The sequence below is a fragment of the Liolophura sinensis genome, chromosome 8 (assembly GCF_032854445.1).
Source record: "Liolophura sinensis isolate JHLJ2023 chromosome 8, CUHK_Ljap_v2, whole genome shotgun sequence".
NCBI classification, from domain to species: Eukaryota; Metazoa; Mollusca; class Polyplacophora; order Chitonida; family Chitonidae; genus Liolophura; species Liolophura sinensis.
In genome coordinates, this window is record NC_088302.1 from 7,648,544 (window position 1) to 7,936,901 (window position 288,358).

The following is a 288,358-nucleotide window of genomic DNA, read 5'->3' on the forward strand; positions in this document are numbered from 1 at the left end:
CACATAGCATGATTTCTTTTGTCTCAGCTTCTTGCGATCAGTCTGAAAATTTTCATTGTAAAGTGATGGTGTATACAGCTTTACAAACAACAACAACGTGCGCGTGCACAAATCGGGAAAACATTTCTGTAAAGGGAGAATGTTACGAAGAACATTGGCGTCATTTGTCTTACCGTCAGAATGAATTGAGCTTTCTGTGAGAGGACAAATACCAAAGCGTCACGTAGCTTAGGTTAATGTGCTCTCCACGGAACTGTACTCCATACAATAATAAATATATCCGGGTTTAATGGAAAGCCTGCCGTGCTAACATCCGCACAATAGGTGACACTGGTCAAATATAGCTAATGTCATTCACGCTTCAAAATAGTCCTTGTCTTACTTTAAATATACATAATGTACAGCTGATATATCAGCTCTATTAAGGTCTGTCAGCAGCCTGTGGATGGTCTTAGGGTTTCCTGCGGGTTTCGTCCCTTTTTCTCTCACGTATAAATGACATATTCTCGAGTACGGCGTAAAACACCAATGAAATAAATTAATAAATAAATAAATCAGCTCCACTAAACCCGGACTAGGTTGCATAGCCAGTTATGGTCAATATTGGTTGTTAGCCGGATAACCACGATAAGTGACTGTAACAAGTATAAACAGACTGGTTGGTACATTCAGCTGTACTACTGCTTCAATCCGCACAAACACATCTGTCATGTGTGACGATATCAGGACTGGAGCAAAGGGCAAGTGGTTGGGAAAGTCGGATAAAGCCGGATCTTCAGTAAGAATCGTCACGTGTCATTTAAAACCACTGATATTGTCACGTACACGCTTTGAAATAGCGTTCACACAATCTTGTCGTGTCGTCTTGGTCCCTGTCTAAACAATAGCGTTATAATCTGCTGGGAAAGTACAGAGTGATAAGAAACGTAAAATCACTGGACGTTCAATCCTTTGCGATACACACCTTTGAACCTGGAAACATCGAAAAACTTGGATTCCTTTAGCAATAATCTGACAAATAAGTACTCACTTAGTTTTATCAGTTTATATAGTCAGGGAATAATTTTCAGCATCCTATGAATATACCTGTATTTAAACACTTGTGTCTGTATGAAAACAACTAGAACTGCCTGCAGTTTTACAAATTCCAAGCAGTCTTCGCGAACGGTTTTCAGCTTTTGGCTCAGTATGGAGAAGTTTGGTTGGCAAATGGCAAAATTATATTACGAAACAAAGCCCGCAGTGCGAAATCATGTGGATAGTTAACAAGGCGGTTAAAAAACATATAACCGCCCAGTTACACCCAATATGACTACATTAAACGAATGGGCTTAAATTTCTATTTCTGGTGTTTAAAGCCGTATACCGAGGAAACTATTAATCGTCGCTAAAATATGTCCATAACTTTGGCTACACTTTGATGCAAGTTTCTAACTCGCATATTTCCCGATTTACAGGCCACTCAAAAGGCTGTCTCAATAACATACAGGGGCCCTCCATGGCCGAGGTGGTTAGCGTGTCAGGGTGCCAAAATGACCCAGGAGCCTCTCACCAACGCGGATGCTGTGATTTCAAGTACAACTCATGCTGACTTCCCCTCCGGCTTTCCGTGGGAAGGTATGGCACAACCTGCGGATGGTCGTGAGTTTCCTCCGGACTCTGCCCGGTTTCCTCCCATCATAATGCTGGCCGCCGTCGTATAAGTGAATAAGTGTATTCTTGAGTGCGGCGTAAAAAATCGACCGAATAAATAAATAATTACCACTAAACAAAAAGTTACAAAGGAAAAAAATTATGGCAGGGAATACTTGAATACAAACAAGTCGATTCATCAAAATGATTCATATGCCCGGCCAATGTCGAGTTTCTAAAGATTTCAAAAGATTTGAATGACTTTTTCAAATTTTATGTAACTAGTTTTATCCTACATGAATATTAAATTTTAGTTCATTGGTTCTTGAAAAGATGACGTTTAAAGATTTTGCATCAAATTCAATATAGCCGCCAAATGAATTGCCATAGAAAAGCTAATTTCAAAACTCTAAAACATAATGTCGCAGAGAAATTGCTGCCACAGGACCTGATACGGTAAGCCGGAGAATCGACCTCAAAGACGTACGATAATAAATTGCAAAGGACGTGGTACGGTAAGGAACGGAATCGGTCAAAGACAGGAACGATAATAAATACTTGGAGCGCCCATAAAAGTTAAACCACCATTGAAGGGACGGTTGCTTAGTAATAACACACCAAAAATGTACTTCGATCAAAAACACCATTTTATGGTTGAGTTCAGGCAATGTATTTACAATTTACTGTAATTTTGGTTAACGTTTTTTTTTTCATATGTGAAACATATACATTATAATACGATTTTGTCGTTCTATGGCAAGTTTAAATCCGTATTCCTGCCGATGTCGGTCAGGCATGCTTCGTAGTACAGTGAATTATAAATATCACTGTAGAGAACAGGTAAATTTTGAGAAATAGTTCGAATCCTAGCACTTTTTATTGCTTTGGAATCATTCTTTTGTGTGAGTACATATACAGGCCAAATTGTATTAAATAAGTAAATTGTTTTAAATAAGACTGGAAGTTATGTTTGTTGTGTATTTATTTATCTGACAGGTGTTTAACACCTTGCTCAAGAATGTTTGATGAAATTACATTTGTGGTACAGTGACTTTCCCCACTCGACAGTGTCTAATACAGACAAAATATTTCCGTGTGATTGGTCAGAAATAGGATCCTCTTTTTCGATTTTAAGACCTATACATCACTAACACTCGATTCAGTGCCTATTTTGAGCTATGCCATACTTGTCAGGTGTAACAGGTTCAGAGGAGTAAAACATAATTGAAAATAAAGTGACCTAACGAAGGTGTCAGCAGCTGTCAATCTCATTTACAGTCTCTTTGCTCTGGGGCCAATTTCCCGCCATACCATACCAGATCCTTTTTGCAATTTTCTAGAAAATACAAAAAAGCACAGGCCAAACAAAAAAATTTATTCGTTCCAAACAAAACAATAGGCTTCCAGCGTTAAAAGCCTATAAAGTGAGTGAGTGAGTACTTGGAGTTTAACGTCGTACTTAACAATTTGACTTAACAATTTTCTCGTCATATGACGAGAAAAGAATTCTTAGAGTGCATGTAATGTGCCTCCTTGTTGCAGAACGGATTCCCCCCGTTCTTTTATCTAGTGCTACTTCGCTGAGACGCCTTACCGAAGGCAAATATGCAGCCCCCCCTGAGCCATTACACTGATACGGGTCAACCAGTCGTTGCACTATCCCCTTCATGCTGAACGCCAAGCGATGGAGTTACAACTTCCTCTTTTAAAGTCTTAGGTGTGACTCGATTCAGGTGTGTTTGAAGGAGCTTCAACCGAATTAGTGGGAATCAGTGACGGATACATCGTTTAGACCTTTGATGTGAATCCGTGTGATGTGTGTGGGAAGTACGTGCAGCCGAATTGTGTGAATCGGAGCACGCACGTCATGTGGACCTGTGATGTGAATGTATGTGAAATGGGGTATATCAAGAAACGGCAGCCGAATTGTGTGAAACTGATTTGAATCCGTTCAAGGTGCTTCATGTGGACTCATGTGAGTATGTTAATGTATTTGGTGCACCACGTGGACTTGTGACGTATATCCGCGTCATGCCTGTAATAGATACGCCATGTGGACTCAAGATGTGAGTCTGTAACAGGTACACCATGTGGACTCAAGATGTGAGTCTGTAAAAGGTACACCATGTGGACTCAGGATGTGAGTCTTTGATAGGTACACCATGTGGACTCAGGATGTGGGCCTTTAACAGGTACAGCATGTGGACTCAAGATGTGAGTCTGTAACAGGTACATAATGTGGACTCAGGATGTGAGTCTGTAACAAGTACACCATGTGGACTCAGGATGTGAGTCTGTAACAGGTACACCATGTGGACTCAAGATGTGGACCTTTAACAGGTACACCACGTGGGCTCAGGATGTGAGTCTGTAACAGGTACAGCATGTGGACTCATGATGTGAGTCTGTAACAGGTACAGCATGTGGACTCAGGATGTGGGCCTTTAACAGGTACAGCATGTGGACTCAAGATGTGAGTCTGTAACAGGTACATAATGTGGACTCATGATGTGAGTCTGTAACAAGTACACCATGTGGACTCAGGATGCGAGTCTGTAGCAGGTACACCATGTGGACTCAGGATGTGGACCTTTAACAGGTACACCACGTGGGCTCAGGATGTGAGTCTGTAACAGGTACACAATGTGGACTCAGGATGTGAGTCTGTAAAAGGTACACAATGTGGACTCAGGATGTGAGTCTGTAACAGGTACACCATGTGGACTCAGGATGTTAGTCTGTAACAGGTACACCACGTGGGCTCAGGATGTGAGTCTGTAACAGGTACAGCATGTGGACTCATGATGTGAGTCTGTAACAGGTACAGCATGTGGACTCAGGATGTGGGCCTTTAACAGGTACACCATGTGGACCCAGGAATATGAATCTGTATCAGGTATACCACGAGGGCTGGACCTAGGATGTTCAATGATACAACATACATGTAGGCCTACACCACAAGGAATGTAGGCTTTATCAGGGGGAAATGGGTTCAAAACGTGTATGTAAACATTTAATTAAAAAAATAAACTCATAAGATTGGATAGGCAGACAGTTGAACGACTTTACTGAATAACGTGAATATGGTTATCATATAGAGTGACATTACTGATGAGCAGCCAGGCATGTATCATTAATTACGTTGTACTGTTCATAACGCGTCCATGTTAACCGACCGATGAACCACTGCGATAACATCGAACTCACTTTATATAAAGAAAAACAACTTTGAGCAGTTGCGTCACGGTTCCTGTGTATTTATAACATATAATTGTTTCATGTTTGAACGACAGATTTTATTTATTTATTTGTTTGATTCGTGTTTTACGCTGTACTCAAGAATATTTCACTTAATTACATTATATGGTTAACATGTCTATCTTTAATCGCTGCACCCTGCCCGTTTTCCTCCCACCATAGTGCTGACCGCCGTCATAGAAGTGAAATATTCTAAAGTACATGCGTAAAACACCAATCAAATAAATAAATAAATAAATAAATAAATTTAATCGCTTCAAGACACAGGCGGTACGTGTCCAGTCAAATGATTCGATTCGTGATTTCCCAAATTCTGTGGCCGCCACTTCTCAAGGTTTTTAAAGTAAAAGAAAGCTTAAATATGAAGTAAATTTCCTCATACACATAACTGAAACATAGCGTAAAAATACTTGTAATTATTTTTTCAGATTTGTTTTGAAAAGCTTTCAAATAGTTGAATCCTATGGTGGGATTTATGAGCCATATTGAAGGTATTTAGAAACTCTGACGTCACATCACCTTTTTCCTGATGTTCAACAGAAGAGACGAATTCTTGGGAACATTATTTCAGTAATCTTTCACCCATGGGTAAAAAGAATTATTCCAACATTCAGTGTCGTGATCGGAGTTGGAAAAACTTCCCGTGACATCTGAGTTCCTAAACTCTGATAGTATGATCCACAAAACCCGCCATAGAATTCATATGATTGGACGCCTTTAACTCTTTTCACAAAACCCTAAAAAATAAATAAATGACAGTATATCCATGCATCGTTTTAAGTGGTCTATTTGGTGATGCCTACTTCGCCTTTCAGATACATTTGCCTTTAAGGACGGTAAGTGCGGTCGTCAGTGCCCCTAGATGCTCTTTCATTGAGCTGGTTGGAGATCGTTTTATCTTCGAATATTAACAGAGCCTTCCGACAGACAAGCCGGCAGAACGAAAATATCTGTAAAAACTTACGTGTCATGAGCAAAAGTAGCCTAAGCTCATATTTTTAGATGATGTCCATTTCACAACATGATTGACATACCAAGTGGTCAACCATTTAGACATTGCGTCAGCTAAAAACAGAGTATATTTTTGAGTTTCGTCGACATTTTCTGGGGAATTATCGATGTATGCTCCGAAACAGATATTCGTATATCATACAAAGGTCTGGAACGTCCATTCCGGTTTGCGAGTGATATACGAATGTTTGTTTCGACACATAGATTCAATGGTTGCAAAGCGTGCGGAACTGATTATACCTACAGAATGATCATGTGTTAACTGGATTTAAGTATTATGTATCGCATGTAGGCAGCGAACTTTGTTGATTCGTTGATTTAAACCCTGATGGCATGTGATAATCCGGCGCACAAGTCGTCCGAGCTAAGAATGGCTGCGGTCTCCGCGTAAATATAAGCATCCGTAAGCAGGGGTTTTGGGCTGGATTCCTTCGTTATAGTGAAAGACAGCACCTGACTAATGTTTATTTCCACTGAAAGACTACCATTCAAAGTATCTTAAACCGGCATTAAATATGTTTTTAGATTTTTTTTCAATCCACTTAAAGTCTAGTGAAACTTTGTCTTGGCGAAGCTTCAGCACGTCTTCATTATCGAGAGAAAAGTGACGTCACATTCACTCTATAATAGTCTAAGCAGTAGCCCATGGCCGACAATTTGTCATGGACTTCGACGATGAAGTCCCAAGTAATAAATACAGTTTTCTCGGAAACTGGACATACTGGAAGAATATTTCTTCCATTGCTTGAACTGTTGATACAGTAGGCCTACTATATCATATACAACGAACTTCAGTGACCCTGTTTAAAAATCATAGCCTCAGATGGGGCATTCCTAGTTCAGGTCGTAACCTCCGGAGGGGTTGTGCTGGTGATTTTTACCCCTCGTAAATGTTTACAAAATTACAATAGGATTGTTGTACAACTAGGTTCATGCTCAGTTTTGAAACAAAGCAAATAAATCAAAGCACCACTGAGGCTGATCTAGGTATTCGATTGTCGCTGGATTTTATGCTTCAGTTTTGTAGCAGCGGCTTCTAAGATGAGAGCAGTGCTGATCTAGTTTTCGCGGACGTCAGAGAAAGCAATTCACGTTGAACACGGTGTTTCAATTATTTTACTGTATTTTATAAAAGAAAACAGAAAAAAAACATACTTGTATGCAAGAAAGACGAAGGAGCAAAAATGAAATTCTTAATTTGTAATAAATTCAGAGAAAAAGACTTGTATCAAAAGATTTAATTAATTTTAAAGCGTTGTCCGGTGAGACGCCTTCTTCTCATTCCATTAAACCTTAGTTTAATCCAGTGAATTTTGCACTGACTCTAATATTTGTTGTTTAGAAACTGCTGATACGACAAAAAATGTGTTGGGAGAGAGGGATGCCTTTTGGGCCGAGACGGTATACTGCTGCCTGACATAATTTGTGATACCGTCAATATTACATGCCTTGTAAATCAACCGAATTTACGTCTGTGGTGGCCCGTAAATGATAGACCTGCTTCACAACACTTTGTGAAATGGCCCTTCGGCTTCAGGTAACTGAATCAGTTTAAACGGTCTCAAAATATATAGGCCTATTTTTGGAATTTTACTTCTGGTAATATAATTTCAAAAGGTCATGTTTTGCTTGACTCTTGATTGCGTGTTACATTTGTATACAAGAAAAATGTAACTTTAATGTGTAGCATACTTTTAGACGAGAAAAACGTCGAAATCAGTTGCAGGAATTAAACAGGCGCCTGAAGTACATTCATTTATTTGTTTGTTATGTATTGCCATACTCAGTGATTGATTATTCACTTATACGATGGCAGTCACCTTAGGCATATGAAAGGAGGAAAGGAACTACTACCTTTAAACATATATTTAAATCATCATGTCTCTACACAAGGTAAGTAATATATAACATCAATATAATTATCAAATTATCGAAATGGAAAAACATGGAAGCTGCATACAGTATTTACCAAAAGGTACGCGGACATATGCTCAGGAAATGTTCCGGTTGTAATCAATTACTAGGTTACTTAAGTGATATTTTATAAAGCATAATATAACCAATGCCCCACTCACGTAAATGAGCACTAATTTCCTTTGTAGTACTCGACCAGACAGAACAGTATAAGAAAATTCAGCTCAGCTGGGTGGAATGAGTGTGTGGCGGTGGTGAGGTGGGGGGTTGGGACGGAGGGGGGCGGTGGGTTGGGGGGGGGGGAGGCATTATGGCGCCAAGTTTTACAGCCAAAGCTTTAAATTTTGCTTAAATTTTAAATTTGCTTGGCAAATTAAACACGCTTTTTAAATGCTGGGAATGTTCACAGCTGTGTATACGAGAATGGATTTCACTATAACTAGCGCCTGGCGGATAAGAACACAGTGAAGAATCCACCATAACTATTGATGTATCCCACTATATCTGAATTCTGTTATGCTAAATCAAGTGATAAGTGTGTAAATACATTTAAATTGCATGGTTCAGCTGGAGCACGGGCGGAGATGGTAATAATACCCACGAACACCTGTAAATAGCGCACAATTCAACGGTTCGGACCTTCACCATCACGTGCATTTTCTTTACATAAGACCAGGTGACGTAATGCAAGAGCCTCGCTTTAGACGTCGCTGTTGTAACAAGCATGGTGCCCATGTCTATATTATTAGAGATGTAATCTCATCTGAGGAGGTAGGTATATTACTTTTTTAGAATGGAGTTATATTACCCGATTTTGCCTATTACAAAAATTTGCCAGTGCGGTGGCACAGACACACCACCCCACCATCCGTTTCCTGCGGCACTGTACCAGTCAGTGTACGCGAACTATATATTTTTTTATTTTCTTATTTGTCGTGTAACACCAAACTCAAGAGCTTTTCGCGGTAAGTTCTAAGAGTGTCCAGGGTGAACCAAAGACCTTTGGAAAATTACTGACAAGCCTTTCGCCATGATGTGTACCGCTTTCTCTGGTTTCCACGTCTAACCTACCGCCTGCATGAACTCTTCACGGCTCAGCACCTGTGTTAGCAGCCGTAAACAGACAACACGTAATGATGCTCCTGTTGCATTGTGTAGTCCGATCCAGCTCCAGGTGATCATGGTAAAAAGGAGGTTGTCTAACAAGAACACCTGACCGACCTTCATAATTACAGTCATCAAACATCGACCAAGAAATAGGTCACACGTTTTTATTTTTGTTCGTCTCAAGCGAAGTGGAAATGGGTCAGACTGCATACATATCTAGTTCGTACTTGGCCTGGGCTGCGCTACAGCCTTACGGGTACGGATTAGACATACAGGCTTGCAGCTGTGGAAGTAGATTCGAGCTTGAAGGTAAAATATGTTGACACAAGTATACAGGTGTCAGTACTTTGAGTTCCAAATTATTGACAGAAAAACTGCTTCTGAGAAGCTGGGAAGGATTTTAGTTGTTTTATTCTCCACATTCCTAACGTGAATCATTACGTATATTTATAGAAAAAGTTGCGCAGGGATATAGCATATGTATGTACACTTGTAAGGCTACACATTGATTGAAGGCGTGTAAGTAGTCTGTGGGCAGCATTAATGTTTAGTGATGAGCAGCTGTGTGTTGGGAGATTTGCTGCGATGTGAAGTTACGTGTATACTGTGCGTGACTAAGAACCACCTCATTCTGCTCTTGTTCTCTCAAGCTTGTATGCGGAGTCAGAATCTAGGTCATATCAGAATCTCATAACATACAGTGTAAATAGAGGATTCAGTCCCCTTAAAGAGTAGACCTACATTAAGAGATTAACGCCGTAGTCAAGAATATTTCACTTACACGACGGCGGCCAGCATTATTACCGGGCAGAACCTGTGGGAAACCCACGACCATCCGCAGGTTGCTGAAAGACCTTCTCACGTACGGCCGGAGAGGAAGTCAGCTGGACTCAAGCTGCAAGGGTGCTGGACTTGAACTCAAAGCGACCTCATTGGTGAGAGGCTCCTGGGTCATTAAGCTATGCTAGAGCGTTAACCAACTGAACCACGGAGGCCCCAAAATGGCATTGAAAGTTAACTACATGAATACTCGGATTTTGTATCTATAGCTACAGACGGTAATGATGTGATTTTCATCATCATTCTATAAGCAGACGAGGCTATTTTCCTTACTGACTCTATATGCGTCACCAGCCAACCTGATCTCCGTAATGCTTCAGACACATGCTCTAATCATTGTATACGTTCAAAATTGTAATATTTATGTTGTAGCACCAAGGCTTAAGCAGAATTGGGTAAAAAATTAGGTAATGCAGTGAAGTTAACTCCTATGCCTCACAGCACAGTGGTCTAGAATTACTCAAAATGAAAGTACGGAGCATGCGCTTGATTTCCATTTTCACCAGGGCAATGTCGACGTACCAGAAAGCAGTGATTGGCGCCCTCGGGGCGGTGGGCACTTCATACGCCGCCTATAAGCTGATGTTCCCGTGGCTAGCTCTAGATTCCAAGGACATTGCCATAAAGGAAAAGTTAATGGAACTTTTCACCAAAGGCGTGGAAAACAAGTTGTTCATCATAGAGAGGTTTGAGCGTCATGTTGCTGAGAACCCAGACAAGTACTTCGTTATTTTCGAAGACAGATTATACACATATCAGCAGGTGGATGAAGAGGCCAATAAAATGGCACGAGTTGTAAAGACGTGGAATCTTCAGAAAGGAGACGTTGTGGCCTTGTATATGAGAAATGAGCCAGCATTTCTGTGGACATTTCTGGGTGAGTACGTCACGGACAAAAAGGATACCTCTGGACACCTCTGGGTGAGTTTGTGACGGACAAGTATATGTCTGGACACATGGGTGAGTACATCACGGACAAGTATATGTCTGGACATATGGGTGAGTACATCACGGACAAGTATATGTCTGGACACATGGGTGAGTACATCACGGACAAGTATATGTCTGGACACTTCTGGGTGAGTTTATGACGGACAAGTATATGTCTGGACACATGGGTAAGCACTTCACGGATAAGTATATATTTGGACATCTGGGTGAGTACATCATGGACAAGTATATGTCTGGACACATAGGTGAGTACGTCACGGACAAGTATATGTCTGGACACTTTTGGATGAGCACATCACGGTCAAGTATACGTCTGAACACTTCTGGAAGAGAACGTCAAGGACAAAAAGAATATGTCTGGACACATAGGTGAGTACATCACGGGCAAGTATATGACTGCACACTTCTGGGTGGGTATGTCGCGGACAAAACGTATACCTCTGGACACACAGGTGAGTACACCACGGACAAGTATATGTCTGGACACGTCTGGGTGAATACGTCACGGACAAAAAGTATATGTCTGGACACCTGAGTGAGTACATCACGGACAAGTATCCGTCCAGACACATATGTGAGTACATCACGGACAAAGATATGAGTGGACACTTTTGGGTTACACGTCATGGACAAAAAGTATATGTCTAGACACATGGGTGAGTACATCACGGACAAGTATATATTTGCACACTTCTAGATGAGTACATGACAGAGTATATCAGATATATGTCTAGACACCTCTGTGAGTATACAGACGTGTACCTATATTGGCACACTTCTGTGTGCGTATATATCTGTACAGATAAGTATACATCTATAAAGGCATAGACATAGGTGTACATATTTTGAGTTGTGCGCAGTACAAAATGGAATAAAATATCTAAAATCCTACAGATTTTCTGTGCTGGTCACATGCTCGAATCTAGCTCCCGCTTGATCTCCTTCGGCCTTTAGGGACGGATAATCTCAAGTTTTGTACGTGCATAAATCTGACCTCAGTCTGTTGTGTACAGGTGAAGTTTTCATGCGCAACGCACCAATGAGAACACCACCAACCAGATTTTCCCGATTTGATCTATTTCGGTGATTGGAGTGCATCAGGATTTGGGTCAGGGTTAAGCTGGGTCATTTCTGAACTAGAACACAATAAGAAGACATAAACTGAACTGTCAGTTGATCAGTATTTTACAGAACTAGCTATGCAAAGATGACCATTGCTTTTTTGTGTACTTTGTATCAAAAGTTTCCAAACAATGTGTCTGTAGGACTGTTATAAGAAGCGGTAATCTTCTGGTTTTACCTTATTCGCACATAATTTTGTTTGAGCGGTACAGCTAACATTAATTTATTTGTTACACTTGCAGTTTATCGATTAAAATTAAACTTTGCGTAAGAAGGTCTGCCAACAGCTTGTGGACGGTCGTTTTCCCCCGGGCTACTCTCAGTTTCCTCCCACCATGATGCTCGCCTCCATCATGTAAATGAAATATTCTTGAGCACGGCGTAAAACACTAATCAAATAAATAAATACATGAACAACCATATGTACATAATAAGTATACATTTAACGCAGACGAAATTTTCGGTATTCAATGTAATACGAGGGATCAGATCGAAATCAATTGGTTATGTTGTCTTCCTTTCAGTAGCTATAACGCACGAGGTGCGAGTTCGAACCCAGCCTTGGAGGGTATATTTGCTGATACTTCCTCTCTCACCATTCCTGGTAACAATATGCGTTCCGCGACACAAGTGAGACTGTTTGCGCAGTTTAAAGTTTTATGACGTTCTCTTGTCTTCCACAAATATGGTGCACAGAGATGTATCTGTACGAGACATGTTTTTTTTTTTGGATTTATTTGATTGATGCTTTACTCAACGGTATTTCTTTTATGCGACAGCGGCCAATATTAAGGTTGGAGCAATCCGTACAGAGTCTAGGGGAAACCCACGAGGTTGCACACTTTCCTATGCACGTACGACCGGATAAAAATGTAAAATGTCGCCATTAACTTGCTTAATGTAGTTTAGTGCTGTCACTCTGGTTTCCTCACACCGTAAAACTAACCACCATTGTATCAATGAAACATTATTATTTCTACATCACCGTCTTCTCTTCATTTCAGGTTTTCAGAAGTTGGGTATTCCTGTCAGTCTTCTCAATTGCAACTTGACGCATACGCCCTTGGCTCACAGTATAAATGTGTGCGACGCTAAAGCTATTGTCTGTAGTGGAGGTATGTGGTGTGATATCAAGGACAGAATGGTATGAGGAACAATTCTTGAAATTTCGTTTACAATTTTGATGTGATTTCTTCGGAAATCATTTTGATCATAGTGGGTTATTATGCACGCATTTTTAATACTTTGGCGACAGTTTAAATAGACGTAGAACGTTTTTAGGCCTACTGTATCAACAGTTCAAGCAGTAGAAGAAATATTCTTCCAGATTTATCACTTCAGACTTCATCGCCGAAGTCCACGACTTTTATTGGCCATAGGCTACTGCTTACAATATGCTGGAATAAACGTGACTTAACTTTTTTTCTCGATAATGCAAAAGTGCTGAAGCTGCGTAAAGACGAAGTTTCACTAAACTTTACTGGGTTGAAAAAAATTTTAAAATATATTTAATGTCGATTTCAGATACTTTGAATGGTAGTCTTCAAGTGGACATGAACACTAGTCAGGTTGTTGTTTTTTACTTTAAAGGAACTTCTACCTTCAGTATGGGTTAATACTGCCCCCTCCGACTCTGTCAAACTCTGTGTCGACCATAGAAATAAACCTTACCTGTACATGTACGCCATTGTTCCCATTTTCAGACCCAGACTTGATAAACGCCTTAGGAGAGATCCGGTCGTCTATATCTGGGATTCCAGTTTACGTTCACGGGACAGACAGCAGTTCTCTCCCCTCGTCCTTCACCTCGCTGTCGGAACTTGTGGCCACAGTGCCTGGAGACCAAACACCCAAGGAATGGCGGACACAAATTCAAAACTACGATCCTCTTGCTTACATCTACACATCAGGGACTACAGGTATATGTATATATACGATGTTTATTTCTTTGCTTGCTTGGAATTTAACAGCTGGGTTATTACCTGAATACAGTACCAACATATTAATGTTAAAAACGGTATCTCAGATTAGCGATTTCTTTTTTAATAATAATGACTCCAGCGGAGGCCATCATGTTTTGGCCTCCAAGACAAGTTTGTATGGTGTTGAATATTATGAAACTTTATAACTTTTGCGGTAATGTGGATGTCTGACATATCGATGTGTAGAGCCTGCACTGTTTATACGTTTCACTAACAAAAAACAAATTTAGGTATTGTGTTTGAGAGATTGTACAGATAGCTGAATTGGGCCTCAGGTGGAAAGAAAAACACTACAGGTTTCACAATCCACCCATCGAACCATATAGGATTCACCACCTGGGCCTTTACCAACCCAACCAGCTAGGTTTCACAACCACAACCTGGGTCTTTATCAACCCAACCAGCTAGGTTTCACAACCTTGGCATGTACCAAGCCAAACAGCTAGGTTTCACAGCTTCAGCCTTTTACCTGCTAAACAGGCAAGGTTACACAACCTCGGACTTTACCCTGCTAACCAGCATTTCATGACATTCATCCAACTAACCAGTTACGTTTTATGGCCTTTACTTATCCAAGCAACTAGATTCCATGGCCTTTACCCACGCAACCAGTTAGGTTTCATCACAACGGTGTACACAACAAACCAGCTAGGTTTTACAACCTCAGCCTTTACCCTGCCAACTAGCTTGGTTTCACAACCTCTGCCCTTTCCCTGCTAACCAGCTAAGTTTCATGGCATCCATCTAACTAACCAGCTACGTTTTATGGCCTTTACCCACCCAACTCGTTAGGTTTCACCACAACGGTCTACGCGGCTAGCCAGCTAGGTTTCAAAACTCTGATCTTTACCTGTCTCACTAGCCACATGTAGGCATCACCAGCCCGGTCTACGCACCTAACCAGCCAGGTTTCACAACCTCGGCCTTTACCCATCGAACGAGCTAGGTTTCACAGCCATGATCTTAACCCTGTCAACTGGCAAGGTTTCATGATATTTTCCAGCTGCGTTTTATGCCCTTTACCCGCCTAACCAGCCAGGTTTCCTAGCCTTTACCACCTAACTAGCTATATTTCACAACCTAGACCATTACTTACCCAACTAGCTAGGTTTCACAAACTTGGCCTTCCCCACTCAACCAGTTATAGGTTTCACAATCTCGGCTTGTATCCATCCAAGCTGCCAGGTCTCCTTTCGGTCTTTACTCAACCACCCAGGTAGGTTACACAAACTTGGTCGTTACACACCCAACCAGCTAGGTTTCCTTGGCTCTGTCTTCACCCAACCAACCGGCTGAAATTCCTCAAGCTGTCGCAAATTGAGCGTATTGGGCCATAAAAGTATGCTTCATATCGAATGGTTACATTTACTCTTCGTTCAGAATGCTTTTTGGAATGCTTTTTACCTCGCATGTACAAAGCACACGGGTAGTTTATGTCATAACTCCGAAATCGGCGTCGGCCTCCGAAAAGCAGTGTTAAGGTAAATGGGGTAGGGTTGTATCTTTAAGTGCTGCATGTATTGATCTCAGGTTTTGCATACATGGAGAGGATAATAACACGAAGAGGGTGTTCCATTGTTGATTCGTTTTGTATATATTAATTACCGTAAATTACAAAATTCACGACTTCGTGTGTTATGTATTAGAATCAATGGTATGGTGAGTAATGCCTGGTATCTGAAGAAGTGCTGCATATATTGACCTGAAGTTTTACATGTACACAAATCACAATGGTATGGGTGGGATATTCTGTCGTCAATACGCTTTGGGTATATTATTTGCCGTAGATTACCAAATTCACGATTTCAATCATTTACATATTAAATGCGTACAATTCATAACCATCACCTGTCTGTTTTTGCTTTAGAATCCAGGTTACGGTGAATGTTCCAGTACTTATGTATGAAGATGAAGAATTGTATTCATGTGCCTCCCACACTGAGACGGGCTCTTTGGTAGTCTTGCCACGAAATCGAAATTTCTCTAAACCATCATTCTGTAATCATTTTCTCTGTTATCTCATTCAATGGCAGGTCTGCCGAAACCTGTTCTGCTGACTCAACTGAAGGGTATCGGCGTGGGCGAAGTTCTGAGGGCACAGGCAAACCTTTCGGATAAAGACATCATGTATACCTGTCTGCCCCTCTACCACTCCTCAGGATTCTTTCTGGGGATATTGAACGTGATTACTACAGGTGAGCTATCAAGGCGCTAATTCAACTGATATGATTATTTATTTGTGAAAACGAACGATCATATCGCTTGACGATCAGTACAAGGCGAGAGGTTTGTCTCCAGTGTCAGTATAATGTGACTGATTGGGGTGTCATATTTGGTATCACTATAATGTGACTCGGTGGCATGTCATGTCTGGTGTTCGTATAATGTGACTCGATGGCAAGTCTGATGTCAGTATAATGTGACTGGGTGGGGTGTCATGTCTGATTTCAGTATACTGTGACTGGGTGGCATGTCATGTCTGATGTCAGTATAGTGTGACTGGGTGGGGTGTCATGTCTGGCGTTAATATAATGTGCCTGGTTGGGGTGTCATGTCTGATGTCAGTATAGTGTGACTGGGTGGGGTGTCATGTCTGGCGTTAATATAATGTGCCTGGTTGGGGTGTCATGTCTGATTTCAGTATACCGTGACTGGGTGGGGTGTCATGTCTGATTTCAGTATACCGTGACCTGGTGGCATGTCATGTCTGATGTCAGTATAATGTGACTGGGTGGCATGTCATGTCTGATGTCAGTATAATGTGACTGGGTGGCATGTCATTTCTAATGTCAGTATAATGTGACTGGGTGGGGCGTCGTGTCTGATGTCAGTATAATGTGACTGGGTGGAATGTCATGTCTGGTGTTAGTATAATGTGACTGGGTGGAGCGTCCTTTCTGATGTGAGTATAATGTAACTGGGTGGGGTGTTATGCCTGGTGTCAGTAGAATGTGACTGATGGGGTGTCATGCCTGGTGTCATTTTATTGTGACTCAGACAGGGTGGAATGTCATATCTGGTATCAGTGTAATGTGACTGGATGGGGTGTCAGAGCTGAGGCCAGTGTAACGTTACTGAGGTGGGTGTCGTATGATGTTTCATTATCATATGACTGGATGGCGTGTCATATCCAGTGCCAGTATAATGACTGGGTGGAATGTCATATGTGGTATCAGTGTAATGTGACTGGATGGGGTGTCAGAGCTGAGGCCAGTGTAACGTTACTGAGGTGGGTGTCTTATGATGTTTCAGAATAATATGACTGGATGGCGTGTCATATCCAGTGCCAGTGTAATGGCTTGGTGTGTCATATCTGGAGTCAGTGTAATGTGATTGGTTCTGGGTGTCTTATATGGTGTCATTATAAAGTGACTTGATGGGTTGTCATTTGTCACGGTAGTGTTGAGTTTGGTGTCGATGTAATGTAACTGGATTGAGTGTGGAGTGTCATGCCTTTGTTAACGGAACAGATATGTAAATATGGGGGCCTTGAGGCCAGCTTGCTGGGAGGAGACATCGTCGGGATAAGAACAAAATAATGTAGAAAAGGCCTTAAACTGCAAACAAACAAAATAACCAGAGAATAATTTAGCGTCGGTAAATCGGTGGAATGTTGACGGTTTACGCTTGTTAGAGTTACCGTGGATAGAACTGTCTGGCTGCTGTTTAACTATTTATTTATTTGATTGGTGTTTTACGCCGTATTCAAGAATATTTCACTTATTCGACGGCGGCCAGCATTGTGGTGGGAAGAACCACACCCGGCCGAAACCAACGACCATCCGCAGACTTCTGTTTTACCAGTGCTGGATGTGTTTTAGCTGCAGGTGGGAATGTAAGATAAAATATATTGTTCTCGCAGGATTCCACATAATTTGAAATCTCAGCAGGATGCTAACATTTACCGAGTTTCACAGATTGGTGGTATTTAGGCCTATGCACCTTCAAATCCCCTAAATATGTTTTGAGTTCAGCTCCTATTTTTAACCGTCAGAGCACGTATTAATTTTATCTCAGTCAGTTAACGTTCTTCCTGTATAATAGAGTGAAATATGCACATACATAAATGATAATCCCAGTTAGCTTTGTCATACAATGGGGAGTTTCTGACTATTCTAGCACTCTCAAGATTTCTTTTCATTGCCAGGGGGGACTTGCGTTCTCAGACGGACCTTCTCCGCGTCTCACTTCTGGGAGGATTGTCGTAAACATAAAGTCACCGGTTTCCAGTACATTGGGGAGTTGTGTCGGTTTCTACTTCTCAGACCGCCAGTGAGTATATCCTTGTTCGAAGCATAGGAGCTAGAACTTATAAAACATTTTTTCTTTGAGCAAATGTAAATTTTCTACATTTCCTTTCCTTGTTCTAAAGCATATGTCATTGTTCATTGAAATAAAAAAGGTGGTTGGACAGATACCTGGCGATGGTCGGTGGTTTACTATGAGTACTCCGAAAAAAATCTCGAGCACTGCCTTAAATACCAAGTTATAAATCAGTCGGCCAAAGAACTAATTTCTTTTTGTCAGTTTGCAGGAGGTATTCATGATTTTCGAGATTCAAGCGTAGAGATAGTGCTCGTTGGTCGAAAGCACTTTGTTTAAGTGAGGTTCTCGCCTAAATCATTGTTCTCGCCTAAATCATTGTTCTCGCTTAGAACATTCCTCTTATCTAAAGCATTTCTGTTGTCTTATTTCTGTTGAAATATAGAATCGGAAAAAGGGTCGAATTGTTTGTCGCTAACAATAAGGGTCATTGTTCTAAACAAGACAGATGTTTAGGGTTGAAACAGGACACTGGCCCGAAACATTTGGGATAAGTGACCCTAATATTTGGAGTTGGTGATGTCTATACCCTGAATATCAGGGTCACAGGGACCCTAGTTTTTCTGGTAGTTTTGACCTTTTCTCTTAACAGGGTGAGCCTCCTTCATTCATAAACCAGTCAACTGTCGCAAAAATTCTTACGTTTTAAACATCAATCAGTTAAATAAATTACCTTTTTTACCGTGGTTTAAGTTGTTCACAAGTATTAATTTTTCTTCAGCATCCGAAAGACGGTGAGCACTGTATCCGATTTGCCTACGGGAACGGCCTTCGAAAAGATATATGGGAAGAATTCCAGACCAGATTTAAAATTCCACATATTTTTGAATTTTTTGGTGCAACAGAAGGTCCGCTTGGTTTCGTTAATCTTCACAACAAGAAAGGTGCCGTAGGGCGGTTATCTCCATATATGGTAAATACTCAGTTTGTAGTCCTCCATCTTACGGCTTCATGCGTCATAAACGCTAATGAAATCAAGTGAAAACATAGTTTAATTTGTGACACAGTCAGAAATGTCGAGATAAGCCTTCCACTCCCAACCCCTACCCCCACTCCCAACCCACCGGCTGCATGGTATTCGAACCATCGCCTTGGTTGGTCAGGTGTATTATGGTGGGAATCAGCAATAGCATCCAGATATTCGCACTTTTGCTCGCGCCAACATAACTGACTAGCCCCGAACACGGAAGCGAAAACATTATTTAAATAGCATGGGAGTTAATATAAAACTCTGCTTCACGGCCTCATAAATCCAAAACTAGCTTTTGTTTACGTTAGCAAATTGCGTAAGGCGAGTAGACAGTTCTGTTATATGTATATAGACTCAGCTTCTTCGTTCACTTCATAACACCAACATGTGAAACACTGACAAATTATCGGTCGACCGATTCAGCCCGTCATTTTCAGTTTCGTTTTCAACTCTTGCTGTTATTACCCTGTTTCTTCTAAAATTTGGGACACCTGGCCTGCTCATTTAAGCCAGTATATATGTAATTCTCGCAGGAATGTTGATTTTTTTCTCACATAGTTAAACCATCTAATGAACAACACATTCATGACTTTTCCAAAGGGCTGGTAAAGACAAGTAATATTCTACTTTCAACACTACTAATATCTGTCCCAAATTTTAGAAGAATTAGGGTATTCCGTTATTTCTAGCGGTATTCAAAGTACCGCGTCCCAAATGACGGGTCAACGGGTTGTAATTGAAGACTAAGGCGGCAATTTCAAATTTTATGGCGTTTACAAAATAACAAGTGATGATTTTTACAAGCTGTAAATAAAAACAAATGTGGGACTTACACCGTCTATACAAACGATGGTAACAGAACAGGGTTTAGAACAAGATTTCTTCTCTTTGTCCAACAGGCCTGGCGGGATAACTTCTCACAGATCCTAGTGAAGTTTGATCTGGCCACGGCGGAACCAATGAGGGACAAAAACGGCAGATGCATCCGAGTAAAGACGGGTGAGTCTAACATAGATAGTTTATAGTGGAACCTTGATTAGTGTAAATCCGAAACACGAAGTTTCGTGTAGGCCTATACTTGACATTTATAGAAACATTTGCATGTGCTGCACCACCAACAACGTTCAGCTCCAACTGTTAGCAACACGAGCACAAATTCCTTCCACAAATTAATTAATGGATTAAACCACGTGTCATTAGTAATGAATGCTGCATTCAACCATATTACTGTATAGTCCAGTCGTGATTCCATGATATAAAAACGACGGCTCGACTAGCTTCGATCCCAGTAAGCATTCGATCATATTACTGTATAGTCCAGTCGTGATTCCATGATATAAAAACCACGGGCTCGCTATAGCTTCGATCCCAGTAAGCATTCGATCATATTACTGTATAGTCCAGTCGTGATTCCATGATATAAAAACGACGGCTCGGCTCTAGCCTCGATCCCAGTAAGCATTCGATCATATTACTGTATAATCCAGTCCGTGATTCCCATGATATAAAAACGACGGCTTGGCTATAGCTTCGATCCCAGTAAGCATTCGATCATATTACTGTATAATCCAGTCGTGATTCCATGATATAAAAACGACAGCTCGGCTCTAGCCTCGATCCCCAGTAAGCATTCGATCATATTACTGTATAGTCCAGTCGTGATTCCATGATATAAAAACCCACGGCTCGGCTCTAGCCTCGATCCCAGTAAGCATTCAACCATATTATTGTATAATCCAGTCGTGGTTCCATGATATAAAAACGACGGCTCGGCTATAGCTTCGATCCCAGCATCAAACAAAAGCTGTCTACTTCAAGCTCGACTTGAAACAATGTACTTTCTCGGGATTGTGGGATTGTGATTATTCTTGTGAGCTAGCGATTTTGAACTTGTAGGCTTGTTATGGTGAGCCTATGCTTGTTAGCTTATGGTTACGAGCTCGTGATTGTGAGCTTACGCTTGTGAGCTTATGATTTGGCGCTTAAAATTGTGAGGTTATGGTTATGAGCTATTATCGTAATCTTGGCTTGGTCTGTCATGCACTATATATACACTATATATCGAGAATTTTTTCTCTTCTCCAAATGTACTCCATGCGTGTTTTATAGCTAAGGATGTGAGATTACCTAGCACATATTGAAATAATCACCTTTCCTTGTTCACCGGGACAATTAACCCTTAACCAATATAGTCCCGTGTTCGAATCCAGCTCTCCTCTGTTTCAACTGCGTCAGGAGGTTCTCAAGGTATCTGGCGAAGGTCGGTTACTTAGCCTATCCTGAGAACTCCCGGTTTTCTTCACCCAAAAGCGTTTACCAGAGATTAGGGGCGTCTATCTTAATCCCACTTTAAATAGCAATCAGGTTAATAAAATAAATACCTACTGTACTATTCTCATCTCTAGTGACCATTACCTACTGATACTAGGAGAGCGGGTGGCATGTAGGCAAGCAGGCTTCTGAATGGGTTTGTGGGTACTGACACCTGATGTTAAGTTAAAGTTAACTGATGGTGGTCTTCAGTGCACGCTTGAAATGTTCTCATCGAAGGTAGCATGAGAGCATCAGGCAGCCAGTAGTGTTGCATAGATTTAGAATTATTGATAATTGTATGCATTTAAACGACTATTCAAAAACAAGGATGAAATAAATGCCGTAGATTTGGCTTGTGGTTATAGCCTTACATGACATTCTTGTATATGGTAAGCGCTTATATTGAATTATGAATGTTTCGCTTTGTCTAATTGTATTTTATGTAATTTGTGCAATGAGATGCATCCTTCATGTCTTTTATGACACTATCTATATGTACACATCTTTTGGTCAGCTTTACAACTTGAAGCATTTAACTGTGCTTGATGTTCAGTATAAGATCGGACATTGCTCGGTGGTCGTATACTGTGATTATGGTGCCATGTTCTTGTTTAGTGAGGCAGCACCTTTAAGTTCAGCACACAACTGGTGTGATAGAATCAGTATAAAGTTGAAAGCAGTGGTAACCACAAGCAACCAGGAGCCTCCATCAATGCGGTCATTGTGAGTTCAAATCCAACTCATGCTTGCTTCCTCTCCGGCCGTACATGGGAAGGTCCGCGAGCAATCTGCTGACGGTTGTGGTTTTTCCCCTGGCTCTTCCCCATTTGCGACGGCCGGTCGTTGTCGTATAAGCAAAATATTCTTGAGTACGGCCTAAAACACCTATCAAATAAATGAATAAATAAGCCACATGCAAGGCACCACCAAACAAACCAAATCTCTCCACATCTTTTCTCTTGGCTTTTCGCTGAAGGTGAACCAGGCCTGCTGCTTACGGCCTTCCCGCCCTTCGCCCTTCATTAAGCCGGATGATATTTACCTGGGAGATAAGAAGAATGTGGAAAAGAAGCTGGTCCGTGACGTCATGGTTAAGGGAGACATTTACTTTAACTATGGGGACATTCTCTACCAGGATAAAGATTACTTCGTCTACTTCACTGACCGGATAGGGGACACGTTCAGGTCAGTCAGGCATGTCAGAGTGGGTCTGAGCCGTGAATGTCCATGGCTTTTCTTAGCTGTTACTGGGCAAAAATATACCTGATAAAGGTCACCCAGGTACATCTTCACTACTAAAGACATGTTCCTCATCATACCTTAAAACTAGTTTCCAGACGGTCTATTCCTTTTACCTCACATCCTTTACAGAAGACCTATTCCTCTTTTTTAATATACATATACAGTTTCCAGAAGACATATTCTCTTATATCGTCGGTGATTTCTACAAGACATATTACCGTTACTCTATACCGTTTACAGAATAACTAATTTCTTACGCCATATAACGTTTCCGGAATACTTTTTCGTTTTACTAAAGGAAGTGTGCAAGTGTGTCGCCTTAAACCCCTCCTCAAGCGAGTTCTCAGTGTCTAATTCATGATTTGTCAAAATGCGTTCCCCTGCAACTACAAACACATTAATGACTGTGATCATATTTGAATACTGTAAATTGTTATGTCTGAATTCACTGAAACGGTATTTTCGTTTACATTTTAACAGATGGAAGGGTGAGAATGTGTCCACATTAGAAGTCGCTAATGTTTTGTCCACGCTGGATTTTGTACTGGATGCCAATGTATACGGCGTGACGGTGCAGGTGTGAAAAAACTCGTTAAATTTATTCAATTTATTACACATTATTTTCTGAGCAAAAATGATGAGTACCAATTTTGAATATTTTGCATTTCATACGATGAGGGATAATACGACGTAAGGAAGATGTTTTACGTTAGTATATGCCTCGTGTACATTTAACCTCACATTCGGATGCGTCTCAACTCTGCGTCAACGACAAAACTGCCACAGCGGAAAGAATAATTCAAAACTAAATCACGAAGCACATCTGTTTATTTTTATATTACACACTACATCTATTCATTTTTATATTACAAACTACATCTATTTATTTTTGTATTACAAACTACATTTTTTGTGATTATATTTCAAACTACATCTGTTTCATCTTCTTATTTATTTCCAGTTTTTCTCCACACTTCTTTTGAGGTTCACAGTGTTATGTGTCCTGTTGAACATAAACGAGCTGCCACAACATTATTTTTATTTATAATGTTTTTGTAGGACGAATCCGTTTAACTACGTTTAGCCCAGTAAAGATAAAATAGAAAAATGAGTAAACGTACCAGTCCTGTCAGGTCAAGTTTGTTGTATCTATACAGGGAATTTTGTTCATCCTTTTTGTTTCCTTTGCTTTAAACCATATAGCCAATGCCGAGCTTGTCTTGCAGCTACATACAGACAGATACATTGCAATGTACGCTTTTTGAATACAGGCAAATGCTAGCAGTGGTAAATTTATTTTATTTAATTCATTTTAACGCCATTTTAAAATTTTTTTCAATAATACACGTAAGATGGTGACCGGTTATAAGGGTAGGAAACGGAGGTGCACTACCTAAACCACCGACCTTTGAATAGGTACTAACGAACTTTGCCAGGTGTGATATAAAAACAATATTAGTGCAAGGCAAGTGGTTTTCATCGCACGTAAGGTTGAGCAAAGTGTCACACGAGCGCCTCTGGCCCTTTATTGTCCTCAGAGCCCCATTAACAATGAGATCGGACAATCTGGAAATTCCTTGTACCTATACAGTGATGAAAGGTAAAACTACATGCCGACTGATTGTATTTCTATCATTTCTCCAATAGGTCATGACGGTAGGGCTGGTATGGCCTGTGTTGTGCTGAAAGACAGAAGTGGCGAATTGAAAGATGACTTACGCAAAGCTGTCTACCGACATTGTCTTGTCAACTTACCGAAATATGCCAGGCCCCTTTTCCTGAGAATACAAACGGATATGCTGTTGACTTCAACGCACAAACAGAAGAAAGTCGAGCTTGTAAAGGAAGGATTTGACATACACAAGATTCCACACAGTTTGTATGTCATAGACAAACACTGCCCAGACGTATGTTCCACTAACCGAACCATTGTTTCGCAGACTGATGGCGGGAAATTCGAAACTGTAAGCTTTTTATTTTATTAAAGGTATATCCGACAGTCTTGCTCATCTATCAAACAGAACCCTAGGCAAGATTTTAAGATTTTTGCCCTGGGCTTGTAAATTTGAAATTACCCAGAATCATCAAGAGTATGACTTGCATTATGCATCACACCTTGCACCTGTTTCACAAAGCGATTTCGGGTTCAAGTCTGACAAGTTTATACAAATTTAACTCTTAAATATGTGTATCAAGTTTATAAAATTTTGAGTGATTCAAACTCAACATTACATTTCCAACAAACTTTCAGCATCCGTGATGAAATATTTTGCTTTGTAAAAAAGATTAATGTTTATGAGATTACCCTTAAATGTCTTCATCAAAGAGACTTCTTGATGCACAGCTAGTGTTCTACAAATCTTCTCAATTTGTTTTTATTGAGAGTATGACCGTGTTTCAAAATCACTCAATATAGTTGGGATGTGTAAAGCGTTAAAACACATATCTATAACAAAGCAACAGTTCCCCATAGACAACCAAGTACAACAAGATAGTTTGTGATGCGTGGCTTCTGCAGAGTCTATATTTCAGAGAAATGTTATGTAATGAGTGGACTACAAAAATGAACAAATCATGCCTAGTCAGTTCTCTCACGCCAAGCCCTTTAGTGGGGTTTATATTTTTGGTATGTATGTGTATTAATAACCAAGGAAAATATGATGAAGATCTATGTGATTTGTGTAACCTGTAACATGGAATCATATTTGTATTTCTCGGCTTTTGGGGCCTCCGTGGCTCAGTCGGTTAAAGCGCTAGTGCAGCGTAATGACCCAGGAGTCTCTCACCAATGCGGTCGCTGTGAGTTCAAGTACAGCTCATGCTGGCTTCCTCTCCGACCGTATGTGGGAAGGTCTGCCAGCAACCTGCGGATGGTCGTGGATTTCCCCCGGGCTGTGCCCGGTTTCAACCCACCATAATGCTGGCCGCCGTCGTATAAGTGAAATATTCTTGAGTACGGCGTAAAACACCAATCAAATAAATAAATAAATCGGCTTTCAGTGGCGGTCAGTCCGCTAAAGGTTCTATGATGTAGATTCATACGGAGACGTTGAGTAGAGAGGAAAGTTTCCCGACCTAGTGGTCGTTGCCCAAGACCAGAGCCCTGTTTCACAAAGATGCCGTACATGTACGATAATCGCGCATATAGGACAATAGTACGGTAATAGAAACATACAAAATATTGTGCGACAAATGTACAGCAAAAAAATATGGTACGCCGCTTTATGAAACCGTGCCCTGAAGTGTTAAACGCAGGGTCACTTATGAAATGTTTAACTAGTTACTCACATTTGCTGTGTGACATTGTGTTTTATTCGCGTGTGTAGAAGTGGCAGGAATGAAGGGCAGGCCGTTTTAATCCTCTCAAACTACCTTATGCATGTCCCTTGTTGTCTTGAAGATACAGTAATCAAGTAAGACATTAAATATATATATATGTGTATATATGTACATGTTTTCATGCACGGCAGCTGATAAACGTAAAGATATTATGAACATTTTAGCATACGTCGGAGAATCTATTTTAAATGGTTTACCAACCTGTGTTTTTGATATCCTGGTGTTGCTACTCGAGAATAAAGCATTTCACAACAAGTAAAATACTGTATGTGAAGTTATTTTGTGTATACATCCATTACATGAATACTTGTGTGTTTGTCTGTTGTCTTGAAAAATATCAACACAAATGTGCCATCGAAAAACAGTATACTTCGTCTGTATTCGAACTTGATAGCACTGGGTTGTTTACCTGTCTACACCTGTTTCTGTGGTAAAACGATAAGTAATAAGCTGTGGTATATATAAATGCTTGGACATTTTAATCTGCAGAGCTTTGGAGGCATTATACTACTGTCTCCACTAACAAAATGTGGCTATACTGTTCAGCTGCACAAGTTTATTTACAAAATATACCACGGCAAGAAGACGCATTATATATGTGTTCACTGTCCTTTATACAGGTCACCGTTATACAGTAGATTTTGTCGCTAACGAAATATATAATTGCATTATAATGTCAATAGTATAAGGAAATCTAACGTCAACAATAGCAACATACTAGCTAGGTCTAAGTGACTCGGAATCAATGGTATTATAGGTGTTTTTACAAATCACTTGAAATATTATTTTCGGAAGTGTAATATATGAAAAAATATATCGGTCAGAATATGGGTTATATATTACTTAACTTAAAATAATTTCCAACACGGAAACGTTAAGTTTACTATTATGTATTGACATGGAATGTACTTTTCCCAGAATTTTACAAGCATATACAGCTAGTACTGAAGCTTTTTCATTTGGTGCACAGAGACTGTACTTTACGCTCCGTTTAGGGTAAATCCGGTTTCAGTTGGTTACCTGTTTTTCGACTGCATAGTATTGCCAAATCTGATGAATCTAACTTTGTAAGAAAAAAATCGATAATTTTTCGATATATTACATGTTTTAAACAGACATTTATCTTTTACCTATTTGCCTTTAGATGATGTAGATGAAATTTTATGCCTTCTCTGAAGGTACAATGTACTTATCAGGCTGCAGATGCTATATATATCTGGAGTACATGTATCCTTGCTGACTTCCACAACCTGCGGATGTGCTTGAGTACGGCGTAAAACACCGTTCAAACAAATAAATAAATACATGTATGACCAACGACTGTTACCGCTGCTCTGTAACAACCATGTATGAGATAAACCAAATGTATCAAATGTATATTTTACAAAATGTATCTATTCACTACGAAAGTACCGTATCTGTTGTCATATTCGACAATAATACAAATTCAGGTATGAACAAGGTACGATAATTTAGAAGCTTCGTCGTTAAAAAATCGTGATTTCCAGCTTGGAGATGTTGTGTTCGCATAATGCATGGGTGCGAGAGAGACTGTCTTAATTGGCATATCAACCAAAGTTTGCTCTGTAAATCTGACGAAATATGACAGTGCAGTTGGACACTTTATCTGTCAACAAATATCTGTTAGAAAAGCAGTCAAGTGTAAACAATAGTTTCTAGATAGCCATGTCCTTAGAGTCCACATAGGTGTGGTTTGGTAGTTAAAAGAAATTGCTGATTATTATACTGTTCTAGTGGAATGACCGCTCTGCTCATCCACTAAGCATTTTTTTCTAATTTCAGTCATACATTGTATGGCATTTTTTCCTATCTGATGTACAACAGATCACAGTTATCTTTAAGTATTATCAGTATTGTTATATTTATATAGTATAAATGCACGACCTAGCTGTGCCTTGGCCAGTCGTAGTCCTACTTGACACTAACTTCGCACCGATATTTTGATGTCACTACAGTGGAGTCCTATATCCTTACATTTAGCCTACTTTTCTTGTAGTTTTCTTAACGAGTTCTGTCGCCTTGCACCTCAGGTACTTATCGTGTGTCCCCTGTGAAAGTACAAACCTACACGATATGTGCACTACAATGTCGGCGGCCTTACCTTCAGTCCTTAGCAGCTTGTCAGTTTTTTTCAGTCTGGAAACTGCTAACATAACTACTAGTATATGAGCAAGTATGAATGTCCTTTCCGTTGGGCCTTGCGAATACAAAATTTATTTGAACAAAGTGAGCCTCAGTGTTGTCAACAAAACTTTCACATGAAAATTTTAAATGACGTTCGCCATCATCGTATAAGTGCAAAAATCTTAGGTTTGTCTTACAACGAGCTCGAATTACTGCTGAAAATCGGTGTGTCATACTGATATATGTCAATCATCTAAAGTTCAATGATTTACTTCTGGTACATCGTTTGCATACGATGTGTTTGTGAGTGAGTGAGTGAGTGAGTGAGTGAGTGAGTGTGTGTGAGTGAGTGAGTATGTATGTATGTACACTTGGGGTTTACAATTTCGCAGTCATATGACCACGAGGAGTTATAAGGTGTGTGTGCATATACTGTGTCTTCTTGTGACAGGAGTCCATGTCTCCAAAGTGCTGCCGCCACTGAAGTATAATGCCGAAGACACCAGACATGACACCCCTTCCAGTCACATAATGCTGACACCCGGCCAACCTATCATGTTTCCTGGCTCTAGTCTGTCGTCAAGCGAAGAAGTAGCAAGTATACCATTTCTAAAGCTCTTGTATCATATACAGCCGTACATCCTCAAGCTTGTGATTAGGTAAACTGCAAATTTTGCACATTTTGGCAAAATTTAATTATTAGCTTACTTGCAAGGTATCTAGATCCGTAGCCAGTGAGACGGAGAAGTGAGGCGTATAAAAACAAGCGGCACGACAAAACAACAAATGTAGGCGAGGCTTCAGGGGCTACCCAGACGCCAGAAGCTCTTTTCGACTAATTAAAGTAAATACAAACAGATATACGGAACCTTTGACTTTAAATATATTGGAAATTTGTGAGCTAAAACCGACTGAGCCCACCTAAGGGTGGAGCTAGAGGCATCCAGAAAATGGCATAAATGATTTCCCATCCAGCAATATGGTAAAAATCTAGGTAAACTCGATATTCTAACGTTCTTTTCGACAGACAACATGCAATTAGGGCTTCGTAAAACATTAGCTCAGTAAATATTATCGCCTTGCTGAATATGACAGTAGCTACCGCATCGGTGTGCGACGAATGCTGCTGTGAGTTCCCAATGAGGAAATGACAAGGTCAGTCCATGAGTTGATTACTGCTGCTTTATTAGAACTGTTATTCGTTGTGTAGGTACACCGTTTGAGCAAATTTGCACGCTCCGCAAAACTATACATCAATCCAGTTCAAAAAGCTCCTTACACTTGAAACACCATGGATCCTCAAAACGTGAAACACCATGGATCCTCAACACCTCGCAACAACACAAGTTCTGAGCTGCCGTGACAACCGAAAGACACTCGATGTCTTTTTCATGGCACCTACGCCACACAACGAGGAAGTCGCAAAGGGCTACAACTCCCTATCTGTATTGACTACAGTAACACCGAAAAATATGCCATAAAAACAGGGCTAATACCGCACTGAGTTTTGCTAGGGCCTGGCGGGTAAGAGGCGAGTAGACATATACGTGCAGATGGTCGTGGGTTTCCCCCGGCTCTGCCCGGTTTCCACCCACCATAATGCTGGCCGCCGTCGTATAAGTGAAATATTCTTCAGTACGGTGTAAAACACCAATCAAATAAATAAATAAATAAATCAAATTTGGGCATAATTGTTGATAGAGAAATATCAGATATTTGATAAGTTTTTTCCCTTGAGTGTAAATCTGTACCAATGGTATAAATATCAAGCATATACCTGTATCTGAATTAATCAAAAACATCCAAAATAAAAATGAACAATTTACTTACGTATTAACTAATGAATATTAAGTTATTCAACAACCTTTCTGTAAAGTTAAAGACATAGCAGGTCACCGATCTTCGCGCGGCATATGAGAAAAAAGATGTCATTGCAGTCTATTTGACTGGGAATGGTAAAAGTCTTGTATATCAGCTTATGCCTTGGGTCAACCCAGCGCCGAGAACACAGTGAGGAACCCAGGATAACTATTGTTATATCCCCTCTGAATGCTGTTATGCAAAATCAAGTGATAACTGTGTAAATATATCTAAATTGCTATGGTTCAGCTTGAGCACGAACGGAGATGGTAATATTACCCACGAACGCCTGTAAATAGCGCACTGTTCAACAGTCCTGTACGTTCGCCATCGCGTGCAGCTGTTCAGTAATCCTCTCGGATCAGGTGACGTAATGCACGAGCAGGTCTTTCGACATCGCGGTTGTAACAAGCATGTCGCCCAAGTCTGTTAGAGATGTAATCTCATCGGCGGCAGTAGGTACATTTCTATTTTAGAATGGAGTTACATTACCCGATTTTGCTAATAACAAAGTTTGCCAGAACATATGTTGACCCTAAGGTTATGATAGTGCGGGGGCATTGACACACCACCCCTCCCCCCCCCCACTCCCCCGCCACCACAACCACCACCCGTTTCCTAAGGCACTGTGCTAGTCAGTGTAGGCGAACTATAGATTGTTTTATTTTCTTATTTGTCGTGTAACACCAAACACCAAGAGCTTTTCGCGGTCAGTTCTGAGAGTGTCTAGGGTGAACCAAAGACCTTTGGCAAATTACTGACAAACCTTTTACCATGATGTGTACCGGTTTCTCTGGTTTCCACGTCTAACCTACCGCCTGCATGAACTCTTCAGCAGTTAGTTGTCAGTAAATGTTTTAGCAGCCGTAAACAGATGATACGTAATAATGTTCCTGTTGCATTGTGTAGTCTGATCCAGCTCCAGGTGATCATGGTAATAAGGAGGTTGTCTAACAAAAACACCTGACCGACCTTCATAGTTACAGTCATCAAGTATCGACCAAGAAATAGGTCATACGTTTTATTTCTGTTCGTCTCAAGCGAGGTGAAAATGGGTCAGACTGCATACATATCTAGCTCATACTTGGCCTGGGCTGCGCTACAGCCTTACGGGTACGGATTAGACATACAGGCTTGTAGCTGTGCAAGTAGATTCGAGCTTGAAGGTAAAGTATGTTGATACAAGTATGCAGGTGTCAGTACTTTGAGTTCCAAATTATTGATAGAAAAACTGCTTCTGAGAAGCTGGGAAGAGTTGTGGAATATTCGTCTGTTTTATTCTCCACATTCCTAACGTGTATCATTACGTTAGGGAAAACGCATTAGGGATATAGCATATGTGTGTACACATTGATCGATTGAAGGCGTGTGAGTAGTCTGTGGGCAGCATTAATGTTTAGTGATGAGCAGCTGTGTGTTGGGAGGTTTGCTGCGATGTGAAGTTACGTGTATACTGTGCGTGACTAAGAATTAGGTCATCCTGCTCTGTTTTGTAGAGTCAGTATGCGGAGTCAGAATCTAGGTCCTATTTCATAATATATAACGTAAATGGAGTCCCCATAAAGTGCAGACCTACATTAAGAGTATAAACACCTTGTCAAGATGGGAAAGCACCTTAGATACCTTATTTCTTACCCAAAATCTTACTGACCGAATAGCCGGAAATGATTCCGCGAAGCAATCCATTGCCATTAACCAATAAGGTCACGTGTTGGAATCCAACTCTCGTTAAATCGTCAGGGGTCTAACGTCATAAGGTTTTGCTATTAATTATCTATAAGCGAGATTTTCCCTTGACTATTGTCCGGTTTCCTCTGCCTACCAACCCGAAATTAATTAATTAATTTAATAAGTATACCATATATTCAGAGTTGTTATCATGTATAGCTTGATGACAAAAAAAACAGCGAAATGGCTGAGATATTGTCAGTGTGGCGTTAAGCCATAATCATTTACTCAAGCTCATAAAGGTTATATTCATTTACTGCTCCGTTTTGCCGCTAAAAGTGCAAACTGACCTTATAAATCGAGAGAGGCGGTTTGCACGCCTGCGGAGCGTGATGACCCAGGAACCTCCCACCAATGCAGTTGTTGTGAGTTCAAGCCCAGCTCATGCTGGCTTCCCCTCCGGCCATCATATTCTTGAGTACCTAGTAAAACACCAATCAAAACAATTAATGGATATAAATAAATTATAAATGGAGAGAAATTGATGTACGTGAGTCATTCTTGCTGGGCTTGAACTCACAACGACCGCATTGGTGGGAGGCTCCTGGGTCATTGCGCCTTGTTGGCGTGCTAACCCCTCGGAGACCCCGCATAAAGAGTAAAACCAGAGCAGCGAATTCAGTGTGATAATTGACAAATGGTCACAGGTAACCAGTGAAATACGGCCTCTTTTCAGTTTATCTCAGTTAGTGTTTTTTTCTGACTATGTATGTAAATGCTTAAATAATGGCAAATTATACGTACCATGGCTTGAGCAGAATTAGGTAAAAATCAGGTAATGCATTGAAGTTAACTGCTATGCATTAACTCCATTAGAAATCAGCGGTCTACAATCTCTCAAAATGAAAGCACTGAACACACATGCGCTTGATTTCCATTTCACCAGGGTAATGTCGATGTACCAGAAAGCAGCGATTGGCGCCCTCGGGGCGGTGGGTACTTCATACGCAGCCTACAAGCTGATGTTTCCGTGGCTAGCTCTAGACTCCAAAGACATTGCCATGAGGGAAAAGTTTATGGAGTTTGTCACAAAAAGCGTGGAAAACAAGTTGTTCATCATTGAGAGGTTTGAGCGTCATGTTACAGAGAACCCAGACAAGTACTTCGTTATTTTCGAAGACAGATTATACACATATCAACAGGTGGACGAGGAGGCCAATAAGATCGCACGAGTTGTAAAGACGTGGAATCTTCAGAAAGGAGACTTGGTGGCCTTGTATATGAGCAATGAGCCAGCATTTGTATGGACATTTCTGGGTGAGTTAATCACGGATAAGTACCTACTTATCAGGACATTTCTGGGTGAATACATCACGGGCAAGTATATGACTGGACACTCCTGGGTGAGTACGTCAAAGACAAAAAGTATATGTCTGGACACATGGGTGAGTACATCACGCACAAGTATGTCAGGACACTTCTTGATGAGTATCTCACGGACAAGTATAGGTCTGGACACCTCTGGATGAGTACGTCACGGACAAAAAGTACATGTCTGGACACATAGGTGAGTACATCACGGACAAGTATATGTTTGGACACTTCTGGATGAGTACGTTACGCACAATTATATGTCTGGACACCTGGGTAAGCACTTCACGGACAAGTATATGTCTGGACACATCTGGGTGTGTACACTGACATGTACCTATGTCGAGACACTTCTGAGTGAGTATATATCTGTATAGACAAGTACATATCTGTTTCGAACAGACATAGGTGTACATATTTTGTTGTGTGCAGTACGAAAGGGAATAAAATATCTAAAATCCTACAGATTTTCTGTGCTGGTCGCATGCTCGAATCTAGCTCCCGCTTGATCTCCTTCGGCCTTTAGGGACGGATAATCTCAAGTTTTGTACGTGCATAAATCTGACCTTAGTCTGTTATGTACAGGTGAAGAGTTCTTGTGCAGCGCACCACTGAGACCACCACCAATCAGATTTTCCCGATTTAATCTTTTTCGGTGATTGCAGTGCGTCGAGATTTGGGTCAGGGTTAAGCTGAGTCATTTCTGAACTAGAACACAATAAGAAGACATAAATTGAACTGTCAGTTGACCAGTATTTTACAGAACTAGATATACGAAGATGGCCATTGCTTTTTTGTCCACTTTGTAACACAAAATTCCAAACATTGTGTCTGTAGGACTGTTATAAGAAGCGGTAATATTCTGTTTTATCTCATTCGCCAATAATTTTGTCTGAGCAACACAGGTAACATTACTTTGTTACACATGCAGTTTATTTATTAAATTTTGCGTGGGAAGTCCTGGCAGCAGCTTGCGGGTGGTCGTGAGTTCCCCCGGGCCGTTCTCAGTTTCCTCCCACCATGATGCTGACCGCCATAATATAAGTCAAATATTCTTGAGCACGGCGTAAAACACTAATCAAACAAATAAATACATGAACAACCATATGTACGTAATAAGTATACATTTAACGCAGACGAAATTTTCGGTATTCAATGTAATAAGAGGGATCAGATCGAAATCAGTTAGTCATATTGGCTTCCTTTCAGTCGGTATAACTAACGAGGTGCGAGTTAGAACCCAGCCTTGGAGGGGATATTTGCTGATTCTTCCTCTCTCACCATTCGTGGTAACAATATGCGTTCCGCGACGCAAGTGAGATTGTTTGCGCAGTTTAAAGTTTTATGATGTTCTCTTGTCTTCCATAAATATGGTGCACAGAGATGTATCTGTACGATACATGTTTTTTTTTTTGGATTTATTTGATTGATGATTTACTCAACAGTATTTGTTTTATGCGGCAACGGCCAATATTAGGGTTGGAGCAATCCGGACAGAGTCTAGGCGAAAGCCACGATGTTGCAGACATTCCTATGCACGTACGATCGGATAAAAATGCCACCAGTAACTTGCTTAACGTCGTTGGTATAGTGCTGTCACTCTGGTTTCCTCACACCGTAAAACTAACCACCACCGTATGAGTGAAACATTATTATTTCTACATGACCCTGTCTTTTCTTCATTTTAGGTTTTCAGAAGTTGGGTATTCCTGTCAGTCTTCTCAATTGCAACTTGACGCACGCGCCCTTGGCTCACTGTATAAATGTGTGCGATGCTAAGGCTGTTGTGTGTAGTGGAGGTATGTCGTGTGGTATCACGGATAAATTCTTGAAAGTTATTTTACAATTTTGATTCCTTTTGATTGATTTGTTCTGAAACCAATTCGTTCGTAGTGGGTTATTATGCACACATTATTAGCTCTTTGGTGACAGTTTTAAAAATGGAGAACGTTTTTCGTCATGTTCTTCTCACTGTACAACAGTTACTCAAGGAGAGTTAAGTATGACATGATTATCATAAAAATGTGTTGTTAACTTAAGGTTACCCTTTGTTTGAGAAAGCTCAGTCAGGTTGCAGTCTGATATGTACATGTCCTATAATAATTCTGTATCAGTGATGACTATACATTTCAATTAACATCACTTCATTTTTTACCTAATGGTGTGTAATTCATGGTGCCAGGGGGTGGGTAATTTGCTACTGCTCAAGCATTTAAACGAGAGGTTAGAATAAAACCGTATGTGAGGTAAATTGATAATAAGCTGTTTTTCACCAGTCGTGTGTGACCATTTACCAAGTATCACACTTTCGTGGATGCTCTGGTTTTACTATCTATGTTGTAGTCTTTTTATATTTACTTAAATGTAATGCAAAGTTTTTCATCTATACATCCTATTTCACTGAATACCGGTAGCTTTTCGAACAATTTGAAATAGCATTTTATCACGTTATCCGTGATAACTCAGACTTCAAACAGCGGATGGAATATACCGAAATCCTTCTACAATATGGTAATATAACATCTGGACCCAGTACCGTGTGCAATTTTCTTATCTGAATTTATTATATAACGGGACATCCTGTCAACACATTCTGCCCTACGATTGGTTGAATTTAGTCCGTCTGTAGGCAGTGGTTGCCACCCTTTGGATCTGTCACACCAAAGACTTCTTCGGCGGCACTTTGGGGGCGTGGACTCGCCCTGTCACAAGTACGCACGGTATATTTACACACATCTGATGACTCCTCGTCGCCATACTAGTGTATGTAAAATGTTTAAGTACAAGATAAAACCTAAGCATACATATGTATCTTTGCATTTGATGAAATACTCTCCTCCACATGAATTTTCACCAATCGGTATTAGACTCTCGCTTTGCCAATAAAGTGGCTGTGTCGTTTACATGTGACAGGCCGAATAGAACGTTACACAGTTTAACGTCAAAAATAATATATCCATTTCCTTAATAATAATATATGTCTAACTGATACGTTAATTCATCTTGATTGTGCCGATGCAGAATTTTGCGGCACCGTCTTAAGGGACAAGACATGACCTGGTTGAAACATATTGCAGTCGAAAGTAGGATACTCAAGCTTTCTAAAAAGTATCATACTGTATTATTTTGATGAGATTTCACAGAATAACATGTGAAACAAAACGACAATTCTGCAAAATGGCTGGTGTTAATCTAGGCAGCTATCTTGAGAATTTTATCCCATCAAAGATCCCATCAGTTGCGCGGCCCAATCTGTGACGTAGCCTTTACCCATTCACGCCATAAAGTGACATATTATAACACAGGACTACTGCATTTTGAGATCTTTTACAACGATTTAGTTACGTGTAGTCAAAGGGCTATTTCACAAAGTGTTGTGAAGCAGGTCTGTATCATTTAAGGACCACCACAGTCGTGGAATCAGTTGATTTATAAGCCGTGTAATATTCAACGACGGTATCACAAATTATGTCAAACAGTAGCGTACCGCCTCGGCCGAAAAGGCATTCATCTTCCCAAGCACATTTTTGTCGTTCATTTTAGCGTTCAATCAGCAGTTTCTAAATAAAAAATATCAGAGTGAGTGCAAATTCATTAGGGATGTGGAACTAAAGTTCATGGGAATGAGAAGATCTCATCCCACCAGACAACGCTTAAAATTAATGACATTTTTTGATACAATTTTTTTTCTCTTAATTCATTACAAATGAAGAATTTAAATTTTGCTCTCTCGTCTTTTTCTCATACTAGGGGTTTTTTTTCTGTTTTCTTTTATAATATACAGTAAATAATTGAAAACGCCGTGCTCAAGCTGAGTTCTTTCTCTGACAGCCGCGATAACAAGGTCAGCAAAATTTGGTCTTAGAAGCCACCGATACAAAACTGAAGCACAAACTCCAGCGACAGTCGAATGCCTAGATTAGCGTCTGTGGTGCTTAGATTTATTTCCATTTGTTTCAGAATTGAGCATGTATCTAATTGTATAACAATCCGATTGTCATTTTTTTAAACGTTTAATAGGGGTCAAAATCACGAGCACAATCCCTCCAGAGGCTACAACCTGAACCAGGAATACTCCGGCCGTGCATCTGTAGCTAAGCTATATAGTACTGTATCAACAGTTCAAGCAGTGGAAGAAATGTTTCTCCAGTATGTCCAATTTCCGAGAAAACTAAAATTATTACTTAGGACTTGATCGCCGAAGTCTACGACTTTTATCGGCCATAGCCTACTGCTTTACGAAAACACCTTCGAGGTTAGAGAGGTAGAGTAACCGTGACGTCACTTTTCTCGTGATAATAGAAAAAAAATCTAAAAAAAAAATATTTAATGCAGGTTTAAGATACTCTGAATGGTAGTCTTTCAGTGGACATGAACATTAGTCAGGTGTTGTTTTTACTTTGAAGGAACCTCTACCTTCAGTATGCGTTAATACTGCTCCTCCAACTCAAACTCTGTGTCGACCATAGAAATAGCCATACCTGTACATGTATGCCATTGTTCTCATTTTCAGACCCAGACTTGGTAAACGCCTTAGGAGAGATCCGGTCGTCTATATCCGGGATTCCAGTTTACGTTCACGGGACAGACAGCAGTTCTCTCCCCTCGTCCTTCACCTCGCTGCCGGAACTTGTGGCCACAGTGCCTGGAGACCAAACACCCAAGGAATGGCGGACACAAATTCAAAACTACGATCCTCTTGCTTACATCTACACATCAGGGACTACAGGTATATGTATATATACGATGTTTATTTCTTTGCTTGCTTGGAATTTAACAGCTGGGTTATTACCTGAATACAGTACCAACATATTAATGTTAAAAACGGTATCCCAAATTAGCGATTTCTTTTTTAATAATAATGACTCCAGCGGAGGCCATCATGTCTTGGCCTCCAAGACAAATTTGTATGGTGTTGAATATTATGAAACTGTATGACTTTTGCGGTAATGTGGATGTCTGACATATCGATGTGTAAAGCCTGCACTGTTTATACATTTCATTAATCAAAGACAGTTTAGGTATTGGGTGTGAGAGTACAGATAGCTGAATGTAGGCCTCAAGCGGAAAGGAAAACACAACAGGTTTCACAATCCACCCACTGAACAGTATATGATTCACAACCTGGTCCTTTACCAACCCTGTCCGCATCCAGGAACATGTGCAAGCAGCTGGACTTGGGCTGGATACTATCACCCCCATACGCATCCAGGAAGATCCACCGTGGTTTTGTCCTGAGCCTCAGGTTGATACCTCGCTCTCCTCCCTGAAGAAATCTTCCACCAACCCTTTAGTATACCATCAGGAGTTTAGTAATATGTGTTCAAAGTATCCATTTTATCACCGCATATTCACTGACGGTTCCAAGAATGATGATGGCGTGGCTTCTGCCGCTGTCCTTGGACCCAGAACCGTTTCAACTCGGTTTCCAAATTCCTGTTCTGTATTTACTGCGGAAGCCAAGGCAATTTTGTGCGCACTTCGGTCCATTCCAGAGCTAGGAGGTAGCAGATTTCTCATCTGCTCTGACTCCCTTTCCTGCCTCCAGGCAATTCGGGCTAGTTCGCCTGTACATCCAGACATTCTGTCTATCAGGGAGATGTTTAAACGACTTAATGAAGATTTTATCATTGTCTTTTGTTGGGTGCCCGGGCATATGGGTATCCCTGGGAATACTGCTGCAGATGAAGCCGCGAAGGCGGCTTTGCATTCCGTTACTACCCAAACTGACGTTCCATATTCGGACTTGCGTTCACTTATTTGCTCCTATATCAAGCGCTTGTTTCAGGCTCAATGGGATGGCCAGACAACCAACAAACTGCATGATATTCGTCAGTTTGTTGGTCCAGCGCCTTCCCTTTCACGGCATCGTCTCCGCTCTTGCATTTTGAGGAGGTGTCGTATCGGTCACACACGTGCTACGCATGGGTATTTGTTAAAAAGAGAAGATGCTCCTCATTGCTTTGCTTGTGATCAACGGTTCACAGTCAATCACATATTGCTTGACTGTGGCGACTTTGCTCCTGTACGAGATTCCTTTTATCACGTGAGCTCTCTTTCAGAACTTTTCAATTCTGTAGAAAGTGATACTATTTTTGACTTTCTCTCTGCCATTGGTATGGCAGGAAAGCTGTAATTTTAAACTACCGTCTGTGTTTGTTATGTGACTTCTGGTGTCCTTTTTGACTGAATAGTAAATGAATTATCCGTAGTAGATCGACTACTTGACGTTTTATTGTCGCGATAAAACTGAAATATTGTTGAAAGCGACGTTAAAACTTTCACTCACTCACTCACTCCTTTGCCAACCCAACCAACTAGGTTTTGCAACCTAGACATTTACCTAGCCAACCAGCTAGGTTTCACAACTTCAGCCTTTCGCCTGCCAGACCAGCTAGGTTTCACAACTTCAGCCTTTAACCTGCCAAACCATCTAGGTTTCACAAGCTGGTCATGTACCCACCCAACTAGCTAGGTTTTACAAGCACAACCTGGGCTTTTAACAACTAGCAAGCTAGGTTTCACAACCTGGACATGTACCTACCCAACTATATTGGTTACACAACCACAATCTGGACCTTTAACAACCCAACCAGCTAGATTTCATAACCTGGCCATGTACCTACCCAAGCAACAAGGTTTCACAAACCTGGGCCTTTGCCCACCCAACCAGTTAGATTTCACCAAAACGGTCTACGCAGTTAACCAGCTAGGTTTTATAACCCTGATCTTTACCTGTCTCACTAGCTACATGTACGCGTCACCACCCCGGTCTACGCACATAACCAGCTAGGTTTCACAACCTCGGTCTTTACCCACTCAAGCGGCTAGGTTTTACAACCTCGGTCTTTACCCACTCAAGCGGCTAGGTTTCCCAACCTTGGCCTTTACCCTGTCAACTGGCTAGGTTTCATGGTATTTACCTAGTCAACAAGCTACGTTTTATAGCCTCTACCTGGACCACCAGCTAGGTTTCCTAGCCTTTACCGCCTAACTAGCTATATTTTACAACCTCGACCCTTACCTGCCCAACTAGCTAGGTTTCACAAACTTGACCTTCATCCACTCAACCAGCTAAGGGTTTCACAACTTCGGCTTGTATCCACTCAACCAGCTAGGTCTCACCTAGGCCTTTACCCACCCAACCAGCTTAGTTACATAAACTTGGTCGTTACCCGCCTTACTAGCCAGGTTTCCTGGCCTTTACCAACCTATCCAGCTAGGTATCTCAACCTCTGTCCTTACCCAACCAACCGGCTGGAATTCAGCAAGCAAACTGAGCGTATTAGGCCATAAAAGTATGCTGCATATCGAAGTGTTACATTTACTCTTCAGTCAGAACTGCTTTTCGGAATGCCTTTCACCTCGCATTTTACTAAGTACACGGGTTGTTTATGTCATCCCTCCGGCATCGGCTTCAGCTTCCAATAACAGGGTTAGAGGTGGTATCATTAAGTGCTGCATGTATTGATCTTAGGTTTTGCATACATGTAGAGTATAATAACACGAAGAGGGCGTTCCATTGTTGATTCGTTTTGTGTATATTAATTACCGTAAATTACGGTAAATTCACGACTTAGTGTGTTGTGTATTAGAAGCAATGTTAAACAATATGTTAGGCTAGGCTGGTATCTGAAGAAGTGCTGCATGTACTGACCTGAAGTTTTACATGTATACAAATCACAGTGACATGAGTGGGATGTTCTGTCGTACGAAGGAGCTGTTCCATCGTTGATGCCCTGTTAACATATTAAATGCGGTAAATTATAAATTCAGTACCTTCACGTTTCTGTTTTTGCTTTAGAATCCACATAAGGGTTAATGTTCGAGTGAATGTATAAAGCTGGAGTATTGTATTCATGTGTCTCCTACACTAAGACGAGCTCTTTGGTAGTCTTGCCATGAAATCGAAGTTTCTCCAAATCATCTTTTTGTCATCGTTTTCGCTGTTATCTCATCCAATGGCAGGCCTGCCGAAACCTGCTCTGCTAACTCAACTGAAGGGTATCGTCATGGGCGAACTTCTGAGGGCGCAGGTGAACCTGTCGGATGAAGACATCATGTATACCTGTCTGCCCCTCTACCACTCCACAGGATTCTACGTGGGTTTATTTAACGTTATAGCTAGAGGTGAGCTATCAAGTAGAGTTTGTGAAAAGAACGATCATATCGCTTGACGATCAATATATGGTGAGATTTTTCTCTCCAGTGTCAGTGTAATGTGACTGGATGGAGTATCATTCTCGGTGTCAGGGTAATGTGACGGTGGTGTCATACGCGGTGTCAGTACAGTGTGACGGGGTAGGTGTGATACCCAATGTCTGTACAATGGACCAGGTGAGATAACAATCTGGTGTTATAATGTGCCTGGGTGGGGTGTCATAATTTGTGTTAATACTGTGTGACTGGGTGAAATGTCATATCAGGTGTTAGTATAACGTCACCAGATGGGATGTTATATTTGGTATCAGTATAACGTGACTGAGTGGCATATCCTGTTTAGTGTTAGTATAATGTGAATATTGCTGGATGTCATGTCTGGTGTCAGTAGAATGTGACTGATGTGGTGTCTTAGCAGGTGTCAGTAGAATGTGACTGATGGGGTGTCTTAGCAGTGTCAGTAGAATGTGACTGATGGGATGTCTTAGCAGGTGTCAGTAGAATGTGACTGATGGGGTGCCTTAGCAGGTGTCAGTAGAATGTGACTGATGGGGTGTCTTAGCAGGTGTCAGTAGAGTGTGACTGATGGGGTGTCATAGCACAATGCTGGGAAGAATCACACCCGGGCGAAAACACCCAGGCGAAATGCTGGTGTATTTTAGCTGTAGGTGAGGATGTAAAGAGAATCCAAGGTAAAATATATTGTTCTCGGAGGATTCCACATAATTTGAAATCTCAGAAGGATGCTAACATTTACCGAGTTTCGCAGATTGGTGGTATTTAGGCCTATGCACCTTAGGATCCCCTAAATATGTTTTGAGTTTAGCCCTTATTTTTAAGTCAGAGAACCTATTAATTTTATCTCAGTCAGTTAACGCTCTTCCTGTATAATAGTGTAAAATATGCACATAAATAAATGATAATCCCAGACAGGTATGTCATACAGTTGGGAGTTTCTGACAGTTCTAGCACTCTCAAGATTTTCTTACGTTTCCAGGGGCGACCGTCGTTCTCAGTCGGAAGTTTTCCTCGTCTCACTTCTGGGAGGATTGTCGTAAACATAAAGTCACCGGTTTCCAGTACATTGGGGAGTTGTGTCGGTTTCTACTTCTCAGACCGCCAGTGAGTATATCCTTGTTCGAAACATAGGAGCTAGAACTTATAAAACATTTTTTTTCTTTGAGCTAATGTAAATTTTTCTACATCTCATTTCCTTGTTCTAAGCAAATGTCATTGTTCATTCAAATAAAAAAGGTGGTTTGACAGATACCTGGCGATGGTCAGTGGTTTACTGTGAGCACTCCGGAAAAAATTCTCGAGCACTGCCTTATGAATTAGTCATTCAGAGAACAATTTTTTCCACAGTTTGTAGGAGGCCTTCGTGTTTTTCGACATTCAAGAATATAGGTAGTACAGACTGATCAAAAGCGGTTTGTTTAAGTGAGGCTCTCGCCATTGTTCTCATCTAAAACATTGCACCCATCTAAATCATTTTTATCCTCTAGAACAGTTCTCTCATCGAAATGATTTTATCTTCTAAAGCATTCTTCTCGTCTAAATGATTGTTCTCGTCTAAAGCATTGTTTTCATCTAAAGCGTTGTTCTCGTCTAAATCATTCTTCTCGCCAAGAATATGTTTCCTTAAGATCGATCCAAGATCCGTAAGATGACGGGCTCGAATTCAACTGTCGAAGCTTAGACTGCAGTTTGTTTGTATGGTGCATGTACCTAACGAAGGATTGGGTTTCCTTCATTTATGAATTCGCCAATTGTCGCAACAACTCATACGCTTCAAACACCACTGAGATAAATAAATTACCTTTTTCGCCGTGGTTTAGGTTATCCATAAATATTAATTTTTTCAGCATCCGAAAGACGGTGAGCACTGTATCCGATTTGCCTACGGGAACGGCCTTCGAGAGGATATATGGGAAGAATTCCAGACCAGATTTAAAATTCCACATATTTTTGAATTTTTTGCTGCGACAGATGGTCCGAGCGGTTTCGTTAATCTTCACAACAAAAAAGGAGCTATAGGACGATTATCTCCATATGTGGTAAATACTGTATTGGTGTTCCTCCTCCTGACGGCTTCATGCGTCATAAACGCTAATCAAATCAAATGAATGCATACTTTCATTTGTGACACAGTCATAAATATCGAAATAACCCCCCCCCCCCCCCCCCCCCCCCACCTGCTGCACGATATTCGAGCCATCGCCTTGTCAGAGGTTGGTCAGGTGTCTTATGGTGGGAATCAGCAATAGCCTTCAGATTCGCACTTTTGCTCGCGCCAACATACCTGACTAGCACGGCAGCGAAAACATTATCTAAATAGCAAATACAAAACTCTGCTTCACGGACTCATAAATCCAAAACCAGCTTTTGTTTACGTTAGCAAATTATGTACCTGTAAGGCGAGTAGACAGTTCTGTTACATGTATATATACACGCAGCTTCTTCCTTTACTTTATAGCACCAACATGTGAAACCTTGACAAATTATCGGTCGGCCGATTCAGCCCGTCATTTTCAGTTTCGTTTTCAAATCGTTCCTTGCTGTTTTTACCCTATTTCTTCTAAAATTTGGGACACTGGTCTGAGTTTCTTTTTACTCACATGGTTAGACCATCTAATGAACAACATACTCATATTACTTTTCCAAAAGGCTGGTAAAGAAATGCAATATTCTGCTTTCAACACTACTAATATCTGTCCCAAATTTTAGAAGAATTAGGGTAGTCCGTTTTTTCTAACGGTAATTCAAAGTACACTGTCCTAAATGACGGGTCATCGGGTTGTTATTGAAGACTAAGGCGGGAATTTAAAATTTTATGGCCTTTATCACATGACAAGTGAGAAAATAAAAAAGTTCCGGGACTTTCCTCCAGCTTCTTTGCAAACCATGATAACAGAACAGCGTATAGTACATGGTTTCTTTTTTTGTCCATCAGGCCTGGCGGGATAACTTCTCGCGGATCCTGGTTAAGTTTGATCTGGCCACGGCGGAACCAATCAGGGACAAAAACGGCAGATGCATCCGAGTAAAGACGGGTGAGTCTAACATAGATAGTTTATAGTGGAACCCTGATTAGTGTAAATCCGAAACACAGAAGTTTCGTGTAGGCCTATACTTGACATTTATAGAAACATTTGCATGTGCAGTACCAAAAACAATCTTCAACTACAACTGTGGCGACGCAAGGGCAAATTCCTTCCACAAATTATTTAATGAATTAAACCACGTGTCATTAATAATAATCCAGTCGTGATTCCATGATATAAAAACGACGGCTCGACTCTAGTTTCGATCCCAGTAAGCATTCGATCATATTACTGTATAATCCAGTCGTGATTCCATGGAATAAAAACGACGGCTCGACTCTAGTTTCGATCCCAGTTAGCATTCGATCATATTACTGTATAATCCAGTCGTGATTCCGTGATATAAAAACGACAGCTCGGCTCTAGCTTCGATCCCAGTAAGCATTCGATCATATTACTGTATAATCCAGTCGTGATTCCATGATATAAAAACGACGGCTCGGCTCTAGCCTCGATCCCAATAAAAATTCGATCATATTACTGTATAATCCAGTCGTGATTCCATGATATAAAAACGACGGTTCGGCTCTAGTCTCGATCCCAGTAAGCATTCGATCATATTACTGTATAATCCAGTCGTGATTCCATGATATAAAAACGACGGTTCGGCTCTAGTCTCGATCCCAGTAAGCATTCGATCATATTACTGTATAATCCAGTCGTTTATTCCATGGTATAAAAACGACGGCTCGGCTCTAGTCTCGATCCCAGTAAGCATTTGATCATATTACTGTATAATCCAGTCGTGATCCCATGACATAAAAACGACGACTCGGCTCTAGCCTCGATCCCAGTAAGCATTCGATCATATTACTGTATAATCCAGTCGTGATTCCATGATATAAAAACGACGGCTCGGCTCTAGCTTCGATCCCAGTAAGCAGAAAAGCTTTCTACTTCCAGCTCGACTCGAAACAATGTACTTTCTCGGGATTGTCTGATTGTCATTATAAGCTTGTGGTTGTAAATGTGTATGCTTGTGAGCTTATGGCTACGAGCTGGTGATTGTGAGCTTATACTTGTGAGCTTGCTATTTTGAGGGAAAACCTGTGGGATTGTTATGGTGGACCTATGCTTGTGAGCTTACGGTTACAAGCTCGTGATTGTGAACCTATGCTTTTGAGCTTATGGTTACGAGCTGGTGATTGTAAGCTTATGCTTGTGATCGCGTGATTTTGCACTTAAAATTGTGAGCTTATGGTTGTGAGTTTATGGTTACGAGCTGGTATCCAGCTCTCTCTGTTTCAACTGCGTCAGGAGGTTCTCCAGGTACCTGGCGAAGATCGGTTCCTTAGCCTACCCTGGGAACTCCAGTTTTCTTCAACCATAGACCCTATACCTAGCCGCCGTCATACAGATGACAAAAGCGTTAAACCAGGGATTGAGACGTCTATCTTAATCCCACTTTAAATAGCAGTCATGTAAATAAAATAAATACATACTGTACTATTCTCATCTCTAGTGACCATTAACCTACTTATACTTAGGAGAGCGGGTGGCATCAAGGCAAACAGGCTACTGAATGGGGTTATGGCACGTGGCTACTAACATCTGTAAACCTTTATATATCTGATGTATACCTAAGGTGTTGTTAGATGCCTTCGGCTTCCATATAACTAGGCGTTAAGCCATAATCATTCATTCATTCCATATAACTATACATGTATCTCCAAAACTACTCAGCCAAACTATATGAAGCTTTCTAAGTTAACTAATGGTGGCCTTCAGTGCGCGCTTGAAATGTTCTCATCGACGGTTAGCATGAGAGCATCAGGCGGCCAGTAGTGTTGCAGAGTTATTTATTTGATGATTGTATGCATTTAAACGACTAAAAACAAGGATGAAATAAATGCCGTAGATATGGCTTGTGGCTATAGCCTTACATGACATTCTTGTATATGTTAAGCGCTTGTATTGAAATATGAATATTGTCGCTTTATCTAATTGTGTTTTATGTAATTTGTGCAGTGAGATGCCCCTTCATGTCTCTTTTATGACACTATCTATATGTACACATCTGGGGTAAGCTTTACGACTTGGAAGCATTTAACTGTGCTTGATGTTCAGTATAAGGTCGACAAAGCTCGGTGGTCGTATACTGTGATTATGGTGTCATGTTCTTTCTTAGTGAGGCAGCACCTTTAAGTTCAGTACACAACGGGTGTGATAGTTTCAATGTGAAGTTGAAAACAATGATAAACCACAAGCAACCCAGGAGCCTCCCACCAATGCCGTCGTTGTGAGTTCAAATCCAGCTCATGCTTGCTTCCTCTCCGGTAGTGATGGTTGTGGGTTTTTTTCGTGGCTGTTCCCGGCCGTATAAGTGAAGTACAGGGGAAGTGAAATATTCTTGAGTATGACCTAAAACCCCAATCAAAGAAATAAATAAAAATAAACCTTAAGCAAGGCAACCACCAAACAAACCAAATCTCTCCACATCTTTTCTCTTGGCTTTTCACTGAAGGTGAACCAGGCCTGCTGCTTACGGCCTTCCCGCCCTACATTAAGCCGGATGATATTTACCTGGGAGACAAGAAGCAGGTGGAGAAGAAGCTGGTCCGTGACGTCATGGTTAAGGGAGACATTTACTTTAACTATGGTGACATTCTCTACCAGGATAAAGATTACTTCGTCTACTTCACTGACCGGATAGGGGACACGTTCAGGTCAGTCAGGCATGTCAGAGTGGGTCTGAGCCGTGAATGTCCATGGCTTTTCTTAGCGGTTACTGGGCAAAAATATACCTGATAAAGGTCACCTAGGTACATCTTCACTACTAAAGACATGTTCCTCATACCTCAAAACTAGTTTCCAGAAGGTCTATTCTATTTACCTCACATCCTTTACAGAAGACCTGTTGCCCTTTCCATACTTTAAGACCTATTCCTCTTACATAATATACATATACGGTTTCCAGAAGACATATTCTCTTATATCGTCGGTGATTTCTACAAGACATATTACCTTACTCTATACCGTTTACAGAATAACTAATTTCTTACGCCATATAACGTTTCCGGAATACTTTTTCGTTTTACTAAAGGAAGTGTGCAAGTGTGTCGCCTTAAACCCCTCCTCAAGCGAGTTCTCAGTGTCTAATTCATGATTTGTCAAAATGCGTTCCCCTGCATCTACAAACACATTAATGACTGTGATCATATTTGAATACTGTAAGTTGTTATGTCTGAATGCACTGAAACGGTATTTTCGTTTACATTTTAACAGATGGAAGGGTGAGAATGTGTCCACATTAGAAGTCGCTAATGTTTTGTCCACGCTGGATTTTGTACTGGATGCCAATGTATACGGCGTGACGGTGCCAGGTATGGAAAAACAAAACTCATTAAATTTATGCAATTTATTACACATTATCTTGTCAGCACAAACGATGAGTACCAATTTTGAATATTTTGCCTTTCAAACGACAAAGGATAATACGACGTAAGGAAGATGTTTTACGTTAGTATATGCCTTGTGTGCATTTAACCCCACAAACTCCCTCAATGGAGTGAGTGCGAGTGAGTGCTTGGGGTTTAACGTCGTACTCAACAATTTTTCAGTCATATGACGATAAAGGAATCCTTAGGGTGCATGTACGTGTAATGTGCCTCCTTGTAGCAGGACGGATTTCCACCGCTCTTTTATCTAGTGCTGCTTCACTGAGACGACTTACCGAAGGCAAGTAAGCCGCCCCGCCCGAGCCATTATACTGATACGGGTCAACCAGTCGTTGCACTATCCCCTTCATGCTGAACGCCAAGCGAGGAAGTGACAACTTCCTTTTTTAAAGTCTTAGCTGTGACTCGATCAAGGATTGATCCTGGATCTACCGGTCCCGAAGCGGACCACTCAATGGAAAGAATAATTCAAAACTATATCACGAAGTACATCTGTTTATTTTTATGTAACAAACTACATTTCTTTATGTTTATATTTCAAACTACATCTGTTTTATTTTTATATTAAAACTACATCTGCTTATTTTTTTCCAATTTTCCCCACACTTCTTGTTAGTTCACAGTGTTATGTGTACTGTTGAACATGAACGAGGTATCACAACATTATTTTATTGATCATGATTTCTGACACAATATAGATTGTCCATAATGTCTGCCGTAGAACGAATCCGTTTAACTAGAGGTACGTTTAACTCATTAAAGGTAAAATAGAAAAGTAAATAAAGGCCAGAGTCCTGTCAGATCAAGTTTGTTGTTATCTTTACAGTGAATTTTGTTGTTTTTTTTTTTTTTTTTTTTTGTTTTTTGTTGTTGTTTCCTTTCCCTTAAACCATATGAGCAATGTCCGGCTTGTCTTGGCGCTACATACAGACAGATACATTGCAATGTACGCTTTCTGAATACAGGCAAATGCTAGCAGTGGTAAATTTATTTTTTTATTTCATTTTTAACGCCATTTTAAGGACTCTTTTAATCATACACGTAAGATGGTGATCAGTTATAAGGGTAGGAAACGGAAGTGCACTACCTAAACCACCGACCTTTAAAAAGTTACTAACGGACTTTTCCAGGTGTGATATAAAAACAATATTAGTGGAATACAGGTGTTTTTCATCGCACGTAAGGTTGATCAAAGTGTCACGCGAGCGCCGCTGACCCTTTATTGTCCTCAGAGCCCCATTAACAATGAGATCGGACAATCTGGAAATTCGTTGTACCTATATAGTGATGAAATGTAAAGCTACAGGCCGACTGTTATTGTATTTCTATCATTTCTCCAATAGGTCATGATGGTAGGGCTGGTATGGCCTGTGTTGTGCTGAAAGACAGAAGTGCCGAATTGAAAGATGACTTACGCAAAGCTATTTACCGCCATTGTGTAGACAACTTACCGAAATATGCCAGGCCCCTTTTCCTGAGAATACAAACGGATATGCTGTTGACTTCAACGCACAAACAGAAGAAAGTAGAGCTTGTAAAGGAAGGATTTGACATAAACAAGATTCCACACAGTTTGTATGTCATAGACAACACTGCCCAGACGTACGTTCCACTAACCGAACCATTGTTTCTCAGACTGATGGCGGGAAATTCGAAACTGTAATCTTTCTATGCCATTATAGGTATATCCGACAGTCTTGCTCATCTATCAAACAGAACCCTAGACAAGATTTTAAGACTTTTGCCCTGGGCTTGTAAATTTGAAATTACCCAGAATCATCAAGAGTATGACTTACATTATGCATCGCACCTTGCACCTGTTTCACACAGCGATTTCAGGCTAAAGTCTGAAATGTCTTCATTAGACAGACCCCTTGATGCAAAGTGGACATCAAAAATGAACAAATCATACCTGATCAGTTCTCCCACGCCAAGCCCTTTAGTGGGGTTTATATTTTTGGTATGTATGTGTATTAATAACCAAGGAAAATATGATGAAGGTCTATGTGATTTGTGTAACCCTGTAACATGGAATCATATTTGTATTTCTTAGGTGATATCCTTCCTTTAGAATATGTGTGAGATTACCTATTAAATGAAATATTTATTTTCTATTTTCTCGTTTGGTGTCTCGTTTTCCTTTAGTCTCTCCGATCAAACATAACTAGGTCTCCCGGACCACACATAACTAGGTTTTTCCAACCACATCTAACCAGGTTTCCCCGACCACACATAACTAGCTCTCTCCGACCACACACAACTAGATCTCTCTCCAACAACACAAAACTAGGTCTCCCCGACCACACATAACTAGGTCTCCCCGACCACTCGAAAGTAGGTCTCTCCGACCGGTCGCAGTGAGTAGATCTCTCCGATCACCAGTTAGTAGGTCTCTCCGACCACAATGCACTCTTCACCATCTACTTGACCTCTGCCGATAATCCCACAGTTCTTAATACGGTGAAATAGTATAACCTGGACTAACCAATGGAGACAATCTAAATGTTCGTCGTATCGAATTGAGACTGGAGTGTTCATTGGTGAACGCTAGCCTTTCTACAAAATTAGAAACGTTAGGGTCTGAAAATTTGAATGTTGTAAAGACGGTAGACACAGCGAAAGTGGAGAGCAAACGTTTATGGATTATTCTGACAACATCAAATCGGCTTTTCAATGGCGGTCAGTCCGCTAAACGTTCTATGATGTAGATTCATACGGAGACACTGAGTAGAGAGGAAAGTTTCCCGACTTAGTGGTGGTTGCCCAAGACCAGCGCCCCGTTTCACAAAGATATCGTACATGTACGATAATCGCACATGCAGGACAACAGTACCGTAATATAGACATACAAAATATCGTACGACAAATGTACGGCAAAAAATGTCGTACGCCACTTTGTGAAACTGTGCTCTGAGTCACTTATGAATTGTATAACTTGTTACTCACATTTTCTGTGTGACATTGTGTTTTATTCGCGTGTGTAGGAATGTGGCAGGAATGAAGGGCAGGCCGGTTTAATCCTCTCAAACTACCTTGTGCATGTCTCTTGTTGTCTTGAAGATACAGTAATCAAGTAAGACATTAAATATATATATATGTATATATGTACATGGTTTCATGCTCGGCAGCTGATAAATTTAAAGACATTGTGAATGTTTTAGCATACGTTATAGAATCTATTTTAAATGGTTTACCCAAAACGTGTTTTTGATATTCAGCTGTTGCTAAATCGAGAATAAAGCATTTCACAACAAGTAAAATACTGTATGTGAAGTTATTTTGTGTATGCATCCATCAAATGAATACCTGTGTGTTTGTCTGTTGTCTTGAAGAATATCAGCACAAATGTACCGTCGAAAAACAGTATACTTCGTCTGTATTCGAACTTAGCACTGGGTTGTTTACCTGTCTACACCTGTTTCTGTGGTAAAACGATAAGTAATAAGCTGTGGTATATATACATGCTTGGACATTGTGATCTGCACAGGCATTATGATACTGTCTCCACTACTAAAATATCGCTATATTGTTCAGCTGTACGAGTTTATTTACAAAATATTCTACGGCAAGAAGACGCAGTATATATGTGCACACTGAATGACTTCTCGTCGTCCCTTAACGAAAAAAATACGACGTAAGACACCATGCATGAACAACAATACAACAACAAACAGTGCCAAAAGAATAGGCACTGTTCGCTGGTAAACAGTTTGACATACATTTTTTTATACGTAACGAGGCCACGTTAGTGTCTTCCATTTGGTGTAAATAATTAGAAGTCCATTGGGCAAGAATTTTTAGATAATACGGACAGTTTTGTGTATCGATAGTTCAGAAAAGAATTAATAAGTATTGGTTGTTTTATATAGTCTATGAGATGTTCATTTTAGTACAGGAAAAGTGAAAGTGTAGCAGAGTTCAGATAATAACAATCCCTAATTTTATTCACTGCAAAAAATAATATTGTTCCTATGACATAATACTGGGTCATAATCAATATATATCCTGCTAGTCTAATGCAATCTTTGCATAGAATAAATAAAATAGGTGTCCTATATATATATAATAGAATAATCTGCAGCAATAACAGACAACACTCTGGCATCACTACGACAAGAATCTTTCTATTCAATTTAAAAGGTGGCTTTTTTGAGTGTACTTTGAACTGTTACATAATTATTTACATAATACAGACAGCCTACTTTCCCTCTGCAGCTACAGAAGCTCAAAGCTGTCATTTAGGTGCCTCAGTTATGCGGCTCGCCTAAGTAAACTTAGTATCTACACTGAGCAATGATATATCCAGGAAGGCTTGGAGGAGGTGAGTGATGTAGTACCTAGCTATTATACCTTTTTGTACCACATCCGTCTCTTAGATAGTGAGTTAATATATTTAAGTGGTTGGTCACAACAGTAAATCTGGGTCACCAAAATTACCTTTATCTCTGCGACAAAGTCCAGTCGCTTAAAGATTACAGCGAGCATGTTAACGACAAGCCGACTGAATCCCGAAGCATATGTACCTCCGTCTTGACACTCGTAACTCTCCCTAGGCAAGCCTTGGGGGTGTGAATTTTTACCTTACTTTGGTATGTTTAGCTCATTCGTCGGGGATTTTCTGCCGTAGCATTGTTTCAGCATTTGTTCGTCTTCAAACAAGAAGTCTGTTCGACTTGAACAAGATGTTAGAATTAAGGATACATGAACAAAAACGTTAGTATGACATACAAGTGAAACCAGATCGCTTCTAGGTTATATCGCCAATGTAGGTCGATGTGACCTGTTTAAAAGCACGCTCATCCTGTAGTAGCCTAGCTGCGTTACTTGACCTGCTAACGAGAACCGACCTTTGGTACGCTTATGCTCCGGACACTGACAGGTGAGCTATGTAGACACAGAGTTTAACCAAACGCGAAAGTGTGGACTAAATGAGTTCGAAATTTGATATGAATGTTGATTTTATGATCAGTGGTTCTTCATATCTTGTGCACATGAATGACTGAGTCAGTTTTAGGGCTGGAATTGGGGTAAGACCTATCAACTATACCTGTTAACTATAGTGTAATGCATCGAAAAGTCTCTTTGAAGTACGTGGTCATTACTGTTGCGTAAGGTCTTTCCCCCTAGTTAGAGAATTATAGTTTTTTAGCCAAAAGTGTATAAAAAATACAATGAATTATTTCTCTTCCTCCCGGAACATTAACTTTCTGAATTGGATGAATTTTGTTGTCTAAAAGGCATTTTCGTCTTGGCCCATGTTAACCTCAGGTTCACAAGAACATTACAAATTTCCGATTGCTCTTTTCCCGCCAGCCAGCCTTACATTTAGACTCATTATTGCTCATTTATTACGATTAAACGCAGTGAACTTTTTTTTTTATATTTTACTGAAACCATTTATTAACCATGTTAACAAATGTGTAACAAACATGGTAAAGAATGTTTAATAACCTTGTTAACAAATGTTTAACCCCAACAATGACAGTGTGCATCCTACTACTCAAACCATTCAAATTATGTTGTAATCTAATGAAAGGCTTCCGACTACTTTTGAGGGAACAAAATTCTTGAAAGCAAACAAACAAGCTTAAGAATTTTAATCAACAACATTAACTAATGAAGAATTTAGTTCGAACGGTGCCCTTTCCATCAACAAATGTCGTGATAAAAGATGTTAATGTTGCAATAGCTGAGTTCAAATTTTAGTTTTACAATGTCTTAAAACCCTTTTGCGTAAAAGCGTCTATAATTACTAACTCCAGAAAAAATTAATTTTTGTCCTAGGTCATGATCGATGTGGGGAATACCATACAGAAGAAACCGGAGATCCTCTATGAAACGGATTCAGGGTTCAGTGGCAGCTATTCGACACTGATTCTTTACAACAGTTTAAAGTGAGTAAGTACATATATGTTCCAAAAATATTGCGGTTGAATTTTCTGTATTACCCTCTTCATAAATCATTTTTCGAGGATAATACAACATGTGTTTTAGGCCACCATGGAATGGTGATTAGCGTGCTTGAGTAGCCCAACTCAGAATGTCCAGTGCAATCGCTGTGAGTTCACGTCCTGTTCATGCTGGCTTCCTTTCTGGCTGCACGTAGAGAGGTCAGTCAGCAACCTGTGTAGAGAGGTCAGTCAGCAACCTGCAACCCGGGCTCCGTCAAGTTTCTTCCCATTATTATGCTGGCCCTCATCGTATAAGTGAAATATACTTAAGTGTGGTGTAAAACACCAATAAAATAAATAATTACACAGTTTAGCGTTGCTTAACTAAATAAATCGTCTTTACGACTATTAATTGTGCCTTTATGATAAGTCTCAACAATGAGGAAACGCGTTCTTGGTTTGAACACAGGTGCTATGTTGCATTACTTGCGGTCACCCGAGTTTTCATTCAGCGAGGCCTTCATTATTTTTTCCGGTTTTGTCAGTAACTTGCCACATGGTTTAATCCGGGCTCTCTGCATGGTTTCTTTCATCCAAAACTGACCACCATCGTACAAGCCAAAAATTCAGTACCGCGTTAAGCAATGATCAAATAAATAAATATTGGTCTACAGTACAACTAACTTGTATTCGAAAATAAACAGTAAATGTTTTCTTTTTCCGCTTGTTTTGTTTTTCAGGTGCAATGGCGAACAAAGTTATTTATGGAGCCATGGGGGCTTTGGGTACTTCGTATGCTGCTTACAAAGCTCTCTGCCCTTGGCTTGCTCTCGACGTCATGGACTTGGCTTTAAGGGACAATGTCACTCGGCTATTTCAGGAAGCCGTCGCTTCCAAAACATATCTGATTGACGCCTTTGAACAGAGTGTGAAGAATACTCCGGACAAGTATTTCCTCATTTACAACGACATGATTTTCACTTATCAAGACGTTGATCGAAAAGCGAACAAAATGGCACGAGTAATTAGAACATGGGGACTTAACAAAGATGATGTCATCGCTATGTTTATGCATAACGAGCCAGAATTTGTGTGGACTTTTATAGGTAAGGTCATCAGTTTATTTGAAGTCTACGTTTTTCACCGACACCTCGTTGGTATGTGTCAAACTAAAACCTCATTCTCATAACTGTATATAATCAAGTTAAGATTAGCTAGTTATGAAATACAAATGATCACGTCATCTAAGGTTTAATCATACGACCCAAAGGCAAGCCTTTAAATGACGTCTCAAAATTTGCATGTCAGAATTCGCCGTGTTGAAAGCTAATTAACCGGACAGCCACTTCATGAGTGAACACACCATGTGCTGAAGAATAATTTATTTTGTTTACCGGGAGTATTTTATTGGTGTTTAACGCTGTATTCAGGGATATCTCTTTTGTATGACGGCTGTTGGGGTTGAGGCCACTGAATGACTGTGTACCGCCCAATCGTGCCATGTAACACTGATTCACGCTGTTAACACCCGAATAACGTTAACGACTTGACTTGTTTTCCTCTTATCCACCTACTTCTTAAGCCCTTTACTCTTAGGGAATTCATATAGTTTTATGTACCAGAAGGAAGCAAATCTGTGATAAGTGCTGTCTGTACATCATCAATGTTCGCATGAATTTACGAAAAAATATGTATAGTATTTCCCTATTTTAATGATTATAAATTCTTAAGTGCACTGAGGGATTCGTATTCCCACGTGAATGCGACATGATGCGGATGCAGTATGAGCTTCAGATTCCGTCGCCATAAAACTGACCGCCGTCACGTGAATCACCCGTGAATAAGTCAGATATAGTGTTTCTTTCGCCTTTATACAATTAGTTATATAAGTAGTCATGCTCGTTACCAAAATTGTATGTTGTCAGTGACACTAAACACTACCATGTGTACACATAGATATGCTGAAAATCCATATTATTGCAAATAGAAAAAGTATTCTAACTGCATTTTACCGACTATGAATACAGATATGGACGTCCAACGTATCAACTTTTAGAGCTTGTGGTGCCAACTATTTTACAGATAGCTGAACATCTTATGCTAGCAACAACAAACAGACCATAATATGCAAATGACCTGTGGTTTATTTCCATGCAGGAATTCTCAAACTGGGTATTCCTGTGTGTATGGTCAACTACAACCTTCGACATCAATCTTTGGTTCATAGCTTGAGAACGTGTGAAGCTAAAGCCGTCATCTGCAGCTCAGGTCAGTTATTTTAACTCTGTCATTAAACAATCATTTCCAGTTTGGAGCTGTTCTCATTATAATTTAAAAGTACATACGCACCAAAACAAATATTTGTATTCCAGCCGTCAACCAAAGTGGAGGTTCCGGTCAGTAACCGCAAGGTCAATTCACAGTTGACTGCTTTTCTTTGCATAATTCCACCCTCTATTCATACTTTATATGATTTCTTAGCTCTTTGGTAGTTTGTGTTAAACGTCGTTTTGAGAATTGGCCATGCAATTATTGACCTGGAATGTCCATCTTGGTTGACGGCCGGTATGAGAATGTCTGTTTCAGTGCAAAGATACATCGATGCATTTAATGAAAAGTTCAAGCAACTCGATGACCATCGACACATCCCATGAATTGTAAGCATTCTAACTAAAGAAAGCTCTGTTACCTTTGACGTTAACGTAGCAGTGGCCAGTTTTATAAAACACTGAAACTATTAGAGATGACATGCTGTCAGTTAAGTCTTTGTGAAAGGTAGTTGTCTTTGACTACAAAGAAACATAATTCTGATACATCGCATTTTTCATCTGCTAAAACATTGCCTTTTTGTTTATATTGAGATACTGCCCAGCTGTCAAGAATGATGTAGTCACTGGGAGTGCTCATTTATAGGTCATCTGGTCACGAGAAAGTGGGCAGTGTGAGGTCAGCCAGAAGGACAGAAGTTGTAAATCTGGATTTGTTCGCATAGAGTATGATGGCGTAATGGTGCGAGAGAAGCTTTCTTAATTAGCATATCAACCAAAGTGGGTGCTGCAAATCTGACAAAATGTGACAGTCTAGTTGAATACTTTATCTGTAAACAAGTATCTGTTACAAAAGCAGTCAAGTGTGAACAATAGTTTCTAGATAGCAATGTTCTGTGATCAAAAAGCTATCTTCAGGTTCGCATAAAGTTAGTACTAATAAAGGAACTTTAAAACAAAGATTATGTTTCTATGCCAAATGAGGAAAATTATGCCCCGGAATTTTGTTTTAAAAAATTCGGTGTACTTTTATAGCTGTTAATTACCCGTCTATATTATGCATATTTTCCGTCAACTGTGAGTTTTTTCGGAAATTACGTCGTCGCTGATCTTGCTCGGAACTCAGTGAACACACCCGAAGTGCCACGAGCCCGGTGAACTGTGTCTCTATACAGTGTTGACAAGGGGACATGCATACAGATATTACATGGCTTCTTCGGGCCAGCTTAGCGCCCCCTGCATGCCGGCCCCCATTAGGTCTGTTCCCCACAACCCCGCCTCCATTCGTCCAGACCCATTCGGCCTGTCCCCCTACAGAGTTCTATTTAAACAGGGATCATCACTGACGTCACCGCTGCAAGCTAATTAATTTCCAGACTGAGTGCTGGAGGCTTAAGACAGTTGTACTTTGAAGCCATTTTAACCCCCCAATTTGAAAGTTGCAAAATTTTGTGTGTACTCTTACATGTTATTACACATCATAATATGCACATTAGGAAATAAAACCAAAGCGTTTCATGTATCCTTTAAAAGTCTTGTCACTGGTTGACCATGCGTGTTCAATCCAGCTTTCGGGCAAAGATTTGTCATGTTCTGCTCTTCTTTCGTTTTTGGAAGCCTTGATGGCAGTAAGTGATGGACGGTCGTGTTATCGTCCACAGTAACAATTTTGTTTCTCCTCGCCTAAGTTACATCATCCAATAGTTTCCTCCTGCTGCTTATACCGTTATAGCTAAAGTTTTATCATTACTTATCATTACTTAGTTCAACTGAACAGTATCCCATTTTTTTATGGAAAAATAGCATCAACACCTACTAACTTTCTTGAAACGGAGAACGTGATATTTAACAAGGCCACCTTGTTTATCCATATAGGGAATTACAGTACAGGAAGACGCTAGAAGTTTTTTTCTCTTCAACTTTGAATTACACGACCTCGAATTTGACTGGTCGTTTCAAACATAAATATTCAAGGTATCTTTTTGGTACTTTCATCGTAGATTTTTCCCATTCATTTTTGTTTTAATTTCTGGCCTGTAGATCATCCTTTGATCGAAAGTTTCTACCACTAAAATCGTGCGAAAAACCTGACCAAATTGGCCGCCATAATGACATATACATGTATGACGATGTGTTCCGCATGAAGTCTATGTGCTGTCTGTTTTCAGAAGGACAATCACTATTCTTCTCTCGGTTTCTCGTGCTTACGACATGATGTAAAAAAAAAAGCCTATTTTCTTTCACAGATGGAGAGACAATGAGGGCAGTCTCAGAGTTGGGGCCTGAGCTGGACGGGTTGGCAGTATATGTACATGATCTGCCAGGGAGCGAAGTTACACCACCCTGCCGGCCCCTGTCCGGCATGCTAGCCCGAGTCTCCGGGGACAAGGTGGAGAAGGCGTGGCGGGAGCCAGTGGAGCCTCTCGATCCAATGTGCTATGTTTTCACGTCCGGTACCACGGGTAAGACTTTTTTTATAGTTTAATATCTATGTAGTACTTGTATATGTATTTATAACCATGTGACTTCACATTCAAGAACAATTTGTATGATCTAACCCAGGCCAGATGTTCTGCCATACCCTAACTCCAGTTTGACTTCCAAAGAAAATCATGTCGTTAGCAGAACTATCTATCGCCGGCGTCAGACCGGTAATCATTGATCTCAGTGTTACGTCAAAATTCTCGTCACAATGCTTAGTTTTTGATACCGGTACTGGAAGTAGAAATTAGGGCACTTTTGTCTCAAGATGAGGCGGTCAATTTCTAATTTAATTTCTAAGATACATATATAAGCTCTAAAATTGTATTTAAAATTTTAACTAAAGTCATAACCTTATAGTCATGGCTTTGTGTAATCAACCCAAGTAATCATGACGAGTTAGGTTAAGCGTTCGAATCCAGCTCGAGTGGGTTTGGATGCATCTTTATGTCAGGTTTGCCAATTCTCCACAGGTTTCCGGGTTTCCATAAATCATACCGCGGTCATAAACCTCTCTGAACTCACCCAAATCGAAATATGCGAACGTTTATCTGATCATTTTAATCGAAAGGTGCAAAGCGTATGAAACAGATTTTGTTCTATTTCCATTCCACCAGTCGTGTTCGACGAGTCGATACTACATTTCGCGCAATGTGAACGCGACTGTAGAAAGTTAAATATTCTAAAGTATACGGCTCAATCCACCAATCAGGTAAATGTATAAATAAAGCCAGTTTAAAATAACCCCCTGTGTCGAGACTTAAGGACAAATTGTGGAAAAAGTTTCACATTCCTCTCGTCGAGTTCCCATGTGTAACTAAGAGTTTTTAACGGGCCAAGCTCTTAACGTCAGCTGTGTAGATATTCCCATCTGTAAATCATAACCACAGAAGATCGTCTACATATGTGACCGCCCTGTAAGACAAATCTGAAGTATAAGCACCATTCACAAGATGAATGATGTTTGTTCTGTATACATTTTATCGTTGTTTATACCATATACTTAGGAATTATTCACTCATACGATGGAGGCAAATTTTCTAGGAGGAGGAAACCGGATTAGGCTTACATGGAGTAAACCACTCTATCATCTTGTTTTGTTTTTGTGTTGTTTTTTTTGTTGTTGTTGTTTTCTGTTTTGTTTTGTTTTTGTTTTTTTGTTGTTGTTTTTTTTTTGTTTGTTTTATTTTTTCTTTTGTTTTTTTGTGATATAAATCGTATTGGTAGAACGCAAGCAGTCTCCCACGAACTTCATGTAAGATCACACCATCTATCACGTAGGTAAGGATCCAGCACATCCAAAGTACCACCACTCCTTCCCGTGACAACGTCACTTTTCATTCCATTCCCGGTGAAAGCAATTGTTATGCGATGACCTCACAAATAGACGGAACATTTTCAACGAATGTGTGGGTCATCCGGTTGACCTATTTGCAACAACACTGCTTATGACTGGTCATTTGCGTGTTTTTGGTTGACGGTTGGTAGAAGTCTGTTGTCACCAAGGCCTCGGGGAACCGGCAATTCCCCATCCAAAAATGGCATTGAATTCACATTTCGTTTGACATAGTAATTAAAAGGCAAGCCACTTAACCACTCAACATACAACCTAATCCCAAGAGTATAACTGTAAACAAAACAAAGTTGTCTTCGGATTCACACATTGGAGGATTGCCAACGGCGTACATCGGCTGTATTAAACCATTTCTTATTTGGACTACTTTCAAATATGTTTTCTTGGACATAGACACTTTTTTTCGATCAGATGTTCTGAAAGCTGCCAGAGTGTAAAGTAACAGTGAACGAAGATACTTAATCGCGACATGGAATATATCAGCATCGTGAACATATATTTAACAAGTATTCTCAATTTTGCGTTGAATACAATAGACACCCGTGCCATATATATCCTTAAAGCGATTTGAAACTTAGTATAACTACAACTTCTTGGTATATATTTTAGGTACAACTTTTAGGTATATATTTAAAATACAAATTTTGCACATCATGCACATATATAGACATAAAATTCAAGCAACAAAGTCGAGTTCTATGTTACTTTAAGTAAAACAAAAACGTTAGACTGAAAAAAAATATCACTAAAATAAAAATCAGGACATTTTTGCAAATTGATAATGCACCATTGTAGTGCTGCCTATACCTATATGTACAAGTGAACATCATTTTCCGTTAAGGGAATCCTAAACCAGCTTTACTGACCCAAATTCGAGGACAATCTTTGATGCAAGTGCTCCAATCGAATGCAGGCATGACCGAGGAAGACATTCTGTACACTTGCTTACCCATGTATCACTCCGCTGCACTCTTCCTTGGGTTGATGGGAGTCATGAACACAGGTATGCTTGAAGTGTAATTATTGTGCGTTTGTGGTGAGGTACCTCAGCCTGTATTGAGAGTGATCCATAAAGCCCCCTGCAAATTGCCGAGATACATCTAGCGAGTTGTCTATTTAACCACTAATTTTAGACAGAATTTATGCCAGTAATATTTCTTTCTCATCACTAAATTTCTTCGAGACACAGTGGAATCTAAAATTGTCCTGTCTGCTGTTAAGAAAGAATACTAGTAGTTCATTCCATTGCCTGTTTCTTCTTCTTCTTTTTTTTTTTTTTTTTGTTTGTTTGTTTGTTTGATTTTTTTTTGTTTGCCACGGCAACTGCTGCAGGTTCCACAATGGTGTTAAGCCGCAAGTTTTCTGCCACTCGCTTTTGGGAAGACTGCCGTAAGCACAAGGTCACAGGCATCCAGTATATCGGTGAACTCTGTCGATATCTACTGACAAAAGCGATGGTAGGTAAGGAAAACCCATTCAGGAACTCGTAACGTTTTATAAGCGTATTACCATATGCTTACCCCCTGTAAAACAAGACTCTTTAAACGTAACTGTTACATTCAGCACTGTAAAGAGGAGGAGAGACTGCGCTTTTAGGAGTTCCATGTATCTAACCAATTTTATTAACAGTTGATATTTCAACATTCTTCAAAACTGTTCACATTCCAACTCCATTAAAAGTGTTAAATTTTTTAAAACTCTGTTTCAAGTGTTGGTTTAAGATGTTGATTAAATCAGCTTTTAATGGAGATGAAATGTGAGCACTTTCACGAGTGTTAAAACAAAAATATCCACTCATATATTGTGCAGTCAATCCTAGTAATCGTTACAATGTTCCATGTAACACTTTAGTTTTAAAAGTGCATGTATTTCCGGTGCGAGAGTAGCAATGAACTGTTTGTCAGAGTACTTTCTCAAATCGGGTGAATATCCTAAGCATATTAATCTTGCATTTTTGAGTTCCCGAGCAGACCTTTGCCGCAAACGTTACTCGAGGACTTCCGGCTTGTTCCCGTATCCTTCATACCTGCTGCTGGTAACGCGAACTCTTTTACAGTCTTCCATAGTCCACTTTTATTCCACTGCTGTTTCAGCCTACTTCACCGACCTGCTGTGCTTACCAGGCTGTCATTCTGTTTGCAGAGATGTTCTAAGAACACAGCACATATGTATATTACCTCTGCGCACCGGTTGTTTGATTTATGTTTTGACCTCAGATTTTTATCTTATTAAAAGGGCTAAGACATAAAACACCAATGAAATAAATAAATAAAGGCAAAATGAGGAATAGGCTTACAACATAACTCCCCGACAAACTACTCCCTTGTGTTTTATAACCTTTAACAATACTTAACCGCTTTTCCACTGAGTATAATAAGTTTTTTTCGAGCTGGCCTTACACAAAAATGTTGAGCATAATTCTAACAATGGCTTCTGTGGTTAAGACAGTGATCAGTGAGCAACACAAGGTTTAGTTATAATTTTATCTCGTTTACAGCATCCAAGAGATGGCCAGCACTGCATCCGATTTGCGTATGGTAATGGTCTACGGGCTGACATATGGGAAGAATTTCAGCGCAGATTTAAAATTCCAAAGATAGTCGAATTTTTCGGCGCAACAGAATCCTCTGGCAGCTTAGTGAATATTCACAATAAGCCAGGAGCCGTGGGAAGGTATTCCCCGTACATGGTAAGACATATGATATATGTGGTAAGATAAGGAAGATTAGCAGCTGTGGGAAGGTATTCCCCGTACATGGTAAGACATATGATATATGTGGTAAGATAAGGAAGATCAGGAGCCGTGGGAAGGTATTCCCCGTACATACTAAGACGTATGATATATGTGGTAAGATAAGCAAGATTAGCAGCTGTGGGAAGGTATTCCCCGTACATGGTAAGACATATGATATATGTGGTAAGGAAGATTAGCAGCAGTGGGAAGGTATTCCCGGTACATGGTAAGACGTATGATATATGTGGTAAGGAAGATTAGCAGCAGTGGGAAGGTATTCCCGGTACATGGTAAGACGTATGATATATGTGGTAAGGAAGATTAGCAGCAGTGGGAAGGTATTCCCGGTACATGGTAAGACATATGATATATGTGGTAAGGAAGATTAGCAGCAGTGGGAAGGTATTCCCGGTACATGGTAAGACGTATGATATATGTGGTAAGGAAGATTAGCAGCAGTGGGAAGGTATTCCCGGTACATGGTAAGACGTATGATATATGTGGTAAGATAAGCAAGATTAGCATCTGTGGGAAGGTATTCCTGGTACATGGTAAGACGTATGATATATGTGGTAAGATAAGCAAGATTAGCAGCAGTGGGAAGGTATTCCCGGTACATGGTAAGACGTATGATATATGTGGTAAGGAAGATCAGCAGGTGTGGGAAGGTATTCCCGGTACATGGTAAGACATATGATATATATGGTAAGATAAGGCAGATCGGGAGCTGTGGGAAGACATTCGTTTTACATGGTAAGATATAATATACAGTGCAACAAAAGTAAGTTCCCCCCAAAACGTTTCTTGATATCTCCCGTTTTATGAACCAGATCGCAATGATATTTTGCACACACCAACCCAGTAATCGGGTGGACGTGGTATATCAAGGATTAAGGTGCAGGTGCAGTTGTACTCTAATGGGCATGCGCAGACTGAAAATCCGTCTATTTTGAATATTTCACAAAAGGAATATGTGTATATATATATATATATATATATATATATATATATATATATATATATATATATATATATATATATATATAAACCAAGAGCCGTGAGAAGGTATGAAGGTATACCCCGTACATAGGATATATATAGGATATATATGGTAGGGAAGATCAGCAGCTGTTGGGAGGTATTCTACGTACTCGGCAAGAGATAGGATATATGGTAAGACAAGCAAAATCAGGGGCTGTACACATAGGATATATACGGTATTGTAGGAAGGTATAGGCCTACAAGATGGGGTATCAGCATATAGCATGAGGTAAAGACCTACAGGAGGCATAATTCATGCAAGCTTACGCCTATAGAGGTATAGACCTGCACATGTATAACCCTACAAGATGGGGTATTAGCATGCAGCATGAGCAAAAGACCTACAGGAGCCATAGGCCATACAAGCATAGGCCTATAGAGGTACAGGCTTGCACATATATAAGCCTACCAGATGGAGTATCAGCGTACGGCATGAGGTAAAGACCGACAGGAGCCATAGGCCATACAAGCATAGGCCTATAGAGGTACAGACATGCACATGTATAAGCCTACAAAATGGGGTATCAGCATACAGCATAAGGTAAAGACCTACAGGAGGAATAAGCCATGCGAGCTTAGGCCTATAGAGGTATAGACCTGCACATGTATAAGCCTGCAAAATGGGGTATCAGCGTACAGCATAAGGTAAAGACCTACAGGAGGAATAAGCCATGCGAGCTTAGGCCTATAGAGGTATAGACCTGAACATGTATAAGCCTACAAAATGGGGTATCAGCATACAGCATAAGGTACAGGAGGAATAAGCCATACCAGCTTAGGCCTATAGAGGTATAGACCTCCACACGTATAACCCTACAAGATGGGGTATTAGCATACAGCATGAGGGAAAGACCTACAGGAGCCATAGGCCATACAAGCATAGGCCTATAGAGGTTTAGACCTGCACATGTACAAGCCTGCAAGATGTGTATTCCTGTGGGAAGGTTTTGCCCGTACATGGTACATATAGGAACGACAAGATATATATATGATAGCATAATAAGATATTCCTGTTCATTTCTCTGTAAAGTGTTAGCAAATGACAGCTTAGTAAGAGTAAACATCAATCCTTTCCGTAGGGATAAACCCCACTCTGTGATTAGCATTGTGCCTTCGCTCAGGCTTCACGAGCTTTGCTTTCTTCGCGTGACTTCCTGTTCCCAAACTGTAATCTGTTCTTCGTTCCCTTTCAGGCTTGGCGAGACAACAATTCCAAAGTTCTCGTCAAGTACGACATTTCTACCGCCCAGCCTATCCGAGATGAGCGGGGACTATGTATTCAAGTTAAATTAGGTTGTTGTGATATTCTTCCGTTTTCTTTTAAACTGGAACCGATTATGTGTCTTTTTTTCCAAAAATAAAAAGAGACTAGAGAAACTAAAGCAGCTAACTCGAAGCAAATTAATTTCCCCCGCGTTAGCAGAACAATTTTTTATTGTCTTTTTATTTCGATGGCCAGAAAAGATAAAAATTTTAGCAAATTTTGCAAATGCAAAGAAAACAAGATCGTACAAATCATATATTTATATAGTTACGACGGATTTTAGTATAAGCCTACATATATTCATTCTTTTTACTAACGCCATAATAAAGATTTCTTCATATATACAATAACGGTCAGTTTTATGAGAGATGCGCAGTGGTCGTTTATCCGTCATAACATTGCTAGACTATAGATATTCATAAAACGAAAGCAGCACACCTTTTTTCCAACCTAGCAGTTATACTGCATGATCATATGATCATATATCAAGTTATGATATATTAAATTAATTCTGGATTTCATCATTTTAAAGTGAACATAAGCGATACGACGAAGTCAATGTAGTTCAAAGCGCAGTGAAAACTGTCACCAAATCGTTTAGAACTTTTGCTGCGCCATAAAAAGCATTTGAAGTGCCGGTAGGATAAAATTCGGTGTCCTTTTGGGATCGCACAAAGATTTTCACCCTTTTGTTGACGGATCATTTTGAGAGTGATAAGTTTCATTCTTCCGAGTATCAATATATTTTAGGCACTTCAAATAATGTGAAAATCCTGTGGGAAATATGATCAAAATACCCATCTTCGAAAGTAATTGCTTATATGGGACTTTTCAGTTCTATGAAAGTGAACAAAAATTATTTTGAATTATTCCTGGATACAGTTCTACGTTCCTTTTCATTTAAAGCACATGTTATTTTCTTACGCATAAAGAACAAACTAAAGTTAGCCATATTTCTTCATGCAGCCTCTCTATATAATCAGCCCGATGTCGAGACCAAATCTTTGAAGACAAAAAACCATTAAGATACAAAAATATTATGCCCTTTACCTCTTATGGCCTCTCGGCAAGTGTTGTCTTCCAGCAACCTGCGGATGGTCGTGAGTTTTCCCCCGGGCTCTGTCCGGTTTCATTCCACCATAATGCTGGCCGCCGTCGTATAAGTGAAATATTCTTGAGTACAGCCTAAACATAACTCAAATAAATAAATAAGTACATCCTATGGCCAAAAAGAGTAGAGTTGACGCATTTGAATTGCTTTGCGATCAATCAAATAAAAAAATACATTAGCATGACCTCTCACCTTTCGAGTTCCTAACTGCAGTTTTAGCTGTTGTTTCAACTAACCAATAACATGATATGCAATAAGCTTCAATGATAATCAGGTAAACAAGATGTAGATGTGCCGTGTATATATTTATGTCTTATTTGTTAACAGGGGAGCCAGGTTTGCTCTTGATCCGTTTTCCGCCTCACATACAACCTGACAAAATCTACCTGAAGAGTGAAGAGAAAGTTAAGGAGAAGATAGCCAGGAACGTTCTTCAGAAAGGTGACGTCTTCTTCAACTTCGGTGATTTGTTGTACATGGATAAGAACTACTTCCTGTACTTTGTTGACAGAATCGGTGATACGTTCAGGTAAAATAACAATTCTGCCCTTGCCCTGTATGTTCAGTAGTTGCAATCAGTTAGAAGGAAATATTGTTGGGTAGAGGTTCGGGTAGCGCAGCACAATGGCTGAGTCGCTGTGAATTCAAATCTAGCTCATGCTGACTTCCTCTGCAGTTGAAATATGGGAAGAAGGTCTACCAACAACCTGCGGATAGCCGCAGAAGGATTACCACAGTCCATTAAGTACACAATAAAGAAAATCGTGTGATTCATGGCCTGTTCAGTTTCTACCTACAGCGTATATGCCATACCCTTTACATTGCATGTGCCGCTCTATACACTCGCTCTACATCACTGCCACCACTAGACAAACTGCACCTTTGGAGCCTATGCAACGCACATGGGCTCGTTTAGGCTTAGCCTCACCACGGGCGTCCGTATGCGGACCTATAATCAGCATTTATCAATAAAACTGTGTCAGGTGATCGATCGTTAGAATGCATGTGCATGAAGTTTTAACAGAAAAAAAGTTGAGACAGATTTTGTATTTCCTGACACCATTCCTTGCCTCATCACCGTGACCACAGTGTCTTCGGCGTTGTTCAAGATTTCTGTACAAACTTTGGTGGTGGTGGTGGCAGTGATGTGGATAGAACGCAGGAAGCGACGCATGCGCTGAAAGGAGCATGCGTACATTCACGCATCCCCCCGAAAAGTCGACCGATAATTTTACCCAATCGAAGCTTCACTGTTTCGCCTACTTCATTCCATAAACTCGAATTTTAAGAAATTTCAGTGTAACGCGACAAGAAACTAATTAAGTTAGAATACAAAACACGATGAGATAAACTGACTAATTACTTAAGCACTGACACATGTTTAACAACAATTACAGGTAGATTCCACGATTTTGCGAGCACAGATAATCTGTGGTGCGCATACACAATATTCTAAGTGGTCTCAGCGCTGTGCCCTTTATAGACTGCTTCATCACATGTACTGCCATCGGTTATTGATTGTGGTCTATTTCTTTTAGAGAATGGCCTATTTTCAGCTGACTGTAAAATCAGTCATACTCGCTACCAAAATTCCCTTTAGCAAATGTCACGTAACAGCCCGAGCTCTACACATTGATATGTTGGACGTTCATGTTATTACAAAGAAATTGCAATTAGAATACTTTTTGTAATTCATAATGTTAAACCCCATAAGCTTAGTTTCGACACCAAGAACCCATTGCCTCAAGTGACGCCATAATTGTTCAAAACAAGTTGCATGTTGGACAGTGGTCGTGGAGAGTACTTTGGCTTACAATACCTGCACCAACAAGCGCTTAGCACAAACTCAATGCAGTAATACAGCCTACGCTACTGTCTCTAAATATAACTAGATCGCAGTAATTTCCTTCTATGCATCTCTAAAACTATACTACCGTGAGATCATACACTACAAGAGATAAAGTAAAGTTCAGTTATAAAGGGTATATTGTATTACAATGTGGGAGCGATTTCAAATATGGCAATGTCAGAAACCAGGTTTACCGTGAAGTCCACATCAGTTCAGGTAACTGGTGTCACCCTCCTTCAGAACATGTTGAACTCCGCCCACTACCCAAAACGCCACTTGTATTTGAATAATTATGACGCCGCCTGAGGCTTTTGGTTGTTGCCGTCGAAAACGATCTCATGTATTTTAACATTAGAAATTAGAAAAAAGTGTTTCACAAAAGCGAAAAACTTCATTTTCCTAGCAAGAATGTGAACTTCAAACATATCCATGTGTAGAGCTTGTTTTGTTACGTGTTTAAAAAGTACAGGATCTATGCTTCTGTATATAAATGATGTCATATGATCATGAATGTTGAGTTATCCCTGTTAGCTCTTTGATGTGCCTGCCTTGTGTATATAAGCCGGAAATTTCACTACCCAACGATTTCTGGGAGTTGATGTTCTTCAGCTGCTAAGCGGGCTTTCTTTGGATTAATCAGTGACACGAAAAAAGGGCATAGGGTGTCTTGGATTATAGCCGAATTACTATTACCCGATCATTTCTAGGGGTGACCATTCACATAAGGGAAGTACACAGACTGTCTGACGTGCACGGGGACCCATTTATTTCTCGGGGTGACCCCATGAATTAATGGACTAGTGTAAGATAACGGCAGTATTAATAAATTCCCTGTGCCATTGAACAGTTTAGACTTCGGGACTGAGGTATAACTCCATAAATGCCTTTGAAGTTGTCACAAGAGAAAACTCCTTTTAGAAATCTGCATGTTCTGGGAGTAACCCCATGATTTCATAGGTGGACCGGGGACCCATCTTTACAAAGGGTAAAAACTGACATGTAGATAATGTAGGACGTTTAACCTGATAATCCCAACAATAGTCGGTAAATGGCAATGGCTTTCCCATACCTCACGTGATGATGTGTCCAAATTATAGCCAGTTCAAAGCAGTGTGGATATTAATTTTTTGGACCAAGTCCTTGGGTTACTTGAATTTCCCGCCGTTAGATATTCTTTAACAAATTGCTATTATAATGTGAAAAGACTGCAGCTCTTATTCATCTGTGTATGCACATATCAGTCATACTAATAATAATACTAACAGTTTTGTTACTCACACATTTGTGGCTTAAAACATTACAGATTTTAGAGTACAAACAAAACTATTTATTTAGAGAGTTTAACAGGAAACAAAGATGGCCTTCCAATGTTGGGTGGGCTTATAACATGGCACGTACTACACACTTAAAGATCGGAAATACACAGATATCGGGTCCGAAAACAAGCTAACATCGCAGGTAGCAATTTGTCCTAACCTGGTAATTAACATTTAGCCGTATAATCAAAGCCATAAACTGTTAGTTTATCTGCATAGTAATCAATCTATTACAACAACTACAACAACATGTTTACAGTTTCATGTGTCCGATATTTAACACATGTCGTTTATCAAAAAGATCTATGAACAGAACCAAGTGCTGTTAACTCATGCCTTTATCAACCTGCTTACTACTAAGCATTTCATCAAAAAGACAAACCTTTAAACAAAGGGTAAATAAATTTGTCTCACTACCGTGTCATAAAAAGTTTATGTCAGTAGAATAAATGTTACCCACTATCATCTGTAGCAATGTCTGTAAAACTTGTCTATATCTTGTTGTCAGTGAACCTTAGATATAGTGAATTTTACTTAAATTTATTTATATATTTGATTGATGTTTAACGCCGTACACAAGAATATTTCACTTGTACGACGGCGGCCTGCACTTTGGCGGAAGGAAACCAGGCAGAGCCCGGGGGAAACCCACGGCCTTCTGCATTTTCCTGAAGACCTTCTCACGCACGGTCGAAGAGGAAGCCAGCATGAGATGGAGATGAACTCGCGGCGACCGCATTGGTGAGTGGCATCTGGGTCATTGGGCCGCGGAAGCGTGCGAACCACCGCGGCCAAGGAGGCCTCCGATTTACTCTTACCCCTAGCTCCTTGAAAGTGCATCTGATACAGCTACATTGACCCCTCAACCTGTCACACGTATTCCTTCCCCAACTAACACTTCTGTTATGCACATATATACGTTCCTGCAACTTGCATTTACCATTTCCAAAATTCACATTTGTAGATGGAAAGGTGAAAATGTCTCCACTCTAGAGGTTGCCAACACTCTGACGCGGCTGGACTTTATCCTGGATGCCAATGTGTATGGGGTTAAAGTCCCAGGTATGCAATTTTATGATAACTAAGCATTTACACAGGTTACTCCTAAATGCATGCCCAGACCCATGTACTTAAACAGCAGCTTGCTAAAAACTCTCTTCTTTTCTTGAAGTTTTTAATCTCGTGTATTCCGAGAATCCATAATTATGGCTGTAGATAGGAATTTAAAATTTTAGAATATGTTAGGTAGTTAAACGGTATACCAGGAGACAAAAAAGAGCAATATAGTTCACGTGGTTTGTCGCCATATTGAGTTATTAAATCACATAAGAAATTACGGAAATATAAAATACACATCGCATAGGTCTATTGGTAATGTTCTTTCAGAGTATTAATATCAGATTGATTTAAAGGCGAATGGGCTCAAAAAACTTTATTTGGGTCACATGGCCCGTGGACCATATTGGATTATGCCATACAACTGAAAACGTCTTCTTCTCAAGAATCACTTACCAGAATCTGTTGAAATTTAAGATATAAGTTCAAAACAAGGTGCAGTAGGTAAGCTGAAAATGAATTTCATCAATTAGGCAAATTACAAGCCAGTGAAAAAAAACAAAACAAAAAGATGTTGCTTAACGTTTTGTGATGACGTCTTCGGGATGCTGAAACCACTTAATGCCTTAACCAAATCAGGTGTTTGTGTTTTGTATTAGGAAACGACGGCAGAGCTGGTATGGCCTGTTTGCTTTTAGAGGGCAGTAGAAGAGAACTTACCGAAAGCATGTGCATGGCTATTTACCAGCTGTGCGAAGAAGACCTCCCGCGATATGCCAGGCCACTGTTCCTGAGAGTTCAAGGCGAAATGAAACTGACGGTGACTTGGAAACAACAGAAGGTTCAGCTTATCGAGCAAGGTTTTGACTTAACACAAACTCAAGACGCCATGTACCATCTGGACGATGTCAGTAAATCTTACTCCCGCTTAACTGACGAATCATATCTTAAGTATGTATCAGGAAAGTCCAAATTGTAAATAAGTGTGGAAATGTAGCCGTTCACATTATCTCACTTATACTGACATTCCGGTTCTGTAAGTTACCCTATACCTCTGACATAGTGTTGCTTGGATGGAATCATTTCGGGTATCAAGTAAAACAAATTTTAGATGACATCGAATGACGATATACTTGTATCTGTTATTGTCCAAATTGGATGCCAATGTCTGGATAACCCTTTGATATTCCTCACTTGGCTTAACTATAGATACTAATCTGTAGATACAATATTCATGCTCGTCACGTGTAGGCCTTGTGTGTAAATTACATTCCTGTGTCTATATATATAGTATCAATACAATTTGATAGCGATATCAGGGACTATGGTATTAAGAGTATGATTCTCGTCAATTCCTTGGAGGATATTAACAAATGTTACTTTTTGCTCAATGTGTTACAAGATATAAATATTCATTAAATAATGTCTTAAATTCATAGATGCTTGATGTCATTTGTAAGATGACGATCTATTCTAGATTTATTTACCGCCGTTGTTTAAGTGAAATATTCTTGAGTGCGGCATAAAACACCAATCAAATAAATCGAGATTTATTGCATACATACAGTATAAAAATAATGGTGTACGAAACTACGGTTGATAGAATACTGGCCGTGGTCGTATAAGTAAAATATTGTTGAGTACGGTGTAAAACAACAACTAAATAAATAAATAAATGAAACCATGTACATGCTGGCCTACATGTAGTTAGAAAAGGTCATAGTACATGTGAACCTAATTAACTTCACCGATAAGTTTATTATTGGAAAGCCATATAATATAATGAGTTTTTTCTCACAGCCCACGATACTGACGACAAACCAACGGAAATGTTATAATAACGTTACAGTTGCCGAGCGGTTAGCGTGCTGTCACAGAAGAATGCCTCGCACCAATGCAATCGCTATGAGTTAAAACCGAGCTCATGCTGGCTTGAAACGGCATTTCACCTATACGACGGCGGCCAGCATTATGGTGGGAGAGAAACCGGGCAGAGCCCGCGGGAAACTCAAGATCATCCGCAGGTTACTGACAGAAGAGTGAGTGAGTGATTGGGGTTTAACGTCGAGCTCAACAAGTTCATATGACGACGAAGGAATCCTTAGGGTGTGTGTAATGTACCTCCTTGTTGCAGGACGGATTTCCACCACTCCTTTATCTAGTGCTGCTTCACTGAGACGACTTACCGAAGGCAAGTAAGTGGCCCCGCCCGAGCCATTATACTGATACGGGTCAACCAGTCGTTGCACTATCCCCTCCATGCTGAACGCCAAGCGAGGAAGCCACAACTTCCTCTTTTAAAGTCTTAGGTGTGACTCGCAGGATCGAACTGAGAGAAGGGGAAGCCAGCATTAGGTTGACTTCAGCTCACAGCGACCACATATTTGGGGTCATTGCAAGAAGGCCCTCAAAAAAGTTGTATTCGTTAATGGCAATGTTTTCCTATTCTTTAATAACTTTCCTCCCTTATGTCAATAAGGGGCTGGTTACATGATGTAAAATTAAAAATGTATGAAGCTTGATCTATATCTCGTCAACACAATACCACTTGAAATACAATGATGCCATCAACTATACATTTTGCCTCCACTATTTGCACGTTATTTTCCGTACAAATGATACCATACCATTATTTTTAACCATCTTAAAACTGATGATTCACTTTCTCATCGTACTGCTTACATACATACCAAAGAGTTTTACTTTTTCAGCGGCGGTCATGCTTTCACTGATAGAAAGGAATTTAAAACGCCTATCGTCAGGATCAAGTGGAACGAACTACACACGAACAGCACTTTATAGCATGGAACATAATGAAATAAATGGTTTAAACACCAACGAGAATAACTGTACTCAGAGTGTAAACTCCATAAGTAACCTATACCGTTTTTTATGGTATTGCATCGGTACAATTGGCACATAATTGAGCGATTATTCATGTGAAGTGATGCGTTTTTTCCACATCCGATATCTTTATTAAACATCTCGAAGTACAACTATTATTACAAATATATTGAAATGCAAATAAAACTTAACACAAACGTTAATTTTAAATTCATAATTTTTCTAATGACAAAATGAGTTCACCGGGTAGAACAATAATGATACATTTATCTACACCCGAACTGATAAATTCGATTGTCACTCTGTACCGCCAAGAACAACACAGTTTAAGGACTAACTGCATGCGGATTCATACACCGCGCCGCTTTAGACAACACAGTATGTGTGAAACCTCCAGCTTAACGAAGTAAATGATTTAAATATTAATGACAAACAAATTCTCTCACAGTGTCAAATAATTAACTTATACTGCAGCTCTCGTGGTATTGCAGCCACACAAGTACAAGAATTTTCATGCGAAGTACTGTGTCTTTTTCTCACATTCCTTATTTTAATTAAACATCTCAGAGTAACTATTATCACCAACACATTTAACTGCTAAAAAAACGGGAGAAAAAAATTAATAGTTTGAACAGTTACCACAAACTTCAATTTCAAATTTTATTCTCACCTGATGGTAAAATGACAAAGTAAAACGAGTAAAGCAATATGAGCATATGTAGAATTTCTCCATACTAGAACTGAGGCAGACTCTTGCCTCTCCGTACTTCCAAGGAGCACACAAACTCCAGGAATTACAGGAGTTATATTTACAGCGGGAAGTGTGACTGAACTTAAGTACCCCTTCTCCCCAATACGGCATTTGAGAACGAAGAAATTTGGATCTGGATTTGAAAAATCTATCATATTCAGACTCATTCGACCACGGTTTGATACGGTTATGTGCAGAGACTGAGAGGCGCCTGTTGACATCGATTCAACCCACGAAAAGCGAGAACTGTGTTGGGCTACTTCCTCAACAGTGTTCATTGTTACCTCCCCTTCCGTCGTGTTCACGTCTTCGGACACACGCCATCGGTAAAGGTTATCTCTGCCAAGGCCACCAAAATATAAATTCTTTGTGGCGTAAAACATACCAGCAGAATTTGCCGGTTTACTGCCCACCAATCTAATGTGGTTGCCTATATTGGTGTTCGGGTCATTTAATGCACTGGCAGGTACTTGATACAACTTCACTCCAGACAGTGAAGAGAAATAGACGTATTTGAAATCAGAAGAAATAGCCAAAGAGTTCAGGTTCACGGTAGAATTCAACAAAATGCCATCGACAGGAATGGAGACACCTTCGTTAGTTTGCATTGACGCGCTATCTTCATGTCGATGACTTGTGTTTGCGATGATGTTGTACACTACAATTCCTTTGCTAATGTCCACTATGTATACGTGGGTCAAGTTCTGACCTTGTTCATACCCCAATACCATTCTGCCCAGCAGACTGCTGTTACTGTCTACCACATTGGTGGGGAAAACGTATCGAGCATGTTCTCTTAGATTTTTCATATCAAAGACCACTATCTTTGCTGGACATCGTATTTGATCGGCGGAAGGCAAACTTGACAGAGCTCGCCCAGCGTCAATAGCCCACATCATACCAGTGTTGTGGTCGATTTCCATTCCATGTACACTCTGCAACGCATTGCAGTCACCTGTGAAAGAGAAAATCGAGATCTTATTTATTTCTGTATTTATTCATTTATTTTTTTATTTATTTGTTGTTTATACTATATATTTACTCATACTCAATATTTTTTTTAATTCTACAATGGCGGTCAGTTTCATGGGTGGAGGAAACCGGGCCGCCCGACATTTATTTATTTATTTGTTTCATTGTATACTCCTTATGACTTAGTTGTACGAGTGTTCAGTAGTAATAATAATGAAGTCGAGGCATCACCACATAAATGTAAAAGGTGTCACAAGCGTTCGATCCACATCACAATGATCCCCGATCAGTGGTGATGCGTCGGCTTCAATATTTTTACTATTTCAATGCTGCTTAACGTCATAATAAATGACTTTTAAATTACACGTAGGTAGAAGAAACCGGAGCGCCACCAACTCTGGGTAAGTTACAGACGAACTTTTCCACATTTGGCGTGCATGTGTACAGATATATGCACACCACATTCACAAAAAACATTTGGTGTTTGCATTGTTTTACTTATTGTATGTTAAATGTGATGACAACACAACACTTTCGGCTTAAGCCATGGTGCTAGATATAAAATGCACTTAACTGAGGGTTATATAACACTGAATGCGCTTCTTGAAACTGGCCCCACTCAGAATAAAAACCTGACTGAGATAAATTGATATGAGGACGTACTTCGTCGAGTTTGAACCCTCAACTAGTGAGTTTTATTGATTGAAAGACAAGCGTGAGCTAGGGAAAAATGGTCACTTCAGACATTTACAGGGTATTTATGGTACTAGTATATGACAACACTATTTCACGCTAATTAACGCATGACTTTTTCTTGCTGTTTAATCCTAATTTTCACTTTGGGATCACTGCGATAGCCATTGCCGAGGTATATGGTATACATTACTGTCAACAAAAGGAGTACACGCATGCAAAGCCAAAGTATAAGTCATCTTGGGATTAAGATCTTAAGGTTACATGGAGCTATTATTTATTCGTTTCCCTGGTCACAACGAAGTGTGCAACATTTCACTTACAGAAAGACAGTCAAGCATAAAGTGCATGGAAAGAAAAAGCTGCATCACATCACATGTAATGTATGTGCGTTTTTGAAACTTTATATTCATAGATTCAAATTTTCTGTTTTTCATCTGAAAAATTCCTTAGCGTCTTCACCTTGCGTTTAAGTGTAAGAAATCAGACCTCGCTTGGCATTCCAGCTTGACTCAGCAGAGAAACCACAGTTCCGTGACATATCTTGAAAAGGGGCCATGTAAACAAAATCTTCGTTTAATGGGCATATATAATTTGCTTTCAGTCTTTCATATTGTTTACATGTGCGATTGGCGAGTGAAGGTCACATGTGCATTGTGGGAATCTCTCTGTTGTTCTGATTTCATCTTTTCTCGACAATTAAACCAATGACAAGTTTCTTCTTGTCTTAACCGACATTTTTCGAAATATGTAGGCCTAGGGCATTTAGTTAGGACTCATATTTTGCAATTAGCTGAACCAGCTTCAAAATTCTGAATTTCTCTGGGAATATGTCCGTTTAAATGAAACTCGTTCGAGACGAGGTGAAAGTTTTCTACATGTTTCTCATGTGAGAATGTATATAATATATATGAGAGTGTGTGAGAAGAATACAGAGACCTTTTCCACGTAATAAAGAGCCCCCTGGGGGAAACAGACTAACTCTCATATGTGAAAAATCTCATGTGTGAACAAAGGTAGTATTTCAAGAAAACATCTGTGAGACATATTCTAAGCCAATCACAACACAGTTTGATAACCACTCTAACCAACCTCATGTAAGGCTTAACCTTTACATTTTGGAAGGAAACACTTATTAGTGGAGCACGTATATTCACTGAGGACTGTACTTACGGGTGAATCAAACTGTAATATCAAATGAGTAATTTGTTCTGAGGGGAAGAAGGTTAGCTGGCATGTCCGCCTGGGTATTGGGAAATTTGAATGTTGAGACCAGTGCCCATGAAACCCTGTTATATGCCCCCATCACATTCTGTCGTTGTATCATACAAGAAGATGTCACTGCGTGTAAAATATTTCAGTTAACTCCACATTATTTTCCTGTTATCTGAAATGGCAAACCACTTACATGTATGTCTGAAAATCGGAGAACAAAATGTAAGGCCCCTTAATTGTCCTGTAAACAGAATGTTGGGTGGGAAAAAATGTTCATGGCCCACCACCCTGCCCGAAGTTGAAATCGGTGGATAGGAAAAAGGGAATCAATGGATAGCAAAAATAAGGTATGGTTCGAGCCAGGTCTTTTTCCAGTGAAATTGTCCGCGTGGAAGTCCATATGAGCAAAGCTGGGCGTTATGGTAGGAACGTCCAGTTTAGCTTTGAGCTAGTGCATTGTTAAATCACGTGTCAGCTTCTCCCGTGGAGCTAACATTAGGTACTGATTTTGTAAGAATGTGATCCATTTCGCAGGCATGCGTGACTTTACTCAAAATAGCTTTAAATGAATTTTTCTCATGATAATATTTGTGTAACTATGCAGTTTTAAGACGTTTGACCCACGGGGGAGGTAACACACGTCCACTTGATGTAGAGTTTTGGATTCACCCATATGTCCACAGACCCCATTAATTTTCCATAAGCGACACTGTTAACGTTTAGCGCTCTAGCTCAGTCCAAAACACTCTGTGCCCAATAAGCTTTGGTGCATACCTGGCCCAGCCTGTGAGAAGAAAGACATAAAAATTTTGACATAGGTTGATTGTCAAAATCTGGCCCTTTCTATGCCGACAGCTGGGAGGGGTGCCTACCAACGCCAAAGGGGCGTCACTTGCAGCCTCCAAACCACCTGTCTCCTTGTGTCCCCTCGCCCAGAATTTCAGACTTTCATCATTAAAACTTATACCTTCCCAAAGCGTAGACAATTTCCATCATTTTGATACCCAGCATGCACCTGTACACCAAAAATAGCAGGCTGGCAGCGAAAAAAACTTTACACCCCAAAATACACAGAATTACATTCGTCCCCAAAACTGAAGATGTAATGGGATACTGTATCCGTACAGAAACATTCAGAAATATCCTTTGGTACGAGGGGAGATAATTCTTGAGAAAGGTGTAATAGCAGATTGAGTAACTTCCCCTTATCATGTCTGTTATACTCAATGAAGCCACATTTAGAGAGAATTATTACATTCCTAGAAAAACAAAAATGTCCCTCGTCTCCTTTTTCAGAATTACAAAAAGTTACAACAATGTTCGTGTTTAGGGATTTTGAGATACACGAAGACACTGGCTTATGTGTTTTACTTTACTTGTATCTGCATACTGCAAATTCAGGATGTAAAGAAATAAATTTCATATCTTAGTCCTTTTTAATTAGCCTGTAATTGGACAGCAGCACAATCTCAAGTAACGTGCAATATCACTACAAATTCACTGTATATGACACCTGCTAAATACAGGATGAAATCTAAACTAACACAATTCTCAAATGTTACAACACCCTTTTGGAACATGTAAACTTGATTTAGCTCCTGTAGCTATGGTGTGATGATAAATTATATTTATGTATGTGTGCCGGTTAAAAAAAATGAAAAACATGTTAATGATGTGAATTGAAAACGTGTTTTGGTCATGAATTACAAGCATATATGGACAGATAGGCGCAGGTAAATAACTGAAAATCATTGGGTATCGATGGTGCTAAACCAAGCTCAAAGCACCTCTTGGTTTTAATCTTTATTAACTATTTTCAACTTTTCAACGACTAAAGCACTCTTAATCTGTGGAATTTCTGCTTACAATTATAAAAATGAAGCTGAAACGATTCATTTGTGTCACTAAAGATGCAAGATTCATGAAACTGTGCAAATTAGTTCTCACTTAGTATCACTTATTGGGGCTCCAAGATAAGACTATGTAAGGACAAGTTTGAGAAATGTAGAATTAAAGTTGAAGTAGTCCATCTAGATGGACGTGCTATTTTAAAATATGACATTCATCGTAACACTGAGTCCATCCTCGCCTCTAAAACATCATGGCGCGGATTTCCAAACTTCAACTCAATCAAGTCAGCGCTGACGGCACCCAAACTTACTGCACTAAAAACACAATTCTTTTTTATGCCTATCTATGTTGAATTAAGAATATTGAAGTTGTGCTTACAGACAGCAATGGAAATATAATGGTTTCAGAAGGATTTAAATGCCAAAACTCAGTCACATATGTCACGTGACACTTCAAAATGACTGTCGACGAAATATCAATGTGACCACAAGGCAGAAAGTTAATTAGTTTCATCGGTGAGGGTAGTAAATGAACAGAAATGAACAGAGCAGGTGAGTTAGGTTGCCATGAGTGGAAAGGAGATGAGAATTATTGGTTTGAAATCCTGGTTATGTTATTTGAGACTGGGAGGAGAGGATGGGCTTAGTGTTATGATAAATGTTAGAATTTTGAAATCCATCTCAATGTTGAAGACGAGATTTTCGCATTTTGCAACTGCTGCAGTGGAAATGAACACAATAATTTTGCATTTGTTTACATTTTATTTTATAAAAGATTGGTAGATACTAAGGCCATTAAGCTCATTTGAAGGCTTGATTCTAATGTAGATGAAAGAATCAAATCATCTGCAAAAATAAAATAGTATTTTTCTATAAAGTAACACAAAACTTCCTTGATACTATAGCTGCATTTGTATGACGAGCTTTATATGATTTCGCCAAGACTTGTTCAAGCAGTGAAAATGAATACTGAAACCTGTAAATAAACCCCAAATTTACATGATCAGCATTGTGCGCGAAAAACCATCTTGGCATCACTTGAATATGACTCTGGCATAATCTGGAGTGTTACCCAAATTATGCGCAAAAATGCGTAGTTTGCTATTCAAAGTTTCGAAGTGTAGAACTGATGGACATAACTGGTTGCTATACGATAGGTTTTTTTTTTTTTTTAATGAGTTTTCATGGTTTACATCAAGAAATTATGAAACTATGGCGGAAATATTGTAATTTGTACCTACCTAGAGTATTATATTCCAAGCTTGGAATTGGCTTTAAAACAGGAGAAACGCCATCAATGCGCGAAGTAAGTACAATATTCAGGGTTGAAGGAACACCTCGTTCCAACCGAGGGACTGTAATGAAAACTTCATCGTTGTAAAAAGATATCTCCTGTAACATGCATTTGGTTTCGTCGTAGGTCCGTTGTCTATAGCTTGTTGTCTCTCCTGGACATTTGCCCAGTCGAAGTCGAGCGCCCTCCAAGCATATTCGACCCAACACATTTCTGAGATGGTCTCAGACAAAAACATGCCAACCAAAACCAGTGTGAGAAGGTTGGACATCTCTGGTATATCGGTGAAATAACTTGGAGACGTTTTACCTTCAAAGTTCAGTTTGTGCTGTTGCTGTTGCAACCAGGCAGACGAGTTCAAAAGATGCGTGACGTGACATACATGTGCGCGCGCGATGACGTCATCATAGACGTGTGCGATGTTGTTTTTTTCCTGCGCCTCAGCCTTTAAAGGGGATAGTTCAAAGCTCAAACCTAAAGTTTGTAATTTTCTTCGGCCATGATTTGCATCGTTTATCAATGACAAACTTTCAGAAAGGAACATATAAGTGTCATAAATTAATTAACTCATTATGATAGGAGGAAACCCGGCAGAGACAGGGAACCCACTGCAATGGTAAAGTAAGCTTTTAAAACCGCTGATTGTTCCCGTGTCTCGTGTTATGCGACTTCCACATGTAGCCTATCTGTCGGAGAGACAAATTGTCCCATTAAATTTCACCAAAAATCGAGGAATAAGGTTGAGCTTTTGTATCCCATACTCTTAAGTGCATTGTATGCTACTGTTCATAATACTGATATAATTCATTTCTTATGTAATACATGTTTACATCATATCACAACTAAACAGAATAATTATGCCAGTCTGCACTGTTTATGAGGTAAGAACTGTAGCAAAGCTAAATGTTTAGTGATCATTGGCGACACTCGCTCATTACAGCAAGAACAGCTGCATTCGCGTGGCGTCATTGTTTGCCTCAAGGCTATATCTATGCCATGGGCCCTACTCATCGCTTGAACCCCTCTCCTTAACATATACCATGTATGAATTATCATTTAAAGGTTTTGGAGGTTATTACAAGTGGTGACGTATTGTGATCTATTGCAAGATAACACTGGTCAATTCAGCTTTAACCCAGGTCCCATTGCTCAGGGAAAATTAGCTTCTTTAAAATTTCAAAATGTAAATATAGATAACCTTTAAAAAGGATTATATGACAATAATAATAAGTGAGAAGATTTTGAAGTTAACTGAATAATATAAAGGTCTGTAAAATTGATCATGTAACAAAACGTACATGTATACATTCTAGATCTGAACCCTTATCGTTATAGGTTATAGTTGACCAGGATTAGGTAGCTGACATAGGCCAGACTAAGTCTTAACTTGTGATGTTTTCTCTGAACTTAAAGGGCTTTACAGAAAAGATTATAGCGAGCTGCATGGCAATGGCAAAACCGACTGTGTACAGCGTCATTGCCTGAGGATAGAAGATTTCATTGCATGTTTTTGACATAAGATAAGCCAGATTTATAAAGGAAAAATCTTCCCAACATCATCAATGAAGATGTCCCAAATGAGAAGGTTGAGATGGTATTGAAGAACTCCTTTCATTATATGACGTCACGCTCTATTTAGCTAACATGGCAAAATGGCGTTGCCAAATGAGTGGCTAGTTACTGACAATGAATAGCCATATAATCAGTTATAGAATTTTTTAAACATTTTTAGAGCACCTCTGGAAATCTTCTTTGGCTATGAATTCACAAGTAGTAACTGACTTTACAGGCCCCTTTATTCACTTCAATTAACATCAAAAGCAACAATGTTTCCTTTAGTTCTACTATCAGCAAAGCTTACCAAGGTAATAGGCCTAACAGTTCATAATCATATATGTATTCCCATTTAACACATCTTTTGGCAGACCTATACCTGTTTTCACATGAACACATCTGTATGCATAAATTACTAAACAGTAATAAGCGCTCTGTTGATGATCAACCTTTTAACCATAAACAATTTTCATAAATATTACTGAGATGGAAAAGAATTTTGTCCATCAATGGATTAGCAGGCGACAACAAACTACCGGTACTGAGTGCATCTTATTTGGACCTACGTATACGATGACCAAGGTCTCTTCTTGTGACGTCTTATGACAAAACGGATAGGCCTACGTTTTAATTTTAAATTTGTAAGTTATCCGTATTTGGATAGTAATAAACGTTCTTGCGTGTAGAGAATAGGTCTATATGTTCTACATGTATCTCACTTTTAGTACGTGTAGGTCCGATTTCACAAAGCCACTTCTTACGTAAGTCAAAATTTGAAACATCTTCAAAATGCTTTGTGTTTGGTACAGGGAGCGCATAGTCGGGAAGACTATAAGCCACACAAACTCCTCACATCACATGCGCCGGCAACTAAACAGTAAGGAGTTCAAGGCAGAATTGATGTGTGTTGTTCGACGGCGGAAATGTGTAAATATGTATGTAAGCGTGTAGAGATTGGGTACAGCGAAGTGTAACCCTGACATAATCCCAGAAAATGGTGAAAAACATATGTAGTTATGCAAGTCAGTATAGGACTGTAAATTGAAATAGCAAGTTCGGAGAAATAGTTATGTCACGAAAACTGGACACTGCATAGTGAACTAAGGCGTCAAATATTTTCAAATTTATGTACGACTTTATCATCGAGGATACTAAACATAGCGCAATGGTCCAAGGTTAAAAACAAAAAAAATTTTTACCAAACACCGAATATACACATTTGTGAATGACAAGTAATTAGGATAGATCTAATTTAAATTAATTCAGCAACGTTAAAAGTACGTACTACCTCCATATTTATGACATTTATACGGTCGGTAGACATGGTAATGTCAGAATGTCAAATAAGGAGGGAATTCAGTTAGCTGGCTGAATTAAATCTAATTAAAAGTAAGATAAGACATAGACTAAAAGCACATACAGATCACTTTCATTTTCTCATGAAAATGTATAAATTATTGTGTACAATAATCTACAAGTGTCCATCTAAGGAACTCCACTAAATGGCTAAAGACATGAAATTAATATGAACAATAAACTGAATGATTGATATTACACTGCACATGTATAACTGAATCAGCATTTTAGGCACATTAGGAGTCTCACAATTTGAGTGGACAGACTATGTAAGATGTATATTTAGCCTGCCAACTACCATAAAATCACACTTTTCAGATTAGTTTTCGGGAGCTACTTGTCTTGTCTAAGCCTCTGTTAACTTATGAGACGTCTGAAATACTGATTTAGCTTATGGTGAGAAATCCCCAAAAGCTGAATATGGCTAGTGCCTAAAAGGATAAAATAGGCTTGTTTCCCGACAAACTCCAGGTTGTTGTTCAAGTCTATGCTATTGTCTAGTAGGACAGAATTAGGAAAGGATTGAATTAATGTACATATTTGACATGTTCTGTGATTCTGAGAGTTGGTTATTCTGCTGTGTGTAATAGGGACAAAGACAGTCAGGTAAAGATCTACGAATTTTCTTACAAATGCCGCACAAGCACACTCGCAAACATAGCTAAATCTGAGCAGAAATGTTTAAATGGAATAATACTATCTTAGAGACAACCTGAATATCCTATAACATCAGATAATAAAGATGTCACTCGAAACAAAAACCTAAATGCTTGTAAAGTTTGATTGTTGCAATATGTAATATTAATTGCAAACAACATCTTGGCATCTGAATTACAAATTAATACAAGTGCCTTTTAATGATCACATTGTGTAGAGGATGCTGGATGTAGAAACTAATCCTTTCCTACCTTCTCTCTGTCTCAAATGCATTGTGTGGCAATTTATGGTCATTTCGATTGTAAGAACAAATTGCAGCTAGCACATTTTTATATTTATCTAATCTAAATGGAGTAAATTTGTGCATGTGTCATTTTTATGCCCTTTGCATCAATATAAATTTACAAAGGTCAACTGGTGTGATTTGATCCACACATTTTCTTCAAGCATGCTGTTGAAAAATACTATTGAAATTTTTGTATACATCTTTCATCTGCACCTAAACTTGTGTTGATTGTTTTTTAAGTTTCATGACAGACTTATACAGCAGGCCCTAAGTACAAAGTTACCATCTTCTGGTACAAGCTTGGGTTGGGAGGCGGGGAATATTTAGAACAACCCTAGTTATTTATAGTTTGATCACTTCCATAGCCTTCTTATTTTAATATTTACAGTGGCTATATTTTTTATCCCTCTTATTCACAGCAAAAAGGCCACCCCATCATATAAACTTTATTCGTAAACATAAGATTTCAATATTCATGTGGCAGTGTGCACTGTTTGTGTTGTCAGAGCCATTGAGGATAAGGATGTCTGTGAATTACGCGGCGGGCCTATCCCCCTATGAACACAAGGGGGTGGTGGGACAGCCAGAAAACTTCGACCAGGATGACGTGGTGGAGGAAAAAGTGAAACAGCTGGCAGAGTGGGTGAGAACAAGCAAACACCTGGTGGTACATACTGGGGCAGGTATCAGTACATCTGCAGGCATCCCTGATTTCAGAGGACCCAAAGGTGAGATATTTATTCATCTTCCTAATCACTGGAGTGTGACTGGTTTGGACTTTACTGATTGGTTTTGATTCATACTGATTGGTTTTGGCTCATACTGGAGAGTGATTGGTTTGGACTTGTACTGATTGGTTCTGGCTTGCTCTGATTGGTTTTAACTCTTGATTGAGAATGATCGCCTGATCGGTTTGGGTTTGTACTGAATGGTTTTGGTTCATACTGGCATGTGATTGGTTTGGGCTTGTACTGAATGGTTTTGGTTCATACTGGCATGTGATTGGTTTGGGTTTGTACTGAATGGTTTTGGTTCATACTGGCATGTGATTGGTTTGGGTTTGTACTGAATGGTTTTGGTTCATACTGGCATGTGATTGGTTTGGGCTTGTACTGAATGGTTTTGGTTCATACTGGCATGTGATTGGTTTGGGTTTGTACTGAATGGTTTTGGTTCATACTGGCATGTGATTGGTTTTGGTTTGTACTGAATGGTTTTAGTTCATACTGGCATGTGATTGGTTTGGGTTTGTACTGAATGGTTTTGTCTCATATTGGCATGTGATTTGTTTGGGTTTGTACTGAATGGTTTTGGTTCATACTGGCATGTGATTGGTTTGGGTTTGTACTGAATGGTTTTGGTTCATACTGGCATGTGATTGGTTTGGGTTTGTGCTGAATGGTTTTGGTTCATACTGGCATGTGATTGGTTTGGGTTTGTACTGAATGGTTTTGTCTCATACTGGGATGTGATTGGTTTGGGTTTGTACTGAATGGTTTTGGTTCATACTGGCATGTGATTGGTTTGGGTTTGTACTGAATGGTTTTGGTTCATACTGGAATGTGATTGGTTTTGGCTTGTACTGAATGGTTTTGTCTCATACTGGAATGTGATTGGTTTGGGTTTGTACTGAATGGTTTTGGTTCATACTGGCATGTGATTGGTTTGGGTTTGTACTGAATGGTTTTGTCTCATACTGGAATGTGATTAGTCTGGATTTGTGCTATTTGGTTCATTCTGGAATGTGATAAGTTTTGGGCTTGTACTGAACGGTACTGGTTCATACGGGAATGTGATTGACTTGGGTTTGTATTGATTGGTTCATACTGGAATGTGATTGGTTTTGGCTTGTACTGAATGGTTCTGGTTCATACTGAAATGTGATAGGTTTTGGGCTTGCACTGAATAGTTTTGGTTTATACTGGAATGTGATAGGTTTTGGGCTTACACTGAATGGTGCTGGTTCATACTAGAATGTGATTGGTTTTGGCTTGTACTGAATGGTTTTGGTTCGTACTGGAATGTGATTGGTTTGGGCTTACACTGAATAGTTTTGTTTCATACCGGAATGTGATAGGTTATGGACTTGTACTGAATGGTTTTGGTTCATACTGGAATGTGATTGGTTTGGGCTTGTACTGAATGGTTTTGGTTTATACTGGAATGTGATAGGTTTTGGGCTCACACTGAATGGTTTTGGTTCATACAGGAATGTGATTGGTTTGGGCTTACATTGAATAGTTTTGGGTTATACTGGAATGTGATAGGTTTTGGCTTGTACTGAATGGTTTTGGTTCATGCTGAAATGTGATAGGTTTTGGGCTTGCACTGAATAGTTTTGGTTTATTCTGGAATGTGATAGGTTTTGGGCTCACACTGAATGGTGCTGGTTCATACGGGAATGTGATTGGTTTGGGCTTACATTGAATATTTTTGGGTTATACTGGAATGTGATAAGTTTTGGGCTTGTACTGAACGGTGCTGGTTCATACTAGAATGTAATTGACTTGGGTTTGTATTGATTGGTTCATACTGGAATGTGATTGGTTTTGGCTTGTACTGAATGGTTTTGGTTCATGCTGAAATGTGATAGGTTTTGGGCTTGCACTGAATAGTTTTGGTTTATACTGGAATATGATAGGTTTTGGGCTCACACTGAATGGTGCTGGTTCATACGGGAATGTGATTGGTTTGGGCTTACATTGAATATTTTTGGGTTATACTGGAATGTGATAAGTTTTGGGCTTGTACTGAACAGTGATGGTTCATACTAGAATGTGATTGACTTGGGTTTGTATTGATTGGTTCATACGGGAATGTGATTGGTTTGGGCTTACATTGAATATTTTTGGGTTATACTGGAATGTGATAGGTTTTGGGCTTGTACTGAATGGTTCTGGTTCATACTGAAATGTGATAGGTTTTGGGCTTGCACTGAATAGTTTTGGTTTATACTAGAATGTGATAGGTTTTGGGCTTACACTGAATGGTGCTGGTTCATACTAGAATGTGATTGGTTTTGGCTTGTACTGAATGGTGCTGGTTCATACGGGAATGTGATTGGTTTTGGCTTGTACTGAATAGTGCTGGTTCATACTGAAATGTGATAGGTTTTGGGCTTGCATTGGATAGTTTTGGTTTATACTGGAATGCGATAGGTTTTGGGCTCACACTGAATGGTGCTGGTTCATACGGGAATGTGATTGGTTTGGGCTTGTACTGAATGGTGCAGGTTCATACTGGAATGCGATTGGTTTGGGCTTACACTGAATAGTTTTGGTTCATACAGGAATGTGATAGGTTTTGAAATTGTACTGAATGGTTTTGGTTCATACTGGAATGTGATTGGTTTGGGCTTGTACTGAATGGTTTTAGTTCCTGCCAGAATGTGATAGGTTTTGGGCTGGTGCTGAATGGTTTTGGTTCATACTGGAATGTGATAGGTTTGGGCTTGTACTGAATGGTTTTGGTTTGTAATGATTGGATTTGTCTCACACTGGAGTATGATGGATTAGGGCTTATACCGAATGTTTCTGGATCGGAATAATTACTCTAAATCTACAAGAGTGCTCTTTGTTCTCTTCTTAGGTTAAGAATAGATACATATATGTATTGCTGAGTTGGTACAGCCCTTTTTTCATACTGAACTAGTTGAATGACTTTTTATAACAATACTTTAACCAGTCAGTTCAAATCAGGTTCTGACTGGTTTGATCTCTACTTAAAATTACAAGGTTTTTTGAGGTACCTTGTGGAGGCTATGGTCATGTTTTTCTTTTTTTGTCCAGTTTTCTATACTAGAAAACCTCTTCAGTGTGCAATTTTTAGTACAGTGTAAACACGAATAAAATGTGTAACTCTTCAACCTTTTTGCATGTTTGCTAGGTGTTTATTTCAAGCATTCTCTGAGGGCATTATTTTCTATAGACTTATAACGATATACTTTTGGAATAGCCCTTAGTTTGCCAACCTAACCAGTGCAGTATTGTTTCCAATGAAACTTTTAAAAATTCAGTACCAATGCAAAAGAGGAATAAATTGGTCTGAAAGTTGTTCCAGTTTGACATCCGTTGTATCTGTGTACCTGTAGGTGTTTGGACACTAGAGAAAAGAGGGGAAGCTCCTAAGATCAGTGTGACATTTGATGAAGCTGTACCAACTCTGACCCACAGAGCTTTAATTGCATTGGAAAGAGCAGGTAATTGTGCTTGGAGTCAAACATGTAATAAACCAATTTATTTTTTTTTCGTATTATAGCTCATCATAAAATGCCATGATATGTGATTGTTTTTTACACGTGACTTGGCAGCAGAAATACTGGCTTCCTGAGTAAACAGATCACAGAGTAGAGTAAGATGGTTTGATGTAGTATTACTGTACTGACAATAATCTTTATGATTCTTTTCAGGTTACGTAAAGTATGTCATCAGTCAGAATATAGATGGCCTTCATCTACGCTCTGGCTTCCCTCGTAACAAACTGTCAGAGCTTCATGGGAACATGTTTGTAGAGGAGTGCGACAAGTGTCACACACAGGTAATGTACACATAAATCAGGACAAGTGTCACACACAGGTAATATACACATAAATCAGGACAAGTGTCACACACAGGTAATGTACACATAATTCAGGACAAGCGTGACACTGGTAATATACACATAAATCAGGACAAGTGTCACACACAGGTAATATACACATAAATCAGGACAAGTGTCACACACAGGTAATGTACACATAATTCAGGACAAGCGTGACACTGATAATATACACATAAATCAGGACAAGTGTCACACACAGGTAATGTACACATAAATCAGGACAAGTGTAACACACAGGTAATGTACACATAAATCAGGACAAGTGTAACACACAGGTAATGTACACATAAATCAGGACAAGTGTCACACACAGGTAATATACACATAAATCAGGACAAGTGTCACACACAGGTAATGTACACATAGATCAGGACAAGTGTCACACACAGGTAATATACACATAAATCAGGACAAGTGTCACACACAGGTAATGTACACATAAATCAGGACAAGTGTGACAGGTAATATACACATAAATCAGGACAAGTGTCGCACAGGTAATGTACACATAAATCAGGACAAGTGTAACACACAGGTAATGTACACATAAATCAGGACAAGTGTCACACGCAGGTAATATACACATAAATCAGGACAAGTGTCACACACAGGTAATGTACACATAAATCAGGACAAGTGTAACACACAGGTAATATATGCATAAATCAGGACAAGTGTCACACACAGGTAATTTACTCATAAATCAGGACAAGTGTCACAAACAGGTAATGTACACACAGATCAAGACAAGTGTCACACACAGGTAAAATACCCATAAATGAGGACAAATGTCACACACAGGTAATGTACACATAAATCATGACATGTCACACAGGTAATGCACACATAACACAGGACAAATGTCACACATAAGTAATGTACACATAAATCATGACATGTCACACACAGGTAATGCACACATAACACAGGACAAATGTCACACATAGGTAATATACACATAATCAGGACAAATGTCACGCACAGGTAATATACACATAATCAGGACAAGTGTCACACACAGGTAATATACACATAAAACAGGACGTGTTTTCAATTTGTTTATACACCCAATATATCACAAATAACTGATAAAATGTAAAGTGTATCAGACAAGTACAGATCTTCCTGCAAATTATTTCCCTAGACTCCCTAGTTCTCTCAGATTGTTTGAAAATATTGGTTGCTGTGGCAGTTCAATACCTAATTCTTCAGACAGGTACAAATCTTACTGATCACTTAATCATTGCTTTCTTTTTTGTTTTGTTTTTTTTTACTGTTTCTTGATGGGACTCCAGATAGATTTCCATAACTTTGATTCAAAAGAATATTGTAGGAATTGGATTCCATGATTTCTGTAGAAAGATGAGCAGTGTAAGGTGATTGTCTGATTCCAAGGTCTTTTGGCAAAGTAATGGAGAAATTGTATATCAAATAAACATACATGCGTTGTAAATGTCATTCTTTGTAAATGTCAACCTTTGTACATGTTATTCTTTGTAAATGTCATTCTTTGTAAATGTCATCCTTTGTAAATATCATCCTTTGTACATGTTATTCTTTGTAAATGTCATCCTTTGTAAATGTCATCCTTTGTACATGTCATTCTTTGTAAATGTCATTCTTTGTAAATGTCAACCTTTGTACATGTCATTCTTTGTAAATGTCATCCTTTGTACATGTTATTCTTTGTAAATGTCATTCTTTGTAAATGTCATCCTTTGTACATGTCATTCTTGCACAACAAGGCTAGGCCAGTGATACATGTCGAAATATGGTAACCATCCTGAATCAGTATTTGGATATAGCAGCTGTCATGTGGGCAATCTGTCATTTGTGGGAAGATTGTCAAAATATTGGGAATCTTGCTTAATGAATTACATTTAATACTTAATGTAAATCTTTTTTTTCTTACAGTTCGTTAGCAAGAAATGTTCACCTACAATTGGACTGAAGTATACTGGAAGCCCTTGTCAGAAGGCAAATTCCAAGGGAATCATGTGCAGGTATTGCTATAAACTCTAAACAATAACACATCATATTTATGATGCCAGTGAGGTATTAATCTATGAAGCATTAGCTCTTAGTTAAGTGAAATTAATCAAAAATACCTTGAATCGGCCGGAGATGTTTGATTTTAACAGCACTGGAGTGTTCAGGTGCATAGCAGACGCTCTAACCCCTGGTTGACCACTGGTTGACCACTGGTTGTGTTTTGTGTTTATAGAGGACGACTAAAGGACACTGTCCTGGACTGGGAAGATAACCTACCAGACTGGGATCTCACTTCAGCAGAGAACAGTGTCAGGTCAGCAAAAACAAACATGTACTCCTCATTTTATGTGAGGAATGCATGTCTTCTACAGCAATACAGGAGACATTTCCCCACCTTAAAGAGCCCAGAGTTTTGTGGCCAGAAATTCATATTGATTAATCAATCAAATTTTCTTTGTTTATCAAAAATAGCTCAAATTATTGCCTTTCATTAAAAAGCACACTCGTGCCTTTACTATTTATAGTGTTAACATAATTCCAAAGTTTGAAAAAGTTATAATGCAACCCACTTTATAAATTTTAGAAACTTTATGACTGATTTTAAATGGTAACACAAACACAGATGGGGCTGGTATTTTGTGAAAGACAATTATTTTGGCTATTCAAAAGTATGGGCAAACTTTGATTGGATTTGCTTTGATAGATTTTTGTCAAAATCTCCGGAATAGCCTCTTTAGATTAATCTGTTCTTTTCCAAGCCATTTCACTTTCGCAGTTTGCTTAAGGCCCTTGTTGGCTTCACCAGTGCATCTTTGTGGATAATTAGACCTTGACCAGCCAAGTCACATTGAGGTCACAGCGAGGTCAAAGTCGTTTGACTGTAGCCTAAAGTCATTAGATTTGTTAAACTGGATATGGTGGTTTCCTTTGGTCAGTTCAGATTTTTATCACCCATAAACCTGACTGGTGCCCTAAAAATGAAATGCCAGTATTTTTGTGTATGGTGTAAAACACTATTCTATAATATATTGATAAATATATTGAATTACTATTATGTACAAAATTTATTGTTTACTTTAAAATACATTGTATGTGTTTCCCAAACAGGCAATCAGATCTGAGCCTCTGCCTGGGAACTTCGCTGCAGATTGTACCCAGTGGTAACCTCCCTTTGGTAACCATCAAAAATAAAGGAAAGCTTGTGATTGTGAACCTACAGGCCACAAAACATGACAAACGCTGCCAGCTGAAGATCAACTCCTATGTGGATACAGTGATGAGCCAGCTGTGTAAACTGTTAGGTGTAACAATACCAAATTATGATGGACCTCACTACGTGCTTAAATCAGAGCACCCAGTAAAACCAATCAAGGGTGTGAAGTTTGATGTGAGACTTAAACAAGACGATGTCAAAACAAGTGATGATGGACAGTGTGAAATAACTGTAAAGAATGAGCAGGAAAAAAAATCCTCGCCTGAGTCACCATACACAAATAGCTCAGTCAAATCAGAAGATTTTTCACATGGTTGTTGTGAACTTAAGCATGATGCACAGGCTTCCTGCCTATATGTACAAAGTCAGCATTTACTTGAACCATCTCATGCACCCAATGGCACCTCATTACAGTCATCTCATGCACCAAATGACACCCCATTACAGTCATCTTATGTATCCGTTGGCACCTCATTACAGTCATCTCATGCACCAAGTGACACCTCATTGCAGTCATCTCATGCACCAAGTGACACCTCATTACAGTCATCTCATGCACCAAGTGACACCTCATTACACTCATCGCATGCACCCAGTAACAACTCTATACCGTCATCTAATGCGCCCACTGTCACCTCATTACAGTTATCTCATGCACTTAGTGGCACCTCATTTCAGTTGTTAGATACACCCAGTAACAACTCTTCACAGTCCTCCCATGCACCCAGTGTCACCCCATCAGACAGTCACAGTTCACACCTTTCTACTTCATCAAGCTTACATTCAGAGCCCGAGTCTTTTCAGAATGTACATGGTCTCTCCCAACAATCTAGTCAGCCAAGTCACAATAATACAATGATTAACCCAGATGAGAATAACTCTGGCTGTGATCAGATTAATGAACCAGCCTGTAAACTACGAAAAACATAGTTAGGGGCCAGGTATAATTGTTTTATTTTCCTAGATATTTCTGTATTTGTAGTACGTACTGTATGTATATAATGATAGATATGGTGACTGAATGTATGCCATGTGTCAGTCTTTGTTATATACTGTGTTATTCAAACCTGTTTCTGCAGCTCACTGGCCGGGTATTTAACTACATACCCAGGTGAAGAATTCTGACCTCTATATATCAGAGTTTTCTATAAATATATGTCATCCAGAAATACAATTTTTATGTAATTCTGAAAACATATTTTAAACAATAACTTTATATTTTGATTTCAGCAGTGGAAACTATAAATTTTTTGATGAAATCATCAAAGTCTTGATGAGAGGTACTCTATATAGCAATAGGTTTTTCTGTGGATCCATGGCCCAGGATTGCTTATATTTGGAAAACTAATTAGAGGTGAATCATGAAACTCATAGTTTACAGCAAAGACCTTTTTTGTGAGACCTCTGGTCAGGTTTTGATACCAGGCCGATCTCTGCATATGTGTTCCTTATTGAATTAATTCTATGATTCTGATTGGTAGTTGGTCTTTTGTACTATAGCCGCTGTAAATACTGTATGATTTTCATACTGTGCTGGTTCATTCTATATAACTCCAGATCTATGTAGAAAACGTTTTAAAAGAGTTCCTGGATTCTGATTGGCATGTGGATCAGGTCTTTTGTAATTGGCTCACATATGTTAAAAACTACTAAGAGAAGAATCATGAAGCCCACAGGAAACATTGTGAATATGTGAACTCTTGAGTTTGAATACCAGCCTGATGCATGCAGACAACATCTGATGTCAGAATTACGATTTTCAGATCCCAGTGCCAAATATCACATGGCTGCAGTAACATGCACTCTGGCAACATTTGTTTTCTACAAACAATCAGCGTGGAAGAAAAAATTGTGCCACATTGAATGTGGCTGTTATTTTGTCCATACTCACATGACATTTCCATCAGTGTTGATTTGTTTATGTAAACCACCACAATCTCACAAGATCCAGATGACCTGTTGGCGTCACGAGGAAAATCTGTGCCTGGCGTAATTGTTTTTGGATTTTTTGTTGCCGAAAATTAAACGGGCCGAATTTTTGATCCAGTTTTCCAGAGTCCGAATTGCTTGTTGTGGTGACCCGCACCCGAGTAAATTTTGAGGTTTTTTGGTTGCCAAGATCAAGAAATTCTGTTTTAAATGACGAGTGTTGTCTGCAAGCACTGGGTTTGAGTTGGTTATGACTGAATCATTACAGCATTTTGCTTGTCATATAGTAATATTACAAATGGTTTGAGTTGTTGATGTTCCATAAACTACATGTTTGTACAGTAACTAAACATAGGTCTAATAAATGGTTGCTTCTACACCATGTAACCCAGACCACATGGGTATTGTAAGGGTCATGTAAAATTGTGGCCAAGAGGAAAATAAATGCTCAGTGGTAAATCCAGGGCTAACTGAAAAAAGAAAATGAAAATCTCATTTTTCTTCCCATCTAATAGGCCTTGTTTCGGTCTTTTTTTCTTGGCGAAAATCAAATACAGGTTCTGCATTCAGTTAGTTCGGGTCGAGGAAGAAGATTCCACTTCCGCGTGGTCCTGAACACGACTACCATGTTTATTAAAGGTTTTATGCACCTGTTGTATAATCGAGGTTTGGTGACTTCTACATAAAATCGCTACTAACCGTCAGGGAGGTTCAGATTGGATCAAAACTGGGCCGGCTTCAAAACTGGTAGTGGACCGGATTCATTGTTTTAGGTATAATATTCTAGCGAAACTGTCAATGTTCGGAGTCATAATCCAATACTTGAAAAAATGTTAATCGTAAAGCTGGAAAGAGCATTGCGTCCAAAACTGTTGGCAGGTTTTTGTGGGTGGCAGATAGGTAAGGGGGCGTAGAGAGTACGCGCTATTCTATAAGGTTACCTCCCTTGATCCGTTAGGCAGCTCCCAGCAGACAAAAACTGTTCCCACTTCGAAACATCAAAACAGTAGACGTATCCAATTAATGAAAATGGATCTGCAGAATTCCGGTGCCTCTGCCCCATCAACTCCTTCTTCTCAAATCCCGGCCTATGTCCTGGATGATCTGTGCAGGTAAAAATCCACGCGAGTCAGTGATAGACCTAGATGAGGTCAAGTCGTAGTTAAAATACAACAACAACATCTGACATTAGCTATAATGATAATCTTGCGACTAACGTTTAGAAAACTTTCGAAAACTTTTCGAGTCCCAAACCATGGATCACCAATGGCTCATTCCAGTTCAGTGACTTTGATATTGATATTTTGACCTTCAACTGTGGTACCATGGATGTCTTGTTATAACTCTGAGATCGAGTGACCATTAACTGAAATAGGAACCAGGCTAATGGCTGAATGAAAAACCCAGATGGGTAGAAAACTCGATTAGGAGGGTACCAATGCAGCAGTAAATGCCAGTTGCATGGAAAATGTCCGTAAATCGAGCCAAACAATGGATTGGTAAAGAAGAAATGCTTAACTGTCTGTAGGCCTACCTGCTACATTTGTGTTATGAAGCCGTTGATTTTAATACTTTTATCTGGACCATACAGTTGTTGATCAAAGGCAACTCGAAGCCAAGATTGCCGTAACATAAACGCGAAGGTTATGAAAGTACCCTTAGATAGAGAAGTATCTAGTTTTGTTGTCACATGTTTTATTTCACGTGAAAGGGTGAGGCCACCCTTCAGGATCCAGCATTACTCAAATTGCTGTTCCAGACAACGGAAATCTTTTGATTTGTAGCAACTATCGTCTCTGTGATACAGTTTTGAGTTTCATTGTAAACAACAAACAAACAAAAAATCAAATAAATAACTAACTAAACTATATGTACCTTACAGCTAGACAAAAATGGCCTACATTTTTAAATTTTATTCTGTGCTCTGAGAGCAGACCATTGTCTGGTGGTTATATATGTAGGTGATTGCTTTCAAGTGAAAAATTCTTTAGTATGGCACTAAGCAACAATAAAACAAATAGATACAAATGACATGCTTTTGATTCTGTGTTCTTTGCCTCTAGCCGTTTCATCATCAATATACCAGAAGAGGAGCGTCAGGACCTGGTCCGCATATTCTTCCAGATTGAACTGGCTCACTGGTTCTACCTGGATTTTTACTGTGCAGAGACCCCAGAGTTACGAGCATGTGGCATCAAAGATTTCTCAGCACAAGATATCCTTTACATAAAACTTGCATCTATTTATGAAGCTAAAGCACCCAGGTGTTTACAAGTCTCAAGCACTTTCATATGTGGTGGAAATATTTAGCAAATCGTGAACATTTTTCATTTCACATTTAGCATATTCAATAGAGAATTTGTGAATGGAATTTAGGTCCTGTCTCTGATCAGTTTGTTAGCCACACAAATTTGTGTTGCACTGCAGTAAATCTCACTGCCTAAAATCTGGGTCTGATAGCAATAGAATGAAGCATTTTCAGTTCAAGGACTGTAACATTTTACACAGACTGTTACATTCTTTAACTTTCACACTTTTTCGGCATTGTGCTTTCCTGTCTAGCTATGCAGATGATGTTGACAAACGGCTTGCAGACTGGAAAACTTACAAAATGTCTGTCCCGACATATGGAGCCATCATGTTGGACCCCGAACTAAAGAATGTAATCTAGCGGTTGATGTATTGGTTTAGTGCAATAGTAACATAGTTACATGTAATTAGTAAATTAATAAATTGCTCTAATTTTTTGGGCTACAGTTTTTGTCTTGACTTAGAGAATGGTACATGTACATATATGTTGATACAATGAAAACGGAAAACATGAATGTTTGAGGAATATGTCTGATATTTTTTCCTAGGCAATAGTCTGATCTATTCTTGAGAAGTAGTGAAAATTTGATTTGATTAACGGTTATGGATTTTTTGGCCACAAGAACTCTGGTTAGCAATTTTTTTGCACTACTTCTACCTCTACTGTTGATCAGTGCAAGACGGGAGACTAACACGAAACCTTTGTGTTGTTTTCATTGTGTGTCTAACCTTTTTGTTATAGTGCCTACTTGTTCAGGGCTATTGGGCGAAGGCTAGCTGGGGATTCCCGAAGGGCAAAGTGAATGAACAAGAATGCGCTCTCGACTGTGCTGTTAGGGAGGTAAACAAAATTGACAAAACATTGATGAGAAGCATCAGTATTTCCACTCACAAAAGCAGACCACTTAAAGAATTGAAAGATATAACTGATTTTAATTTACAGGTATGTAGATCTAATAGAGTGTGAGATGGTCAGTGTTGTTGTGTAGAATTTGTAAATGACAGAAAATTTATATTTACCAAATCTTGTCTATATGTACATGTAGTTCTAAACAATTACAGTACATTATACAAATTATACATTGTACTGTAAACTTTCATCAGAATTTAACTTGTCCTTCAATGATGTCCCAGGAGTGAACCCAGTGTCAGCTGTTTTGGTCTTGGCTTTAAGTCAGGAGGTTTGCCTGGTACCTTGAAAGGTGCTAGAGTTTCCCCGTGGCAAAGTGCCATAGACATCATCAGAAATTATCTATAGAGGGTGACTGTTAAGAATTTGCTTGAACCCCCACCCTGTCCCCGGTCTCGTCCACATCTGCATGAACTTGCAGTACTCATGAAATGCTGACAAGGCTTATTCCAGTCAGTAGTCAAACAGATCCGGAAAGGTTTGAGATCTCAGGTAAGAATCTTCGTCATCACATCTCCTGAAGTTGCTAGCTAAGGTCAGGGCTAAAGCCCATATCCTTGCCCTCCTCCCCCCCCCTCCCCAACACTCACACAAAGTTTTAGTTTTTCTTACAACCATATTCGTGCTCCAAGTATCCGATGTGCTTTTTTAAAAAGTAGACAGCTTTTGTTTTTCTATGATTTCTTTTCTTTCTCTTCTCTTTTTTTTATTCTTTCTTTCTTTCTTCTTCTTCTTCTATTTTTGTTACTCCAAAAAATCTGGTTTCCTCCAGCTAAAATCATGATCAACATATGCTGGAAAAGTTTTAAGTAATGTATTATACTGATGTGAATCAAATTCTATCTGTAGATAAAGTTTGAAGATCAAAGATTGGAAATCTGATGTAATATTGTACACGTGTATTTCTTAGGTACTTGAGGAAACTGGCTTTAGTGTGGAGGACTTGGTGGACAAAAACGAATATTTAGAGAACCAGATGAATGATCAGTTAACCAGGCTCTATATTGTACCGGGGGTGCCCATGACTACAAAGTTCCAGCCAAAGACAAGAAAAGAGATTAAGGTTTGTGTCAGTGTTTGCTCCTTCATGATAAAATTAAAGGATAATACGGGTTTTTATATTGTCTGTCTTTCTCATCTTCATTTTACGTATATCTACATGTTACAAGAATGATCTCCCTTTCAAACCCATGCAGCTCTACCTCTAAACATGAACATATAGCATTACCAAGGACTATATTACTATCTTGAATTAAATCTGAGTAAATCTTTTTGTGGCTTACTTTAACATGTTTTGTATTGTTACATTCTGTTAGATGGCCCAAAAGGTGAAGGCCATGTGATCTCTTTAATGACAGACGATGTGGGCAAAAAAAAATTGTCCCCCTAATGTTATATCATGAGAAAAGGCTTATTTTTGAATCACTGTCAGCAATAATGTCTTCATTGAATTCGTATAATTTTCAGCTTTCCAGATAGTCTTAGTATTTCTGAACGGCTTATGTGATGTTTTTATCGTGCAACCAGGGCGAAATAGTCTCTGGTGAAGTGGAAAACTGTGCCTCAACATGGAGTGTCCATGTGAACTCCAGCTTCCAGGCTGTCTTACTGAATTCAGCTGACAAATTCATAACCATTACATCTTCTGTTTTAGGGGGTTATTATGGTGGGGTATGGATGGAGAGAGAATTGCCCAAAGTCTACAACTGCACAAATCACGATCAGGTTTCTCTTTGGTTTCAGAGTTTACAGTGGTTTAACATAGATTTGTTACCTGCACACAAACGTGACCAGACACCTAAAACACAGCTTGGAATTAACCCTAACTATTTCTTCATGGTGATCCCTTTTGTCAAGTAAGTGTGTTGGCAAAATTATTGGTAGAAACACAGTGATTTTAATGGCTGTAGCAGTTTTCTTTGCAAAAATAATTCTTTCATGAAAATATTCGCACTTGTGCTGTCTAATGTTGAACGTTAAATGTACATGACTTATTCCCATTTCCTGTCAGAGTGTGATGACATTGTAGTGGTCATTCATTCGGGTTTCGAAGTATAAGGTATTAAGGTACAATTTTACCTATACAGCTGTACCGCATAGGTTGTCAACGTACTTGTAGCTTACTTTATAGATGTAAATGAGTGCACTCATGAAATGTGATATGAAATTTTGACTTAAAGTAGAACCACAGACCTGGACCGTCCAAACTGCACATAGATGATTCGATTCTGATGATTCATAACATCGAAAACAGAAGGAAAACAGTAGAATTTGGTGATCAGAAATGTCGTTCCTTGAAACCCGTAACGGGAACTCTGACAAATTTTAATTTGACAGTTCTATTTGTTACCAATCTCTGTTTCCATTCAATATAATTCAAGCCTTAATTATTTTTGCCGGTGATACTTTTTGGAAACCTGTAAGATTAGCTTGGTCGTTACTTTCACCGGTGTTGAGCGACACTGTTCTCCTCTCTGCAACTCATAATCAGCAGGCCCGACTGCATGGGTCCTTGTGTCGTGCCCGGTAGGCCTATCTCTCAACCTAGCTATGAAAAATGTGAAATGGCACCTAATTCTCTGCTGGTATTACCATTATTCCATGGATGTCCAGTTTGTGTCAGACAAACCAGACAGGAGCATGTTTGCGTCATCTAAGGTGGTTGGTATGTGAGCGAAAATCGGCCATCATATCGCCCGGTCACTATGCTGTACACGCTTTTCCAGGATCTCATACAACACTAATATCTTTTGTGAAAATATTTGTTGTGTAACTGTTTCACTTATATGATTTTCAGGGTGCTAATTAAGACGTGTAGACGTAGGGGTAATTATAGATTTAGTCATATGATAGCTTCAGGAAAAGCTTAAGGCCTAACGCAAGGGTTTGTCAATGCTTTGCAGGGCTTTTCCTTACATAATCCTGGCAGGCCTTCATGACATGACAACCGACCAGGTCTCCACGGCCAACAACATAGGTAGACGGACCAACTTCTATGGGGTTTTTAAAGCGGAATTACTTCAAATAATATTTTTTTAAAATTCAGTATACATACTAACACAGCAGAAATATTGTCTGTAGGGAACATTTAATATGAAAATAAATGTGTTGGGATTCTCCTTTAAGTTTAAGATCGCTTCATGATCATGGACCCAGGACTATTATGACATCAGGAGTGTCCTGGCTGGCTCAGATGGTCAAAACGCTGCCTCACTACAACCATCAGGCTCTCAACCAATTAGGTTGCGTGTTTTGAATCCAGCTCTACAATGTATCGGCTGGGTCAAATGTTTGATATTTTGACCTCTTCAGAATGATGACCTTGACAAAAATTGAGGTCATCAGTATGATGTAAAGTGGTCACGTGACTGTGGCTGAACTGATCTCACAATGCACTGACATGCCTAGCAGACAGAGCCACACTGACTTCTAGTATCACACAGGATGTCCAACATATCTGTGAGAATCGGCAGCTAAAGTTTAGGTTCTTAATGATCTTATGTTGTCCTGTGTAAAACTAGTTTTCTGTGAATAAACAACACGTAAAAGGATGCTTGAAAACAAACACACACATACTCCCATATGGACAGCAAAATCAAACAATTTCGCCACACAGGTTGTCTCCACTTCAATTGGTTGATCTTCATTTTCACCGTCACTTCACCCAGGATTCTGGTTGGAAACGTCACACTCTGTCAAGCTATAAAACCACAGGATTTCACGATGTCCCGTGACATGAAAGTGATTATTGTGTGAAATATTGAGTCCAAACATGGCGGAAGTATGTACTGAAGCAAAGACGTTTCGTCAAAACACCAAGGATTTACTCTTCTTGTTGGTCAGAAACATAAAACTGAAACTACAGTTGTATGCAGACATGATTTATCTGTTCATCAATGCATAAATCTACAAGGTCAGGGTTTAATACATAAGATTTAAGACCGCTGTTAAGGTAGAACAGCGAGCACATCTCGGATCGTTGCAGGAGAGTGTGAAGCTGACCTTGTAGCTTGGTACGGTAGTACATTGTTTAATCTGATGTGAGCTTCACTGGTGGAACTAAATTTAAAGGTGGGAAATGTATCAGATTCCAGTTTAGACAGTGTAAACAACAAGCAATCATTTAAGTGTGCAAATGATGAATATTGGCATCTTTTTGATGACCTGGCCTCAATTTGACGTCCTCATTTTTATTTTGAGCTATTAAAAATAAGTGAATGAGCAAACATTTTGACCCTGAGATTCCTCTAAGCAATGTTTATTTTATTTAGTGGTTAGACATAATTGTCATTATTTTTAATGATCTTTTGTAGGGGATTAAGGAAGTGGATATCAAACAGAAAGAACAGTGAAGAAAATAACACTACAGAAACAAAGTCGAAATCCAAGAGCAAAAAACAGGATATTGAGACAAAGCAGGTTTCAGAGAAACAGCGTTTAAAACAACAGCAGCATTTTGCACAACAGAATCAGAAAGAGTTCCAAGACTACCCGCAGTTGAAAGACTTGAAACCTGCCTCGTTGAAAAAAGGGAGGCTATCTGCAGGCTCTGTGGAGAAAGGCACCTCACCAGGGAAACAAAAAAAGGTGCAGATATTGGTGAGTAGGTTCATGCCTTGTATTGGAAGATTTCTGTAATATTTGGTGGGCTGTATTATGTAGGACTTAAAGCAAACCAGCCCTGTTGTTGTGTTTCCACTTTTGCATGGTGAACCTATCTTGGTGACAGGTCAGTCCTGATTGAATTCAGTTGAATGAAGGATATTGTGGTTTGTCTGCGTCTGATGGTAAATGGTGATAGCCTTCTTCTGTTTGGGGTGGGTATATCTGCTCCTATCTATAATTCTATAGACAGAAGTAATTCTATAATAGTTTGGATTTTCCTAGTACATGCAACATTGAAACGTCAACGGGTCTAAAATCAGAGAGGAACACTTCGGAACATACCCACGTGAGGATCACAAAACTCCTCCTTGGACAACACCATTTCAAAGAAAAGGGTTATCACAGGTGTTCTGGCCACAAATTCATTAACACAGATGACCATAAACCCATGCTAATTGCTTTACCTCTCTTCTTTGTGCATGTGTATGGTCCATTCCGTGACACTCTAGAGCAGGTGTTGACAGCGAAGGAGAGACTGCAGCGAAATGGGGGAAGAAGGTTGCACAATTTTGCCTTGCATTTGCATCAGCTTGTGTCAAATAAATATGTGAAGGTTTAAAGTAGATATAAAAGAACAGAAATAATGACTCTTTCTGGAGTCATTGTCGTTTTTAGATCGGTAAATGTGGAAGAGTTGAAATTTTAGACCTCAGATGGCTGCTGCGCTTAGTTCTAAAATTTCAGCTATTCCACATTTACAAGTCTAAAATCAACAACAATAACTCGATAAAGGGTCATTATTTCTTGAAGGACCAATCAACGGATGACACCCACATGATCACACTAACCATACACAAGAGGTAACATTTTGTTATGCTTTTCAGCAAGCCATTATTTTGCCGCCACACTACAGTACAAAAGAACAGCAAAAAAAAAAAAAAAAACAAGTGACTTGATATACTCAATGGAATTTAGTTTCTACCTAATATTTTAGTTTGAATTTCACTATAGAATGAATCTGAAATATACTTTGGTACAGGATAGCCCACGTCCAAAAGTCAGGACCATCATAGTTTTCCAGCTAGTTTCCACCTTGATTAAACCCTCCACTTTTGAGAGATGTGAGAGCATATCTGGCCGATTATATGTGATATAACGTTATATATTGTTTATATTCATATGCTTCGGAGATTGTAAAAAAGCGTACATACTTATCAACACCATACGTTATCTTCAGTAAGACTGCATTAATCTTAAAAAGAAAAATTAATAGGAATGTCTGACAGTGTATATTTGTTTCTTAGATGTAAATAGTGCCAGTTTTACTTTATACATTGTTGTTAGTTACCTTGTTCTAGTCTCCTGGAAACTGCCAGCCCTGTAGAAGTATATGACTTAGTTTTCCATCTTCACTTCAGAATCGTGATGGTTCAGTTAGTGGAAACGTTCGCCGGTCACTCGCCAGTCAGTTGAATCATCTAGAAGGTAAGAGTATTATCTGATAGACAGCGATTATGTTTGATTTAGCATTTTCTGTTTCCCTCATTGATTGGTGACGCTAAGCAGTCAACAGTTTTAATCCTGTGGTCACGTGTGCAGTCTTATGTCTGTTGAAGACCACTTGTCTTCCATCTATTCAGTGTGTATATCTAGACATCACATGTGAGAAAGTTTGTCAGTGACTTGCCAAAGGTTGGTGGTTTTCCCACTGATTTCCCTCACCCATTACACTGACAACCATCACATCAAAAATTCTGGTGACCAACATTGTGATGGGAAGAAACCGGGCACAGCCTGGGGGAATGGCACGACCACCTGCAGGTTGCTGGCATATCTTCCCATTTACATTCAAATAAGTAAATAACTAAAGCACTTTAATCTGTACACTAATCCTTTATTTTTGCGCAAGGTTAGAGAAGGAGAATACATTGACTCTTGTAACAATTATTCTGGATAGCAGCCCCAAAAGAAATAAATGAACAAAATTTTTAGTTTGCAAATGAATTCTTTGAATCCATAGTTTTGTTTTTGTTTTAGGTGATAAAGCTTCCTCAGCTGGACACAAGAAGACAAAGAAAAAGGATTTTGGTTCTGAGGCTTGGGCAAACTTCAGATTTGATGTATCGGCCATTATGGCCTGTTTACCGTAGCGAGGGATACAAAGTCAGGATACTTCCAAATGGTCTGTTGTTGTGAAACAATTCATCATGGGGCATTCCCCATACTACAACATTGCACAGAGTGTCATATTGCCACAATATGGCTGCAAATACTGCCAAAGTGGTGTTAAGCCATTATCATCCATCCAATCATCTTTCCATACACTCATCCTTCCATACACTCATTCTTCCATACACTCATATGTTCATTCATTCATTGTACCAGGTAGTACATGTATACCTTTGTAGTTTGACATTTTTGTCCCATGCCATGCTGGGAGCAAGCATGTGTGGTACTGTATGCTATGTGATAATGTCCAAACTCATGACTCTGTTGAAATTGATTATTTTGGTGGTTTTGAATTTTGAACATTCAAAAAAATAAGGAAATTCTACTTATGACTCACCTTGAATTGATGAATGATATGAATGTTTAAAGAAGATCAAGCAAGCCATTGAACATAGTGATGTTATATTGGAAAGAGAGATGACCTCTAGATAAGGTCATACTAAAAAATCATGCATTAGAAGCAAAAGGGGTCCTCACATCCTTGCCAAAGGGCCTAGCTGGGACTGCATTTACAGGGAATTTCAAGACCAATAGCTGTGAAAACCTGTGCCTTTTTCCAAAATTACCAAGTTGTACCAGTCCCAAAAAGATAAGCTGCTGTTATTTATTTATTTATTTGATTGGTGTTTTACGCCGTACTCAACAATGTTTCACTTATACGACAGTGGCCAGCATTATGGTGGGAGGAACCGGGCACAGCCCGGGGGGAAACCCATGACCATCTGCAGGTTGCTGCATGACCATAAGCTGCTGTTAAGCAGCATCTCACCAAACCAAAGCCCAGGAACAAACTCTGATTAACAAATTAGATTTTGCCACAAGGAAATAGTATTTTTGTTTGATACTAGGGTGTAGAGATTTTTATGAACAAACAAGGTGTGAGACAATAAATTGCAAAGCCCTTCTCCAAATCTCTTTTTTACGTTTAATATTATTGGGACTCAAAGCCCTTTTCACATCATGCCAAAGTCTACTGACCCTTCCCCCCCCCCTCCATCACCCTCTCACCTGCCGCCTCCCCCCCACCCACCACCAACCTTCCATGGCAGCTTCAGCAAGAGCGATGTCACAGTGAGGACCATATACATAATGAATGAACTCACATTATGGGCAACAATAGAACTGTATGACTGACATTGATTGGTGCACACTTGCCTGAGTTGGGCACCTTAAATGTCAAGTGGTTTTAGGGATGTTAAGGAATGACAAATTTTAAGCTTTTACTGGTACGGCCACATGAATAGGTCATTTCAGCCATACGAACAACTTAGTTCAGCTATGTGAAGGGCAACATGGGATCAGGGTTTATGACATTTATAACAGTAAATAGTTTGTGGTATGTTTTTTTTTTTTCACTCCAAGTACAGTTTCATTCATTCATGTCCCTGTAGGCAGCACTGCATCTGTTGTATGTACATGTACACACATGTAGATCAACCTCATCTGTACTCATACTGGCACTCTAGTATGGTAAATGGCTAGCCCAATTTTACTTTGGCACTTTTCATCAGCCATTATTCTGTAAAAACTGCAGTAGTGTGGCCCATTTCTCATAACAATCTTAAAGTAAGGTTGTGCTGACAACTACGATATTCACGAGTGCTAGTGAACCGGGTACTTGTTGTTCAGCTGATGTACCGTTGACATCATAAAAGACAGCCTCTGGGAGTGATTAACCAGGCGATCCTTGTCAAATATCCAAAGACTCATTTCTCACCTGCCGGAACATGGAAAGAGGATTCCAATGCTTTCCTTGGCTAGAATTTGATAATGGCCATGCATACCGCAATTATGTTTTACCCATAACCTCAACTTGTGATTCAGTAGTTTTCTACATTTTAGGGGATATATCAAGATTTAACATGTCAGCAAGTATGACTTTGTATTGACACTTTCACGCACAATGCGAGTACATTTACATTTAGTTAAGACAAATGTATGTATTTTAATATATGAAAAACACTTATCATGTTAAATTATCATGGAACAGATTGTACCATTTGTACAGAGTGCATATCCGTTTGACACGATTCCCACTGCTGAAAATTCTTGAATTTTGTTAAAAGGTTTTCATCACCTTGAAAAAGAGTTGATTTTGTCTTTGAGAGTACCAGTAAATTATTTTTCAACGGTAAGTATCCTGTTACATTATGTTTTAAATAAGCTATCAAAATAGTATCGATTGATGGTTTGTACCTAAACAAATTTGTCGTTAAACTGCTGGAAAACATATGGTATTATGTCCTTGAAAGTCATTTTTCTTTCATGGGTGTGAACCCTGTTTTAATGTTATATTATTGAAAGGAATGAATATTACAACTCACTTAGATCATGCATGGAATAGGAAGTGCTCCAGACTGGTCCCTTCCAAGTCACACTTGTTTATGATATTCACCACCATTTTGGTAAGAGATTACCTGTTTTAATCTGTTTTGTTATGAGATAAAAGTGACTCTTAGATTAAAAGCTTTGACACTTAATACACACATTAATGTACTGGCTATGAACCCATTAAGTTAGTGATTTCTTGTACATTTAAATTACTGTGCCATGATTACATATGTCTTTATGTAGTTCCCATTGTACGTAGTTACAATCAACTTACTTATTTCAAGTTCCCTGGGTAGTGCTCAGTTTCTCCCAGGCCTATAACAGGTCAGTTGGATAATTATGACAATACACACACTGCATCAAAATTTCTCACCCAGAAAATGTTAGTAAGCAATGCTTGTCAGTTTATTATGATTATTAACATCATGAATGTACCTTCACTGACAAATTTGTCAAAGTCAGATTTAAGCAAGTTTTGGGGGTAATTGTGGCACCCTTGTGCTGTTTGTTGTGATAGATATGTTATTACGAAAACATCTTTTTTTTTTGAGCAAAAAATACATCTTCTGCATGAGTATTAGGTTACCACAAGTGAGGCCCATTTTATACCTAAATGTGGTAGTGTATACCAAATGGCCCTGGGTACCATCCTGGTAACACTTGATGACCATCCTGGTAATTCCTGGATACCACCTTGGCAAATGCTGAATACCACAGTAACCAGGGATACCACCCCGGGTAATTATGGATACCACCTGGGTAAACCATAGGCACGACCTGTGTGAACCTTGGATACTACCGGGGTAAACCATGGATACCTCCTGGGTAAACCATGGATACCACCCGGGTAAACCATGGATACTACCTGGGTAAACCATGGATACCACCTGAGTAAACCATGGATACCACATAGGTATACCATGGATACCACCCGGGTAAACCATGAATACCACCTAGGTATACCGTGGATACCACCCAGGTTACTTGTTTCATACATCAACAGGAGGAAATGCCCTGAAAAATGTCCAAGGAAAATGTCAGACATGGTTTTAATCCCTAAGGGTAACTTTTGTTGAACAGGGGACAGATTTTATATCTTTTGTATGGTTTACTAGATTTGATTTTAGCGTGTTACATGTACATGGATAATGTAAAATGATTAGTCATATTCAGCTGAAATCTGATTTTATGTAACCCTCAGAGTTTTGCAGTTTTTCATGTGCGATTTTAAGAATTAAACATATTTTCAATTTTTTAGAACCAGAGTTTGATATTTACTTCAATTCTTAATATGTTCACTTTATTCAGTTACTTGTCTTTAGAGGACACACTGGGTGTGGGTTCAAACACAGCCTTGGAATTTGTGGATTCTCTAGTGATCATTCATAGAACCTTCAGTTGGTGACAACAAGCAGTTGATGAGCATCGTGTGGGAGTTTGTACTGTATATGTTCGTACTATGTTTGTACAGATCATTGTCTTCAACCAATGTTTATTTATTTATTTATTTGATGGGCGGTTTACGCCGTACTCAAGAATATATCACTTATACGACAGCGGCCAGCATTAGGGTGAGAAACCCACAACCATCCGCAGGTTGCTGGCAGACCTTCCCACTTAGGGCCGGAGAGAAAGCCAGCATGAGCTGGACTTGAACTGAGCCATGGAGGCCCCTCTTCAACCAATATGGTGTGCATGTACAACCAAAGCTGTAGCTGTGTAAGTCTGCATGTGACAAGTGGGAAAGTTAGTAACTTCACTTGAGGCATTCCAGTTTCCTCCAAGTAAAAATCCCAGCTGAAAAAGTGCTACCCCCCTCCCCCCCACGTCAGTTCTACAGCGACACAGGCCCTACCAACCCCAACCCCCAACCAGGTTTGTCAGGCCAATCAGTCTGGTACAATGTATAGGCTGTTCAAATCCACCTCTCGCTACTTCTGCTTTGAAGCACCTGTCATAGGTTTACTGCAGTCACTCAAGGGTCCTCCAACCGTAAATTTTATGGTATTAATATGTGACAATTCTTGAGTTGAGCGTCCTAACACCACTCGCATAAAAAAAACCAAGAAGATATATTCTGGGATTGAGAGAATTTTCTGTACATGGTTTGGTTTCTCCAATAAATCTGACTGTCACATGTGTAAATTACTTCAGCTATGTTAAGTGCAACACGGGATCAGACATATCAGTAAACAGTTTGTGGTATTTTCTTTCTACAAAGTAGACTTTCATTCATGTCAGGTTACGAAAAAATTGTGGAGTAAGGCATGAGACACAAATCAAATGAATAAACTCTAGAAACTTTGGCGTTATTAGCACGATTAACATAACGTTCCATACTTGTACTTTGGTGAGAAATATAGGCCTACAGCCCAGTCTCTATCTGGGAATACACAGTATTTACCTCTTGTGACATAAACATGGCTGGACTTCAACCAAACCCGAGAGAAACTAAAAATTCCTATCTGAAGCTCAGATGTAAAAGCTCACAGCCTTAGACCAGGTTGTTTATTGTCTACAATACAGACCTGTAAAGTAAACAGTAACAGCCGCAGACAGTATGTGATTTTTACCGGTACTCTTGATTTATGTCAAGATTTGAAAACTGATCAGGTGGAATACCTTATTATTAGTGAAATATCAGACACTCCATGAAGCAAAGTATCGGTCACCTCAAAGTATCAGACATCTCAAATATCAGGCACCTCATGAAAAATATCAGACACCTCAAGACGCAAAGAATCTGTCACTTCATAATGACGCAAAGTATCAGACACCTCATGAAGCAAAATATCAGACACTTCAAAGTATCAGGTACAGGATGTAACTCATGAGCAGAGATATCAGATACTTCAAAGTATTGGAGAGCTCAGAGTTGGGGGTGGGGGGGGGGGGGGGGGAGGCACTGAATCAAAGGCACAAAATAGGTGTTGAGCACCATATATAAGACTTTTAACTTACGTTTGTTCCAAGTTAAAAACAAGCACTGCCCTGTACTACTGTTATGCTATGCTGTAGGCAGTATTGATGTGTAGATGTACCTAATCTTACTTCTTCAGTGCAGATAAGTAGATGGCTTGAATATAACACAAGGTATGATTATTTACTTCAGTGATATTCAACACCATACTTAAGAATATTTCACTTTTACAAAGGCAGCCAGCATTATGGTGGGAGCAAACCGGCAGAGCCCAGGGGAAACCCATGGCCATCTGCAGGTTGAACACCCCCAAAGTGCCCTGTTGCTACAGTGTGGAAAAAATGACATGAATACAGATACTGTACGGCTTTTTCCGGCCAGCTTAGTGCCCCCTCCGTGCCCCTACCCTGCCCCCATTCGGTCTGTTCCCCACATCCCCGCCCCATTTCGGCCAGACCCGTTCAGTTTGCCACCCACAAAGTTCTTTTTAATTTATTTATTTATTTGATTGGTGTTTTACACTGTATTCAAGAATATTTCACTTATACGATGGCAGCCAGCATTATAGTGGGAGGAAACCGGGCATAGTCGAGGGGGAACCCACGACCATCCGCAGGTGGCTGGCAGACATTCCCACGTACGACCGGAGAGGAAGTCAGCATGAGCTGGGCTTTACCTCACAGCGACCGCATTAGTGAGAGGCACCTGGATCATTACGCTGCACTAGCGTGCTAACCGACTGAGCCACGGAGACCCGAAGTTCTTTTTAAAAAGGAATCATTGTTGACGTCACCCTGCAAGTTACTCAATCTCAAAACGCACCACCAGGGCCTTAAGAAAAACTGTATTTCGAAGCCATTTTTACCCCCCCAAAGTGAAAGTTTCACGCATCCTTTAAGTTTCTGTATTATTAGCATAAACACTGAAGATTTAGTCACCATTTACATGCCACAGTTATGTTTCACCTATCCTTTAACATCCTAGATTTGAGGCCTTTTATTTAATACTCCAAGGAGGCTTTAATTCGTAATTTCTGACATACAATATCTAACAGTCACTATTACAGTTGCAGTATAGACAAATAAGAATTCTTTATCAGTTAAGTACACTCACAATATACCATTACCTATTATATTATAATTCGGTACAACATTTAAATTTACCCCAATACATAGACATATACTTCCCTTTTTCCTTTCTAGGCACTTTTAGAAGCAATGGAATACATTTGCATTAATAGATGTGATGTAAACATATAAAAATACGACATGTACATATCTATATGAGAAGTGTGCAGAATTAGCAGGCATTGTGTGGTTTTCTTACTGCCATGAGTTACTTCCGTCCTGAACTGGTCACCCGAGGCATTGTCATGGAATGAATTTGAAACAAGTTATTATGCCTTAATGTGCTTTAAATGTTACATTTTGAGTACACATGTAAAATGCAATATAACCATAAACATAAGCAGAATTTTTGGTAAGCATTCTTTTTAATGCATAATGGATTTCAATGTACACAACAAAATGGACATCAAGTGTTATGCACACAAGTATGTAGACTTAACGAGATATTTGCTTTTTTTTTTACCCTGCGTTTTACATGACTTGTGACATGCCACATACTTGTAATACACATGAACAATAAATGACTTTAGTTTTAGTGACCATAATAAGCCTAATGGGCGTTTCAGGGGTCTCACGAGTTCATGCAGATATCGATGAGAGAAGTGGGGGGGGGGGAGGGGGGCAGCTAACGTAGATAAAATTATTTTATGGTTGCTCCCAAATTGAATCCACATCTGTCTGTCGATTTGATGGCGCCGTTGGCACCTAATGCAACACTGCGTCTTTTAACTGCTGCAGTTTGCCAGAACTCCCACCTGTTTCACCAATATCTGCGTGACCCCTGAAACGCTGATGGAGCTTATACTGTCAATATGGCCTTACACAATAATCCTTCCTTGAGTTTTAATGTCTTTTAAACAGTGATATTCACTACCCTGGTTCTTATAAAATTGCTTAAAACAAACTAACATTCAAATTTGCTCATTTTGTTTACATATTAAGAATAATAATAACCCTCAAGGACCAGAAAAGCCACAGCCGTAGCTCCAAAACCAGTTGTGAAGTAGCAGCTACACTTCCATCACAGTTCTCCCTCTCCGTTAGGGGTCAAAACTTGCACACACTGCCCCTCGGCAGCCAGAGTGGTCAGGTCTGCGCACACACGCTCATACAACACATCCTGCTTTTCTGTTCCATCCACGTAAACTGAAAATTTCGAATTAAAAAGAAAGATTTACATGTATTGTGCAAAAACTCTGCAATTTACACTGCATTGCAGAGTGAACAGAACTGATAATCTCATTTGTTGCAAGTGATAAAATATTAAGGTGCTTTCCAGTTTTAAGCCATTCTTAGCTTCAGAGATGTTTCTGCACTTTTATTTACAATAGTACAATAATGTATTACCATCAGACACATTTTGTTTTCTGTTATTTCTTGAAAAATATTTGAATTACATGTAGTGTAAAATGTGCTTTTGGGGGTTCATACACTATTCATTTGTAACAGGCCCATCAATCAAATTAAAACACTAGTACTTAGAGCACTTACTTTGTTGTGTGTCTTCATAGACTATGGCCAAAATTTGCTACGGTGATACAATTAACCTGGGCAGGAATAAAGCTCAATACCTATATCATGTTGGTCTTGCAATTCCTCCTTGTGTTTCTCGTACATTGGCCACACAAACTTGTCAAAGTATCCTGGAACATCAGCTGGCTCATAGTGTCTGTGGCTGAAATAGAAAAGAAATCCATTCAATTCAAAAAGGGAAACACTGGATTTAATGCAAGCCAGTACCGGTATATAATTTGGTAAACACTTTCTGTAATTTCGAAAATTATTGCTTTGCTAAGACTGAGACTTTTGTTTATTGTCCTATATAATAGCAGTCAGCAAATCAAAGGCTCCTTTATATAAATGAACGTATAAGCCTACTTTTCTTTCTTTTACAAGTGCAAAAATATTATTAGGGATCCTGTTCTAATACAGTAGAATGGCTACCTACTGTATTCGTTTTGTTTTTTCTTATTAATTTTTTTTCACCGACATTGTGAGCAGGATTTCTCCAATACTGTTCAACATACAAGTCCCACACTTCACTCATATCATCTGTCTGATATTCTTCAGGTCCATTTTTTTCATTTTTTTTTCTATGTCATGTGATATGGCCACCATATTGTATTTTGTTTGAAACCTTTAAAGATCTTCTTCTCAAGAACTACTAAACCAATTGTTTTGAAATTTGATATGCAGGTAGACCGTTGGCAGTTACAATAAGTTTGCAAAAATTGTTGACTTCCGGTGAAAACTTTGGAAGTTGGCTATTGGTCGAATATGTCCCTTGACAACATTTGCAGTGTTTTGAAGCCTAAATTATATTCGTAGGTGATTTTTAATGGCATGTTTTATAATGTACTTCTACAAGAGGAATCCAAAAATGTAATCAAAATCAACCAGTTGATAGCTTTCGAAAGGAAAAATTATATGGAAAAATCATGAAATTTTGTGTATTATTCCCAAATATTGTGAGCCAGCTAGAGCCGATGCCGTTAACAGTAGTCAACTGAAACTCCTTTTTTTCACTTCTACAACAGCAGCCAGTTTATAGGAATGGGAAAGTGCTGTGCACAGAGTAAACGATGGTCTTTCATCCCTATCCCACACAAAAGCTGCATATCACCATCCGACAATATGATATTGACATGTCATCTGTTCATCCAGCGTACTGGCTTTGAAACCATAACAACACGAATTCAATATAACATAACTACTGCAATACGAATACTCTACAACAGCCACAAATAAGATGTGAAAATAGATGTGACAGGCTAAGCATTTTCTTTAAAATCAACTTTCAGTGAAGCTTTATTTTAGGTCTGTGCATGAACACTGTTACCTTCTCCTCTCCTTGGCCACTTCTCTGTTCAGTGTTATGAAGTATTTTTTGGACCACAAAGGTTGAAATGGACTGGAAACAAGGAATATCAAACTGAAAATGGTGGGTCTGTCAAACAATACCAGATAAATACAATACGTACATGACTGTTTCTATGCATAATTCATTTATGGTGAAGAGCGCTTTAATCTTTTAAAATTCATTTACTGGGCTCAATTTCATTAAAGTTTTAAACAACATTGTATAACCTAAAATCCTCAAACTATTCGCATGTGTTTATTTTGTCATATTTTGCTGGCTCAGTTTAGTTAATCATCTTTTATTTCTTTTCAATAATCAAATTATTTAGAGATTAATGTTTCACAAAAACATGCATGTTCGCATTCACTACCAATACATGTAATATGAAAGTACTAACTGTATTAGACTAATATTCACAATATTCTTGACAATATATTCACTGACACTGGCTGGTACTTGATTGCTATTTTGTTCTCACCGCTTGACATGACAAGCAATGAACAGGGACATGCAACAAAACATCACACATTTAACACATGTTCAACTACACAGTTTTGTTTGACATTAATTTCAATCCTACATACATGTTTGATTTTATTTTGTAATTAAGTCTCATTACCATTTCATGTAACATAAGATTGCACATGTTAATTACTCTAACATTAGAGTACAAACCAGCAACACCAAGCGATGAAGCTGAAGCAATGAACACTACATGTAGCATGCGGTCATCCTTAAAATTATGTTTACTTCGCATAACCCACCCCTATCTGGAAAATTAGGCTTGGCCAGTATTTTTTTTTTCTTTTTTTTTTTTCACTTTTTCAATAAAATGTTATATTTAATGGCAAATTTAAATTAAAAAATTGGAAGATTTCCTCCACAAAATTTCAGTAAAAACAGTAAAGCACTAGGGCCGTATTTGTTGAGTATATAGGCTAACCTTTAAAACAGCCTAGTTTTTAAAGCCTGGCATTTACCTAAATATGTGCCATGTGTACTTTAAACCACACTCAATTCACATAAATAAAATCACCATGATCATACATGTTCCTTTGGTGGAGTTTAATAGGTTATTCTTAATACTGAAACACATTACGCACCGGCTTCTTAATCCTGCCGTCATGACACCTGTGTAGGTGTTTGAGGCAGCCAGTCATTGTCACAGCTGTTCATACCAGATTGGTTACTGTACACGTACGTGCATTTTTTTCTCTGAAAGTTATTTAGGATAAACAAATATGGCTTGCTCTACACACCTAAATAAATACAAAGCATACTAAAACAGCCATGCAGCATAAACTCCAGTGACACACCATCCATAGTAGGTCGGGATAATAATGTGCATCAGGATGTGCAAAGAGTGACACGGACAAAACATTTAGATGCCCTATGATGAGTCAAAGACTTAACAAGAAAAAATGGGATTACAAGATCTTACCGATAATTGAAGATTGTGAATCCATCAACAAAGACAAAGTGCGGAGCTTTGCTGGGGTCTTTTGTTAAAGTTTCCTGTTTGGTTTGAAGATGGGACGTCAAGTCAGACATCATTTGGTCCATGTCAAGAGCATTTAAGCCTGAACAAACCGGTATGACAAAGATTCAACTAATGATTACAACAAACAGGCAGATTCATAGACATATGTCATAAAGTAGTCAAAATATGTTAGCAAACAGAAATCACAATCAAAATTAAACATATATAGAAATTTACTTCTTAGTAACAAAACACTCTGCTAAACCAAAACAGCTGAAACTTTACATGGTCAGAAGAAGTGCATATCAAAAAAAGCAATGACCGTGATGTGAAAATAAAAAACTACTTAATATAATTACTAATTAATATGAAAATATGCAAATTAGACTCAAGCTGACAAATAAAAGTAGCTAAAATGTAGGTCACCTCTAAATACCATCCAAACTGATTCTAGATTTTCTTTAGGCATACGGTAGGTCCCATAAGGTAAATATTAACCTTGACTCTGATGACGTAATGAACTGACTCGCTCATTATGTAATACCTAAGCTATTCTGTGAATAAAAGTTAATATTTACTACAGCTGTTTCTAATTATCAAAATGAGGGGCTACATGTTTAAAATTGGATTCCCACAGATTCCAGTGAAAATATGTTACAAGAATCCGTTTGGATTCTGGCAAAATTCTGGCAAAATGCAACGAAAAATGAGCCCTGAAACTAATTACTAGTATCTATTTCTACCTGTATATACATAAGAAATGAACAAATTACAACATGGAAGGAACACTTTGTGGTTAAAAAGAAATTCTGGAAATCTCCTCACTTTCCCAGTTAGCATGGTTCAGCTCTGGATCAATCACCAGCTTGTCACTGCCTTCATCCTGTCATCAAAACAAAGAGAACTGTTTATTTATTTAATTGCTGCAATACTGTTTTACCCCTTTAAAAAGACATACAAACACATGTAAAAAATAAAACATTTGGCATCAAAATTTACATTTTCTAGTAGGATATCAGCTAACCTCAAAACACTTTTCAAAGATCAATAAAACTCTCAGAATCAGGAAGATGAACAAATTTTATGTCCTTGACAGTATTTCCCTTACATGACAGCAGTTAGTTTCATGGGTGAGGGAAACCAGAGTGCCCAAAGAATTAAAACCATTGGCTTCTGAGAATTAATACATGAATTTCCCTCATAAAACACACACATTCCCCGCTGCAGAGCAAGCTCTACACGAATGCCACCTTGGTGGAAGGACAATGATCTCAAATGAGCTTCATGCAAGATCACACGAATGCCACACTGGTGGAAGGACAGTGATCTCAAATGGACTTCATGCAAGATCACACGAATGCCACACTGGTGGAAGGACAGTGATCTCAAATGAGCTTCATGCAAGATCACACGAATGCCACACTGGTGGAAGGACAGTGATCTCAAATGGACTTCATGCAAGATCACACGAATGCCACACTGGTGGAAGGACAGTGATCTCAAATGGACTTCATGCAAGATCACACGAATGCCACACTGGTGGAAGGACAGTGATCTCAAATGGACTTCATGCAAGATCACACGAATGCCACACTGGTGGAAGGACAATGATCTCAAATGGACTTCATGCAAGATCACACGAATGCCACACTGGTGGAAGGACAGTGATCTCAAATGGACTTCATGCAAGATCACACGAATGCCACACTGGTGGAAGGACAGTGATCTCAAATGAGCTTCACTCAAGATCACATAAATCAACCTGCAACCACAGTTAATCACAAGAAAATGTATTACTGACATGCACATAAATTCTTGATCGAAACGGATGAAAAATAGAACTAAAAAATATATACAAGTTTGTAAACATTTTCTTTTTTTTTAACAAAATCTGTTTTTAAAAGATAACGGTTTCCTACCAAGCTCTGCATTGCACAGTACTTGAAACCATCTGTACTACATTTGCAACTTGGTGATGAGATATTTCTCTCAAAAGCACGTTCCTGTAAAACAGAAATTTTCGTATGCAAATAAAAAATAAACATGGTTAGAAGTGGCCAGGTCCCCGACACAGTGCTAGTGAAGGAAGGAAGGTAGGTAAGTTGGTGCTGCAGGTAGGCTTCTCCTTTGACTTTCTCCACATCTGATTGGCTTCATAATTGGTAGGTTTATTGCTGGGGACCATGAAAAGGCAATGTCAAATGTTTGAAAACTGTGAAGTACATAATTAGGAAATAATGACGTCACAAACAGGAACAGCATTAGTTATGAGATAAACTGCCATTTTCTGTATCTGTTAGTCATCCTTAAAAAGAAAATGTCCCACAGCCATGAAATACAAAATGGCAAAAATGGATTATGTAAAATGGCAAAACCCACCATTTTTTTGTTGACCGTTAGCCTCTATGTAAGTATGAACTTGACTGGTTGAAAACTGTTATAGATATCTTGTTGACAAGGACATACAGTGTGACAGTCAAGAAATCCAAGATGGCCAACAGCAGCCATACTGGATTACATAAGAGTGACAAAATTCAATCCCACCTCCCCTCTTACTGCCCTCAAGCCACTGTGTAGACATGAACGTGATTGGTTGAAAACTGTTATAGATATCTCATTTACAATATCAGGTGTGACGGATGGACGGACACAAAGAGAGCGTTTCTAATTCCTTTCTGCCTCACCAGAGCTATGAGAACAACAGACTCAAACCAGATACTTTATTATGGTCTTGTACATGCAAATTCAGGAGAAAAAGTGCACATATTTTCACATGTCTATTAACAGATATACTTTCCACTTACACGGAAGTAGGTGTCCTGGCAGATATAATGAGAGCCGGGAAAAGCCTTAATAAGTCGCTGAGCGAGCGAGGTTTTCCCTCCATTACTGATTCTGCAACAAAATACATACAGGAACTGAAGTATAACTCATCAATCAATTCAATTCTCATTGGTTATTTAAACCGCTTTCCGCATGGCAGCGAGGAGCTGGCTATGTATCATTTATGCTCTGGTATTTGCTAATGAACAAGCCCCGAGATTTTTAACACCGTTAGTGAAACTGCAGAGATGAAAAGTTAGCTTGAAGATTCTGACTTAGAAATGAACTAAGGTCAGCTTGAATGTAGTAAGTGCCAGGAATTATGAAGCAGAAGTTTGAATTTCATGCCATGTTTCTTACCAGATACCATGAACCTACATGTATGCCTAATGTACGGATTCAAACCAGCACACTCAGTCCTTATTATGGCTAATAATTAAAAGATTCAGTTTCCACTAAGGTCATGAGTTGCATGTCATTAACTGTTCAATTTCCTGTTAAAGAGACTACAGTATGGAAGAGAGTTTCTAAATCATGGTTTGTATATATTTTGTATGATAAAGCAGCCTTGTATACTGTAGACTTGAATGCAAGTATTTGAGAATGAATTAGGCCAGAAAATCGTGCTTCTCTGTATTTTTTGTGCAATTTGATTGATAATACCATAATACTGGCTCAGAAATGTTCTACTTTTAGGCAAACCTAAGGGATCTCAATGAACAACATTCTCAAAACTCAAGAACACACATACATGTTATCATTTCAATAGAGTTGCAATACTGGTAGATTAACTCAATGTCCCATACACTCCGTACATAAAATGACATCATGCCAATATATCACAATTCCTTTTACTGAGAGTGGATTAGCTGGGGGACATTTGCACAAAATTTGCTGAACAGTCTTCTACATCTAGCAATATTCATGAATATTCAGTTTGATATATGAACTGCCATGCATGTAATTTGGACTGGATTTGCTTCTAGCAGTAACCCAAATTCTGTTCTAGAATATGTACATTCTACCTAAGCTGAAAAATATCGCCTTCACTTCAGATCTCAAAATTGTCTGTGACTCTTCAAGGCTGATATCATGTTTGTTTCACATTCTGTTGTCCAGAAAATATTGGTCACTGACGTGACAGAACCTATATACTGCAGGTTTCACGAGGTGAACTTCCACTTCTCGTAGTTTCAGGCCTCAAAAAGTAATCTCTCGTTACATCACAGTCATTGTCATGTAACAAGGGAGGTAATTCAGAGCAGGCCTATTAAAGCTACCCAAAAAAACCCAAGTGATTATAGCTTAACGCCACACAGGCAATATAAAGGGAAAATATGAAAAATTCTCCGAATGGCTCAAACTGAAAATTTATGATTAATCTCTGCTATCATCTTGATAGATTCTGGGGTTTGATCTATTTATTTATTTCACACTTGTTTAATGAACTATTCAAGAGATTTCTTAAAATTATATAATCACAGTATAACACTGCCGATACACTTTATGAGCAATGAAAACCAGAGTAAACTATTAACATATGGTGAGTTACTGCAAACTCTCTTAGGTGTGATATATGCCTCATTATCAATGAAAGGCTAGTGATCTGCTGCAAACTTCATGAATGACCACACGACTGCACAGTCAACAGTGGCCCTGAGACCTATGAGAACTATTAAAGCCATGGAATCTAGAAAAATGCCAATCCGAGAATGTGACTGAACCAACCCCTGGTTAAAAGGTTTGGTCAGATTTTGAAATCAGGTTGTCTCATTTCCAAAGTTTCACTGTGTTACGTAATCAATTCCACCAGAATAGAGCATTTGTCTCAAAGCACTGAGATCCCCCCACACCATACTAAACCTTAGTCCACACAATATGACTCTTTGTTTTATCATTCTAACAGTACACAAAGAGTCATATTTCCTGGTCTTTAGTAGCTGGGTGAAAACTACCTGTCTTGGATGCATGTAACTATTGCTGAGAGGCAGGTAATTTTCGACTATCTACAAACAAGAACTCATTGGCAAGTTAGAACTAGACAACACAGATTGTTACCTAGTGATCAAAAGTTTTGTTTGTTTTCATTTGTTTGAATGGGGTTGTAAACGTCCCCTGAAAACTTGTTTTAGTCACATTGTGACAGTGGCTCTTCATAGAAGTTCTGACCAAATGCCTACATATTTATAGTGCTGCCTCAGTGGAGCATCATATCGAAGACACCAGACACAACACTCCAACAAGTCACCTCATACTGACACCAGGTCTATCAGAAGGCATATTTAGTCAACTCTGCTCATGCTCAGCACCTAGCCATGTAGTACCAAGATTACCGATGTTAACGTTTTTGGTATGACTGGATTCGGGATTGAACCCTGGTACTGCAGCCCACTGCAACTGATAGGCAAGCATGTTCAGACTTGATCTAAAAACCTCCCACATACCCACTTATTCCAACAACGTAAATAGCCTTCTGCATTCTGAGTGAAATTTGCTCCTAAGACAGTATTCGCCGATTCCCACAAACTATAGACGGCCTGGACCATGTCATTCACACTCGATCCTATTGGCCGTTATCGTTCACTTGACTTCAATCAGTGTTCTGGCACTTCGTCCTCAAATTCGTCGTTCACCGAGTTGTCTGAAGACTGTGCTGTTGAAGTGAAATTGTCACTGTTGATTCGATCCAAAAAAGCCCCTAATAATTTGCGATTTAAATGATCAGTCTGAGTTATTTCGCGCTTTGCCTGCTCTTCTTCTGGTGGTTGTTGTATCAGATTAGCTCGTTCTACCTGGTTGGTCAAATTCTCCACCAAATTCCGCTCATTGTTCACTTCTATTTTCGATTTCTCCATGGAGTAATCACCTCGTTGTTGCTTGTCCGCCATGATGCGGAAGTTGCTACTTCGCATAGGCAAAGTACGAGTTGGTGAAGGTCAGCCGATCTCCGTGCAGCGGGATTTGATAATGTTGCTACTTTGAAACCTACATGTGATATGCATACGAGAAAGGTTTGCGTTTCGGCTGGCTGACAAGCAGGCGCCAGAAAGCAGTGTGTTGTCGCAAGTTGTGCAATTTCTTCCTCAAAACTCATGACTATCGCCGTGGACTAGACATGTGGCAAGTCTTCTAACTAAGGACAAGTTGAACAGACATATGTTCGAGCTAGGAAAGGTATGTTATTTTCTAGAATCATAATTTTATCGTCAATGACAGCAATCATTTTGACAGTGTTGTTGTTGCTGTTGTTTTGACTATTTCGGTACCGGTACTTGTGTCACAGCATCAGAGATAGTGATATGTTTAACCCTTTAACCGAAAAGGTGGAAAAATAAATTTTTGCTAGATACATTACAAGTAATTACAAGGGTTTCAGGACACTGGGTAATATCTCCCAGTCTGCAGCATAGTAATATTTAATCAGCTAACTAAATGATCCCTCTCTTTACAAACTGAAGTTTAACGTTAGCCCTAAAAGACTCCAACTCTTTTTCTTATATTGGCCTAGCGTTGTTGGAGTCTTGATACTAACAGTATTAATTTCGTGCTCAAGGAATGTCCAAGCCGATTCTCTTTGTTATCCGCCATGTCCTGCAACATAGTGTAGCAGTAGGAAGATGGTTGCCATGGCGGAGGAGCGTGTGCCGTGGAAGCCTTCATGGCTATAATGAATTTATTCTAAAATGAGTAGTGACATATGGTGGCAGTGTGGTGGGTGCAGAAAGCAGGTCTTTAGGTCATCCGTTCAATAACAAAAGAATCGGTCTGAAACTTCGTTGAGTAGGAAACCAATACCTTTCGTGTCGAGACTCCAACAAAGCTAGGCCAATATAAGAAAAGGACCAGGCCAATTTTCTTTGTTATTAAATAAGTCACATGTAAATAAAAGGCACCAACCTAAAGACTTGCTTTCTGCACCCACCACACCGCCTGGCCATTACTTGCTCTAGTATAGATTTATTGTAGCCATGAAGGCTTCCATGGCGTACACTGCTCCACTGGTTGTGGGTTTCACCTGTATTCTGCCCATGCAGTTTCCTCCCACCACAATGCTGGCCACTCGTATACATCAAATAGTCTTGAGTACAGCATAAAACACCAGTCAGATATGTAAATAAACAAATAAATTTTCATTTAATGAGAATAACCGCAGCACAGTTAAATGTCATGTGTAAGTGTGGTCATGATCTTATACTATCCTTGAGCCCTTCCACACATACTGTAAAGCAGTGTGTATATATGTGTATTCTGTTTGTAGTGATATTAATATATACGTGTTTGTGGACAGTTACTTGACTAAGCAGCCATGCCCAAGAAATTCAAGGGAGAGAACTCCAAAGCAGTAGAAGCAAGAGCCCGCAAAGACGCCCAAAAGCAGGCTGAGAAAGATCAGAAGGAAAGAGAGAAAGAAGATGCCCTGTGGCAAGATGATGACAAACACATTGCAAGGAAACAGCAGAGGAAGGTATATGTGGCTATATATTGCCTTAGCATAGTTTGAAAAACAAAAGCAATATTTTAACATATAAGCTTAACTGGAGGACAGTTGAAGCACTAGCTCGCTGTAAGTTTCAGTTCCTATACCAAGTCACTAGGTCGTATGTTTGAATCAAGCTGTAGCTGTTTTGTCTTGGACTTTTAAGTGAGAAGGTTTGTCAAACCCCAGGATCCCCTTGGACTTAAGTCATATAAGTACATATATTTACTTGAATACATAGAATTCTCCTTTAAAGGGATACAGAATCGATTCTGATCGGAGATTCTGTGTGAGAGATAGGCAAGTCCCAGGCTATGTCTTGCTCAAGTTGAATTTAGTTGTGATTCTTTTATTCAAAGTTGACCACGGCTGCTAGATTTAACCCAGGAAAACCGATCTCCACTGTCAGCCATTCAGCTTCAATTCCATATCCCTTTAAGACAAACTTGAAAATGAATGTTTAAGTTTAAATCTAAGGTCAGGAATAATATCACAAGTTAAGACTAAGTTTGACTAAAGTCTAAGACAGCTCTGTGATCCTGGGGCTTAGTGAACGTTGGCGATTTCCTCTGGACGCTCTGGTTTCCTCCACCCATAATCCTGGCTTCCCATCATGGAAATCCTTCAGAACTATATATTATTCATGCATTTTATATTTTTTAATGAAATTTTGCCTTGAATAATTTATTTTTGTAATGCAGGCTTCCAATATTTTATTTTTTGAAAGTTTACTGTTTTACTGTTCATCATGTTGTACATGAACATGTTTATTTATTTGATTGGTGTTTTATGTCGTTCTCAATAATAATTCATTTGTAAATTACGTCACCTTATGGCACTGTAACCCAGACAGCATCTTGTCTGAAGATGTAGGAGGAAGCCGTGCAAAGCCTGTACATATACATCCAGATATGGAGACCAAAGTTTCCTGATGTTTGCCTTACCAAACCTTACCAAACATGTGACGTTGGTTGAACATTGGCTTCTCACATTTATTTTGTTGACAATGTGTTACCGCGGACAAGAACAAAGTAAGTGAAAGGTATTATTCTGAATTTTTATTACAGGACGAGAAAGAGAAGAAACGTCTAGAGCAACAGGAGAAGAAGCAGCAGTTAAAACAACTGTATGATGATGAAATGTCACAGATAAAGAGCAAGACCCTCACCCAGACCAGGCTGACGCGGGCGGAAATTGAGGCCAACAGGCAGGCTGCAGCGGCTGCAGGTCTGCTCCACATACTGCTTGTTATATAACCTAACACTTTCTGGAAAGAAATGGAAGCTATAGATTCAATGAAGACAGCCCAAATTAAGGATTTAGAATGAAACTTCACTAATGTGTATATTCTGTAGCTTCCTACAGTGTAGTTTATTACAGGAATGTCACTGAGATGTAAAAGCCCAACATTAAGGTAGCCATTGAAGTTGGAAAGAGTCGTGATGTCACAAATAGCGCACATCCTAACACACATGCAGTTCTGTCACTTAGAATGAAATAACTTCAGTTGTTTAGCAGTCTGCAACGTTGATGTCTTCAGACTGATACTAATAACGGAAGTTAAAAGCAGTCATGTGATTGCCCTCAAAAGCTGCGATATTTGTAGACATTTACAGGGAGATAATCATAATTGTTAGGATAACTAATAGACATTCTAATGGTTTGAAATACTTTTGGCTCAATTCTTACTGCTTTTCAGCAGGTACTGCTTCAAAACCCACACCTAGCCATGATGAACTGCCCCTAGAGGAAAATGTGAACAGACTAGTGACAGAGGGAGATGAGGCGAGGTCAGTGGAAGAGGCCATTTCACTATTAAGGTGAGTTTGTGATCAAAGGTTCAAAATAACACAGATATGATATTACAAAGTGTGTGACATAACACTTTTATATTTAAAGGGCATTTTGATATTTATATAAACCAATCTTTAAAATGAGCAAACTCTCTTTCCTGATTTTCTTATTTTCTTGGGAGGATGGGAGGCCAGACTGACCGTGATGCTTAATGAGTTCTGCGCATACAAATATAAGTTTGGCTAATGCTTTAGATGAGGAGAGTTGTCTGCAGACTGCTGAGGTACAGTGGTTTCCCTCAGGCACTGGTTATAAACCTGACTGAGATCATAGGGGTGGAATATTCTTGAGTCATGACAGTAACATTGAAACACTGATCTAGTATAATTAGCCAAATCGTCTGTTATCTGGAAGTTATTTTAAAGCCACTTTTACAGGTGGAATTGAGAAAGGAAATACATTTTTTGGATTGCATAGTTTTTGTATGCTAAGAACATAGTGTAGAGATGAATCTTTGCACACATTGGGCTTTTATGAGATAAAATACTCTAAGGCAACAACATAGGTGTAGCCTGGGGTTTCTCAGTGTCTTTGAGACGCCCTATTCTGACAAAATTAACATAAGAGAGATAAAGGAAATAGGACAAAATTTGAAATGAGAAGGCCTGATTTCCTAGTCTGGCTAAATCTATGGGCATCAAAGGAAATCAGGATCAAGAAGATATTTAATTTGAGATCTCCTAACGATTTTCCTGTTTTTATTTCACAGCACAAGAGACCCTGAATTAGAAAAGCATCCAGAGAAGCGAGTGAAGGCAGCCTATCAAAAGTTTGAGGAGGAAAACTTACCACGGCTAAAACAGGAAAACCCAAATATGAGGCTTTCCCAGCTGAAACAGCTACTGAAGAAAGATTGGATGAAGTCCCCGGAGAATCCACTCAACCAGAGACACATCGCTTACAATGCCAAATGAACGGCTTAGTCAGAGACACAGCGTTTTAATTCGGTTCTACAAACTGTCTATAAATGGTTCGTGGAAGTAATCGGGAGAATTCCAAGAACCGGAGTTATGTACTCTTGACACTCGTTTCTTGCTATTTGGTCAGGGAAGCATGTAACTACCATGCACGTAATTACCATGACGACGTAATGCCTCCACTACTGGTCTCCGTGATAGTTACGTGCAAGTATGAACACCATAACACCTTTGTGAAACTGAAAATGGAGATTCTCATTGTTAAGACTGTTAGTTAGGCGATGTGATGAGAAATGTGTATGCACAGCTTTAATACATGAATTAAAACTGTACACACGCCATACTGAAAGTCTACTAGTGGCCCCGTACAAGGTCAGGATTAAAGAATGATTGAGTGGACCAATCCCAAGAGTTTCTGGAAAAATCTTTCGTTTTTGTATCTGGTATGGGGTGGGGATTGTGATATTTTTTATGACAAAGTAAATTCATGTTTACATGTCAATTTATTAGACCCTTATCTTGCTCATTATGTTATGGGGCCAATCCCAAAATCGTAAATTTGATGCATAGTTTGTTTGACATCTACTGGAGACTTTTGTGGCAGTAAATAGCTATGAGCATTGCTGGTAAGGTCGACCAGGCAATGTAAAGCTGTAAGCATTACTAAGGTCAGTCAGGCACAATAAAGCTATCAGCATTACTCTTAGGCTCTTTAAACCTATCAGCATTACTCTTAAGGTCAGTCAGGCACAATAAAGCTATCAGCATTACTCTTAGGCTCTTTAAACCTATCAGCATTACTCTTAAGGTCAGTCAGGCACAATAAAGCTATCAGCATTACACATAAGGTCTTTAACCCTATCAACATTACTCTTAAGGTCAATCTAAAGCTGTTGGCATTGCTCCTAAGGGTGCTCCGCAATATAAAGCTGTCAGCATTACTCTTAAGGTCAGTCAGGCAATATAAAGCTGCCAGCATTGCTCTGAAGGTTGATCAGCCAATATAAAGGTGTCAGCATGGCTCTGAAGGTAGGTCAGGCAATATAAAGATGTCAGCATTGCTCTGAAGGTAGGTCAGGCAATATAAAGGTGTCAGCATTGCTCTGAAGGTAGGTCAGCCAATATAAAGGTGTCAGCATGGCTCTGAAGGTAGGTCAGGCAATATAAAGGTGTCAGCATTGCTCTGAAGGTAGGTCAGGCAATATAAAGGTGTCAGCATTGCTCTGAAGGTAGGTCAGGCAATATAAAGCTGTCCGCATTGCTCTGAAGGTCGACCAAGTACTGTAAATCTCTCAGCATTGCTCTTATGGTCGATCAGGCAATATGAAGCTATCAGCATTTCTCTTAACATCGGCCAGGCAATGCAAACTTATCAGTGTTACATCTAAGGTACCTCAGTTAATATAAAACTATCAGCATTGCTCTGAAGGGTGCTCTGGCAATGTAAAGCTGGCAGCAATGCTCTGGTCGATCAGGCAATGTAAAGCAGTTCGCATTTCTCTTGAGGTAGGTCAGGTAATGCAAAGCTATCAGCATTGCTATTCAGGTCAGTCAGGGAATGCAAAGTCATCAGCATTGCTCTTAATGTTTGTCAGGCAATGTAAAGCTTGCAGCATTTCTCTTAAGGTCAGTTAGGCAATGTAAAGCTGCATGTATCAGCATTAATCTTAAGGTTGGACATTCAATGCAGAGCTGTCAGCATTGTTCTTAAGGTGTCAGTAGTACTGACATTGACTGTGCCAAGGCTAACAGGTGTCTGTTGGAGGTGTAAAAGTGGAATTTTTCAGCGACCTGGACAAAAGCTGATCCAACACTACCAGATGTGTTGACATTTGCATTTTGCCAGTGACACACATCAGGTAAAGACAACCAGATGGCTATTGAGGTGTACAATTTGAGCACCTGAACAGACACTTACTAAGCTAAGGCTATCCAGTCTATTGAGGTTTGAGTCTTACAGACATTAAGACAGTGAACACTACCAGATGTCTGTTGAAATGTGCAAATTGTCAGTGGTTCAGAAATTCAAACATCTAACAAGTAGCAGATGTGTGCATCTTGTCAGTGACATGGGCAATAACTGAGTTAGATTTATGCAGTTTATTAGTGGCGTATTGATGAATTGCGTGCATGCAAACAATTTGAACAGGTAAGAAAGGAACATAATGTTTACAGTCCTGTGTAAATAGATAAGAGTAGAGGACACACGAATTGGTGGAAAGAAAAAAAATTTTTCCAATCGACAGACGTCCACCGCTATAATTGTATCGATGATATCGCGGACGATGTGCAAGCGCGGTTTAACCGGCGGAGATTTGAATTGCGTTTACTTGTACACATCTCCGGAAAACAATCAAGCAAAAAATCAATGTTCTTTATGATAACTGATGATTCTTTGCATTGCCTGTTGGATATTCCACTGGGTGGTTATTTACCACAAACACGCGAGAAAATTATGCGTTCATTGAACTCTAAGTTTGCACAAACTTCAGTGTTGTTCTCCCCGTTTGCAATTCTATAGGCGTATATAGGTGCAAGTGCATTGAATTCATACATAGGTCAGTTGTCATGTTTATTTGAAGGTAAAACCACATAGGCCTTAGGTTATGAGCGCAAGTGATAGTAACAGTCAGGCATTATGTCACCAAAACTAAGTAAACTGTTTATTTATTCAGTGCTTTTCAACCTAGACCTAAAATCATCATGTCCAAGCATTTAATTTATATCTTGACAACACCAATTTAGTTCCTTTTGCTTTAGTTCCGGCAGTGGCATAGCCGAAGAAAATAAATAAACGATAATATTATGATATACAAATACATGCAAATCAGAAGACTGTTTTTACATGGACTCCTATTGCCTGTTCTCTAACGCCTTGCCAGTGAACATCATGAAAAAGTAAGCAACGGGATATTCTGTCACCCGGGTACAGTTAACGGGGACAGCAGTTGGTTATGTGCGAGGGAAATGAATTTGGATGGTTTGATTTATTTATTTACTTATTTATTTATTTATTTATTTGATTGGTGTTTTATGCCGTACTCAAGAATATTTCACTTATACGACGGCGGCCAACATTATGGTGGGTGGAAACCGGGCAGAGCCCGGGGGAAACCCACGACCATCCGCGGGTTGCTGCAAGACCTTCCCACGTACGACCGGAGTAGTATAGAATGTGACTTAGGTGTCGCTTTGGGGAGCCGTTTTTTGTGGTTTTGGGGAGTCGTTTTTTGTGGTGATGTGGTGGTGACGTCACACCTGCCAGCCCGAAGGGCTGGTAGGTGTGACGTCACCCCTCAGTTGTGGGTTTTTCCCTCACCGCGGGGCGTATGTGTATAGACGAGTGTGATATGTTGTATAGTATAACAGTATAGGGAAAAAAAGAGCGAAAAAAAAGAGGCAAAACGTCGGCTTGTAAAGTCGAGTGGGACAGCTCGAAAAGAGCTCCCGGGCGCCAAAACGAGCCAATGGGTGAGCTGGATTTGCCCCAAAACTGCCCAATGGGGGGCCCGCAAAACGGACCAATCAGCGTGCGAGAAGAGGTTACGTAAGAAAAAAACGAACCAATCAGCGCGTGGTGAATTTCCGCGTGGATAGGTAGTATAACCGTATAACAGTATAGGGCATGTAGGTGACATGTATAAGGGTGTACTCCCCAGCTCGCTGGCGCAGTGGCTGACGCAGTGGCTGGTTGACTGACTGGCAACAATGTATACAATGTACTCAAGGCGCAGCCGATCAAAAACCACGTGTCCAAACAAAAACCACGTGTCAAAACAAAGCACAGCTGACAACAGTGTTGGCCGGACTGCAGGCTGACTGGTGGGTAGGATCGCTCAGCGTGTCTTTGCAACACTGTTCGCCCAGGAAGGCTCACTGCTGCAGGCAGAGGGTCGGTGTTATGAACCGTAGACCCGGTCGGTGGGATTTTTTTTTGGGTGATCTGCCTGTCTGTCTACCTGCTGGTTGTGGTAGGGATGGATGGATCGACACCACACCCAAACATGCACGTACACTGGAGACTCTACTATACTATACTCTACTCTACTCTATACTATATATAGGCGGTGTAGTGGAATAGAGCACAGTAGAGTATAGGGGGAAAAAAAAAGAGAAAAAACTTGGATCAGAAAATCTCGAAGCTTATAAGAAACTTGGAGGAGATCAATGTGATGGTATTTCACACATATTTTCAGCATCTATATTTTCACCAACATCCACATATTTAAGCAAGATATGTAACAGCCATTTCTTAAACGGTTAAATTCAATTATTCTTTATCCACTAATCTTAACACACATATACACAAGACAACCAAATGACCATGAAGGAGAAAACAACTACCAGGTTATATTAAAAAAATTCTTTTTTCAATGTTTTATTCTTTTCTATCAAAAATCTGAAATACAAAAGGATATACCGAAACATAAACTTGCAGTACTTGCTATGGGGAACCTAACAAAGCCCATACGTGTAAATGATAAAAATGATATTGAAAATAAATGATAAATGGGTGTGCTGAACAGCTAATTTGACTTTGAAAAGACCGGTCAAAGCAGGTGTCAAAATGTCTGGCTCTATTAGTAGAGATTGCCAAATGACCATCGAAGAGACCTAGCCTCTGTATAAAGTTAAGTTCCTACAATAGCAGAAGGTATACATTCGAAAAATTAATCTGTTATTTTTAACAGAAAATCTGTGATCTGAATGATGCTGGAATGTATTGTGTTATTACAATATAATATTCTGCCATATTCAACATAATATACTGTTAGTCTAATGCTAATTTTATGTGGGATTAATAGAATACGTGTTTTATATTCATCTGATATTCATCAGTTTTCATCTGATATTTTACATCACATGTGACCCGTTACAACTCCGGGAACAAGAAGATTCGAAGAAGGAAGAAGTCATTTAACAAGTCCACTCTGATACGGGCATCTCGTCCAAGGTCACGCCCCTTTCTAGCCCAGGGTCATATTGGTTATCAGAAATGAGAGAAAAAAAACAGAAAAAAACCAGGTCATCCATGGCTTTTCACAGGATCTGTTGGAAGCGTTCCACAGGTGGGTCGGGGTGGTTGGCATAGCTCGGCTGGGTGTAAGGACATGGTGGGCTAATGAACTCTAGGGCTGCAGCACAAAACAATAAACTCTGACAATTCTAGTTATGCAAATAGTTACTTTCCTGGCTAATATTCATTCAAAATATACTTGGGTAACCGCATGCGTGTATGTATGTGAGTATTTAACCATTCATTCTTCAAACGAGTTGCTAACACACACAATACCTGATGCATGTCACAAGTGCTTACATAACGGCAAACAGCTCAGCTATGAATAGTAATTTCCAGCAATTAAGTTTTTTGCAGCATGTCTTATTACATATGATCCAGTAAAGAAGTTTTTTTTATACTTTTCATATACTGTTACAAACATGTAACATGAGATAGCTCTTACTTTCTTAAATCAAGAAGCAAAGCTGGTTCAGGAAAGAAACAAGACATCAAAGCATACAATGGCCACTTATTCAATGAGGTATCATAAGTGAAAAAGGGTAGAGCTTGGGCGGTGAAGCATTTGTTTGTCTTTCCTTTCTTATCTGGACACTAACTTTACCTTCAAGAGGCACACCTAACTGCATCAAAGTGTACTCTGCTGCAAAAACCTTTGCCCCCTCAACAGTAGGACACAGTTTATTTGGGGTAAATGGATTACGATTTGGAAACTGAGTACCGAGAGCTGGTATGGTGATCTGAAAGACAAATGTACTTTACCATAGATTAACAATGTAAATGCCTAACATCAACTTCTACATATACTTATACATGTATAAACCCCAACCACGACATTCTTTTTTCGATTTACTTCAGATCAATTATTTTTATAAGATAATTTACTTCTTATTCTTTCTGGTACACATGGACATGATTAATTGTATAAATAAATAATAAAAAAAGTTACATTCCAGCAAAAAGAACTTGATTCTTATCTCTTCAAACAAGTTTCTTATCAACATTTTGTTGAAACCTATGGTAGTACCTTGTACAAAAAGAGCTCTAAGAGCTGTTGGGCACCACTTCCACCCCTTCCCATGAGAGAATGAAGCTGGTATACAGGACTTCCCCATCCATTCTTCTGACAAAGGTCATCGAGCACCTATAGTGAACATCGTTACATGCATGACATTCTTGATTTACTGAAGCCTCACTAGGGCAATCGGGCTATAAATTAAAGGTAATTAGTAAAACAAAAAATTCTTCCACAAAACAAAATCATGGTCAAAGGTTCAACACAGAGCCTTGCATTATGACAACTTTCAATGATAACAAAACAGCCAATTTTTTAGCTATTAACACACCTGATTAACGAAATTTAATTCAAAACTCATTACATGTATAGGAAATATTAGATAAGAATTAGTTTCTAAGTATGTTCCCTGTTACTTCAAAGTTTAAACAAACACCCATCTTCAACGAAACTGAACTAACTCACCTTCTGGTTAATTGCACAATCGGTTCATGTCTTTTAGTACGGCGTAGGCAGATTATAGATTTTAAGACTGCGTAATCCTTTAAGCATGCTTCAGAATAAGTTGCAATGCGCAACTTTTTAATGGGATATGGGACCGGAAACCTTCTGCATTGACAACGATACACACCTCCGCTGGATGTTTCCTAAAGCCACACCCCCTCAGCATCATCCCTCGGCCTCGCACAGGGCTTCTGATGCCCATGGGACCTCGCCCTGCCAACGCCCTGCTAACAGTACAAAAAAGCACAAATATTCCAGCTATTTCATGGTAAAAATTATGTGACTGAGCCTTCTTAAAGTTTCTTCTTCCTGCTTTTCCTCCTGAGATGTTCACATAAAATCAAATATATTGAGCTATTCAGGTTTGGTTGATGAAACTTAATGCTTCTTTGTATACTTACATGTAAGAAGCTCATAAAACGTTTTTTTTGAGGACATTGCATGGATAACACATAAATGCAACTTCTTTCACGTCAAATGACTCTATCAACCACAATGGTAAAACCACTAATATGGTAGTGTACCTTTCCTACATGTATGCTGTTGAATGGAAAGCTACAGAGTGACAATTAAAGAATATAGGTCACAGGTGGTACGAAGTTCACATTAATTCTTGGCAAAAAGCAAGCCCCTACCATTCAATAAAATCGCCTGTTTTTCAATAAAGCTATGCCTTGCACAGTCTTGCAAATATTTCTGCTCCGTGTGAAGCACCTTCCAACTGAAATCCGTCATTACCTCATTTTGGATTTCAGTTGCCAAAGTAGACTTACCCATGTCATTTTTCTAGTTCTCACTCTGTACTCTGTATCCATTAGCATATCAGCAGGAGAGCTACAATACTGTACTTTGTAAAAACCACTTGCATATGCTTATTTACAGTTACAGTTATTACAGACAAATCATAAGGTAAAATTTAATCTTAGGTTATCTAAGATTTCATCATAGATGATCACAACTGAAATGATTTAAAACCAAAGACAAATATCCTGTTCCTGGTCTGAAGCACACAAATGACAGAGCATCTGACACTTCTGAGAACCCTGATATTAAACAGACAAACTGGACACACACGGTGGAATATGACAACCTATGCTCTTAATTCCGCAAATATTGTTCTAAGCTAACTGATTTTTATAAAAATTCCAAGAATACAAGTCTATTCTGACTGCCAGATCATCTGCTGTGCTGGATTCTCATCTGTATTCTTATATCGGGTGAACAGAGTTGTGGATTTCAGGCCAAAATAGTTCTTACCTTGCGGGTGGTGGAGACATCGGGTTGTAATACAATGGAGGCGAGTAACTAGGATCATAGCCATAGCCCTGAAAAATTTGTCACAGTATCAAGTACACTTGTCATACAACCAAAGCATGCATAACCCCCCTACCTTAACATACGAGGAACTCTTACCCTAACATAACAGAGCCCATGACCTATAAATTCATGTACAAATCCAGGTCTTACTCCAATTTCCTCCATCCATAAACCTGATCGTGGTGGAATAATGTGACAATTCTTGAATATAGTATTATACACTGATTAAAAAAAAAGTTATTATTAAAGATTTTTAGCATGTAGTTCTAATCATTTTTTAATCAACGGCCTGAAAGGCTAAGGCATTATACTACACATATGAGGCCTTCAATATTTCTACACACTGGAAAATTTCAACATCATAAGCCATCAGTGGCATTCCCTACCCTTGCATACCGGATTGGAAACCCCTATGCTTACATACCAGAAACTCTTATGCTGACATATGAGAACCCCTTACCCTTCCACTCGTGGCCCAGGTGAGTATAATTACTTGTGTAGTTCTGAGTGGATTGTCTCCCTAATAGTTAGTTTCTCTACATTGTGAAGGGGAATATACCTTCAATGGTTGACACAACAAATAATGTTATCCTACCACATGAGGAACTCTTACCCTGACAGGTGATACTTCTTTCTGCTTCCAAGATTCCAACGCTTCCGGGCCTCTGTTGTATGCTCTATCAACCTCACCCAAGTGGCAGTCCTGATTAGCCTGCAATAAAGAATTTTCATCAGTAGTAAAATTCAATTATTTACCTGATATAAATATATATAAATAATTTGGTTTTTATATGCAAAGCTTTACCCAGATATATGAGAACCCCCTACCTTAACATATGAGGAACTCTTACCCTGACGTAACAGAGCCCACTACCCTAACATGCGAGGAACTCTTACCCTGACATAACAGAGCCCACTACCCCGACATATGAGGAACTCTTACCCTGACATATGAGAACCTCCTACCCAGATATATGAGAACCCCCTACAGATATATGAGAACAACCTACCTTAACATACGAGGAACTCTTACCCTGACATAACAGAACCCCCTAGCCTACCACATGAGGAACTCTTACCCTGACAGATGATACTTCTTTCTGCTTCCAAGATTCCAACGCTTCCTGGCCTCTGTTGTATGCTCTATCAACCTCACCCAAGTGGCAGTCCAAGGCCTTCAATATTTCTACACACTGGAAAATTTCAACATCATAAGCCATCAGTGGCATTCCCTACCCTTGCATACCGGATCTGAAACCCCTATGCTTACATACCAGAAACTCTTATGCTGACATATGAGAACCCCTTACCCTTCCACTCGTGGCCCAGGTGAGTATAATTACTTGTGTAGTTCTGAGTGGATTGTCTCCCTAATAGTTAGTTTCTCTTCATTGTGAAGGGGAATATACCTTCAATGGTTGACACAACAAATAATGTTATCCTACCACATGAGGAACTCTTACCCTGACAGATGATACTTCTTTCTGCTTCCAAGATTTCAACGCTTCCGAGCCTCTGTTGTATGCTCTATCAACCTCACCCAAGTGTCGGTTCTGATTAACCCGCAATAAAGAATTTTCATCAGTAGTAAAATTCAATTATTTACCTGATATAAATATATATAAATAATTTGGTTTTTATATGCAAAGCTTACTTCACACATACACGACAGATGAGTTTACAATGGTGAAAGAAAGCTGATGGGGGAAAAATGTGGACAGGTCCCGGTTTCCGACCAAATACCTTCCACAAACTCTCAATTTGAAAACATTTGAACTCTTCCAACTTAACACAGTTTACTCCACATACTATGTTGCAAACAAACTTAACCTATGGAAGAGGATGATCGCTGGGCTGTCCTGAATTACACATTTGAGACGATTTTCACGATGTGGCAGCAACATTGACCAAATGATTTCTTACCTGCTCTCTTCCTTTTGCCCATGCAACCTCAATGTAAGCACCTTCAACATTCATTCCTAGAGAGAAATATACATGACTTATTATATAACGCCTTCTCACCTTGATCTTCCTTTAATTTTATTTCTTGAAAGAATGAGGACGTAGTACAAATGCTACACATCAGTTAAAAAAGTGTTCCAGATACAGTCTACCTAGAGTTTCTCCCAAAGAAAACTTCTTATTTTCTCAAAAAATTCCCGGCAAAATGGTCCCGGGATCTTGGGTTCAATATTCAGCCTATTACATGTAACTGTTGAAACAACTTCCCTCTTTTAAACATTTGATCATTTAATGTTCAACAGCTTCTTTTCATGCTGAATGATTTATTGATTGGCCCGTTTTTACGCTGTACTCAAGAATATTTCACTTATACGACGGTGATCAGCATTATAGCATGAGTAAACCAGGCAGAGCCTGGTGGAAACCCACAACCATTCACAGGTTGCTGGCAGACCTTCCCATCCATGTTGAATGAGGGGTGATATTAAGTTAATAATAAGCTACCATAAAAGCCAATTTATACAGAAATTTATCCAAACAAATATTCTAGAGAATGCCCACACCTTATGTTTTGAAGTGTGAATTTATACTGTATGTGCTCTTCTGTAAATATATGTAAGTCTGTCCCATAAATGTGAGCCATTTCCTGTACGTAGTTGGAGTATCAAACATCCTATAGGCAAGCGATGCGTCAGTTATTCACTGTTTCATCTTAATTACTTGAGTTAGCATGTTTTCCCAATATTCTCCCTTAGATGTTGGTGGATATTCTATCATGTAATTTTCTGTAAACATCAATCAAGTGGAAAAACTAGTTAAAACATACTAATGTGCCACACGCGACTGACAAACGAAAATGAACTTTTACTTATCAGAAACAGAACTATCCGAATGGAAATATATCACACTCTATAAATGCACACAAAAACTACATTCGCCTACCGATAGAAAAAATATACTTCCGTTAATGCATTTGTATTTATCCAAAACCAATCAACACAACTCCAAAATAAATAATTTTTCTCACCATTAAGTTTAGCCATGGCCTTGATAGCAGCATCTTTGTCGCTAAAACGAATGAATGCATAATCTCTTATCTTCTTTACTCTTCCCACAGCGTTGTCTCTTCCCACAACTTGACTGCACAGCTTTCTAATTTTGTCTTCTGTAGTTGTCGACATAAGGTTCCCCACGTGCAAAACCACCTTCTGTAATACAAATATGCACAACATAAATATTATTCCAGTCATACAAATATGCACAATATTAATGTAAAAGATGACGACGCATCAGTGCTTTTCAGCCATAAGTGACTATATTAATTATCACCACAGCCTCCCATACAAAAGAAATCACTTGTTGCAAGAAATGTTGCGTGCGCGCGCGCACACCACCCTCTCATGACAGAAAATGCAACAAATGCTGCACGCGCGCACACCACCTTCTCGTGACGGAAAATGAAAGAGCAGACGATAAGAAATTGCAAGAAGTTACGCGACATTTTACACATATCCACCCACACAAAATGCCCCTCTGATACAAAAAATTTTAGTTCAATTATAACTTTTCAAATAACGGCTTACATAAAGGTCAAATTTGTTTGGACTGTGGTACCTACTCGTGAATTTTACAACTAACCAACCGATATTTCCGACGTCTGGTGCCGTCTACATTGGCAATTAAATGTGTTTTAATTTGCAACGAAGAGACAACCAAAAAAGTTTCTATAGTGGAAATTACATGACTTACAGAAGAGTTGCGAACACACAAGAGCTGGCCTTTACGAATTTCGTAGTTGTGAAGCTCCTTTACCGCTTGATTCGCGTGTTCTTTGTTAGTGTATGTAACGAATCCATATCCTCTATGGGGTCCAAAGCGGCGGTTCGTTACGAGTTTCAGTTCGTAAATCTTTCCTATCTTCTCAAATACTGGAACGAGCTCGTCTTCGTAACAGTCTTTTGGAATACCTCCGACGAAAATTCCACAATCCTTTAAAGGAGCCCGGCTTTCCCAGTCGGGAGGTGGACCGCCGTACTTTCTTTCCCGTTTTTCTCGCCGTATGGTGTATCCTGTTCTCGCCGTAAGGTTCAGCAAGGCTTCGTTTGGCTCCCGGGTCACACGACGTGGCAAAGCCTCCTCCGCGGACGCCATACCTACACCCTACTCCACCCTGCTGGTCCCACTGCTGACGAACTAGAAGTAGGCAAACTGGACTTTGCCACGCACGTGCGTGGACTTAGAAGAGCCCTACAGCGCCATCTATGATGTCCAATAATTATTGTTTTATTCAAATTTACATAGAAAAGGCATCAAATCCAGAGAATATGACCGCACAAACGTGTAAGGCAACATATAGGTAAAAAAATAAGCTGATAACTTGGAGGGGCACGGTTATGTAGCACTCGCTGTGCCACTGCGAAAGCAGTTCACCCGTGAGTCTCAAGTATCGAAAATTGAACTGTTCATAGTACGAAATGTGAGAAGAGCCCTACAGCGCCATCTATGATGTCCAATAATTATTGTTTTATTCCATTGTACATAGAAAAGACACCAAATCCAAAGAATATGACCACAGAAACGTGTAAGGCAACATATAGGTGAAAAAATAAGCTGATAACTTGGAGGCATACGGTTATGCAGCACTCGCTGTGCCACTGCGAAAAGCAGTTCACCTGCGAGTCTCAAGTATCGAAAATTGAACCATTCATAGTACGAAATATGGCATGTGTTTATACTTCAGTGAGTGTTCGGCTATACCAACTATCTGGGTGATTGAAAATGACCCGAATCCAATCTACTATCGCTGACATCGATTTGACAACAGGCATTGTCCTGTGTAATATTCAAAAATAGAAAAAACAAATTTTGTTTTCGCGTGGTTCTAGCTTCTGCATTGTCTTCTAGAACAGCTTATCATGTTCCAGGCAAACTTTCGCACTGCGACGTCCAAGACAGACCAATGAGCGCGACAAGGAGTAAAACGTCGGCTTGTAAAGTCGAGTGGAGCAGCTCCAACAGCTCCATGCTATGCCAGCTATGCCGACCACCCCGACCCACCTGTGGAACGCTTCCAACAGATCATGTGATCAACCATGGATGACCTACGGTACATATATATTGATCCGGCATTTCAATCTTTCAGACATGGATATACATGTATAACTTAGATTAGGGCCTGGAAACTAAACACCTGCCTAAACATGGCTTGCATGAGAAAGGTTTGTATTATAATGTGTTATAATAAAGACCGTATATTTTGACAAATAGAGTTAATTTTTTTTCTTTTTTTCATTTTGAAATTTCAGTTTAATTTTCTATCATCTGTATCGATCAATTATACTGCTGGTTTAATATACAGAACCTGTTAAGTATACATGACACGTCTGAGTAAAAGTCAGACTTACCTGGTGACCACACCCGCCTTGATTACTATAGGCTTGATTCTGGGATCGACCATGGCTGTAAGGAATCAGTGACAAATCCGAACGCTATCTGAAGACGCCGCGTTTGGGCTTACTCTTCAGGAGATGCACTTACAATTTCTGCTTTTCTGACTGCTGTTGTTGTAGCGATGAAAGCGGCTCCTGCAAGATGGCAACAGTACCGAACAGCAGACGTTCATGATAAGACCGGAAGTACATCAACAACAGACGGAGCAGTTACCTCCCGTATTCCATATTATACTGATAGAGTAAAGCGTCCGCAGAGGCCCACTGCATCCACACGTGAACAAATACATATACATGGGGAATGAAAACCATTACTGAAAACAGAGCTAAAAAAATACTGATTTCTGGACTTCTGATAACGTTTGTTTCACCCATAGAGCACACATAAAAGTGTACTTGTTTGGGTGTTTATTAAGTCTCGGATTAAGGCAGTCTATCTTAATCCCAGATTGAACTCACTTGAACTCTTTGATAATTCCTGGTACAAATTATCCAGTTTCTGAGTTAAGAAAACAAGTTTTTAGAACTATAATCTATATGTTAATCTACTACATGTATATGACATGTGACCCAGGAACCTCTCCACACTGGGGTCGCTGTGAGTCCAGTTCATGCTGGCTTCCTTTCGTGCCGTACATGGGAAGGTCTGTCAGCAACCTGCCCATGGTTGTGGGTGTCCTCTGGGTTATGCACAAATTCCTCCCACCAAAATGTTGGTCGCCTTTGTATAAGTAAACATTTCTTGAGTATGACGTACACCACCATTGCCCAATCAAATCAATAAATGAATAGTAAGCAAGGCAGGGATGTCCATACCACGACCATGTTAAAACTTCCAAAGATAATTTGTTCATTCCTGTAATGTTGTGTTGGTGTTAAAAAAGTGTTCATAATAATAAAATAAAAAATAAAAAAAGCACTTACCTGGCCCTGTTCCCCACGTTGATGGACACGCCAGTCCCACAATCGGTAAAAAGTTTTACCACAGGCAATCGCACACACGCTCGTTGTTTTTTTCCATGCTCCCGCTGGCAGCGCACCAAATGCTCCCGTCGGGAAAACGCCCGCCCGCAGGTTGGGCAGGTGAACCCTTTTTTCTGGGGTTGGTGGTGTGCATGGTGGTGAGGGGTGGTGGTGCGTCTGCTGGTGACGCAGCCAGTCGTCCCACCGACTGAAGTCCCTGGCGCACATCATGCAGGTAAACGGCTTCTTCTTCTTCCCTTCACCTGTATGATTTCCATCTCCATCTCCATCTCCAACCATTCTCGCGCGCGGATAGGTCCGTTTTGGGGGCCGTCCATTGGTCCGTTTTGGGGGCAAATCCCGCTCACCCATTGGTTCGTTTTGGGCGACAAAGAGCTCTTTTCGAGCTGTCCCACTCGACTTTACAAGCCGACGTTTTGCCTCTTTTTTTTCACTCCCACTACCACCACTGCCCCTATACTATACTCTATTATACTACACTCCACTCTAGTATACACACCCCGTCGTGGAAAAAACCCACCACCACCACTACCTGACACACACCTGACACGTCACAGGTGTGACGTCACTCCCAGCCATGCGCAAATAAGGCAAACACAGCAGAGCAGATTAAAATGACTGCATCTTGGGAAGGACAGTCCAAATTACCGAAAAGCTCCTGATTAACCTTTGAATGACGAAGGCAATTCAAGAATGAATAACCATTTATGCGCATGTCTCATAAATTCTTGAATAATGTTGAGTCGTACATGTAGCGATTGGACCATATGTGATATAGGGGACAACAACAATAAATCTGTACTTCCACTTCACTGCCAAATGTTAACAAGAATGTGAAATAACCCACCTTCCAGCTACAGGTTTTCAAATGACTTAATGCTTGAATTAAAAAGTATACATATGCAAAAATAAAACAAGCATCATTACGTTGTCTTTTTTACCTGAGACACGCGTAGTGATATCACCCATGACCTAACCACTCCCATCACCATCCGCCCACGCTAAATAGTCCCCCTTACATAACTCGTTCTCGCGCACTTATCTACATGGAGTAGAAAAAAACACATCCACATGTCACCTACATAATTACACGCAGTAGACCATATCACTTCAACGAGTCGTCTATAACCTAAAAATTTTTTTATACATAATACATAGGAACCATCCAGATAGGTAGGTAGCCGTGGCTTGTCAGCTGTGGTTGATCATGCGTGGTTAATCACAGCCCGACTGGTTGGTAACACTGTATACAAGACCGTCTACGGTGAACAGCACGGTCGGTTGGATGCTATGCCTGCCTGGCTGACAACAATGTTTAGGCAGGCTGGCAGGCTGGTCGTCGCTCAACAACCGTGCGGCTCGCCGGACCGATTTCGTTGACGTCCGCGCTCCGCCACAGGCCAGGTGGCACGTTTGCCGGATTCTCTGGTCGGGGGAGACCCCTAACATATACACTACAACGTGTGCGTTACACTGAATCCTTATCCATTAAAATCCATATCACTGCTTTGATATAGGATATACTCCTACTGTGGCTTGTTGCAAGCAAAAGTGTAAGTATATCTGTCAAAAAAAATATCTATTTCCCAGCAACCCTTATCAAGGCTAAAACCCAACAGCTCTTGTCAGGGCTAATCATTTACCTATCATTTACCACCATGTATCGGAGTAGGCGGGGGCCTGGGAATGTGGTGTGAATGTCTGTGGTGAAGTTTGGAGCAGCTTGTCGTCTATGGCTAATAAAAAAAAAAAATGCACCAACCTGTATGGGTTCTCAAAAAATACGACGCGCCATTTTTTTTTGTACCTGAGACACGCGTAGTGATACGTAACCTCACCACTCCCATCTCCATCGCGCACGCGAAATAGTCCCCTTACAAAAGCGAAAATAGTCCCCTTACATAACCGATTGGTCCATTTTTTTCTTACGTAACCCCCTTCTCGCGCCGATTGGTCTGTTTTGCGGGCCCTCCATTGGTTCGTTATGGGGTAAATCCCGTTCACCCATTGGTCCGTTTTTGGCGACCAAGAGCTGGCCCACTCAACTTTACAAGCCTATTAGTGTGCGAGCCAAACATATGATGTCTGACAGTGTGCTGATATAACACAAAACTTGTTTAGATTTCGACCGCGGCCGGACAGGAAGCAGCATGAGCTGGACTTGAACTCTCAGTGATTGCATTCGATATCTATTTAACAAATGTTTTCTGTATTGTTTTATTTTCACGTGACAATTGCGTTAGATAGTCCATTTGCTTTTTTTGTTTCAGATTTAATGCCGAACGCAACAATACTGTACATATGTACGATGTTGGGTTGGAAGTAAACCACCGGCGTTCGTTAAGTCACCCACAGGCTTTCCCGCACACGACCGGCAGATATTGGTAAAAGGCTAGTGATCCATACGGTCATACATCATTTGAAGAACACAAGTCATAAGTAGAAAACTATTCGAAATTTTACGTGTAAATATGTCCCTTCACCTGGTTGCAGTTAGCTATACAAGACATATCATTATAAAATAAGTTTCGAAATAATAAATTCACTTTAATAATATACTACTACAGTAAAATCTGCACACTCATAACCTGATATTAAAACAAATGGAATTCATATGAAGAATTTTACTAATGCGACTTATCTGCATGCATCATTCAAAAGCCAGTTTAAAGACTTAAGAGTCTAATAACCGTTAACACTCTTTGTGTGACTGAAAAGAGTGGAAATGTGGGATAAACTGTGCCTTTTTGTCCTGTTGTTAAACATTTTCATGGCAGAAAATGACCCTGAACAAAATAAGGTATCTACTCTAATAAAACCGAATTGAGATACATGTGAAAAGTTGAATTACGCCCAAACTAATCTTGTTGTCAGTCACTTCTTCATTGCCACGGTTGTCAGTCACTTCTTCATTGTCACGGCTATAACCCTTGTTTCCAGTTACTTCCTTATTGTCACGGTCATAACCCTTCTGATCAGACAACTTTTCTTGACGGGAGTTATAACCCTTGTGGTCAGGCAATTCTTTCTGCCTGCTTTCATAACTCATGTGATTAGACAACTCTTCTTGGCGTGGGGTTATAACCCTTGTGGTCAGGCAATTCTTTCTGCCTGCTTTCATAACCCTTCTGATCAGACAACTCTTCTTGGCGGTGGTTATAAACCTTGTGGTCAGGCAATTCTTTTTGCCTGGTATCATAACCATTCTTGGCGGTGATCATAACGATTGCGATCAGGCAGTTCGTTATACCCGCAGTTTTAATCCTTGTCATCACATAAATCTTCCTGGTCATGGTTATAACCCGCATGATGACGCAGATCTTCTTGGCGGTGGTTACAATCCTTGTAATCAGGCAATTCCTTATAACCATGATTAAAAGAAAACACAAAAAAACCGGGGATGGATTCCATAGTAAGGGAACAGTATTATTAGTATTCTTTACAGCAATGTACAGGTCTGTAACACGGAGCGTTGATAGACCTCTGTTAACGTGGGACGAGCAATCTCTACGTAATACGCTTGAATAGGTCGGGAATCCTCGACATGCTGACAGACGTCTTCAGTGTACGCTTGCAGCACCTGCAGTCGTCCCCCGTTCACCCTACCATCCGCAAACATACTATGAAGTACACTTGTGTAGCTTTGCAGGTCGGTGACGACAGCGACCCAGTCTTTCCATTGCGGTGTTGTACGGAGCTTCGCCAGGCTAGAAAAGACATAAAGAAGACACCGTCGTCATTCTAATGCCGTCACCGACCGAACCCTAGCCACATCAATCAAAACGATAGATAGATAGATAGATAGATAGATAGACTATCCCTTCACCAACAGGTAAAGACAATAACCAACACCAAAGACCAGGGTCGTCAACCTGAAAACTTTTTTTATTTATTTTTTCGAACTCGAACAGTGAACAAACGAATGAACGAATAAATACATGCTGTAAGTGTCCATTATTTTGGTGTTACGGTGAGAAATGTCTCGTGATGACGATTGTATCGCCAATATGAAAGTCCTGACACTGGTCAATGTTTATAACGTGCACCACCCTAGTCATCTCCCTGTAAAAAAACACACATAGGTAAAAACAAAACGAGAATGTATGAAGGGAAAAAAAACAAACAAAAAAAAAGCTGGGTAAGGGTGGTGCAGTTAAAACAAAAACACACTCACTCGGTCATCGTAGCCTGGGTGGTCTGGGTAGCCTGGGTAGGCTGGTTGGCTTGGTTGTTAGGCCGGATTGTAGGCTGCTCGTCAGGTGCTGAGAGGTTGTTGGCTGTCGTCAAATACTCCACGTACATCTGGGCGAATGCTGGGTTCGATTTGTTGATCGGTGTCTCATTTAAAAACTGCCGCAGTTGGTCTTTCACACTCTTCTCCACAGCCCACGGGAGGGAGGCTGCCTTACGAGCCTGGCGCATGAACTTGACCAACACAGGTCCCTCTTTCAGGTAACGCATACGGGCCTCGTCCGCGATACTCAGGGTCAGCTCTCGGTTCTCCAGCAAGGGAGGCCGGGGAGGAGATGGATCACTCGCGGTGTTGGTGGATTGTCGACCGTACACATCGCGCTGTAACTTGCGGAGGTGGGGTTGGAGAGCTACATCGTAAGCTTGCCACAGCAAGGCTGTTAGCGCCGTCTCAAGCTCAGGGTTTAACGGGTCCGCCTTTTCCACCTTTTCCACTGGGATGTCGGGGATGGTGGGGGTTGCAGTAGCAGTCTCCTCATCAGCAGTCGTCACAGCAGCCGTCACAGCAGCGGTTAAAGCAGCACTCATAGCAGCATTCACCTCACCTCCAGTCCCTCCAGTTTCTCCAGTCTCTCCAGTCTCTTCAGTCTTCCCCTCCTCTGTTTCCATCATCTCCATCCCCGGCTCTTGGGGCTCTTGGGGGTCTTGGGGCTCTTGGATGTCGTCGTTATCGCCAGCCTCGATCACCATCAGCACCAAGGCGTCGATGTCGGGGATGGCCTGGACTAGTTTTTGCCAGTAAGTCCAGTACTTGAGCGTGATACCCTCACTCGTCGGGTAGAGTCGACCGTTCGGCTGGTAGGGTCGCCATTTCTTCACATGAACGTACAGGGCACCCTCCGAGTTCCTCAGCGTGGACAGAAAGTACCCGTTGGAGAGTGGCTCCCGCACAGGTAAACCGACCTCAGGTAGATCAGCAGCCAGGGTCTTGAGCCGAGTCCACCCCACCCCGTCAAGCCTGACGCGTTTGGGTGGAGCGTTCGGGTCTGTCGGTGATTGGCAAATCTCAATCGTCTCGTCTCTACACACCCCCACCCACAGCCAGGAGGCCAGCTGTAATTTGGCGAGAACCTCGCTGGGTAAGGGCAGGCATACCTTCCTCTTCTTCTCGGGAGGTTGTTGTTGTTCGGCTATGGTGGATAGCCGGGCAGGTACAGACGCTGAGCGTTTCATCCTGATGGCAGCATGCAGGGGGTTCACGGTGGTGGAGCGTTTCATCTCGCCAGGTAGGTAGGTAGGTAGGCAGGTAGGTAGGTAGGTACAGGCAGGTAGGTAGGTCGTGTAGCAGTCTCTTCTCTTCTCTTCTCGTCTCTCGGCAGGTCAGTAGGTCGGGTCGTCAGCAAGCAGGTCGGCAGGCAGTCAGGCCGGTAGAGCGTCAGGTGCGTCTGAGGCTGCCGGTCGCTGTCTTCACCGGCTTTTATCCTATCCACGCGGAAATTCACCACGCGCTGATTGGTTCGTTTTTTCTTACGTAACCTCTTCTCGCGCGCTGATTGGTCCGTTTTGCGGGCCTCCCATTGGGCCGTTTTGGGGCAAATCCGGCTCACCCATTGGTCCGTTTTGGCGCCAGGGAGCTCTTTTCGAGCTGTTTCACTCGACTTTACAAGCCGACGTTTTGCCTCTTTTTTTCTCTCTTTTTTCCCTATACTGTTATACGGTTATACTACCTATCCACGCGGAAATTCACCACACGCTGATTGGTTCGTTTTTTTCTTACGTAACCTCTTCTCGCACGCTGATTGGTCCGTTTTGCGGGTCCCCCATTGGGCAGTTTGGGGGCAAATCCGGCTCACCCATTGGTCCGTTTTGGCGCCCGGGAGCTCTTTTCGAGCTGTCCCACTCGACTTTACAAGCCGACGTTTTGCCTCTTTTTTTCTCTCTTTTTTCCCTATACTGTTATACGGTTATACTATATCACACTCGTCTATACACACATACGCCCCGCGGTGAGGGAAAAACCCACAACTGAGAGGTGACGTCACACCTACCAGCCCTTCGGGCTGGCAGGTGTGACGTCACCACCACATCACCACAAAAAACGACTCCCCAAAACCACAAAAAACGGCTCCCCAAAGCGACACCTAAGTCACATTCTATACTACTGACCGGAGAGGTAGCCAGCATGAGCGACCGCATTGGTGAGAGACTCCTGGGTCATGTATGGTTTGATTGCTGAATTGGGGCACAACGTCGTGTCCAACATTTTGTCAATTAGGTCTATATGTCGGCAGTCAAGTTTATGAATGGAGGAAACCGGAATGGCCGTGGTGTGAACCACTGACCATCGCCATGTTCCTGACAAAAAGCTGAAAAAAAGCCAAAAAGTGTTATATTTCCTGTTAGCCTTATGCTCTTAGAAGACATGAACATCACAAATCTGTGGATGTTTGAAGTAAAGAATTAAAGGCCGACTAGACTAGAAACAATGATATAGTGGTGCAGATCGACAAATGGGCATTTGGTATTCTTCCCAACTCACTCTCAGTTAAGCCTAGCTCTTATTTTAGTATAAATCTCTTCTGTGCTCTAAAAAAAATTATTGTTTGCATTAGCAACAGGGTATATATACAGGGTATATATTACTACTGACATCTGAAACCAAGTATAGTTGTTGTTACTAAGTCTGAATAAATATCAAACACTAAGAGATCAAACATTCGAGTATAATTTTGTACAGTGATTTTAATGGCATTTGACAAATTTTTAGACACAAATGTATATTAAGAAATCATGGATTCAAATTAAATAATTTATGGTAACTGGTACATTGCCGTTATATAACACATGTCATGTATATCAGTCAATTTGCTATATAACACAAACTACAACTACACTTGTGAAATTAGTAAGAAACCACACCACTACCGTTTTAATTGTTCTTTTTTTTTTAAATTACCTACGCAAGCATAGTTGAAGCCATGTGAGGCTTTTAACCGTCAACAACTGACAGCAAAAGAAAATGATATGGCCAAATTTTTTTTTTGTTTTTTTTTTTTTGGCCAAACCTAATGTTGGACTACATTCATAAAGAAACAGAAATAGAACGGGTTAATGTATCGATCGAGAGGCTATATATTACACACTGTGCTGAACATTTCATATTGTGACATGATGTGAAAATGACAACGCAAATACCATTCAGCGTGCATTACTCGATATACATGTTATGAGTCGGAGCAGTTGAGAAAATTAATTCGTGCACTGTATATCATATTTTGTAAATCACCTAAATTCATATGACAAGCAGGTTTAGAGAATATCAAAATGGATTGCCAACAGCAGATATTTATATATACATGAGAGTCTCGCACACACCTTCGACTTATATCAGATGTGAAAACTACAAGAAATACAACATATAGCAACTATGCGTTTATGGAAAGTTGTCGTATTTTACAGTATAAGGATGTTTATACAATCCACAACAAACAAGCCTATGTGACAAACAATAAAAACACGATCAATTTCCTGGTATTTGAAGGTTATTACACAGAGCAGTTCTTGGCTGAGTGGTTTTTGGTGAATGGGTCGGATTTTGTTCCGTTTCGGTCAAAGGAATTCTGCCGCACATAAAATATGCAGAAAATTGCCGAATTGAGCTATAGTCCGGGAGATCAATTAGGAAGGCAACCGTGTGTTATATAGCCATCCATATACAGCTTTGCTTTTGAATATGAAACGGTGTTGCAAATTGACTGATGATTCATTCCTGCGCATACGTGCACGAGGACCCCGATTTCACATACCACATCGTTATTTTTGAATAATACAGATATCCATAATCTTTCGCTTGTCTTTTGCTTTAACACTTATAGTATACAAGTTTACATATAGTTGCATCGTTGAAACAAAGCGCAGATTATTGTAATTCAACAATATTACAGTCAGACAGCAAGCAAATAATCAGTTACTTAAATTATCAGAAATGCAACAATGTAACGGACAGTAAGCAAATAATCAGTTACTTACCCTGAAGTGCAACAATGTAACGGATAGTAAGCAATAATCAGTTACTCACCCTGGAATATAACAATCTTACAGCCAGACAGTAAGCAAAAAATCAGTTACTTACCCGGGAATATAACACCGTTACAGTCATAGAGTAGGAAATAACTAGTTACTGTGGAAATATAATGCTGAATGATACTGTCAGACCGTAAAGAAATAATGATTTACTGTGGAAATGTAATGCTGAATAGCACTGTCAGACAGTAAGGAAATAATGATTTACTATGGAGGTATAATGCTGAATGGTACTGTCAGACAGTAAGGAAATAATGATTTACTATGGAAGTATAATGCTGAATGGTACTGTCAGACAGTAACGAAAAAACGACTTACTGTGAAAATATAATGTTGAATGGTACTGTCAGACAGTAAGGAAATAACAATTTACCATGGAAATATAATGTTCAACGCTACAGTCATACAGTAAGAAATAATGACTGACTCTGGGAACATAGCATTGCTATAGTCGGAGAGTAAGCAAATAATTAATGATTTAATTCCCTTGGTATATAGCAGTATATTACAGTCATAGAGTAGGGAACAGTAAGGGAACAATGATTAACTGTGAACATTTATGATATAAGAAAAATATTCTTTAATGCGTTACAAATCAAATCAAATAAATCCAATACAGTGAGACATTAGGGAAATGGTGATTTACAGTGGAAATATAATTGTTAATGGTACTCACAGAGAGAGAGTATCCTGTGTCATTGCTCCGCGCTGGCGCGCTAACCACTCGGCCATTGATACCCCAATATGGATTTACATTGAAAATATAGTCCCTGACACCGTCTAGAAGCTCCTCGTGTCTCACATCTTGTTTGTTAACCTTACTAGAATACAATATTTATACAACGTTACTTTAGTAACCTGTCTACCATCGTCACAACAGTTCGTAAGTATCACAATTTACATTAGGGGCTCCTTCAGTCTTTAAGTTTGTCATCCATATAGCTAAAGCTGTTTGTTTTTTCTGTGCGGCCAACTTTTATATATGTATGTGCAGATGGCGAATTTTAAAAGATAATGACATTTTCGTATTCAGAACACCTTATCCATGTATGTAATTATCGGATACCTCATACCGTTTTTGCCAAATTATAACGGCATAGTGTGTATAAATATGTATTTACAAAAAGTAGTGGTCTTAACTTCTGCAGTGATGCTTATCCGGGGCGACGTTAACCACAAAGACGTTTAATCTCGCCGAATAAGCTAAACTTGAAAATATAAATAAGCCAAATGGCTATTCCTCAATGTCTTGTTTGTTTCACTCTTTTCGATGTGGTTATATTCCCACATTTTATGTTTACAGCTACTTGACTGGAAGGAAATTTACAAATCACTCCAGAGTTTTTCATATTTTCCAGCAGCAAGGTTCATGCTGCGCTATAGGTTTCGTACAGAGGATGTTTGACATCAGTAACTTAATCAAATGAAGCTGATTCTTTAGACCAGGTCATAAATGTGCAGGCCTATATATTTATATCTGCCATTCTACAAGAGGCAGGGCGTCGATCGCTGGCAAAGAAGATGACCTGTGATTTATTTATTTATTTATTTGTTTGATTGGTGTTTTACGCCGTACTCAAGAATATTTCACTTACGACGTCGACGGGAGGAAACCGGGCAGAGTTGGGGGAAACCCACGACCATTCGCAGGTTGCTGGAAGACCTTCCCACGTACGGCCGGAGAGGAAGCCGGTATGAGCTGGACTTGAACTCACAGCCACCGCATTGGTGGGAGGCTCCTGGGTCATTACGCTGCGCTAGCGCGCTAACCAACTGAGACACGCAGGCCCCCACCTGTGATAAAGGTTGTGTGATAGAACCCAGTTCGTGTTGTTTTGCTTTAGGCTTTGTGTCAAGAGGTTTGTCAGGTTACAGGTGAAGGTCGGGGATTTTCCTTCACCTGTAAACTTGACCACTATCATATCAGCTAAAATTCTTGACCAAGACCTTAAAAAAACCCTCGACCAATAAGTCAATCAATCTACAAGACGATGGATAATATTGATATTATTGGTAAGAATTGTTTTATGGCACATATAAGTCTATACACTTAAATTTTCTTTCAACGTAGAAAATAAAAAATGGATCATCAAATGTAAATACTGACTGACATGTCTCGTATAATATCACTCCACGGATTACTCCTTGTAATCCTACTGGTTGACTAATTCAACTGAGCAGCAATGAGAAGCATGATATGGTTCAGATTTACGGGTATATATTTGCAGCTAGGGGTTTAAGTGTTAATTGTTACTAGGATAACTCTTGGTTGGACCTTTTATGTTAAGCAGTAATAAAAAAAACATTGTCAACATAGGCTTATCTAATTTCAGTGTCGACCACCTTGTGTGGTTTTCTCCGTGACGAAGCTGGCGGTTTGCTCAACGACTGTCCTGTGGCCAGTTCTCAGTAACTTGTGAGTGACTTCTCTGACGAATGGAATTTTCCAGGCGTACACTACTGGGTTAATCACACTTTTAGCCAGGAACAGTGTCAGGAGAGACAATTTTAGCAGGAAGTGTCCCACAGTCAGCAATTCTTCCTGGTCCGTGAATGACACAATAAGTAGGTAGATGACGAGCGGGGTGTACATGATGACAAATGACGCTACGATCAGACTGACAGTCTTCAAGGCCTTAGCTTGAAGTGATAAGTTGATGGCGCACTTCTGATCTGCGTGTGTGTCGCTTACAATCTTACAGATGTGGCTGCGGGCTAAGGCGTAGAGCTTCCAGAAAACACTCATCATGATGACCATACAGATTAGGTAGATGCCCGAGAAAGCGCGCAGAGGCACAGAAGTGTACACCAACAGTAGATCGCAGGCTTGGAATGGAGGCAATGACGGCTGACCCATGACGGCGATGCTTACCAAAACAACACTCACGGTCCAAACCAAGAAAGAGACGAAGGCCACCTTAAGCGGGCCCATCACCCCTCGGTACTGGAAAGGTATCAGTTGAGAAAGGTAAGCATTGACCGGGAACAAGGTGGAGAGGAAAATGGACACGAACGCTAAACTGGCCTGAATTCCCATACCCGCGGTACACTGACCGATGGATGTGCTGTCTGGCCGAATTAACAAAACACCATTGACTATCATGGAAATTGCCGAGAGACAATCGCAGCAGGCCATGTTCATGAGAAGGGTTCGGCATGGACGTGGTAGGTCCTTGGCTAACACAAGGCCCCGCAGAATCAGCGAGTTGATGACCATGGTGGGCAGTCCCAAACCAAACCATATCACAGTCCTAAAAATTGAAAACGCAAAAATAACATCGCTTTTGAAGAAGGTCGCGACCGTTTCTTCTTGCAGAGCTAGAGACGAAGAATTGGTTTGATTCATTTCATACAGTTGTACTGCATGTACAACTCTCTCAGCCGAAACCCCGAACGACAATTCCGCCAGGAAATGTAGCGCTTGCTTTATAAATGACGGGAGAGACGATAGCGATCGCTGCATGTGGCCCTGTGAGATGACGTGTGCAAACCGCTGCCCGCTTTATTTGGCGGTGTGTGTGCTTAGAGTTTTACGTTGTACTTAACAGAAATGGGAAATTACCCATCCATTACACGGTTAATAGGTTATCGGATGACCACCTGAGCTTTTAACAGCATCCGGACACTGTGGTTGTTTAAACCAATAAGATTAGAATTGCCTTTCGTAACTACCCATTCGTTGGACAATGGTCCATCAATGAGGCGGACAGCAGCGAGATAGGATCTGTATGGTCGGGTGACCAGATGTAGATTTGGTGCACGGTCAAGTCGTTGTCGTCATGTGTGCGAACTCACTCGTGTAAAGACCAATGGCACCACTCAGTAGTAAAATGAGCGATCCAAATGCATATAGGTTAAATAAATTTCCCCGCAAGGCTTTGCAAGCTGTTGTCCGTTGCGTGGTCTTTGTGAACTGGCCAAATAATGCATGCTTGGTGATAACACTCGGGCGGATATATGACTATCTTGATGTAAATATTTCCCTGCGTTTTTTTGCTGGCTGTTTTAGTAGATTATTCAGGATAAAAGCTTAAATTCTATCCTCAACAAAGCGTTTTATTCCCACCTACTCTGGTTTTATACGCACTGCTGTGGTCTGTCATACTGTATACCATCATAGCTCAGGATTCTGATGGTGGACTAAATACTGCCGAGGCTTTATTCATTTCCACTCGTTTCATACAAATTGGTACATTGTTCTGCAGTCAGGAATCAGTGTGTAAACCTTAAACTACTCAGGGCAAAACATTTTACTTGTAGCTGTATTTGAATTTATGACTTAAATCGTAAAACAGTTGATAAATGCGGGCCCCGTTTTTTAAACTGATTTGATCCGATGTTACAGAAAATTAATCTACATACAAAACTGTGTGAAAATCGGAGAATATTTAGTTGTTACACTCATGGAAAGCAACGGCCAATCAGAATCAAGGAAATCGTAAAGTATATGCAAAACTTAGGCATGGATCCCACTGGTGTTTGCACAAAATAAACCAGCAAACAAAATAATTATAGAAATTGGACATTATTTGAATCAGTTGTTGCACGGACACCAATGACCAATGAGAAGTGAGTTCAAGTCCAGCTCATTCTGGCTCCCTCTCCGACCGTACGTGGGAAGGCCTGCCGGAAACCTGTGGCTCTGCCCGGTTTCCTCCCACCATAATGCTGGCCGCCGTTGTATTCTTGAGTGCGGCGTAAAACACTAATCAAATAAATAAAATGAATAAATGAATATGTATGAAGGTTAAATGCACCGATCTTGCTCGTTTTGGAAGTTTCCGTAAAGGCTCACATACATGTATGCAATGTGTTATGAGTCTTGTTTCTTTAGAAACAGCCTGACTAACGGACCAATCAGAATCAAGGGAATGTTTCAATGAGCAAAATCTATGAATCTATTCAGGTTTTTAGACTTGGTTTTCCCCCTGGTTTTCAGACTTGATCAGAAGTTATACAAAATAAACCTGCTCACAAAATGTCGGAAATGTCGGACATCAGAGAAGTTACGAAAATCAACGACAGACCAATGGGAATCGCGGGAAATGGAAATTAAATGTGCAAAACCATGGAGGTACATATGTGTATGCACGAAGCGTATTGTAACCTGGGATTTTCATGACTCTTCTAAATAATTAGTTTTCAAGATAAGTGTCTTTTCTTTTCAAGAATGCTCCACAGACCAGTTATAACAAGCACTTTAGGGTTTAATTTGTAGCCGTCATTAACCCATGCGGAAAAAGGTTAGGTATGCTCTTTGTATATATGGCTTCACGCATTGTCAGGATTTCTTTTTCTGTGAAATGCATTTTCCACACAGAACCCGGGGGGCATGCGTGTCCGACCACATGCATTAAATCCACTAATGGATATTGAATCCACTATAGTAACGTGTGAAATCATAGAAGAAAAAGAAACATTGGATAATAGGCTACAAAGGTAATAATAAAACGAACACATACAGATTTTCACCTACAACACAAAAAATGCAAATATGAAATATATATCACCATTAATGGATAAATGCTGAAATCCGGCATTGAACCCTGGTCACAGATTAACCGCGTTCACTCTGTTCACCGGACCTAGATGACAATAAGCTGTCGACGCCGTTTACAGTCGTTGAACGTTTTCAGAGAAAGACCATTTGTCTTGCCTAGACCTATATGTACGTCACACAGGCTAAAGCAACTTGCCCAAGGCCAGTGGTTCAGTATTTCTGTTTCATCCACTCAAACTGCACGCCCTGATGGCATTATATAACAAGAAGAAATGGAAAGCATATACATTATGTTTGTAACAGTTTCTTTGGGCTAATTCAAGATTTAATCAAGGATAAGCTATAATTAAAGTGGGAATGAAGATTGTATTTGGATTCCAGATTTTGCTCCCAGCCCAACGGCATTCAAATCAACCCGTACACCGACATTCGTATCAAACAGCATTAGTGAGTGAGTGCTTGGAGTTTAACATCGTACTTAACCATTTTTCAGTCACATGACGATGAAGGAGTCCAAAGAGTGCATTTAATGTGCCTCTTTGTTGCTGGACGGATTTTTGCCGCTCTAATGCTGTTTCACTAAGAGTGAGTGAGTGAGTGAGTGCTTGGGGGTTAACGTCGTACTCAACAATTTTTCAGTCATATGACGACGAAGGAATCATTAGGGTGCATGTACGTATAATGTGCCTCCTTGTTGCAGGACGGATTTCCACCGCTCTTTTATTTAGTGCTGTTTCACTGAGACGACTTACCGAAGGCAAGTAAGCCGCCCCGCCCGAGTTATTATACTGATACGGGTCAACCAGTCGTTGCACTATCCCCTTCATGCTGAACGCCAAGCGAGGAAGTTACAACTTCCTCTTTTAAAGTCTTAGGTGTGACTCGATCAAGGATTGATCCTGGATCTACCGGTCCTGAAGCGGACGCTCTACCAACTGTTTCACTAAGAAGACTTATCTGAGGCAAGTAAGCTGCCATTATACTGATACACTGCTGCTCCCAACCCAGAATTTACCCTGTATCCACCGCTCCCGAAAAGGACGCTCTACCAACTGAGCTAGCGGGGCCGGTAACTGGCATTCAGTTTAACCATTGGAGCATTCTGATCAACTGGTCAACTGATATTCCGATCAACCAGAACACCGACAATCAGATCAATCAGTTCACTAGCATTCAGACCAACCATTCCACTTACATTTAGATCAACCAACCCACCGACATTCAGATCAACCAGTATATCGACATTCAGATCAACCAGCATACCAACATTCCAATCAATAGTGCACTGACATTTCCATAAACCAGCACACTTAGATTCAGATCAACCAGTACATTGACATTCAGATCAACTAGTACACCATCATTCATATTAACCAGTCTACCCGCATTCAGATCAACCAGTACACCAACATTCAGATCAACCAGTACACCGGAATTTAGAGCAACCTTTAATCCGGTAGTCAAATCAATCAGCCCACCAGCACTCAGATGAACTAATACACCGACACACAGATCAACCAGTCCACCAATATTCAGACCAACCAGTCCACCAGCATTCAGATCAACCAAAACACTGGCTTTAAGATGTCGGCCATTGCATCGACACCCATTCCACCAGCTTTCAGATTAACCAGTCCAACGACGTTCCAATCAACCAGTACACCGATTTTCAGATGTCAGCTATTCAACCGGAATTTATTCTACGGGAATTCAGGTCAACCAGTCACCCAGTATTTATATCAACCATTCCACGAGCACTCAGATCAACCAGTACACCGGCATTCAGATATATAAGCTATTCCAAAGGCAACCATTCCACTGGCAACCGTTCCGCAGGCATTAATAACAACCATGCATTCCACTGGCCTTCAGACAAACCAGTCCACCGGCTCTCAGATCACCCACTCCCCTGACAATCAGATTCACCAGATATATTTGAATATTTGGCGTTCAACATTGATTTAAAAAAAAAAAACTTTTTTGAGGATAACTTATGGTCAACAGTTGCATGGTAATCGGTTCCATATGCAGATTCCGCGCACCTGCAAGTGTGTACATATGGTCTATATTTCGCTGGTATAACATGGGATAGTTAAATTACCTCCCCGGCAGTTTAAAAATTCGGCCACATAATGACCACAGCTATAGGTTAATACCCGAGGCATATATACAGAAATCGGACAAGGCAGGTCATCACGACCAACCGCCTACAGGTCTATAAATACAGTACATATAGGCTAGTATTTAATAGTATGTATTTAATAGGGCATAATAATTAGGTCACACAATTAATGTCCACGAAAATAGATTGTTATTAATTGCCTCATTGGGATCGTGACTAGTGCCATCGCGCTTAACTGCAAAATCTCATAACGAATCATACTGGACACTGGTGGAGTATTAATTCCGGATTCCAGAATCAAAGATTCGGTATGCGTCACTGAGTGGCTCTCAGCGTGATAGCGAGTGGTTTAAATAATTTTATTACACGACGTCTGACGGTTTAATGAGCTATATATTGATCGTATAATATATGTAGCAAAATATCTAGTTTTAGAGACCGGTCCCGATGAATTCGCTGGTAAAGCGCCCGCTGAGGGAGCGACAGATCCAAGGTCAATCCTGGGTCGGGTGACATAAAGGAGGAAGTTGTAGCTTCCTCGCTTGGCGTTCAGAATTAAGGGGATCTGAGTGAAGCAGCGCTAGATAAAGGAGTGGTGGAAGGAGGCACATTAGGCCTACATGCACTCTAAGGACTCCTTTGTGACTGAAACCCTAAGCACTCATTCATTCAGGAAAAAAAAAGGTCTAGCGACGGGAAGGATCAGACATTCAAATATTCATTCGAAATTTACATGGGAAGCCAAGTTATAAAATTTTGGGATTTCTTATGTACTGGTAGCGGCCTATACATGTACACACATGTATGCATATATATGCCTATATATAATGTACAATGTACGTATCCGGTACGTGCGATTTTTAATTTATAAATATTAAATTAAATTGCTTAGCCTAAATACTGGAAAAGATTTAATTAAATCTCTAAATGTTACAGAGTGGCAGACAAGGGGAAAATAAAGATCGGAGACAGCGCCCTTGGCGGCCTAAACTCGCATGTACGATTCAAATCATACACAATGGTGAAGTCCCTTGAGCGAAAAATGTGGTTTGTTTACAGTGGTCTCTAGTAGGTGTTACCGCACCGTAAGTAGAGGACAGGGAAGTGTACACAAAGGTCTTGTAAGTTTTATGTTTGTTCGCAGTAGTGTGGGAATGTTGTTATGAGATGTTATCGATCACAGCGTGTTGTTTGTATGTGTGCTGCTCTAGATGTTTTGCATACAAATGTATTTTAATGGATACGCCGTCGCGTGTAATTCACGAAAGAGAAAGTGAAAGGACGAAATTTGGACCCTGATTAAACCTGTCGTTGATTTTTTAAATTTTTTATTATTGGGGTCGGGTTCATGGGTGGAGGAAACGCTTGTCTTCGACTACCAAACACCACAGGGCATTGAATCAAATCAGTAGATCGCCCGTACTTATGCCAATAGATGGCTTACGTGGACCGTTTGACGTGCTGGACTATAGGTCTAATGCCTTGGCCCGAAAGACTCCAACTCGCAGTGTTGAGCTGGTGCAATTGGAGCAGTAAGAATATGGCGGCCACGGCTGAGGAGCGCGTGTCGTGGAAGCCTTCATGGCTACAATAAATCTATTCTAAAGAGTAGGGGCATGTGGTGGTGTTGGTGCGGTTGGTGCGGAAAGCAGGTCTTTAGGTTGGTATCTTTTATTTGTAAGAGACTTGTTCGATAACAAAGAGACCTTGTTGAGTACGAAATTAATACTGTTAGCGTCGAGATTGCAACGATGTTAGGCCAGAAAAGGAGTTGGAGCTTTTCGGGGCTAGCCTAATGCCATGCGGCATAATCGAAACCGCACACATCTGGGTACTTCTCTCGCATGAGGCCACGGCGGCAAGCCAGTGTTTTATATTTGCAACTTTTGTAGAGACAAACAAAAAATATAACCAAAGTTATCTCAGAAGAGAGGTCCATACAGACCTAAACAGGCAAGGTCATTTTTTATTACCTGCTTGGTAACTCTATAAATCACCGTTTAATCTGGAATTCTTAGGAAACCATAAGATACACCATTTTAAAGAAAGCGGGAATATGTTGTCACGTCTTCTGTTACTTACACTTTTCAGCATTACAAGAGTGACACTATTTTGTCATGCGAAACAATGTCCCCCTTATTATTACAACTGAAGACCACGCACTTTACATGGCCTCCTGGTTGAGACCTTTGGAATAACGCCAGACATACTACATGCCCAATTTTTCGTTGAAAATGACTTTGTAATACGTCAGAATTGTCTCGCAATCAGAAGGAAAACAGCTGATTTAACACAACTTCAGATGAAGTAGGAACGAAGCGACGTCACAGGGATGCATTTTCGGGTGGTAGAAATATCTCGCTCATGATTGGTTAAAACTGAAAGCATGTCAACCAATTCTATTTTCCCTACGTGAGCATTTTTACTTACTTTGAACTGCGATATCTCGGTTATCTTACATCACAAAAATAAAAAAAATGACCTTCTTGAACTTGAAGCATACGTGAAAAAGAACTTTAAAACAAAGGTTATGTTTCTGTGCCAGATGAAGAAAATTATGTTTGGAATTTTTGTTTAAAAACTTTCCGTTTGGCAGTATTTTTATATGTTAATTACCCTTCTGTATTATGGATATTTTTGTCAACAGTCAGATTCTTTTCAGAAATTACCTGCCCCCATTCGTTCTGTTCCCCACATTCCTGCCCCCATTTGGTCTGGCCCCCCACAGAATTCTTTTTAAACATGGATCATTGTTGACGTCACCACTGCAAACTACTTAATTTCCAGACTGACCACTGGGGCCTTAAGAAAACTGTACTTTGAAGCCATTTTTACCCCACAAAGCAAAACTTTGTGGGGTAAAAATTTGTTTGTACTGTTATATGTTATTACACATGATAATCTGCACATTAAGAAATAAAACCAAACAATTCCATGTATCCTTTATATAGGATGCTTTTTGGATACATGTATACATTTGGTCTAGTGTTGTCCTTTCTTTTAAACATTGTTTTCACGTGGTGTTGATAACTCAAGATTGCTGTCAGACATAAGGTTTGGCAAAATTCTGTGCAGCCAAGGATGGCCTCAAAGGAACGTCAGAGCGTAATATATAGATATAGTATCTGTTAGATAGGCCTCAGGTAAGGCCTTGGGTATAGGGTATGGTGGGCTCTAAGCATTCATGTATGGTCTATAGATTTGATATAAGGCCCTGTGCTGACAAACACCCTGGCGTGAAGCCTCAGCTCAACATACATGTACATGTAGACTTGACGATTACAAGATGTTACAAAAAAAGCAGTTGAGCATCAAAATGTGACATTGGAGTAATTTGTTCTGCAGTGTAAAATATCACGTTCATAAAATAACAAGTCTCACATTCTGTTTCATTATCCCTGAACCCAGGTAGGTGAAAGGGTCCCGCGGTCCTGTTAAAATAATATAGATCTAATGTTGTTATCAGTCTCGTGGCAAACCCAAATTGTAAAACTAGTTGCTACTACAGGGTACATAATCATGGGTGTGAAGGGATTGTGGGAGCTGCTATCTGATGCGAAGACGGATGTCAACCTGGCAGAGCTACGAGGACTGACACTTGCTGTGGACCTGAGTGGGTGGATATGTCAGCTAAAGTCTGTCCCTGGACTGCCAAATGTACAACCCCTCCGGTAAGTCATTCTTGTCTCTTATCAGGTTCCTCTGCCTACATTACTCTTGAGGCCTTGTGGCAATGCTTGTGCAGGCCAAACATGGAGATTATTCATTTAGCTTATACATATACATTGAACTCACTACTAGGATTGGAAGTCTATGATTTATTTGTTTATTTGATTAGTTGTTTTATGCTGTACTCAAGAATATTTCACTTATACGACAACGGACAGCATTATAGCAGGATGCTGACAGACCTTCTCACTTATGGCCGAAGAGGAAGCCAGCATGAGCTGGACTTGAACTCACAGTGTCTGCATTGGTGAGAGGCTTCTGGGTCATTAGGCTGCGCTAGCGGGCTAACCAACTGGAAATCTTTCAGTGACAAAGTCTGTGAGTTGCTGGCCAAAGGCAGGTGGTTTACTAGCAGTTCTCTACTCATGAAAGTGACCTCTGACAAGTACATGTAACTGAGATATTGTTGATGAATAAAATGAGTACAATATTATTTATTTATTTATTTGACTGATGCATTACACAGTACTCATGAATATTTCACTTATATGACAGTGGCCAGCATTATGGTGGGAGGAAACCAGGGAGTACAATATTATACACCACTCACCAAATCAAGAACTCTAGACTACAGCCAAGCAAAACCAGCTCACATGTTTCTTACGTGTTGGACAGGTCGTTATTTTATCGCACAACTCATCTGATGAACCTGGGAGTGAAACTGGTGTTTGTCATGGATGGAGTGCCTCCAGAACTGAAGAGAGATGCCATGGAACAACGACAAGCAAGTCGAGGATCATTATCCAAGGAAAGACAGTCCTTCAGCATCAGCCAATCAGTAATGAAGGTATTCAATTAACATAGCTTTATGTCATGATTGATGTCTTATTCGATGTGCTAAATGTGCTATTTCACTAAAATGTTGTAAGTCATAAGACTTGTCCTAAGTTAAAACTCGCAACATATGACCATTTCTACCATCTGACAAGCTATGTGTGTCTTAATTTTTGGACTTACGACTTAAGATTTTCATGGAACAATTAACTGACAGATGGCTTTAAACAGCTAGTTTGTACATTTATGATTTAAAAATTAATAATTCATTATTATGAGTCAGTAATGGATCCATAGATGCCCAGATATAACCCAAACTCTGTTATCATCCTGTCATGGTTCACCCCTGCTACTGATGAAATTCTAATTTGGTAATTTACTGGATCTGTTGCATCAGAAGCCTAGTTAGATGGGTTTCTGATTATATGGATGGATTGTTGGCAAATGAAATGTCATTGTGGCCACGTCACCATTTTCACAGGCCCGTCAGTTACTGGAGAGTCTGGGGTTGCCCTGTTTAGATGCCCCAGGGGAGGCTGAAGCTCTGTGTGCCCATCTTTCACAGCTGCAGGTAAGTTCAGGAACACTGTATGTCAGTGTGTGGTTATTGAAGTTCAAACCTGACTTCCTTATATGTGTAACGGTTATGGTGAGGCACAAAAGTTTGCTCCTAACTTGTGCCTTGTCCATGTATTCTATTTTTTGTCATCATGACATCATTGTACCACATGGGAGTAAAGTGCTGGGAAAATCAGCCAATCATACATATTGCATACATTTTTCATGAATGTGTTTGGTTAGAAGCTGACCTTTTGTGGTACATGCCTCTGTGTTTGTGTGTGATCAGCAACTGATATTGGAATATATTCACTGTCTGTTGTGAAAAGTTATCATTTGGAATGTTTGCAATTCTGCTTCTAACAATTTGTTTGTAAGCTAACAGGTCCAATTCTAAAGGTCACACACTTTAATATGAATTCATGCATTGAGAGTGGTAATGAGTTTTAAAGTTTTGTGTAGGAAAATATACAACATGCCTGGGAGGCTGCAGATCTCCTACCTACATTCTTAAATCTGCTTTATCCTGTGTGGTGTACTTGCAGGTTTCAAGCTTGTAGGGAGCTGTAAGAGTTAAAGAGCAGCTGTAAGGCTTGCAAAAGTAACCTTAAGGCATGCAAGAGTAGTTGAAAGGCTGACAAGAGAAACTGTAAGGCGTGCAAGATTAGTTATAAGGTTGACAAGAGAAACTGTAGGGCATGCAAGAATAGTTATAAGGTTGACAAGAGAAACTGTAAGGCATGCAGGAGTAGTTATAAGGCTGATAAGAGTAACTGTAAGGTGAGCAAGAGTAATTATAAGGCTTGCAAGAGCAGTTATAATTTAGGCATGCAAGAGTAGTTATTAGGCTGACAAAAGAAAATGTAAGGCATGCAAGAATAGTTATAAGGCTGACAAGAGTAACTGTAAGGCATGCAAGAGTAGTTATAAGGCTGACAAGAGCAACCAAGGTATGCAAGAGTAATTATAAGGCTTGCAAGAGTAACTAAGGTATGCAAGAGTAATTATAAGGCTTGCAAGAGCAGTTACAATTTAGGCATGGAAGAGTAGTTATAAGGCTGACAAGAGAAACTGTGACATATGCAAGAGTAGTTATAAGCCTGGCAAGAGTAACAAGACATGCAAGAGTAGTTACGCCTGTAAGGCTTGCGAGAGCAGATGTAAGGCTGACAAGAGCAACTGTAAGGCATGCAAGAGTAGTTATAAGGCTGACAAGAGAAACTGTAGGGCATGCAAGAGTAGTTATAAGGCTGATAAGAGTAACTGTAAGGTGAGCAACAGTAATTGTAAGGCTTGCAAGGGCCGTTATAAATTAGGCATGCAAGAGTAGTTATAAGGCTGATAAGAGTACCTAAGGTATGCAAGAGTAATTATAAGACTTGTAAGAGCAATTAAGGTATGCAAGAGTAATTATAAAGCTTGCAAGAGCAGTTATAATTTAGGGATGGAAGAGTAGTTATAAGGCTGACAAGAGAAACTGTGACATATGCAAGAGTAGTTATAGGCCTGGCAAGAGTAACAAGACACGCAAGAGTAGTTATACATGTAAGGCTTGCAAGAGCAGATGTAAGGCTGACAAGAGTAACTGTAAGGCATACAAGAGTAGTTATAAGGCTGACAAGAGTAACTGTAAGATATGCCAGAGTAGTTGTAAGGCTTGCAAGATTTTAAGGTATGCAAGAGTAGTTATACATGTAAGGCTTGCAAGAGCTGTTGTAATTTAGGCATGTAAGAGTAGTTATAAAGCTCGCAAGAATTTTTTTTCATAGATAAAACTGATTCTATCTTAGAACGTAGTAGTTGGCCCAACATTCAATTTATTGGTTAGGTTTTTGTTTTGGGAAAGCCTCATAAGATTGAATAAGAAGCAGACATAGATCAAATCGTTGATGAGCAAAATCATCCAAGACTGTTGGTCAAATTGTCTATGATATTTAATCATATACATACAGTGGAATCCTCATAGATACAATGGGGTATTTGTTGGTATTCACCATAGACAAGTGTCAGTGTACCGGTATTCAATAAGAGTAACATGGGTTGTAAATAAAGATGAAAGTGGACCAAGGAACATGGTCAAAGAAACATGGTTTTGATAGTTTTTAGAGCTTTCAGTGCTGACAACCTTTACTGCAATTCTGAAGATTTCATAGTACAATATTTATCTCTAAATACAGATATTTGAAGTTTACAAATGTGGTACATCTGTATGTACTTGTACCAAGCATTTTTGTCTCTAAAATCCCCACTGTCTAAATGTCAAACTGTTGGATTTGTGTGAACAACATTGACCACAAATTCATTTAAAGCATGTGTTACCAGTCAACTCCTAGTGTTGGATAAAATAACTGAAATCAGTCTCACAAATGTGAAACTCATACCAAGAGAGATAACACTTTATATACAGTACCTTGTCTTTCACGTTGTAACCTACGAAACTGTATTATTTGTAGCTTGTGGATGGATGCCTCACTCAAGATGGAGATGCTCTGCTTTACGGGGCCAAGAAAGTGTACAAAAACTTCAGTCTGGATAAACAGGTGAGTGTAACACTGTAACAGGTGATGAGTGTAACACTTTAACAGGATATGAGGGCAGCTGTGTAATATTGCAACAGGTGACAAGTGTAACAATGTAACAGGATATGAGGGCAACAGTGTAACACTGCAACAGGTGACAAGTGTAACACTGTAACAGGATATGAGGGCAGCTGTGTAACAATGCAACAGGTGACAAGTGTAACACTGTAACAGGATATGAGGGCAACTGCATAACACTGCAACAGGTGATGAATGTAACAGTGTAACAGGATATAAGGACAACTGCATAACACTGCAACAGGTGATGAATGTAACAGTGTAACAGGATATGAGGGCAACTGCATAACACTGCAACAGATGATGAGACTAAACAAGTAATGGATATAACATTAAATAAATGATGCTGTCGCCACTGAAGAATCATGCCTGAGACACCAGACATACATGTAACACCCCATGCGGTCACATTATACTTACGCCAGGCCAGCCAGTCAGTCATGTTTTCTTTCTCTAACTTCTCTGTGCTGAGCGTCTAGCATGCAGGAACAAGTACCATTCTTTAATGTCTTTAGTATGACCCGACCCGGGTTTGATCCCGAGGTCTCCCGACTTCGAGGCGGACACTCTAACCATTAGGCCACAAAAGCGGTCCTCTGCCTCAAGAAGACACAGTATATACATGTACACACACTAATATCTCATATGACTAAAAAATTATTAAATACGATTATTAAATTATTAAAAACCTCAAGCATACATGAACATACATTCCTAACTATTTCAACCTTTTAGTCCGAGAAGCATGGAAAGCTCCCAGATGTGAAACTGGGCCCAGTTGTTCGAAAGTGTATTAGCTAAAACTGGTATTAAGTCAATTAAGATTTTCAGCAGCCAATACAGCTGACCAAAGTCTTAAATATAACAGCAGCAGGCTTAGTTCATATTTAATATACTGTTACGCAATTATTTTTGGGCTAAGTACAAAATTGAGGACAGTTAAATCTGGTATTAAGTCTTCCAACAGTTTTGAATAGCCTGGACCTGTACACCACATTGAAATACTATTATGTATACGTCATCCTTCACACATTTACTTTGATGTATATCCAATTATATTTTGCCTTTGCGAGCCATTTATCATCTGTATTACCTGTGGGGACCAGACATCAGACCCAGCCCCACCTACTCTTTACCATTCCTGGTTTCTCTATAAGGCCACCTCTCCCATTTTAATTTCCAGGCTCGTTGTGTGGAGTGCTACTGTGCAGAACATATAGAAGAGAGCCTAGGCCTGACACGCCGTGACCTAATAAGCCTGGCCTTACTGACCGGCTGTGATTACAATATGACAGGTGTGCGACAGGTAGGCAAGGAGAAAGCTACAAATCTCATCAAACACCTCAAGTCTAAGAAGTACGATGTCCTTGACAGGTAAGACCATATGTAAATTTGCGGGATAATGGCATTAAGGAATAATGTTACCTTTTCACCATATATTATATTGGGTTGGCTGTTTGTGAAATTCTTTGTTACCAAATTACATGAACTTGATGAAAATGTAGGTTATGGGCCAAAAATTCATTTACTTATTTATTTCATTGGTGTTTTGAACTGTACTCAAGAATATTTCACTTATACGAGGGCAGCCAGCAGAGCACAGGGGAAACCCACGACCATCCTCAGGTTGCTGGCAGACCTTCCCATGTACAGCCGGAGAGGAAGCGAACATGAGCTGGACTTGAACTCACATCGACCGCATTGGTGGGAGGCTCCTAGGTCATTCTGCTGTGCCGGTGTGCCACTAAGGCCCCAAAGGGCCAAAAAAGGTGATTATTGTTTTATCTAAATCCAGATTTAAGCACAGATGTAGGAACGCTTTGAAGAGCAGGGAGATAATTTCCAGATTGTTTTGCATGTCTTGGGGATTCTGTTCACTATTAGGCTTAATAATCTAAATGCTACATCAACCAATTCCACTTCTAGCTCTATTGCTTCTGACTAGTAAAAGAACTAACAAGTCTTTTTCCGCAGTCACAGATAAAATCTGCTGTTTCGACATCTGAATTTCCGTATACCTGATTGTTCATTTTAGGAGTGCACTGAATAAATGTTGTGTCAAAAAACTCGAAATATTTTGATGTGAAGTGAGAAACAAACAGCCTGATGATTCGTCATTAGAGTTTCTTTGACAGTAAGATAACTAAGATATACCCCGATCTTTGCTATAGGCTTCTTCATGTAGAACTTTATCTTTATAAATGACTGTCCTGTTTACTGACTTTATGTACTATTGTCTAGAAGAATGCAATTTTCGCATAGCTAGTCGCCATGGCACCTTACACCTTTCTTTGTTCTCTAATACATTAGGTGACGTATCTGTGTTGCCATGCATTACTTTCTCTCTCTATTGCGCAGCAAACTCTTGATGAATGACTGATGCGTGGTGGGAAAATTTTTCAAATGCCTTTGAGTTGAAGTAGATTTAGAAAAATTAAGAAAACAGTTTTGTAAAAGGACAACAATGTCTTTGATAGTCACTGTTTTAGGGTTGCTTGGAAATATAAAAATAGTCATTGGGTTCTTAACTGCTTGTCAACAATTCGCAAAGTCATAGTGGCCAGTTCTTGTAGCAGCCGTTTACATTAGATTTCCCATGATTCAGTTCACAATTTCCACCCAAGAGGCTGGCATGTTTCTCCACCAGGTGACGCGAACTTTTACAGATAATGTAATATGTGTACTGTGCCGTGGAGACCAGCTATAGGGAAGTTGCATACTTCTAGGTAATAGACTTCTGATACTATATAACATTGGCTATTCAGGATATGTAAATGGAGAGATTGTCCGGATTTAGATGTGTTAGAAAAAGAACGACAGCAAAAATGTACAGAGCACCACTGTAGCCAGTGTCAGCATCTAGGTGAGAGTAATTTATTGACATTGTAACATAGAATTGGTCTAACTGCCATATTTATGTAGATTTGAATTGTCTGAATTAACTAAATGAATTTAGTTTTAAACTTTAAATGAAGGTGATAACACTTCTTTGTGTCTGGAAAATTTGTGTGTTTCCATTTTATAGGTGGCTAAATTTTGAGGGCATACAGTGCCCATGTTTGAAAACATTTTGAGCATGTATGATTGATGTTTTTAAAGGTGTTCAATAAATGTAATGCATATTTTTAGAACATTGGAGGTTAACAGAGGTCCTATGTCAAGTCAGAAGGATGCAAAAATTCTTGTTACCAGGGGCTTTTTTGTGATTGAAAATATGACAAATTATGGCACTGCTAGGAATTTCCATCTTTTTGGTATTTTTAGGAACCATTGCCATACATAAGGTTGAGGGGTGTGGCCTATGTATGACTGATGAAGGCTGCACCTGTGCCCCTAAGGTGAAAGGCAATGGTCACCATGGTAACAAACACAACCTCTGTCCCTGTGATTGGCATGTGACCAACAGGCGTGTCAGAGATAACCTGCTGGAGTTGAATGTTAGAGAAAAGGCCTTACAACAGGAAGATTTTCCATTCATGAACGTAAGATAAATGTAATCCTGTAGTACCAATGAGAAGTTTTATATGAGAGAACATGATCATGATGAGAGATAATGGCAATGATATCAGCAGATTGATTATAGCAGTGATATCAGCAGAGTGATGATGGCAATCATCAGGAGAGTCTGAGAGTGATGATGGCACTTTTAAGTCACAATATTAAGTCACAATGAATTTTCTTTTCAATGAATTAGTTAAGCTACTTGTCTATTATATCAATCCATGTATCAGTGATTTTAACAACAAGCATTTCCATAACAAATGAAGAAAATTCTACTCAACCTAAAATTCAGTATGTTTTTCATTTATTTGGATTCAACTTGTTTTGAAAATTTTTCGAGGATTTCTTCCTTGAATAAATAGCCTTCAAGGAATAAATAGATAGATAGATCTCGAGATTTGACGTGTTGTCGCTCGCTCCATCTTAACTTGATATCTCTAGTTTTCTGGTGGTTTCTTGTGCGTTTCTGTTACTCACAGATTCCTCTAGTCATGATCTATCCTTTGATACAGTTTGTAGTTGGGAATTTTGTATTTTTGACCAGTTTTTCGACGTTTTGGTGTTTGGCCGGCGTGGCATAACAAGCACAAGATTAGCAGGCCAGGATGTTAGTAAGAGTAAAAAGTCCTCTGGAGATTCCAAATGAGCGGATAAGTTTGGCGCTGAATACCTATGGCATGGTACACAGTGTAGAACGGAAGTACTACCCCTTCGACAGAACATTAGAAACTGAGACTAGAAGGGTGTGGATGAGTGGCATTAAATCCACCATCCCTGAGGCGGGCCTGTCACCTGTGTGACAGTACCGATCATTTAAAAAAGGACTGTCCTCTGAAAAATACATGTCTGAAATGCAAAAAAGACGGTCACATGCAAAGGGATTGCCCTCAGCAGTATGTAGAGTCAGACATTGATCTTGATGACACGAATATGACAAGATAACAATGATGAAACTAACAAGAATAATGAATCAGATGATGAAGATAATAATGAAAAGGAGGACAGTAATGATGATGACTGTGATAATGATAATGAAGAAAATAATGAAAAAGGAAAATCAGATAATGATAATAATGAAGACAGTGATTGCGAAGCTAAGGATTTGAACACTGAAATACAGATGGTGTCAGCTGACCACATTAATCAAACAGACAAAATAAACACAGAGGACACTGCAGCCCCTGTATTGGATGACCCGGAAAATGACCCTGGTCTCTTCCGGTTCACAGAGCCATTAGTGGCTTTTACCTTAAGGGCTCCAGAGGTAAAACAGCAAGGAGACTCCACGCAAGACCTTTGGAGTGACTCTTTCCCTTTGCAGTCAGGGGCGACGAAAGAGGGAACGTGCGAGTCATTGTGGAGCACGGTTCCAGATGCTGCACTGGCCGCCGCTCGTATTGATGAGAGTGTTGTGATAGCTGGAGACTCTAGGGATGGTGACGGGCCTGTTTCCATGGAGGACAGTATGTCTGAAATGGGAGAGTCCATCTGTGATACCCCTGATGAAGCTATTCTGGTTTACACAGATGGTCTGGGTAAGGTGCTGGTGCCTATCACCACTTCCATTTGGGTGCATTACCTTACCATGTGTAAGGACTCCACGATAGATAAGGTCAAGAAGCAGCGGTAGGTCATCTTCCTGTCTAGACATTATTTTGTTGCCAAAAAAGCTGCCTTATACAAGAAGTCCAGGAAATCCAAAAACCTTCATTGGACACAATGGGGATCAAAGTTGTCACGCTCAATACACAGGGTTTGTTGACACACTGGAAGCAGTACTCAATAAGTAAAATGTTTAAAGATCTGCATGCTGACATTGCGTGTTTGCAGGAGGAGGAGGATTTTCAAAAGTGGCAGCCTGTTCTGGACACTTATGAGCGGGCCTCAGGGGCTAGGGTTGACAAAGTAAAGTCCCGTGGCCAATTTTTGGGGACTTGGAAAGGCAGAACTGATACGCCGCTCGGCATCAAATGGACCACCGATCAAACTTCAAGGTCAAGCAGGGTCCAGGGAAGTCTGTCTCGCAGGAATGGGAAGAGCAGATCCAAAAGGTTGGGCCAAAAGGCCCCTCAGTGTCATAGGTCGAGTGTTGGTGTTGAACTTGCTGGCAATGTCCAAACTGTGGTACGTAGGAACAGTGTTTGACTTGCCAGCGGATAAGGGACGCACCTTGACCAACATGTGCCGGGAGTTTTTGTGGGATGGGAAGGCCCTGCCTGTCTCCCACAAGGTGTGTGTGACTTCCAAGAAATGCGGTCATAAATTCTCACTTAGGCCCCTTTTCGGGCAGGGACGTATTTCGGTTGCCGAGTATGCCGTTACTTTTCCGGTCCCATCGAAAAAGGTATAAGGATACCTTTAAGGTTTTTTTCAAATTACGGTTTTGGCCCCTTTAAGACCCGTGCTGAGAGAGCTGGTCTTTCTCTGCTTGGCTGCCGTTTGGAGACACCGTTGTTAAGTGGTAGCGCACACCGACGTAATCGATAACGTCAAGGTCTTGCCTGTCTTCAAGAGCAACTGCACGCTCACCTGTTGAGTTCTTTCAAACATAGCCACAGGCTCTGTAAGTTGACAGACCTTGAGGGAACCTGGTACTCGGTTCTGGTGATCAGTTGGGCCAGCAAGGTGGTTTTAAAACTAGATATGTTTTTGCCATGTGTTTTCTTTTACCGTGTATTTCTCCGCTACTCAGCTCATATCTATCAGCCGGTTGTGATGTAATGATGAGCAGGTCTTGTCGACGGAGGTGGTTTTCTTTTTAACTCACCTTACGCAGGGAACAATTGCAATTGCCTCCCATAGTTCATGGATTGCCAAATGGATTTTGTGATTTGCACATCAAAGACCTTGGTCTTTTACCACCACAAGGATTTATAACTCCCTAACAGATGAAGTCAGTGCTCTGCGATCCTTACACATACTATAGTCATAGCTGTGACAGTCTAATGATTTTGGTCTTTAATTCTTGTTGATTTAATGGCAAGATCTCAGCACTACCTAATCAGGTGATAATATCTGTGTATGACAGTGTCAATCATTCTTCATGTTTTTGGGTATACAGATACAACATACTGTTATACAGATACAAAATTTGAATGTGACTTGAACGAAAATGTTAACCGAAGAGTAGTAAATAGCCTTCATCTAACTTTTAATTTAAGGTTGATATTATTAGCATATGCTGCTACATGTGTGGTAATTGTATGAAAAACAAGTTCACAACAGCTTCCATAAATAAAAAACAACAACAAAAAACAATGTTAGTTTACTCCACGTATTGAAGTGAATGTATTTCTTTCAGGTTGTGAATGAATTCTTACAAACTCCTCAAGCTTCAACTGTTCAGCTGTTAAAATGGAGAAAGCCTAACCTGCAGGTTTTTGTGGTGAGTGATTTTGTACACAGTTAGTATACCTATGGTTTTATTTATTTCTAGGAAGGGAAAGAATATTAAGTATTAAGATGTAAAACATCCAACAAATACTAACATGTACACGTATTCTGATATAACTGTGGATTCGAAACATTTCTCATAGTAAAGTTTGACAGATTCAAAATGTGGGATGAAAACAAATAAATTCCATCATAAAGGATAACCAGTTTGTTTTTTTCAGAAAAACTGTTCGGGAATCCTTGGATGGAAGGAGGCAGAGGTTGTGGATAAACTGCTGTCCACCCTGGTGTGGAGTGACCTAAAAGCCAAAGAAGTGGATGGATACTTCAGTGATTCACAGGAAACAGATGATTTTTTACAACCACTTCAGTAGGTTTTTAGTCTTGATGCATTCTGATGCTTGGTGACATCAACCTGTCTGAATTGCAAAAAAAAAAAACCCTAAATAATCTCTACAGCATTAAAATTAATAGGGTAAGGGTGACTCCGATCCAGACTGAATTTACCATCCTCTTGAAATAAATCAACCTCATATCCTTAAAAACATTTCAAAATTTGACCTGTCCTGAAATACATTCTGGAAATTAACCATTTATCCTTAATTAAAAACATTCAAGCACTTGACCTGTTGTCCTTTAAAATATTCCAGAATTTGACCTCCTGCATGGTACATACCTTGTTAATATAAGTTTTCCATCTTTTCCTCTGTATACTTACATGCACCTTATTCTAAAATTTTCCTCATCTAAAGTTAGTTTTTCTACTTAATTTAATTTTTTTGTCTTGCCTTTTTTTACTTCCTCTTTAGGTTTTAAGGATTGCAATTTTTTTAACAAACTTCCAAACTCCTCACAGCAGGGATGCTGTCCAAATATGTACATGTATTAATGGCTATTGCTGCATGGTAAGGTTTTATTCTTATCTTTTTGTAGAATTTTGAAGTCTTGTCGTAAGAACTTTACTCCTTGTTATGAGGTGACCTGGAAAAGGCTCAGTAAGTTTGTTAGTTTTTTACTGCATGTTTATGTAAAGGTTTGGAATTGTACACACAATATTGTAGTTTTCTTGTAATTTTCGTTTTTTCTTTCATCTGTAGAGTTTTGTGCATGCATTGGGGTTATACATGGTTCTTTGGTGGACTAAATCATCTCTTCCTGCAGAACACACAGAAAGTGAGTAAGGTGTTCATTTTCTATTTACTTTCACTTCATACCCAATTAAGTTAATGTCATGAAAGAAGCAGTGTAGAATCTGGGGTAAGTTTGCAACCATTGCACCATGAGTTACAGTCAAGTACATGTAAAAGCCCAATGATATGGATGGACTGGCCCTTCCATCCAGTAAAAGAAAATGAAAGTCTCAGATCAGTTATGTCTTCTTCTGATAATCCTTCCTTGTTTAGCAAATGCTATCACTTTCTCACAATTCCAACAGGCAAGCTTCCCTAGAGTTTCTCATAATTCCAACAGGCAGCTGCCCTGGAGTTTCTCACAATTCCAACAGGCAAGCTGCCCTGGAGTTTCTCACAATTCCAACAGGCAAGCTGCCCTGGAGTTTCTCACAATTCCAACAGGCAGCTGCCCTGGAGTTTCTCACAATTCCAACAGGCAGCTGCCCTGGAGTTTCTCACAATTCCAACAGGCAGCTGCCCTAGAGTTTCTCATAATTCCAACAGGCAGCTGCCCTGGAGTTTCTCACAATTCCAACAGGCAAGCTGCCCTGGAGTTTCTCATAATTCCAACAGGCAAGCTGCCCTGGAGTTTCTCACAATTCCAACAGGCAAGCTTCCCTGGAGTTTCTCACAATTCCAACAGGCAGCTGCCCTGGAGTTTCTCATAATTCCAACAGGCAGCTGCCCTAGAGTTTCTCATAATTCCAACATGCAGCTGCCCTGGAGTTTCTCACAATTCCAACGGGCAAGCTTCCCTGAAGTTTCTCATAACTTCAACAGGCAAGCTGCCGTATTTCACCTCTACTTTGGTACGTAAAAATGCACTTTCAGAACTACATAAAGAGCTTAAATGATATTTTAATGCCAACACTTGCATTTTCCTGATAAGAAATCATCAAACTTCATAAAATTTCCTTAAGGGTCCCTATTTATAGGTGGTCCAATGGAACCACTCAGAATATGTCACATGTAAAAATAAGTTCAGGTATGTACGAAGACCCATGTCTTAGTTTAGAAATTGGTATCATTTCTTGAGTAAGTCATTTACTGTGTTTTCAATTTTTTGTGTAATAATTCAAGTTTTTCTCTTGTTTTGTGTATGATATGTGGGAAGAAAAGAATTCTCCAAACAATGGAAAGAAAATTTTTCTGTCCATCAGTGATAATTACCTTTTTTCACCACTAATTCTTCTGATTTCAGGACAGATATTAATAGTGCTGAAAGCAAAAGGATTACATTTCTCTCTCAGTTTTTTGTGGAAAAGTCAAGATATCTACATGTTGATCATTAGATGGACTAATCATGTGACAAAAGAGAAATTACTGTAATTCTTCAACCTCTTGGCATGTTTGTAAGATATCTGATTAAGCATATTCAGAAGGCATTCTTCTTTGTAGATATACTAAAATACTGTGTGTGAAACCCTCAAACTGGCCAATATGTGAACAGGTTGAAGAATTGGGGTATTTGTTTTTGTTACATATACATGTGCTTGTATATGTGTATTGGCTAAAAGGAACAGACCAGATGTCTCAAAAGTTAGAAAATTTAATGAAAATTATGTTTTTCTCTGTTTTTGGAGAATCAAAGATGATCGAACCATGTGACAAAAGAGAAAGTATTACAATTACATGTGTATTTGCTAAAAAGGAACAAACCAGATGTCCCGAAAATTAGGAAAATGACAGTGGTGCAGAGCTGGTTTCTGACATCCTCACAGCCTATGTAACATACATGTACACAACAAGCAGTGTTTCCACTAGTGTCAGAAGTCCATCGAAGAAAAGCTTGTGGAGAAAATCAAGTGTTTAAAAGATATGCATGTATGTATAGGCCTGCAGAGATTCCTTCCTTTATGGATATATCTTGTTTGTGAAATGTGGTTGCTTATTTTGTGCATGAACATAAACTCTGTCAAAAAAAGAAATGCAACCCCTGTCCTCGGATATCAAAAATTCGTTCGAATAAAGTTATTGCTTCCAAACTAAATTTTAGCCAAATGTAATGAAATTATACACGTTTTTAATGAAGATTACCATCCAAACAACTGCCTTTTCTCTCCTAAGTGTATTTTATTGCTTATGACGTCACAACGCATGGACTGACCCTGTTGACGTCGCACACAGAACCATTCACATGCAAATCATGTCAATGGCAGTTATAGTGTGGGGGTGTATAAAAGCTCATGTGCTTTCGTATTTTATTCATTCATTCGTCGACGAAAGGAGTCGGTAAAATGCCGCGACTGAGTGCTGCCCACCGAAATATCGCCATTGGTCGTCTTCAAGCCGGAGAAAGTTTTGGTACTATTGCACGACACCTAAATGTTCACAAAACAACGATATCCCGACTTTGGAGCCGTTGCAGCAACTTTAATTCGACCAACGATCGCCCGATAAGTGGAAGGCCAAGAATCACGACCCCACTTCAAGATCGGTACATCCAGGTCCTTCACCTGCGTAATCGGCATGTCCTACCAACCGTGACTGCCACACAAATACCAGGTTTGAGGAGAGTGTCGGCTCAAACGATTAGAAACTGTCTGAAAGAAGCGGGTTTACGTGCCTGTAGACCAGTTGTTGGACCTGTACTACGCCCCTTACATCGATGCCTACGACTCAGGTGGTGCAACAACGTAAGGATATGGACTTTACAAAACTGGAGGCGCATCTGGTTTTCTGATGAATCCCGTTTTCTTTTGACACGTCACGACGGAAGACAGCGTGTGTATAGGAGACGTCATGAACGCTTTGCGCCCATCTGCGTCCGGCAGGTGGACAGATTTGGCGGAGGCAGTGTTATGGTTTGGAGAGCCATCTCGTACAACCAGAAATCAGACTTGGTGATCGTTCCAGGGAACCTGACAGCCCAACGTTACATCAACCACATGTTACAGCCTCACCTTCTCCCGATTATTGACCGACAGACACAGCTTTTTCAACAGGACAACGCCAGGCCTCCTACTGCACGTGCAACAATGAACTTTCTGCAGGATTCCAACGTCAATGTCTTGCCGTGGCCCTCTAAATCACCAGACCTCAACCCTATTGAACACCTGTGGGATACTCTGGATCGACACGTGCGTCAACGTCACAGACGCTTCAACAGCTCGCCGTTGTGTTACAGGAGGAGTGGAGGGCCATTCCCCAGGAGAGAATCCGGCGTCTTATCCGTTCTTGTCCAAGGAGATGCCGTGCAGTGATTGCAGCTCGTGGTGGTCATACGAGATACTGAGGAAGACGCCCCCTGGTGAGCAACTGGTGTCTGTGAGAGGACTTTTGAAAAGAGAGTTTTAAACATGACCATCTTGATTATTATTCTGCCAAATTTCTGACTTCTGTCTTCAATAAGAAAAAAGTTGTGCCGTCCTAAAACTAAATATTAAAATCTCTAAAATACGGGGGTTGCTTTTCTTTTTTGACAGAGTTTATTTTGGGCCAGTTATAACTGTTGGTTTCTTTTTGCCGTAATGTAGAGTTTATATCATTATTTTGTCTTCTAAACCCATGCATATTTTTTTTTTTTTTTTGTTTTCTTCAGAAAGTGACATCTGGTCAGAGAAGCAGAGAAAAACGTACTCCTCCATTGTGGAACAGAAAATGTTTGCCACAGTATTTAAACAGATGGTACAAGAGTATGAAGAAGGCCTAGAAAAACAGAAAGCTGCCAAACTTCAGGAGAGAAAGACAAAAGCAGGTGAGTTAAGGTATTTGCATAGCTTAACTTTTATCAGGGAAACTATTTATCTTTGTCTATTTGCAGAGTTTATTTTGTTCCTTGAGATGCATTAAGGAGTGCTCAAAGAAGTAGCACAAATATAAAATATTTTATACTAGCTCCCAACACAATTAAAATGTAAATAAATTACAAACTCAAACAGTGATGTTCATGCATGTTTGATTTTCCACATGTATGCCTCCAATTACTTCTGATCAAGAAAGGATTGACTTATGATTTAGAATGATAAATTTTTACATGAAAGTTTGAATTTTTTTTTTCTGTTTATGTAATTGTTAAGAGATTTCTCTGAAAAATCACATTAGTAAGCCACAGATGCAAAAACAAGGAAAAACACATATTGAGAAATTAAATACATGCACGGAATAATGCAATATGAGTCATATTAAGGAACTGGATTATTGACACCGTTAAAGGGTAAAACGTGTGGGGCAGACTTACTGTTTGGGTGTAAAATGGCTGCTGTATTACAAACAACTCAACCTGACACAAAATGTTGTCTCTGCAGGAACAGAAGCAAGATTCTGTGTGGTAATTGTATGAAAAACAAGTTCACAACAGCTTCCATAAATAAAAAACAACAACAAAAAACAATGTTAGTTTACTCCACATATTGAAGTGAATGTATTTGTTTCAGGTTGTGAATGAATTCTTACAAACTCCTCAAGCTTCAACTGTTCAGCTGTTAAAATGGAGAAAGCCTAACCTGCAGGTTTTTGTGGTGAGTGATTTTGTACACAGTTAGTATACCTATGGTTTTATTTGTTTCTAGGAAGGGAAAGAATATTAAGTATTAAGATGTAAAACATCCAACAAATACTAACATGTACACGTATTCTGATATCACTGTGGATTCGAAACATTTCTCATAGTAAAGTTTGACAGATTCAAAATGTGGGATGAAAACAAATAAATTCCATCATAAAGGATAACCAGTTTTTTTTTTTTCAGAAAAACTGTTCGGGAATCCTTGGATGGAAAGAGGCAGAGGTTGTGGATAAACTGCTGTCCACCCTGGTGTGGAGTGACCTAAAAGCCAAAGAAGTGGATGGATACTTCAGTGATTCACAGGAAACAGATGATTTTTTACAACCACTTCAGTAGGTTTTTAGTCTTGATGCATTCTGATGCTAGATGACATCAACCTGTCTGAATGTTTACATTGCAAAAAAAAACCCTAAATAATCTCTACAGCATTAAAATTAATAGGGTAAGGGTGACTCCGATCCAGACTGAATTTACCATTGTCCTCTTGAAATAAATCAACCTCATATCCTTAAAAACATTTCAAAATTTGACCTGTCCTGAAATACATTCTGGAAATTAACCATTTATCCTTATTCTTACAAACTCCTCAAGCTTCAACTGTTCAGCTGTTAAAATGGAGAAAGCCTAACCTGCAGGTTTTTGTGGTGAGTGATTTTGTACACAGTTAGTATACCTATGGTTTTATTTGTTTCTAGGAAGGGAAAGAATATTAAGTATTAAGATGTAAAACATCCAACAAATACTAACATGTACACGTATTCTGATATCACTGTGGATTCGAAACATTTCTCATAGTAAAGTTTGACAGATTCAAAATGTGGGATGAAAACAAATAAATTCCATCATAAAGGATAACCAGTTTTTTTTTTTCAGAAAAACTGTTCGGGAATCCTTGGATGGAAAGAGGCAGAGGTTGTGGATAAACTGCTGTCCACCCTGGTGTGGAGTGACCTAAAAGCCAAAGAAGTGGATGGATACTTCAGTGATTCACAGGAAACAGATGATTTTTTACAACCACTTCAGTAGGTTTTTAGTCTTGATGCATTCTGATGCTAGATGACATCAACCTGTCTGAATGTTTACATTGCAAAAAAAAACCCTAAATAATCTCTACAGCATTAAAATTAATAGGGTAAGGGTGACTCCGATCCAGACTGAATTTACCATTGTCCTCTTGAAATAAATCAACCTCATATCCTTAAAAACATTTCAAAATTTGACCTGTCCTGAAATACATTCTGGAAATTAACCATTTATCCTTAATTAAAAACATTCTAGCATTTGACCTGTTGTCCTTTAAAATATTCCAGAATTTGAACTCCTGCATGGTACATACCTTGTTAATATAAGTTTTCCATCTTTTACCTCAGAGTTGACTTTTCATCCTCTGCATACTTACATGCACCTTATTCTAAAATTTTCCTCATCTAAAGTTAGTTTTTCTACTTCATTTTATTTTTTTTTTGTCTTGCCTTTTTTTACTTCCTCTTTAGGTTTTAAGGATTGCAATTTTTTTAACAAACTTCCAAACTCCTCACAGCAGGGTTGCTATCCAAATATGTACATGTATTAATGGCTATTGCTGCATGGTAAGGTTTTATTCTTATCTTTTTGTAGAATTTTGAAGTCTTGTCGTAAGAACTTTACCCCTTGTTATGAGGTGACCTGGAAAAGGCTCAGTAAGTTTGTTAGTTTTTTACTGCATGTTTATGTAAAGGTTTGGAACTGTACTCACAATATTGTAGTTTTCTTGTAATTTTCGTTTTTTCTTTCATCTGTAGACTTTTGTGCATGTATTGGGGTTAAATATGGTTCTTTGGTGGACTAAATCATCTCTTCCTGCAGAACACACAGAAAGTGAATAAGGTGTTCATTTTCTATTTACTTAGTTTATAAGATTTCACTTCATACCCAATTAAGTTAATGTCATGAAAGAAGCAGTGAAGAATCTAGGGTGAGTTTGCAACCATTGCACCATGAGTTACAGTCAAGTACATGTAAAAGCCCAATGATATGGATGGACTGGCCCTTCCATCCAGTAAAAGAAAGTGAAAGTCTCAGATCAGTTATATCTTCTTCTAATAATTCTTCCTTGTTTAGCAGATGCTATCACTTTCTCACAATTCCAACAGGCAAGCTTCCCTAGAGTTTCTCATAATTCCAACAGGCAGCTGCCCTGGAGTTTCTCACAATTCCAACAGGCAAGCTGCCCTGGAGTTTTTGACAATTCCAACAGGCAAGCTGCCCTGGAGTTTCTCACAATTCCAACAGGCAGCTGCCCTGGAGTTTCTCACAATTCCAACAGGCAGCTGCCCTGGAGTTTCTCACAATTCCAACAGGCAGCTGCCCTGGAGTTTCTGACAATTCCAACAGGCAGCTGCCCTGGAGTTTCTGACAATTCCAACAGGCAGCTGCCCTAGAGTTTCTCATAATTCCAACATGCAGCTGCCCTGGAGTTTCTCACAATTCCAACAGGCAGCTGCCCTAGAGTTTCTCATAATTCCAACAGGCAGCTGCCCTGGAGTTTCTCACAATTCCAACAGGCAGCTGCCCTGGAGTTTCTCACAATTCCAACAGGCAAGCTGCCCTAGAGTTTCTCATAATTCCAACATGCAGCTGCCCTGGAGTTTCTCACAATTCCAACAGGCAGCTGCCCTGGAGTTTCTGACAATTCCAACAGGCAGCTGCCCTAGAGTTTCTCACAATTCCAACAGGCAGCTGCCCTGGAGTTTCTCACAATTCCAACAGGCAGCTGCCCTAGAGTTTCTCATAATTCCAACAGGCAGCTGCCCTAGAGTTTCTCACAATTCCAACATGCAGCTGCCCTGGAGTTTCTCACAATTCCAACAGGCAGCTGCCCTGGAGTTTCTCACAATTCCAACAGGCAAGCTACCCTGGAGTTTCTCACAATTCCAACAGGCAGCTGTCCTGGAGTTTCTCATAACTTCAACAGGCAAGCTGCCGTATTTCACCTCTACTTTGGTACGAAAAAATGCACTTTCAGAACTACATAAAGAGCTTAAATGATATTTTAATGCCAACACTTGCATTTTCCTGATATTTTTTTTTTTTTTTGTTTTCTTCAGAAAGTGACATCTGGTCAGAGAAGCAGAGAAAAACGTACTCCTCCATTGTGGAACAGAAAATGTTTGCCACAGTATTTAAACAGATGGTACAAGAGTATAAAGAAGGCCTAGAAAAACAGAAAGCTGCCAAACTTCAGGAGAGAAAGACAAAAGCAGGTGAGTTAAGGTATTTGCATAGCTTAACTTTTATCAGGGAAACTATTTATCTTTGTCTATTTGCAGAGTTCATTTTGTTCCTTGAGATGCATTAAGGAGTGCTCAAAGAAGTAGCACAAATATAAAATATTTTATACTAGCTCCCAACACAATTAAAATGTAAATAAATTACAAACTCAAACAGTGATGTTCATGCATGTTTGATTTTCCACATGTATGCCTCCAATTACTTCTGATCAAGAAAGGATTGACTTATGATTTAGAATGATAAATTTTTACATGAAAGTTTGAATTTTTTTTTTCTGTTTATGTAATTGTTAAGAGATTTCTCTGAAAAATCACATTAGTAAGCCACAGATGCAAAAACAAGGAAAAACACATATTGAGAAATTAAATACATGCACGGAATAATGCAATATGAGTCATATTAAGGAACTGGATTATTGACACCGTTAAAGGGTAAAACGTGTGGGGCAGACTTACTGTTTGGGTGTAAAATGGCTGCTGTATTACAAACAACTCAACCTGACACAAAATGTTGTCTCTGCAGGAACAGAAGCAAGATTCTGCTGATTGACTTTAAGCTTATTCAGCAGTTGTTCAGCAGTGCTTGACCACCAACATGTTACACTTTTGTTACACTGTCTATGCAGTACAATACGTGTACATATATATCTGGAGAAAGCTTGGATCACTAGCTTGTGCAGCTTTGCAAATGTATAAGACATGCACAGTCAAGGTCTCCTGGGGGAATTGTTCAAACTTCAAGGATAAATGAAAGGGAACCCTAAAACTAGAATTATGCTTTTAAGGGCCTTTTTTATGCTTTGCTAGGAATGTGGGACCAGATTTGGACATTTCCAGCCACCAAGGTTGTTTTGACAGCCATCACTGTTGGCTGCAGGCTACTAAAGTTCCGTACTAAATATTAGTGCCTTAGACAGACTGCAGTTTAAAGCCATTTTTAGCTCCCGAGAAGAAAATTGAGACTATTTTGTACTTTTATATGTTATGGCACATCCTAAACAGGATGTTAAGAAACGTTTCATGTATCCTAATGACCTTTGTTTTTATTATTTAAGCTGAGAGAAAGAAAGAAGAAAAATGTGCCCCAAGCAGTGGACAATCACAGGTAACGCAATTTTTTGCCAAAAAAAAGAAAGCGTGTTAAATACAGGACAGAGTGTGAGCAGACCAGATGGTTCTTCTGCTGTGTGTGAGCAGACCAGATTGTTGTGGGCAGACCAGATGGTTCTTCTACTGTGTTTGAGCAGACCAGATGGTTGTGAGCTGACCAGATGGTTCTTCTGCGGAGTGTAACAGACCAGATGGTTGTACATAGTAAAATCTGTTTTCTTTTTAATCCACACTCTTTGGAATAATATTTTTTAACTTATACAGCAGATATAAAGGCTATATTTACCTATACATATATAACAGTTGCATTCTTATTTTTAATTCAGTGTTGACTTCATTGTTTTGTGTAAATTTATATGTATACTTTTAGGATCATCTTTTTTTTGAAGCAAAATCTTCCGTAGGTTTTTATCAGTTAAGCATCATCGTAGCTTGGTAGATCATCATTGGTTTACTGACATCTTTTTACATTGAAAAAAATCTTTCAAAGCATTAAACTTCAATAGTCTGATTTTGGAGAACAGATGCTTTTGTTTATGACAATAATGAAGTTATATCTGACTGAATTGTATCTTCATAATCTGTGTCAGAAGGTTAAATACCGTTTTGAACAGATGCATTCTGTAAGTATACTAGTCTGAAAGGCCATGTACTGTAGTCTGTACATCAACAGAGCCCAGACAGGGCCAAAAGAAGTGAGAAAAGTAAGCAGCCAGGGCCCAGAGAATACCCTTGTGGGGGTCTGGGAGGGTGAAGCCCCAGGAAAAAATGGGGAAAATATAACGGCAGCAGATTTAGGTCATATTTAGTATACTGTTACACAATATTGTTTTAGGCTAAGTACAAAAAATGAAGACTTAACTTAATGGCAAAGAAAACACTAAAATGAAGTATGTATCAGATGAAAGACCATTAAACACTGTCCAGGAAAAAAGTTTGGGTATTTTTTTTAGAATTTTTCTGATTAGATTGCATTTAAAACATAGGATTCTGTGGTAGGTTTTTCTGACCACATCAGGACCATTGACGTCACATAAGGTTTTTACAACTTAACACAAGACATTTCATCATTCAAAATGCATATATACATACAGATCTGTGAATGCATTCGCCAATATGACCTTGAAACGAATTATATTAGGCATAAAGTATGAATGTGACGTCACTGATACCTTTGGCGTCACAACAGACCACTATAGAATCTGATCTTTTAATACCATTTTACTCGGTTACAGAAATACTCAAATGATAACGTCTAACTATTTTCCTGGACACGTTTTAATGGTCTACCATCAGATATGTACTTCATTTAGTGTTGTCTTTCCATCTGACAAAATCTGGTGTTAAGTCTGTAGCGGGATTTAAGGAAGTAGGATTTAAGAAAGAAATTTAATGTAGGGAAGTTTCATATATTCATGTTTTAATGAATTTTCTCGGAAGTTTTGTTAAGATCCTTATCTGAGGCCATACAAGTTAATTTACGAAGTCAATATTTGCCAATATAGCGTTTATTTATTCTCGTAGGAAGTTTTAAACTTACCTTTATCCGTTTCATCGACGAGTGTTGTTGTTGTATCGGCGTTCGTACAAATTTGGGATAATTTTAAGTATTTTTCAGCAATGTAGTGATGATAACGTAGAAATTACGAAATTCTATGTCAATTTCTAATCTAGAAAAATTTTTTCCTTCTATTTTCGTTCTTGTTTCACACAGAAAATATGGCATTTGTTGTCCTCAGTTCAACCTCGAAAGCAGAAGTTTGTGTTCCCGCCATTTTTGTACATTTATGGTAATAAGGGTGTCTATAGAACCCGCACTTACAGGTTTTACGAAATCGGACCAGGATTTTGCCACCACAGTTTGAAAAGGAATTTATCATGTAATTCCCTCGTGTGGAAATTGGTTATACTTTTTGAGTAATATGGATAAAAATATGGACTTTTCAGATACTGACATTTACATTTTGGCTTCAAAGCAAAGCCATTATTTTGGAGTTCTTGGTTGCGATCGTGATGACGTCATCGTGTCTTCTGTGTTTACAAACTGTCAAAAATTGCTCTTGTGACCGGAGTCTAGAATGATAAAATTATACTTTTTTGAGATGATCTGAAATTGGCCAGCCCAGTCAATGTGGATTTGTCTCCAAAAGTTATAACGGTCTATACAGTGCACTGAAATTGCACTTTCGTATGTGAAAAGGTTGCGGAATTCTGGTACGCGTTTTTCTGTAATAGTTCATGTACAATGGACAACGCTGTCTTTAGCTGCTCCTAAGAGACTCCAGCTCATGATAAATGATATTTGGTATTTGATTGGGAGCTTGGGGCATGTGTTATGTCTTTTTTTTTTCTTTGTTGAGTTTTGAGTAATTATACCCCTTCTAACCAAGCACTGACGTCAGTTTTGTTTATTTGCGTATACATATTTCTTTGAAAATTAGTAATATATGATAAATAGGCCTACAAAGAAAAGATTGTTTATTTATCTGTTAAATGTTTTGCTCATGCATGGTAGTTACTCTATACCTGTATTACAATACTTGTACATAAAGTATACTGAAGAAATGCCAGATCTGTTGTTTTGTTTAAAATCCCCAGATCCAAGTGTTTGTGCAATTAAATTTCCTTCTGTTGAAGGAATTTTTTACGTCAGATTTTTAAGGTCAAATTCTCAGATTTAATTTACATCCATGTGTACATAACTATGTTTTGTATAACTCAGCCTTTCTAGAATAGGTAATTTGGCTTGTGGTCTCTTTTTCTTAACTTAATATGTTAGGAAAAATCTCAAATAACATATTTGCCTTTTATCTGTGCTAGTATTTGGTTTATTTCTAGAAATAGAGGTCTGTGTGGCGAAGGTGGTTAGCGACCCAGTCGCTGTGAGTTCAAGTCCAGCCTATGTAGGCTCCCTCTCTGGCCATATGTGGGAAGGTCCTCCAGCAACTTGCGGAGGGTCGTGGATTTCCCCCTGAGCTCTGTCTGGTTTCCTCCCACCATGATGTTAGCCGCAGTCGTATAAATGAAATATTCCTGAGTACGATGTAAAACCCGAATCAAATAAATAAATTTCTAGAAATATGAAGATTCAGTGATATATTTGTTAATTTTTAATCCAGCCGTGAAGGGAATCGGTTTCTAGTGAATTTCATGTAAGGCCACACAAAATACTGCTGCTTACTGATCCTAGCAACCAATTACACAGGAGAACAATGACGTACATGTACTTAAGACAACAATCTTCTAACAGAAAGACTAATGGAGTCAATCTCAGTCTGGTTGTCCAAGACTTCAAAATCGTCCATCCTGGTACAAGGACTTTCATGGCTAAGCATTCAATATATAGGAAATAGACTAAGTACTGGATGGCCAAGTGTCAGCAGGGTCCATATTTTGCAAGGAATTTAAGGCTAAAGTCATACTGAACAACTAATGTCATAAATTACAAATTCTTAAAAAGCTAAACTCAGAACAACAAAGAACAAATTGTGGCTGGTACACTGTTTTGCAGTAAAGAATCAGTTGACAAATTTTAAACTCCCTAGAGCAAAACATTTTAATTGCAGCTGTGTTTGAAAATTAAACTTAAGTCTTAAGACTTTTGATAATATGGCCCCAGGTCAGCCAGTTATGTTGTACAGTCAGCAAGTCAAATTATCTGGACATTATGTCAGACAACTGCATTTTCTGGACACCTGGTCAACCACTCATATTATTCTGTCAGCATGTAATGATGTCACATTTGTTGATACTAAGTCAGCCAGTCACATTTCATAAAGACCCAATTAATCTTCAAGTATTTTTTCTGCAATTTCAGCTTAAAATTTAATCTGCAAAATCTTGAAAATACAGATAGAGGAAATTTGTAGGCTATGCACATGTACATATACCAGTACATGTTGGAATGCTTCACCTCTTTGATTAAGATCCTAAGATTTGAGGAAATGTGGTCTGGGTCACATTATTTGGAAATGCAAACCCCTGTATTAACTGAAGAAACCAAATTTCCAAAATATACTTTATTTTGAAATCTGACACATGGTAAATAATAGTTGGGTGACATTGATTTAAAAAAAAAAACAAAAAAAAAAACATATAATCAACACATGTAGTTACAGATTTAGCCTAAAAACAGAAATGAAACCCCTTTCTGTGAATACTGTTCACCTCTGGACACATGTACACATCATAACCTACAAGCTTGGGTTCTTGCCTGTATCGTGCACAACTTACAGCGTTACATGTATTTATCATTACTTCCAAAAATATAATTAATTTTATTGATTTCATTGTGGTTTTCAAGAATATTTCACTTACACTTCAATGGCCAGCATTACAGTGGGAGAAAACCTGGCAGACCCCTAGGGAAACCCATCCAAAGAACGAAGTCTTCTACTCAGGGACCAGTTATTCATCAACATTTATGTGGCTGAATGTTTGTCACATTACTGTAAATCAACAGCTCTCTGACTCAACTATTTCAGCTTTAATTTTTAATTTGTTATATGGACATACATTGCTCGCGTGCGTTCACTTTAAAACTTGACAAAAGTGTTTATCACCAGCAACGCAATGATATCAACATTCAAACTTTTTCAAACTAAAAACCTTTTCTTAAATGTGCAAGACTCAGCAGCAGCAATCTGTACATCCTATTAAAGTTCACTGAACTGGAAAATGTGATTTCACAAGCTGAACGAAGACAGTTTGTTCTGTGAAAAAGCTGACTGGTTTTGAGGTGGACTGACTTGGGAAGTCAGCAGATGATTCAATGATAAAATGATGTACGAGGTCTTCAGATGAAAACCAGAAATATGCCCACCTGGTCAGTTTGAACTCCATGCCCTTTGATGGGAGAATTTACAACAAGTTGATCCTTTCCTGATGCGGTTAAAAGATACCACAGGACTGGTTTGGTACAGATCAATTTGGTAAAGATTGGATTAGCGTAGATCAATACAACTATCAATCCGTCTGAGGAAAAACACCTGAGATTCTTCCATGTATAAAAATAAACATGTACAAATCACATTACCATAATGGTATGGCAACAATACCAAAATAATAACACCAATCATAGGACAAAGTGGTACTTCGGTGTGATGGATAATCTCAACCCGTTCTTATCACTGTTCCGTTTTCAAGTATTAATCCTTTATAATGCTGAGTGAATGTTGAGTTGAAATGACAGTCAAATGATATCTGAATTGTCCTCATTGCTGATGACCTTGAGATGACCTTTGGTTTCCACTTTCCATCCTGGGATATCTTCATTCCACACATGTACACACTGCCATCTGGCACTCTGCATAAGGAACTGTCGAACCACTTTCGCAGTGGGTCAAGTGGGCTTAGTACCTGACAATTACCTGTTCTCTTCAAATTCTGTGCCCTTCCTTCATCTGTGTTCTCCAAAGTGTTCTCCATATTCCAACCACTTAAATAGTCTGACGAGCTCTTTACTTCACAATTTTCTCTCCTCATTTTTACATGTTCTCTTCAAACTCCATAAGATTTTTGATGATGTGTCCCCAGGCAGCTAAAGTTTGCTCCAATTTCAGTGAGTTCTTATTAAATATTTAATGGTACCATCTTTTGTAGTGCTATCTCATGGAATCTGCATGGCCTTGTTTTAAACCCTAGAAAACATGAAAACACAAGCATCACATTATTTTTACTTTTACACATGTCATACCTGAATGTTTCAGCTCCTTAACACCAAAGTGTTTCACAGCTGAAAACATGTATTCATATAAAACAGGCTGACAAAGCCATATTGCAAAACACACTCCTAGAAGAGTGGAGGGAAGACATTGGTAACATCATAATTCCAGGAAATGTGACAAATAGAAGTAACCCTTACTTATATACCATTGGCTTCCACTCCAACCATACGTGGGAAGGTCCTCAGCAACCTGCAGATGGTTGTGGGTTTTCCCTGGGTTCTACTCGGTTCCCTCCCGCCATAATGCTGGCCACCGTTGTAGGTGAAATAAGTGAAATATTTCTGAGTATGGCATAAAACAGAAATCAAATAAAGAAATATTTAGTTAGCTGATTGCTGTCTGACGTCATACTCAAGAAATCTTCATCTAATGTAACGAGATTGGCCGTGGTAAACCACTGAACTTTGGCAAGTTTTGAAGACAGCACAAACAGCCACACTAGCCTTACTGATGCTGTCATCAGGACACCATAGACAATGAGTGAGGGAATCTACAGCAAACAGCCAACAGCAAATAGGAGGATCCCCTATTTTGATCAATATGTATTTATTTACTTGATTCGAGTTACTCAAGACTCTTTTCCCCTATACGATGGCAGTCAGCCTGCAGATGGAGAAGCACCCGCTAACATACCTGATAATAACCAGTGTGATAGCCACTCATGTACCAGGACAGAAGCATGCTGCACAACGCCTCGTTATCTACCTCACCCAAATCTTCAACCATAGGTGGGGGTGGGGGAGGTACCAGAGGTACACGCTGAAAACAGAACACAGGATCAAGTGCAGTCAGCTTAATAAAAACAGAACAAAAAGAGCCCCAATGTGTTTATTTATTCACATTTCACTTGTACAGCCATTCGGTTTATGGATGGATGAAACTGGGCAGAGCATAAACAAAGCCACTGGTCCTCATCAGGTACCTGACAAACCCAGTGGCCCAAAAACATTACCCAAACCAGCCAGAGCTAGATTTGATCCTGCAACTCATTTATCACATGCTGACTGGTAGTAATAAGAACACCACTTCAGCGAAATCTTTGCCTTTATACACAGATGGTGTAGAGTTGTAAAGTTAGAGAGTACAGTATAAGAGCAATTTTAAGACACTCACTGGAGCGCCCATCCCTGCAGTAGATCTAGGCCATGGGCCAAATGTGCCGGGGAATGAAAATGGAGGCTGGAATTAGAGGAACAGCTGATTACTATGCACACACAGTGAGCTTTATAATATACTTATCTATATATCAAATAAATATGTAACATAAAAAGAAGGCATTTTCACAGAAAACTGTATCTAAAAACACCAATGTGGTTTGTATTGAACATGCAATTCAGAGTTAGTGATGCCTGCCTGTTGATTAAATCAAAAGATTTCCTACTCTACTTTCTCCTGCCTTCATGACCAACAGCATAACTGGTGCAACGTTTAAAGCTTAACAAGGACAACTGTCTTTGAACAACGACAACCGTCTACTAACAATGACCACCGTCTTTTAACAATGACAACCGTCTTTTAACATTGACAACCGTCTACTAACAATGACAACCGTCTACTAACAATGACAACCGTCTTTTAACAATGACAACCGTCTACTAACAAGGACAACCGTCTTTTAACAATGACAACCGTCTACTAACAAGGACAACCGTCTACTAACAAGGACAACCCTCTTTTAACAATCACAACCGTCTACTAACAAGAACAACCGTCTACTAATAAGAACAACCGTCTACTAACAATGACAACCGTCTTTTAACATTGACAACTGTTCACTAACAAGGACAACTGTTCACTAACAATCACAACCTTCTATGAACAAGCAAATGACAAACAGCAGAAAAGGGGAGATAATCACTGTAACAACTTTACTGAACCTAAAATTCTGCTCATGACTAAGTTTCTCATTTTTCTCATTCTAGAAGTTTTATTGATCTAAGAAAAGTCTTTCGATGTTTGTTTCAAAGAAACAAGATGTCTCAACCATGACACATTTCCATGACCAATGGCCAGGGACTGCTGAACCTGAATATGTGACCCAACTAATTTTTTTTTAATGCTATGTTTAACTGGTAGAAATAAATCTCCATTCATTGAGCTAGGGAGTATACATACCGGAGCCATGAATGAAGAGCTGCCAAAAGCAGTAGCCATGTGGTTGGTTGATTTCTGTGTCCTTGACTTTGACCTCTGTGACTGGGGAGCTGAAGGGCTTTGACCTGCCCACTCCATGTCTGACATGTTCTGCAGGATAAAAGGTGGGTGAAATTACACACCTGTGCACAGCCAGATTTCACATATCCAACCATACCCTGTTAACTCAGTTCTGGCATGTTTTGTATTTCTCATATCCAACAATACCCTGTTAACTCAGTTCTGACATGTTTTGTATTTCTCATATCCAACCATACCCTGTTAACTCAGTTCTGGCATGTTTTGTATTTCTCATATCCAACAATACCCTGTTAACTCAGTTCTGGCATGTTTTGTATTTCACATATCCAACAATACCCTGTTAACTCAGTTCTGGCATGTTTTGTATTTCACATATCCAACCATACCCTGTTAACTCAGTTCTGGCATATTTTATATTTCACAAATCCAACCATACCCTGTTAACTCAGTTCTGGCATGTTTTATATTTCACATATCCAACCATACCCTGTTAACTCAGTTCTGGCATGTTTTATATTTCACATATCCAACCATACCCTGTTAAAGCAGTTCTGGCATGTTTTATATTTCACATATCCAACAATACCCTGTTAACTCAGTTCTGGCATGTTTTGTATTTCACATATCCAACCATACCCTGTTAACTCAGTTCTGACATGTTTTATATTTCACAAATCCAACCATACCCTGTTAACTCAGTTCTGGCATGTTTTATATTTCACATATCCAACCATACCCTGTTAAAGCAGTTCTGGCATGTTTTATATTTCACATATCCAACCATACCCTGTTAACTCAGTTCTGGCATATTTTATATTTCACAAATCCAACCATACCCTGTTAACTCAGTTCTGGCATGTTTTATATTTCACATATCCAACCATACCCTGTTAAAGCAGTTCTGGCATGTTTTATATTTCACATATCCAACCATACCCTGTTAACTCAGTTCTGGCATGTTTTGTATTTCACATATCCAACAATACCCTGTTAACTCAGTTCTGGCATGTTTTATATTTCACATATCCAACCATACCCTGTTAACTCAGTTCTGGCATGTTTTATATTTCACATATCCAACCATACCCTGTTAAAGCAGTTCTGGCATGTTTTAATTACTTTTTTGACTGAGGTTTAACGCAGTACTCAGAATACAATGGCAGTCAGATCTGTAGGTGGAGGACCTAAGGTAACCCTCAGGTACCTGACAAAACCCTGACATAATGCTGCAGCTGGGCTGGTGATAGCTGGATTCCACACTGCTCAAGGACTGATAAGCTGTGCTGAGAATCATGCTTCTTCCTTCTACCTTAAAGCCCCATGATGTTTCTCATTTTCGAAATAAAGTTTTAATTTTCATCAGAGCAAAAGCTCTTTGCAGAGTCACCAAAGAACCAAAAAGAATTAAAATGCACATACATTTTTGTCAGGTTTTGACGAAAATTTGTATTTCAAAATATCTCTTGTTCCTGACATCAACCTAAATGTACCTCTATATCAGAGTTCTGTTTGTTTGAACGGCTTGCAGGAAGTAGATTGGCCAAACTTTGCTGTTCTTCATTTCCATATCCTGTGTAGCGCACGAAACACGTCTGGTCCTCCTCATTTATGGACAGGATAACAGCGTCATATATCCCTGCATCCTCTGTAAACACTGCCCGACAACGCTCACCCACCTTCCACTGAAAACAGATTTCTATTTATTCATTAATAAATACTGAAATGTATTATACGTTCATGGGGATATATTTTACATATTCATGGGGATATATATTACATATTCATGGGAATATATTTTACATGTTCATGGGGATATATATTACATGTGCATAGGCATATATTTTACATGTTCATAAGGATATATATTACATGTTCATACACACACACACACACACACACATATATATATTACATATGTTCATGTTGATATATACATTACATATTCATAAATTTATTTGGTCATTCAGGCTTCATTCAAAATTTTTTGGTGGACCTGAGGAAAAAGGGGACCATGACATGTTTCAATGATCTGACAATTCCTGCCACACTGCTGCGACCCAGCCAGGGCAGATCGATTTGAACCTGTGACCCATACGTCTGAAGGCAACTTTTGCTCACTCAACCACAGACAGCCTGCATAATTGTTTACTATTTTTTAGATTGTTCCCTAACTCCATGTCTGCACAGCAGTGCAGTCGTAAATGTGGTTCGCCAGCCTTCTACAAAAGGGAAGCAAATCTTGTAACTGATAAAACAGCAGGGCCCTCTATCTATTTGAACAACAATGTCAGCTTTGATTATTCATGATTACTGGTGTTGGTATTGAAATCGGTGGTATTGTTATTTAAGCAGGTAGAGGGCCCTGCTGTTTTATCAGTTACAAGATTTGCTTCCCTTTGTACAGGGCCGGCGAACCCATTGCTATATGTACCCGTTTCTTGGTTTTCAATGTCTTCTTTTTCCTTTTTCTCTTTGATTTCCTCCTGCTGCTGTTACCAGAGTTCTCAAGCTCTTCAATGTTTGCTTCTTTTTCCGACATTTTGGCCTAAACAAAGCGAGTAATTTCAAAAAAATCCTCATAATTCTTCACAAAATGTCACTTATTTGCAAATCAGGAACAAAGAAAAAAATAAATAAATAAAAAAAACCCTAAGAAACAGACTGTGCAGCCCGATTAAATCAAACAATAAACTTACCACAAATTTATTTACCCAAGAGATTGGTGTTTAATACTTCACTTTTATAACGACTATTAGGCTTATGAAAAGAGGAGGCCACAGAACCTCGCAATGTACCAGACAACGTCCTGATGTAGAACTGTAGTACAAACAAAAAAATCTCTGCTCAAACATGTCTGCAAATATAGTGCGTTCTTTTGACTTTTAATTGAGCCTAAGCTGAATTTTAGATATTTAAAATTTATTCAAATGTTGTAGGGTTTGACCTAGGAAATTATATCCCCATCAGCCAATGAGCGTCAATTATGTATCCGTTTACAAGGAATTTTACTCACTTTCATGATGGCCACAGCATTGTCATAAGCCTTAATAAGGGCCGAATCATCCCAAATATCACTGTCATTATCACTCTGAAAGAAAAAAATACTTCCTAAAGTACATGTACTTGTGTATTATTTAATGCGAGTTTGTTTATGACATCTATGTGAGTGGTTTTAGAACTGAAGGACTCAAGAACTGGTGGAGGAAACCTGACAGCCCAAGGGAAACCATCACACCATTCCAGTGCCTCACAAACCTCCTGACTTAAGTTAAAGTTAGAATGAAACCAGTCAGAACTGGATCTATACCTGAGGCATATCATATTTCATGGGCCACTGCACTTCCAGGAGAGGCTATTAGTATTAAAACTACACTATAAGTCCAGTTTTATAGTTGCGTGCATGGAGAAGGATGTATAAGGAGCACTTCAAGTTTAAGATTTATTTATTTATTTAACTGGTGTTTAACACCGTTCTCAAGAATATTTCACTTATACCAAGGCGGCCAGCATTATGTTGGAAGAAAACCGTGCAGAGTCCAGCAGAAACCCATGACCATCCACAGGTTGCTGCTGACCTTCCCACATAAGGCTGGAAAGGAAGCCCAAGTTTAATAGGAAACAAATATATCTGGGTATGCTTATTTCTGACAGAGTATTTATGTTCTTATCTAGAAAAAAAAAGGCAGTCCATGGAGCTGGCACATTTTACTGCTTTAGGCTGTGTTGCATCACCCTGACTACAGACCAAAGTTGTCACAAAAAAAAAAAAAAAAAAAAAAATTGATTCCTCAAACCAGCCCATTCCAGAGTCTGGACAAATTTCACCATTTACAGTACATGTATGTCAGAACAGCCGTAAATGTTTCTCACTGGGACACATTTTATTAATGGATCATATGATGTGTTTATTTTCAAATGTTTCTCACTGGGACACATTTTATTAATGGATCATATGATGTGTTTATTTTCAAATGGCTGGACAGTCATCAAATACACCAATCATAGTAAACATCATCCTGGTGAAGAAAACATATTACAATAAGTGCAGTAACTTGAAAAAACAAGAAACATGCTCTATACTGAGTCAATATTTCAGCATTCAGTTCATGCTCCCTTCAGGAGAGTCAACATGATGGTTCTCTGTTGTTTTTCGGGTTAACATTACTTAGGTACTATACGCTTACCTGAGACAGCTTTCAGAGAAAGAAAAAATAATGAATTGTTGTCAATGAAAATGAGGTATTGAGATATGGTCCTAGCTTTGCAGTAAGCCCATCAGAATGACCCTCTTCAACAAAGTTTAGAAATTACATTTTTTTACAGGCTGTCAGAACAGACAAAAGAGAGAAATCAAGGAAACTCATTTTCTCCCATCACTTGTATTCTGTGTTCATGCTCAAATTACCCTCCTGCAAACTAAATGTACGGTGTTGGAATACTCAGAATAAGAGTGGGAATTAAAACAGCCCTCTGGTTTTGGCCCTTAAGTGTAACCTATACGATGAGTGTCAAAATTTTCAAATTGCACACTGAGTCTTGATGGACTACAGTATACCTATCAAGTCATTCAAGTTTAATGCGAACTTAACAGTAGTCAAAGCCACTTAGTTAGAAGGGCTACTTTACTTGCTGTTTGCATAGGCCTACTCCTTTAAATTAGTGAGTAAAAAAAAAAAAATGCACTGTTAGATATAAAGATTTAAAAGTATTGCATTTCTTATTCGGCTATTGTCATGGATGCCAAACTTCAACTTCGGCGTGTTATTTTAAATACCTGGCCACGCTGGTAAACTACGAACCCATCTTCAGTCGCCATGTTTAACAGCATGCTCGACGACAGTGGATATTTGTATCGGTAAAATTGATTGGCCAGTTGGCAAATAACAACCAATCGTCGCGAGGCTAGCTTACTTATCACGCTGTGACAAGACAGATGCGAAATCGTCAGAAAGACGTGTTGTGTTGGTGAGATACCGGGTCCAAACAATCAAAGTAGCCTTTGCAGTACTTTGCTCACTTTGCCAAGTAAGTGCATATGGTGTTCACTTCAGGTATACGGCTATAGTTTTATTATTTTGTGCCTGTTAACTTCGTATTAAGTCACCATTTGTACTGCAAGATATTGTTGAAGATTTATTATCAGTGGTTCAGTTTTCGTGAGCTATTTTGTAGTACGGTGAATCTGGTCCATCTGAACTATAAAATTTCGGCATTCATCTGAGGTACTTATTCCACCAACACCTCTCAATCAGCATGGCACTAGTTCCAGAAGACCTACCTCCTCTGTACTCATACCACTCTGATCCAATGATGAAAATAAATAAATATGTGGTGATAACTGTATTTACCTTGGTAACATCACGTGTCCTCGTATCGATCCAAGAAGATACTGGAAAGTACTTATTATTGGCTGGAATTTATTCTCGCGGATTTTTTCCAAAAATATGTTTGCGGGAATTTATTTTCGTGTATTTAGGAGATTACTAAAAAAAAAAAGAAAAACCTTAAAATTTTCTGAGATATAATATAGCCAAAATTATTCAAGCACGCCAAATAGGTATTATCATGGGTGGCTTTAATCTTCCTCTGTTTCCTGCGTTGTCGCTAATCCTCGTGTTCCGGATCAGAGATTAAAACAATTGGAGATGGATTATTATTACTCAAACAGGTGTCACTTCTTTTTGAACCATTAATGAGTACTTTTAAACGCCTGGCAAAGTGACCTGTCACCTTTGAGACAGCTCTACACAAAACATATGAATTCACCATTATCGGCGCCAGTCACTCATTCTTTATCAAGCAACATGGTATGTTTTGCATTGTTTTTGGTTTTAATCATCCTCTGTAGCAGGTCAAAAACCCCAAATGTTGCCTGAGCTGTCAAACGGCAATTGTGTTGTTGTACACACTTCATGGTTTGTTAGAAGCTGACTCATTGTACCACAGGAGAGACATAGCTAATAGGACAGAGTGTATCAGTGACATTCATTAGAGGCCAGCACATGCTGGTATCTACTTTTCTTTCACTTTACCGGAATAGTGAACACTAATCAAACTAAAGAGGAATGAACTCCAACTGTGTTTTATACCCACCAAGCCCTAGCACCAGAGTTTATATATATTTAAACCATGATTTACCCGTCCCTGCTGCTAAAAAATGTAGCTGGCCCATCAGACTTTCTTAGCGCAACTCCCATCAGCCTGGCAAAGATTTCACTTCATTATTAGTACTACCTGTAGTATATGATTCAATATTGGATATTTTTTGCTGGAATTATTTTTGCGGTAAATCGTTTATCGCGAAATCCGCGAATATTAGTTGCACGCAAAAATTAAGTACTTCACAGTACTAGAAAGGTCGGAAACAAAGTTTTACCAATTTTAAAAACATAGCACTTCTCTGTAAGTTTACACTCACCATACTTCATTGTGGGTTGTGGTTTAGTATGAAGTCCTGGTTTCAATATGGACACTTCTTCACCTCACAAAGTACCATGTGCTGCTGCTGGAAACGCCCAATTTTGTAATCTCTACCATGAATGTAGCTCTCTGTCCATCAGCAGAAGACCTAGTTCAATTAAATTAAACCCGTTGAGGTGTATTTTGAACAGTTTCTGATATTACCTGCCTCAGCATTTAATCATTGAATTAAAAAGCATGGTAGGTCCATTCTACAAGGCATTTTGCGGAATAAATTTCTGGTGTGCTTTAAAGAGAATATGACATTTATTACCACTCGTGCAATTGTGAATCCATCCCAGAGTGGAAATGTCTTTAAAATGTTTCCTTCTCACTGGTCATAATAACTTTGTGCTGTCTTAGCGAGTCGGGTGCACTAGAATCTCGGAGGCACGTGCCAAAAGATACCGGAAACAACTTAACAAGACCACGCGACCAGTGTTACATGACAACTTTTAACGGTTATTACATCAGTTGTGTAGAATAGAATGTAGGATGTGGAATAGAAAGAACAATCTGCCTGGTCAGTCAAGCGAGAAAAATAAATTCTAAAGGTTCCAGTCAAGGCTTGCAGCTGTTGTGTGCACGTCTGCTTCATTATCCATGAATTTTATGTGTATGAGTGATTGAAAGCATCATTTTTTTTTTCAATCCTCAAGAGAAATTGGCATGTACTGCTGTTTTAGAGTGGATTTACGAACTCACTTCATTCTGCAAAGTGCATTGCAGAATGGAATTACCACGTTGTGGAATTCAACGATTAAATATTGAGGCAGGTAAATATCTGAAATTGTTGAAAATAGACCTCAACGTTCAATTTAATTGATCTACAGGAGAGCTACAGTTCTGTATCTGCCAATGAAGTAGTGTCTTAGTATGTCATTCAGGAAGCCTTTAGCCAAGGATCTCGGATGTGATCTTTTAATAGGGGGTTAGGTGTAGATCACAGCCGAGGAGTCTTCCGGGACAAAATATTGGTATTTAAGAACAGCCTAGCGAAGAGAAAAAAATCCGGGCAAAATGAACCAATACATGCATTAACTGGGCAAAACTCCAATAAATTGTGTTCACCAAGACATTCTCTGTTCCTCTGCCAATTTTTTCCACATTCTGTAGCCTTTATGACCAGTAAACCCAAGATAATTCACAGTGGTGATTTATGCTCATGTACTGTCTCAACATTGTGACCTAATCGATTTGTTGCTGTTGCGCTTGTGTGGTTGATCTTTCATGGTGTCACTATGTTTTGACCAGCTGGCTGTCAGTTTGTACCGCCAGAAAGCCATGTTACTGCAGAGGGACAAATTCGCAGTTGGCTGAAGACGGAGCCCACAGTTTTTGCGAGCTGTCTGATTAAGTTTGCAGAAAAAATGTAGGGTTATCTTTGGCGTCCGTTCCATTCTAACTTTCATGGAAAGGTCAACCACTGCTGCGCATGCGCGCCTGGCTGACCCAGATTTTAAAAACATGGCAGAGTGCATCATCCTGCTAAATTAGAGCCTATTTTCCACTTTGGCTAAGATTTACAGGAGAATGGTGATGTAAAGGCAAGAAGCAATTGTGGCAAAATGTGCGTAGATATTTTAGCTTTCAGAATTGCCGTGCTTTATGTGTATTCAAGATGAATCTAAAGCGCATGCGTTGGAATTCGAGGGGGTAGCTCTTCGTAAGCTATATACTGGAATCGGGCTAAGGCAGCGGTCCTCGCATATCAGTATATACTGTAAATGCCTTTGTATTCGCATGGCACTAACATTTGCGGATTTCGTGGCAAACACATTTCCGCGAAAATAAGTGCCATCGAATATAAATCCCATGTAAGTAATTTATTACTGTAGCATGCATTACAGTTATAAATTCGTTAACTAGCTCTACAGTTCTAATACTTTTTCAAACACGTTAAATAGAAATACCTAATTAGAATGTATTCCGCCTTTCTCAAATCCAGCTTAATTGATCGTCAGCTTAGTTAATCTTGCTTTCTTTTAGGGAGGCTTAGTTCCGTCTAAGTATCGCCACATTGAGACGTTGTTGTTGTTGATTTATTGACGCGATTAGAGACATACAAATCAATAATTCGTGCTGGGCGTGTGTACGCGATATGATATACATACGATGAGAAAGGCTGTTTTTTTTTCATCAACGGTACTTGCCTTCCAGTCGGATCACCTTTCCAACGTGCCCGATATGTCGCTTGGGGGTTTTCGCACTTCAAACTTCCTTTTCATGATGATAATTTCTGAGAAATTTACACACATCTGTCACAGTTCACTCAAAGATCCACACTCACTTCAAACTTCCTTTTCATGATGATAATTTCTGAGAAATTTACACACATCTGTCACAGTTCACTCAAAGATCCACACTCACACTGATGCAAGAAAATTAAACATTGGGATTTATTTATATCACATTTAATCCTTCGTTGTCTCTCGGAGTGCTCAGACAGCAGGTAAGGGCTTCGTCTTATAAAGATTAACAGTCTTCAAAAGATTAAAAGCTTAGGAAGATTAACCGCCTTTGTCTAATCAAGTTACTGTATAGAATTTTTGTCACATCTTACAGGTACAAACAAGTTTATTTGATAATATTGGTACATGAATGCTTGAGTTGTTTTATTACTTGACATTTCTGTATTGAAGTTTGATTTTGGTTTATCAGTTGTCCAAAAATTCTGTTAATATCTGCGAAAGTTGATTCCTGCCAATGTGTCTTCTTACCAAATCTGCGAAAGTTTATGCTGGCGAATAAAAAGGCATTTACAGTATAAGCCGCCCTTAGACCAAGGTCTCAGTCTAGGAAACATTATGGTTACCTGTACTTTGATAAACTGCAGATGGTGTATATTTGTTTATAGAGTACAGAGTATGTCTCACTGGCAGTGGAATAGTGGAGGGCACTCGGGAGGAGCTGGGCGAGGCAGGGCCATGGGGACAAATGTCAGCATGAAGCTGGAACAGATGTCGGCTCAGGAGAAACTTATTGCGGAAAAGAAAAGACAATTTCAAACCAAACTGGCCGAGACGCAGAAAAAACAACAAGATGTAGCTTTGAAGAAGCTTTATGGTAACCTGGCCACTCCATCTGGAACGGAAACAGCTCCTTCTACCAACAAGTTGTAAGAAATTTTCTATCCTTACACCTGTTCCTACTTGAGATACTGACCGCTTCGGTGGCCTAATGGTTAGAGCATCTACCTCGAAGTCAGGAGACCCAGGGTCAAACCTGGGTCGGGTCATAACAAAGACTTCCAAAAATAGTACAGTGCTGCTGCGCTCTGCACTGAGAAATTAAGAGCAAGGAAAAGGAACTGTTGACTCAGTATACTATGGCTAGGTGTGTGCCATGTCTGGTGTCTTCAGCATGATACTTCAGTGGCGGCAGCACTTGGCTGGCAGGGACTCAGTCTGATACAAAAAGACAGTATATGTACACACACCTAATGACGACTCCTCGTCATATGACTGAAAAATTGTTAAGTTTCGATGTTAACCCCACTCATACGTACGTCATACATACGTCATACATACGTCATACATCCATACATACGTCATACATCCATACATACGTCATACATCCATACATACGTCATACATCCATACATACATCATACATCCATCATACATCCATCCATACATCATACATCCTACATCCATACATCCTACATCCATACATCATACATCCTACATCCATACATCCTACATCCTACATCCATACATCCTACATCCATACATCATACATCATACATCATACATCCTACATCCTACATCCTACATCCATACATACATCATACATCATACATACATCATACATATATACATACATCATACATATATACATACATCATACATATATACATACATCATACATATATACATACATCATACATATATACATACATCATACATATATACATACATCATACATACATACATACATACATACATCATACATACATACATCATACATACATCATACATACATACATCATACATACATACATCATACATACATACATACATCATACATACATGTCATACATACATACATACATGGCATACATACATACATACATACATGGCACACATACATACATACATGGCATACATACATACACGGCATACATACATACACGGCATACATGTACGTCATACATACATACATCATACATACATACGTCATACATACATACATCATACATACATACATACATACATACATACATCATACATACATACATACATCATACATACATCATACATACATACATCATACATACATACATACATACATCATACATACATACATACATACATCATACATACATACATCATACATACATACATACATCATACATACATACATACATACGTCATACATACATGTACGTCATACATACATACGTCATACATACATACGCCATACATCCATACATCATACATCCATACATACATCATACATACATACATCATACATACATACATACATACATCATACATACATACATACATACATACGTCATACATACATACGTCATACATACGTCATACATACGTCATACATACATACATACTTATGTTATACATACATACGTCATACATCATACATACATCATACATACATACATCATACATACATCATACATACATCATACATACATACATCATACATAATACATACATACATACATACATACATCATACATACATACATACATACATACATACATACATACATACATCCATGCATACGTCATACATACATACATCATACATACATACATCATACATACATCATACATACATACATACATATGTCATACATACATACATCATACATACATACATCATACATACATCCATCATGCATACATACATACATCATACATACATCCATCATACATACATACATCCATCATACATACATACATACATACATACATACATACATACATCACACATACATCCATCATACATACATACATACATACATCATACATCCATCCATCATACATACATACATACATCCATCATACATACATACATACATCATACATACATCATACATACATACATCACACATACATACATCATACATACATCACATACATACATCACACATACATACATACATACATACATACATACATACATACATACATCATACATACATCATACATACATACATCATACATACATTCATACATACATACATCATACATACATACATACATACATCATACATACATACATCATACATACATACATCATACATACATCATACATACATCATACATACATACATCATACATACATACATACATCATACATACATACATACATACATCATACATACATCATACATATATACATCATACATACATACATCATACATACATACATCATACATACATACATCATACATACATACATACATCATACATACATACATACGTCATACATACATCATACATACATACATCCATACACACATCATACATACATACATACATCATACATACATACATACATACATATATACATCATACATACATACATCATACATACATACATACATACATCATACATACATACATACATACATCATACATACATACATCATACATACATATATACATACATCATACATACATACATACATACATACATACATACATCATACATACATACATTATACATACATCATACATACATACATACATACGTCATACATACATCATACATACATACATACATACGTCATACATACATGTACGTCATACATACATACATACGTCATACATACATACGTCATACATCCATACATCATACATCCATACATACATCATACATACATCATACATACATACATCATACATACATACATACATCATACATACATACATACATCATACGTCATACATACATACGTCATACATACATGTACGTCATACATACATGTACGTCATACATACATACGTCATACATCCATACATACATACATCATACATACATCATACATATATACATCATACATACGTCATACATACATACGTCATACATACATACGTCATACATACATACGTCATACATACATACGTCATACATACATACATACTTATGTCATACATACATACGTCATACATGCATACGTCATGCATACGTCATACATACGTCATACATACATACATACATACATACATACATACATACATACTTATGTCATACATACTTAAGATATTATAACTAAGCTGGATTATGTTCAAGTCACATTCAGTTGAATCATCTGCTGCTGTCATAATGTTAATTATAATTCCCAATTATTACAATTGTGATTGGCCAGGTCCATGTAATTGAGTGCAGTGGTTATCATGGTTATAGAACCTGGTGTGTGAAAAGTTGTGGTCACTCTTGTACAATCTATATGAAGATGAGCCAAGAATATTTGGTGGTTTTCTATGACTCTGAAATCCAGCTCATGGTGGCTGCCTCTTGGGCTGTATTTGAGGTCTGCCAACTACATGTACCTGCAGATGGTCGTCGATTTCCCCTGATTTCCTCTCACCATAATGCTGGCCGCCGTTGTATGAGTGAAATATTTTTGAGTGAAATCTAAAACTATAATCTATGAGATAAATAAATCAGTGACTCTCCACTGTTTTGCTATAATATTTTGAGGTGCTGGTAGTAGCGTGCGTCCTAGTATGTGTACTTTAATACATGTATAACCATGTTTCTGGGGGTCCTCTCTAGTTTCTGCTGCAGATTCAGGCAGAAAGTTTGTCATGTCCAAGGGATATGATTTCAACCAGAACTGACTCAATGTCTTCAGTGAACCAATCCACATCAGTGAAGAGATGTATAAAGAAACCCTCCCGTATTGAATTTTCAGATTTAGCAGAATAGGGAAGCGACCAGGCTTTGTGGGTCGGCAGCCTGATGTCAAGAAGGCTAAACCCGAACTAACTGATGACTCACCTCAGAGGGGTCAGCATGGGCTCTTCGCTAATGATGGAAATTTCCTGGAAAGGTTTCGTGAGATGCAAGGAAGAGCAAGTGAGTTAGTTCACCATGTATCGCAGGATAAGAGTAAAGTGACAACAGATGAAAATTTTGTCAGCTCTTGATACACGTACATCTGTGATTTTAGTGCAGTTCAGGTGTTGATGCATTTGTACTACACCATGCATCTTGGACATAAATGTTGCTGACTGGAAGCGAAATATAGCTGATAAAGGGGAAGACAATCAGGTGCATCTTCAGGGTAAATACAGTATTTCACCTATAAAGTTAAGCTTTTAGCAAAAAATACACATTTGCTTGATTCGGAAAATAGTATTCCAGAAATGTTCTAAAAATATTTTAAAAAATTCTATATTGCTTACCAATAAAATAAATAGCAAACAATTGTCCGTACCTAGCCACTCATTTGGTGATGCCATTTTGCCATGTTATAGTTATCTAGAGTGGCGTCACAGAACCTAGGAGCTCTGCTCTACCATCGGTATTAAACAATGTGACAAGGAGAAAATACAAACAAAACCCCTTATACCCAACCAAAGAGTTTCAGCTCTGTTCCGTGTTCAAAGGGCTGATGTTTCTTTTAGTTTGGCACTCGATCAGGGCGATGTGTGTGAACACAAGCGTTGTGTTTTAGCAGTCCTGCTCGTCCTTGTCCTGCATGGGTGTAAGCATTTGGCCTAGCTGGCTGTACCAACTTCAGGGAATTTTACCGAATATAGCATGATCTTCTGAATTATAGCAGACTTTTTTCATTCAGATTTTGCGGAAATATTTTCGTAATAAATCTGACTTTGCTAAGGAAAAATAGGGCACAATATCGTCTTCAAGCAGTGACTCTCCCAAGACAGTTTTATTGCCAGCTTACCCTGACAGGTTACTGCAGTATCCTGCCCAACGTGCATTGTGACACGGGTGGCCGCTTTCAGTTCCCTGCTCATAAATGTGTGGTTCAAAATGCTTCAGTTTAACACTTAAACTAACCACAAAATCTGATTTATTGCATCGATATGGCTCTATCCACAATAAGAAACCACACTGAGAATCAAGAGCTAACAGGTTTTTTGATGTGACAGCCAGTTCTGATATGTCGCTTTCAGTGCTAGTAATTGGCTAAGTTCATGAGGGCTTTACAACATGACCACTCGGAGTGAATTGTCCGTCAGTGCCATATGCCCAGTACTGAACTTCATCTTGTCAGCTTTCAAAATTTTATGGAATTTTTTACATATTTTTCTGTGATAACTGTGTCCTATGTCATTTTTCCTATGTATAGCGACAGACTTCATGTTCATTTTAATAGATTTTTTTGTCAAGTTGAAATTATATCTTATCAGAAAAACTTCTTTTTTCGTCTGAAGAATCTTGTCTTTCATGTGAAGAATCTTGTCTTTCAGATGAGGCCAAGGCTGCAAAAGAGGAAAAAGAAAAGGCTCGGAAAGCAAGCCAGGGTGCGCCAGTGGCTGGAGATCCCCAGACAACAGTAACCTCGGTTAAGGAGCCTGTTACTGTTAGTAAACCAAGCATGTTCGGCCAATTCTCTGGCAAACCTGCAGGGCCCCCTGGGCAACCTGTGTTTGGTCCTGATCAGAAGCCAGTGTCTGGCCAAGAGAGGCCACCCAATATGTCAGCTCCGCCTCCTCTCAGAGGCCCTTTGTCAGAGCCCCAAGGGGACTCTGTTCCTCCCCACGGCCCTCCAGCTCAGCATGTGACAGGCCCACCTCCTGTAACACGCTCAGAACACTTACAGTCTAGTCAGCCAGAATCTGGCCCCCCATTATCGCCTCATACCAGTGGGCCACCACCTCATTTTCCTCGAGGGTACCCGGCCCCTGCACGATCCACGCCTCCTCCACCCTTCTCCTCTACCCCTACTACGATCAGTGGACGACCGCCCCAGTTTACTCAAAGCAGCACACCAACCTCTCCCTTCCAGCCCCAGGAGATGCGTCCGGCTCTATTCCCTGGCCACCCAATGCAACAGCCAGGTCCCCCATCTCGTTTCCCTGGATCTGGCCCCCAGTTTTTCAGTGGACCGCCTCCGCCGCCTAACACGAGCTCAACCTCCACATTCCCAGCATCAGGAGGCCCGCCCCACTTAGCACAACCTGGCTTCCCAGGACCCCATGGCCCACCACCACCCCCGCCTGGTCCACCTCCCACAAGAGGCCCCCATCCTCCACACGGAGCACCACCACCACCACATGGTCACCATCCCCCACCTCCGCCACAAGGAGCTCTGCCACCTGGCCGCCCACCCCACGGCCCCCCTCCTGGACCTCCCCCTCAGCATGGTCCTCCCCAACCTCCGGCTGCTGTGGCTCCTTCACACCCTCCTGGACCAAACACTCTTCCACCCCAAGGGCCCTATCCACTCCATGGCCGTTTTCCACCTCCTCAAGCCCCTCCACCGCCTCCAGGCCCCCCTCAGCCACCACCAGGCACCCCACATCCACAGTTTACTTCCTATGGGCTACCTTCATACCCGCCCTCTGTGCCAGGTGCCCCTCCTCCACCACGGCCGTCAGAGGTTCGACCAGGGATAAAACAAGAAGAAGACTTCTATGACCCCACAAGTCCTACAGTGGATATTAGTCCGGGTGGGTACCTCTGTCATACCTTGCAGGTAACATCAGAATGCCATGCATTGTTTGATAGTTGCTATTCAGTTGTAGGAAAACCTTAATGGAAAGTGATGTGAACTGGTACATTTGCTAAAGCTTATACGCTGTTTTGTTGTGTTATATATAAAAGCAATAGCCATAAGTATGATTCAGATAGAATGTAACATACATGTATGTGCGACTAACAGGGATATTTGAGTTTCTGCTGAACAGTCGTGAAAGTAATCCTAAAACATGTATGTTATTCTTTGTTGCAGTGAAAAAAGCATTTGAGGATGAGAGATCTTCAAATGGTGCTCGTTTCTCTCAAAGGTAACAAACAGTACCCCAAAATACCTGTATGTCCTTGACACAATATGGCTGTTAGGCCATCCCTAAAACATTTTTTGTTGGGTAAGGTTGTTAGAGAATTCGGTGTGGGGGGAATGGGTTATTCTTGGTAATGAAAAAGATATGGGTTAACAAAATTAACATTGATACAATAAAAACTGAATAGAAATTTCAAAATAATACCTTAGGTATGGCCCTTTTTTTGGAGGGTGGGTTGGGTTACCCGAAATAAACACATTTTTAGTGATAGCCTTATAAAAGACAACATTGTTCTTGTGACGTATTATGTCTTTTACATGTATAATGCAGCCATGATATTGTGGACGTGACATAAAGTAATGATCATCCATTTATTATAAAGAAAGTCATACCTGGACTCTTCTGTCTCATCTGAAAAATAGTGGCTGTAAATTACGCATGCTATAATGTTAAGACATTGTCACAATTTGATCCTGGCTATAGGCGAAAGCATCTGTTGGGATGAAGAGGTTTCCTCCCACCATAGTGCCGGCCACAGTCGTATAAGTGAAATATTCTTGAGTATGGCTTAAAACACCAATTAAATAAATAAAAAATAAAATTGGGATGAAGAATTGTTTACTGTCAGGATGACCTATTTCATTACAAAAGGGGATACAGAGTCTGTTTGTAGAATGTTAAAATTCCTATTTTGACATTGAACAATTCATACAATTTCATTATTATGTTAATCAAGCTGTAAGTCATAAGAAGTCATGTGATTCATTAGAAGTCATGGGACTCGTCTCTGAATTTTTCTCAACAAAATTTAATTGCTATTTATTTGTCATCATGTTTTCTACAGGCTTCACCCTGCATCAAAAACAGCGCCTTTACCAGTTACAAATGTGCCAACAGTATTCCAAGAAGACGAGGAAGGTAGGTGTTGACTTGGACAAAGAATCGGCCTTAAAATGAAGGAATCTGTGACCAAAAGATCCCTGGAATGATGAGAATCATTCACAGATCTAGGATGTTCAGTCTTACCTCCCTCCTTGCATGTTATCAGTTTGTAAATCCAGAAGACGATACTCTTGTATTGTTCCTGAAAAATGAGCTTTTTCTGCATAGAGAACAAACAGTTCATGGACTGTTAGTTCCCTTTCAGTTGCTCTTTACAACTACAGCTGTTCTCTTTTCTGGAAGATTTTCTGACATGCAAAATTCCTTGAATGGAGGGTGAGCTACCAGGAAATAGGTGTGTTCTGCTGTGCTCAGTGACATCACTATCTGGCCCATTAACTTGGCATACTAAACATTTCCCCCTTGTGGCGTTTTTCGCCCTGTTCTGGGTTTTGTCCCCAGAGCAGATTTCCGGTTCCCGTGGTTACTGAGGTGAGATGGGGGAGCCAATGAGAACGTACGATACTGATAAGGATGCTTCTAGTTTTTCCACCAGAGGACAGCGTACTCCTTGATCAGCTAGCGGCATATGTGGCAAATAATGGGGGAGATGCAGAGGCCCGGATGCGTGAGGACAACAAAGATAACCCAACTTACAGGTAAACACTGTGACATTGGGGCTTGTTCTTTTATTGGCTTTTTACAAGACTGAACCCAAATCCTCAAATTCAGTCTTGGATATACCCTAAATGACCTCAAAAATCGACTACGCAAGAGCATTTTTAGAGGCAAGTACAAAATATTATTTTTGGTGCTGAAACTTACAATTTTTCAGTAGAATATCATGCCATGTTTCAAGCGAACTTCAGTACACTTTTCTAAAACTCTCAAAATCAGGGAAAATGTTAGGCATGGATGAAATTTATGGTTATTTAGAGTAGTTCCTGTTTTGTCATGTTACATATCAGAATATTATCTAAGTTGTACAAATTATTTTAAATTTCTTGTATGGGAGCTTCAGTGTCATGGTGGTTAACGTGCTAGTGGAGTGCAATGACCCAGGAGCCTCTCACCAATGTGGTGGCTGAAAGTTCAAATCCAACTCAAGCTGGCTTCCTCTCTTGTTGTACATGGGAAGGTCTGCCGGCCACCTGCGCTTGTTGATAGATTTCCTCCCACCATAATGCTGGTGACCGTCATATATGTGAAATATTCTCGAGGACAGTGTAAAACACGAATCATATGAATAAAAAATATCAAGTTTCATAAAAAAAATACTCTCTCTGAACAATACATTTTTGTCCTCAAAATCTTACGAATTATGTTTTCAAATTGCATCAGATTTATACATAACTGGTAGAATTTGTTGAGGATTTAAGGGTAGCCCATTAGGATTTAGATATTGATTCAATATGTTTGGTGAATTTAAGTGTAAAACTTATTAATTGGGACAGTATTTTATTGTTATGCAACTTTTCATAAGCCCGATTTTGGGCGGGTCATATTATGGTATGTTGTCTGCCCACCTCTCTGTTTATCTGTCTGTGCACCTGCTCATATCTGTGTTCCATCAACAGCAGGGTTTGCTTGGTTTTTGTACAGTGTTATCCGTAACATGTAATTGTAATATGTGCCCGTTTACCCTGCTTGTTTTTGTCCACCTTTTTGCACATCCAGTCTAAAACTGTCATACACACCCTATGATGACTAATGTGTGTGTTGTAGATTTCTGCTGAACCCTCAGAGCAATGACTACAGGTACTTCGCTGCTAAGGTGCAAGAGCTGAGGTCTGTGCTAGTGAAGGAGGAAGGGAATGAGGCTGACACAGAGGATACAACAGGTACATCAGGGGCACGTTTGACAGTGTGATTTCGGGCTTAAGACGTACAGTAATCAGCATTAAGCTATTAACTATACACATTAAATCAATAAAATGAAACAGGGGGCTCAGCAACATGCAGATGGTCATGGCTTTCCCTCAGGCACTGCCCGGTTTCTTCCCACCGTAATGCTGGCTGCCATCGTGTAAGTGAAATATTCTTGAGCATGGTGTAAAACATCAATCAAATAAATAAATAAATAAAATGAAACAACTTCAGTTTTAAGCATTCAACTTCAAATAGTTTGTGTTTTGTGATGAAGATAATAGTTTTGATAAAATTAACAAGAAATCTATGTTTTGGGCAGTATTGCAACTTTGGATCTGATTTGAAGGAAAACATTGGTTGTACCTGATGATTTCTGATGAGTTACCTAGGAACTAGGAATATACTTATCCCATGATACTTGACCTGTGTTGGGCCATTCGTGTCAGCAGTAGAAATGATTTTAACAATAATTCTCCTAGTGAGAGCTTGTATCAACTAACAGTAGTTATGTAAAATTGGGTTTGTTTATCAGGTGGAGATGGGATATCCAAAATGACAAAGAGTTTAAAGAAAAAGAAGAGCCGCTGGGGAGGAGCTGCGGAAGTTGTGCCCCCTGTTCAGTCTGCAGGTGACACATTTGTTCTCTCTGGAAATTGCATTATGTCAGTCTTTGTATTCTCTTTACCATTGAGCAGTACTGCTGGAAATTAAATAGTTGTTCGCCAGTTAGGTGATTGTGCTTAATTGGCATGAAAACATGGCTTTAAACTGCAGTTTTCATGAGGCCCTAGAGATCAATGCAGAAATTAAGTAGAAAGCAGTCATGACATCACTGCTGGTAGCTGTCTAAACAACTCTGTTGAGTCCAAATTTCTTTTCTGAAAATGTCTGACTGTTGACAGAAAATATGCATGAAATGTCATTAAGAGATATAAAATATGTTTCAAGATCATTTTCTTTATGGGTCTATTGGTGAGAATCACCGTGGAAGGTAGCCTACGTTCATGTAGTTAATAGCTCACAATAATTTTTAGGCCAGCCTTAATCAAGCGCTTTGTTAGTCCCCCAAATCGTGAAAATAGAGAATGTGGAAGCTATCAGATGGCGGGCATGCCACGTTGACCCCAGTGCTCAAGATAAAGGGACGTGCAGGAATAAATGCGCTTAAAAATTTGATATTTTCTAAAATTCAAACAGAACGTATTGAATACGCATGACAAGTTGTGTGTATACCTTTAGCTATAGCGTACAATCAGGAAACAATCCTGTCAAAATCGAAAGTAGATCTCCAAAGTAGTTTACGTGCATGATGCTCTCCACAACGTGTTAGTTTTCAGAAACTGAAGGTTACAGCAAAGGCTCATGTAACACTACCTGCAGTCGTGGAGAATGACTGTGTTGATATTTGTATTTGTGACATTCTCTAGTGGGCTAAAGAAATGGTCATTTGGGTTACTATACAGCAAGTTCTGCTACTGCACTGCATTAAATCATCCTAATTTTGCTCCTAATGTATAGTTGTAATTCTACATGGCAGTTATTTGTGCTATGTTAACATGTCATCGAGGGTCCAATTTCCAACGTGTACATGTATCGGTGATTTCTGAGGAGAAAAACTAATGTAATGAAATACAACAATCGCGAAAACAGCTAGTGTTCTGAAACACTTAAGGTTTATACTGTATACTACCAATAAATAAAGCACAAGTAATAAATTTTTGTCTTCTAATGTAGGCCTACATTTGGATGTAGCATAACAAGTGTAGCATGTTTTGATCCCAAAAAAGTTTTTCATGTATACAGAAATGTTTTGACAGGTAAAGAAAAATTACCACTCACATTACGCAAGTTACCATAGAATGAAATAATACTGCAAGACCTGCTATCAAAACAAAATGAAAAGGTAAGGCTGTCAGTGAGTGAGTTATTGGAATAAACCCAGTACACCTACAGGTTGAGATGTAATAAACAAATGTAGGCCCATTAGCGTCATGCAGATTCATTCCTCGTGAGGAACAGCTGAAATAATTGATTTTTTCTAGAATCTTTTGACAAGTTGTAATTTGGAGCAATCAGCATGTAGACATATATACTTGTAGCCCTATATGTAATCCTATTTTCTCAATCCCTTCACTCAATCAGCTTCACACTTTCCAGTTGTATTGCTGGCGACTCAAAATAGTGCCGCATATTTTCAAAAAATGTGTACTGCGGTAGGCTTACCCAGTACTCCCTATCTTAGAAAAGTAGGAAGTACCGCACTGCCTCTGAAAATTATCCGTATCGCTGCTTGACCCCTTGGGTTAGTGCCCAGTAGTTGATCTTCCTAATTGCGTGAATGCCAAAAAACTTAAAAAACTCAAAGTTTTTCATGGTCCATTGAATAAGTTAACATTCAATGGATAAAACTGTGAATGAGCTGTTAATTGTGTTTGATGAACATAATCCTGACAAGATAGAAAAGAGGTTGACAGATTGTACATGTATTTTATTTATTTATTTATTTATTTATTTTATTGGTGTTTTATGCCATACTGAAGAATATTTCACTTATATGACGGTGGCCAGCATTAAGGTGGCAGGAAACCGGGCAGAGCCCAGGGGAAACCCACGACCATTCGCAGGTTACTGCCAGTCCTTCCTACATACAGCCGGAGAGGAAGCCATCATGAGCTGGACTTGAACTCACAGTGACTGCATTGATGAAGGCTCTTGGGTCATTATGCTGCACTAGCGTGCTAACCAACTGAGCCACTGAGGCCCCCTACATGTATTTTATGTGTCCTTGCCATATTTGTACCGTTGAGATACAACTATACAGTGTAGAGATACAACTATACAGTGTAAGGAACAAAACATGTATTATATTGCAATATGTGCCTTGCTCTGTTGCCACATACAGCAGTGGTACAAATAATGAAGATTTTCATGCTCACACTAACCGAACAAAAAGAAATGGTAATGACTTAGAAAAACAATTTCAGGAAAATGTTAACAATCTTACAGTGTATTATTTCTGGTGCAGTACATTCTTTTTAAAGTGCTGTCATAATGAAGTGGAGCGGGGTCCTCCATAACAGACAGAATAACTAAAAGGCCCTTTGTAGGTGGAGAAGACAAAGAATGAATTGTACTAGAAGACAATTGGTCATTAGATACAATTAAAATAAAAATGGAAGAAAAGCAATAGATCCATTTCACAGCCCTTGAGGTCTACTTTTGTTAAGAATTCCTTTTTATGTACACTTTAAATGCCTGGTATGATTCAGTGGCTTTCAATCACCCATAATGTTAGTAACACTGTAAATCATCATTCATGGCAGTAAAGGAATACATTAAAATACAGGTGTGTGATAAACGGTAAATATCCCAACGTAGCTGTAGTCATGGCTTGAAGGAGACCTTAGGTGACTGAGTCATTGAGGGATTTGATATTAATAACTCTACATTGTATTGTTATTATGGAGGATTTGTTCTCCATAAAGTTGAATATCCAGAGCAAAATTCTGAAAACTTCTACAAAAATGTTGCCTTTGAGACCATGTGCAAAGCCACTGTATGTGAGAAGAAAACAATATTGGGTTCCTTAAGTCCAATAACTCAGGTTTGTAGCCTGCCATTATCACCAAATTGATGACGTCAAGCCCTCACTACAAATACATACACCTTCTTACATGTGTCCAAATGGTTTGTATCTACTGTTTTCTCTTAGGGTCCAAATTACTGAAAAACATTCTCTGAACTTTTTACCTCAAGTGTTTGTACACCAAACATTTTGCCCACTCACACATTAACTCTAGCACGCAAGGCCATCAGTTGTAACAACATGACATCATTAATGTCAGCCTCCCCTGGATGATATTAATCATCTTCATCTTATTTAGAAAAAAGGTTAAAAAAAATTATTTATTTGTGCTTCAGACACCCTAGTGTATCACAAGCAAAAAAGCTTTAATCTTTCTGTCTGGAACTTACCTTTTTGTGTTTGTATTTATTGTGCATTATGTGGTAAGCTATGGTTTAAAAGATAAAGTGGACAAAAGTACATAAACAGAATTGAGCTTTATTGTGGAAAGATTTAACAGTGGATCAGCTTATGCCTGTCATTAAGCAATACCAGTCTAGCTTCATGGAATGTGAGCAGGATCAACGCCACTGAGATGCTTGTGCTCCATCCATAAATACTTGTTTGTTGTATAATCTCTTTTACATGTACGAAACAGACAATCAAAACTTGTTTGTTGTATAATCTCTTTTACATTTACGAAACAGACAATCAAAAAGCGTTTTGAAAAAACACATTTTGCATTTGATAAAAAAAGTTCTTACCTCTAACATAAGCACATCTATTGGATCCCGATGTCATTTTGTAATTGTGCGAGGTAGCCTATAACGCACCTGATAATCTGGTGCGCTATAGCGAGGCTACCCTGTATGTGAAGTAAAATATTTCAGAAGCTGTCCCTCCTGGAGCGTCTACACCCCATGCACGACCTCGCCCCCCGGTGGTCACAATGCAAGACTTTGCTCGGAAGATGGTTGGCAGTGACACGATGACTGAAGAGCAGGTCCAGCAGATTAGGGATCAACAAGAGGTTAATACTAGCATTCTACTGTAACTACTCTACTGTTGCTAGGTTTTACACCATCATGATAAAACTTGAATACTCAATTTCACCTAAAGATTGACAGATAGATGTAAAAATACACTTTCAGTAGAACTGAAAATTCCTTAAAATGACACTTTTGATGCCAGCACATGCATTTTTCTGATAAGAAGTTAATCAAGCTTCACAAATGACTCTAAAGTGGCATGTTAAGGTGGATGAATCCAGCTTAATTCAGCAAAATGTGTCTGCTCAAAAATGCTAAACTTGGGGAAATACTGTAATTTTGAGTAAATGTCCCAGTTACGAATTGTCACAGAAAGGCATGAATTTTGAAAATGTTTGAGACACTCGTGAAAAAAGTCATGAATGTCCTCTTCTTAGAGCGTATTCTTGTGCTGATGTTTTTATTTCTATATCTCACACTTTAGTTGTGTAATACAGGTGTTCAGATTTTGTTGTTTCTTATGGTAGAAATTGAGTACAAGTATAGTGTTAAACAACAATAAAGTAAACAAAGAGCAGTTGTTTCTACTGGGTAGTAAGGTACTGACGAGCAGGTGTTTTTACTGGGTAGTAAGGTACTAACAAGCAGTTGTTTCTACTGGGTAGTAAGGTACTGACAAGAGCAGTTGTTTCTACTGGGTAGTAAGGTACTGACAAGAACAGTTGTTTCTACTGGGTAGTAAGGTACTGACAAGAGCAGTTGTTTCTACTTGGTAGTAAGGTACTGACAAGAGCAGTTGTTTCTACTGGGTAGTAAGGTACTAACAAGAGCAGTTGTTTCTACTGGGTAGTAAGGTGCTGACAAGAACAGTTGTTTCTACTGGGTAGTAAGGTGCTGACAAGAGCAGTTGTTTCTACTGGGTAGTAAGGTACTGACAAGAGCAGTTGTTTCTACTGGGTAGTAAGGTACTGACAAGAGCGGTTGTTTCTACTGGGTAGTAAGGTACTGACAAGAGCAGTTGTTTCTACTGGGAAGTAAGGTACTAACAAGAGCAGTTGTTTCTACTGGGTAGTAAGGTACTGACAAGAGCAGTTGTTTCTACTGGGTAGTAAGATGCTGATGAGCAGCTGTTTCTACTGGGTAGTAAGGTGCTGACAAGAGCAGTTGTTTCTACTGGGTAGTAAGATACTGACAAGAGCAGTTGTTTCTACTGGGTAGTAAGGTACTGACAAGAGCAGTTGTTTCTACTGGATAGTAAGGTACTGACAAGAGCAGTTGTTTCTACTGGGTATAAGGTCTGACAAGAGCAGTTGTTTCTACTGGGTAGTAAGGTACTAACAAGAGCAGTTGTTTCTACTGGGTAGTAAGGTACTGACAAGAGCAGTTGTTTCTACTGGGCAGTAAGATACTGACAAGAGCAGTTGTTTCTACTGGGTAGTAAGGTACTGACGAGCAGTTGTTTCTACTGGGTAGTAAGGTACTGGCGAGCAGGTGTTTTTACTGGGTAGTAAGGTACTGACAAGAACAGTTGTTTCTACTGGGTAGTAAGGTGCTGACAAGAGCAGTTGTTTCTACTGGGTAGTAAGGTACTGATAAGAGCAGTTGTTTCTACTGGGTAGTAAGGTACTGACAAGAGCAGTTGTTTCTACTGGGTAGTAAGGTACTGACAAGAGCAGTTGTTTCTACTGGGTAGTAAGGTGCTGACAAGAGCAGTTGTTTCTACTGGGTAGTAAGGTGCTGACAAGAGCAGTTGTTTCTACTGGGTAGTAAGATGCTGACAAGAGCAGTTGTTTCTACTGGGTAGTAAGGTACTGACAAGAGCAGTTGTTTCTACTGGGTAGTAAGGTACTGACAAGAGCGGTTGTTTCTACTGGGTAGTAAGATACTGACAAGAGCGGTTGTTTCTACTGGGTAGTAAGGTACTGACAAGAGCAGTTGTTTCTACTGGGCAGTAAGATACTGACAAGAGCAGTTGTTTCTACTGGGTAGTAAGGTACTGACAAGAGCAGTTGTTTCTACTGGGTAGTAAGATACTGACAAGAGCAGTTGTTTCTACTGGGTAGTAAGGTACTGACAAGAGCAGTTGTTTCTACTGGGTAGTAAGGTGCTGACAAGAGCAGTTGTTTCTACTGGGTAGTAAGGTGCTGACAAGAGCAGTTGTTTCTACTGGGTAGTAAGGTGCTGACAAGAGCAGTTGTTTCTACTGGGTAGTAAGATACTGACAAGAGCAGTTGTTTCTACTGGGTAGTAAGGTACTGACAAGAGCAGTTGTTTCTACTGGGTAGTAAGGTGCTGACAAGAGCAGTTGTTTCTACTGGGTAGTAAGGTGCTGACAAGAGCAGTTGTTTCTACTGGGTAGTAAGGTACTAACAAGAGCAGTTGTTTCTACTGGGTAGTAAGGTACTGACAAGAGCAGTTGTTTCTACTGGGTAGTAAGGTGCTGACAAGAGCAGTTGTTTCTACTGGGTAGTAAGGTGCTGACAAGAGCAGTTGTTTCTACTGGGTAGTAAGGTACTAACAAGAGCAGTTGTTTCTACTGGGTAGTAAGGTACTGACAAGAGCAGTTGTTTCTACTGGGTATAAGGTCTGACAAGAGCAGTTGTTTCTACTGGGTAGTAAGGTGCTGACAAGAGCAGTTGTTTCTACTGGGTAGTAAGGTACTGACAAGAGCAGTTGTTTCTACTGGGTAGTAAGGTGCTGACAAGAGCAGTTGTTTCTACTGGGTAGTAAGGTGCTGACAAGAGCAGTTGTTTCTACTGGGTAGTAAGGTGCTGACAAGAGCAGTTGTTTCTACTGGGTAGTAAGGTGCTGACAAGAGCAGTTGTTTCTACTGGGTAGTAAGGTACTGACAAGAGCAGTTGTTTCTACTGGGTAGTAAGGTACTGACAAGAGCAGTTGTTTCTACTGGGTAGTAAGGTACTGACAAGAGCAGTTGTTTCTACTGGATAGTAAGGTACTGACAAGAGCAGTTGTTTCTACTGGGTATAAGGTCTGACAAGAGCAGTTGTTTCTACTGGATAGTAAGGTGCTGACAAGAACGGTTGTTTCTACTGGGTAGTAAGGTGCTGACAAGAGCAGTTGTTTCTACTGGGTAGTAAGGTGCTGACAAGAACAGTTGTTTCTACTGGGTAGTAAGGTGCTGACAAGAGCAGTTGTTTCTACTGGGCAGTAAGGTACTAACAAGAGCAGTTGTTTCTACTGGGTAGTAAGATACTGACAAGAGCAGTTGTTTCTACTGGGTAGTAAGGTGCTGACAATAACAGTTGTTTCTACTGGGTAGTAAGGTGCTGACAAGAGCAGTTGTTTCTACTGAGTATTTAAATTTCTTCAATGACTAACTTGCAAGTTGCCCTTTTTGCCTGATTCGGAGAGTTCTGTTGGTTTTGGAAAGGTCCGTTGAGGTTTGTGTGGGATGTAGAATTATATCCTACTGGGAAAATGTTACTTTTAGCACCAAAAGTAATACTCTGTGACATTTACTTGCCTCTAAAATGCGCTATTGGGGTGAAGTTTTAAGCCATTCAGGGTACATGCCCTCAGCAGAACACATACGTAGGAGCAGAGCCAAAAATTTGGAGCAGAGCCAAGTTTAACTATAGCTACCTATGTGTTTTTATTTCAGTTGAACATGATGTACCAGTTAATACTGGCCCAGAAGAAAGCCAAGGAGGCGGCCATGATGGCTGAGCTGCCAGGAATGAAAGTGAAACCAAAGTACGAGTATGACTCAGACGAGGACACAGAGGGTGGTACTTGGGAGCACAAACAGAGGATGAATGAGATGCAGGCCACCAAGGGTAAGCACTGGAGGCAATGGTACTGAGCCCTCAAAGGCTTTCAAAGGCCTTTGTGATATTTGACCAGAGTCATTCCTTTGAAAGTCCTGTAATTCAAACTCAGCATTTTAAAATCTAAATGTGCATGTGTCCATTTGTCTAAAATTGCTTGTCTTTTTCATGCTGTATTGATTTGTAAGCTTGGCTTTTGTTGTTTGTATTTTTTGATAATTGCTGAAGTACTGGCCAGAGTTAACAAGTTGTTTGCTTCTCCTTAGCCTCTAGGCTGTAATATTTCAGGCAAAACAGTTAAAGTACCTGTGGGATGGGAACCTTTTAAACATAATTTCTTAAGTCCTTATAATTTTGTGTGAAAATTAGTAATAATCCCACTCAGAATTTCCAGGAATAAATGAACACTGGCCACATGTACATGTTATTACGCCCTAAGCGTCACAAACTTAATTCCTGTAGATTGGGCAGATGAACTGACTCAGAGCAATAAAGGGAAGCATTTCATTGGTGACTTCCTGCCTCCTGACGAACTGGAGAAATTCATGGAGACTTACAAGGTGAGATGAAATAATGTATAATCAGATGCTATAAAGTCTGCCACATATTACCACAAACAAAACATTGTTTCGCCAATTGATATCTTGTCACGTATCCTGAAAGCCCCTGTCTAGATACAGAAGCAGAGATACCTATGGAAGATCAGAAAAATGTACTTGACCATGCAGGTTTTATATTGAGATTATATGGATAATAATTTTTTGTTGATTCATTAGCAATGGATAAATAATCTTACCAATTTCTAAATGCTGAGAAAACAAGCCATTCTCTTACTGAGAAGTACTTTGGGCATCCCTGTTACTGGCAGCTGAGGTTATTTTTCAGTTAGTGTGTATATGGACAAGACAGAGGTTGCAAATGGAGCAGTCATTTGATGTACACATTTACTCTGATGACTGCAAATAAACCTATGTCTGTTGTTGTTGAAAAGGCCCTAAAGGAAGGAAGAGAACCTGACCTATCTGACTATAAGGACTTCAAGTTGACCTGTGAGAACATTGGCTACCAGATGTTACAGAAACTAGGCTGGCAGGAGGGGGAGGGGCTTGGCTCTGAGGGACAGGGTATCAAGGCACCTGTCAACAAGTACGTAGGCTCATAAGGCTGAAAAGGGCATTGGAGAAAAATGGTGTCGGGCCAGAAAGCTGAATGGAGCAGCTAATTAATGGTGTCATGCATCATGGCTGAATGGGGTGACAGATGAATGGTGTCCAGCAGCAAAGCTAAATAGGGCAATAGATAAATGGTGTCCTGTCACAAAGCTGAATGAAGCAACAGATAAATTGTGTCAGTCAACATAGCTAAATGTGGTAACAGATAAATGGTGTCAGGCTACATTGTTGAATAGGGCAACAGATAAATGGTGTTAGGCAACATTCATGTAGCTAAATGGAGCAACAGATAAATGGTGTCTGGCAACAAAGCCGAATGGAGCAGCATAGATTTTATGATAATGGGGCCCAGCAGATTGTGGATACATAGATAAATGGTGTCAGTTAACATAGCCAAACAAACTTAAACAGCAAAGCATCATTGGGTTGTGCCACAAAGTTTGATGAATAGGGGTAACAAAGTTGACTTGATCTCTTTCTTGCTCTGAAAGTACATTTGGTTTATGGATGTTCAAGTGGGTTTGTATGGAGTTTAATGGAGTAAATGGCAGTTACCTTTGCTTTCCGGTGTAAACATAATGTTCTCTTCATATTTATGTCATGTTTTAGGGTATCAGCATGTAAAAGTTTGACTTTGATTAGAATTAAAAGTATGTGTATTTGGCTCTCATTAGGAAAATTAAGTTGCTTACTTTGTGACTTAACCTCACTTGTGATTTCATCAAATGCCTCACAACTGGGACCCAAACTGTATCTGTTTTTGTGTCGGTTGTGTTATCAGAGGTAACACAGCCATGGATGGGAAGGGTCTGGGAATTGAGAAGCCAGATGCCCTGAACAAAGATGACGATGAATATGATGCGTTCAGGAAGAGGATGATGTTGGCCTACAGGTTCAGGCCTAATCCACTGGTGGGTCAACCCATTTCCCAAACATATGCTGGTATAAAAGAGCAACTTCAAGCAAAGTTTTATTGATAAAGCTACATTGGCTGAGTGGGTAAACGTCTGGTTAATTTCATCAGTTATTTAAGGACAGCAATGTATGCTTGAAAAGGGTTGTGGTTTCATCAACTGAAGTATATGCTTAAAAAGGTTGGCAGTTTGCCCCATCCACTCTGGTTTCCTCCACTAAGTACTTGTATGTGTTATAAAGGTTGGTGGTTTACCCCAGCCGCTCAAGTTTCCTCCACTAAGTACTTGTATATGTTATAAAGGTTGGTGGTTTACCCCAGCTTCTCGGGTTTCCTCCACTAAGTACATGTATATGTTATGAAGGTTGGTGGTTTGCCCCAGCCGCTTAGGTTTCCTCCACTAAGTACATGTATATCTTATAAAGGTTGGTGGTTTGCTGTAGCCACTCGGGTTTCCTCCACTAAGTACATGTATATGTTATAAAGGTTGGTGGTTTGCTGTAGCCACTCGGGTTTCCTCCACTAAGTACATGTATATGTTATAAAGGTTGGTGGTTTGCTGTAGCCACTCGGGTTTCCTCCACTAAGTACATGTATATGTTATAAAGGTTGGTGGTTTGCTGTAGCCACTCGGGTTTCCTCCACTAAGTACATGTATATGTTATAAAGGTTGGTGGTTTATGCCAGCTGCTCGGGTTTTCTACATTAAGTACATGTATATGTTGTGAAGGTTGGTGGTTTGCCCCAGCTGCTCAGGTTTCCTCCACTAAGTACATGTATATCTTATAAAGGTTGGTGGTTTGCTGTAGCCACTCAGGTTTCCTCCACTAAGTACATGTATATCTTACAAAGGTTGGTGGTTTGCTGTAGCCACTCGGGTTTCCTCCACTAAGTACATGTATATCTTATAAAGGTTGGTGGTTTGCTGTAGCCACTCAGGTTTCCTCCACTAAGTACATGTATATCTTACAAAGGTTGGTGGTTTGCTGTAGCCACTCGGGTTTCCTCCACTAAGTACATGCATATGTTATAAAGGTTGGTGGCTTACCCCAACTGCTCGGGTTTTCTACATTAAGTACATGTATGTGTTGTAAAGGTTGGCAGTTTGCCCCAGCCACTCGGGTCTCCTCCACTAAGTGCGTGTATATGTTATAAAGGTTGGTGGTTTACCCTAGCTCCTCAGGTTTCCTCCACTAAGTACACATATGTTATAAAGGTTGGTGGTTTGCCTCAGCAACTCAGGTTTCCTCCACTAAGTATATGTTATAAAGATTGGTGGTTTGCCCAGCCGCTCGAGTTTCCTGCACCTTACAAAGCTGAAGGCTTGAGCATGACATAAACAAAAATCAAATGTCCCTCAATTTATCATTTTAGCATAATTGGTTGGATAAGCTTATTGGTAAATTGGAAAGAAAAAAAAAAACCTTCTGTTATGAGGAAACATTATTGTAAAATGAGCAAAATAATGTTAACATTTTGGTTAACCCCAGTGAAACTAATAAACAAATCAATGTCTGTACTTTCATTATAGAACAATCCCAGGAGGCCATACTACTGATTGTGTTGGAGTCCCATCTGGGGAGGTTGTTAAGACGCCTGAAAGAAACTTGACAGGGAGTTGGACTGAGTAGTATTACTTGATAAATGATAAATTTGTCTGAAGTCTGTGCAAAGTTAATGTGAATATCAGTACCATGTTGGAAATGGCATTAAACACTGCGGAAGAGATCAGAGCCAGCTAGACTTGCTAGTTTTATTTTGTTGCTTTTTTTAAATTAAAATGTGGCAAAGTCCATTTTGTAAAGTGTATGAGATATACAGTAAGGAACCTATCATTTCCCTGGAATTCTTTCCAATTACATATTATCACCCTGCAGTTATAAATTTGTGAAAAACTGTGAAATTTGATGTGATTTACAGTATATCAGATACATTTTTACGTTGTTTTCTGCTGAATAGTCACCCTTTTGTTCTACTGTTTGTACAGCAGGGAGATGGTGAGAAATTCTGTGAAATTACAGGTGATTTACATTGGACATGTTCATCCTATATCATAAGCTCATGTAACTTGTTTCTTATGCCTTGTTTAATGCAATATTGTGTACGGGGGAACTTAACTTTAATATTAGCTTAGCTGTTGTAAAACTTGTAAGCTTGGTTAAGTCCAGTTTGTGCTGGCTTCCTCTCCGGCTGTAAGTGGGAAGGTCTGCCATCAACTGAAGGATGATCATGGGTTTTCCACGAACTCCGCCGGGTTTCCGTCTACCATAATGCCGGCTGCCGTCGTATAATTGAAATATTCTTGACTACGATGTAAAACACCAATCAGATAAATAAAATCAGTATAAAACTTCTTCCAGGATGGGTAGATTTTGAAGCTGGTTATGTCAGTGATTTTACTCCAGGCAGATATGGAGAAGTGAGATGAGATTTGATAAAATGTGAACACCTTAGTCTCTTCCTGCCTTTGTCATTTTCAGCTCTGGCTATTAGTAAGGTTGCCTTATGGAACGGAGTCCAAGTTTCTCTCTAACATTGCTATCTTGTTTTAATGGTGGTACAGCAGTGAGGCTTGATGGCACTGAAGTATGCAGCTCTTTTGTCAGGTGCTTCAGTTGTACAAATGGTGCATATATAGAGGCATTAGTACAGCTTAGTGCCAAATAAAAGTGCTGAAAAGTATTTCTCTCACAGATGACACTGATCAAGATACAGCTTTTTAAAAACTAAGCTAAGCTTTTGTCGTACGAAATCATTTGCATGCTAAGACCAGTGTTTTAGGTTATGGGTTGCCATTGAGTCATACGTCACAAAACATTTGTGTATGTAAAAGGTGTTGTATATTGAAATATGCTGATAAGAAGTATTAAGAAGTTGCTGTAACTGACCTTTAAAAACCATAACTTTAGCTATAAATATATGTTCTTCCTTAATACACATAGATATTTACATGTATTTTAAAGCTCTGTTAATCCAGTGTCCCACTGGTACAGCTGCAGCTTTAAGTCAGAATGTTTGTCAGATACCTGCAGCCGCTTGTTCAAAGGTGTATTAAAAGTTACAGTAAGCCAGGCTTAAGTTTTAATACCAATTGTGGCCTAATACAAAACTAAAGGGACTTCAGTCCAGGCTAAAATTAATACAAGGATTACCAACTAATGCATGCTTGAACAACTTGGCCCTGGTGGTTGTCTGTGGTTTATTCTAAATCTTAATACCAATGTCATACAAAGTACAACAGTGAAATAAAAAAAAAAAATAATACCAGTGATTCAGGTTGTTTTGGGATGTTTTTGCATTATTGGACTGTTGTATATATTACGCTGTTAAGAGACTCATGTATATACCATAGTAAGTATCCACATGTGTGCCAGGTACATGTACGTGCCAAGGTGTTCACCAAGTCATTACGTGACTTCATTCACAATATGACATATAAGAACCTGTTCCAGAACTGATGTCTATAGTGCTAAGATTTCTTGACAGCATTTAACAAACAAATAGCAGGTAGATTTTAGTGAAGAAAAGATCGTGGCATGAAAATTTTTCCAAGGAATGGGACTCAAATGTGTTTGTGAACTGATTTATGCAGCATGTGATTAAGGACTGTTCATATTTTATTGTTAACATCAACAGTGTTTGTATATACATGTGTGTGTTGATTTAAGTTTGCAAAGAGGGACCAGTTTTTGTGTGAAGCTAATGAGATTTGCAGTCGCTATCTGTGATGAAATGGTAAATAGAGGTTGAGAAAACTATTTACAGAAGCCAGACAAAAATAAATTTTCTTATGTGAAACACAAACACTTTTAATTGAGGTTAAAATAGATATATGTGTAATTTGCACAGTGGCATATAATGTTTTCTTAGTTCAAAAATAAATAAAATTGAATAAAATATTTCATGGTTTAGTCAGTTTTTATGATTTTTTAACTGAAGGGAAAGACCACCAAATTCAGCAGTTTATCACATTGGGCTATGTGTTCTTCAAGCCATGTTCCACATGATTTTTTTTGTTCTGTGGAAGAATGTTTGCTTTTTGAATGTCAGTTATGAAAGTGAAATCTGTACTGTTTTTTTTTTTTACTGTACATACAAAATGTATATCCTGAATTAACTAATCACTGAGGTTGTTACTAATGGTCATTTCATAAGTCAATTTTCTGGTAATGTAATACATTACAGCACCATAAAGTGTGAGTCATGAGGAAAATTACAAGAAATGGTTTTACAGTTTTCTTAAAGTGGACTGAGGTCAGATCTAATGCAAAACTGTCAATTACTGATTATGGCTATACAGTATATATCATTGTGCTTTAAAGTTGAGGTCATGTTAGGTCATTTCATGGGGTACTTTGTGAAATAAAGGATGCGACAATTTTATATTGGCATTCTCTGTGATTGCTCTAGGGTTTAGGTCATGTCCCAATTTTTATGTCATCTTATTGGCAGGTTCCTTTTGCTAAATCAATGTTTTCACGACGCCAGAGTATAGGCTGTACACTCAAATTCAACTCTGCCTGGTTTGGCTGTGGCTGAAGTCCGTAACATGCACCTGGGAAAAGAGTGGTGCTGTATCCCGTGGTACTGTGGAATCATGTAATCGAGAAATATTTTTAAAAAATTGTGTTGCAATAAGCATCAATCAAATAACTGATCAAAATAGTTCAGTCAAATAACACTTGGTTTCCTTCCTTACCGCTGTGAGCGGACTCCATCACAAATTTGGCGAGTAACGCAAGTGTATCGCTACGGATCTGATGAAGTCTGCATGCCTGATACTGATAGCTCCATTTCGCAGCAGGATATATTTACACTGTACGTAGATCAATGGACAGAGGTAGGTAAACTCACATGTAAACTGGAGTTTATCCAGAAAGAACTCTTGCCTACGGTCTTGTTAGTTTAAACCATAGTACCCTTGACCAATAAGGTTGAGTGGTCAAACCGTGCTTACCTGCCCCATTAGCACAGTCGGTAGAGCGTCTGCATCAGGAGCGGTAGGTTCAGGTTCAATCCCGGGACGGGTCACACCTAAGACCTTGGAAAAGAGGAGGTTGTAATTTCCTTGCTTGGCATTCAGAATTAAAGGGTTAGTGCCAAGACCTGTATCAGTATAATGGCTCAGGCGAGGCGGCTTACTTGCCTTCGGTAAGTGGTCTCAGTGAAGCAACACTAGATAAAAGAGCGGTGCAAATCCATTCTGCAACAAGGAGGCATATTACATACACTCTACGGACTCCTTCGTCGTCATATGACTGAAAAATTGTTAAGTACGACGTTACACCCCAAGCACACTCGCTGGAACCCTGCTGAAGCTGTTTTTGCTACGGCCCCTCGTCCCGAGGTTTGTCAGGATCAGGCATAGATCCTTGAGCATCATGTCAACACTGATCAAACAATCTCTTTCAATACAACTGATCTTTAGTAGCTCCTTGCTTGAACAATCTGAAGCAAACCCAGAGGCAATTCGGGAGAAAAGTCCAGCAGAAGCATTGTAATTGGATAAAAATAACAGAAATTTTTAGTACAGACCTAGCGAACCTGACCATTCACACTGCATGATTCTTAATCAATACAATGTCCTCTCATCGTTCGGACATATTTTAATATCATTATTTTCACTAACAACAAAATACAAAACAGTTATTTATTTTTTTATTCCTGGAAAGTGGAGGACACATTTTCAACACCGTATCCGTGCATCTAAAAGAAATAATGTCATGGCGAGTACCATATAATGTCCTGGTCATAAAATACCCAAGAATCTGAATAGAAGCACTGGTCAAACATTCCCCTCCATGTAGACAACTATGCCATCCGTGTTCACGGCCAACACAATAACAGTCAGAATGGACTAAACAAATGATGTATCTATAGATGGTTTGGATGACAAGAACCCAACAGGGCCAGACTGTTTCTTTCCTACACAAACACACGCCATGATTGTGAGACGTCCCTTCGTCTATACTATCCTCATCAGTACCAGAACGTCGGAGCAGGTTTACGCTCTTCCTTGATGCCAAACTTCTCCATTATATCTGCTTCAAAGCTGCACAGTTTAGGCTCATAGGTTATCTTCTTTAGCACTTTAGCTGTTGTGTCTTTTGCCTCATTCTCTGAAATTTCAATGAACACTTACACAGTGAAATCCTGACAAAATAATGTTTTACATTGGTTTTTAGATAACACCGATGTTAGTGCAGATAACTAAACAACTCTTCAGATGAGATAATACTTTTCTGTTTCAAGCATTAATAGGAATATAAGATTGGACTTGATACAGTAAGGGTAAACATTGGGAAGGGAGTGTTTTCAACATCTCAGCTAAATGTAAGTATTTTCAAAATTTTACGGTGCGAAATATAAAGTAACATTTTAATTCTGAATTGTCAAAATTTAAATCCTGAGTTATAAAGACTCTTCGCAGATCGTATTACAATAATTTGTCATGTAAAATTCCTGTATAAATCTTTATTTTCTCCCCTTACAGCTGCTATACATACATACGGTTTACTCCCTTTATAATGCTGGCCGCTGTCACATTAGAGAACTATTCTTGAGTACACCACACCAATCAAATTATTTAATTTATTTATCATCATAATAATACAGGCCTCCATATTCTCCACATTGTTTATCCTCCATAAACAGCACCTGGGTCAAAATTCTACAAGGGCACCCTTCGACAGCATCAACAAAAATACATGGAGAATTTGCAAAAAAAAAATAGGCGGGTAAAGTTATGACGTGGATATGAACTCTCACCAACATATTTTTTCTGATTGATGAAGTCTTCCTCCACGACCTCTGATAATTGTGAGAAGGGAATGATGCGTCCAGTCCGTGTTGACACCCTCACTCTATACCCTGTCTCTGTGTACCTCCACTCTATAGTCGTCGCTTGACTGGGTGTGAGAAAATATAACATACTTTTGAACACCACATGACACAAGCTGTGAGTTCAGCTGTGAAACCAATGGGCTTCCATTTGGACCCGATAATGGTATGAAGTCAAGGTCTATGAAGTTAATTTTCCAAGACATTATGTTCTTTCCCAGCAGATGATGATGATGACATGTATTGCAGATCAGTAACTTTAACGTTCCTATCTCCCCCTCCCCCCTCCCCCCCCCCCCCCAAGAACCAAGAGACACAAAGCACCATGATATAATAGTATAAATGAAACGTAGGATCCTCAAGGATGGTCTAGTTAAGGGCAGTTCTCATCCATACAAATGTTCCAGATATGCATGTACGCCGATCACTTTGATGACTGGGAGAGCTGTACCTGGAAACAGTCATGCCCCTGGCACCAACTCACATTGACATAGCAAACTACATGTCCAGCTGATAATAATACTGCTTTGACGTAAGAGCACCCCGAAATCTTACAAGCTACAGTACAATTATTTAATATCTTAAGTAAAGTTATTGTTTATTCCACTCAGACTTGAGAGCTACACTTCTAACTGAAGCCACTGCTGTTCAATACCTGTATCTGTCCATGTATAATCTCACTAGCTGTCAATAACTATACTTAACCTATTTCCTCCATCTTTTCAGCTGTCAATAACTATACTTAACCTATTTCCTCCATCTTTTCAAGTATGAAGGAGCAATTTTCAGTGATATTTATGCACCTTTTTCATTTGCTTTCGAAGACAAAACTACATTGCTTGGATTGACCAATTTCAGGACTTCACAAAAAGAATAACTTTATCAGTCTTCCCAGAATAGTGTTCTCAGTATGTGCTTGAATAAACACCTTGCAAATATTCAAAAAGGTTGAAGAATTACAGTATAGCTTTGATTTTGCACATGGGGTGATTTCTTCGTCTTCCTTTTCTGCATAATGCCAACTGATACTAGTATCCAATTATATACTATGGCTTAGTCACATCAGTATCAAGGTATATCAATCTAAGAAACTGTATACACCTTATATTACAACAATGCCTTCAATACAATAACCATTGCGTGTGTGGTAAATCTGAGTGGATACCTGACGCCCACTATCTACAAAATATATGACAAAGAGGTGATGGCCAAATTCCAAGTGCACATACTTGTCTGATGGATCAACAAGGGCCACTTCTGTTGTTACTAACAATGGCTTCTCAATCTTCATCATCTGTCCAGGATTGGTGGCTGTCTTGTTCACCCACTCATATTTCTGTCAACAATCAATGCCCATCAAAGCCAATTGTTATTTATTTATTCATTTGATTGGTGTTTTATGATGTGCTCAAGAATATTTCACTTATACAACGGCGGCCAGCATTATGATGGGAGGAAACTGAGCAGAGCCAGGGGGAAACCCACAACCAAGTTGGTGGCAGACCTTCCCACATATGGTCGGAGGGGAAGCCAGCCTGAGCTGGACTTAAACTCATAGCGACCACGTTGGTGAGAGGCTCCTGGGTCATTGCGCCACGCTGGAGTGCTAACCCACATGGCCACAGAAGCCCCAAAATCCATCATCACAGCAAGCTAATTTCACACCGTAAAGTACAGAAGAAGTTTTTGGGGCCATCTACAGCTCATTCAGTAACAGTGGTGTTAACACATCTGACTGGCCTATGGCTTTGACTAATGAGGTATCAGGCTTGAATCTAGCTCTGACTAAAACACAGAATTGAGTTAGTCAAAGATTGAAACAATAAATGGGACCACGTTAATACTTCCAGATATTCACTCCTTTAAAATTTGACACTCTCTGGAAATAGAGTTATTATAAATAGGTTGTATACCTGACAATTCAGCATTAGCTCGCCTTCTGCTGAGTTGGGAGACGGCTTTGGTGACCTAATGGTTGCCCGCAATTCATGTCCAGAAATCAGCTTAACACAAGTGTTTTAGTAAATCTGAATCTCCAATGTACATAGTTTGATCTTAGAAAGCCAAGAAATTTTGGAAATTTCACATGAACATCACCGATATTACCAAAACAAGTTCAGCAGCGTGTCTTTATCCTTAACTCAAGCTTATAACACTAGCAGCGTGTTGTATTTGTCTACTCAAGATAAAACTGTCAATTTACTTACGCAGTTGAGACCTTCCACAAAACACCAGTTCCTCTCTTTGATCACAGAGTTGACCTGTCCAATTTTCCCCTTGTCTCGCCCAACCAGAACTTCTACCTGCAACACAAAATTGTGTATACTAAAAGTAGGACAAATACACATGTATCATTGATTAAGCATCTAACATGGTTAACATATACACATAAGTTAAAGAACAAGGAATAGAAGACCACAGCCAGCTACATCTAGCATGATTCAAGCAAACCCATCTTCACCATTTCTTACACAGGCCCCTTACATAAGTGGTAGACCCCATGCATAAGTGGTATGCACCATATCTAACTTAGCCATTTCATTGGTTAGCTCAGGTTCCAGAGTATTTCATGAAACACAAACCAATCAGTTATTGTGTAGGGCAACTTACAAATGCATATGTGTACATGTACATCTTTATAGGGATATGGTTGCTACTTGGTTGAAGCAAAAAAAGACAACAGTTTATTGGCTATTTTAGATGTTAACATTCCTTTCCAGATTAAATTACAGCCAAACTATGATGTCTCATTGAAGTATGACAGCCTCAGTGTCACATGTACATGTACCTGGTGCTGACTAGCTATAGCCTTGTGTTGAAGACACCAGACAGAACACCATCACAGACATGACACCCCTACCAGCCAGAGTATTCTGCCAGACATTGTGTCAATTAGTTGTTAGGCTTTCTCCTAAATGCTACATAACCATAATTATACACTATCTGAAACCTTGACATATCAACTTTGGATATCCAAACAGGCAATATTTCAAATGTTTGTTACCCCGAAAATGTCTCAATCTCAAAGACTTTCAATCTTAATATGTCGCTAGGGCCCATTTCCACAACACCCCAGGTATCCATTTCCGCCAGAAATGATTTTGTCTATATTAAAATATCACAAAGCCTTTAAGTTTATGAGTTACGAAACATAAATGTGAAAAGTTTTGTGTAAGTGCTCCCAAGAATGCTGCCTTATAAGATGAGCATACTATAGCTTACTCTCATTCTTCTAATTTTTCAGACATGTGGTCTGCTCTTTTACCCAATATGCACATAATTGTAACCGGAATATTCAGTTTCTTTTTTTTTCACATGGTTAGTCCATCCAATGAACAACATCTTACTTTACATTCATATCTTTAGTTTTCCACAAAACCTAAGAGAGAAATGTAATGCTTTCAGCACTGCTAATATCTGTTCAAAAAATTAGAAGAATTAGGGCATTTAAATCTAAACTAAAGCACAATGAATAAACAATCTTTAATGCAATGAAATTTCAAAATTTTATTCCTTCAAAAAAAAACTCACAAAATCCAGGGTACAATGTAAGGATTACCTGAAATGCCACTTCAGTTATTTTAACATTTTTACGAAACAACAGACTTTACCCAACAAATTTTGCTGCTGAAGTGACATAAAGGTATGGTTTCAAAAACTTCAAATTGCATACCTGTTAACAAATGCATAAAATGCCACATTTCATTATTGCACAACATGCATGAGTAACTCAAGAATTCTAAAACAATCATTTTACAAAATCTTATTCAAGCAGCTGTGTCAATATTTTCAAGAGTGAGTTTTATTTCCTGCAAATTGTTTTATTAATGAAAGACAAAACACTTTACAATTCTGCACAGAATAAGTATCCTGTCCCCAGTATGAAATTACATCTTCAGGAACAATAAACAAAGCAAATTATTCATCATAAATTTAATCGTAATTTTAGTAACACAAATGTCCATTATCTTTGGATATTACTAACTATTTTAGTCAAAAGGTTAAGTTGCACACAGGTTTAACAGAAATATTATCAAAATTTCTGGTCATGGGTCCGTATCCACATTTCAACATGCTATCATAATATTTCTGATTTTTTTTAAGCACCTTTGATTTACACAAAGAAATCTCAAATGTCACAAATATATCCAAATAGTTTGCAGACTAAATAACCTGTAAAATTAAATGCATGTTCCTTCTTTCACTGATGTCCCCAACAAATTACAAACTGACATATATTTTATGTTTTTGATTGATGTTTTATGCTGTACTCAATAATATTTTTTACAGCATCCTGCATTATGGTGAGAGGAACTGGGCAGCTTCTGGTGGAATCCCAAACCCATGACTCTCCGCAGGTTGCTGACAGACCTTCCCAAGCATGAGTGGAGAGAAGGCCTGCTTGAGCTGGACTGGAACCAGCTTTTGTGAGATGGATCATTGCGCCACAATACATGCACCAACTTTTGACTCCAGATGTCAAAGTTACTGTTTCCAAAATTGATTATCCAGAATGATTCGAAAACATCCCAAACTTCAAGCCTTAAAGTCTTCAAAATCATATGAAAAAGGTGTATAAATTGCACTTAACGTTGCTCTGCTACATACAACAGGGTTGATGAATTAGAGAAGTGTATGTATGTTAATATTTACACTTGTATAATCCCGTTAGACATGGTTAACAAAATAATTCTGCATGGATGAAAAACATTAGGTGAGGATGTACAATAGAAAAAGATCAGTCATGTGAAGGCATGAGAAAAATACAGCATACAAAACAAACATGAGGCAGGCAAAGAGGATAATTGTCCAGTTCAACATGTAAAAGTTTAGTCTAACAGAAATGGCTCGGAAAAATTAAATGCTTAAAATGCATTTTAACTGACCAGTTTCCAGAAGAACATTTTGTACAACTGCAACTTAATATTGTAACGTTAACAAACAAGAATTATAGCTAATATTTACAAAACTAGTCTTACAAAGTCTACAAACATGTTTTAGCTTTCAAACCAAATCAAATAACTAAATCAAACTAAGTTCAGAATGACACTATGTTATTCATTGTCAAATTTGGCTAATTTTAACACAAAATATTTATTTAAAAATTTTAATCAGTCATGGCAAAGTATTGACTGCTTAAATGTCTGATGATGTAATCTTTGACGAATACATGTATTTATTTACTTATTTAATTGGTGTTTTACACTGCACTCACAAATATGTGACTTATACTATGGCAGCCAGCATTTTGGTGGGAGGAAACCGAGCTTGATTGTGAATATAAATGCTTGTGTTTCTAATACCAATTACAACACTGAAGGCTACATATGGTTTATCTGTTTAAATTAGCATTGCTAATTCTGTGAAAGAGCATCTTTATCAACTATTGATTGACTGATTGATTGATTTATTTGATTGGTGTTTTACGCCATACTAAAGAATATCAACTACTGACAAATCCCACAGATGATATTTAAGCTGCAATAAGGAATAAACAACATCTTCACACATCACTGAGGAACAAAGATGAATACCTTTATATCAGATGGTATTAATGGAAATGTGTCTTATGTATTTGAAATGGCCTTGCATTTAATTTTGAGATGCTCAGTTACAGATAAAGTTTATTTTCTTATTTATTTAATTTGTGTGACACCGGCCAGCATTACAGTGGGATTAAATCAGGCAGAGCCCGGTGGGAAACCCACGACCATCCGCAGGTTACGAAAAAGTTACAGATAAAGCACTTCATAAGCGCAAGCTGTAAGCTTTGATCAGAAGTTATATTTTGTTTCATAAAACCACAAATTTAATGAAAATGTACTGATTGTAACATTACAATCTGTCTTGTAACACTGACATACCCAACTCGTGTAACTTTCGAAACCTCTGACGCACATACATTAAATAATCCACACATCTGAAATGTACCTGGAATGGGGGGGGGATGCTCTGGCTAGCAAGGGAGCTAACTCTACCAAACCTTCTGCAACACACCTGCCTTCCCCATCAATAAATTGATGTAGGCCTACTCGGGCACCTTGTAACTGGGTAATAGAGACCAATTTATGCCTTCTTTAGTGAGACTTTGGCTCGAGCCAAACCTTTAGTGATCAACTGTTTGAATGTTTGGGCTTGCTTGTCAGGAATACAAAAGTCGGGACCAAAAATATAATCCTGACCACCAGTTTTCAGGTAACACAGTACAGGTAAAAGTAAAGTAAGACTTTTTACATCTCCCAGTGCATTGCATTGACATCACATCAAAGACATTACTGAACAATGTTACAGAACTGATATGTTGTCACATTGAAGACAAAAGCTAGGCTACAATCAGTTTTTGACGTAAAAATAGCTTGTGGTCACATAATGGAACTAAAAATATGCCTACTCCCCAGTGACCACCTAAATGTTAGATTTCAACTCCACATATCTACATGTATAGGCCTATCTGGCATATCCGAAGGCATGTTTGTTGAGGAAGGTTTGCAGAACAGCCAATTGCCAGTCAGAAGCCCACTAATGTAACACTACACTACGGTTTGTCTGTAACTGTACACATGCTGCCGTGCGAGCTATCCACCATTGTACAACAACAACACACAGAGTATAGTACGCCTACCGGGTACATCATTTCTTCTTACAGAAACTGATTGTCATGCAAAACTCAATCATGCGTCACTTTTACAGAAGATACTTCACACAGTTGTGGAATTACTGGGGGAACTGTGTTACCATGGAAACAGTTGACATTATATCACCTGGGATACAATATGAGACAACATCCCAGATATTACCTACATGTACATGTAGCTCCGCCACAATCATTACTTTGGTAAGGCGAACTAAGAAAGTACTTGATTTTCTTCTGTACAATTATATCGAAATCCCACATGGTTACCAGTTTTCATTAGCACATTTACAATTAAAATCATACCTTCATATGGCAACTACTTAGCAAAATTAAAATAAATAAAACATGTTGCAATAGTTTTATGACTCTTGATGATATGTGACATAAGGCATTTTTGAGTTGGCATCACAGAAATATTTCGAGTATTTTTGCAAGAATATCCTTTTCTCACTTAAATTTCACAAGAGGTAGAGGTTTCACACTTACAGAAAGTAATCCTGTCTGGCATGTCCACCAATTGGTCATACATGCCATCACAGACACTTAACATACAACTTTGGAATTAAATTTCCTTGTAACTTTTTTAGCAAATGGTGCAACTTTCTTGGCAACATAACTTCTGATAAAAACAAAACAAGAAAATGGAATAAAATAAGTTTTGTGAGACTGATCCAAAACATCTTTGCTAGATACGTACATGTACTATCCATTACTTCCCTTCAGGATAGAGTGTATGACTACTTGTGCACTCTCAACAATAAATGGCAGTGTCCAACATTTCTTTGATTAAAAGAAACATTAAAACAGTAAAAAAAAGAAAGATAATTAAGTGTGCGAGTGGTTCTGAATGCCATATTTTCGTTTTTTACTCTGAACATTCACATTTTCCAGCGGGCATCTAGATCAGGTTCACAAGGCATACTAACATAACTTTAACAATAATACTGGCATGTGTATACATGTATACACAGTAAAGCATATCACAAAGTTGGAGAATATCTGGAAACAAGAGACGTGAACGATCTTTGACAATTTGAATGGTTAAATGAGAGTTTCAACAGACATGCAATACATTTGTCCAGAACAGTGACAGTTAGCTCCGCCTCTTGGTCACTGTGTTTTTGGGAAGTGGGGGGGGGGGGGGGGGGAGGCAATTATTCACTGTGGCTAGAAAAGACACATGCAGGCAGCTGACTGCTGGCTTTGTGAACACTTAGAGACTGGAAGCATGTATTATTCTTTCTTTCTAATTCAATTACAGCAAAATCTTTGCTTCGTGGAAATGCTATGTTATAAAGGCAGCCTGTATCACACTAGCCTCTGCTGCAGTAAATCTGTGATGGAACAGTGAACTATTGCATTTGAGATTTGAGGCCAAATGCAGTACTCCAATGTAAGACAATCTGACAAGACCTGTGGTACTGTTGGGGAATACATATTCAGTCTTATGATGGTTAAATCACTTTAAGCGACCTTTAACGATATCCCTTAGGCAAATATTAACAAAAGATGACTGTTGCTAATTCATTACCTAGTACGCCCATGTACATGCTACAACCATTTGGAAAACAGCTGAGGTACAAGATAAACAAAATATCCTCGCATATAACATGGACTTCATAAAAGCAGTTTGTCAATATGCCCTCGGTTCTTGCCTTTCTCAATTTCAAAATTAAAATTAAATTCATACTGCCTTCTTATAAATAGTGAGGTATGTACATGTACTTCTATGTACATAAACTTGATAAAGAAAACAAATTATTGAAACGTTATGGCAGAAATTGTGAGGTTTATCCATTGCTACAGGACATACCATCATGTACAATGTACATACCTACACTTAAGCCCTGCCTCATGCAAAAAAAAAAAAAAAATGAACTTGGACCGAGTTAGAAAGATGATTTTGAAAAACTGAACATTTACATAATTTATATGAGCTTGTTCTGAATTGTCTTTACAGAATCAGAAAGCATAAAACTACAGCAGAAAAATTCAAGAAAGATAAGTACTAACATTTGTGAGGATTTTTTCCAACATCAGGGTCCTTTTGACAGACAGCATCAGAAAGACATATAGTGAGGAAAATAGTAACTACACTGTAATTTTAACTTGAAAATAATTTATAAAAGAAATGATGACAGTACATATACACTGGGAAAAAATATGACTACTGAGATCACTTTTATTGGGAAAACTATAATAAAATACGTATCACTGTGTAAATCTAGTACACATGTATGCTACATCAATCACAAAGACAAACGTTAAAGCCACAGATATCACCAGATCTTGGTTTACCCTTAGCCATTTCAATTGTTGAAACTGTTGTTCAAATTAATTTTGATCAAGACACTCTTTAAAAAAATGTAAAAACAGACACAAATGGAGTGGAAAAAAGTCCAATTCACAGGCAGAAAAGTTGTTTGATGGTCAAGTCTGGTGTGTCAGGTGAACTTAGCAGTGTTCTGGTCAAGATTTACTTCACTTCAACTCCCATTATGGGTTCATAGCACCATCAGAAAGTTATGTCCTGATCTGACTAGTTTATTGCTCTTGGAGAAACCATATTTGAAAAAAAAATGTCAGTTTTGAAATAAACACCACTTTTGAATTAAGTTCCTCTTCTGACAAAACACATTACCAGTTTTATTATAATCCTGACGACTACCTTTGGAATAAAAACAGATCATCGCTGGAAAAAACATTGACCAGTGGTGTTTTTTTTTTTGTTTTTTTGTTTGTTAAATTGGCAAATATTTATTTCAAAGTGGAACATATTTCAAAATTAGTCAATTCTTATTTCAAAGGTGTTTTTGTTTCCAAACTGACATTTACTTCAGACATGGATATAGCTCTACAGCAAATCACTGACACCTGCCATTTGTTACCTCCATGATCATGATTTTGCTAAAGAGTTATCATAACATTTGCAATACAGATGAGGAAAATGAAGACTAACAGGACATGTACACAACTGGGTACTCATACATGTAGGTCCAGGGAGCATAGGACTGTGTAAAGGTACATGTATCTTCTGATGCAAGAATGTACTGGTCACGTATGACCAGGGCATGCTACAGTTCAAGTGGATTGTACCATCTGACTAAAGTCGTACACCTGTTCAACGAAAAAGTGAACACACTGTGACCAAGAATGTACTAATGACTGGTCACATATGACAAGGGCATGCTACAGTTCAAGTGGATGGTACCATCTGACTAAAGTCGTACAACTGTTCAATGAAAAAGTGAACACACTGTGACCAAGAATGTACTAATGACTGGTCACGTATGACCAGGGCATGCTACAGTTCAAGTGGATGGTACCATCTGACTAAAGTCGTACACCTGTTCAACGAAAAAGTGAACACACTGTGACCAAGAATGTACTAATGACTGGTCACATTTGACCAGGGCATGCTACAGTTCAAGTGGATGGTACCATCTGACTAAAGTCGTACAACTGTTCAATGAAAAAGTGAACACACAGTGAATAAGAAATGACTTTATAAAGGCATCAATCAGATCATATCTAAGACAACTATTGTTATAACTGGACCTGTCTCCAACATGTACTCAGGAGACAATGACAATGTGTGATACCAAACTGGAGAACACCTTTTAAACCTGACATTATCAGATTATCACATTATCAAAAAAACTAACATCACTGCAAAAATACCAGTTCTCAATGACACCCTGCCCTCATAGCAACAATTAACCCTGGAAGATAGATTAACGGATTAAGACTTTCAGTGGAAGTCTGGCCTTTCTGGGTAGGTACATCCATAATGTTGAATCACAACCCTTGAGGCATAGCTTGCACATCGTAGACAGTCCGCCAGTGGTTTGCCCTGGACAAACTGTGACAGGAAGCCCCCCGCAAATGCATCCCCACAACCATTGGTGTCCTTGACCAATGCTGAGTCCACAGGAGTCACCGGATGCTCCTCCACCACACCATCATGTGCAACAATCGTGGGTTCTCTCCCCTGCGTAATAACCACTATGCGTTTCCTCTTGGAATTTGCCTTGCGCCATGCACTGGTTTTGAGAGCAATTTCGGAAACATCTGAGGTCCTCATGTTGGCTTCTTCTCCAAGCTTCATGGCCTCATCACCATTGCCAAACAAGACGTCAATGTAAGGCAATAAGTCAAGATCGTCCCTTACAAAGTCTTTAATGAGGTAGGTAGCATGCAGATTCATGGCTATGGCTTTGTTCGAGTCAGCTGCATGCTCAACAATGGACTTAATGGCCGCTGGACAAACAGGTAACACATAACCTCCAATGTAGAAGAAACTGGCTCTCTCTATATGGATCCAAACATCAGGGCGTCTGATGAACTCCAGATCCAACAGTTTTGCTGCCCCCAGTTTGGAGACTAGGGATCTATGCTGGCTTGTGATCACTGCCCCGCAAACGCCTGTGTCCGCACCGGGCAAAACCTCATACACAACCTCAACTCCCACTTTCTGGGCAACCTCCTTCAAAATTCTCCCAAAAGCATCATCTCCGACAGCACCGATGAAACACGTGGCCTTGGGTTTCTGTAGCAGCCACTGGGCAATACGAATGGAATTCTGAGTTGCTCCCCCTGGTAAATACGATGGTTTGTAGCGTTGAATCATTTCGTTGAACATATTATCATGGTTTGGTTTTGCCAGGATAGCATCGTCTGGATTCAGATTGTACCTTTGCAGAAACTCAAGGTCAGCACATATGGAAATGTCAAGGAGAGGGTTGCCAAGGCCTAGCAGCATACCCTGAGGGGCATCAGATGCAGTGGACGGAGGCTGAGGTGTCATCGCCATGGCAACTGATGTGTGGACGGATCTAGCTGACTTCCCTGAGTTAACCTGAAACACAAAGAACAAACCTCAGTACAAAGAAGTATCAATAATAGGATCAACCAATGAAATTATCACAATGTTCAACCAATGAAAATATCACAATCATCAATCAATGAAATTATCACAATGATTAACCAATGAAATTATCACATGAAATGTCCCAAATACACTAGCATGTTGCTTATTTCATACCTGTACTTAGAATCATGTATTTATTTGAGTGGTGTTTTGAACTGCATTCAAAGGTATTTCATTTGTATCACAATGATGACGAAGGAACAGTGTTTGTGTTGAGAGGAGGGCATGTCTGTCAAGGCCATTTGCTCATTCTAGTTATTACACTTTCTGAATATGGAAGAGAATTCTAGTGCTAAAAATTTGCAAAGACCACTGCAGGTTTCAAATCAACGACCTCAAAGTCGGGCACCAAATCTCCAGCAATATATGTCAACCTTCTAGAACACTCAACCAACAGGCCTCCCACAAAAATAGGAGGTACCTGTAGTTGACCGGTAGACTTTACAGCAAACATGCATTACCCCTCTGATGATCAGATGTGACACAGTTCCCTTAGGTGAATATATCAGACTGGTATAGCATGAACTTTAAGTAACAATATTATCTTTATTAGGAATTACGTTTTCTGAATATAGCACAGAATTCTTAGGTCGCTAGTTTGAAAGCCTCAATGGTCTCAATTTTCAGCACTAGACTTCTGTGCTATATTCAGAAAGTGTAATTCCTAATTATGATAATACTGTTACTTAAAATCCACTTTCTAAATGACAACTATACCAGTCTGATACCTGCTCATCTATTTCCATAATTTCTTCATGAAAATTTGTACAGGAATATTTCTCAGAAAACCCATACATATACTGTCTAAAATTTGGAATAATGAAATGTGCAAGTAGTCCCAAATTATTTATACATCAAAATTGCATCAAACATTTATTTTACCCAAGTAACAAGCCTCTTGGGTTGCCATATTTAACTGTAAACATTTTCCCACTATGCCAAAATCCCATTCTGTCCTACTTGGGAAATATCTGCACCCAAAAGGCACCCTCATCATCTGTGCCTTGTGAATGTCACATTAGGACTTTGACAAAGGTTCATGTAACCTGTATATACATGGATTATGCCAATGGAATTTAACAAATAATACATGTACAATATGTGGCTGAAAAAGTACGCCTGCAGAAATACACGTACGCATGTAAGTGGTAACTACTCTCGCTATTTAACCCTACTGTTAATAAAATTATATGTTTGACTACATTCTCGAAACATGGTTACTGTGACATGAATGTATATAGGTCCTGAAATCCAACAAATTTAATTAATCCAACAAAGTAATGACCACAAAGCTGAATGCATTGGATAAACATGGGGAATGTTTCAGAGCCTCAGTAAATCAGGTCAGAGTGAACAGCCCTATCCACAATAATGTCAACACTTCCTGTGTTCCATTTCATAAACCATGCCAAGAAAGCTTTAAATACGTTTGTAGATGTGCCTTTTCTGCGAAATCTTATTTATTTATTAGATTTATTTGATTTGATTGGTGTTTTACGACATACTCAAGAATATTTCACGTACACAACGGCGGCCAGCATTATGATAGGAGGAAACAGAGCCCGGGGGGAACCCATGACCATCTGCAGGTTGCTGCAGACCTTCCCACGTACTGGCGAAGGGGAAGCTAACATAACTTCAGCTGGACTTGAACTTACAGTGACCGCTGCAATTTCTGGTCATACAACAACAGCAAACACAAATACTGTTGTGCATACATAGATTCATCATGTGTGTTCCTACGGTATTTATCTCACTGGTGTTCTACGCTGTACTCAAGCAAAGCCTGGGGGGAAACACAAGACCCTCTGCAGATTGCTGGCAGACCTTCCCACGTACGGGTGGAGAGGAAGCCAGCATGAACTGGACTTGAACTCACAGCGACCACATTGGTTAGAGGCACCTAGGTCATTGTGCCATGCTGGTATGCTAACCGCCTTGGGCACAGAGGCCCCAGTGTTCCCACCGTAAGCTTTACATAGATTCTTTGAATCTGTACAGTGAGAAAGAAGCTTTCTCAAAAAAAAAAAACAAACAGCATGTTTTAATTTTAGCAGATGTTACACATATGGGTTCATTACAACACAATTAAAATGAAAAATTTTCTTGACCTGTATAGATTTAACAGTTTTTCAATCTCCATGCTTTTCTTAGTTCTTAAATTTCTCGACAATTGTAGGAATTTTATGCTGCAAAATTAAATACCAAAATGAATTTCAATCCTACTTTTCTTTATCTGAAACTTGTGAGAGGATATTCCAATCTAACACATGCAATGACTGACATATGAATGTTACATTTCACAATGTGTCAATCGATACCTGAAATTTAGATTTTTCCAGGAAAAATGAGTCATTAAATCAAGGACAAATTTTTAGGTGAAATATACTAAGCCAACTCTTTCCATTCATCATTTGATGATAACGAACCAGTTGTGTATTCTGACATCACACACAGTCTAGACAGGTAAAAACTCAATCTCTTCTATCAGGCAGGTAAACTGGATCAGTTCATAGCAGTTAACATCAGACAATTAAACATAAGATTTAACATCAGAGAATTATAATAACAAAATCTTAGGCCTAACCTGGATGTATTGTGTGACAGCTTCAAGGAGTGTGTTCATAACTGAATATGTGCTGGGACCAGCCACAAATTCTCTCTGATACTATATCGTACAACAGATATATGTATACACTCACTACTACTACTTCAAGCAAGTCAAGAGTATGGTATCATTACAAAAGGGAGACTTACCGTTGAGTTGTGCAGTTTTCCCTGTTCATGTTTCCACCTGAACGATCCCCGACTGTCCACAGATCCCCGACTGTCTCCATATAAGCATAATTTTTGCAACTATTCAGGCCAAAACTAGGTTAATGAAAGGTAACCCAGAGATCCAATGAAATTTGAGGAGAGATGATGCTTTCAGATTGCTAACTTTGACACCAAGTTTGATATCTTTTCACAATGGCCTGAGCCAAGCTCAATTTGCTTTTACAGACCGTATTTCACCCGGTCTCTCCACTGTACACAGCTCAGGGTCACTGCCTGTACAAAGAAGGTACAACAGACTGGCTTTCTCCTGCCATTGACCTACATTCTCTGTTGGTAAACACAAACAGTACTGCCGCAGCTGTTTGTTACCAGGGAGATGATTGGCCCTGGGCTTGACCTTAATGTAGGTCATGAGAATGCAGGTTAAAGTAGGGCAGCATGGGAAAGCATTTGCATCTATTTTTAGACAGCCTTGTTTGTGTGATACCCTTCTAGTATTACATACAGTTAGCTCTACCTGCCAGCTTTCAGGTCTTCAAATAAAGGGTTATAAATACACATGTACATATAATTATATGCAGACATTTCAATCAGGATGGGCATCTTAAAAATAGGAAATGAAATGCACATGGGTTTACCACATTACTGGAAAATTTCTTTCCTGGGATAATGTTAATTACTTCTATGAATAATTTCATTTCATAGTTTATATGTGTCGACATTTATACTGCAATTTCATTCTTAATTGTGCATTCTGACAAAAAATGGAACAGAACTTTGATCACATGGTTACATCAGTTTACAACTGTTGCTGATTATGTTACATTTTCTTCTGCAGGGGAACAAGTTGAAAGTGAAGCCATTTTATAAATGCTTGTTTTTATATAATCAAAGAATCAACAGAATGTCACCATGAAATTTGCGATAGAGATATAAAGTACAACAAATATATATATAGAGTCATATATTTATATATAAATAGAAAATATGATCATTTATACATAATTAAAATAACAACCTTAAGTAATTTGCAATTACAGGTATATATATATATATATATATATATATATATATATATATATATATATATATATATATATATAAAAGTGTATTGTAAACACACAACACTGTTGCAAGAGGCAGTTTGGATTTTTTCTTTTTTTTTCTTTCATCTTTTTTTTTTTGTATCCTATATGTAAGAACATTATAATTATGAATTTACAACATGCATGCTTGACGTTTATACCTTTCAGGGTGATGCTGTGTTGTTGTTGAAATGTTTGCAGTAACGTAGGTTAAGTTGTCCAAATTATCATCAGGAAAAATGAAAAGATCAATTACAGGATAAGTCGCTCAGAGTCTGAGTCAGTTATACAGCTTGCCTAAAAGTTAGCATTGATTGCACCACTGAAAAAATTACAACAAACTGCGGAAGTGATATTACATGTAATTGCAGGTTCCTTGGCGTCATCTTTGTTTGGTATGCCACTATGAAAGATGGCTACAAATTTACTCTACAAAACCTGCTGGGAGTCCCGTCACTAACTGTACGTAGTTTTCTAGGACTATAAGCCTTAGTCTGTAAACTTTAATTTGACACTGTTGATTCCAAGTATACTTAGACTTCAGATGATAAATTAAGGCAATTTCAGAAGTTTGATCGAGTTTTGGGGATTTTGAGAGCAAACAGACGTGTGAAGACAGGTGGACAGCTCAGAGCACATACAGCCGTCAGGATTTTAATTTGGGTACGTCTTTGAATGAAATTTGTTGATAAAAGTTATTTATTTATTTATCTGATCGGAGATTAATGCTGTAATCAGGAATTTTTCACTTGCATACGTGTGTACAACTGTGTGTTAATCAGGTTAATGGGGAAACATGCTACTAAATAGTAGGTAAGGCAAAATTGTAAATGTGACTCACCACAGTAGCAGCTACAAAAACAGCAGTCCACGAATGTTCATCGTATAAATATACATCACAATTTCCCACTGCCTTACTTCTTGGATTTTAAGGGCAACAGTGCCTCTATTTGTTTGGCCATCCTCATATGGACTTTTTGTTTTCGCTTGTTATTTTGGTGTTTTCTTCTATTAAATTTCTCTAATATGTGGCAATTCAATAAGACAACTTACTCTGTCCCCCAAGAATATCGGCCATTCCTTCACTGGTTCCAAGTACAGACGTGGCCTGTTGATATGTACTGCATTGGCCTGTTTGGCCGCGTCTGTCCATGGCCTGTTCTCAGTGTAGTGGTACGACTGCTTTATCCTTTTCACCCTCCAACCCTGAACAGGCTTTTTCACAATAATAGCCGTCGACTTTGCAGCTTCACGATCAGCGTAGCGTCTGAAGTAACCCAGACAAACCCTGGTCAGCCTCATTCTGCTTGAATCTTTTGGACGTCACTGTGCTGTCACAACCACATCATCTCAACTATGGAGAAAGAAGAAAATATTGTGGTTAGCAGTACATATCCCTCGACCATAAAACCAGTTGCAAAAGACAATGTGGTCAGTTTAATACAAGTGTAGATAGGTCACATATACATCTATCAGGAGTTGTAAACCTGGCAAACCAGGCTACAAGCATACAGAAGAGGTTTACAAGATGATGGAGACATAACTCCAACAACCATGAAAAATAGACCAAAGCCAATGAGAAACAATAAGGTTCTGCTACATAACTAAGTGCAAATGTTGTACAAGTTTGATGAAAATTGCTTAGAGAGTTAGAGAGATATTTTGGTGACAAGGTGGTCATAAAACATAACTTAATTAACTTAAACAACCCTGAAAAAATAGGTCCAGTGAATCAAAAAAAAAAGCAACATCATTCTTCAGCATGACTAAGTGTAAATGCTTTCAAGTTTGCCAAAAAAAATTCTTACTGCATAGACACTTCAAGAGATATGTTTACAAGCTTGTCACAAATCATAACTCAAATGACTCTGGCCTATCAAGTGATATAAGTTTGGTAACCCTGGCTACAAGCACTCAAGACATGGTGTTGACAGGGTGCAAGCAAATGAATGCAGGCACAGGCCCAAAGACCTTGAAAAAATAGATCATGGTCAATGATAAACAGGAGGATTCTTCTACAGGACTGCGTGTGCATGTGGTAAAAGAATTATGAAAACTGCTTAAAGGAAAGCCTGTCATGAAACATGACTTAAATTCCCCCAAATTAATAGGCTTTTCCCTAAAAGTGTACAAAGGGTGCCAGTGTACATCTGGTATAAGTTTGGTAAACCTGGGCTACATGCCTTCAGGAGACAGTGTTGACAAGGTCATGGAGGCAAAAGACTATTGACCTTGACAAGAGGTCGAGAGGTCAGTGACAAACAATGTGGTTCTTCTACATGACTAGGTCCAGGTATCATACAAGACTGATGAAAACTGCTTGAAGAATATACTGTAACAAAATATAACAAATCCTAATAACCTTGAAAGATAGTTCAAGGTCACCCAAAATGAACCTGATTCTTCTCAATGATTAAATGTACAGTGTATAAATGGTATAAATAAGTTTGGTAAGCCAGGTTAAAAGTGCTAAAGAGATAGGGACACCTTCTGAAACCTGCCAGACACCTTGACTTACATACTTAAAATTGTTGGACACTGTGTCTTACTGAAACCCGCAGAAACAATGTCTTATTGAAAATTACAGGACACCATCAGCCCCTGCCTTCCTGAAGCACACTGGATGCCTGGCTGCCTCACTGAAAATTGATGACACCCTGTCTTCTGGAAAACTGCTAGAAAGTCTGTCTAAATGCATACTGCTGGACTGTCTTCTTGCACACTGCTTGACACCCTGCGTTATTGCATACTGCTGGACACCCTGCCTTACTGGATGTACTCCTGGACACCCTGCCTTACTATATGTACTGCTGGACACCCTGCCTTATTGCATACTGATGGATACCCTGCCTTAGAGGATGTACTCCTGGACACCCTGCCTTACGGCATGTACTGCTGGACATCATGCCTTACTGCATACTGCTGGACACCCTGCCTTATTGTATACTGCTGGACACCCTGCCTTATTGCATACTGCTGGACACCCTGCCTTACTGGATGCACTCCTAGACACCCTGCCCTATTGGATGTACTGCTGGACACCCTGCCTTATTGCATACTGATGGACACCCTGCCTTACTGCATACTGCTGGACACATGTTTTACTGCATACCTGATACTGCTGGACACCCTACCTAATTGTTCACTGCTGTACACCCATCTTAATGCAACATATGTTTTTTTATTTTTACTAGTCATGTCACAAGTGCTCCAATGGATACTGAACTAACATACGTTCCAGAATGTACTAGTCCGAGCACACTGACTGTTGGTTGAGAAATATCTGGATACCCCAGAGACTGAGAACCCTCTGTGACATGATTGGGAACCGGTAGCGGCCTGAATAACCTACTTACCTCTAGCTGATCAAATCCATGTCGAAACATCTCCACTTTTATTCACCACACTAAGTTTTGTAATGATATCCCAATAAAGTAATGCTTCATGTGTGAAAAGATGCACACTGCTACTTGTTTTTGTCGTTCTTCATCTTAAAAATCCAACAAAATCCAACAACAGTGCGGCCCCTCAGCTAGGGGTTACTGATTAAGAAAACATCAGCCAGGAAACGCTAGGCTCTAAAGTGCAGATAGGATAACACCCACCGTTTTGGAAAGGGGCTTCTGTCAGAATGTATGTATGTATCATATTTATGCTAGGATTTTAATGTCTTACTTAACAATTTTTCATTCATATGACGACGAGGACCAGAAGCACTGGAACTGACACACCAAGCACAAGAACTGACACACCACCCAGTCACATTATATACCCGGCCAACCAGTCCTGCTTCCTTGCTCTGGGACTTCTGTTAGACGCTGTATCGTTAGCCTACAACGACTAATTCATCAGGCTAACTGAGGGCTCAGATTTCGCTAATCACATGGCTCACCAGTTTGACATGTATGAATGAAATCAAAGACGTGCTGTACATTATTGTATTAAATGGTTCTGTCACCTATTCTCATCTAAACTTCATACAAAGCAATTTCTCAAGCAATGACGCCAAGACAATATTACAATAATACCTAAATTGTCGTCCAAAACTCACGTTGACCTCTCCACTTGTTTGCCTTCCATATCACCATCTACCAAAGAGCTTATACAAGGGAGATAACGCTTGAACGTCTTTCTTTCAATACGGTATGCTATTGAGCCTGTTGTGGTCCAGACCACCCGGGCATGGTAAATTTTATTTAAAATCGTGGTTAAAAACGGAATCGTCATTCTGTCACAAGTAGCCTACGGTAGGTGACATGACATATAGGAATGCCGCATATGATCTGTGTTACTACATACGACACATTGCCGACAAAGTACAGAGTGGTGTCAGACAAAATCAAGGACTTTAAGAGTTAAAAAAAATAAAATCTCCCTACATCGGACTTCAGTTATAGATGTAGTGATTTGCGTCATCTGAAAGGCCCATAGCTTACTGACAGAAAGTTCGAATTCAGTCGATGTCGATTTGTCTTTTACACCACACGATGTGCAGATAAAAGGAAGGGAATTACAGCGGTGAGCACAGTAACAAAAATCTGTATTTTGACGTAAAATCGAACTTTATCATGTATTGGTCTGGAATGCAATACGTATGATAATATGTATTTCGTGAACACCGATATGGAGACTCAAAACTATATTTGTTTACTTGATTAGCGTTTTACCCCGTGCAAAACTGTAAGACTGAGTCTATTAGTCTGTGTGGGCAAATAATATGTATGCTAGTGCGTGTTCCTGCCTATATATCAAAGATAACGAAGACTCGCTGTTGCAGTGTACTTTGCACTGAAATTAACTTTCTTGAGATTGGTCAATTGTGATGAGAAACTTCGGCAAATCTTTATGCAGGTAGCATACACATATGTTACTACCGGGGTTATCTGATGTCAGCTATAATGTGATTGATAAAGTATGTAGAGGTCAGACACAGCTACGTACACGCCCTCTCCAGTTGAAATTTCACCCATATACGCGGTATAGGCCTGTAGCTGGATAGCTGAACTTTGATGTTACTCAGAGCAGAGCGCTATCAGAGATACTCACCGTCGTTAGGCCGCGCAAGCTTCCGTTGTCAAGTCTTTGTCCCGCTTTTTGTATATACACGTATGCCTATATGTTAACTTTTTACACAGGATTCCCTACTGGCTACCTATAACATGTCGTCTTCTGCCTTTTTTACGTTATTTCTACCTGCATTCCTTCTATTTGGTCATTGTACACAGGTGTTGACAGATTCGCAGGTAAATTACTTTGCTAGTTGATGCCGTAACTTATTAGTTTTTATTTTTTCTATTTTTCTAAATCACACTTCACAAACGGCATATTCGTTTCCACAAAATATATACGAATAATTATTATCTGAACAAAGTTGAGCTACTACTTGTACATTTAGGTCTAATCAAATGATTTTCGCTATACAGGTCTACCAAGTTCTCTGTGTCGGATAAACACGTAGAGGTATAGAACTATATTACTGTTCAGTGCCTTCTATCGTTTCTCGTTACCACTTAAGACTGAAGTACATTTTCTATCGGTGACGTACACCATATTACTTCAAATAATAGGCCTACATTATGTTGTGTTTATTCACCAACTGATCTAGAGATTACTAAAACATACTGCTGAGATTAAATGTTCTTTCACTTTTGATTTAAGAGTCTTTGTGTCTCATGCGGGTTTTATGCAAATTACTGCTCTGCTGATGTCACCCCTTTTATACCAGTGTCAATCAAACAAAAGTACGCACGATTTATATCAGTGCATGTATTTGTTTATGAACAAAATCGCCACCTGCGGGCTATGTATGTGTGCATATGTATGTATGCTTGGGATCAGCGTCGTATTTAACAATTTTTCAGTCATATGAAGACGAGGAGTCATGAAGTGTGTGTACATATATGCTGTCCTCTTGTGGCAGGGCGAGTCAGTTCCTCCAACTTTCTGCTGCCACTGAAATATCACTGACACCCCACACAGTGACATTATACTGACACCCCACACAGTGACATTATCACTGAGACCCCGCACAGTGACATTATACTGACACCGGACCAACCAGTCCTGTTTTTTTGCTCGAGCCTCGCAGTGCTGAACGCTAAGCGAGGCAGTAGCAAATACCATTGTTGATGTCTCTGGGTATGACTCTGGTTTCAGACTAAAGTGCTTAATTCGCGTATAAATCGGAAAAACATGTACGTGGATAGGATTAATTTTAGGATGAAATATTTATATTCCATCCACTGTCAAGTTACATGCATGGGCTTAATATACTGTTGGTTAAATAGGATTGTTGGCTAGATAAATAAATGAATCAGTACAGTTACTTACATGAATTTACATGTTTGTTTTTTTTCGACCTACTGTCTTAACGCTTCTCTTTTTAGACCATTTATAAGCAATATATAGGTGTGCATACTATATATGTAGAGAAAGAGACTATTTACAGAAAAACGTTTTCTCACCATTCAAATTATGTTTTACGTACTTGGTTTGCAAACATTAGCACTACATACTTGTGGTGATTCTAAGCTTGGCGTCACCAACCTGAGATTTTTAAACTGAGATCACCAAATTCTTAATTATTCGAGTTAGCTCGTAAATGTTCTTCTCACTGACCTTGTGTCGATGGCATTTCATTGAATTTTGGCAATGATGTTGATCGGAATGTGGGAAATTTTAGATCTTTCTTCACAATGAACCAGGAGCCTCTCACCAATGAGGTCGCTCTGAATTCAAGTCCAGCTCATGCTTGCTTCCCCTCCGGTCGAACGTTGGAAGGAAATCAGCTTCCTACCAATGGCTGAGGTTTTCTCCAGGCTCTGCCCAGAATTCTCCTTTCTAGCCGCCTTCGTACATAAGTGAAATATTCTTATACGGCGTAGAACACCAACGGAATAAATAAATAAACGCAAAAAACATTTTTAGGTCAGAAATGCATATATACATAACATGATATGTGCCATATCGTATACAACTGATTCGAGCGGTATATAAAATGATTTAAATCTTTTTAAATTATGAAATTATAAACTTATACTTAACTATAATATGTTTTTACAGGGTTTCTATAGCAACGAAGATACAGTGTGGGTGGAAGATGAATTCGATGCTGGAGGTAAAAGAAACTCATATTATATCAAAGATAGGCATTTAAACGCTATTAACACATGTATTTGTAGATCGACGTATCTGTACATATATTCAGTTAATGACTGCGTATACAATCATATTTTGTGATATTTACTTACTTTACTTACAGCGCCATCAAATGCGACATTGTCAGCCAATGAGACTTCAATCGGTAGTTCCTCAACAACCTTCGTCACGACGACTCCCAATATGACATCCGAGATGAACCAATCAACGACAACTACTCAGAAAGGTAATGGTAAAACATATTCATGGAAGGCCTATATTATACAGTTATCGACAGAGCATATATAATACATTGAAAATTTCCTTCCCTGATAAACCGAAACCACCAAAAAAATTGGATCGAGAGAGATTCGATCGCATGCACAACTCCACTGACTGGAAAGTCGGGTGGGGGTGGGGGCTGACTATAACACCACATTATATAGGGCAAGTACCAGGGATCGCCAATGCCTCGGAAACTTTGCGACTCTAGATTGCCATAGATTAGATCTCAGCCATTTTGGGGCATCGGGAGATGGGGATCTAAAAGGTAGAAAGGCGTAAAAGTTACATTCTGAAAATTAAAAGTTTTAAATGGTTACCCCGGCATGTTTAGGCAATGGCCCAGTTGCCACTGTGACCCCAGGGTATAAAACAGTGCGGAGCAGAAATTATAGAAGTTAGTGCGCCGAGTTTAGGGGTCGTGGTTCTAGGCGCAACATTGGGGCTTTTATATGACAGCCACAGGTTAGCGCCTTTGGCGAAATTGTTTCACTACGTAAAAGGCTACGCAAAAGAGCCGTATTTGATCGACAGAAAATAAAGAATTACAAAACTGTTGATATAATTTTTAAATACTTTCTGTCTTTTCATGTTATTCGTGAAAAATAAAGAAAATCTAACTCTAAATTGCATAGTAGCCAAAGTTGTGTGTTTAGCCAGACGCAGGTACAGATAAATAAGAACCAATCTTGCTGGCAATTGATGTGTTTGATCAAACAATAATGACTTTTATATAGCCTTTGTTGTTCATTTTAGTACAGTAAATGTGGAAAACCTGAAATCTTAGAATCAGGCGCAGCCTGATTCTAAAATGGTCTATAGGCCCTGTAGACGATGAATACATCACCCACCTATACACACGTTTGTTGCGGCCGGTGCGAGTGAATTTATTTGCAGTTGAACATGCCAACGATTTATTTCTAAACTATGACATCATTTTTCATATTTCATACAAAATATGTGCATGCATAGCTGACGTGGTTTTAATTATAAAGTACATGTAAGGTAATGTATGGATCTCAATGTATGAGTTATTTTTTTCGTTTTATTTCTCTATATTTATTTATTTGATTGGTGTTTTACGCCGTGCTCAAGAATATTTCACTTATACGACGGCGGCCAGCATTATGGTGGGTGGAAACCGGGCACAGCACGGGGGAAACCCATCCGCAGGTTGCTGCGACCTTCCCACTTACGGCCGGAGAGGAAGCCAGCATGAGCTGGACTTGAACTCACAGCAACCGCATTGGTGAGAGGCTCCTGGGTCATTACGCTGCGTTAGCGCGCTAACCGACTGAGCCACGGAGGCCCCTCTATATATGAAAATATGCCCGAAGTGAAAGTGCAATTTAGTTTTATCTAATTTCAGTGACGTCGTCAATGTCTCAACCAGGGACGTCCATCGTAGGATCTAATACGCCAACGTCTCCCCCACGAACGTCCACCATAAGATCTAATACGGCAACGTATCTACCAGGAGCGTCCACAATAGGATCGAATACGTCATCGTCTCTGCCAGGAGCGTCCACATTAGGATCTAATACGTCCACGTCTCTATCAGGAGAGTCCACAATAGAATCTAATATGTCCACGTCTCTGCCAGGAGCGTCCACAATAGGATCTAAGACGTCAACGTCTCTGCCAGAAGCGTCCACCATAGGAGCTAATACGTCAACGTCTCTGCCAGGAGTGTCCACATTAGGATCTAATACGTCAACTTCTCTATCAGGAGCGTCCACAATAGAATTTAATATGTCCACGTCTCTGCCAGGAGCGTCCACAATAGGATCTAATACGTCAACGTCTCTGCCAGGAGCGTCCACCATAGGATCTAATACGTCAACGTCTCTGCCAGGAGCGTCCACCATAGGATCTAATACATCAACGTCTCTGCCAGGAGCGTCCACCATAGGAATTAATACGTCAACGTCTCTGCCAGGAGCGTCCACTATAGGAGCTAATATGTCAACGGCGGTGCCTGGCAAAACGGCCGCCCCAACAACAACCAACACAACGAAAAAGATTACGCTTGGTAAGATTGAAACTCCAATGGTCTCAAGTTTTCGCAATAATTCATAAATTTTTATGAAAGTCTGTCCAAGGATTTTCTGTTTAACATTACTCTTTAATTTCAGCCAGCAGATAATTCAGGTGTATACGAATCATGAAAAGCCTAAAGCATAAATGGTTACATAGGTGTAGGATGAATTCGATGGTGCAGGTGAGGGATCACATATCTATAGTAATGCAATTACACATTTTATTTGAAGGTGGGGAAAACATTATAATTACATAAAGTTCAGATGAAAGAGTGTGCAAAGTTTGTTGTTAATGTGATAATTCCAATAATTTTTTATGGTAGGCATTTAGGACCATCTCTCGTAAATTGTCTGCGCAATAATGTTATGAATGAGAATGTAACACATGTTTAATAAATATATTTGTCTTTCCAAATCACACATGTGTTCAAACTGGATTTTGGTCATATTTATATTCTTAATATATTCATAAATATAATCATAATTTTCTCCCTCATAACTATCGTCATAACTAGGCCTATACAGGAACAAGTCGTTGCCGAGCCTTTCCAAAGGTCTGTGCACACACATATTAAGTAAATGGTCGTAAGCAATCATGTTGCGACTTTTTCCTGCTTTGTTTACAGCGCCATCAAATGCGACATTTTCAGGCAATGAAACGTCCACCAATGGATCTGCAAATACGGCCAACTCAACAGCCTCACTTTCAGCGATGTCCAGTCTTACACCCAAGATCAACCAATCAACTGCGGCCACACCGAAAAGCAATGGTATAGCGCTATATATTGTGCAGAGCTATAGACTAGCGGGTGGAGGAATATTTTTGTTTATTGGATGTGACATATACATGTAGGCCTGTTTCTGTTATTCACTTGATTGATGTTTCATGCCTATATAGTTCCTATATATTACACTTGTGTGTTGACTGTGAGGATCTTTGTAACAGATACATAAGAAATATAATAGTAAGTTATCATAGTAAGCATTACAGGATACATTTGGTTGGTGTTCTCTTGGCACCGTCTGACGAAGGTACTCTGCAAAAACTTCGTTGAAGAAAACTTGTCTTCCTCAATCAGGCAATTACCCCGTTCCCTTTACCTATACAACTGGCATCCATAATAAAGGTGAAAAATCCTCAAAAGTGAAGAAAAAATAAAAAAAAATACATAACGTTCAGGCGAAAGAGTGTGAAAAGTTAGTTGTAAATGTGGCCTTCAGTATGCTTCTAAGGACAGTTGAGCACAATGTTTATATGGTGGGTATTTGGGACCACATCTTGGTATATTTTATCTTTGCGTAATTATGTTATAAATGAGGATGTAACACACCATACAAAAATATTTTCCGATACCCTATCCTCCTGAAAAAAAATCTCAAAAAATATTAACGACCGTATCTGCAAATAAGTGTTCATGCTCTTTCATCTGGTTTTTGCATTATTTTTGTTTTCTTCTCCTTTCTGAGTTTTCCTTCTCTATAACACTCACACAAAAATTCAATTCAGTTTCGATGCAAACGCCGGGGACGAGAGCACTAGAGACGACAGAAACGCCACAGACGCCAGAAACGTCAGAAACACCAGAGACGCCAACATCCAAACCGACGGATACATCGACAAAGAAGAGTGTAGGTGAGGCATAAAACCATGAGTACAGCAGTTAAATAAAGGCCTGTGCAATTTGCTAATTACCAGGGGAATAACACAAGCCAGTATAACACCATTACTTGAAATAAGCTCCAGAAAGTAAGGAATAGATAGGTGCATATAGGTGAGATATTAATGTATCTTGGAAAACGTACATGCACAAATGCCTGCAAAGATTAGATCTTTATTTGTTTTTCTAACTTATCCATTGATGAAATCTGCAATTACTATTTATTTATATGCAGTTTGGTATACTAAACTGCTGGTGGGGCCTTTATGACAATAACTGAACGGAGGCCGTTTAAGAGCGAGATTTGCAGGTTATCGGACACGTGAACACGAGTCTATCAGTTTGAATTAAAGGCACGTTGAGAAGCAGGATTTCGCATTAGATGAAGTATATCCCACCAACTGCCAAAGGTCGGTGGTTTACTTAGGGGACAACTGTTTCCTCCATCCAAAATCCTAACCGAACAGTCTTGATTATAGTAACAACTAATTACATAAAATAGACTGGCATCGTGTAAGTGGATGGGGCCAAAGAACAATCAAATAAATGGATACACGAATTCATATTCTTCTGTTACAGACCTAACTTTTCCTCGTATACTGAAGCGTATAAATGTGATATATTGTCATTGGTATTACTGTATTGTTTCACCTCAGGACAGGAAATAAAGGAAAGATTAGAGCGTGGTGAAGTGACCGCCATTGTTCTACTGACGCTGGCAATCGTCATTGTGGTGGCCATCTTTGTTGGTGTGGGTGTGTGTGTTAAGTACGTACATGTATTGTCCGCATGTATACATGCCGAAAATTTAAACATACTTATTCATTTCTAAATAATCGATGTTTCCCTGTGTGGGGCATTCGTTTTTAATAAACCCAAGCATAGAATGGAATAGTACACAGGCATTACGTATATGTAGATGTTTATTTTCTCATTTATTTTAAATGTTGGCGTGTATATATCGCGCTAATAAAAGCCATCCGTCACAAGACGTGCACGCGGTACTCATGTAGCATATACATCTCCATAGATTTTCTCACTGAACACATATAGAGGTCTATCTGGATTTGAGCATAGAATATACTGAACTCGGCAATACTTATATTTACTTTCCTTGGCAGAACAAGAAGGCAGAAAAGGCGGAACACTCTATATGACGACACATACGTGTTTGGTGACAAGTCTAAAGAGATCCACCAGGAACACCAAGAGAACGCAGCGTTCCGGCAGATTGACGAAGAAGCCGATTTACAGATGACAGATCTGACGGAAATGCAGCCCAATACGCCAATCGTTGCCGGTTCATCCGGTCAGCAGTGAAGAGCGTCCCAATTAGACGTTGAAAACAGATGCATACTAGTATCATGTTACGAAAAGTGTTCGTACTAAGATGTCGTATATTAAAAGTGCAGAGCATACCTACCTGGGCCAGTCTGATTGCATGGCTCATTAGTTCTTGGTTTATAACCACTTGCTTATTACACTATCTCTTGCCGTCAGTATCACGACAGTGTCTCCTGGTTGAGTAAGTGTGGTTCTAATGTTGTATTTATTCCTACTTCAGTGAAGCATCATGTCGAATGAAAGAATGAATGCATGAATGAGTGGGGTTTAACGTCGTACATAACAGTTTTTTAGTCATATAACGACAAGGAGTCATGAGGAGTATCATGTCGAAAATTAGCATATACGTGCATAGGCCCAGTAGGATACTACGGTGAACAATTGTTGCCTCTGTTTTTTCTGCATGCCAGTTTTCTGAAACACTATTCAGTTCTTGAAATGTAAAATTCCGCTATATCAATCAACTTGCTTTTTCTTTAAAATGAAAATTGGGAAATGCGTGACATGTACTTGAGGGTCATGCCTGGTGTTCAATGGTCCAAACGCCCTTATTGCTGCAGCATTAAATGGCCCTGTTTTCACGGAAGGATTTTTGAAACTATTAAGTGGTGATCTTAAATTCAGTGTTCCTGTCATTAATATAGAAATGAAATAAGAATAAGTGAACACTGTAACTTTTCAATTCTTGATGCACATTTGCTATCTTGTTGTTCCAATGCCCGTTAATACATATTTCGGTGGGGGGGGGGGGGGGGAGCTATGTGGGCCAGGTGGTAAGCGGCGCAATGATCCACTATAGCCTCTAATGCGGTTACTGTGAGTTCAATTCGAGCTCAAGCTCTCAAGCTTCCTCTCCGGCCGTATGTGGGAAGGTCTGCTTCGGCTTCCAAAGAAAAAACTGACCGCCACCATATAAAAGAAAAATGCTGTATAGGGCGTTGTTAGGAGGTCTTGTTTTATATTTTCGTCGTCTTGGATTAGATCGCCTCGATGGATATATGAACAGTTGCAATCAAAGCCAGGCATGGAGGACACTGGATATATGAACAGTTGCAATCAAATGCATACTACATGTGGTATTTTGTTTAACGACAACATATAAGCTATATATACCATGGTACTTGATTTGAATTCCGATTACTTTTATTCCTTCCTTGCGTCTTTGCGGTGTCTTTTAAAAATTTTGACAGCTCAATTCTCTTTGCATTAATCCGTCTTAATTTCGTACTTCATATACTTTCTCAGTTTTTTGGTGGTTTGTGTTGAACAATTTTTATGGAAAAGTCCTGCCGATCATCGACGATTTTGTTTGACGGCTGGTATGCGAAAACCTGTCCTGAGACTAACATTTATATTAATATATTATCATGGTACGTTAAATTACGATGGGTGTCACACATATATTGCAAGTCATGATGATGGGTTGCACAGATATGTGTGCTATATATGGACCAATGTATACAATGCGTCCACGTTTGCCTATCTTGCCAAGTACTCCATATAACCATATATAACCATATTCTATGTATTTATTCAAGTGTAACCATGTAGCGCGCAAACTAAGATGAACGCTGGTATATCTTCGCCATTTTGTTACCTTTTTGACTTTTTTCTTTTGCTATATACATGTATGTATATAAAAACATTTACGTTGGGGCAGTTGTAGGATTCCAGTGTGGTACTGTATAGGCATGTCACATTATGTCAACCTGGGATTAACGGACGTCTCTAAAGATGTCAAGCAATGAAGTCAAGTTTTGCATGGGTACATATAACAGCCCGCCATACACTTTCTATCCTTTGTGGTAGATACCAGTACGATAGATATAGGTCTACGTGCAGGCATTAGTTTGGCGTGGTGTAGGCCTTTGTGTAGATTTTGCTCAGTATTTCACGGTTTCCTCTTGGTCATTAGCTGTTAAGAATCCATTTCACATTCGGCTTTTTAACTTTACTGCCTGAGGTATCTGGTGTTAAGTCTTTCGTGCACCTCAATGCCTTGACCAAAAGCTATCTGTTGACGATATTCCTTGGACGATTATAACAGTTATCTGACAGGGCGTTAAGCTGATACGATATAGGCTGGTGCTGAATATAGTTTTAGATAAAACATGTCTGGCATCACGTAATTGAGTGAGTGAGTGCTTGGGGTTTAACGTCGTACTTCACAAGTTTTCAGTCGACGAAGGAGTCCTCAGAGTGTATGTAATGTGCCTCCTTGTTGCAGGACGGATTTCCCCCGCTCTTTTATCTAGCGCTGCTTCAATGAGACGACTTACCGAAGGCAAGTAGCCTAAGCCGCGCCGCCCGAACCAGTCGTAGCACTATCCCCTTAATGCTGAACGCCAAGCTAGGAAATTACAACTTCTTTTTTTAAGGTCTTAGGTGTCACCCGACATAGGATAGGCCCTGGATCTACCGCCCCCGAAGCGGGCGCTCTACCAACGAAGCCGGTCATCACGTAACTGGGACATGTTTTGGATAAAGCACAACCAACTAGTAGTAGGTCCTCAACTACACAGCCTCCAGAACAGACAACATGAAATTTGTGCATGAATTTTTTGTTGTTGTTGTTGTTAATTTAAATATACCAGTTCTTATAGCTGACACAGGTCTCGTGTCGTTCTTTATTACATGTAGGTCGATTTAAATTCATCATATGATTATTTAATTTGTTGATATGTTTTAATCACAAGAGAGAGAATAAAGCAAAACAAAAACAAACAAACAAAAAACAACCCCCGCCTCAACAGTGGGGAAAGTGGAATTTAAATGCACGCATTAACTTTTAATCCATATTTGATGGACATGAAACTGTCAGTTCCCCCTTTCTGAACCTCAACGGTTTCTGTCAGGCTGGCCAATACACATGTAGCACCTGTCAAATCAGCTGAAAATTTCGCGCCATAATTTTGAAGTAAGCAGCGCCCCCTACGTTTGAAGCTCTCCAGTAAAAACTAGTGCACGTGACATTGACGTACAAAACAAATTTGGAAGATGGCAGCCGGGCCGAACTGGGGAACGTTACCCAGTGTCATTATAGTGGAGATTTTATCCTATCTTTCGAGAAAAGACAGACTGAAAACGTCTTCGGTGTGCAAACGATGGAGAAGCTGCTTATTTCACCCGACATTATGGCAGAAAGTCACTTACAAACTGGGTTCGATGTATCGACAGCAGGCGAAATTTCTGGCAGACACCTGCGGACGATTTGTCCGAGAAACCACTATCGAGTTCAACTCACATAACTCCATCGAGGTCAGAGAGTGCTGCCGAATTCTGGACGTTCTGGCCAACAATAAAAACACACAAGCATTATCCATACGACCTTCGAGTTGCCACGTGGAATGGCCCTCCGTTGCAGGAACAGATCTTGTGGATAGGTACGTATGTTGAACAGATTGAGTTGAATTTGGTTAGAGAGTAGTGCTACATGGCCTCTTTATTTACTTGTGACGCAGTTTGACAGTTGGGGGCTAACGGAAGTAAACAAACCGAGGAAGCATATGTGGAACATTGAGTTTCGCCAGGGGAAACGATTTTAAGAGAATAGTGTCGACAGTAATTGCTACACTCGGGTTACGTTTACAGCACCAAACGTTAAAATGAAGCTGTGAAAATAACATTAGCCATATATACAGCTGACATACGCGTGAAGTGGTGGGGAGGAGTAAGGTGGGGCACAGATGTAGCTTGCATGATTAGGTTATCGGCCTAGCACAGTGTTAGGAAGTTGAATTAAATAAAAAATGGAGGTTTGTTTAAACCTATATCTGACATTCACCTGCCTCAATAATTACTGAATGAAATGAAAAATCCTATACTCTGGCTTTTCCACTGGAATGAGGTGCAGTGCAATTTGTGTGGCGTGCGTAGCAATCTAATTATACTGTATTCCACAGTTTTTGACTCTTGGATCTTTATATGTAAATACATATGGTGCAGATTTTTAATATAAACAGATGCACTATGATAAACATTCAAAGAGATCAGACATAACTTTATTGAAAGCAGGCCTTTTTTGCCATCAACCTGTTGTGTGTTGTGAGTTTTCCCTTGGGCTCTGCCCAGTTTCCTCTCACCATAATGTTGGCCGCCATCTTATAAGTGAAATATTCTTGAGTATAGCTGTAAAACACCAATTAAATAAATACTGTAATTTCTCAACTTTTTCACAGGTTTGCAAGATGTTTATTCAAGTATATTCTGAATGCATTTTTCTGTATTGACTAATAAAATTTTTGTGAAGCCCTGACACACTGGCAAATGAAACCAGTGTAATTTAGTCTCCAAAATCAAATTAGAAATGTGCATAAATTGCACTGAAATTTGCTCTTTTCATGTGCAATAAGGTTGAGGATTAGGGTAAATAAATTAAGCTGTCCGTCACAAGTTTATAGTGCAACAATTTAACATTTACTATGCTAAATGATTACATCAGATCCATTTTTGCACTGTAGCCTTCACTGCCTACTGATGAGCCTCAGTGTAATAAGAGCTCTGCATAAAGTCAATCTTCCTTCTTTGGATTTTTCGACTGCATTTGAAAAACATGTACCAGTGTTCTCATGTTTTCATGCATCAGCTACACAAAGATACACGCACATTTGTCTGTTAGCTGTGAATTTAGTCCATTTCAGTGTGTAAAAATCATCCAGCACACAGCAATGCCCAATCAGAGACCCGGCACCGATCAGAATTACCTTTCCCTATATTGGCAAAACCAGCTACCAAATCAAACGCCTTTTAGAAATGGTTAACAGTGATACAGTCTTAACAGTGATACAGCAGGGCCAGTGGTGCTGAAATTTTTGTTACTAACTCTCATCAAATATTACTAGCCCACCAAAATTTTATTTTGGTTTTTTCACCAAAGAAAGTGTACTATGCATGCGATTTGGTATTGTTGTTTTTATCTTTTTTGGTAATGAAGAATTCTGATCACTGGTAGAACTTTATTCAAATATAACTGAGGCATACATGTAAGTCAAGTCACTCAAGTGTATTTCATTCATAAAATTCATTTAAATGCCGTACATATGAGGGACATATAGACATAAAATAAAAACTGCTGAGTGAGCTAGTGGCCACCAAAAAAAAGCTGGTGGTCTACATGTCTTAAAATTAGCTTAAGACTGAGGTACAAAGTTCTATTTAAAAGTTATTGGAACCAGAAAGAAATGGCATTTTCCGCAGGATTAAAGTTGGTGGTGCTGTTTACATTCATGTTTCTAGGAGAGAAGCTCAGTGCATGCTGAACATCTGCATCGATTACATTCTTCTCAGCGTCGTGCAGCCATGCACCTTGCACCATGCTTCGTTGTACCCATTGACTTAGAAATGACCCTGACACATTGTTGGTGTGAATGCACATGGTGTAGCATTTGAACTGTTGTCATTATGCCCCTCCCCACTTTATAAATAAACCGCCACATAGTGAAATTCAATTTACTTTAGGGTTTGGAAATGGTGCTGCTTAAAATGGTGCTGCAATTTAGGACTCGCAAGTGCAGTACAGCCTTAACTGGAGCTGTTGAACGTCAAGTCTGAAGTCCCTCACTGGACAGCCTCGTACCTTGCTGAATGAAGAACAGAATCTTCCTTGGAAAAAAAAAAAAGAAGCTTGCAAAAATAGAAACAAGCAGAAATATTTAATGGTTTAGTGAAACAGATACACTTGTTTGAACTACATGTGCATTTACCATAGTTCATCAACCTTTTTGCATATGAAAGGAGAAGAAATCTCAGTGCAGTTTATGCACATTTTTAATTTGCTTTTGGAGACAAAAAAAACCATTAGTTTGATTGATCAATTTCAGGGCTGCCCCGAAAGTATAATTTTATCACATATACCATCAGAATGTGATTTGAAAAAAACACCTGGCAAATATGCAGAAAGGTTGAAGAATTGCAGTACCAAATTTTTTACAAGCCAAACAGGACTAGTAGCTTTCCAGTTTTACTAGACCCACAGTTTCTTTTTACTCACATGGGACAGCGAACCTATGTACTAAAAGACTTCAACATGATACTTGTGGCTGCCTTGCTTGTCACTCCACAATGAGAGGTTAGGGCAGTGACTGATTTGCCCGAAGTCAGTATAATGTGAAAGTTCTGACTGTCATGTCTAGTGTCTTTGGCATTGTACTTCAGTGACGGCAGCACTTTGAGGAATTGACTCGCCTTGCGAGAAGAAGACACAGTATGTGTACATACACCTAATGACTCCTTTTTGTCATATAACTGAAAATGTTAGGTGCAACGTAAAACCGAACGCACACATTCATACATGTAGGCCTTGTGTGCATGATTATGATCTTCAAATCAAACTGAACAGTTTCACTGGTCAGGGTTAGCTTGACTCGAAAGTTTGACCATAAACAGAACACGCTGATGAAGCATCCCACATACTATGCTCTAGTAGAGATCAGTGTTGTGTATAGTCTGGTATGATCTTATGGGTAGTAATGAGGACCACAGACATTTTCCCTTTGGACACTTTCCCCTATAGGCCATCTCCCTGGGACAGGAAGAGAACATGTATTTTTGTTATAATTTCATTGTACTGTTTTTCACTGTATATGCAGTGCACTTGAGAATTTTGCACAACTTAAAATTCATGTTAAAAAAGACAACAAAACAACTGAACATGTGTTAATGTGGTTTAAGTGACCTACATGCGTAATGTTTCATCCACAATCCTCCTCATGTCCAGTAGTAGTACCCAGTCTTATTCAGTGTCATTAATCCCAGTTACTGTAGAAATTCTATAAGACAATGGAAAGAACAATCCTTATATCCCCCAAGATTATAAAATAAATTCATAAGTTTCATGGATTAATTGAGCAAGATGTGCTGTAAAACCCAGTGGTGTGTTTTAACGTAGAGTCAGGTGTACTGTATAACAAAATCATTGTATATGTACACAAAATACACTTCATATTTTATCAAATAACCTGGTTTTATAAGGAATGAATGATTATGGCTTAACGCCACATTGCAGTTTTGCAGCCATGTTGTGCTGCTAAGGAGTACAGCGCTAGCTTAAGAGCAGTCATACTTACTCATTGTGACCTGTCATTTAACAATAAACAGATACAACTGTAAATACGGCTATTCTTAAAAATTTGTTGTTGGTGGTAACCCATCCATGTCAGAAAGAATAGGGTGGTAGGTCAGTAGGGAAATATTTTTATTCTGGCTAATGAGAAAGCTAGAGATTTTAAAGGAATTAACGTTTTGAGAAAAATGAGCAAAAAAACTCTCATCAGATTACCCACAAGGTGCATAAGTTTGCTGTTGGCCCAGGCGAGCCATATGGCCATTCACGCAGTAATAACTGATCATTTTGGGAGAATCAAAAGTAAAAACTAGCATCGTCACAGGAAGGGACTTGGTTCGTGTTGACTTCTCCATAGCCATTGGGCTAGGCTTAACCACCTTCTCAGTTAACACTCCAATTAAAGCGCAGAGTCCGATGGCTCATTTGGTAAAGCGTCAGTGTCTGGGGCTGTAAATCCAGGGTCAAACCTGGGTCAGATCACACCTAAGATCTTAAAAGAGGAAGTTGTAGCTTCCTCGCATGGCGTTCAGCATTAACGGGGCAACTGGTTGAGCTGTATCAGTATAATGGCTCAGGTGGGTTGGCACTCTAAGGACTCCTTCGTCGTCATATGACTGAAAAATTGTGAAGTACTATGTTAAACCCTAAGCACTCACTCACTTGTCAAGTAAAGCACAGGGCCCAGAAAGGTGAAAGAATGGGTTTAATGTGTCAGATAACATATTTCTCTCTGAAAATTGTCTTTGTAATGCCAAGAACATCTAGTAGTGGGAAAGCTGATGCAATTATCATAAGCCATTTATGATTATTTATAGTCAGTTCTACAAATACAATATTTATATACTCTTGGTAACACGTACATACTTGTAGTATTGCACATTATATTGAGTTGTGAAGGAGACCTGTGTGAATAGGTGTGTTCTCATTCTTACTCTGAGTTATATTCTATATTTACAATTGGATTATGTGCTAGTCATAATTGTGACAATAATGAATTGTTAAACTACTGTTGAGTATTTATGTACTTACATGTACTTGATTGCTGTTTATAAATCCAATACTTAAGAATTATCACGTCCGTGTATATGATGGCTGTAAGTTTAATTTTACATTGCACATTCTTTCCTGTAGGTTTCTGGACAATATTGAAGCCGTGTTAAGAAACAGCAGAAAATTGCAGCACTTCTCATTAGGCTATGCTGAAGAGCTGTTACAGTATTCCTGTGATTTCCTCTTGCAATTGGCGGATCATCATTCCAACCACCTGGAATCTCTTCACCTGGCCAGCATCAAGGAAGATTCGGAAAGCTACGGCATTATTGAACTGAACACGGCACCGTTTGAACGGTTTTCCTGCCTCCATACTCTCAGCATTGACTACGATCATCTCACAAACAACCTCCTTGAACTGTTTGCCAACAACCGGAAGGCCAAGCTGCGAAAGCTCACGCTTCACGTACACGGCGTAGAGCCAGACCACCAAGGCGTGAGAAATGAGACATGGCGTAAGCTGCGTAACTACTGTCCACAACTCGGCGTGACCATAAATCTCATCCACTCGACGGAGGGCACTCACCGGCTCCTCGACATCCTGCAGGTTCATATGCCGTTGGTCCATTTTCGACAGTTTTTCTGCACTAACATTAATGTGGCTGCCATCAATTACATTGCAACACATTTCGGGAACACGCTGCGCTCAGTGTACATAATGGATGGCCTTCTGCAGGGCCTACCCAGTCTCTACCACTCCACTACACCAGAAGATCCGTTCGTCATGCTGGCCTGGCGATGCTCTAAGCTGGAGCATTTCACACTCATTGGTTTGTCAGTTTTTCTCTCACCAGTGATTTCTGATTAATGTACACATGACAGGTGTACATGTGTTGCGGAATTGTCACAACATTAAATATAAGGATAACTCAGTAACTGAAACTCTTTAATCTAGAAGTTTTGCATAGTGTTACTTGGTGTCAAAATGTTTGATATTTTGAACTCTTCATAGTGACATGTATGACTTCATCAAAGTTAAGGTCAACTAATGTAATCTAAAGGTGTGTAATGTACTACAGTTGCAGTTTAACACCCAGCTGTGTGTCTGAAATAATGAATATCTCCATGATACAAAGTCAGCTTGGTGATGACCTGGACTCATTTTGAGGTCATTTTTATTTTGACTCTTTAAAAATAAAGTTCCCTCCCACCATGATGATGGCTGCTGTCTTGAGTACAGGATAAAACACCAATACATAAATCAAATCTTAAAAATGAGTAAATGACCAAACTGGGTTGTAATGTTATGCAAACTTCCGTCTATAACTTATATCAAAGGTAGCATACATACAACATTGTTCACATTGTTTTTTATTTGTCTCATTCAGTTTTACTACTACTTACCATATATGATGGTAACTTTTTTGCATGTATCATTAGATAGCCTTCAGTTAAGAGCAGACTGATATCTTTTATGGTTTCCTCCCTCCATAATGCTGGCCGATGTTGTATACCCTAACTCTTTAATGACACAAACAAATCATTTTAAGGAATTTTCATAGTAATTGTATGCACAAGTTCCACTGGAAAAATTACATTAACAGTTGAAAAAGTTGAAGATTTACAGTATGTGAAATATTCTTGAGTATGGCGTGTGACTCCTACTAAATAAATAAAATAACCAGTACCTTTTGCACCTCCCGAAAATGTTCAATAAACTATAGATGTCCATGTGCACGTTGTTTGGTAGGCTATGCGATGTCAGAAGAAGATGTGGTGGCCATTGCCAGGCTGAGGGGAGATCAGCTAAAGTCCCTGGTCCTCCCGGAGAACTGTCTTCACCAAGGGGAGAGCCCTGATGATCTCCAGACCTGGGCCAATATTGGCGAGGTTTCAGACAACTTCTCTCACAAGGTACAATGTCTAGTTGAGCTAGTTAATAGTGGTAATTTGGCACTGTGCAGTTTGAAAATGTACTACAGGGCCCAATTGTTCAAAAGTATATTAGCTAATTGGCGTACTGGTATAAAGTCAGATTTTATGTTAAAGCTTTGATCTAAAGTCGGCACCCAATGCAGCTGTCGAAGGTCAAAGTATGACAGTAGGAATTATTTCTGGAATATGTACAAAAGTTAAGACTTGGCCTAAAGCTAAAGGAGAAGAAAACACAACATTGTTCTAAATAACAGTTTGATGCATGTCTAATACATTTTGTTTGAATATAAGTTTGTTGATTTTATCCAAACATATGCATTTGATATGAATTATGATAATATTTATGAATATATTAAAAATATAGATATGATGAAAATCCAGTTTAAAACACATTTGTTAGCTGAAAAAAACAAACAAATTGTAGTGCTAATATATTTATTAAACATGTATTACATCCTCATTTATAACATTATAACACAAAGACTGTATATACCAAAAGGTGGTCCCAAATACCCACCAAACAAAATGTAGTTTTAAGTGTCTTTTTCTCTTAAAAAATATCAAAGGTCACTTTTATGACTAACTTTGCATAGTCTTCATTTAATTTTTAAGTTATCTCCATCTTTAAATGTGGTATTAACTCGTAAAATAGTCCATGCCATATCTGCGTAATGTGAGTGTTTTCAATGACAAAATGGAATGTATCATACCTTATTTTGATATAATTTATTTAGTATATTTTTAAAATGATTTAGTGGGGGATTTAGTGGTGGCTTATCTACACAGTTTATCCAGCTTACCTTGTCAAGCACGTTCCGAGTATTATACCAGCATACTCAGGTAAAAGTAGCCTTTACATGGCTGTGAAAACTGAAATGGTTTGACATGTACTGTATTTCATGTTAAATTTGGCGTGAGAAAATGTAATTTTAGACACACAAGTCACTAGAAGCGTAATACTTTTCATGCCAACATTTCCAATAGGAATTTAATCAACTTCACAGTAAACTGTCAAGTGGCCCTATAAGGTCAGTGTGGATAAATCAAAACCAAGCAAAACCTGTCACATAAGAAAAGCGGAACTTCAGGTGAAATACATTTCAGGTAGTGCATATAATTTTACCCATACATATTGGAAGTTAAATAGGAAATTTGAACCAGTATACTGTGATACTGTGGCAAAGCAAAAGACTCAGAAGTGCTGTAGTAATTAATTTACTAGTTCCTGAAAGTTCGATTGATTAGTCTTTCAAATTGCATGTATGTTTTGTTAAAGGATGACATAGTTATTTTCTCTGTTGCTAGGTTTCAGAGGGTCTTGGTCAAACTTGGCATCCTCTCAGAGATGATGAACTGCATCCTGCTATCCTAAACTTCCATGCTGATGCAGAGTCTGCTTACATGAACATACTCCTGCAGGATCAAACCTGGTAATCCAACTCCACAAAACAAGATACATGGGGCTCCATAAGGTAACCTATAGCTGCAGACATCAGGAGGCTCCAGAGGGTAATCTGCAACTACAGAGATGAGGCTCTACATGGTGATTTAAGGCTATATGAACATGGAGGTTCCATGGTTCCTACAGGAAACAAACTTAACTCAGCAATGTGGAACCTCATGCAGAAAGAAGGCTTGTCCAGCTGTAAAACTAAAACTGCATAAACAAGGAGGCTTCTCATGGAAAAACGAAACTACAGATAGAATAAGTCACAGCACAGAAGCCTAAAATTAAAGCACAAATTAGTCTTTATGGTTACCTTAAATTTGCAGAAACAAAGGGCTCCATATGGTTACCAGAAACAAGCAGGGCCTGTAGATATATTAACCATAAATCACAAGCAGGAAGACCCCATGGTCTTTGGCAGAGTACCTTAAATTGAGAACAAGAGAAAAAAGATAACGTTCATTTATAAGGAGATGAATAGTATTTGCTCCTGTAAGTTGAATTTCTAGAGCAACGTGCTGTTAAGGTACAGCAAACAGCTGCCATAGAAATGTTACCTACAAGTGTGAAATTTCAAACATGAAATTTTGGTAACGTATGGCGTAAGATGATTTTGTATGCACACTGATGTGAAGAATGTTCATAAAGGCTTTACCTGAAAAACACATGCCCAGTTATGGTATTATAGAACTTCCAGATACTGTAGAATTAAGGAAGACAAATATGTGGAAAAATGTTAAAAATTAAGAGGTTACTGTGCTCTATTTTAACAAAATCTTCAAACAATTTGCAAAGAGACAGCTGCAAAACATTTTACTTTTCGAATAGTACTGCAATATTTTTACATTTCAGATCTGGGCATATTGGGTCCTTAGTCCTTGTTTTTTGGACAGATTTATTGGGACATTTTATTGCATATTTACTGAGGAACGTTCTTGTCACATAAAATGATGTGTAATGTTAAGTTTGTGTTCATGTTAACTTTGGCCATGTGTTTTCTTACTTGCTCAGACCACAGAATTTAATACAAGGCCTGTTCACGTAGTTGAATTTCTGTAATGCCTGTTTTTTCGGCGGTGAGAAAATCCCAGGGTTTAATTGTACAGTCTGATATAGGGTCTACCGCTGTATTCATTTAGTTTTTTTCTCTTTGTCTTAGAAAAGCCATAGATAACGCTGAATGATTGCTTCTGCAACCAGAAGGTTAAGGTTTTGTGCTGCAGTGTTCTGGTTTTCAGATGAACTATGAACAAATTCGGATTATATCTTGTGAATATGATGGTGCCTTCACAGTTGTTGGAAATAGAGTAGATATTTGTGATGGTAAGGAAAATCTTTTGCACTGACCAAGCAACAGGTCTTTGATCTGTTCATTAGACCATGATGGCCAGTCACACAACTGCAAAGTTGCCTTAGCTTTTTATTCAATAGAAATGTGAAGAAATTGTAAGTTCTTAATGAAAATTTTGTTCCATCTTTGAAAGCTAATATAATTGTGATTTTAGTGCTGTCTGGTTATCCAGATGAGCTGTACAATATTTTTGATCTTGAGACAAGGAGACATATTGTTTTATTTTTATTCATCGTAGTCAGGAGTATGGTTTCAGGCAGCATTCTGTATGCTTTTATATAACCTGAATGCTTATTTAGTTAGTTATGTTAGTTCTTATTTCTATACCCATCTGCTGCATAAAATACCTTATAATGTATACAGTGTATTACTTCTGTCTAATTAAATTGAACGCTACATTTATTTGGCACCTTGTGCAAAACCTTGCCATGAATGCATGTCTGTGAAAAAATGAAATGCCATGCAACATATCTAAGCATATACACATTTGCAAACCATCCCATGTAACTGAAAACAAGTGACTTGAAACAAATGTACGCACAGTCTGAAACTGATAACAAGAGGTACGTGTAAATCACTATGCTTACTGCAGCAGTGGACAACGATCTGTGATATCACATCAGGGGAATGTCAGACAGTCCAAAGTTGTGAACACCTATATCTACATGTTTGTATTAAATCTGTTCTAAAGGCCACTTCTGTTGTAATATATGCAGAACTGAATATTTAATACGACCAGCATTTATTGTTACTTTTGTGTATTACCTGTTGAATTTTTACTACTCTTGCCCCCTCCACTTTGACATTATGAAGGATGATCCAACAGAATATCTTCCAGAGCTGTATGTAACAACCACATGCTAAAGTATTGACCACTCTGCCCCAGTTTTCCATTCGTTATTGTTTTGAATGGCTGCAGGTTCAGCCATCTGAATTCTGGGAAGAGAAGCACCAAGCATTGTGAAAATCTGACAGGTATCTTGCTTGTACGTATAATTGTAGAATAGCACATTTTGAAGTGAATGCAAATCAAGTGGATGAGAAGAAATTGTTTTGACCATGCCCTCTTGATTGATGGACTGTTTATGATGTGTTTATTACATGTGCAGGACTTAATATATGAAGTGTCCATGTATTGATGAGCGTTTTATCAAATGAAGTGATAAGTGCAATGAAGGCACCATAAATCAGGTATTGAATACGTGTACTTTGCTGGTTTTGTTTTGATTGAGTATCATGGGACCATCTGTATTTTTTACATCCAGAAAGAACACTTTTGAAAGCCAGTTTTATTTTGTATGAGGGCCTATGTCAATACTAGTGCACATGTAATTATGATGGGGCTCTGCTTATTGTCAACCATGACACCTGTATAATGCTAGGCCCATAACAACATGCAATTATTCCCAGATCTCTTTTTCCTAATATGACAGAAACGGTCATAGTTTGTAACCATGTTTAGAGGTTATGGATGGAAGGCTGCCATTGAGAGCATGGCATTATAGTGCTAAAATGTTCCTTCTAGACACATGTATTATATTTAGATCTTGCACTGATTACATGAAAAGCAAATGAAATGGGTGAGCCGTGATGGCATACTGCCTTTATACAGGTTGAATGATCTTTCAAATGCAAATGCCCTGTTATTAGCCAGTGAAAAGGGAAGATCAATTTATTTATAAAACCTTGAAGAGGAACAAGGTTTGTTCAGAGCTCCTTGTTTTTCATGTCATGTGCAATGTTCCTTTGAAGACCATTTGTGGCCAGTTCTAGAATTCTACAGGTCCACCGGTGCGTAAATAATATGTTTACGTCTCATTATTAAGATATGTTTACGCTAATATTTTAATTAATAAGACATTTTACCATCTAGTCTTGTATGTATTGAATGCTTTCCTAGGTATATATTGCCTGATATTCAGTGTATGTTGAAGCAATGTCTTTCTCTGAGCAACTTAAAAGCAGTTGCATCTTACCGGTACTTTTGACATAGTCCATACTGCAGCTCAAGTACACTTGTACACCTCTGCCTTGGGAATGATCATGTAATAGGTGTTCTTTGTCGTAGTAATTTGACAATTTTAAAATAGTGATGTGTGTAATGTAGAACGTGACACATTAATTGTGCTCTTGTAAAAAAAAAAAAGAAAAAAAAAAGAAGAAAGAAAAAGATGCACATTGTATAGTTCTTGTGATGTTTTGGTGAGGTGAGTTGTATGGTTTTTTTATTTTTGGTATATGTATATAAAAAAAGTTACTAAGATGTTTCTGTGGATTACAGGTAAGTGATGACAACTCAGCTGGAAATTTGAAGCTGAGGAAGATACTTAAGTGGTGAAAGAAATCTACCCCAAATGCATGCTGACATGCAATGTTTTCTTATTTATCAGAATGTAACAATGGAAGTCTTTTAGAAAAGCCTTGTCCTCAGTATTACAGAGAACCCTCCCATTTTGCAAACTGATGTGGCGTGGCATTAGTAAAGCTGGAATCAGTGTATATTGTTCTACTGATCATTTCTTGAATTCAGACTTAGAACGTCTGGGCCTGTAATCACAAAGCAATCTTAGACTTAGGTCATCATTTCAAATCATTTTAAACTTGTTATTTCTTACATAACAAGGTCAAAATATTGTCTGATAACTTAAATTCTGGGTAAGTTATCGTAAAACAAATTTCAGCTGAAATAACGGAAAGGAACATACCAATTTTAATGATTGAAATTTTGACTGAAGTCGTGATTGCGTCGTGATCCCAGGGCCTGATACTGCATGTATTTTTAGATCACCTAAAATTTGACAATCAACCTTTTGTTATAACTTGGTGAGGTAATATCTGACATAGCACACTTTCTGAGTTAAAAGATCTGACCAAATTTGTGATAATTCACTGTGATTTGCAATTCCACTGCCAGACATTTAGAACAGGACTCAAGAAAACTGGTCAGAGAACCTTGTGCACAAGAAAAATGCTGAAACAATTTCACTTTGACTGATATATCTTAGAAACAACATTTCTATTTGAGGTAGATTTTAAATGTCTATTTTGATACCTACCAAGTTTGCGTTCTGTTTTGGTAAATAACTGAAGCACTTTCTGAAAGGGGTCTAGTAACCTTCATCAAAAATAAGAATCCATTTTTTCTTCCCTGTATTGCATTGGCTTGATCGATCAAGGCGTAATTGTTTTGTCCTTGCGTACGTATATTTGTTCTGTTCTTTTTGTGTACATGGGAGGAAGCCATTTCTCTTGAAGCCACGCGTTATTTATTGTTTCACGCATACATCTCAACAGCTTGCCCACTTCTCATAGTGAAACAGAAACTTAATACCAAATGTCTGCCACAGTTTGCTAGTGCGGTATTATCCAAGGAGAAAAAGTCAAAGTCAGAGAAATATTGAAACATTTTTCAAGAAACTGTTTTGTTTTATAGTGAAACATTGATGGTTATAGTCTACATGTGTGTTACAGAAATTGACAGACAGATAGGTATGTTAACTATTTAAGAATTGAGCAGTGTACGTGCAGATAAGGGCCCAGTTTCATGAATACGTTACGAGTTCGCAACTACCATGATGATGTAATGCCCACAGTACTAGTTGCCATGGTAGTTAAAGAGCTACTTTGGTGTCAAAACATCAGGGTCTTAAAAGCAAGGTAAGTTGATAAAGACTTGGATAGTCTGAATTGCTTTCCTAAATTGTGAAAATATTGCAGTGAAGTAAAACCAATATTGTATACTTCATCAGAGTATACGGAAACAAAATATTTCTGTACCTTCCACTTTGCCTGGTGTGACGTCTCCCCCAACACTTGATGTCATCCCAGCATAAATGCCTTACTTAACGTCAGATCTACCTGATTCGACATCATAGAGGAAATACTATCTCGTCACATCAGGAAAAGATTTTGTTTTTCAAGTAATCTTCAGTTATATGGGCTAAATAGTGTTATTCATCAAAATCCTATTGAAACATAGTGTTAAGCTTACTCTTTAGAATTTCTTTCATATCATTGTAATATTTCTACACAATTTGTATTCTGACCAGAGTGGCACTTTAAGTGAACGTAATGTTAAGAGTGCTTCCTGAAACCGGGCCCAGACCTATGGAATGGTTTTATATTTCTTGCTTTTCTTTGTATTATAAATTCATAAATGGAAAAAAAATTGTGGTATCAAATTTAAGTAAATTGTGACTCATTAGTTCAGACTGTCTTACTACAGGATGTACTTCCAGCATGTCCAGTGACCAACCTAGTGAAAGCTAAAGGACTGTCAGACTACTCAGAGAACTGCTTCATTTGTAGATAACACTATTGAGCTGAACAAATTTCATATGAAAAACCATTTTTGATGACAAATAGCTCAGTTTCTGATAACTCCAAGGGACAGAGAGACAGTAATATTGCTTTCTGCATTCATGACAATATGGCAGGCAATAAATATTGTTTTGATGGCTGTTGGCAGAAGCAGTTGGTATTAAGGTACACATTGCGCATGGTTTGCTGGATAGGTGTATGTAGTGTCCATTATTCTAGCCTTTGTGGAAGAGTTACTGTGGTATGTATAATATGTGCAATGATTGTTTTGTGAAGATTTTGTGCTTTAGCCTAAATATGCCTATTATAAAGTCCTGGTGTTTTAATGGAAGGTTTCTATGACATATTCTGTAATCTATTGATTGCTTTTGAACTTAAAGGTAGTATAAAACGGCTATGTGTATATATGTAGACCTAAATGTTTTATAGCTTATAATGTATGCATTGGTTAGACGTTGTGTTTTTTAATGTATCTTGTATGTATATTACTAATAGTGTGTTAAACTGGTGAGGCAGGTGATTTTAGGGGAGTCCCCATATGTTCAAGGGAATGCCCTTCTTGCATCAAATGCAGATTTCTTCAAGATTTCCCAGGGAGCAGTCCTTACTTTTGTAAGATCTTCAAATCAGACTCAGTGTTTTGTCTAGTCAAAGAGTGTACCATTCTTATCCAGAGGGGTGTATGGATGTGTAGGCCTATATTGTCATCATTTAGCTTTATAGACAACTTTTGTTATACCACACTGGTTTAATATTTTTCAAAATTTCAGACTGATTTCTGGAAGATGATGGCATTTGACAGCTTTGCATCATGAAAGGAAATGTCAGAAAGTTTTAGAGCAATTGACTTACTTTACATGAAGGTATAGATCATACTGTTAGTTGTCTTCAGTTAGCATGTGCAAGAATGTTGGAAACAAGACAAAAAACTTGTTTTCAGAATAAGCTTTCTTTCACTTTCTGTTATAAACAGATTATGTTCTAGAATATTATTTGTTATTTTGCAAAATAGTTGGAATTTCGGTCTTGTTTTTTCCCCCTTATCATGTGCACATTTGTTCTTGTTGTGGAACATTGGTAGACACCTAATTATTGGCTATTTGTAAGACAGCAGGTTTCCATTTTCACAACATGTTTAATTTTCTCTTTTATTGTGTTATTGTATACAGACACAGCTGTTTTATTTATTTTTTTGTAAAGAAATTTGGTTATATTATTTTTCTTTGGATTCACATGTTCCCGAATACGTTTTTGAAAAGCACTATGTCTGTTCATGTGGTTCCATATTCAAATGTCTTTATAGCCCACCCCTCTGGGAACTGTCCTTGACTGGTCAGTGCTGGAAAAAAAACAAAAATGACCTGTTATATACTGGTGACATTACCTGTGAAGCAAGCCTAGTTACCCTGGCTGCTATGTTGTTGTCGGTTTGTTAAGACGTACATATATTTATCTATACATATATATTACGGGAGCTTGGTGAAGGTGGCCAGCACCTCATCTAGATAATGAGACTGTGATACAAACTCATACCGGATTGAACAAGTCCATCACATTCATTGTTACCAATGTAAAATACCTTGTACAGAAGGCATTACACAGAACGGTGCGGGCCACTGTCCAGGATTGTGAAGATAAAAAGCATAACGGAAGCGTAGAGCTTTCAGGCGGTGCCAGATTTGCCGCAAATTTTCATCAACCATCGTACGTTTTGAAAAGCCGTAACGAAGTCATCTACACCACAAACTCCCAAGGCAGTAAAGGTATTACACCAATGTGATAATGTTGTTAAAAATCCAAAGTGAGAATGACAGATATTCTCAGAAAATTACGGGTGGAAAAAATCCATGTAAATATGTGTTCCTTGGTCATCACGGGTGGGGTTGTAAAGCCTAATTGGTACCTCCATAAGCCAGGAATGTTGTTTTAGAACCATCAAGTTTTTGCCACAAAGATTTGAGGTACAGTAGGGTTTGCTGTGGTTGTTGTAAGAATATCAAATGCTCATATTAACAAAGTTGTGCCAGTGCGAGTCCGGTTTTAATATCCAGCTGTTGAGAGAGGTGATTGGCCAGTTTGTAGCCTCAGTGCTAATTAAAAGAAGTTTGGCTGCTGTTATTGAAGAGTTAGCAATATATTGCATATTTTAGAAGATTTAGATACTTAACATTCTTTCTCTTTTTTTTCATTAATGATGTGTATATGTAACCTTTGGTGTATGTGCACTTAGCATAATCATCATTCCAGTTATACCTTGTAAGTTGTCTGGAGGGACACCTGTTACAGCTCTATTACAGGTACTCTCATGAGGTCACTTCCTCCCCCCATCTCCCCGCCTGGCAGCAGACCTTTCTTGCTTATATATGAAAAAAAAAATTGTTTTTCTTAGTATATCTATAGTAAAAGAAAAAAATTTGGACAAACTGTTTTAAATATCCATTAGTTTCAGCAGGTGAGTTACTTCGAACTTTCACTTGTATTGGATCAGAATTCTTGGAAATAAGTGTATTTCCTGGTTATTTCTGGCTAACTAAACGCTAGTTGTACATTCTATTTTTTCCCAATCTTCAACCAAGCTGTCAGGTGTGTATTTTTAATCCTTTCCAGTGTTTGGCAAACTCTAGAGATAATTTTTTATTTAATAAGAAAGTTATGAATACCGCTTGAATCAGGAAGATTTCCATGACAGGTGTGTCCAGATTTTGTATTGTGTTGCTGTCATGGATTTAGCATTGCTGACAGAGATGTTATAATCATTATCTAGTGGTTAATAAGATTGCTTAATCATCAGAGTTTTGTACGAACAGGAACGTCTTTATGTTCATGACCTAAATAAAATGATTGTTTCATTACTATCATGACCCAGGTTTTGCAGACGAGATTTTATTTTTCAACTCAGATAGCACTAAGGAGTGAGTTTTTGTCATCATGATGTATATATACTTTTGACGACCAGATTTTATTGTGTCATCGTGGGCCGAGTGTATACAAAAATGTAATTTGGCTTCCAAAGTGATAAACTTTGCTTTTATTGGTATTATCATCCAAATGTGATGACCAGGTTTTATTTGATCGTGCTGATTCTTAGAGGCCAGACTGATTTTATTGCTCTCTTTATTCAACTGATAATGAACAGATTTTCAGTTTGTTATCCATAACCTCATAGGATAACGTCATATTTTATGGACAGCTAGTCATTAAAGGAAAATGTCAATGTCTGAAGTTTTTATTATTTCTTTGCTCACATCTGGTTGGATACTGTATGCATATGAGGTCATCTCGTCAAATTTTTCTATCGGTTAAAGCAATATTACTTGCAGGCCTGGGACCAACTGTTGCACTTAGCCATCATCAACAGAACAATGTCAGTCTCTTTATCAAGTCATATGTCGTTTTTAGACCACTCTTAATGTTATATGTATATAGTGCACAATACTTCAGTGTTTTCTCTTATTAATTTATTGTGCGTTTAGATTGTTCACTCGTTTCAATAAATGCTGTGGCTAGGTGAAAAAAGATTTGAACTGCTGCTTTGTTTCTTTTTTGTTCAAATTAACCAGGGGCCTCCGTGGCTCAGTCGGTTAGCGCGCTAGCGCAGCGTAATGACCCAGGAGCCTCTCACCAATGCGGTCGCTGTGAGTTCAAGTCCAGCTCATGCTGGCTTCCTCTCCAGCCGTAAGTGGGAAGGTCTGCTAGCAACCTGCGGATGGTCGTGGGTTTGCCCCGGGCTGTGCCCGGTTTCCACCCACCATAATGCTGGCCGCCGTCGTATAAGTGAAATATTCTCGAGTACGGCGTAAAGCACCAATCAAATAAATAAATAAATAAATCAAATTAACCATACTTATTTGATAGGTGTTTTATGCTGTTGTCAAGGACATTTTACTTATCCAGCTATATCCAGCATTATGGTGAGAGGAAAATGGGTAGAGCCTGGGGTAAGCCAAAGACCCTATGCTGGTTGCTGGCAGCCAGCATGAGCTGGACTTGAAGTCACAGTGACCGCATTGGTGAGAGGCACTTTGCTACGCTAACTGCTGGGTCACAAAGGACCCCAACATATTGCCTTTAATTTAGTTATTATAATTTCTCAACTTTTTGGCATATGAAAGAGCAACTTTCATGGCAATTTATGCAGATTTTTAATTTGATTTTTGAAGGAAAAAGGGCTTCACAAAAAGTGGAATTTTATCAGTCTACAGGGAGTAATGCATTCCGAATATGCTTGAATGAACACCCTGTAAAACAGGCAACAGGTTGAAGAATTAGGTTAAGTAGAAACACACTCGACACATGTACACTGCTGTCAGCCTGCGTGACAGGTTTAGTAGCAAGAGTGCCTAATATCATGTATGAGATAAGGGTGGTGTGTACACTTCCACATCCATTGCACATTGACTTATTGCCCTCTAACTTTGTCTCAGTCACATTTTCACTCTTAATGTAATGGGAGCAGCATCTGTACGAACAAGTTACTGCTAGGCCAAAACTATCTACATGTAAATGCTCAGAAATATCAGCATCTGCTGACTTGAGCTGTGATTCACAGAGGCTGGTTGTTCAAAACTCGATGAAAATAAAGTATGACTTAAATTTTAATACCAGTCATGTTCTGATATAAAAGTGATGGTACTTTAGTCCAGACATAACTTAATAGTTGGCTTAATTTTTCAAAAACCGGTCCCTGAAGATTATATGACCCTTCTGCTAAGGCTTGCAAGTACATCATACATTTTACCTGTTATTTGAAAAAAAAAAAAAAGTGATTTTGATTTATGGTATGAAGACCTAGTTTTTGACAAGCAGTAAGTAAAATCTATTTTCTCAGTATGTTGATGATAAACCCATTAACCTTAGCAAGCTAGTGAAAAATTTTGCCATATGTGATATACAGATATATACATCATGTTGGAAGACAAGTGGACATCAAAAAATGATGGACTGCATTGTCTTCTTGTCACCCAAAGAATAGGAAGAGCAGGCAAATCCACAAAAGTTGAACCCGCACTTTGTGTGTACCGGCAATTGAAAATCAAGTCTTAACTGCATGGCCCACTTCTCTCGCGGAACAGGCCAAGCACAAATTTGACAATATACTCTTTTTGAAAGTGGTGTCATGTTCAGTTTCATAAGTTGAACCTGCACTTTGTGTGTCCCAGCAATCAAAAAACAAATCTTAACTGCCTGATCCGACCCCCTCCCGGAACAGGTTCGACAATATACTCTTTCTGATTGGGGTGTTCTTTCCAGTTACATAAGCAAGACAAGTGAATGAATGATTATGGCTTAACACCACATCGGCAATATTTCAGCCATATCGTGGCGAAGACGACAAGTGAAGTAGCACCACAACTACCCTGTATGCTGGACCCAATGCTGCCTCACTGAAACTCCATGCTGAAGGCACCAGACAACATCCTACCCAGTCACGTTATCCTGACACCAGGCCAACTAGTACCTCCCTCTCGTACTGCTGAATGCCAAGCAAGGTACTGCCAAGATTGCCGATGGTAAAATTTTAGGCATGACTTGATTCGCGATGGAACACTGGATCTGCCATTCACAAGGCAGACACTGTTATCCACTACCCTGCCCCATTCTATGCATCGAGTTTGAAGTGTGGAAGGTGGATGAAAACTTTTCACATCACTCCTCCAGGAGAGAGTGGTGCTAGTGCCATTGATTATGATTCACTGTACAGTCAAATATGTAATTGTTCTGCTATACTGGATTACAACTAAAATGAAGTATGTTATAGTCTGTTCTTATGACCTGTCACCCATGAACAGCTCTGTGTAAAATCAGTTATACTTGCTACAAAAATTGCCTTTGGTGAGTTGGTGGAGTTCAGTAGGTTTTGACAAAGGGCGACACCCGTTACCTATACTGCTATCAACTTTAATCTAAACCCTTTTTCTGACATTGCCATATTTGACATTGTTCACATGTTACAGTTAGAAATCTTCATAAATAAATTGTATTTTATCTTTGGTAGTGTATGATCGCATGGCAGTGTGGTTTTAAAGTTGGATGTCAGGAGATTCTGTTATAAAGAGCAATGTAGTCTATTCACTCAGACAGTAGTATATGCTGTGTTACTGCGTGGAGTTTGTTTTACCTGCATGTTGGTGCAAATATTGTAAAACAAATTACTCTCCACGCCCATTTCCCAGCATGCCACTTGCTTTTGTATAATTATGTCACCTGAGGCAATGAATTCTTGGTGTTACCTTGTTTAGATTTAGAACAAGTGTCCTAACTTCATTTTCTGTGCAAGAATATGGGCATCCAACATATCCATGTGCGGGAGTGGCCCTAATGACTCTGATGGTAGAGCATCTGCTTCGGGAGCAGCAGCTCCAGGGTCAATTCTGGGGCAGGTCACACCTAAGACTTTTAAAGAGAAAGGTGTAGCTTCCTCGCTTGGCGTTCAGCATTAAGGGGATAGTGTGACGACTGGTTGACCTGTATCAGTATAATGGCTTGGGCGGGCGGCTTACTTGCCTTCGGTAAGCTGTCTCGGTGAAGCAGCACTAGAGCGGTGGAAATCTGTCCTGCAACAAGGAGGCACATTACATGTACATGCACTCTACAGACCCCTTCCTCGTGATAGAATGAAATTAGTACATAATAAACCCTAACCACTCACTTACTCCATGTGTGAGCTCATGTTATTACGTCACTGACTAAAGGTAATTTTAGTAGCGAGCATGACTGATTTTACAGACAGCTACATACATGTATAGGCAAATGGCTACAAAAAATAGACTATAGTACATCAAACATTGTTATTCTGAGGTCATTGTTATTTTAGCGAAATGTTTGTGTAATACTCAGTCCAGTGTTTAACATCAATCACTGTATTTATTCACAGTTATTATGTTAAATGCCTATCTGAAGAATTGTTCATGTTTATGATGCAAGAAACCAGTGGCTGTATCAGAGCACACACAAGTATATATGTAAGTGGTCTATAAGTAATGATCGAATTGAATTCACTAAATAAAACACATTTTTGTGGTATTATGTTATTTTGATGATAAAAGCATTTAATGACAAAATGATTATAATACAAGCCATGAAAGTGATGTAGAAAATGTTTGAACCATTTATAACAACAATCATCATCGGATCTGGTAGGAGTACACTCCCCTGACAATAAAATGTTTATCTTTGATACATGACGTCATATTGTAATGCTGGCATCAAACTTTCTGCTTGACTATGGCTGACAATACAATAACATCTGGGCCTCCATGAACTTGACAACAATTCTTGGCCGTGACATCAGCAGTCAATGTTACAGATAGGAACAATTCTACCAAAATGGCTCTGAAACATGCAAATCTCTTGCACAACACAACGATCTCTTCATTTTGATGTGCCACATTGGATCATTTAAGAGCCTGTGGCCCAGAATTAAAATCACACTTTCTACCTTTCCATATGAGAAAGGTATCAGACTTTTCAATTGAACGTTGGTAACATTGTGCAATATTAATCCATATTCATTTGGTTTGTCCAGGTGTTCAAATGATGCAGCGGTACTGCTTATATCTGTAAACGGCCCTGGTTCCCAAATACCATTAGCTGAGGCCAGCAGTTCCAATGGCCATCTTCCTATGTGTCCATCATTACGAATGACCATGTCCATCATTCTCAGTGGCCATCACCTCCCATTGGCACTCAGTCCAAGTCTCAAATGGCTTTCCGATGATAATCAGGCGATGCCACAATATAGTCACTCAAACTGAACAAATTTGTAGAGTTTTTCTGCATATACCTGCAACAGATCAATGACTGAGTTTAAAAAGCCTAATTTTTTACGTTATAATTTGTGACAGATCAGAAGCTAGGTACAAACTTCTGACACGAAGAACATATAACAGTACACACAATGTATGAATTATTGTATTAAAGCTTGAGCTTACAGAAGTACAGAGTTTAAATGATTGCTATTCACTTACCCAATAGAGCCGCACCGAATTACCTCCCTTGAGGTCACTCTCCTGTTTATAAGGTCCGTTTTTAGAAGTAAGCTGTTGTTAGGTGGGACCTCAGAAAAAGGTTGGTGGCAAGTTTTGGTGTTAAAGGGCATAAGCTACATTTAGTTGATGACCTAGCTTTATAAAATTATCTGCAAAGTCCAGGATAAATGCTATATGTATGTTTTAATCCATTCAGAGGTAATTATAAAACTCTTAAGCTGAAAATTATCAACTTCATTTATGACCTCTCACCACTTCTGCGACTCTCAAAGGCTGATATCATGTTCTGTTGTCTAGAAAATATTTGTCACCATTGCAACATAACCTACACACTGCATGCTGTAATGGGCGAGGTCCCATTTCCCATAGTTCCACAACTCAAAAACTACTCTCACGTTACGTCTTAGTCACTGTTGTGTAACAAGGGAGTTCAGAGCAGGCCTATTGGTGGTAAACAGTGAACTGTAGGCTATTTCATGGGACAATAACCTTGTCAGAAATTTATCAAGAGGGGGACGGGCTGGATTTGAACACACAACCTTAACCCTTTAGCCGACACTTAACACTTAATAAGGCACACATGTGAATACCCCGTATGTGAGGCTCAAACATCAGGCTGGATAACTGCATGATCAGTTCATTAAGCTTACCTCAGGAAGTCATTGATATGTGTCAGTAACAGCTGTATGCTCTTGTCATCCAGTGATGTGTAGGCCAACATTCCCCCCAGTTTGACTGAAAACATAACAGTGGTGAGAAACAGTTTATAGCAGGCTGATATTGAGGTATCCTTCCACAGCATAAAGCTATTCACGTATTTATTTATTTGTTTATTTGATTCAGGATTGAAGCTATGCTCAAATGTATTTAACTTCTACAACAGCAGTTATGCTTAACCAATACATGGAATGCTTTGGTTTTATTTCTTAATATGCAGATTATCATTATGTACAAACAAATTTTTCAGCTTTCACTTTGGGAGGGTGGGGGGGTAAAAATGGCTTCAAAGTACAGTTTTCTTAAGGCTCCAGCAAACAGTCCGGAACTTTAGCTTGCAGCAGTGATGTCAGTGATGATCCCTGTTTAAAAAGAACTCTGTTGGGGACCGATCAAACTGGCTAGGGCAAACGGAGGCGGGGGGTGTGGGAAACAGACCAAACAGAGGCAGGCATAGGGGCTTCCTGGTTTATTTACAGCACTTGTATTGATTTGCTGGATTGTTGTTTCAAGCCTTACTCCTGAACTTTTCACTCATACAATGGCAGCCAGTTTTACGCGTCAATGATCTGTGGTGAAGATAAATGCTTCAGCTGAACGAGCTATGGTTATTTAAAGTGGTACAGTTAAATATTCTAAGCGCTGATGATAGATATTTACCAAAGTTACCTATGACTGATAAGAGAGACTTAACAAATTTAGACATTCTAAGTACTGATGATAGAGACGTAACAAAGTTACACATTGTAAGTACTGATGATAGAGATGTAACAAAGTTACACATTCTAAGTACTGATGATAGAGACGTAACAAAGTTATACATTGTAAGTACTGATGATAGAGACGTAACAAAGTTACACATTCTAAGTACTAATGATAGAGACCTAACAAAGTTACACATTGTAAGTACTGATGATAGAGACCTAACAAAATTACACATTGTAAGTACTGATGATAGAGACTTGCCAAAGTTATACATTCTAAGTACTGATGATAAAGACTTACCAAAGAGCCTTAGCAGATGAGTTGCACCATAAATACTAGACATAGGCTTGTTTGGATGGTCCACCAGGATCTGCAATGATTCGTGGATTGACGTGTTCAATGGTTCACTCATTCTTCATTATTTATTTATTTGACACAATTAGAAAGGTCTCCAACTGTTGTGGAAGAATAAAGTAACAGAACGAGGAATCATGTCTGTGTTGTTAAGATCATGTGATTATTTGACTTAATTATATATGACAAATCTGTGCAGTATGGACAATATGTCTTGTTTATTTATTTATTTATTTGATTGGTGCTTTACGCCGTACTCAAGAATATTTCACTTATGCGACGGCCGCCAGCATTATGGCGGGAGGAAAACGGGCAGTGCCTGGTGGGAAACCCAGGTTGCCGGCAGACCTTCCCAATAACAGTCGGAGAGGAAGCCAGCATGAGTTGGACTTGAACTCACAGCGACTGCATTGGTGAGAGGCTCCTGGGTCTGCGCTAGCGCGCTAACCGAGCCACAGAGGCACCCCTAATATGTCTTGAGTTTGACGTCTTAAATGTGGTGCATAAATGAGCTAGATGTCCATGTTGAGTAGATAATATGGGTTAGGTGTTTTAACTAAGTACATCTGGATAAGGTGATTGAGTTATGTGTCTAACAAGTGCCTCAACAATGAGACATGATAAAAATATATATCTTAATTATTACCTATCATATTTTAACAACGTATGCTTGAGATAGATGTACACATTTTTCTAAATATATTTTTCCAATTACTGAAGTTTTTTGGGGGTTTATTAAATAGGTTTTATTCATTTTCGAATTTTAGGGCAAGAGACAGACAATAAGCTATGATGTCCAACTTACTTCTGCATACTGAGGCCGTTCAAACTTGTAAAGCAGTTGTGTTCCCAGCATAACATTGAAGTACTCTCTGATACCCTGAGTCACCTCTATTATAGCATCTCTGAAATTTACAGCCGTAAATATTTGTAATCATGTTAAAAATATAACTTTCAACACATCTTAAACCATGCTTTGGACACTAAATGATCAATAATTTTACATGTACACACTACGTCCAGAAAAAAGCACATTTTCCTCACATGTCAATAATCAAATAATTCATTGCAATATTTAAAGTCAGTTAAATACAATTCTAATGTGTGACATATACTTGGTAGAAATTGTTCGCGGCATCCATGAGTAAAAAATATTAAATTTGATCAAACAACTAAACAGTTGATATTATCTGCATTTACTTCAACCAACTTCTCATAGTTTGAAAGAACAATGTACTTCTGTCCATGTTTTATTATTAGATTCAGTTGTAACATGGCTAGATTCAGTTGTAACACGGCTAGGTTCAGCTGTAACATGGGAAGGTTCAGTTGTAACATGGCTATGTTCAGTTGTAAAATGGGAAGGTTCAGTTGTAACATGGCTATGTTCAGTTGTAACATGGCTATGTTCAGTTGTAACATGGCTATGTTCATGTAATTCAAATATTTCTTAAACATTGCACAAAAGATTATTTCTTCGGGGATGAGAACTTTATAGAATGACAGGTAAGATTAGTTGAAATTTGGTTGAGTACACAGATCCTGACTACTGGCTCGTGCATTTTGACTGAACATTTACAAGGTGAAACTTTTCTTGATCATTCTACTGAAGAAAATAATCAAAACACTTTCATGATAAAATTAAAATCTCTACATGTATGTAATCAGCCAAATTTGCTCACAATGCTGACATCCTGTGATTGTCACATACTTGTTTGGGTTATTTCCCTTGGATGTTTTCTGTTTCACATACTCCTCCAAGATTCCATCCACGCTGTTTTTACAAGGCAATGAGACAAGCTGTAGAGATAAAACATTCAGAATAAATTTATAAATGTATCTTTTCATTTTGTTGTACTGATGTCTACTCTGAGTGATGGAAGAAATGTTCCAATGTTTGCATATTATGTTTGGCCATGTCAGAAACCAGGCATTCCAGAAACTGGGCCAGCCAGGGCCCATGATACATGCATGGATTACTTCCACAAACAAATGTAAATTTATGCCAAAGATGTGGCATCCTTCAAAGTGATTCCATGAAACTTGTTGAAAGACAGGATGTAAAAAACATGTGAGATCAACCAACAGTGCAACAGTTTTTTCATAGCCAAAAAAAAGCCCTTTTTTTGTTTTGTTTTTTCTTCTTTTTTTTTTACATTTTATGGATCGCGACCACATAAATAAACAGTATTAAAAATAAATGATTAAAAAAAAGGCCTGCCATTAGAACAAATTTCTCTTCAGATCGAAGCTGCGTCTCATTACGGCATCATTACACTTGACCTCAGAGGAAATGACCCTGTTACCATGGTAACAGACTGACCTGTTTCTGGCGAGTGATGAGATCCCAGTCATCCACTAACCACGGCTTCAACTCATCTGGAATTTTCACCTTCACCTCAATTTTGGCTAAAAATGATTCCTCCTGATGAAGTACAAGTCAGCATTTAGAGAAGCTTTCTATACATAAAACACAAATACATCTCTCACTTTTAATACTCAACTTTGTTTGCCAGATTTGTCACTTTTTCCCCAACTGCTGCATTATCAGGGCTGTGAAACCTACTATAATTGTGTACAGTGTATGAAGTTTTGTTTTGTTTTTTGTGAGGAAATTGCACAAGGTTACAGTTTTCTTCGTTTACTCACATGTAGCACTGCAGTAATAACTGGTTCACATTCCATTTTGGTTTTAGTGTGCATTTTCAGTAACCACAAAACCATTTTCAAAACTTTTATTTATTTATTTATTAATTTTCATTGGTGTTTTACACCATACTCAAGAATATTACATATGACGGCGGCCAGCATTATGGTGGGTGGAAACCGAGCAGAGTTTTCAAAATAGGCAAGACAATAAAATGCCATCCCATGAAAAGTGCATATAACAAATGCATACACCTGTCGTTTCATGCAGATTTCTGTGACAGATAATGCAAGCATTGCTGGATTGGTGTAGTTTTCTGAGTGTAGTTGGCTTTTTTTACTAGTATCATGTAGTCCATATGGATAAGTACATGTAGTTTATGACATCAGTCGCTTCATCCATCCAGCTCTCTTGATCTGATGATAGACAAAATGTCCAATACACTGCACTACACTAATACACTGCAGCCACTAATACTTAACCGATTCCACTGTGGGGTCTAAGCGCGCCCTCTTTCGCTTCTGTTCTGTGGTGTTAGGTGTGGAGGTAGGGGTGGGGGTGGCAGTCCGTGAGGGTGTCTCTTTGGTAGTGGTCTCTGGGGCAGGTGTGCTGGCAGCTGCAGTCCCCGCTCCTGGGAAGGAAAAGTCCCACAGTATGAACAGGTTATGATAAGCAGATAGAAGATGAACTAAAATAACATTTTGAAAAAGAGAGAATACCGTTTCATTCTCCAGGAGTCCTGAGAATAGACAAAAATGGAAATAAGACCCATCAGAAGATGGTGCATCCACACAAACCGCACAAGTAAATCAAGTGTTTTTCTGCTTTAGGAACTTTCAGTCATCATTGTTTCAAAAACCTTTAAAAGGAATTACATCAACAAGGTACTGCTTTATTCAGGTCCAAATTCAATTTTGAAATGGCTATAGCTTGAAAATAATACTTCAAAGAATGCTACCAAAAACCTAGCTTATGCACATCTATACATGGTCCCCAACACACACGCCAAGTTTCAAGATGAAACAATGGGAGGAGCGGTGTTTACAAGCACCTAATCTCATAAATCCAGACTAAAGGGTGATAACTCTGTAAATAACTGATAGAAAATAAGCCCAACACCACATGCAATCTGTGTATCATCCCTGCTCAACAAATTTCACAAAAATCTGATAAAAACTGTGACAGGAGATGTGTTCAAAGGAACTGAATAGAGATCTACGAACGGATGGACGAACGGATGGACGAACTGATGGACAGATATGCTGATCACTACATTCCCCACCTATACATATATAAAACAATTTGCAGTATGTAACAATCTGGCTAAGTAACATCTGGAACATCCCAGGCAATATATACTGTTCTTGTATCTGATCCTTGAAGATATTTGAAGGATTTTTGGCTCCAAAAATGTAAGTTAGAACAAAACAAATGCCCAGTATTCAAACATGATCAGAATCATGGTTCCACATACCTTTCTGCTTCTTTTCCGCTTTCTCTAGCGATGGGGTCGGAGTTCTCTCTTTGTCTTTTTCTTGTCTCTTACGTCCAACTTTCTTTGCTCCTCTGAAAAATACAACCGATTTTAATACACACTCAGTTCTAATTCAAGAATAAAATGTCACATTCTGACAAATAACAAAGTGTATTAAAAACTGCAGCATTGTAGACTTGGAAGCCAATAATCAGTAAACAAAATCAACCCAAGTTTTTAACAATTTCATGCCCACAGCTTCATGTGAGTTAGAAAGTTTGTTTACCCGGCTAATTTTACACAGAGACAAGGATTTATTCATTTCTGAAGTGTTCACAATAGAGACAATGTCTTCATACACGCTTTAGTATACAAAATGAAACTTACTTTGTTTCTTTGTTGGCTGAGTCTTTTCTTGATCCAGCTCCTCTGATTAAAATACAACACAAAAATCATGAAGCCAACGTTTCTTCTCCTCTTTCTGACCCATGAACATATACATGGAGGCAATGCAGAATGTTGAAGAGGTCAAGTGAAAGAGATGTGAATGAATGTTAGTAATTGATTTTAAATTTTGCAAAGAACTTAACATGTCAATCAGAGACAAACTTACTTAGCTTCCTTGCTGGCTGCCTCTTTCCTGGAAGAAGCAGCTTTCCTACAACACAAAAAAACATTTGACTGTTATAGTATGCAACAAAAAATAAAAAAAGAATTATGCCACTGTCCTTTGTCCTTCCATAAACATGAATCTTTTACTTGATTACCTGACTTGTTTGTTATTGCTACACTAAAGATGATTCAACAACAGGGCCACACAGAAATTTTATGTGTAGTTTGATTAACTTCTTATTAGAAAACTTTCAGTGTTGGCACAATGGTATCACGATTTTAAGACGTTTAACACCATCTGAAGGGGCATTTTTATGGGGCAAATCTCTTCCTGAAGTCGGGTTTGCAAGGAGAAACAAATGCCCCTAACCTGGTACTCCACAAAATGCCCGAATATTAATAAGTGGTCATCAACTGAATTTATTTTTTGAAATCAAAGCCAAACTTTATTATGTTGTGATACAAAGTGCTTACTGATGAGCTCTTTCCAACTCCTTCTGTTTCTGTAGTCCTGTATCATTGAACTTTAACACACGGCTTTCTGGCACCCATTCATCCCAACTGGAAAAGCACAAACCAATACTACATTACAGGGACAAATACAACATAAACAGATATCACAATGAATGTAAGACTGGTTAATATGAAGACTGTGCCTATATTTGTGAGACAGATGTCGTAGCATCATACTCCTTTTTTGGACTTTTTCTATCAACAAATGATATTCAGTGAGACATGGGAGACTACAAGGCGCACATTAATCCGCAGGTTTCCAGATACGGCATTGCAACAACAGAGTGATGTCCCTTTGAGACATGACGTCGTCGCTTTATGGCACAGTAGAGCCAATCTGCCTCTTTTAATAAGGTATGGTGTATAGTACTTTCATCTAACATGATCAATGCCATGTTAAATGATAAACAAAATAACAGTACTGCGCCGTGAAGTGGCGACGTCATTTTGCATTGGGATTTCACTTTGTTGGCGTAATGATGAAAGTTGAAAACTACATATTAAAAATACGTGTCAAGAAGAAAGATTCCACAGAAATGTCTGAAAACAAATTCTAAGCTTATTGTGAGAAATATTAAAAATATCCTTTGAAAATGGGATAAAAAAAAAAGTTGTTTAGATCTTACTTTTTGTTCCATCCATTGTAGTGAATAAAATACCGCACACTCTTATCCTTAACCTCGGCACGGACAGCCTGCAACACAACCATATTAAGCAATCCTGACCAATGAAATTAGAGAAGATGTGGTGTTCTACAATTACCCAAGAAAAATAGATCAGCATTTGTTCAACTCTTTTTATTTATTTCTTGTATGGAACTTTTAAGCTGCACTCAAGAATATTTCACTGATACAAGGACTGCAAGGATAATGCTAAAAGGAAACTGTGCAGAGCCTGGGGAGAAACTCAGAGCCATATGCAGGTTGACGGAAGACCTTCCCACATGCAACGGGAGAGGAAGTCATATGTAGATTATGGTACACAGACAGCTGCAATGAATAAAGGGTGGTTATTATCTCACTCACCTTGGCTTCATACAACAGAGGTCCATGAAAACACAGTACTCTTTCACCTTAAACACAAAGTATGTGGATGCCTTTTAAATGAGCCAGTCAGAAAAAGGTATTCAACCTTTTAACTTGCATCTTTTCTATGCCACTTTCAATGGTATAGGTAAAAATTTCTGAGCATTTACAGTGTGGCTATTCCAAGACTGACACCTACTCTTCTTGCTGATAAATCTTTGCTGTAAATGATGATTTTGATGTTTGGACCTGTCAAGTGTTGTCAGTAAACAAACAGTAATCCATAGCCAAGTCCAATGTTATGTTTGGCAGAATACTGTTTGGCCAACGATGGGCATCCAAGCATCAGAGCGCTCTTTGTTTAAAAACCTGATACAGATGCCTGCCCTTGTCAAAAATATTAAGGCCTTCAGCACAACAGGTGTTTTTGAGCTATCCCAAAGAAATCTCAGGCCAATGTGGCATTGAAAATAATCAATCAATGCTGTGCTTGCTGTAAATCTACAGGCAAAACAGTAAGTCACAGGCAGACTATCGATAGGTCGGTTGTTCAAGCCACTTATCTAGCCTAGTCCAAGATTGCCCTGATGTTAGTTTTGTCGAAAGTTTGTTTCAGTCAAGGGTGGACAAACTAACATCCGAGTGTACTGTGTTTAAAACCTGATGTAGATGCCAATGCAGTTTGTCCATCATTTGTGACAAAGATAACCTGTTTAATACATCTCCTGGGCCTTAAGTTTTTAAGTCACACATGTTCTGTTGGTTTGTCGCAAGCACAACATTGATCAGTTATTTTCATGGCCGCATCATCCTAAGATTCATCGGTAATGCCAACCTGAACATTTCTGACAAAGGCGGGTAACTGCCTCTGGCTTTAAATGGCGAGAGCTCTGACATTAGTTTGGGGCCATTATTGGCCGTGCACAATTTTGCCAAACCTAAGGTCAGAGCAATCTCGGACTATTCTTGCTACGTGTGTGTTGAGTAAGAAATGTAATAAAATAATTTAAAATATAGGCTCAATAAATCAAAATATTTATTCATTAGTTTTGGTTGACTTATTGTTGCTCCTTTTTAAATACGTGCCGGCATTCTTTGCTACAGAGAAACATACAACAACAACAACAATGGCACTATCTCAGTTCACACAACGTCGGTTATTTATTCTCCAGATACCCATAACGAGCGAATGCCGTCTTTGTTTTAATCCCTACTAACTTACCATCAGCGAATTTCAGTTTTGGGGGCATAGCTAAATCTGAAGAAGGTGAAAAGTAAGAAGTAACGAAGCTGAGCCGTGGTTTGTTTTGTGCTCGGCGGGCACCTGTTGTGGGAAACGTCACAGAATTTGAATACTACAAGTGACGTCACCGAAAAGAGTGCAGACAGAAATCATTACCTGAATTATCTCCCTTCTTCCGCAAAGCTTGGATGGAGGTTTGTAATGGGGGCCTGAAAATTATATCGGTAAAAAAAAAAATAATAAAAATAAAAAAAAAAAAAATATTTTTTTTTTCTTATATTATTAAAAGATGACTACGTGCGTTAATATTATACTTATACGACGGGGGCCAGCATTATGTTGGGAGGAAATTGGGGCAACCAAATCACAGCGACTGCATTTGTGGGAGGCTCCTGGATCATTGCGCCGCGCTGGCGGACTTACTTCCTCAGCCACAGAGGCCCCTATATATAGAGTGAGTGAGTGCTTGGGGTTTAACGTCGTACTCAACAATTTTTCAGTCATATGACGACGAAGGAATCATTAGGGTGCATGCACGTGTAATGTGCCTCCTTGTTGCAGGACGGATTTCCACCGCTCTTTTATTTTAGTGCTGCATCACTGAGACGACTTACCAAAGGCAAGTAAGCCGCCCCGCCCGAGCCATTATACTGATACGGGTCAACCAGTCGTTGCACTATCCCCTTCATGCTGAACGCCAAGCGAGGAAGTTACAACTTCCTCTTTTAAAGTCTTAGGTGTGACTCGACCAAGGATTGATCCTGGATCTACAGGCCCCGAAGCGGACGCTCTACCAACTGTGCTATCCGGGCCGGTTCCCTATATATAGATAACACGTAACTAAATCATCGATCTGGTAATTAAATGAACTAATGTATTTCTTTTGTGTGATTATTTAGCGTCATACGGTAGTCTAGCGATTATTCCATTGTTTTCTGTGCGCTGAATAGCTGACAGCTATAGGCTACATATAATATGCAATATGCAATAACAGTTTGTTATAGGCCCACGCCGAAGTCCTTGAGATTACGTGTGCGCTTTGACAGAACAGCTTTGACGACTTTCCCTTCTTTGTTTCACCTGCCTCTACAACTTTCTCGGCCTCTTATTAACTTGTAAATATGGAATCCATGACTAGGCCTATACAAATGTATATTGTTGAACGACACGTTTAAATATACCAGTGCGCAAGCACCGGGGCGTAGTTATGGCGAAGCCTCGATCTGTTATATGAAGTGTGCATGTTTCATAACCAGACTGTATTCGAGCTTGTCATGATCTCGATCCTGATAACGGCAGTTGTATGACCTTTTGTTTGTCTGTCCGTCCGGCCGTGTAGAGGTATTATAATTTTACGTCACGTGCACGCCGACACATGTTTCACAGCCAAGGACACACATGTGTAATTATCTATTACATAACGTCTCTCCACGCACTCGATTTTCTGAAAGTTGACCATCGTTTCCAATATCGCTTGCTAGTGCGGTCGAAGCAATGTATGCATTTTGCATAGATTTATACGATATGCCAATACCTTTGTGGACATAACGGAAGGGTTACGCCGGGATATAGAGACTGTCAGATAAATAAAACTGATAAATGGCTAATTGCTTTAGTAAGTGTTACGATGTAAGGGAGATGGAGAGATTTTAATAATATGTCTGTACTTCTTTGAATCATTCATGCAGATTAGCATGAAGCTGGCTTCAACAAATATCCATTTGAAGAGCGAATATGTACACGAGTTTAGGCTTAAATGTGTGATGGCCATTATAAAGCACACAATATAGACTACAAGAGATAAAACTTCAAGCAATCAAACATGTGCTTGCATACAAAAAATTGATACAGGTAAACGTATGTAAGCTTTAATTGCATATTTTACACCTTTTTTATTACCTAATACGCTTGTACAACAGCGCCACGGACCGAATATTGCTTCTTTTAGATCTCGATCGCGTGCAGCTTATGGCGAGGACAAGAATTCTACCGGTATATGTTAAATGGTGCATTTATTTATTTGTTTGATTGTCATTCAATGCCATACTTAAGAATTCGTCACTTATACGATGGTGATCAGCATTATGGAAGGAAAAACCAAGATGTCCCGGGTCAAAGTCAAGTGACCTTTGACATGTTGCTAACCATACCTACATACCTAGACTTGGCCTTCAGCGAAAGTTTTAACTGCACAAGTCGTCACACGAGAGCCGTCGACCGCTTATAGTCCCCGGGATCTACAAATTACCTGCCCAAGGTCGGCTTTAAAACGCACCTCGTGTGTTCCAATTAACGATTGTATGACATACGGTTATAACGACTAGACCTCGGTCCGCTTCCCAGTACAAACAATTTAGTGGTGCCTTCGCAATTCATAAGGGACATAGCGCTGGCTGCTTAATTCAAGAATGGGACACATTTAATAAGCAGCTCAAGACTTAAGTCATGAATTGCAAATGCTACAAACGCCAAGGTCAGAGCAGGACAGAACACAAACTGTGCCTGGTACACTGTAGTGTAGTAAAGAACCAGTGTACAAATTATGAACTTCCTAGAACAGAACATTTAAACTGGAAATGTGTGGATTTTTTACTCAAGTCTTACGACGTTTGATAAACAAAGGCCCAGGATTCCCCGGAGGTGTTAGCGCTTCTCTGCTGACTGAATGCATATATGTAATAAAACGACAGCATTTTGGGCCTGTGAGCTCGCCAATAAAAAGCTTATATACAGGCTGCGTCTATACCTCCATGTATAATCCATGTCCAAAAAAAATTAATAAATAAATAGACGTACTGAAGAAGAACTTGCCATTTCACTGGCCGTACAGACAAATTTAATATACAGTACACGCAAAAAACAATCTGTTAAATTTAACAAA

General features: G+C 39.2%; 18 protein-coding genes and 2 long non-coding RNA genes across 30 annotated transcripts; 11 read left to right on the plus strand and 9 right to left on the minus strand.

Moving 5' to 3' along the window:
* The first annotated feature begins 10,272 nt into the window (after positions 1–10,272).
* LOC135472510 (long-chain fatty acid transport protein 2-like) lies at positions 10,273–23,248 on the plus strand. Its single transcript, XM_064752036.1, has 8 exons — positions 10,273–10,639; positions 12,840–12,950; positions 13,539–13,754; positions 15,851–16,012; positions 17,965–18,089; positions 20,010–20,099; positions 22,400–22,608; positions 23,146–23,248. Exons 1-8 carry the CDS (start codon positions 10,273–10,275, stop codon positions 23,246–23,248), a joined length of 1,383 nt encoding a protein of 460 aa, XP_064608106.1.
* Positions 23,249–31,113: 7,865 nt separating this feature from the next.
* Positions 31,114–49,380, plus strand: LOC135472236 (long-chain fatty acid transport protein 2-like). The gene is made up of 11 exons (XM_064751636.1): positions 31,114–31,175; positions 32,624–32,994; positions 34,737–34,847; positions 37,562–37,777; positions 41,017–41,178; positions 42,206–42,330; positions 43,074–43,265; positions 44,162–44,261; positions 46,777–46,978; positions 47,538–47,635; positions 49,054–49,380. Exons 2-11 carry the CDS (start codon positions 32,628–32,630, stop codon positions 49,371–49,373), a joined length of 1,893 nt encoding a protein of 630 aa, XP_064607706.1. The 5' UTR covers positions 31,114–31,175; positions 32,624–32,627; the 3' UTR covers positions 49,374–49,380.
* A 1,349-nt stretch (positions 49,381–50,729) lies between these two features.
* On the plus strand, positions 50,730–71,474 carry LOC135472237 (long-chain fatty acid transport protein 2-like). Of its 2 annotated transcripts, none has more exons than XM_064751638.1 (13): positions 50,730–50,783; positions 51,926–52,031; positions 53,495–53,608; positions 54,342–54,707; positions 55,759–55,869; positions 58,115–58,330; positions 60,545–60,706; positions 61,036–61,160; positions 62,201–62,392; positions 64,672–64,771; positions 66,181–66,382; positions 69,983–70,080; positions 70,734–71,474. In XM_064751638.1, the coding sequence occupies exons 4-13, from the start codon at positions 54,347–54,349 to the stop codon at positions 71,051–71,053; spliced, it is 1,887 nt and encodes a 628-aa protein (XP_064607708.1). In that variant the 5' UTR covers positions 50,730–50,783; positions 51,926–52,031; positions 53,495–53,608; positions 54,342–54,346; the 3' UTR covers positions 71,054–71,474. The 2 variants fall into 2 exon arrangements, with proteins under 2 accessions (XP_064607708.1, XP_064607709.1); XM_064751639.1 differs by having other exon boundaries at positions 53,495–53,604.
* Positions 71,475–73,026: 1,552 nt separating this feature from the next.
* LOC135472681 (protein yellow-like) lies at positions 73,027–80,054 on the minus strand. The gene is made up of 2 exons (XM_064752300.1): positions 79,641–80,054; positions 73,027–74,624 (listed from the first exon to the last, which is right to left on the minus strand). The coding sequence occupies exons 1-2, from the start codon at positions 79,798–79,800 to the stop codon at positions 73,585–73,587; spliced, it is 1,200 nt and encodes a 399-aa protein (XP_064608370.1). The 5' UTR covers positions 79,801–80,054; the 3' UTR covers positions 73,027–73,584.
* A 2,063-nt stretch (positions 80,055–82,117) lies between these two features.
* Positions 82,118–93,740, plus strand: LOC135472414 (NAD-dependent protein deacetylase Sirt6-like). Of its 4 annotated transcripts, none has more exons than XM_064751912.1 (7): positions 82,118–82,149; positions 84,053–84,274; positions 87,637–87,744; positions 87,955–88,082; positions 90,060–90,148; positions 90,370–90,450; positions 91,245–93,740. In XM_064751912.1, the coding sequence occupies exons 2-7, from the start codon at positions 84,070–84,072 to the stop codon at positions 92,278–92,280; spliced, it is 1,647 nt and encodes a 548-aa protein (XP_064607982.1). In that variant the 5' UTR covers positions 82,118–82,149; positions 84,053–84,069; the 3' UTR covers positions 92,281–93,740. The 4 variants fall into 4 exon arrangements, with proteins under 4 accessions (XP_064607982.1, XP_064607980.1, XP_064607981.1 ...); XM_064751910.1 differs by having other exon boundaries at positions 82,123–82,182; XM_064751911.1 differs by having other exon boundaries at positions 82,144–82,244.
* Positions 93,741–94,256: 516 nt separating this feature from the next.
* LOC135472416 (m7GpppN-mRNA hydrolase-like) lies at positions 94,257–104,349 on the plus strand. The gene is made up of 9 exons (XM_064751914.1): positions 94,257–94,391; positions 95,343–95,494; positions 95,814–95,941; positions 96,332–96,430; positions 97,410–97,562; positions 98,243–98,355; positions 100,813–101,098; positions 102,523–102,589; positions 103,142–104,349. The coding sequence occupies exons 1-9, from the start codon at positions 94,303–94,305 to the stop codon at positions 103,252–103,254; spliced, it is 1,200 nt and encodes a 399-aa protein (XP_064607984.1). The 5' UTR covers positions 94,257–94,302; the 3' UTR covers positions 103,255–104,349.
* A 5,121-nt stretch (positions 104,350–109,470) lies between these two features.
* Positions 109,471–119,752, minus strand: LOC135472388 (nicotinamide riboside kinase 1-like). Of its 2 annotated transcripts, XM_064751865.1 has the most exons (8): positions 119,319–119,752; positions 116,856–116,946; positions 115,971–116,054; positions 114,877–114,934; positions 114,013–114,151; positions 112,551–112,622; positions 111,283–111,386; positions 109,471–110,857 (listed from the first exon to the last, which is right to left on the minus strand). In XM_064751865.1, exons 1-8 carry the CDS (start codon positions 119,351–119,353, stop codon positions 110,733–110,735), a joined length of 708 nt encoding a protein of 235 aa, XP_064607935.1. In that variant the 5' UTR covers positions 119,354–119,752; the 3' UTR covers positions 109,471–110,732. The 2 variants fall into 2 exon arrangements, with proteins under 2 accessions (XP_064607935.1, XP_064607937.1); XM_064751867.1 differs by lacking the exon at positions 115,971–116,054.
* A 156-nt stretch (positions 119,753–119,908) lies between these two features.
* LOC135473103 (coiled-coil domain-containing protein 124-like) lies at positions 119,909–124,628 on the plus strand. Of its 2 annotated transcripts, none has more exons than XM_064752919.1 (5): positions 119,909–120,048; positions 121,163–121,339; positions 122,419–122,578; positions 123,051–123,171; positions 123,915–124,628. In XM_064752919.1, the coding sequence occupies exons 2-5, from the start codon at positions 121,181–121,183 to the stop codon at positions 124,117–124,119; spliced, it is 645 nt and encodes a 214-aa protein (XP_064608989.1). In that variant the 5' UTR covers positions 119,909–120,048; positions 121,163–121,180; the 3' UTR covers positions 124,120–124,628. The 2 variants fall into 2 exon arrangements, with proteins under 2 accessions (XP_064608989.1, XP_064608990.1); XM_064752920.1 differs by having other exon boundaries at positions 123,054–123,171.
* A 3,848-nt stretch (positions 124,629–128,476) lies between these two features.
* Positions 128,477–138,635, minus strand: LOC135473809 (probable RNA-binding protein 46). Of its 4 annotated transcripts, XM_064753715.1 has the most exons (12): positions 138,311–138,635; positions 137,342–137,521; positions 134,965–135,145; positions 133,899–133,954; positions 133,439–133,528; positions 133,055–133,168; positions 132,589–132,687; positions 131,916–131,983; positions 130,786–130,885; positions 130,167–130,283; positions 129,744–129,879; positions 128,477–129,257 (listed from the first exon to the last, which is right to left on the minus strand). In XM_064753715.1, exons 3-12 carry the CDS (start codon positions 135,116–135,118, stop codon positions 129,163–129,165), a joined length of 1,029 nt encoding a protein of 342 aa, XP_064609785.1. In that variant the 5' UTR covers positions 135,119–135,145; positions 137,342–137,521; positions 138,311–138,635; the 3' UTR covers positions 128,477–129,162. The 4 variants fall into 4 exon arrangements, with proteins under 4 accessions (XP_064609785.1, XP_064609784.1, XP_064609783.1 ...); XM_064753714.1 differs by lacking the exon at positions 138,311–138,635 and having other exon boundaries at positions 137,342–137,888; XM_064753713.1 differs by lacking the exons at positions 137,342–137,521; positions 138,311–138,635 and adding an exon at positions 135,687–136,251.
* Positions 138,636–148,973: 10,338 nt separating this feature from the next.
* On the minus strand, positions 148,974–149,861 carry LOC135472516 (G-protein coupled receptor 12-like). Its single transcript, XM_064752045.1, has one exon. The coding sequence runs from the start codon at positions 149,859–149,861 to the stop codon at positions 148,974–148,976; it is 888 nt and encodes a 295-aa protein (XP_064608115.1).
* Positions 149,862–155,366: 5,505 nt separating this feature from the next.
* LOC135472517 (flap endonuclease GEN homolog 1-like) lies at positions 155,367–174,833 on the plus strand. The gene is made up of 15 exons (XM_064752046.1): positions 155,367–155,387; positions 157,775–157,937; positions 158,611–158,782; positions 159,251–159,340; positions 161,781–161,867; positions 163,108–163,298; positions 164,690–164,787; positions 165,189–165,406; positions 168,727–168,810; positions 169,040–169,188; positions 169,752–169,813; positions 173,532–173,697; positions 174,146–174,260; positions 174,367–174,450; positions 174,681–174,833. The coding sequence occupies exons 2-15, from the start codon at positions 157,786–157,788 to the stop codon at positions 174,831–174,833; spliced, it is 1,821 nt and encodes a 606-aa protein (XP_064608116.1). The 5' UTR covers positions 155,367–155,387; positions 157,775–157,785.
* Positions 174,834–175,314: 481 nt separating this feature from the next.
* Positions 175,315–181,565, minus strand: LOC135473150 (uncharacterized). Its single transcript, XR_010444590.1, has 4 exons — positions 180,417–181,565; positions 178,935–179,046; positions 176,233–176,336; positions 175,315–175,448 (listed from the first exon to the last, which is right to left on the minus strand). It is a non-coding gene; the product is annotated as an uncharacterized LOC135473150 (long non-coding RNA).
* On the plus strand, positions 175,401–180,408 carry LOC135473151 (uncharacterized). The gene is made up of 4 exons (XR_010444591.1): positions 175,401–175,519; positions 176,115–176,176; positions 177,584–177,739; positions 178,822–180,408. It is a non-coding gene; the product is annotated as an uncharacterized LOC135473151 (long non-coding RNA).
* Positions 181,566–182,963: 1,398 nt separating the features above from the next.
* On the minus strand, positions 182,964–191,594 carry LOC135472518 (survival of motor neuron protein-like). The gene is made up of 8 exons (XM_064752047.1): positions 191,552–191,594; positions 189,791–189,865; positions 189,209–189,322; positions 188,268–188,459; positions 186,718–186,846; positions 185,716–185,781; positions 185,236–185,409; positions 182,964–184,515 (listed from the first exon to the last, which is right to left on the minus strand). Exons 1-8 carry the CDS (start codon positions 191,591–191,593, stop codon positions 184,480–184,482), a joined length of 828 nt encoding a protein of 275 aa, XP_064608117.1. The 5' UTR covers position 191,594; the 3' UTR covers positions 182,964–184,479.
* Positions 191,595–191,702: 108 nt separating this feature from the next.
* On the plus strand, positions 191,703–220,736 carry LOC135472877 (lysine-specific demethylase 6B-like). Its single transcript, XM_064752584.1, has 15 exons — positions 191,703–191,802; positions 196,094–196,354; positions 200,128–200,291; positions 201,653–202,855; positions 203,137–203,191; positions 204,033–204,106; positions 204,615–204,729; positions 205,796–205,911; positions 206,472–206,567; positions 210,395–210,534; positions 214,116–214,290; positions 214,744–214,841; positions 215,273–215,427; positions 216,235–216,364; positions 217,898–220,736. Exons 2-15 carry the CDS (start codon positions 196,104–196,106, stop codon positions 217,922–217,924), a joined length of 2,799 nt encoding a protein of 932 aa, XP_064608654.1. The 5' UTR covers positions 191,703–191,802; positions 196,094–196,103; the 3' UTR covers positions 217,925–220,736.
* Positions 220,737–221,916: 1,180 nt separating this feature from the next.
* Positions 221,917–239,981, minus strand: LOC135472371 (large ribosomal subunit protein uL24m-like). The gene is made up of 5 exons (XM_064751844.1): positions 239,687–239,981; positions 225,414–225,509; positions 224,436–224,542; positions 223,135–223,274; positions 221,917–222,485 (listed from the first exon to the last, which is right to left on the minus strand). Exons 1-5 carry the CDS (start codon positions 239,933–239,935, stop codon positions 222,346–222,348), a joined length of 732 nt encoding a protein of 243 aa, XP_064607914.1. The 5' UTR covers positions 239,936–239,981; the 3' UTR covers positions 221,917–222,345.
* LOC135472370 (uncharacterized) lies at positions 226,561–237,584 on the minus strand. Its single transcript, XM_064751843.1, has 2 exons — positions 237,528–237,584; positions 226,561–234,698 (listed from the first exon to the last, which is right to left on the minus strand). The coding sequence occupies exon 2, from the start codon at positions 234,651–234,653 to the stop codon at positions 233,592–233,594; it is 1,062 nt and encodes a 353-aa protein (XP_064607913.1). The 5' UTR covers positions 234,654–234,698; positions 237,528–237,584; the 3' UTR covers positions 226,561–233,591.
* A 3,659-nt stretch (positions 239,982–243,640) lies between the features above and the next one.
* LOC135473805 (mucin-5AC-like) lies at positions 243,641–252,597 on the plus strand. Of its 2 annotated transcripts, none has more exons than XM_064753704.1 (8): positions 243,641–243,876; positions 245,696–245,750; positions 245,895–246,017; positions 247,422–248,084; positions 248,718–248,861; positions 249,599–249,724; positions 250,406–250,517; positions 250,871–252,597. In XM_064753704.1, the coding sequence occupies exons 1-8, from the start codon at positions 243,793–243,795 to the stop codon at positions 251,067–251,069; spliced, it is 1,506 nt and encodes a 501-aa protein (XP_064609774.1). In that variant the 5' UTR covers positions 243,641–243,792; the 3' UTR covers positions 251,070–252,597. The 2 variants fall into 2 exon arrangements, with proteins under 2 accessions (XP_064609774.1, XP_064609775.1); XM_064753705.1 differs by having other exon boundaries at positions 248,742–248,861.
* A 1,493-nt stretch (positions 252,598–254,090) lies between these two features.
* On the plus strand, positions 254,091–266,034 carry LOC135472191 (F-box only protein 33-like). Its single transcript, XM_064751570.1, has 4 exons — positions 254,091–254,476; positions 259,288–259,976; positions 260,897–261,060; positions 262,387–266,034. The coding sequence occupies exons 1-4, from the start codon at positions 254,091–254,093 to the stop codon at positions 262,513–262,515; spliced, it is 1,368 nt and encodes a 455-aa protein (XP_064607640.1). The 3' UTR covers positions 262,516–266,034.
* A 9,188-nt stretch (positions 266,035–275,222) lies between these two features.
* Positions 275,223–285,560, minus strand: LOC135472794 (mortality factor 4-like protein 1). The gene is made up of 14 exons (XM_064752465.1): positions 285,457–285,560; positions 284,235–284,281; positions 283,836–283,903; positions 283,171–283,257; positions 282,698–282,742; positions 282,472–282,513; positions 282,085–282,176; positions 281,093–281,241; positions 280,287–280,388; positions 279,675–279,763; positions 278,769–278,868; positions 277,910–277,979; positions 276,838–276,922; positions 275,223–275,982 (listed from the first exon to the last, which is right to left on the minus strand). The coding sequence occupies exons 1-14, from the start codon at positions 285,482–285,484 to the stop codon at positions 275,898–275,900; spliced, it is 1,089 nt and encodes a 362-aa protein (XP_064608535.1). The 5' UTR covers positions 285,485–285,560; the 3' UTR covers positions 275,223–275,897.
* Positions 285,561–288,358: the final 2,798 nt, after the last annotated feature.

Coding starts and splice junctions, on each gene's coding strand:
- LOC135472510 (XM_064752036.1), top strand. CDS start 10,273: ATGTCGACGTACCAGAAAGCAGTGATTGGCGCCCTCGGGGCGGTGGGC. Junction 10,640..12,839: donor ATTTCTGTGGACATTTCTGG/GTGAGTACGTCA, acceptor TCTTCATTTCAG/GTTTTCAGAAGTTGGGTATT. Junction 20,100..22,399: donor AAAACGGCAGATGCATCCGA/GTAAAGACGGGT, acceptor TTTTCGCTGAAG/GTGAACCAGGCCTGCTGCTT.
- LOC135472236 (XM_064751636.1), top strand. CDS start 32,628: ATGTCGATGTACCAGAAAGCAGCGATTGGCGCCCTCGGGGCGGTGGGT. Junction 42,331..43,073: donor TTCTACTTCTCAGACCGCCA/GTGAGTATATCC, acceptor TAATTTTTTCAG/CATCCGAAAGACGGTGAGCA. Junction 43,266..44,161: donor GACGATTATCTCCATATGTG/GTAAATACTGTA, acceptor TTTGTCCATCAG/GCCTGGCGGGATAACTTCTC.
- LOC135472237 (XM_064751638.1), top strand. CDS start 54,347: ATGGCGAACAAAGTTATTTATGGAGCCATGGGGGCTTTGGGTACTTCG. Junction 62,393..64,671: donor GAAGGTATTCCCCGTACATG/GTAAGACATATG, acceptor GTTCCCTTTCAG/GCTTGGCGAGACAACAATTC. Junction 66,383..69,982: donor AGAATCGGTGATACGTTCAG/GTAAAATAACAA, acceptor TCACATTTGTAG/ATGGAAAGGTGAAAATGTCT.
- LOC135472681 (XM_064752300.1), bottom strand. CDS start 79,800: ATGTTACAGGAGATATCTTTTTACAACGATGAAGTTTTCATTACAGTC. Junction 74,625..79,640: donor CTTGGAATATAATACTCTAG/GTAGGTACAAAT, acceptor TCTCTTTCACAG/GTGACTGCAATGCGTTGCAG.
- LOC135472414 (XM_064751912.1), top strand. CDS start 84,070: ATGTCTGTGAATTACGCGGCGGGCCTATCCCCCTATGAACACAAGGGG. Junction 84,275..87,636: donor TGATTTCAGAGGACCCAAAG/GTGAGATATTTA, acceptor GTGTACCTGTAG/GTGTTTGGACACTAGAGAAA. Junction 88,083..90,059: donor GCGACAAGTGTCACACACAG/GTAATGTACACA, acceptor TTTTTCTTACAG/TTCGTTAGCAAGAAATGTTC.
- LOC135472416 (XM_064751914.1), top strand. CDS start 94,303: ATGAAAATGGATCTGCAGAATTCCGGTGCCTCTGCCCCATCAACTCCT. Junction 94,392..95,342: donor GTCCTGGATGATCTGTGCAG/GTAAAAATCCAC, acceptor CTTTGCCTCTAG/CCGTTTCATCATCAATATAC. Junction 101,099..102,522: donor AAAAAAAGGTGCAGATATTG/GTGAGTAGGTTC, acceptor TCTTCACTTCAG/AATCGTGATGGTTCAGTTAG.
- LOC135472388 (XM_064751865.1), bottom strand. CDS start 119,353: ATGCAGAAGGCTATTTACGTTGTTGGAATAAGTGG. Junction 111,387..112,550: donor GTGGCCAAGGAGAGGAGAAG/GTAACAGTGTTC, acceptor TTTCTATTTCAG/CCACAGACACTATGAGCCAG. Junction 110,858..111,282: donor GCAAGACCAACATGATATAG/GTATTGAGCTTT, acceptor CGAAATTTTCAG/TTTACGTGGATGGAACAGAA.
- LOC135473103 (XM_064752919.1), top strand. CDS start 121,181: ATGCCCAAGAAATTCAAGGGAGAGAACTCCAAAGCAGTAGAAGCAAGA. Junction 121,340..122,418: donor CAAGGAAACAGCAGAGGAAG/GTATATGTGGCT, acceptor TTTTTATTACAG/GACGAGAAAGAGAAGAAACG. Junction 123,172..123,914: donor GAGGCCATTTCACTATTAAG/GTGAGTTTGTGA, acceptor TTTATTTCACAG/CACAAGAGACCCTGAATTAG.
- LOC135473809 (XM_064753712.1), bottom strand. CDS start 136,088: ATGGCGTCCGCGGAGGAGGCTTTGCCACGTCGTGTGACCCGGGAGCCA. Junction 130,886..131,915: donor ATGTCTCCACCACCCGCAAG/GTAAGAACTATT, acceptor TTGTACTGTTAG/CAGGGCGTTGGCAGGGCGAG. Junction 129,258..129,743: donor GTTAGGTGTGCCTCTTGAAG/GTAAAGTTAGTG, acceptor TTTGTGCTGCAG/CCCTAGAGTTCATTAGCCCA.
- LOC135472516 (XM_064752045.1), bottom strand. CDS start 149,861: ATGGTCATCAACTCGCTGATTCTGCGGGGCCTTGTGTTAGCCAAGGAC.
- LOC135472517 (XM_064752046.1), top strand. CDS start 157,786: ATGGGTGTGAAGGGATTGTGGGAGCTGCTATCTGATGCGAAGACGGAT. Junction 159,341..161,780: donor CCCATCTTTCACAGCTGCAG/GTAAGTTCAGGA, acceptor TATTATTTGTAG/CTTGTGGATGGATGCCTCAC. Junction 173,698..174,145: donor ACAAAAGCAGGTGAGTTAAG/GTATTTGCATAG, acceptor ACACCGTTAAAG/GGTAAAACGTGTGGGGCAGA.
- LOC135472518 (XM_064752047.1), bottom strand. CDS start 191,593: ATGGCGACTGAAGATGGGTTCGTAGTTTACCAGCGTGGCCAG. Junction 185,410..185,715: donor CTGCAGGGATGGGCGCTCCA/GTGAGTGTCTTA, acceptor GGCTCTTTTTGT/TCTGTTTTTATTAAGCTGAC. Junction 184,516..185,235: donor ATCACACTGGTTATTATCAG/GTATGTTAGCGG, acceptor CATGTTTTCTAG/GGTTTAAAACAAGGCCATGC.
- LOC135472877 (XM_064752584.1), top strand. CDS start 196,104: ATGTCTCACTGGCAGTGGAATAGTGGAGGGCACTCGGGAGGAGCTGGG. Junction 196,355..200,127: donor GCTCCTTCTACCAACAAGTT/GTAAGAAATTTT, acceptor TTGAATTTTCAG/ATTTAGCAGAATAGGGAAGC. Junction 202,856..203,136: donor TACAGTGGATATTAGTCCGG/GTGGGTACCTCT, acceptor TCTTTGTTGCAG/TGAAAAAAGCATTTGAGGAT.
- LOC135472370 (XM_064751843.1), bottom strand. CDS start 234,653: ATGGCGATGACACCTCAGCCTCCGTCCACTGCATCTGATGCCCCTCAG.
- LOC135472371 (XM_064751844.1), bottom strand. CDS start 239,935: ATGAGGCTGACCAGGGTTTGTCTGGGTTACTTCAGACGCTACGCTGAT. Junction 223,275..224,435: donor CTTGTTGATCCATCAGACAA/GTATGTGCACTT, acceptor TCTCACACCCAG/TCAAGCGACGACTATAGAGT. Junction 222,486..223,134: donor CAATCAGAAAAAATATGTTG/GTGAGAGTTCAT, acceptor TTGAAATTTCAG/AGAATGAGGCAAAAGACACA.
- LOC135473805 (XM_064753704.1), top strand. CDS start 243,793: ATGTCGTCTTCTGCCTTTTTTACGTTATTTCTACCTGCATTCCTTCTA. Junction 248,085..248,717: donor AACGAAAAAGATTACGCTTG/GTAAGATTGAAA, acceptor CTTTGTTTACAG/CGCCATCAAATGCGACATTT. Junction 248,862..249,598: donor GGCCACACCGAAAAGCAATG/GTATAGCGCTAT, acceptor AATTCAATTCAG/TTTCGATGCAAACGCCGGGG.
- LOC135472191 (XM_064751570.1), top strand. CDS start 254,091: ATGGCAGCCGGGCCGAACTGGGGAACGTTACCCAGTGTCATTATAGTG. Junction 254,477..259,287: donor GGAACAGATCTTGTGGATAG/GTACGTATGTTG, acceptor TCTTTCCTGTAG/GTTTCTGGACAATATTGAAG. Junction 261,061..262,386: donor CAGACAACTTCTCTCACAAG/GTACAATGTCTA, acceptor CTCTGTTGCTAG/GTTTCAGAGGGTCTTGGTCA.
- LOC135472794 (XM_064752465.1), bottom strand. CDS start 285,484: ATGCCCCCAAAACTGAAATTCGCTGATG. Junction 283,904..284,234: donor CTCTGTTGTATGAAGCCAAG/GTGAGTGAGATA, acceptor GTTGTGTTGCAG/GCTGTCCGTGCCGAGGTTAA. Junction 275,983..276,837: donor CATATCAATGACTTCCTGAG/GTAAGCTTAATG, acceptor GATCTGTTGCAG/GTATATGCAGAAAAACTCTA.